The sequence below is a fragment of the Elephas maximus genome, chromosome 1, assembly GCF_024166365.1.
Source record: "Elephas maximus indicus isolate mEleMax1 chromosome 1, mEleMax1 primary haplotype, whole genome shotgun sequence".
In the NCBI taxonomy this organism is placed as follows: Eukaryota; Metazoa; Chordata; class Mammalia; order Proboscidea; family Elephantidae; genus Elephas; species Elephas maximus.
This window is the reverse complement of record NC_064819.1, coordinates 207861723-208146621: the sequence shown is the minus strand read 5'-3', so window position 1 is coordinate 208146621 and position 284899 is coordinate 207861723. Positions and strand designations below refer to the sequence as shown.

Below are 284899 nucleotides of genomic sequence, written 5' to 3'. Positions count from 1 at the left end.
GAAAGGATTGTCTAGTTTTGCATTTTGTATTGTGAAAACAATAAAAATTGTTTTACAAATAATAAATTATAACATTGAATAGGAATTTAAAAACTATACACGTCATCCTCCTGCCTCCTCTCCCTGACACCGCCATGAATATTCTGATATGGAGTCCCTGGGTGGTGCACACGGTTAACTGCACTGTGCTACTAACTGACAGGTTGAAGGTTTGAGTTCACCCAGGGACACCTTGGAAGAAAGAGCTGGCAATCTACTTCTAAAAGGTCACAGCCTTGAAAATCCTATGGAGCTCAGCTCTACTCCAACACATGTAGGGTCACCATGAGTTGGAACTGACTCAATGGCAACTAGACTTTTTTTTCCCCCAGGTGGTATGTGACCCAGCTCTACCTCCCCACTTGAAAATCACTGACAAAGATTTGTGTCAATTCCAAACTCAAGCATACTCCTTCTGCTGAGATCCTTGACCCCCATCAGGAGCTTGGGCTGAAATTTCACATTTGCAATTTTCTTGGGAGAACATCTCTTGCAGTGGAAGTGTTCCAGCCCGGGACAGGGAAGGCAGGCTCCTGGTCCCAGTTCTGCCTCTTATGAGGTGTGTGACATTGGGCAAGTTAGTCAGCCTGTCTGAACTCTAGATTACGCACCTGTAAAGCAAGAGTTTGAACTATGTTGTTTTCCAAGGTCCTGTTGCAGCTAATCTATGATTCTCTTCACCATGTGATCCAACATTTTCAGCTCTGTTTTCCAGTGTTGAACTGATTTCTGCTCTGTTACTGTTGCTTGGTGAAGGCCACAAATTCAGTCATAGCATCACCCAAGATAATGTATTATAGCCACAACTCTGTCTTTTGCCACAGCATATGTGACCCATGACATTCTAGTGCAAGGCATTCCCACCTAACTAAGCCAAATCCCTCTCGCATTCAAGGAGGCAAATCAGAAGATAAGTGAGCAAGAGCGACATACAAAGGAGATAACTTTGGAGATGCTTTATTTTTTTTTAAGTAAAATGTAGATGTGTGTACTTTCATTATTAATATTGAAACATAATTCACCATTATTTGTAACACAACAGTTGATCACTGCCGCTCAGAAGTGATCTTTTCCTCCTTCTAGAACTTTCTATGTATTGAAGCGCTCACATAAGAGTAAAACAATGATGTCCTGAAAAACTGGTTTTATTTGGTGACAAACGCAATTACCTTTGGCTTGTCTAGCATTTTCTTTTTTCTTTCTTTTCAGAGCTAGTTTCTATGCTCACTAGTAATTCTAACTTTTTTCTCAGCGCACGTAGAATTTTCCTATTTTTCTGAGGGGTGTGATGCATTTTAGAAGAGCCCAGTCATTTTTAGAAAAATGTGGAGAACTTTTCCCTAAAGAATTTGAAATGGGTTAAAGAAATTGACATTTATCAAGTTGGTCCCCCCTCCCCTCACCTAAAGTGTCCCATCCATCTAGAAGTCAGCCAATGAATAGTGGCTTTCAGGTGTCCATGCCTTTTCCCCCTTCTCATGTGGCTCGACTGAGGGCTGAGATCTGTGTTTTACATGGTTTCTAAGAGCAGTTTATTTGTGCTCACCCAGTTCAGGTGCGCCCTCTTCATACTGAAGGACAGCATCTGGGGCCTCTTCCCCAGGGGCTTTCCTGGTGGCCTCTTCATAGGAAGGTGGTAAACCCACAGAGAGGAGGGCTGCTTCCGTGGGCAGAGGAGAGTATGGGAAGTTCTGCTCGCTGCTCCAGGGTAAGCCTGGCAGGAAGTCAGTCACTTCTCCTGCTGCAGGTGGGTGCTCTGGGAGGTCAATGCTGAAAACTTGCCCCTGGGGCTGTGGGGACTTGCAGCGGCGGTAGAGGAAAAGCATCAGGAAGGCCAGGAAGAGCAGGATGGTGGCTGGAAGAAGGATGCACAGGAAGGGTTCCACATCTTCTTTGGTGGAACTTATCTTCTGGGTGCCCTGGATTTTGGGAATAGAAATGAGTCAGGAGTCAGAAGGCCCCTGCATTTCTAAGGCCTGAAGTTCTCTTTCTTCATCCTTTGTCCTTCTCACCATTACCATTCCTTGCTGTTGACTGCATATGTTACAGAGTAAAACTACTCTATGGAGTTTTCTCGGCTGTAATCTTTACAGAAGCAGATTGCCAGGCCTTTCTTTTGTGGTACTGCTGGGTGGGTTCAAACCACCAGCCTTTACGTTAGTCCCAAATAGTTGTGCATAAACCATTTGTGCTACCCAGGGATATTTTTACATTATTACTTGCCCTAAAATCACTCTAATCACTCACTTTTGCAAATGAGTGTGAGCCTCCTGTAATAAAGTGAATTTGCTTAGTAAAGTGTGACTTCAAAATCTCAAAAAGTACCCATTGCTGATATCCTATAATATTTCCACCAAAGTAAAATATGAGAATAAATTTTAGTAGATCCACCATTCACTTTTTGAATGGGAACTCTTACTATTTATTTGTTATATTTAGAATCAGACCTATATATATGTGTATATATATATATATATTTGTGTGTGTGAAAATATACAGTCATAATACCATTACAGCTCGTGGGATTTGTTTTCTTGGTTTGGAGTTTTTGTTGTTGTTCTTTAGGTGACATTACAACAGTTTCTGTATGTACAACTCATTGACATTGATTACTTTCAAGTTGTGCAAACATTCTTACCATTGTTCTCTGAATTGTTCTATCATCATTGACCTAGTCTCCCTGTCCCCTAAGCCTCTCATCTAGCTTTTGAGTTGCTCTTGTCAGTTTGATCCCAGAGATAGTTCTTTAAAGGAGCACAGTGTTTAAAGTAGATATACTTATTAAAAATAAACTATTTTTTGGTTCAAAGAAGCCTTCAAGGAAGGCTTAATTTAAGGTTTAAAGTTTAAAGATGATCTCAGGGTGATAGTTTCAGGGGTTCACCCAGCTTCAATGGCTCCAGAGAGTCTGGCTTCCATGGAGAAATTAAAATTCTGTTCCTCATCCTTTCCCCTTTTGATCAGGATTCTCCTGTAGAATCTTGGATCAAAATGATCAGTAATGGTAGCTGGCCACCATCTCGTTCTTCTGTTCTCATGGCAAAAGAGGTAGTTGTCCATGGAGGTAACCAGACACACAATCATCTCCTCCTCCATTTCCTCACTATACTTGTTCCTCTATTGCTTCAGGTGAATCGAGACCTAGTGTTGTACCTTGGATGGCCGCTTGCTAACTTTTAACCTAGGTACTATCTTACAAGCTAGGAGGTAGACAGAAGTACTGAGAAACAATATTAGGCCAGTTGGGATGTCCCTCAAAACTAAAGAGGAAGACCCTCAATGAGATGGATTGACACAGTGGCTGCAACAATGGGCTTAAACACAGCAACAATTGTGAGGATGGTACAGGACCAGGCAGTGTTTCGTTCTGTTGTGCATAGGGTCACTAAGAGTCAGAATTGACTCAATGTCACCTAAAGAACAACAACAAAAACCTCCAAACCAAGAAAACGAATCCCATGAGCTGTTTAGACCAATGTTTTATTGTCACAAATGGATCATATGGGACTTAAGTTCTTTAATTATGAAACAAAATCTTACATTGTTATATGTTCATATCACATATAAATAATATTCAAATTCTGATTTAATGGCTGACATGGTAAATGAGTTTAAGATTCCTTAAGTTTCTTTGCAGTGTTTATAGCATAAATATAGAACATTTTGAACTTTTTAAAGAAAACTGTACGTGAATTCTTAGACAATTTAAAAGTATAAGCTCAAAAAAATAATAATGGCTCCTGATAGAGTAAATAATATGCTAGATATGAAATGATGCTTCAACAGCAAGACAGAAAAGCAGCCTGAAAAAAATACTGTTTTGAATTGTGTAGACATTGCTTTTAATAAAGCTACTAAGAAATAATGAAGAATTAAAAAATTTCTCCATTATATAAAGCATCCAGTAACAAATATAATTGTTAGCATCCACTACTATGAAGAAAAAGAAAAAATTATAACTGTGTTTACTACAAACAAAAAAAATCAAGCTCATATTTAAAATAAACTTAGAATTCAACAATGAGAACTGAGGTTCTCACCTCAATTTTGTTGGAAAGGACAAATGTTTTGCTGACCGTGACCTCTTAAGAGACAGGCTTATGTAGCATGGCTTGTATATTCCTTTATACTCTATAAAGAGTTTACAACTATGTGTGCTATTTTGACTCAAAATTACAGGGTTTATTTAATATTTATACTGCCATATATTTTGCCCCTGGTAAGATATGCGTTAAGATATTTTAGCTTAAAATGCAAAAAATTAAAGTGTTTTGGGAAAGCAGACTGTTGTCTTTGGGAGTTTGATAGCTGTGGCTTTGAATTCTAGTACGACCTTCTGATAGTTACATGAGCTTACCACCTCCTGAGCCTAGGTTTTCTCTTCTATCAAATGGAAATAATACCAACTACTTGGAAGGTTAGCATGGAAATTCAATGAATTAATATGTGTAAAATACTTGGTGAATAATAGGTATTTATATATTTGTATCTCAGGGTATCAAACAGTCAAATTCACTAGAAAATAAATTATTAAAGATAACCAGAGGAAACAAAGTTATTGATCAAGTGTAAGCCTGGAAAATATAGCGATGATAAACCTGGCATTACTAAATTTTAATTTTAATCTATGTATTCTCATAAAAAATATTTTAGTAACATTAACATATTTTGTGTGTGTTTTTTTAGGTTATATTTCTAGGCTATGGATTCTTTCTGTTTTCTCGCACATAACCTAGTTTAACAGAATTGTTCACGTAAATATCTTTGGTGATGTTATAAGGTAATTTAATTACAAAAGGTATAAGAGTAGATGAACTCAGAAGTGAATTTATTACACTTATTAAGAGTTGGAGTCAAAAGGAAATGTAACTGTGATTTATTTTCCTCCTCCAGATGGATCATTAAATATGTTAAAGCTATTATTTCAGTACCTAAAACCATCACTCTTCGACCTTCATAAACATAGACCATTTTGTATAACTTATTTTTCTTCTTCATTCTCTAGCTATAATAGGAAAATTATCGTTTCTGATCAGTTGTGAGCATTAGACTGAAATTCTCTTACGCCCTGTAGATTCAATGTGCATGGAATATACACGGTAGGTCATGTTCTATTTAAAAGGTTGTACACAATAGGTTCTATCACTTATGTTTATACCACTTATGGTACTGTCAGTATTTGTTGCAAAAATGTGGGAGACAAAATAGGGCATAACCCTCTCTTATAGTCAGTATTGCCTTTGTCCAAGCATCGAGTGACACTAGAAAGTTTTATCTAATACAGCAGATTATGATAATTTCTTGAGATAAAGAACTCTTCTTGTTTTCCAGTTAAATGTACAGAGTTATAGAACAAATTTATTATGGTATCCTTAATTTGCTTATTTAATGTTTCATGGTATATCAGTTAAAAAGTGTTTGGAATTTTTTGATGTGGAAATGTTATCTTTAGTTTTATAGTTAAATGTTCTAATTTGTTTACTTTTCTCAAAGTAGTGTAGTAACTGTTTTTTTTCTGATGTGCCTTTTATTGACTCAAGGGCTTTGTTGTTCAGGGAATATTTCAAGGAAATTGCAGTTCATGGTATAACTGCTGAAAGATATGTATCATTAAATATGTATGTGCGTTTTTCTGTAAAAGGTGGCTTTGGAGAGCTTAAATACCAATCTCACCAGGTGATTTTCCTGAAAACAAGAAAATAAGTTTGTTTTCCTCTTCCTTGTGTGGCCTGTGATATTACTCATTTCCATTCTGATTATAGTGTCAATTCTGTTTTTTTAGGTTCCTACAAATATTTTGTCTTAATGCTGCCTAGATAGAGATTTCTCTGGTGATTTGCCAGACAAGGCAAAGCAGCCGCTACGTTTTGTAGAAATGAATCCTCCTTAACCCTCCTGCTAGCTTCACTGAAGTGAGATACTTGGTTTACTCTTAACTCTTAAAAACAGTGGTCATTACACTATTCTGAGAACCAAAGGGAATATAGATATTGCTAACTGAGCAAATTTTAACTGAGCAAAGGACAAAGCTGTAACAAAAAGGCATACAAAATTTGTTGACTCCTACCTTTTTTTTTTTTACCTTTAGGCATTCTTTGAACCTTAGAATATATTTTTGACAAGTTTTACTTGCATTTACTCCTTACATTGTTAAAAAAAAAAAAAATACAAAATTTCAAGTTAATTCCTTAGACCATGCCTGTAAGTGAATTTGTATGTTGCAAGATGCAAATGCAAAATGTTGCCACTAAATTTCGAGATCCTGAAAATATAAGCACGGTTGTTTTAAAACTAACAAAAATACTTTAGGGGAAAGAAGGCAGAAGTCATAGGTACAGACCTGCAGCTGGGTCTCCAGAAGCGGTAGGCTGGGTTCGCTGGCCAACCACTCATATGTGCCCCTGCCAGCGGGTCCAAACTTCCTCCAGTTGCTGTCCAACAGGCCCTGCATGCTTTCCGCCAGCTGATCCCTAAGCCCCCTTCCACCTCGCTGCCCAGATTTAAGCAAAGCTGCTTGCTCTTGGCTTAGATCCAGCTTGGATGTGTGTGGCTGACGGCTGTTAGTAAACTCGTCCTCTGATGTGTGGCAACAAGGAAATGAAGCCAACCAAAGAGACCTCTCAGGACTGACACCGGTTAAACTCAGTGCCTCTAGATTTGTCTCTGTGGGCTTTATCCCTGTAAGGGTTGGCATCATATGTCAGATATGGAAAAACATTCCAATGGAGGAGTTCTCTGCTTTCAAATTATTATAGTAGAGTGAATGGTCTCTAACCCAGTGAGTAAAGAGCTGTTCGTGCTTAGATGTAAACAAGACCCTCTCCCTTCCCTTGCCACTCCCCTCTCTAGAGATGTATCTGAGCAAGAACTACTCAAGCGGAATTCCTAATAATTACTTCTGGATTCTTTGGTATAGAGAGATTGGGTATTTGGTAGAAAAGCAAAGACTCATTAAATAATATTTTTAATGAATTATTTAGATGAAAGATGCCTAATGATAAAATTGTACAGAAGCCAGAGAGACAATAGCTTAGATTGTTTGGATGGAATGAATGCTCCCTGGTTTCAGTTAAAAAAAAAAAAATAAATCAAATTACTATACCTAAATAGTCTTCCTTCGGGCTATATTGTGAACTTTACAAAATTATCTATACCAAACTTAAAATAAAAAGCTAGTCAGTCTGAACATGATAACGTTAGGATGTTTAATTCTATATGTTGATTGAGAACACTCAATTTTAAGAAATCGTGGTTGAAGGCTCTCTCTTTTTAATGGCGTGAATTTCAGGTTCGGAGATTGGCTCAGAATGTTAGGACCCAGCATTACAACTAACCACGCTGGAAACTCAGCATCATTTCCATTCAAGTTACTGTCATGCTGGTGGAACAATATTTCTTAACTGGGATCGATCTGCTTTTTTTTTTTTAAACTGGGATTCATAGCCACTCATCCGTGGTGGTCTGTGGGTAGGCTTCAGGAGATGGTAGACTCTGAAATTGTAAGTTTTACAGGTGCAAACATTTTTCTTGGAAGGATCCATAGGTTTTATTACCTTTCCAAAAACAGCCTTCTTCCTCCATAGAATTTAAATAATAAGAACGAGGGAGGAACTTCTTACTTTGTCAAGCAGGTTATTTGTGATCAAAGTTTCCCTGAATGTCCCAGCACCCCAGGTGGAACTCCTTTGCCATTCCTTCCCTTTATTTGTTATTGTGGATCAAGTGGTGTTTGTACTTTCAGTTAAGATGTTGCCGTGGTCTATGGATGCATTCCTATTTTAAGTAAATCCTGCATCCCTTCCCCTGATAACATCGGTACCACCTGAGAACCAGCGTACTAATTTGCTTTCTTGCATATCAGAATTTTACCAGTGCTATGCCCTCAGCATGAACCATCCTTCTCTGCTTATTTAAATACCTTTGTCTTAGTCATCTAGTGCTGCTGTAACAGAAATACCACAAGTGGATGGCTTTAACAAAGAGAAATTTATTTTCTCACAGTGTAGTAGGCTAGAAGTCCAAATTCAGGCTGTCAGCTCCAGGGGAAGGCTTTCCCTCTCTGTTGGCTCTGGAGGAAGGTCCTTCTCAGCAGTCTTCTCCTGGACTAAGAGCTTCTCCATGCAAGAACCCCAGGTCCAAAAGACATGCTCTGCTCCCGGCACTGCTTTTTTGGTGGTATAAGGACCTGTCCCTCTGCTGGCTTCTCTCTTTTATATTTCAAAAGAGATTGGCTTAAAACACAATCTAATCTTGTAGATCTCATCATTATAACAGCTTCTAACCCATGTCATTAACATCATAGTGATAGGATTTAGAACACATGTGAAAAATGGTGGACGATCACACAATACTGGGAATCATGGTCCAGCCAAATTGATACACATATTTTTGGGGGGACACAATTCAATCCATGACACCTTCATTTAATGAGTATCAAAGTACAAGTCTGGATCAGAAGCATTAAATATGCATCTGTAATATTGATCTTCCCCCGGCAGTGAGTAAATCACCACAAAAATCCCTGCTTTTATGGATACATTTTCGGTGACTAAGAGAAATGAATTACACACAAAAAACTAAAGAATGTATTAAAAGGTGATAAATGCTGTGGAGAAATAGCACAGTGGGGCAAAGTGAATGCTGAAGTGCTGAGTACTTTTCAAGATGGAAATCAATTAGGGCCTTATAGAGAAAGAGATATTTGAGCCAAGACCTGAAGGAGATGAAAGAGTGATAAATATATTTGAGGGAAGGAGAACTCCAGACCCAGAGAACGGTCAGTGCAAATGCCCTGTGGCTGGTACATGCCTGGTAAATTCAAGGAATGGCTAGTAGGTCAGTGTGGCTGGAGCAGAGAACCAGGAGAGAAGTAGATTAGGTCAGAGAAGACGTGTGGGGTTTGGGAGGGTGACATAGAGTGCAGGGTTTATAGAACATTTTAAGATTCTGGCTTTTACTCCTTAGTGAAATGGAGGTGCCATTACAGAGTTTTGAGCAGAGAAAAGACAAGATCTGACTTCCAATCCGAAAGGATCACTCTGGCTGCTGTTGGAAATAGATACAAGGATTAAGGGCAAAAGCAGGGAGACAAGTTAGAGGCCCTTTTAATAATCCAGGGGAGAAATAATGGAACAGAATAGTAGCAGTGGAGGTGGTGAGAGTCTAGATTCTAGATATACTTTATGGCTAGAGCCAGCAGGATTCTTGGAATTGGAGGTGGCATAAGAGAAAGAAAAATCAAGAATGATTTCAAAGTTTTAGGCTTGAATAACTGGAAGGATGGCCTTTGTCATTACAGGGAGGGAAGGCTATGGGAGGGGCAGAGTTTTTGTTGTTTATTTTTAAGGAGGAGGAGTGAAGATTAGTTTTGGACGTGGTAAGTTTGCCATGTGCATGAGTTTGTGTATTGGAGTTTGGAGTTGAGAGGAGAGTGCGAGATTAGAGATATTAGTTGGGAATCACTGGTAGGGAGATGGTGTTTAAAGTTACGATAGTTAATGAGATAACCGAGCAAATTAGTATGGTTAGGATGAGGAGACAGAGTGAGTTACCAGTGAGGTAGGAGAGAATCCAAGAGCATGGGGTACTAGAATCCAAATGAAGAAAATGTTGCTAAGGAGGAATGACCATCTATCTCAAAAGCCACCGTGTGATCAAGGAACATGATCAAGGAACAGAGATTGACTCTTAGAATGCGGAGGGAGTAGAGGGATCATTGGTTATTTGGGCAGAGGAGTTTTGGTGGCGTGGTTGGGAGAAACCCTGATTGGAATGGCTTTAGGAAAGAAAGGGATGAACTAGAGAAAATGAATATAAATAACTCAAATTATTTACTTGAAAAGGGATCAAAGAAATCAGTGCAATAGCTGGACAGAGAAGTACAGTCAAGAAGGTTATATGCTCAAAAAGAGCTGTAGATTATAGAGAAAACAGTATATGTCAGCAATTCCTTTTCTAGAAATTTCCTTCGAAGAAATAATCTGATGAGTACACAAAGATATAATCTGCTAAGTATTATACTCAAAGATATATATTATTGAAAGATATTTTAACACAACATTGTCTATAATAAACAATTGGATATTAAAAATGCCCACAAAATAACTGGCCTGTAAATTAAGATGTATACATATAAAGAGATATTATCACCTGAAAATAAATACCAGAAAGGTGTAAAGATGTTCCTCACATATTAAGAGCAACTTGTCAGACTACTGCATGTTTGTTATAATTTGTGTCTCTGCATATAGAAAGAAATCAATGTTAATAACAGTTTATTTTCTATGTGGTGGGATTATGGGTTGTTTTTATGGGATTATAGCTCTTCTTTTTGTTGATCTACATTTTGTAATTTTTCTATGAGCATGTGTTGTATAAATAAGACATAATAGTTCCTAAGATTTGCCCATCCTTGAAGGCCCACATAAAAGACACCCTGTTGTAGCATTTTGCAATTTCCTGCCCTCCACCCAAATGATAATGAGCCACTATTTCCTTTGAATTCCCAAAGCATGTTGTTATTCCTCTATTATAGCACTTACTTGAGTCTGTTTTGTATTATTTCAAAAATAAGTTAGGGGATTGCTAGCTGATTTACAAAAGGACTCACTGAAGAGCTGCATTAAATAATCAGCTCTGCTGTGCCCTACAATTTAAGATATTCTTAGCCTATAGAGCCAACAGCCAGAATTTGCTGTAACTGCTTACAAAAATGTTGTACTATTTCAACGCTAAAACTTACACCTGGGGAAGTTTTATGATCATAGACTGTTTTTTTCAGGCCTCTACAGTATATGTTCATTATTCTATTTATTTTTTTACACTAAAAAGCAGAAACTCCCTTTATTTCCATGGACTTTTTTTTTTTTCCTCTTTTTTTTTTTTATTAACTTTTATTGAGCTTCAAGTGAACGTTTACAAATCAAGTCAGACTGCCACATATAAGTTTATATACACCTTACTTCATACTCCCACTTGCTCTCCCCCAATGAGTCAGCCCTTCCAGTCTCTCCTTTCGTGACAATTTTGCCAGCTTCCAACTCACTCTATCCTCCCATCCCCCCTCCAGACAGGAGATGCCATCTCAATCTCAAGGGTCCACCTGATATAATTTGCTCACTCTTCATCAGCATCTCTCTCCCACCCACTGTCCAGTCCCTTTCATGTCTGATGAGTTGTCTTCGGGAATCCTGTCCTGTGCCAACAGAAGGTTTGGGGACCATGACCGCCAGGACTCCTCTAGTCTCAGTCAGACCATTAAGTATGGTCTTTTTATGAGAATTTGGGGTCTGCATCCCACTGATCTCCTGCTCCCTCAGGGGTTCTCTGTTGTGCTCCCTGTCAGGGCAGTCATCGATTGTGGCCGGGCACCAACTAGTTCTTCTGGTCTCAGGATGATGTAGGTCTCTGGTTCATGTGGCCCTTTCTGTCTCTTGGGCTTATAGTTATCGTGTGACCTTGGTGTTCTTCATTCTCCTTTTTTTTTTTTAGGTGTTGGTGCTTCCTTTTAATTCTGAGTATTCACTTCTCTTTTCCTGCCAGGGTTAGATATTAACCAATTAGCAAAAGACTTATTTCTCCTACTCCTCTGGGCTCTGAGCTCCTGCGGAATTTATTTATTTATAATTAATTTTTATTAAGCTTCAAGTGAACATTTACCATTCCAGTCAGTCTGTCACATGTAGGTTTACATACATCATACTCCCTTCTCCCACTTGCTCTCCCCCTATTGAGTCAGCCGTTTCAGTCTCTCGTTTCATGCCAATTTTGCCATCTTCCCTCTCTCTCTATCTTCCCATCCCCCCTCCAGTCAAGAGCTGCCAACACACTCTCCAGTGTCCACCTAATTTAATTGGCTCACTCTTCATCAGCATCTCCCTCCCCCCCGCTGACCAGTCCTTTTCACGCCTGATGAGTTGTCTTCAGGGATGGTTCCTGTCCTGTGCCATCAGAAGTTCTGGGGAGCATTGTCTCTGGGATTCCTCTAGTCGCATTCATATCATTAGGTATGGTCTTTTTATGAGAATTTGGGGTCTGTATCCCATTGGCCTCCTGCTCCCTCAGGAGTTGTCTGTTGTGCTCCCTAACAGGGCAGACATCAATTGTGGCCGGGCACCAACTAGTTCTTCTGGTCTCAGGATAATGTAGGTCTCTGGTTCATGTGGCTCTTTCTGTCTCTTGGGTTCTTAGTTGTCGTGTGGCCTTGGTGTTCTTCCTTTGCCTTTGCTCCAGGTGGGTTGAGACCAACTGATGTATCTTAGATGGCCGCTTGTTGGCATTTAGGACCCCAGGTGCCACGATTCAAAGTGGGATGCAGAATGTTTTCATAATAGAATTATTTTGCCCGTTGACTTAGAAGTCTCCTCAAACCATGTTCCCCAGACCCCTGCCCCTGCTCCCCTGACCTTTGAAGCTTCCATTTTATCCCGGAAACCTCTTTGCTTTTAGTCCAGTCCAATTAGGCTGACCTTCCTTGTATTGTATGTTGTCTTTCCCTTCACCCAAAGCAGTTCTTATCTACTGATTGATCAATAAAAAACCCTCTCCCTCCCTCCCTCCCTCCCCCCTTCGTAACCACAAAAGTATATGTTCTTCTCCTTTTTTTCTATTTCTCAAGATCTTATAATAGTGGTCTTATACAATATTTGTCCTTTTGCCTCTGACTCATTTCGCTCAGCATAATGTCTTCCAGATTCCTCCATGTTATGAAATGTTTCAGAGATTCGTCACTGTTCTTTATCGATGCGTAGTATTCCGTTGTGTGAATATACCACAATTTATTTACCCATTCATCCATTGACGGACATCTTGGTTGCTTCCAGCTTTTTGCTATTGTAAACAGAGCTGCAATAAACATGGGTGTGCTTATGTCTGTTTGTGTGAAGGCTCTTGTATCTCTAGGGTATATTCCGAGGAGTGGGATTTCTGGGTTGTATGGTAGTTCTATTTCTAACTGTTTAAGATAACGCCAGATGGATTTCCAAAGTGGTTGTACCATTTTACAATCCCACCAGCAGTGTATGAGAGTTCCAATCTCTCCGCAGCCTCTCCAACATTTATTATTTTGTGTTTTTTGGATTAATGCCAGTCTAGTTGGTGCGAGATGGAATCTCTTCGTAGTTTTAATTTGCATTTCTCTAATGGCTAATGATCGAGAGCATTTTCTCATGTATCTGTTGGCTGCCTGAATATCTTCTTTAGTGAAATGTGTGTTCATATCCTTTGCCCACTTCTTGATTGGGTTGCTTGTCTTTTTGTGGTTGAGTTTTGACAGAATCATGTAGATTTTAGAGATCAGGCGCTGGTCTGAGATGTCATAGCTGAATATTCTTTCCCAGTCTGTAGGTGGTCTTTTTACTCTTTTGGTGAAGTCTTTAGATGAGCATAGGTGTTTGATTTTTAGGAGCTCCCAGTTATCTGGTTTCTCTTCATCATTTTTGGTAATGTTTTGTATTCTGTTTATGCCCTGTATTAGGGCTCCTAGGGTTGTCCCTATTTTTTCTTCCATGATCTTTATCATTTTAGTCTTTATGTTTAGGTCTTTGATCCACTTGGAGTTAGTTTTTGTGCATGGTGTGAGGTATGGGTCCTATTTCATTCTTTTGCAAATGGATATCCAGTTATGCCAGCACCATTTGTTAAAAAGACTATCATTTCCCCAGTTGACTGACACTCGTCCTTTGTCAAATATCAGCTGCTCATATGTGGATGGATTTATATCTGGGTTCTCAATTCTGTTCCATTGGTCTATGTGCCTGTTGTTGTACCAGTACCAGGCTGTTTTGACTACTGTAGCTGTATAATAGGTTCTGAAATCAGGTAGAGTGAGGCCTCCCACTTTCTTCTTCTTTTTCAGTAATGCTTTGTTTATCTGGGGGTTCTTTCCCTTCCATATGAAATTGGTGATTTGTTTCTCTATCCCCTTAAAATATGACATTGGTATTTGGATTGGAAGTGCGTTATATGTATAGATGGCTTTTGGTAGAATAGACATTTTTACTATGTTAAGTCTTCCTATCCATGAGCAGGGTATGTTCTTCCACTTAAGTATGTCCTTTTGAATTTCTCGTAGCAGAGTTTTATAGTTTTCTTTGTATAGGTCTTTTACATCCTTGGTAAGATTTATTCCTAAGTATTTTATCTTCTTGGGGGCTACTGTGAATGGTATTGATTTGGTTATTTCCTCTTCGGTGTTCTTTTTGTTGATGTAGAGGAATCCAAGTGATTTTTGTATGTTTATTTTATAACCTGAGACTCTTCCAAACTCTTCTATTAGTTTCAGTAGTTTTCTGGAGGATTCCTTAGGGTTTTCCATGTATAGGATCATGTCATCTGCAAATAGTGATAGCTTTACTTCCTCCTTGCCAATCTGGATACCCTTTATTTCTTTGTCTAGCCTAATTGCCCTGGCTAGGACCTCAAGTATGATGTTGAATAAGAGCGGTGATAAAGGGCATCCTTGTCTGGTTCCCGTTCTCAGGGGAAATGCTTTCAGGTTCTCTCCATTTAGAGTGATGTTGGCTGTTGGCTTTGCATAGATGCCGTTTTTATGTTGAGGAATTTTCCTTCAATTCCTATTTTGGTAAGAGTTTTTATCATAAATGGGTGTTGAACTTTGTCAAATGCCTTTCTGCATCTATTGATAAGATCATGTGGTTTTTATCTTTTGTTTTATTTATGTGATGGATTACATTAATGGTTTTTCTGATATTAAACCAGCCTTGCATACCTGGTATAAATCCCACTTGATCAGGGTCCATGGACTTTTTAACAGGCTCACATTCTCCTGTTCAGGACTTCTATAACTTAATGTTAATTATAAGTGATAAATTATGATTAGTCTAAAAGTATGGTTGTTATGGTTGTTATAGTTTTTAGTTGGCCATCCAGTCTGCTCCTACTCTTGGTGACCTTATATATAACACAACTAAAGGTCGCCCATTCCTGCGCCATCTTCATTATCTTTGGTATATTTGAGTACATTGTTGTAGTTATTGTGTCAATCCATCTCACTGAGAGTGTCAATCCATCTCACCTCATCTCATCTCATTTTTACATGATGCCCTTTTATAGTGATTGGTTTTCCTAACAAATCCGAAGTAAGCAAAATGAAGTCCTACCATCCTAACTTCTAGGGAGCATTCTGGTTAGATTTCTTATAAAACTGATTTGTTCATTCTTTGGCAGTCTATGGTTTGGCATATTCAGTATTCTTTGCTAACACAACAATTTGAATGCATCAATTATTTACCTGTCTTCCATTTCCATTGTTCAGCTTTCACATGCACGTGAGGTGATTGAAAAGACCATGGCTTGGGTCAGGTGCACCTTAGCCATCAAAGTGACATCTTTTCTTTGTAATACTTTACAGAGGTCTTTTGCAGCAGATTTGCCCAGTGCAATAAGTCATTTGATTTCTTGACTGCTGCTTACATGGATGTTGATTGATGATCCAAGTAGAATCAAATAATTGGCAACTTCAATTTTGTCTTCATTTTTCATGATGTTGTTTATTGGTCCAAAAGTCTGGTTGTTTTTCTTGTTGTTAGATGCTGTCCAGTTTGTTCCAACTCATAGCAACCCTGTGTACAACAGAACAAAACATGTGCCTGGTCCTGTGCCATCCTCCCAATCATTCTTGTTTGAGCCCATTGTTGCAGCCACTGTGTTCAGTCCATCTCATTGAGGGTTTTCCTCTTTTTCGCTGATACCCTACCAAGCATGATGTCCTTCTCCAGGGACTGGCCCCTCCTGATAACATGTCCAAAGTACATGAGACAAAGTCTTGTCATCCTTGAGTCTAATGAGCTTTCTGGCTGTACTTCTTTCAAGACAGATTTGTTCATTCTCCTAGCAGTTCATGGAATATTCAATATTCTTCGCCAACAATATAATTCAAAGGCATCAATTCTTCTTCAGTCTTTCTTATTCACTGTCTAGCTTTTGCATGCATATGAGGTGATTGAAGATACCACGGTTTGGGCCAGGCACACCTTAGTCCTCAAAGTGACATCTTTGCTTTTTAACACTTTAAAGAGGTCTTTTGTAGCAAACTTGGCCAATGTAATATGGCATTTGATTTCTTGACTGCTGCTTCCATGGGCGTTGATTATGGATCCAAGTAAAATGAAATCTTTGACAACTTTAATCTTTTTTCCATTTATCATGTTGTTTGTTGATCCAGTTGTGAGGATTGTTTTATGTTGAGAAGCAATCTATACTAATAGTTGTAGTCTGTGCGATCTTCATCAACGCTTCAGGTCCTCTTTGCTTTCAGCAAGCAGAGTTGTGTCATTTGCATAACAGGTTGTTAATAAGTCTTCCTCCAGTCCTGATGCCACATTCTTATTCTTGTAGTCCAGCTTCTCAGATTATTTGCTCAGCATACAGATTGAATAAGTATGGTGAAAGAATACAACCCTGACGCACACCTTTCTTGATTTAAACCATACAATATCTCCTTATTCTGTTAGAATGACTACCTCTTGGTCTAAGTACAGGTTCCTCATGAACACAGTTAAGTGTTCTGGAATTCCCATTCTTTGCAATGTTATCCATAGTTTCATATGATTTACACAGTCGAATGCCTTTGCATAGTCAAGAAAACACAGGTAAGCATCTTTCTGGTATTCTCTGCTTTCAGCCAAAATCCGTCTGACATCAACAATGACGTGCCTTGTTCCACATCCTCTTGTAAATTGACTCAAACCTCTGTCAGTTCTGTTTATGAACTGCTGCAGCTGCTTTTGAGTGATCTTCAGGAAAAAAAAAAAAAAAGAGTCTGGTTAGCTATCTCTAAAACTTCTTTAGATATCTCGGAACAAAGGATAGAGTAGTATTTCCATGCTCTACTTAATTCTTTTGCTTCTCTTTTTTTGAAAATTGGTTGAGGTCTTCATCCATTTGGCTGTTCTCTCTCTGTCTTTTTTTTCTTCTCTTGAATTCAACAGAATTAATTTGCTATAATGTTTTCAAGAACCAGGGTATCCAGGTTTTTTCATTCTGTTAGTTTGTGGAACAGTTCGATATAGAGGAGTTTGATTGTTGCTACATATTTCATTTTCTGGGTAAAAAAATGGAGAAATAGTCCCAGAAAACTAATGGTCAGAGAAGAATGAAATAAACCAAAGATGCCCATAAAATAGTAGCTCCCCCTCTCCCCCCACACACACATTCAATTTCTAAGCTAGCAAATACATCTGAATTGTAGGAAACTGGTTAATGCACTGAGTCAAGATTCCTGTTATGGGAATTAAAGAAGAGTAGATTTGATTAGGGTGACTGAAAAACTAATTGTTAGACTACAATCAGTACCATGACGAATCACCCTGCCTGGAGACCCGTGGGTTCACCTAAGGGTCAGTAGATCTGGTCTTTGTTTTTTGTAAAACTTTGGCCCTGATAATCTAGAAGGAAAGCGATATAAACATTTTGACTAAATACCCTAGCAATATGGACTGAAAGAGAAGAATATTCCAAAATGATATTTTAAACCAAGAATGACAATAAAAAAAAGAATTAACTATGAATATGAAGTTTACTTTGGAAAATATGAGCACTTTTGGAATTGGAGGTTTCAAAAAGGAATTTAAATTTTTTTATGAAGAGAAAATTAACGTACAGTAAAATGTAAAGATTTATGCATTCTGTTCAATGAATTTTGACAGTTTTCTCCCCTTTATTAGCACCCAAAACAAGATATAGAACATTTTAGTCACCTCAGAAATTTCCTTTTTGTCCCTTTCCAATCATTTCCCTTCTCTCTCAGCCAGCTATTTTCTGATTTCTATCTTTTTTTTTTTTTTTTTTTTTTAAGTCTTATAGGAATATTGTGTTGGAGGAATATTTTTTTAAAATCTCAATTCCTCAGGAAAACCAGAGAGCAGGATATGAAATGTATAAGTTTACAATGTTCTCTGGTTTGTGAACTAAAGTTTTTCAAATGTTTGGCCTTTAGTTTTGTATACTTGGAGTCAAGGAAAATATAGGCATATTTAAAATACAATTATCATTTTCAGTGTTTAGAAATTAAATTAATATCCTTGAATTTAAAACAGGGACTAGTAGGTAGACACATATAATCATCAATATGTCTTTACATATTTTCTTCATTCACGTATATCATAGGAAGTGGGTCAGGAGCTCCTGGGTGATGCAAACGGTTGATATGCTTGGCTGCTAACTGAAAGACTGGAAGTTTGAGTCCACCCGGAGGCACCTTGGAAGAAAGGCCTGGCAATCTACTCCAAAAAAATCAGCTATTGAAAACCCTATGGAACATAGTTCTTCTCTGGCACAGATGGGGTCACTGTGTGTTGGAATCAACTCAAGGGCAACTAACAGCAACAAAAAGAGTATCTAGACCAGGAGTTAGCAAACTTTTCTGTAAAGGGCCAGATAGTTAAATATTTTAGATTTTGCAGGCCATATATATATATTTTTTATATAGTCTCCCTTGCAACTATGCAACTCTTCAGCTTTAGTGCAGAAACAGCCATAGGCATATGTAAAGAAATGGGTGTGGCTGTGTTCTAATGAAACTTTTTTTACAAAATGGCAAGTCATATTTGGCCCTTAGCCCTTAGTTTATTGACCCCTATTACCCTTGATGTAAGAGAGGGATATAAGAAAATATTCATGTATGTGCTTTTTTGTGTAAAAAAAAAAAAAAATACAGGAAGAAAAACAAAAAAACAATGAGATTACTACAGGGAGTGGGTAGGGATGGGGTAGAAAGAATGGAGAAATGAGAATGTGGTAATAAGGACGAGAAGGGAGCAATATTCTCTGAGTATACATTTTTATAGTGCTCTCTTGGAACCATAGTAATATTGCACATACCCCCAAAATTATATTTTTCTAGGAATTGGTCAGTTTTGTGTTTTCAGATTTATTGGCATCACTGGCAGTAATTCTCCTTTAATCTCACTTGTGTCTATGGTCATATCCCTATTTTGCATCACAATTTTATTATTCTTTCTAATCTTCTTCTTTGAGCAAGACTATAGGTTTGTCAATTATATTAATCTTTTCTAAGAGCCATATTTGACTTTTTGATCCTTTGTTTTCAGTTTTTTCGTTTCCACTCTTGTATTTATCTTTTCTACTTTCTTTGAATAAATTTTGCTGACCTGATTTTTCTAAATTTCTTGAGATGGATGATCACCTCAGGAATTTGTAGTCTTTTTCCTTTTCTAATATATGCATTTAGGCTATAAACTACCCTCTGAATGTTGCTTTAGCTGTATCCCAAAGTTTTTGATATACAGAACAAAATTATGTTAATTCTGAATATTTTAATATTCTTTATGTGATCTAAGACTTATTGAGAAATATATTTAATTTTCACCTGTAAGGATTTTTATTAATTGTATTTATTTATTTAGTAATAAGTTTGTTTTTAGAGAACATGTTGGTATGATACTCATTTAAAATTAAAATACTTCTTTAAATCTTTATAGCTTAATATGGTTTATAGCTTAATAAGGTGCACCTGACCCACGCCATGGTGTTTTAAATTGCCTCATATGCATTTGAAAGCTGGACGATGAATAAGGAAGACTATAGGAGAATTGACGCCTTTGAATCGTGGCATTGGAAAAGCATACTGATTATACCTTGGACTGCCAAAAGAATGAATGAATCTATCTTGGAAGAAGTATGACCAGAATGCTCATTAGAAGCAAGGACGGTGAGACTGTGTCTCACATACTTTGGACATGTTATCAGGAGGGATCAGTCTCTGGAGAAGGACATCATGCTTGGTAGAGGGTCAGTGAAGAAGAGGAAGACCCTCAACAAGATGGATGGACACAGTGGCTGTAACAGTGGGCTAAAACATAACGGCAATTGTGAGGATGGTGCAGGACCTGGCAGCGTTTTGTTCTGTTGTACATAGGGTCACTGAGTTGGAAGCAACTCAGTGTCACCTAACAACAGCAGCAGCAGCAGTGGTTAGTTTTTTTTATTTTATTTTTTAAGTGTTTCTGTTGGTTGTGTGGTTCTATATATGTTAATCAGATCTTAATGCTTTTTCAGAGAATACAAAGACCGTAGATCACTTTAGCCATCCCCTGACTTGAATTAGCTAATATTTTAGTTCTGTTAATTTTTAAGTCCACAAATAAGACACTGTTGTTGTTCAGGCAATTTTCATTTAGATTTAATTATATTTCATTTTGATTAATTATATGTTTACTAGTTTCTTGGCTTACCATACCTTCTTGCATCTCGGACCTTCCTGCAGCAATCATTTTCCATCTTCCTTTCATGAATGAAAAAAAAAATTATTCGGTAAAAGAATCTAAATACTTTTTTTTCATCCTTGAAACATAACTTTCCTGAATAAACATTTCCAGACTAACAGATATTTTTAATCAGCATTTTGAAGAGACTATACTTCTGTCTTCAAGCAGCTATTGTTGAGAAGTTAATTATAATTAATTGCTGTATCCTTCTAACTGGTCTATTTCTTCTCTCTGGCTGCCTTTGAAGATCTCTGTTTTTCATTTTTGACACCACTATAAAATTAAAGCTGAAGGTATCTTTTTATTTAATCCTGCTTGTTATATATTATGCTTCATGGTGCTACAGGTTCATGTCTTTCATTGGCTTTTGGAAAATTCTGAGTTATTATTTCATGGAAGATTGCCTTTCTTTCACCTTATTTTGAGACTGCCATTATTAAACATATTTTAGACATTATAATTTTGTCCTGTGGAGCCCTGGTGGTACGGTAATTAAGAACTCAGCTGCTAACCAAAAGATCAGCAGTTCAAATCTTCCAACCACTCCTTAGAAACTGTATGGGGCAATTCTACTCTGTCCTGTAGGGTTGCTACGAGTAGAAATTGACTTGATGACAATGGGTTTTTTTGGTTTAATTCCATCCTGTATGTCTTTTAACTTGACTTTCCACGTCCCATCTCTTTGACCTGTCTTCATTCTGCATTTACTGACTAGTCATTCTCTGTTCAGCTGAGTTTTAATAATATTTTTCATTTCTAGATGTTTTAGTTTTTTCCCCTCAAAAGTGCTTTACTTTTTTTTATAGTGTTTTATTTTTAAACTCTTTTACTTTTTTGGATTCTATTGTTTCTTTAGAGGTTTCATGCTTCTCTATTTTGTATTCTTAATCTGATAATATAAATATCTGAAGTCTTTTGGGGCTGGTTTGTTTACTTTTGCTTATTGTCTCTCAGGAGAATGAGAGTGGTTTCTCCCACTCTCTTCGTTATCTAGCATCTTAGTTATCTAGTGCTGCTATAATCTCAAGTAGGTGGCTTTAAGGAACAGAAATTTCTTTTCTTACGGTTTAGGAGGCTAGAGGTCTGAATTCAGGGCACCCGTTCTAGAGGAATGCTTTTTCTCTTTGTTGGCTCTGGGGGAAGGTCCTTGTCTGTTTTTAGCTGCTGTTTCCTGGTTCCTTGGAGATCTCATGTGGCATGGCATCTATTTTCCCTCATATCTGCTTGCTCCTCTATGCCTAATTTGCTCTTTTATATCTCGAGAGAGATTTATTTAAGACCCCGCACTAATACTGTCTAATTAGCATAACAAAGAAAGCCCATTTCCAAATGGGATTATAACCACAGGTATAGGGGTTAGGATTTACAACACGTATTTTTGGGGGGACACAATTCAATCCATGATACCCCTCCCATGTGTTTGATAACTTTTTAAACTGGGAGTTCATATTCTGTTGAACCTGATCTGTGGGAATTCTGAGAGACTACTGTAAAGATTCTTTCTTCTAGGAACGATTTGCATTCTATACTGTTGGGGCTACTACCAACCTGGGACCACTTTAGCCTCATTTCAGAATCCCACGATTCAATGTGGGAGTTGTGGATTCCACATATCCACCTTGTTGAGAGCTTCAGGCTCAGTCTTCAATTCTCTGGTGACAGAGGCAACTCTACCTGCTGTTCTCTGGTCTGGTTTTAGCTTCACTTCACTCGGTCTGGAGAGAGTAAACCTACTCTCTGGTGAGCTCTGCAAAACAGTAAAAAAAAAAAAAAAAAAGGAAAAATTGTTGGAATATATCCAGGGTCTGGATGAGTTCAAATGGAAGGACCATTCAAAGTTTCTAGTCTACCAAAATGCCACGTAACTAATTTTCTATAACCCATATTCTAGAGTTTATACTATTTGATATCTTAGTTTAATGTTTACTCACTTAGCATAAATATTATACAGCTCTTATCTAGGTCATGGTTTCCCACAAACCTGTTCTGCAGGTTGGTAGTACTTTGGGATAGTAATAAATATAATAGAAGGAAAAAAGTTAATATGATCACATAAATGTGAGAAATGCCAGGTTTTATTTAGAAAACTTACTTCATTGAAGGATGTCATATTCTCAAGTATCCTGCTGTGCCTTGATCTCTTTAAATATTTTATACAACTTTGTTTTGTATTCTTTATCTGATAACTTAAATATCTGAATTCCTTTGGAGTATGAATTTTATATTTCAATAGAGCATAACTTAATCTTATTTGAGCATGAAACATTATGCTAATTTTCAGACCTAGTTTTCCAGTGAACATTCCTTGAGCAATGTTGTTCTAACCCAGCCTTTCAACTTTGTAGGTGAGAAAACTGAGATTAAGTAACTGGTCCAGTGCTTTGTAATAAGTTGTGTCACAGCCAGGGATCCTTTACATCATTACTCCAGTATGCTTTCTAATACTGGAAAGTTCCATAAGTGGAACATCCATTTCTTCCCTAGTTGTGATCATTAAGGTTGTATGTCAGCTTGGTTGGGCCATGATTCTCAGTGGTTTGGCAGTTATGATGTAGTTTGACAATTGTATAATGATGTAATCACCACCATGATGAGATCTGATATAATGTGATCACCTGCATGATGGGATCTGCTGTGAGTAGCCAGTCAGTTGAAAGGGAATTTCCTTGGGGTTGTGGCCTGCATCCAATATAGGTGGACTTCCTGGCAAGGCTTGTGGGATTTTGCTCGCTGTGTATCCTCCAGCTGGCTTCTAGCCATCTGACCTCCCATTCTTGGGACGTGAGCTAGCAGCCAACATGCTTATATTGGGTTTGCCAGCCCCTGCAGCTATGAGAGTCAGGAGAAGTCTCCAGCCTGACCCATGGACTTGGGACTTTCTAGCCTCTACAACTGAGTGAGCCATTTCCTTCTTATAAATCTCTCTCTCTCTCTCTGTCTAGATGCTTCACTGTTTTTGCTTCTCTAGAGAACATAGCCTAAGACATTAGTGAAGATGCTCTTGTATATGATATATCTCATCACCAGACATGTTTTTAAAAACTGACTACCTAAAGGGCAGATTTATAGATGTTTGCACAAAATACATAAGTAAAATCTTGGATATTTAGAAGAGCAGTGGAATTGGTATTAACAAAATAAAAATTATTGTTCTTGGTTAGGGGTACATTCTGTGTAGTTCCCCAAAAGTTAGGCTACATTGTTTAGAAATATATTTGTATACTCTGGAGTATTGCTGTTGAAATATAGAGGGACAAGGCATTAATAGTAAGTTCGTGGTCCAGTTTATCCAGATGAAAGCCTTTGAACTGAAATGTGCATTATTTAATAGCCTTTTATTTTGACATACAATTGAGATACTAGTGATTTAATCTGGGGACATTGTGTTTAAAATGATACCAGACTGAGATTTGGATCTACACAAAGGAATGAAGAGGGCCAGAAATGGTAAATAGATATTTAAACATAGAAGATATTTTCCCTCATTGTTTAACATCTTTTAAAAAAACCATTGGTTACATTAAGCAAAAACAACAGCAATGTAATGTGGGATGTATAGCATAAATAAAATATATGACAGCAATAGCAAAAAGGATGGGGAAAGTGAAATGGGAATGTATTAAGTGTCTTACACTATACAAAAAGTGATATAATTTGAAAGTAGAATGTGACAAGTTGAGGATATATGTACATATACATATGTATATGTGTGTATATATGTGTACACATATGTATAATAAATCTTGAAGTAACAATTATTGTTGTTGTTAGTTGCCATTAAGTTGATTCCATCTCATGGTGACTCCATGTGTGTCAGAGTAGAACTGTGCTCCATAGGGTTCTTGAGGCTGTGACCTTTCGGAAGCAGTTTACCAGGCCTGTTTTCTGAGGTGCCTTTAGGTAGGTTCAAACTGCCAAACTTTCAGCTAGTAATCAACTACTTAACCATTTGTGTCACGCAGAGACTCCTGAAGTAATAAAGGCATAAAATGAAGAAGTATATTTGAAAACTAATTATGCAGGTAATATGGAACTGTAAAAAAATAAATTCCAAAGAACTCAGGAAAGAGGATAAAAGTAACAAAGATCTGATAGGGATAGAAGATAGATTTAAACCCAACTGTATTGATTATTACATTAAATATAAATGGTCAAAACACTCCAATTCAAAAGAAATGATTGTCAGATTGTATAAAAAAGCAAAACCCAGTGGTAAGACCTCCTATACCTCTTCAGGTCTAGCTCCTAGGAAGTTTCAGGGGATGTGGAATCATCAGGGAAAGACCAGATTTTATTTAAGATTAGTGAATGGAAGGAGTTGTCTAGCAAAAAATTGCTGAGAAAAAAACTGCTTATTGGTGATAGAGTAGCTGACAATTACAATAGTTAGTAACTAAGCCAAAAGCAATATTAATGCAACCCTAGAGGATAACTCAAATCCTTTTTATTAGATTTTGGTTCTATGTATAAAATAGACTATTTAATAGAAAACCTTAATCCATTGCTATTTCAGAAAGTATTTAGATGACTTAGTGCCACTTCAAGAATTAAATATTCAATTAATATAGCCTACCAAATTTTAACTATTCTAGATTGATATAAAAAAAGCTACTTGGGTGTAGTTGTTTGACAAGCTTGGTAAGTTTTTTTATTTTATTGTGTTTTTGGTGAAATTTTACACAGCAAGGTAGATTCCCATTTGATAATTTCCACACAAATTGTTCAGTGACATTAGTTACATTTTTCACAATGTGTCAACATTCTCTTTATGTTCTCGTTGTTCTATTTCCAGTATTCTAGTTTCTCCACCCATTTATCTTCTCATCTTTGCTTTATAGTAAATATTGACCTTTTGGTCTCATACAGATGGTTTTTAGTAGAGCACCATTCTTATGGGTAATATCCTTTAGTTTGTGTGCCACTCTGCTTTTTTATTAAAAGGTGGTCTCAGGGGATAGTTTTGATTCAAGGTTTAAAGAGTGTCTCAGGGAGTCATCTGGTCTGAACTGGTCCAGTTATTCTGGTCTTTTTTAGGAATTTGAATTTTGGTCTGTATTTTTCTTGCAATCTATTCTGGACCATCTATTGTGATCCCAGTCAGAATGGTCAGTGGTAGTAGCTGGGCACCATCTAGTTCTTCTGGTCTCAGGGTAGATGAGGTTGTGGCTTGTGTGGCCTATCAGCTTCGTAGACTTATTTCTTCTTCAGGATTTAGTTACCTTCTTACTCTTTTGCTTCTGATGAGGAGAGACAAATAGTTGTATCTAAGATGGCTGCTTGTGAGCTTTTAAGACCCCAGATGCTACTCACTTCCCTAGGATGCAGAACATGAACTTTGTGAACTGTATCATGCCAATGGACTTAGTTGTCCCATGAGACTATGGTCCTAAACTTTCAAATCTAGAAAACAAATCTCAGAAGGTGTTTGGTTATATCTGAGGACTATCTGTAATTGTGTCTTCAATGAATATATGTGCATGCACACACATATCTGTATTTACACGTACACATAGATACTTCTATCTGTTCTCACATACGTATACACCTCAACCTACCTGTATACCTATATGCCTATATCCATCCATACGCGATCATTTTTTGGTCTTTGTTAGAGTTGTTGTCATATATGTCAGGTTCTTTAGTACAGGCATCCTTTTCTCTTGAGCACTTCTCAGCAACATCATTTACTTTGGTCATGCTGTGCTCACTACACTCTCATTCAGTGCTGCTTTTCTCATCACCAGGAATAAATATCTATGATGCATGCTTCCCCCTCTTGCCCTTCTCCCTCTTGTAACCACCAATGAACATTGGTTTCTTTATATATGTCTATTCTTGTCTTCATGGAACCCTGGTGGTGCAGTGGTTAAAGCACTTGTCTGCTAACTAAAAGGTCAGTGGTTTGAACCCAGTAGCTGCCCCACAGGAGAAAGATGTGGCAGTCTGCTTCGGGAAAGATTATAGTCTTGGAAACCCAATGGGGCAGTTCTACTCTGTCCTGTAAGGGTCGCTATGAGTTGGAATCAGCTCAAAGGAAATGGATTTTTGGTATTCTTGTCATTTTGTAAAAGAGGGATCATACAATATTTGTCTTTATGTGCTTGACTTCCTTCACTTAGCATTATGCCCTCCAGGTCCATCCATGTTATGTTTGTGGACTCATCGTTGTTGTTTATGGTTCTGTAGCATTCCATTGTATGTGTATACCACATTTTGCTTATCCATTCATCCATTGATGGGCACTTCAGTTGTTCCCATTTTTTTTTTTTTTTTGCTATTGAGAATAAAGCTGCAATGAACATAGGTGTGCATATGTCTGTTCATGTCATTACTTCTAGGTATCTAGGGTATATACCTAGAAGTGAGATTGCTGGATCATAGGGTAGTTTGATTTCTAGATTTTTAAGGATGCACCATACCATTTTCCGTAGTAGTTTTACCATTTTACAGTCCACCAGCAGTGGATAAGAATTCTAATCTCCCCACATCCTTGCCAACATTTGTCGTTATCTTCATCTCTCATTGTAGTTTTGATTTGCATCTCTCTAATGGCTAGTGATCATGAGCATCTTTCATGTGTTTGTTGGCTGCTTGGATGCCTGCTTTGGTGAATGTTCTGTTTATGTCCTTTGCACATTTTGTGGCTAGTGATCATGAGCATCTTTCATGTGTTTGTTGGCTGCTTGGATGCCTGCTTTGGTGAATGTTCTGTTTATGTCCTTTGCCCATTTTGTAATTGGCTTGTTTGTTCTTTTCTTGTTGTTGAAGTTTTCTATAAATTTTAGAGATTAGACCTTTATCAGGTAGTCATTTCCAAAGATTTTTTTCCCAGTCTGTAGGTTGTCTTTTTAATTTTTATGAGGTCTCATTTATCTATTTTGTCTTCTCCTATTCATGCAATTTTTTTAAAATTATTATTCATGCATTTGTTTGTTATCCTCTTTTTACAAGAGATTAGGCCCCATAGTTTTCTGTTTTCTTCCAGGAACTTTATAGTTTTAGGTTTAACATTTAGGTCTTTGATCCATTTTGAGTTAGTTTTTGTGTATGGTGTGAGATATGGGTACAGTTTCATTTTTCTGCAAGTGGGTGTAATTTTTTTTTTTGGATATCCCATTTTGCCAGGACCGTTTATTTTTTAAGATTTTCTTTTTTATTTATTGTGCTTTAAGTGAAAGTTTACAAATCAAGTCAGCCTCTCATATAAAAACTTATACACACCTTGCTATGTATTCCTAGCTGCCCTCCCCCTAAGGAGACAGCACACTCCTCCTCTCCACCCTGTATTCCCCGTGTCCATTCAGTCAGCTCCTGTCCCCCGTCTGCCTTCTCATCTTGCCTCCAGACAGGAGTTGCCCACATAGTCTCATGTGTCTACTTGAGCCAAGAAGCTCATTCCTCACCAGTATCATTTTCTGTCTTACAGTCCAGTCCAGTCCCTGTTTGAAGAGTTGGCTTCAGGAATGGTTCCAGTCCTGGCCTAACAAAGGGTCCCTCTAGTCTCAATCAGACCATTAAGTCTGGTCTTTTTATGAGAATTTGAGGTCTGCATACCACTGTTCTCCTGCTCCATCAGGGATTCTCTGTTGTGTTCCCTGTCAGGGCAGTAATCGGTGGTAGCTGGGTACCATCTAGTTCTTCTGGTCTCAGGCTGATGTAGTATCTGGTTTATGTGGCTCTTTCTGTCTCTTGGGCTCATCTTTACCTTATGTCTTTGGTGTTCTTCATTCTCCTTTGCTCCAGGTGGGTTGAGACCAATTGATGCATCTTAGATGGCTGCTTGCTAGTGTTTAAGACCCCAGATGCCACTCACCAAAGTGGGATGCAGAATGTTTTCTTAATACATTTTTTTAAGCCAGTTGATGTCCGCTGAAACCATGGCCCCCAAACCACCATCCCTGCTACTCTGGCCTTCGAAGCACTCAGTTGTATTCAGGAAACTTCTTTGCTTTTGGTTTAGTACAGTTGCAGCACCATTTATTAGAGAGACTGTTTATGCCCCACTGAATGGACTTTGACCCCTTGTCAGAAATCAGTTTTCCATAGATGGCTGGATTTATTTCTGGGTTCTCAATTCTATTCCACTGATCAATGTGTCTGTTGATGACGCAATACCAGGATGTTTTGATTATAGTGGCTGTTATATTATGTTTTGATATCGGGGAGTATGAGACTTCCTTCTTTGTTTTTCTTCTTCAATATTGCTTTGAATATTCAGGGTTTCTTTCCTTTCCATATGAAGTTGGTCATTAGTTTTTCCATTTCAGTAAAGAATGTTATTGGGATTTGTATCAGGATTGCATTTTATCTGTAGGTCACTTTAAGTAGAATTGACATTTTCACTATATTAAGTCTTCTAATCCACGAGCATGGAATGTCCTTCCATTTATGTAGATCGCTTGTAGTCTCTTGTAGTAGTGTTTTATAATTTTCATTGTATAAGTCTTTTATGTCCCTGGTTAGGTTAATTCCTAGGTATTTTATAGTTTGGGGGGCTATTATAAATGGTATTGTTTTCTTGATATCTTTTTTAGAATACTCTTTGTTAGTGTAAAGGAACCCAACTTATTTTTGTGTTGATCTTGTACCCTGCGACATCGCTGAATTTTCCTATTAGTTCCAGCAGTATTCTTGTGGAATCTTTAGGGTCTCCTATGTATAGGATCATATCATCTGTGAGTAGAGATAGTTTTGCTTCTTCTTTTCTAGTAAGAATGATGATAATGGGCATCCTTGTCTCATTCCCATTCTCAAAAGGAAGGCTCTTAGTCTTTCTCCACTGAGTATAATATTGGCTATTCGTTTTGCATTAAAAAAAAAAAAACACCCAACTTGCTGTTGTAGAGTCGCTTCCGACTCATAGCAACCCTATAGGACAGAGTAGAACTGCCCCATAGGGTTTCCAAGGAGAGGGTGGTAGATTCAAACTGCCAGTCTTTTAGTTAGCAGTCATAGCTCTCAACCACTGCATCACCAGGATTCAATACACCCTTAATTACGTTGAAAAATTTCCCTTCTATTCCTATTTTTCTGAGGGATTTTTTAGTCAGGAAAAAGATGTTAAATTTTATCACATGCTTTTTCTGTATCAATTGATAAGCTTTATAAGTTTTAAGGTTATTTTATTCTGATGGGTTTATGAACAGCCACAAAAGCTAGTGGTAAAAGGCACAGACTCTGAGGTCAGATCCTCTGGTTTGAATCCTACTTTCACCACTTGCATGTGAATGACTGGGCGAATTAGATAATTTCTTTCAGCCTCAGGTTCTCCGTCTGCAAAATAGGGATGTTGCCTACCTCAGAACTGTTTTGAGCATTATAGGGGATAACCCATGTAATATGCTTAGTATTTAGTAAGTGCTCAGTGTTAGCTGTGATGATCAGAAATGTTTTTTCTATAATTATTGGGAAATTGACAAATTTAACAGAAATTTAACTCTGAGAGCTCTTGGGTCACAATGCTCTTCTTGCTGTAGGTCTGAACTCTTTGGACAAGAATGTTATCAGAAGAGATACTGTAAACCCCATAGACCTTTTCTTTCCTATGGGTGCTGTAGGACCCACTTGGGAGTGAGGGACATGTGCTTCAGACTCTCTGGGTTACTGTTACTGATTTTGGTCTCTGACCACTATCTGGCTAGTGTGGACCTGAAACTCTGGGGTGTCTGGTGTGATAGGTACAGTTATATTGTTGAGTTTGCTACACTGTATTTTAAAAATTTTTATTTATTTGTTGAGAATATACACAGCAAAGCAGACACCAATTCAACAGTTTCTACACGTACAATTCAGTGACATTGATTAGATTCTTTGAGTTGCGCAACCATTCCCACCCTCCTTTTCTGAGTTGTTCCTCCCCCATTAACATAAACTCACTGCCCCCTAAGGTTCCTATCTAATCTTTCCAGTTGCTGTTGTCCATTTGATCCCACATAGATTGATCTTAAAGGAGCACAGTGCTCAAGGCAGACATTCTTTACTAGTTAAACTAAACATGTCTCGTTTTAAGAAGACTTGAGGGGTTATTCTTGGTTTAAGGTTTAAAGATTATCTCAGGGAGACAGTTTCAGGGGTTCATCTAGCCTCCATGGCTCCAGGAAGTCTAGGGTCTAAGAATTTGAAATTCTATTCTGCATTTTCCCCCTTTTGGGAAGACACCTGTTATTTATATGTGAGTGATATATTATTCACTTACAAAAAGACTTTTTAAGGTTGTTCAAAAATAAAAATAATACGAAAAGTGAAAAACATCAGGGAGATGAGTACTTCCAGGGGGCTGGGGTGAAGCAATTCTTTCAACATAGTTGGAAGAATGTGAACTTTGATTCAGACCTAGGCTTGATTTCTGATCATCTTCAAGTTTGGGAAAGTTACTCCAATATATTTTCCTTGCTGTAAGATGAAATGAATTGAAATTACCTTGTTGAATTGTTGTGAAGATTAAATGAAGTGAGCTAGGAAATGCAGTAGTATGGTGCCTGTGGTTTGCTCTTCCTTTGTTGCAAACACCCTCTGTACTTGAGCTTGAATTTAGCTCTGAGTTTCCTGGCATCTAAGGTGAAATAGAAAAACTTAACAACCATCCAACCAACCAATCATACAAAAACACCGTGTTTTAAATAGTCAATGTCTAAGACAAACTTGAATCATTATTTGAAGACCCAGAAAGTTTTCTGACTTTGAGTTTTGGAAAATTGGCCTCATGACCCCTTATATAAAAAAGAAAGAAAAAAAAAAATGATGCAATGGACACTTACTATTAATATACTTATGGAAGACAAAGAAATTTGGTCGTTTCTGACATCGACCCTATTAAAAGCTGAAGGCATAACATTAAATCTTAATTCAGTGAAGGTACTTCTGAAGGGGGCTGAGATAATTTGGTCTGCATAACGTTGCTTCTCAACAGCATAACTTAATGCAGGAATAGAATTAGAAGCCTTAGAGGTTGTGGGTAGCTACAATGACTTTTAAGATTGTTTTGAATATTATTAGCTCTATCAAGTTAATCTTTGGCAAATGCTGGATTCTTGGGCTGAATACAATCAGCAGTTGAATTGCCTGCTGCTTATTCCAATAGCAAATGGATTTATTTGGTATTTTCTGTGATCTTGACACCAGTTAGTCTTTCACTGTGAGTATTAGAATATGACAATCATTTTGAGAATATGGATTGAAAAAAGGTTGGAGTTTAAGTTTGTGGGTGATTTCAACTGATGGAGATTGGAAATGGTGTGCTGAGCAAGACTCCAGCCAGGCTATTATTTCATTTTTATTTTTACCCTGGAGTATCATGTTATAATGGAGAGAGCAGAGTCTGGGAGACTAAGCTGGGTTTGAATTCCTGGCTCTGTCAAGTTCTAGCCATGTGACCTTCAGCAAGTTATTTCTCCTGTCACTTCTTGGAGCCTTTACTTCCTTCTTCTGTAAAATGTGGTCTGGAAAATTTACCTTGCCAGGGTGTTGGTGAGAATGAAAGGACATGTTGTAAGTCAATAGTCTGTCATAGTTCTGAGTATTGAGATAGTGAGGACATGGACTTGGGGGCTTGTGTTGGTTCCTCTACAATCTGCTGCTCCATCCAGGCAGGAAATATGACCACACGACATTCTTTAAATGACAGATTAAACATGGGATTGCAGAGACTCCTGTTCCTTTGGAAAGTTGTCCTCTCAGTATCTTCTTAGGAAAATGATCACTTCAGAGTCTACACATTCATTCAAAATGAAGGTAATAAGTGAAGAAATTATTAATAAGTAGTTAACAAAGGTGGCCCCATTGTTGGTATTATGGGTAAAATTCCCCTAGATTGATTTCATAGTCTGTTGATTAATAGTGTAAGATTTTGATGGTAAATGGGTTTGATGATTTATCTATCCATCAGATTTCCTTGGTGTAAAACCATTGATAATATTCATTATTGAATGTTTTAGAATAAACATGAGCTTAATATTAGGAGTTAAATTGGTTCTAAACATCTAAGGGCTAGTATATTCATTAGTAGAGAGCTGAATCTGGTAAGAACTTAATTTATTTGCTTTATATTTCACCCATTTTATCATTAAATGTTGTTAGCTCTATTTTTATTTTTGAAATATTGCTAATTCAATTAGTCTTTTTTTTTTTTTTAAAGGGATCTACCTCGACATAAAAATGAATTTTTCCATTTTAAAAAAGGGATGGGGGATTTTAGATCATTCTATTTTTTCTTGCCAGTGCTTTTAAAATTCAAACCAACTGGGATTTTTAAAAGCAAGTGCAATTCACGAGTACATACAGAACAATATTTTAGTAAGCTTTGCTGTATAGCAAGGAGCCATCTTAAGGGAACATTTGTATACTGTCCAACTTTTGAATGCTTCCAAAGCAGTAGCCTTTGTGATAATTTACAGGAGCCGCCTACTGTCCGATCTCTGGTCAGAGGAATGGAATTTTTATGCTTCAAACCTTGGCAACCACGTCACCAGCCTCTTCACATAACAGATGAGGAATTTGAGCCTTAGAGAGTCAGTTTGCTCACCACTATACAGTGTGGATCTAGGATTGAGAGTTGGGGCTTCTGAGTCCCAGGTGATCTTCAGAGAACATTCTGGTGACATGAGATAATAAAGGCACTGTCACAAATATAAAGAGTTACAGTCATTCTCCCTTATGGTAACCTTAGGGCAGGATTTCTTTAACTGAGTTTTGTGCCATGGACTCCTTTGCATTCTGTTGAGGTCTATGAATTGCTTTCCAAATGTTTTTAAATGCATAAAGTAAAATCTGTTTTATTACAAAGGAAACCAATACAGTTATCAAAATACTCAGCTCCTGATATAGTAATATGCATTCTTCCCATTTTAAGACATTCAATGATGTGCCTCCTTTCAGTGGCAACCTTTGCAATGTCTGACTGTATTAACTTCCTTCCATTTGACTCCTGGGAGTAAGTAGCGTGAGCAGATCAGGCAGAATGCCCAGGTGTACCCAGCTGAGAGTGAGTGGGAGCGTTTTACTGCTCCTGGCAAAGCATAGCAGGGGGCTGACCCAGAGATGTGCCTGGTGGGAGTTATTTTAATCTTCATGCTACACTCTAACCTCCAGCGGTTTTACAGATCATTTTTTAAATAGGAATAAGAATTTATTAAACTAAATTAACCAATTTAACAATCTAAATTTTAACCATCTAAATCTGTACTTACGTGTAACTACCTGTGTGTCTTCAGTTATTACTGCTTAGGACGAAAGGAAAATATGCTGAGTTAAATTTCAAAGAAGTCCATATCTAAAAGGTTTTGATCTGAGAGATCTGTAATTATATATATATATTCTTTTCACTTGAAAAATGAATATATGCTAGGCTTTTAAAAAAAGTATAATCCATCCTTATATTAGAAAATCCATTAAGTACCTATTCAATAGCCATTCTAGGATCAGATTCTAAATGTTAGAGTAGTAAACTTTTAACTCTTGAATAGCTAATAAGATCTTTTCCTTTATAAATGGGAAATTAACTCCAATACTCATTTTTTCAAACTAAGTTATAACTGAGCTTTCTGCATCACAAATATTTAGCGTATAATGAATTTTCTTTAAGGTTATTCTCTGCTAGGGACGCTGGTGAAGTAATGTTGTTTTATTTCCTTACATTTATTTGTCTTGGTTACAGCAAGAATTCAGTATAACAAATAATATGCTGATATAAGACTATGAAAACATATCAAAGCCAACTGAACTTCGATATTTTGAGTTCTCAGCTCTAAATTGTTGTGGATTTGATTCCTTCATGTTGAAACAGAAGGAATTTAGGTGTTTTTTTTATGATTTGAAACTACTTATGAATTTCTCTGGGATTTATCTAAGTCATTGCATCTCCCAGTTTGTAGGAGATCATTTAACTGGGTAGTTTGTTTCTCTGACAATGAAACATTTTGTGCAACCAGATTAAGTTAGCAGGCCAACTCAAGGCACCAATGGCTTGATGGTGCAACAAGAAACCTATAAATAAAAACAAATACGGAGACAGACGATCAAAGAAATGCTTAAAGTGCTCTTTCAAAGGCTTGAGATGATAGGAATGCCGGTCAATGTGTGAAAGCCACAACATTGCATTATGCTTCAATTTTATTTTCACTTGCTTATTGAATCTGCCTTTAAGTCAGATGGGAAAGTGAATTTTCTAGTGAGTAACGTAAAATATTTATCAAAGCTAAATTCTAACAGAAGTTTTGATCGTATACCAAATAGTCTCCACTTTAAAGAAATATATTCAGATTTATGGACATATTGTATTCATTGCTGGCTATTAATAATTAAAGAATTGGAAATTGGCCTTGAATTTATTTCCAAAATGTTTGATTAAAGAGATTTGCTACTGAGCTACTGACCTCATATAAAAAAAAATTTTTTTTTTTTTTATAAGACTGGCACAAAATATTAAGCTTTCCATCTTACAGTGGATTCATGGATATAAATGTCAAGGATATGCACATATTAGATCCTAAAGGTAAATCAGCTTGCAAAATAACAGGGCTCTTTGTGAAATGGGTTGTTCTCCTACACATAGTAGTTAGCATTTATGAGATCTTAGCACTTATTAAGTACTGCAACATTGGGACTTCATGGTATCTTAAAACAATCCTTTGATGTAACAGTTTATTTTCATTTTATAGAGCAGGAACCTTGAGCCCTGAGTGGCCAAGTGTTGTCTGACCCACTCTGAGGAAGGAGCATGAGCTCTGCTTGTCTAAGGCCCAAGGCCTCTTCCACTCTGTCACATCTGTCTCCAACCATGAACATGGTTGGTCACTTGCTTATGTTTGTGCTATCCTTACTGCAAAGTATTGTTAGTGTCCATTTTAGTTTTACTCCATTTTTATGATGGAAGTGTCTGAGCCTTAGTAGTACAGCTGTGAGATTGCCAGATCGTATGATAGAGCCATGATTTAAGGGCATGGACACAGACTCCATTTCTGTTGCATGTCGTGTACATCTTTATCCCTCTACTGGCCAAATAGCAGCTTTCTGTGATTTGGCCATGATGATTCTAGGCTTATATTGTGATAGACTTTTGACACAGTTGATCTTAAAATCTAAATCTGATAAAATCATAAGTTTAAAAGTGGCTTTTTCTTTTTAATAATTACCTTTTAACAATAAATTCCAATTATTAATTTGAGGGATTTAGGTGTTTATGGACAAACGAAATTAAAATTCTAGTTTTTCAAAGGAACACACTACATCAATATCTACAGATACTATGAATTTGAAATCTCTTCTTACAAAGAAAAAATCAAAATGACTTTGTAGAATAAGCCCTCTTCTTTTAAAAGAAACAATGGTGTGTATATATATATATATATATATATATACCTCCATATTTGTTTTCTAGGTATATACCAAATTGTCAATAGTGATGATTCTTCATGTTATAGGTTTGGACCAAACCAAAAACCAAACCCAGTCCTGTCAAGTCGATTCCGACACATAGCGACCCTATAGGACAGAGTAGAACTGCCCCACAGAGTTTCCAAGGAGCGCCTGGCGGATTCAAACTGCCAACCCTTTGGTTAGCAGCTGTAGCACTTAACCACGCCACCTGGGTTTCCATAGGATTGGAAGGCATCTTAATGTTCAGAGTTATGAAATGTTACAGAAGGGAACGTAGTACTTTTTGCAAAATTCCATAAACACAGGATGTTTACATAATTTGACTTATTTAGTAAAAAAAATTGTTTCACATATCATATTCTTAATGCATTTGAATCTTTATTCTACAACACAAGCAACATAAATACAATATCTTTTAAAATATTTTCTCTTTAGAATTTTCATTTTCACCTCAGATAAAATGTACACAAAATACACTTGCAAGCTTGCTTACAGTAACCTGTTAAAACAGTGAACAGACAGATCATAGCAAATTGAACAGTTTTATCGACATATAAAGGAGGTTGGTTTTCAGTTTGTTTTTTAAGTGTGATCAAACTGACTAAGTAAGAAGGCAAAACAAAACTTGTACTTCCTTGACAAGGCCTTGGGAGTAAACAAAATGCTTCAAGGCTCCTGGTGAATGGGTTGCATGGATGAATTTTGCATTTTATAGGTAAAATGGTATACTGACTGAAATCATTATGGCTATTCCAAGCTTCTTTTGTTTATAATTTTCAATGAAAACAAGTTGACTCTTTGGCATAATATAAGAAGGGATAAAAGGACCCTTACCATCCATTCACTTTATCTTTATCTAGGAGATGGTAGTAGGGGAACTGTTTTTAATGTAATTTAAGTTTGTTCCTCTTAGAAAAGCAGGAAAACCTTGAATACGTAGTCTCTTGGTATGACTCAGGCAATAACCTTATTCTTAGTCCCACCCCCAACACAAACAAACACAAACAACCTTTCCCTCTAGGCACCGGTCACCTGCCCCCATCATGCCATACCTGAATATTCTACTCCATGGTTTAAGAAGAACCAAAAATATCAAAAGCATTAATCTTTGTCTAGTTTTGCCTATTTCATGAGAAACCAATTTTTATCAGAACTACTTCGAACAAGAACCAGATGAAAGAGTTGCAGAAGAAGGAATACAAAGTAGCTTGCAAATAATCATGAGGTAGCCATGAATGACCACTGGTGGCTGGTAGTGTCAGGTGCTTCAGTCTTCTTAACTTTAAAAGAAAGCATAATAGTTGGCATGTTGATTCAGAAGACTGGCTTTTAGAGTCTCCCTCTCCTTTTTGGCACCGGTTGGTAAAACAAATTGAAAATAAATTAATTCTAAAGATTGATCAAATTTTAAGTCAATTATTATTAAAATGATTGCACGCATAATAAATTATAAAATGATTATCAGAAAAAAAAGTGAAATAAAAAAATCTGTCCAATTATTTCCATCCACAGAAGCAAACCAAGGACTTGAATCCCTGATATGCTTTCTGATCTCACTAAATCTAGTAAATATACTTAATACTTTCTGTTCCTATAATTGCCTAAGTTAATTTAAATGATTTCAGGGTATTTATTAAGCAGAAGTCTTCAGAGAAACTGTATTGAATTGATAAGAACTTTTTAAATTAATATAGTTTTAAATAGGTGGTGATTTTAATTTTTTTCTCTGAAACAATATAAATCAGTCCTTATGTTTTATAATGAAAAAAGGATTTCCAAAGCTAATTAGTAGAATAAAGAATTAAGAGGTAAACTAAGGCCCCATCTATATGTGAATGAATATGATTTCATTGTATTCCAAAAGTACACTGATATACTTTCACAATTTTCCCCTCATTTGGAAGGTGAGATAATGAATACAGTCTCCGTTATGCAGATATGTGCACAAATACAACATATTTACTGAAAAGTCCTTAAACAGGCACACCTACTGCTCAAAAGGAAGTTGGTTCAGTTTGCAAATTGCCATGAAGCCATTTGGTAGACTCTTTACAGATGTACTCTAAATTAAAATATTGATTATACCACACAGTTAAATGGAAGATGAAGTTACATCATGTAGGGCTATATCATCTCAAAGCTCTGACATTTTGGTGACCAATGAGAGATGTAACTGGCAAGTGAGCAACTACTCAAAAACCTCTATAAGCCAGGAGCCAAGGTGGTAATGGAGCCAACATGGAAACATCTCATTAAAACTGTATGGATAGAAGAAATTCAAACACTACACACTGAAATCATCTTCAATACAAGTCAAAAGGTCAGCATGATACAAAGAATCATCCATACAATCAGTGTTTCTAAATACAAAGACAAAAAGCTTACACTTAATCTCGTTGTTCCATAGAATTTATACATTCATTGTCTTCTAGCTGTAAAAACCAATTATTGGTATAATAAAACTGTAAAGTGGGAAGATTGAGCAGGAATGCTGTAGAGAATGGGATGCCAAGCTGTCTGCCCAAGGCAAAGTTTTTCTCTAGTGCTTTATAAGTCAGGCTGATCTTAAAGGTAGTAGCTGCAAATTTTCTAAGACAGTGGTTCTCCAAGTGTGGTCCCCAGACCGGCAGCATTAGCCTGGGAACTTTTTAGAAATGCAAACTTCCAGACTTGCTGAATCAGAAACTCTGGACATGGACTCAGCAATCTGGTTTTAACAAGCCCTCCAGATGATTCTGATGTATACTGATGTTTGAGAACCACTTTTCCTAAAGAAAAAGGTACTAGACAACCACTGGTTAAGCCTTCAGGATAGTAATTAGCAGTACAAATTCTTGGTAGTTGAAAAGGATGGAAGGACCATAATTGGTTGGCTGCGGTTTTGTCACTAAGGTGGTCAGCTAGTCTCCTGCCTGGAACCTCCTTGCATTGTTCTACAAAGCTAAAGGGAAGAGGTTTTGTATGGTGCTGGTGGTGTGGGGGTGTTTGGTTTTGTTTCTCAGTAAGTGGTGTCACCATTCATTAGGAAATGGAGCATTGTTCTCAACTTAATTTCTTCTAGATAATCTCAGGGGATTTTTTTTTTTTTTTCTGGTCTATCTTCCCTGAATTAATGATTGTGTTTTGGAAATCTAAATGATGTTCCAGTCCAAAACCTTAGTTAAGTTTTTAGTTATTTCCACATCAAATACAAACACTACAATACAGCCAGAGGAGGGAAAACTCCCAAACATTTAAACAAACAAAAGTTTTCCAGATTGCTCCATTAGTGAATAAGGAGAATACTTTTTTTTTTTTTTTGAGAAGGTACAACTATAAACCAAGCTCTTTACCAATTTCATAAATCTTGCCCAATAACAAGCTTATATTTCCAATGGAAAAAAAGTGCTTAAAAATGTTCCTTTGTTGACAGAGACCGGAGAAACCCTGAGAGTATGGCCCCCGGACACCCTTTCAGCTTAGTAACGAGACCACTCCTGAGGTTCACCCTTCAGCCAAACATTGAACTATCCTGTGGAACAAGACTAAAGGGGCACATGAGCCCTGGGGCAGGGACTGGAAGGTAGGAGGGAACAGGACAGCTGGTAATAGGGAACCCAGGGTTGAGAAGGGAGAGGGTTGACATGTGGGGTTGTTAACCAATATCATACAACAATGTGTGTACTCTTTGAAGAGAAACTAGTTTGTTTTGTAAACCTTCATCTAAAGTTCAATTAAAAAAAAAAATGTTCCCTTGTTTTTCTAAGGCTACACTAAATCTCACTGGGATCACATAAGTGGTGCCCAAGCATATTTATGTTCTGTCATCAGCTTAATGTGATACCTTGGATTTGTTTTCTGCCTGTTTGTAAAACAAGTAAGAAATATTTAGGTGTTATGGCACATGGTTACTTAGAATATTGACCTGATTGCCCTTAGTATCTGTAACCTTAAACAGTCTTGTCCAACTGGTTGGTTCCTCTTCAGAGAGTGTGCATTTTAGAAAATGGTTTTCCTTCATTTTGCATATTCCCAACTGATGATAAAAGCCTACAAATTTCGTACCAAATACTTCTCAGGGAAGCAGGTAGAGAGGCACTGTTGGGTACAGGGTACTTTATTCTGAGCAATTAACTGGGATTTGAAAAAGATGGACAAAATCTTGCATGTCAACTCCAGACACAGACTGCCATGTATTTCTTCATAACAGCTGGCTATGAGCACTATTATTACGAACAGTACTATTCCGTCATTTCCACCTAATTTGGTTAGTTTTCTAAATTTACACTGAAGGTCTGCTTTAAGATTAAAGCTCAGATTTTTGTTTCCTTTATTTTCAGATACTCAAGATACTGTTTTATATGATTTTTTCTACATATAAGGTGCCCTGATGGTGATTAAAGTGTTTGGCTGCTCACCGAAAGGTCAGCAGTTCAAACCCACCAGCTGATCTCTGGGAGAAAGATGTGGTAGTCTGCTTTCATAAAGATTTACAGCCTTGGAAACGCTATCGGGCAGTTCTACTTTGTCCTAGAGTGTCACTATAAGTCGAAATCGACTTGATGACAGTGGGTTTGGTTTCGGCTGGTTTCTATGTATCAGCATTTTTTTTTTTTTTTTTTTTTACTCTGTTTTAAAAATTCTCCTAACATCACAGATCTGGGACCTTAATGAAATATTCTCAACACATACTGTCTAACCGCTTGAAAATTTCTCCCTTTCTGTTCCACCTAGGTGTTGGAGAGAAAGCATGGCTCTTTTGAATTCAGGAACACCTCTTTCAAAACCAAACTGCTTACTGGTAATCTCGGGCAAGTTTCTTAACTTTTCTGAGTCTGTATCTTTAGTTGAAAAAAAATGAGGAAAACAAAACATGCCTCACAAAAAACTAAATGCAATAACGTAGGTGAAGGTCCACATTCACAGTGGTACCAGCCAATGTCACCTCCTCCCCCTTCCCTGCTGTCTGTAACCTCTTGCTATTATTACCAGCTCCAAACAAAGGGACTGATAATAACAGATTTTCTTTTTGGAAAACTTTCATCTATGAGCAGTATTGTGATATATTTGGGGAAGCCAAGGATATCTATTACATAACTGCATATTGTATGACTTTATGGTTCCTTCAAGGCTGTTTTGACTTTCTCATTTGACTCTGTATAAGCTGTCTTGAAAACAACAAGGTCTAGTAATTGTTGCACCAAGAAGTTTCAATTTAAAGGTACTTTTTGACTTATAGTAACATTTTTTTCATATTTAAGATATTTTAATTTGCGCTGGTGTGAATGTTAGCATCTGCCTTCCTCTTTATTGGTCACTCATTAAATGGCCTAAAAACTTCTAAAGGTTTCCTAGTTTTGCATATATTGAGATGGCTGAAAAATAATTATAAGGGGAGAAGATAACAAGATTGTGCAATGAAGCAGCCTAACTGTCTTTAAAAATCTGATCTGGAGATGCAAGACCTAGGGAAATCCTATGAATAGTTTGTCAACCCTCCCACACCAAAAACCTAATGGCAGGGAGAAAGCTGGCAGAGTGCGGTGTACTTGGCTGGATTGTTCAGCCAGGGCTCCCTTATACCCCGAGTCTTCCAGGTGCTTGTTTCATGGCATACACTTGGCCAAAATAACAAGAAAATGAGAGTAAATCTCAACATTACAGTAACGTGGTTTTGGCAATAAATACAGGCAACTAAAAACAACATGCAAAATCTTGTTCTGCTTAGATCTGTAAATGTATGGTAATAACAGTTTTTAGCTGCAAAAAGCTGCCTTGACCATGGTCTGACTGTTACCACAAGACTGTGAGGATAAAAACATCTGACACTTTCAGACTGTGGGAGGAGAGAAAGGAAGAAACTGGGATATCAGAAACTGTGAGGGACTGACCTAGGCAGTCTTAGGCAAGGCCACTCTGCCCACCAAGCGTTCTAATGGTCTTCCTTTCTTCTCCATCCACTAAGAGAATGCAACTAATGTCACTGTAACCTGAAGTACCATTCTATTAGAGACTATTTTGCATTTTTTGCATTAAGCAATGTCCTTACTAAAAACTGCAAATACTTCTGGGAAGTAGTACTGTGACTTAGCTAATTTTCTGCTTGAAATCTGATGTGGATGGGGATGTAAGTGGAGCAGAGTACAATGCAGGGCTTTGAACTGATTCTTCCTGGTTTAGTCATGGCCAAACAAGTGAAACTGGAATGGATGCAAATTTTTTAAATTTTAAAAATCTGGCTGAACAGGAACAATAACCAGAATGAGAAAAATTGAGTCTAAGCCCTGCTAGAGACCTAATCTCTTTCTTAGAAAACAAGGGCAGTGTACCTGTTGCAGAGCAACCAAATTTCTTGCCTGTCAGATTTGCAGCAGAGTTGGAAACAGCAGTGCCCCACTCAAACATGGCGGCCAACCACACCACTCTTGCATGTGTTTTGCTCTCCACAGCCCTGCCAATAATCCAGTCTCACACATCAGGGTCCTCAGAGGGCTCACTATGCCTCTTCCAAGTGTCCCATTCCAGATCACCCAAATTGTAAAAATTCAGTTCTGCTCTGGTTTCATTTCAACAGCTCTGACTGAACTGATTCAAATCCCTGGTAGGATGGGAATGACAGTGGGCTGAGGAAACAATGTGGGCCTATGGGAGTGGGCTATAGAAAAGATGATGGAATGTTACCAACATCTCTTACAAAATTGTAGGTAAAAAGCTATATAAACATCTTTTTATTCTTGGGTCCCATCATCAGGCTAGTACTAGAGCAGTGTTTGGACACAGCATGGGGTAAACCTGGTTTCATGAACTAGCCTCGGATCTATAATACAGAAGCTGTGGGAAAATGAATTGATTGCTAAACAACTAATTTAATTCTGGAACATGAAATTCATAAATTGAGGGAGGCTTCCTTTGAATTTGTATACTTTATAAACAGTTGCTACATATAAACATTTTGTAAGTACTCTGATTCTATAATCTGTTTTACTGAAGCTCCTCCCCTCCCCCCATTAAAATGTAGAGCTGAACCTTGTAGTTACAAAAAGAAACAAAACAGCCATATATGGCTGCTTCTGTAAAAAAAAAAAAAAAAAGAAAAAGTATCAACCCAGTTTTCAATTGCACTTACAAAGTATAAAAATTCAAAACTATAGGAAATAGCTCACTGCTATCCCAAGAATTCATTGCCTGTTAGATCAAAGCGTTGAAGATCTGTTTCTAAACTTGAATGATTGAGGAGTAAAAACCGAAGGCAAAGAGTGTTTTGTGGAACTGGAGAAATGTCTTCTGATTCTGTGGTGACCTCTAGATGGCATACTTAGCGATAAGGTTCTTTTAGGCTTGCCTACGTGAATCAGAAGGCTTGCCGCCTTCCTAACTATGTAGATAGCTACCTATTCCTCAAGGAAGGCAGTTTACAAACACCAGGCCTGAATACAGCTCAATTTTAAATCCTTCCTTCAATAATGAAGAGTTGATGGTTTTATCTTTAAGGATAGCATGTTTGATTATGAATACATTTTTAGGGCCTAGGGAAATTATATGCCTTAGTAACTAACTCTGCTATCTAGATTGTATATATGTAGGCTTGATTGAGGAGTTTTAATCATTATGATTAGAGTTTAAGAAGTATAAAATATACTGTAAATAATAGGAAAAAGTTTCCAAATTCATTTTCTAATAATACTTAGGAAAAGAAACATTTTAACAGCCATGTATTCACTAAGATATTGGTCTGAATAAAAAGACCTCAAACATAGGGTAAAATTTACTTAAAAAAATTATTTTTCTAAATTTCATTCTATGTCCCTTTGTCTAGTTTTTATTTTTTTCTAAGGCCAGAGCTTGTATCACTGATACCAGAATTGTTGTATGATATTTAAAATTAAATCTGCCAGTTTCTTAAATCAAGACTTAATATGATTATATCATATCTCCTTCCCCAGCCCTTCTAGCTGTTTCCCTACCTTACACTTCCTGCCCCCCCATTCCCTGAGAAGTCAGCTCACTGGATGGAGGACTCTGAGTTCCTTTCCTCCAAGGGTATTGATATGAGTTGCATTTTTTAATGTTTTGTTTTCTTAAAAACTAAATGCTATACCTTATGTTCAGATATCTGTGGGGCATAGAAATGTCTGTGCAACAAGGGGCTAAGGCACCATTTCTTCTTTCCTTGTTTGTCTTGGGAGCAGAGGGAAAGACTAATGGGACAGCAAGGTGGCTGGTCAGTCTGACGTCTGTTGGCGAAATACATGTATCAGCCAATATCACTGGGGACTCTGTGTCAAAGACTGCCATGCCACAGACTGAAACCTGCCAGGAAAGAAGTTTCTTCCTCTAGAAGTAGGGCAATAAAGGCACAACAGTACCTTACATGGGAAGTTGGTATATACCAACCTGAGAAGCTTGATAACGATAACTTAAGAACAATTCTGAAATGTTCTGGAATATTTTGCAGCAAAATACATCCCTTTCTCATTACACCCAAGAATATATTTTTGCAGCTGTTTTCTTCCCCATCAAGCCTATAGTCATCATCCAAATCTTCCTCTAATTAATAATATCTGAGTATTTATACATCAGCTTGACTTACTAGCAGATATCATATCAAATTGCATTTATTTTTAAAATGGCGAGTCAAATGGATCAATGTAGTGTTTTCAAAGTAGTCCTTGAAATTGACCCATTTAGGGACATTGCAAGCAAAAGCACTGGGAAATAAACTTCAAGATTTAAAAAGATGTGTCAAGGAAGGGAGTCTTCTCTGAAATAATGTGCAAAATCAGAGTATCATTTGTGTCATCTAGATACCACCTCAGTATCCAAATGGTCCCAATGCTGATTAGTTACGGAATAGCTAGGAAGGCTTTTTTTTTACATTAGGGAACATTTCTGTGAGACACGAATTTAGATGGGGCTGGTGGTGGGGAAAATGGTATCAGTTGGGTTAGCAGGTATACTCTAACCCTTGCTATTTTATTTCCTTGGGAATGGAATATGAATCTTCTATACAATGATGTCATACACACGGCCCACTCTGCCCAGCCATTCTCTCACAGCCTGGCGAACTCTGATGTCGGTCACATGACAGGTCAGCTGGCTGATGCATGGGAACACTGCTGGCTGGAGGGCAGTGAAGGTCTGGTCTGGAAGGATCTGAATCTGATTGAGAACTGTTAGCACCATGTTGGTCCACGCCTACGAGAAAGGATTTACGAGAATTAGAGCTTTCTCCCATGGTTTTATTGGAACCCTCAGATGTGGCTGTACCCTCCCAATCTATTAATAGGTTTTCTCAGGCTTTAAAAATAGCACCAATAAATTAGTCTCTCCTCTGTGAGTCAGAAATAACTCAATAGCAATTGGCTTGGTTTTTGGTTTTAATGTTATCTGTGTCTCTGCCCATCCTTATATATGTGAATTTAAAAGGAGAGTTTATTATAGGCATTTTTTAAATTTGATATGCCTATAATAAACTCTCCTTTTAAATTCACATATATAAGGATGGGCAGCGACACAGATAACATTAAAACCAAAAACCAAGCCAATTGCTATTGAGTTATTTCTGACTCACAGCAACTCCATGTGTTGCAGAGGAGAATTGTGCTCCACTGGGTTTTCACGGCTGTGACCTTTTGGAAGCAGATCGATAGCAGATCTGCCTCTGGGTGAGTTCGAACTGAGCGCTTAACTGTGCCACCAAGTGACCCCATGTTTAATATCAGAAATGCCTTATTTTCAACTTTCACAAACTTATTCCTTAAATTAAAAAAAAAAAAAACTTCTCATAATGAGATTTCCATAGGCCACAATAATTTAAATTTCTTTATAATGCCTAGATAACTTGGAAAATAAATCCATACCCATTGCTGTCAAGTCGATTCCAACTCAAAGCAACCCTATATGACATAGCAGAACCGGCCTATAGGGTTTCCAAGGAGCGGCTGGCAGATTCTAACTGCCAACCTTTTGGTTAGCAGCCAAGCTGTTTAGCCACTTCATCGCCAGGGCTCCAACTTTGGAGCTATCCCATAACTTGGAATATACATGCTTTAATTTAGGATAACTTTAAAAATCACAACAAAGCCCTAAGACATGAAAAAGCAATTAAGATTTATGAGTTGCTAAAAAAAGTGGTCTGTTAAAGAATACCATACATCTCAATTTGACTGGATACTTTCAAAGCTGTAGTCTAAGATAATTTTTGTGGATTCTGAATTGCAAAGTTCTAGTTTAAGATAGTACAAAGGAAAACGAAGCATCTTGCAGAGCTCTTACTAATTCCAATTTATGTTTACTCTAAGAATTCCTATATAGGTTTATAGAAACCAATAGCTCCACATCCTCTTAAACTTCTTAGGCCTGTGACAGGGGTCTACAACTTAAGATAAACATTCAGATTATTTTTAAATGCCTTTCTCTAGATTCCTGTTTCTCTTTCTTCCTATCCCATCTCTTCTCAAACTCATTTTTGATGTACCATAGAATTAAAAAAATATATATATATATGAAGGAACAGGCACACTCAACGCCCTTTGAAGAAAGAGAATGTTTATGCGCCTGGGATGGGTTAGAAAAGCTTGAGATGAGAACAATTCATTGGTATTACCACACAATAATGCTTTGTAACTATAGAATTTCTTAAATGCCCTCTTCAAATAAACTAAGGACTTAATTCCAGTTAAATGTCTATCAGTTTCATAAGCTTCAGCTTATTTATATAGGTGATTTTCCAATTTTCATAAGGTCCCTGGGTGGTGCAGAAGGTTGGTGGTTCGACTGCACCCAGACTCACCAAAGAAGAAAGGCCTATGATCTACTTTTGTAAGATTAGTCAAGAAGACTCTATGGAGTGCAGTTCTAGTCTGACACACGTGGTGTGTGTGTCAGAACCAAGTCGACGGCAAAGCATACACACAGTGCCTGAAAGCACTGGGGAATGTAATTTCAGTTTCACACTGATACAGTAACACAGATCTTGTGTCTTAGGTCAGGGAATCACCTTACTTTGAGGTAAATGAATCCCATATTGGCTTTATATCCAATTTTAGAGTGTGTATCAACACTTTGTGAGGATGAACAAGTCTGTTATTTGAAAACCAACCTCATGGCCTGCATTTCCAGCCGCTCCTCCCTACATCCCCTGGGCAGCAGGAACATACCTGGATCTGTGCTTCAGCATCTCTCACAGACACACTCAGGGAACTCCCTGTGGAGCCCGAGCGGGGCCTCTTCTCCTGCCGCAAGAGCTCAGGGCCTGCACTGAGGGAATGCCGCATCTGACCTTGGTCCATCAAGTGCTGGGGCCGCTGAAGCAGTGGGGAGCCCTGGCCCCTTGAGCCCAGCAGCTCTCCTTTCTTCTCCACTTTGACCTCTTTGGCAAATGTGGGCAGGTTGTGCTGCTGTTTCCTCTTTTTGTATTCAGTCATCAACTTTGAGATGGTTTTGTCGGCTGCCATGGTGTAGATTTTGTTGCCAGCATTCTCCCACCACTCCTTCTTCTGGCTGGTGTCCTTCTTATCCACTCTGGGGCTTGGAGGCAGCATCAGCGTGTCCCCAGTGCCTCCCCTCAGACTCGAACACTCGTTGATGTGGTCCCGTGTTTGACTTCGGTCATCCTCAGGAGGGGTATCTTTCCCAGAGAAGCCCCCCGTGGATGGAGTAGATGACTCTGACTGGAAGGAGGGAAGGATAAAGAAAGGGTCAGTCTTGAAGACAGGCGGCTCTTCCATACTGTTTTCCAGGTCCAAGTGCATCTGGATGTAGTTGTTGCACAGCTCCATGCATAGCTTGTGAAGCCTCTTGACCAGCCACACCCAGTCTGCATTGCTGATAGGCTGGACACTTAGAGAAGGCATCCTTGCCCTCCACTGCCTCTTCTCCTTGCCCCTTGGGGGGCTGACCTGGGCAGTTTCCTCGAAAATGTCTTCATCTTCTGATGAGCACTGCTGGGAAGAATCTGTGCTTCTCTCATCATCCTCAAAAAGGACCTTTTTCACTTGCTCGGCAGTGATGGTCTCTTGATTGGTGAGGACAGCACATACCAGTGCATGGAAATAAATGTTAAAACTCATTGCAGACTGGCGGTAAAGGTTGGCCGCACCCCCAATGCCTGACACCTTCTTTAGTAGGCACTTTAACCCAGGGCTGGTGTCGAACTCTCTGGCTGTCCTGTATGAGTCCAGCAGTAGGTCAAATATGACTGCTAAGTTCTGCATGGAGATGTACCTGAGGAAGCCGGCCAGCTTGCTCTCTGGCACCTGGATCGTCTTCTCCTCTCCTGGAGAGGGGCCTTTGACAAACTCTTCTAACAAAATGTCATATAGGTTCTGGAGTAACACTTGATGAGACAGTAAGCTCACCACAATTTCCCTGAAGGAAACACTTCAAATGAAAAGAATAGGGTTGATTAATAGCCTTATATCAGTTACTTGAAAGTGATCCAGACATTATACATTTCAGAATACAGAATGACCTGCATTCTCAAGTCTTCCTTAAAAAAGGGCAAACCTTTTGAAGCATTACATGATAACCATTTTAATGGAATTCCTGACACTTTCTAAATTTCAGGAGCTGTAGAGTTAGATATATTATGATACTGAATTAACAATTATCAAGTCTTAGGAAACAAACAGGATAATTTTTACTAAAAATTTTAATAAGACACAATTATGGGATATGACACATTTTTTCATAGTTAGAAGTAATACATTAAAACATCAAATCAAAAGTGTAATCATTCCTGTGGAGTTCTATTTTAATTTTTCTAATCCTTTACCCTTTTTTCTTAGAAACCTTATTGTAGTCTGGCGTTGCAGGAACCAAACTACACCTATTCCTCACTTATTGACAAGCTCATTATCAGACATTTAGCATTTTCGACAACAGTAAAAAATCTACTACCTGACTTTTGCGCATTAACAATGTACGTCTGGCAGTAACAAACACTGAAGCGTGAGGCAAGAGTAAAGCTGGCTGTGATGGTTGAGGTTATGTAATGATGTAGGCATCATCCATTTTGTCATCCAATGTGGTCATCCTCCATTTTCACAAAATGCCAATTTTTGCATAACAACCTGGTCTTTGGAATGTAACCACGTCAGTAAGTGAGGAGTGGCTGTAGCTACCCATGGTATTTCGCGTATAATGCTGAAATATTTGTCGTCATCACTATTAGTGTGTCAGGAGTTTAAAAACTGGGAAAGTTCTGTCATTCCAACTTCAACTCCAGGAACAACATTTTTTCAGCAGAATGGCAGTGAAAACTGTGAGAGCCAGAACTCGACTGCCTTGCTTTTCCAGATCTTGCGAGTTTTCTGTCTTTGAAAGGATGCAGTCTTACCACTTTTCTGTCACTCCTTTTAGTGGAAAATATTTTTGTTTTCCTTCTCTGACAGGTTTATTTTACACAAGTTCCAGCTTTCACAGGTTTTACTATATTTAAAAAGAAAATTTCTTGTGGCAGGGCACAGATCTCTTGGTTTCCTGACAGCTTTATTGTTTCTAGAGCAGTTTATGTATTTCTTACAGAAACAGTCTGAACCCAGCCTCGAATTACAATTAACAACAATTACAATATGTATAAAATCTAGGCAATTAGGTTAAAAGGCTAAAAGTTTTTTTGTGAAAGCCTTTGCTAGATGATATTGCAAATGTTTTTAGTATCTTTGGTCTAAGCTTGATAATGAGTAAAAGTTGGGAATAATAAATAAGCTCCTTCCATGGCCAGGCTTAGTGGCTTACCTTTTCTTGGTATGTCCATTTGGTTTCTCATCAGGAGGCAGCTCAATGATGAGCTGACAGGACTGAGCATGATCGAAGTTGTTTGGAGTCTTTGGTGAGCACTGGGTGTCCAGCATAAACACCTGCATGGACATACAAAAGTACAGTTCAAAATTCCCTGGTCCTCGACCTGACTCCACTGGGATTAGCTGGGTGGCCTTTGGCAAGCAGCTTATTCTCTTTACGAGTTTCCTCGCCTATAAAACGGGGATGATAATGGCTTCCTTCCTGGTACATTTGTTGAGAATTACATGAGCTAATATGTGTGTATTACATATGCAAAGCATTAGAACAGAGGAGTAAATACTCTATACATATTAGCTGCTGATACATATACTAACAGCCCTACTGCTCTATCACAGGACAATTCAGTACGCTCCAACTAGCAAGTACTGACATTTAATATTAATTAAGAGTACATAAAGAAGTCCTCCATTTGTTATATAATATTCAACACAGGAATAAGAAATTAATTAGGACTTCTATCACGACTACTGATAAGCAAGATAATTCTACCAGATTATGAGAGGTGTGACTAAGAAAAATAGTAACTACTTTTGGGATATCTGATCCAAATGATTTCATTTTCCATGATTTACCTTTTCCACTTCTTTTTGGAAATACTGTTAGCTTTTTTTTTTTTTTAAGGAACCTTTTCCAAATCTTGTAAGAATTAACAGATCATTTAATGCAGGGTTATTTTAAAAGTGAATATAGGAGAAGGGTTGGGACTGAAAAAGAAACAGAAATATTAAGTGAAAGATTCAATAAATGTTTTTCTGCTCTTCTCCTCCATTAATGATCCATTTCAGAAGAAGATTCCATTGGCATTTTAATACTCTCTCTGTGTGGTGTGTTGAAAAGACTCCTATATGCACAGAGGGAAGTTCTCTATCTGCAATGGCTTCCTATTTATAGAAGCTATCACTTTGGAGGACCATCCTCTTGGTTTGTGTTCTAGTTACTAGTCAGACTTATTTTGCTTGTTGTTTTATGCCTTGCTCTAGTAATAAGGTAAATACACAGAATTTGCTCTGAGCTCACAACCAACTTTTGTAATTTCTTATGTGTGTCTCAAGAAGAAAAACTCATTGGTACATAGTAATTCCTTCATAGGGGGATAAATTTTAATTTTAATAATCAGTTATATTCAACTATGAATGCATGATATGATCATTCAAATTTATTAAGCAGCTTGTAAATATTAAGCTCTGTGCTTAATGAGTTTGCTATCCTTAAGGTACAGTAGTCTAGCAGTAACATATTTAAGCAAATCATTATAAGGACTGTAAGCAATTATGTATAAAGTACAGTGGTGAGGCTGCAGAAAAAATCTGATGTGGGCCCTTGGAGTTTGCAACAAGCACATGATGGTGGAAAGAAGGAAACTATTGATTGGGTTAAGTCATTCCTGGTGAGGAAATGGTACCAGCAAGAGTTCAAAGGGGGAAGCATATGTCCCCAAGGGAATAGAAAGGCTGGTTGGTGATGCAAGACCTTTAGGAAAGATTCATAACAGGTATGTCAAGCTTCAAGAGCCCCCGAGAATCCCTGACATCAAAAACCCCAACCTTACCTGCTGAGCCATGGCTCGGATGCGCCAGTACTCTGCCTCGGCACTAGGGGAGGAAGAGGGGGCCGCCACCCTCACCTGGCAGCCTTCCCCACTGAAGCTCTCAGTGCCACTGTGGAAGCAGCCCAGCAGGTCCTAAAGAGAAACACAGCAGACGTTCACTGTAGGCATCCAGGTTCATGGCACCAGGCTCTATCTTGGATCTACCACTGTCCATTAAAACAGAACTGCCCCCTAGGGTTTCCAAAGAGCACCTGGTGGATTCGAACTCCTGACCTTTTTGTTAGCAGCCAAACTCTTAACCACTGCACTGCACCAGGGTTCCAAAACAACAACAGCAACTGTCAGTTGACGGTGTTGGCTAGGACAAAAGTACTAACCCAGCAACTTCTTCCTCAACATCTGCCAGATTTCAAGTGACACTGCCTGCTTTGAGTAGGAAGGCAGAATCCAAGTGCCTAATGTGAGGAAGCACCAGGAAGCTAAGGAAGATTTGGATCTGTTCCGGCTCTCTCCTCAGAGCAATTTACCTTCACTGGCTTGAGGGTAGCAGAGAAGGCCTCCTGCAGGGCACAGCACGCAAGTCTCCACATTTCTTCAGTGAACACTGGCCCTGCTGTCACAAGGACATACCTGCCCAGAGAAACGAGGGAAGTCTTGAATCCAAATAGATCCTTATAGACTCGTGCAGAGATTCATGCAGAGATTTATTCCCTAGTGTCCTGACAACTCTTTCTGTCTCATCACTCTTCTTCAGTCCATCTGGTATTTCATTGTCAAAAGAAAGTTTCCTAAGCCATTTCAATATAAAAATGTTAAGGGCTCCCCATTACAAATGAATGTACTAGCATTTAAATACATGTAAGACTCTATATTCTGTACCAATTTTCCCTCTAGCCCCATTTTCCACAAAACCAAAACAAACAAAAAACACCACTGTTGTTGAGTCGATTCCAACTCATAGTGACCCTATAGGACAGAGTAGGACTGCCCCATAGAGTCTCCAAGGCTGTGAATCTTTATGGAAGCTGACTGCCACATCTTTCTCCCACAGAGTGGCTGGTGTGTTTGAACTGCTGACCTTTTCGTTAGCTGCCAAGCACTTTAACTACTGCACCACCAGGGCTCCTTCCTCCACAAATACCAAACAAATAAAACAGCAACAAAAAACCCTATTGTTGTCACCTATAATTCCCACCTCCATACATTAGTTCATGCTGTTCTCCTGCTTGAAAAGTCCCCACCTACCAAAATCTTACCCATCATAGGGGGTTAGTAACCAATGTCATGAAACTATATGTGTACTAATTGTTTAATGAGAAGCTAGTTCTGTAAACCTTCACCTAAAGTACAATAAAACTTTTTTTTTTTTAATGGAAGTTTTTGTAAATTTAGAAGACCAATGGAAAATAGAAGTTGAAGGAAAATTTTATCATTTTATCTTACATAAAAGAAAACAGAAGTGTCTACTTTTCTTCCTCTTCACAATTCAAAGCAAATTATAAAATACAGATGACTATATATTTTTTTCCTGTCTTTTGCTTATAGGAGAATATAGATTTCATAGTTTATGTAATTTGCCTTTCAGTAGGAAATAAAACATTTATGCGTTGGCCTAGATAAAGGAAAGGGAATTCAGTGAGAATATTTAAAACATTATGCTCTGTACCTTAGGGGAGCTGACTCTAATGAAGTCCTTCCTGACCATCCTATGCCCCAGACCTCTTGTGCTTTCTTGGCATTTACTAGTTACTCCTTACTATTACGATTTTTTCATGCGACTATCTCTGTTATGTCTTTCTGAATAGAATATAAGCTCATTCAGAGCAGGGCCCTTGGTTTACATCACTGTCCATGCACCACAGTATCTTGTATAATACCTTACATAATATTTGCTGACAATACTGAAGTTACTAGAACAGAGACATTTTTACTTATAAAACCTATTGCCATCGAGTTTCTTCCAACTCATAGTGAGCCAACAGGACAGAGCAGAACTGCCCCAGAGGATTTCCAAGGCTGTAAATCTTTACGGAAGCAGACTGCCACATCTTTTTTTCTTTTACAGAATGGCTAGTGGGTTCAAACCACCAACTTTTTGGTTAGCAGCCGAGCACTTAACCATCATGCCACCAGTGCTCCTTTAATTCCCTTGGATTTCAGAATGAAAATTCCTATTCTGTGGAAAGCCAAAGAACATTTTTCTCACCTAATACAGGAGCAGCCCACTCTGGAGATGGTTTCCATGGGCTTGGCCACACACGCTACCAGTAACTCAAAGAGGTCCTTCAGCATGGTGTTGATCATACTCTCATACCTGATATCTACAGGGAAAAGTAAAATCAAGATTTCACTCAACTTTATTGTAAAGCACAGGTTGAAATGGCCATCTGTAGCAAAAGAGGAAAGTCTAGTTTTAAGTATATAGGTATCTGGAAAAAAGAAATAGAACAATGGGAAAAAATGGCTATATCAAAACAAAACAATTTTCTTAGCTTTTATCCAATTTCAGCTTGTTTCATCCATTTCTAGATATGTCAAGGTGAAAAAATGTGGTATACTTTTATGTGTTGATGACATTTTTCAAAGTATATCATTTACCTACTTAAACAACAGGACATATATAACCTGAATACCAGCTAAAAATTAAAATTCTAAAAATGTATACTTTTATTACTTCTGCTATCTGGAGTAAATGCTTTTAAAAAAACAAAAAGACTGTAGTCCTAACATTTTAGTCCTAATATTTCTTGAACCTTGTTAGTCTGGTTTCATCCTGTATGCTATCATCGGACTAAAGAAAATAAGACTTTAAGACCACATTCTATTTGCCCGATTCAAGGGATACATCTTCATTCTTTTCCTCAAAACTTCTTGTGACGCCACAGAACAAACTTCAGTGGAATCCTCTAGGGTCCCATGCTGGGCAAGAACATCTATCGTTAGGTTTACAGTTACACTGACATGTGGAAACAACCACTTGTTTTCTTTTTCAATTAGTGTTCTTTTTGCAGTGCAATCTGTTCTTCCTGAACGTAGCAGAGGCACAGTTTATCTTTTCTTTGTGCCTCTCCCTTTAGGGGTCAACATTCTCAGTAGTTTTTCTACCTTCTCCAAAAAGGGACTCTTCTTCACTTGCCTTCTCCCTTATACTTCCATATGTCTTTCCCTTTTATTTATAAACTGTGGTTTGAATGGATGTTTCCTCTAGTCCCAAACTTCCAGATTTTCTCGTGGCAGATCATGAGCAAGAATCAGTGTTTCACAAATGTTTCTTCACTGGTACCACCCATCTCCCCTGCCTCCATCTTCCTTTTCATCTGCTCACTTCAAACATACTGTTTCACCCCACACTTTCATATCTTTCTCTAGGTGCCGCAAATATGAAGAATCCTCTCTTCATCCCTAACTTGTTAGGCAATTTCTTGCCCATAATTGAAGTCTTTTCAAAAAACCCTTCCTCCTCCATCTAACTTCCCCAGATAAAGCAGGACAACAGGATATAGCCCCTCACTAACCCCAACCTATAGGCTATTTCTTCTTTATTACATACTTGAACTTGCCTCTCCTAATGCACAGATACCCTAAACCTGCTTATTATACATTTTATTTTTAATTGCCTCTCTATATAGAGAGAGTATTCTGTTTGATTATTTTGTAGAGGACACATAGGCATCAGTTTTCTCTTGGGAAATCTACTACTAGAGGGCTGGCATTGAACATGCAATTCTATTTTAATAATTCCTAGGACAAAAACCATGCACCATTAGGTATTTACTGAAGGTATTTAGTCAATGATGCTGTCTACTAAAATACTCAAAGAACTGCTCTGGCAAAATAGATACCTGAATGTATAAAGCTTTGAATGTGTTCGACCACCAGCTCACAGGACAGACCAATGGCGTGCTTGAAATTAGCAGAGGCCGCGTCCCAGTAAGAATGGTCTTTGTGGCTACGACGGAGCCAAAGGGACATCACAGGAAGGAGAAGATGAACGACTGCATAGATACCAAAGCCTGGTCCTGAAAAAGGAAAGTTGGCATCAGAATTGTGTCCTCAGCAACAATCCTGTAATAAAAGGAGAGCTCTTTGCCATCATTTGGCATTGCCAATCTCTCTTGAAGGATCTTACCATTCTCTAAGAAGGAGCAAGAAAAAAGAATTTACCACTTGTCATGGATTGAATTGTGTCCCCCAAAATGTCCGTCAACTTGGCTAGGCCATGATTCCCAGTATTGTGTGATTGTCCACCATTTTGTCATCTGATGTAATTTTCTTGTGTGTTGTAAATACTATCTCTATGATGTTAATGAGAGGGGATTAGCAGCAGTTATGTTAATGAGGCAGGACTCAATCTACTAGATTAGGTTGTGTTTTGAGCCAATGTCTTGTGAGATACAAAAGAGAGAAGTGAGCAGAGAGACAGGGGGACCTCATACCACCAAGAAAGTAGCACCAGGAGCAGAGCCTATCCTTTGGACTTGGGGTCTCTGTGCTGAGACTCTCCTAGACCTGGGGAAGATTGATGACAAGGACCTTGCTCTAGAGCCAACACCCCAAATTTGGACTTCTAGTCCACTGTTTTTTTTTTTTTAGCCTACTAGACTGTGAGAGAATAAACTTCCGTTTATTGAAGCCATCCACTTGTGATATTTCTGTTACAGCAGCACTAGATGATTAAGACACCACTGATGGGAGAATGCATGCTCTTCAGTGGCATTTTTCTTTTTTGTTTCTGCATGATTTTAATTATATAAGTAATACATGAATACATTCTTAAAAAAATTAAAATACTGATAAAAGTATCACTTGACCAATTCTTAGTCCCCAGATGTAAATCTAAATAGCACTGGGTTATATGAAACAGAGAGAGATATTGGGGTTTTAAGCTTTTTTTTTTTTTTTTTACATAAATGGGGATACTGTAAACATTGGTCTGAAGTTTGATTTTTTTTTTCACTTAACAATATATGTTAGCGATCACTGTATATCAGCAAATTCCGATAGTCCTCGTTTTTAGTGCCACACATTATCCCACTGTATGTATATGCGACAATTTATCCATTCCTTTACTGATGGACATCTAAGATGTTTCTAATTTTTTGCTTTATAGACAAGCTATAATAAAAATCTTTGTGCTTCAAGGCATGCTTTTGGAATAAACATGGAAAATACATGAAAATAAAAACCCACAGAGGTAATCACATTTTGAAGTAGTCTAGTAACTTTTGAAAGCACATTTATGTGTATGTGTGTATTTATAAATACATACATTTTCATGTAGCTGAGACTGTATTCCATAATATTTATATTTTAATAGTGCCTTGTAAACAGCTATTCATATTAAATATTCTTCAAAAATATTAAATTTCAGGCCTGCATAATATGTACATGGCTTTAACATAATTTGCTTTCCATTTAGGGCGTGTATAATATTTCTGGTATTCCAGACATTTCTCTGAACATACTTATATACACATTTTTGTCTGCTTTACTGTTAATCTCCTTAGATGATAGACTCCTAAAAGTAGAACTATTAAATGCTCTTTATACACAGTTTGTGGCAATAAATGTAAAAGGAGAAGATGGTACCTAACAGTAAGACAGAGTTAGAATTAATTCTATAAAATATCTGCTTATTCTTAGGTGGAAAGTTTTTTAAATTACAAGAGTAGCTATGGTGGTTTTTCTGAGAAAAAAAAATTCTGACATCAAAGAGCTGATGTATAGAAAGGACTCAATGTCTCTACATTCATACAAAAGGACTAGAGTTGGATTACAAATTAGTCCATCTACATTTTATTTTAATGCTTCACTTCTAATTTTCCTGCAAAAGGTAACTATATTTTAAAACGGCATCCATCATCAAGTCTTCATGAATTTATGATGAATACAGAACTCTTCTCATTACTATATGGAATTAGCTAGTGTTTCCATTTGGGGTTCTGATTCTGTTAGTAAAAATTTCTATAAAAATATCTCTTTGAGCTTGGGAAAACTGGATGAATAACATGCATGCTACACTTGATTAATTCAGAACAAGAAATAAATTCCTGAGAGCAATTCTTCTCCAATACTATGAGGGGCTGTACTAGGTGATTACTAAAGGTCTTTTTCCAAATATAATCACCTGTGAGCTTTATAGCAACAAGATGCTGCTATCTTTATACTGCATATACTTTTGAGTAGTTTGTCATTTCAGTGGTAGACTTGGTGAGCCCTACAGACATCCTGGGGCCCAAGAGCATGTGACTGAGAGATCTGGTCAAGGAGGAAGACTGTAATCACAGAACAGAGCAAAACCAATTGGCTTATGGAAGCACTGATACCTCAGTCTTGGCTCCGTTAACATGGGGCTCAAACTAACTGGCCACCACACAGTCTTTGTAAATGGGCGGATAGGCAGACATGCAAACAATACACTAGACATATCTTAAACCTAACTGCATTCTGGCCAATCAACATTCATTGAGCATCTATTATATGTGAAACAGTAAAACAGATAGATACTCACAGAAATACCCTCCTGAAAGTTAAACATATAACAATTCACCGGAAGACATAAAAATATTTACCAGGTATTTTGGTAACATCTCTCAACAGCTCAAAGAGTAAATCCAAGGTTGGCGGTTGGTGCTGACGTGGGCAATTGGACACAGCAGCTGTTAACTGCTCAAGTAAGATGATCCAGACTTCTATCAGACCTGGAATCCCAAAAACAGCCTCTGTAAGACCCACTTCAACACAGTGATCACTGCAAGATCAAATTCAACAGTGCATTTAACAGGGTTCTACACACTGTCAAGAGCTGTAAGGATGTGAGTGCCTAGATACACCAGCAGCTTATAATTTACATGTTTTGACAAAGTCAACGGGAAAGATGCCAATATTTCTTTTCATTTCAAGAAGATGATGGCATGGTATGTGAATTCTACTTAATTGAAATGATGGTCAGATTTCTCAGGAGCTAATAGCAAAATAATAAAATATCCCTTTCATCACCTTAGTCTATCTTCTGTTCTCATTGCCTCATTTTTTTCAAGGGTCTATCATTCATCTCCGATTTTTTTTTTCACAATCTATAAATCATTTTTTATGGCTTTTCATTTTTTATTTTTATTGTTGTTGAAAATATACACAGCAATATATACACCAATTCAACAATTTCTGTGTGTACAGTTCAGTGTCTCTGACTACATTCCTCAAATTGTACAACCATTCTCACCTTCCTTTTCTAAATTGCTTAAACTCACTGTCCCCACCTTCCTGTCTAACCTTTCAAGTTGCTGTTGTCAGTTTGATTCCATATAGACAGTTCTTTAAAAGGGCATAATGCTCAAGGCAGACATTCTTTACTAGTTATGCTAAACTATTTTTTTTTTTTTTTTTTTTTATAGTTTGGTTCAAAGAAGACATCAGGGGATAGTTTTGGTTTAACTAAAGCTTAAAGATCATGTCAAGGCAATAGTTTCAGGGGTTTATCCAGCCTCAATGGCTTCAGGAAGTCTGGAACCCATGAAAATTTGAAGTTCTGTTCCACATTTCCTGCCCCCTTCCCTTTCATCAGGATTCTTCTATAGAACATTTAAAACATTCAATACTGGTAGCTGGGCACCAACCAGTTCTGGCTATGGCATAGGAGGCAGTTGTTTATGGAGACAATGTGCCAGCATCTATAAATCACTTTTATTTGTCCAAGTTTCAGTTTGCAGTTATGGTACTCTCTGAATCCTGCATACATACAAACCACTGTCTATGCTGCTCACGCATGGGGAAATGATGCTCATAGCGTCAAAAGGGATTGTCTTCCCAGAACAATACATCCCTCAGTACACCTCTCTTCTTCTTCTAAGAGTTTCATTTTTTAAAATAAGATACTAACTATTCATGCTGCATATTACTAGGTGAGAGGAAAAACATGGAATTTTTGTTATTGTTCCAAACAATTCTAGTTTTGTCATTAACTTGAGCACTATATGAGCCTACATTCCTGCCCATCACCGCCTTCTGAAGTATGTGAGTCAACAGCTCAAACAGCTGAGGCAGAGAAAGGACTCAGTTTCTCTAGCTTCACATAAAAGGACCTAGAGTTGGGTACAAAAATATAAAAGGACCTGAAGTTCTATGCAAAAATAGTCCAGCCTACATTTTTATTTTAATCCTTCACTTCTAGTTTTCCTGCAAAAGGTAACTATATTAGACAATGGCATTGCAGTTTTTAAATATTCCCATTAAAAAAAAACTACCATAATTTTTTTAATATACTGATTGCAAGGAGGGAAAACCGAACCCCACGGACAAACATATAAAATTAGACGACAGGAGATTCTCATGAACACCAATATATGAGCAGGTACGGACAAGCAGGGGACATGCACAGGACAGAAAGATGCTGAACATCATTGTGGGTGTACAACCAATAAAATACACAAGAAAGCTCCACAAAACAAAGGATTTCACTTTTTAAACAAAATTGCAAAGAAGAGGGAGAGAGATGGATTAAAAGAAAATAAAGAGACATCAACCAGTCACAAAGTACAGACCTCATGGGAATCTTGAAAGTAATTTGACATCGTTGGAAATGTTAACACTGACTAGAAATTTGATGCTATTTAAGTTATTGCAATGGTTTGTAATAATGGTACTGTGGTTATCTTTAAAGATACATACTGATATATTTACAGGTGAAATGCTATGATGTTTGGAATTTTCTTTAAAATAATATGAAAAGGAAGAATATGGAGAGAGAGACACATGATACAAGATTGGCCATAGGCTGATCATAGCTGAAGCTGGGTGATGGGTACATGATGGTTCATTATATCATTCTGTCTACTTTGCATATGTGTGGAATTACCATAGAAAAAGGTTTTAAAAAAAGTATTTGCCACTGGGAACCAGAGGAACAATATCTGAGAATATGTCAATGGTGAGAATTTTTTTTTAATATTAAAGCTTTTCTTTTCTATGATCTAGCTATGTTTCATATATTATTATAATTTTAAAGCCCTCAGTGAATTCATAATGTTGGATAATTTAGGTAAGCGCTGCCTGAACTTTATTCATAATAGGCTTGCTAGAAAAAAATGAATGGATTAATGGTTTGTTCAAGATGGAAAGGGGAATGTTCACTGTTACATACACAAACCGCTTACAGCTGTTTTAAAGAATGTATCATGGGTAAGCAGCATTGGCTTGTGTGTATAATTATCTGGGCTGGAGGTTTTAGATGCTAAGTAAAAATGAATCCTACAAGCTGGGATCGACTGGATAGCAACAGGCTTGGTTTTTTATATAGTTGTTAAGATTAGACCTCTATTAGGCAACATTTAGCCAATTTCCAATATTTTAAAGTGTTCTCTACTTTAGATTTTTATTTCTTAATTCTTCCTCACAATTGGTCTGAACTAGTGAGATTTACTGTGACTAGTGAGATTTTACAGTTTGTAACTCTTATCAAAAAATGTAATTAAAAAAAGAAAAAAAAAACACAAAAGCCTGACAACTTAAACTACCAACAAAGTCTAAAAAAAAAAAAAGTAAATCTTCCTGCCACCCCTACAAATGAGTTTGTAACAGCAAAATAAATTTGTAACAGTAAAACAAATAAATAAACAAAAACCTCTCAACAAAGTCCTTTTCTAAGAGTTTGAAACAACCTAAACTCAGAAACTAGGCCTCTTTAGCAATGTTGTTTCCATTTCTAGATCTGGAACAGAATGGGGCCTTCTGAGACAGAAGGGAGCGAGCATGAACATTGGTTAAACCCTCTGAAAATGATCAACAATAAACCAAAGCTACTAGATTGAACTCTAATTCATAGGAGATTACATGGGATCTATTTGAAACAAATTCTTTAAAGTATTGTTTTAATGAGCCTCCAGCTTCCCCGGTCACAGATAGATTCTCCTCAGTAACAGCTTAACTTCCCCCAGTCTCTAACCAAATAGTCCTGCAGGAAATAATTACAAAATGACTGTGTTTCCTAAAAGGTATTGAAGACAATTATCAGCCAATTTAAGTACCAGTGCATCGATGCAACCACATTCCAAATTGCTAAATTCAAGTGAATTTGGAGTTAGAAATGGCATTTAGTGGAATCTGCAAACCTGCATTGGTTTTAGATAAAGGCACCCATGTCAAATGGATGGGTTTGGATGGAGGCATCAATTGTAAAATGTTTTTGTTGCATCCATGGAAACCTTAGGAAGACTTGTTCTAACAGACTAACAAACAATAACAACATAAAAGAATGATGATTCGTATGATATAAGCTACTTTGAACATAGCAAATAACCTGGGTTAGTCCAATCAATGACCTTACCAGTGTCGTCATCAAAATCGGACAGAACTGACTCAATTCCGTCCTCACTGCTTGCTGACTGCTCCTGAAGTCTTCGAGGCAAGCTAGCAAGCCGCCCGCTCAGAAATATTGGCTTCAAGGGCATTTTGTAGATTTTGGCCAATAACTACATACAAAAATACCAAACCACAGTTACATATATAAAAAAAGAAGCTGTACCCTAAGCTTTAAAGAACAATAAAATTATACATCAGTAATAGAAGGAAGATAGTAAACCAGAGGATCGTCCAATGAAAAAATTAAATTTGGTTGTCTGCGATTTGGATTCATAAGGTTGTTCACAAGAGGCACTTATACCACGAAGCAGATGAAATAACCTTCAGTGGTGAAAAAAAGTAGAGGAAAAACGATTCTTCAGTGTTACAATTACATTTGAGTTTTATGGACTTCTACAAACCTACCAAGGGAACCATGAAACACGTCAAGAATTTTTGCTTATGGGAAAAGTGTTTTATGGGGATCGTTGAGAAGTGAGTCCATAGGCAAATGGGATACACACTCTGACTTCCTTTCCCCTAATTTAACCTCTAAGGAAATGAGGCAAGGGGAGGTGAGAGGCAGGGGGAAAAGGGAGGCATCTAAAGGAATGGGACCTGTGGGAGCAATGAGGGAATCAGAAACAGCTAATAGAGCAGCTAGGTTCTTTATTCCCTTCTCATTGATAGAGCCCATGGATCCCAGTTTGTTCTGGGACAAACTCCCATGGGTCCTCTGAGTTAGGATTGTGCCCACCACACTCGCACTGTTCTGGAAATCAGGGAAACGGAGGTGAGCGAGATGGACAAAATTCCTGTCCTTGTGGATCTTACAGATGATAGTTCTTTCACAAATAAAATTTCTGACATAAATGTTACAAGAAAAACTAGACAGGTGGTACTAGAAAGAGTGACCAGGTGTGTGTGTGGCGGGGGCGGGGGGGGGGCGGATACTGGCAGGGAGTTGGTAGACTCTTTAGCTTTGGCTTCTCTGAAGTGACATTTCAGATGATAATGGGTGCCATACCAAGATCTGGGGAAAGTCTGGGGAAAGGGCACTGCAGGCAGAGAGACTAGCAAAGGCCCTGAGTGGTAATGAGCTTGGTATATCTGAGGGATAGAAAGTGAGTGTGGTTGGAGCACAGTGAGTGAGAGGGAAGGATCTGAGGGTGGACAGGAAGCAGGGGGCTATGTCACGTGAGGCCTTGTGGAGGCAGCTGGAGGAGGAAGTCAGGGCCATGTATTCTTTTAAAGCCAGAGGAGCAACAGTATCACCGAAGGAGAGGCTGAAGTAGATTACGAAAAGAAGAGGCACAACCTCTTCAGGGACACAGCCTGAGAAGATGGGGGGAAAACTATGAGAGAGGGATGTCACTGAAGCCTAGAGGAGAAAGGGCTTCAAGATGGGAGTATTATCTTGCTTGACCAGCATTTGATACAACGTTGTTGTTTGTTGTTAGGCACCATGGAGTTTATTCCAACTCATAGCAACTTTATGTACAACAGAACAAAACACTACTCAGTCCTGCACCATCCTCACAATCATTACGTTGGAGCCCATTGTTACAGCCAGTGTCAATTCATCTTTTCTATGACCCTCTATTTTACCAAGCATGATGTCCTTCTCCAAGGATTGGTACCTCCTGATAACATATTCAAAGTATGTGAGACAAAGTCTTGCCATCCTCGCTTCTAATGAGCTTTCTGGCTGACTTCTTCCAAGACAGATTTGTTCATTTTCTGGCAGTCCATGGCATATTCAATACTCTTCACCAACACCATAATTCAAAGGCATCAGTTCTTCTTCAGTCTTCCTTATTCATTGTTCATATTCGATACAATATGAAGAGAATTATTGGATTTAGCATAATGAAGGTCATTGTTCACTTTGATGATGATGTTGTCAGCTACTATTGAGTTAGCCCCCATGTACAACTTGATAGGACTGTTGTGATTTGATCCATAGGGTTTTCATTGGCTGATTTTTGGAAGCAGATCACCAGGCCTTTCTTCCTAGTCTTAGTTTGGGAGCTCTGCTGAAACCTGTTCAGCATCACAGCAACATGCATGCTTCCACTGTGCTTGAGGTGCATTGGCCCAGAATTGAATCTGCCTGCACGGAAGGACAGAATTCTACCACGGAACCACCACTGCTCTTCATTCACTTGCATTGGCTCTTTTTACTACATCTTGATTTAACACATGGCCTGCTTGCCTTTTTTGGGTGCCTCTTCATTGTCCCCGCCTTCTACTTTTTAGTATCATCTTAGTATAAGTAAGAAGTTTCAGAGAGCTCAGGATCAAATTGTGCATTCTAGTATACTTTGATTACCCTTCCTCTCCTTTGTGGAAAAGGTTAGGAAAAAAAAAAAACCACTGCCATCAAATGGATTCCAACTCGGAGTGACCCTATAGGACAGAGTAGAACTGCCCCATAGGGCTTCCAAGGAGCAGCTGGTAGATTTCAACTGCTGGCCTTTTGGTTAGCAGCCTGAGCTCTTAACCACTGTGCCACTAGGGCCCTGTGGAAGGGGTAGAGATACAAATTTACACCCCACACTCACGCCCCAATCCCAGAGATAGCAGAAAGTGTTTCTCTTGGGCTTTAGCAAAAGACGAACAGTATGTTTTACAAACATCGTCTGAGATGTGTTTCAGGGCCTGGAGTTCAGCAAGGGCACCTCCCCTACCTGAGAACAGCGCCTGAGGTAATCCAGGGCAGGGAGGCACAGGTCAGTGGAGGTGGCTCCTGGTCCCGGGACACAGTCTCCAATCTCCTTACAGTCCACCTCACCTAGGAGGTGTAGGGGAGATAGAGAAAAACAAAATTACACTTTATCTTGCCCCTTGTCACAGAATACCTAATTTATTCACACGGTATTAGCTCATCAAGTATTTATTAAAATAGAGGGGAAAAATAAAGAGAATAAAAATTATCCCAGATTCCACAACCCCAAGAAAAATCACTTTTGTATATAACCTTTCAGTTTTGTTTTTCCCCTACAAGTATATATGTGAAATACCGTTGGGAACATACTGTGCATCTTATTTGGTTGAGATTAAACTGTGTGTAATTGTAATGATATTAGCCAGCCTCCATCTTAGATGATGCCTCAGCATCCATGCTGGCCCCTTCTCACCATGTTGGCTGGTGCACCACATCCTGCTGCAGCTAGTTGCCCCAGATAACCATGCTACCGGAGATACCCAAGTTTTCCACTCCTCAGCATCCCAAGGCTGCCGCCCTTAGATAGTTTCCATATAGCCACTCTCCCGTTTCTCACTCTTTAGTTTTAAAAAGGACCAATGGTCACATACCCTGTGAAAATCCCCTCACACCCCACCCTCAGACCCTAATAAAGGCTATGCCCCAGGTCCACACCCTCAAGCTCACACGCTCTCTCCACCTGTGACCTCCCCAGGTATGCTGTGGCCTATGGGGATGCAGTGTACCCTCAAGACCTGTGGGTAAGGTCAGCAGTTTGAATCTACCAGCCACTCCTTGGAAACCCTATGGGGCAGTTCTACACTGTCCTATAGGGTCACTATGAGTCAGAACCAATTGGACGGCACCTAACAACAACAACATTTCCATTTTTGTGGGTGAAGTGTGACTTTCCATCTGGGATAATATACATAACCTGGGTTGTAGGAGATTACTCCCTGTCCCCCTCTCCCTGTCACAACTGGGCTAAAATCAAACATGCTCTGGACAATACTGTTTGTAACTCCCCTTTTCACTGAAGAATGTTTCATGAGCATTTTTTCCCATACTCTCTATCCCTATGCTGGATAGGGTTCTTTGTGGGCGGGCACACTTCAATTCACTTATCTGACCCGCTGCTGTTGGGCAGGACTCCTGAAGCTCTGACAGCAGAGGCAGGTCCCAGACTCCAGCGCTGTGCTGGACCGAGGCACTAGACCTCTCTATATTTGGAAAAGGGCCGGGTTAGCTGCCAGTGCTCGGCACTAATAGGGATTATAAATGAGGACTGTGGGAAGATTCCAACATTTGGGGTTTGAGAACGGAGGCAGCTTAATGAAATTCAAATGATTTCTATTTTTTGCACATCTCTAGAGATTCAACATGTCTGTAGAGGAGCATCTAGGTTTTCTATAGGTAAACAGTGGTAGAGGATTAGAATTAGGGTTGCTATGAGTCAGAATCGACTTGATGGCAATGGATTCAGGTACGTGCACACTTATAAATTTGAATCCTTATTTTCAGGCCCCAATTCCCTCCCTAAGGTAAAACACTGCAATTTCTAACATGCCACCACACATCAGCACTTGAATGTTTCACAGAAACTCAGTATGTCCAAATGTCCAAAGGAGAACTCATTACCTTGTCTATTCCCAAGAAAGGTGATCCAACCGATTGTGGAAATTATCGAATATCATTAATATCACATGCAAATAAAATTTTGCTGAAGATCATTCAAAGGCAACTACAGCAGTATATCGATAGGAAACTGCCAGAGATTCAAGCTGGATTTAGAAAAGGATGTGGAACAAGGGATATCATTGATGTCCTATGAATCCTGGCTGAAAGCAGAGACTACCAGAAGGATGTTTACCTGTGTTTTATTGACTATGCAAAGGCATTCGACTCTGTGGATCATAACAAATTATGGGTAACATAGCGAAGAATGGGAATTCCAGAGCACTTAATTGTGCTCATGAGGAACCTGTACATAGTAGATCAAGAGGCAGTCATTCAGACAGAACAGGGGATACTATGTGGTTTAAAGTCAGGAAAGGTGTGTACCAGGGTTGTATCCTTTCACCACACCTATTCAATGTGTATGCTGAGCAAATAATCCAAGAATCTGGACTATATGAAGAAGAACAGGGCATTGGGATTGGAGGGAGACTCATTAATTACCTGCGTTATGCAGATGACACAACCTTGCTTGCTGCAAGTGAAGAGGACTTGAAGCACTTACTGATGAAGATCAAAGACCACAGACTTCAGTATGGATTGTACCTCAACATAAGGGAAACAAAAGTCCTCACAACTGGACCAATAAGTAACATCATGATAAATGGAGAAAAGATTGAAGTCGCCAAGGATTTCATTTTACTTGGGTTCACAGTCAATGCCCATGGAAACAGCAGTCAAGAAATCAAGACGCATTGCACTGGGCAAATCTGTTGCAAAAGACCTCTTTAAAGTGTTGAAAAACAAAGATGTCACCTTGAAGACTAAGGTGCACTTGACCGAAGCCATGATATTTTCTATTGCCTCACATGCATGGGAAAGCTGGACGATGAATAAGGAAGACCAAGGAAGAACTGATACCTTTGAATTATGGTTTGGTGAAGAATACTGAATACACCATGGACTGCCTGAAGAACAAAACAAATCTGTCTTGAAACAAGCACAGACAGAATGCTCCTCAGAAGCGAGGATGGCAAAACATTATCTCCCATACTTTGGACACGTTATCAGGAGGGATCGGTCCCTGTAGAAGGACATCACGCTTGGTAAAATATAGGGTCAGTGAAAAAGATGAAGACCCTCAATGAGATAGACTGATACAGTGATTGCCAACAATGGGCTCAAGCATGACAACGATTGTTAAGGATGGCACAGGACCGAGCATAATTTTGTTCTGTTGTACATCAGGTCGCTATGAGTCAGAACTGACTCTATGACACCTAACAACAACCATATCTAAACCTACTTTTCTTTTAATTTCCTAACTCTGAGTGACATCTGTCCTTGCAAGAAACATGAGGGATGGGGAGTCGCTCCTCATATGCCTCTCTCAGGCCCACATCCAAGCTGTGCCAGACCCTATAGATGCTACCTCTACAATATTGCTGGAGTCAATTCCGTCCTCTCTGCTTTTCCAAATCACTGCAGCACTGTTCTCTCTCGCTGCAGCCTCTCGTACCTCCTATAGGGGCACATGCCTGCCCGAGTTTAGTCTCTAATATCACATGTGCTCACCCCCCACCAAAAAAAAATTGCCGTCCAGTTGATTCTGACTCATAGAGACCCTATAGGAAGAGTAGAACTGCCTCCTTGAGTTAGCAAGGCTGTAAATCTTTAAGGAAACAGACTGCCACATCTTTCTCCCACAGAGCACTGGTGGGTTCGAACTGCCAACCTCTTGGTTGGCAGCCAAGTGTTTTAATACACTGTACCACCAGGGCTCCCTCACATTCTTCAATTTAAAAAACTTCCCCTTGGATTCTAGATTCCCTGGTGTGGCATGCCAAGCTCTTCACAGCCTGGCCCCTTACTTTCTTTCAACCCATCACCCATTCTCTCTCCTATGAGGGTATCCTCAATAGACCCTATTTGTAGAAAAGGAAACTGACTGCTCACTCCACAAAGTTGAAATGTCACTTCCTTGCTGAGGCCTCTGTGGTCCCTACTGCCTCAGCTGCCTCTTCATTTCTACTTACATGGTCTTTTTTTTTTTTTTTTTTAACTAAGCTCTATTAAAGTACGTATCTTACTGAGCTGTAATTATTGATTTACATATCTGTTTGCCAAGAAGAGGCTCTGAGCCTCTCATAGGGAGGAAGTGTGCTTTACTCATCTTTGCATCCCCACAGTGCATACAGGCCAATGCCCTCTCATAGCTGACAGTAACTGTTCACTGAACAATAGAATAGAAATAACAGTCATTCTTAAATAAAACACAGGGCTGAATTTTCCACCGAATACAAGCATTCATACTAGGAAGTCCTCTTCTGATGAAGAAACTAAAGTGTTTGGCTTTTATTTAATGTAGAACAGAGTGTTTACAAGGAAGCCCTGGTGATACAATGGTTAAGTGCTTGGCTACTAACAGAAAGGTTGGCCGTTGGCTGTTCAAACCCACTCAGTGGTCCTGTGGGAGAAGGACCTGCTCCCATAAAGATTACAGCCAAGAAAACCCTATGGGGCAATGCTACTACGTCACATAGGGTCGCTCTGAGTCAAAATCAGCTTGATGGCACCTAACAACAACAGTGTGTTTAGAAACTCAAATCTTACTCTGTTCAGAGAAAACCTTCCTCTGGAGCCCTGTATGTAAAGTAGGTAAGCATGGGGCTACTAGGGCTGAGGGAGGATGGGGTCTCAGGGCTCCTCAGCTCAGCCTCTGCTGCCCAGGGCACAGATCACAATGGAACGATGGTGCTGTACTCAAAACAAGGAACATTTACAGCCTCTAGGCTCTATCCTGGAACTTGCATTTTGAGATTTCAGTTCCACCTCTGAAAATAAGTGGGACAGGAGTCAAGTCATCCAACGTCCTTGTGTCCAGTTTTCTTTTGCAAAGGAATTGCCAGTTATTTAGCACGAATGTAAAAGAATATTATTAACCTTAATTTTTAGTATGGCTTTCACATATGCTTTAAATAAACTTTATTTCATTAAAAAAAAGTAGTATTAACCGTATGTTTTCCTTATTTAAAAGGTCCACAAGCTCCAGGTCTAAGAGCACTCCATGGTGACACTCAGAACTGTAAGGTAATTTCCTTCTAAACTTCTGGTTTAACTGCTACAACAGGCCATGTAGATAGCAACACGGTTTTGTTAAAGTGTTCCTAAATTAAGCATAAAATTAGGTAGGTAGTCCCTAAAATATACGCGCTCTCAAGGGAGAGGGGCCTCTGTTGTTAGTTGCTGTTGAGTCAATTCCGACTCACAGTGTCCCCAGGTGTGCAGAGTAGAACAGCTCCATAGAATTTTCAAGGCTGTGATCTTTCGGAAGCAGACTGCTAGGACTGTCTTCTGAGGTGTCCAACTTAAATGCTAAAGGCAATTTCTGAATATGATAATATTGAATATTGAACATGCTAGGATTTAAAAAGAAGCTAGAATAAAATAGCATACGGACTTGAAAACATGCTACACTACCAGGCTATGCCACGAACACAATGAAAAATATCAACCCTGGACAAAATCCAAGCCACTTGCACAGTAAGCTTCCTGCTTCTGAGTACACACCACAAGCCGTTTGCACCATCTGCTCATATCCCAGGATGCGTGCTTGCTCCAGGTAGCCAGTGAGCCTGTCATCAGGGCATCCTGGAAAGAGTTCCCAGCTGTTACAAGGTGTGAAAGGAAACCCTATTTACCTAGTCCTTTGACAAACTTCATAAGGCACATGATGTAACTCGTGGCTGCATTAGCAAAGACCTGGATGTTGTCGGTGTTGAGAAAAGCTTCAAACACATCAAAAACTGGAGCTTGGCCTTTTCCTGAGGAAAGAGGAGTGCAGGATTTTAGGAGAGTTAAGTTTTATCCTTTGGGTATCTTCTATGGGGCCTTGGAAAAGATCTTCTGTAAAAATGCCAGGCCTTTTGACTGGATGGCTGGCTTGGCTCCCGTGCCGTACTTCTCAGTTTAGCCTGAAGGGGAGCTGCGGAAAGGTGACCAAGCCAGGGCTCAGTTGAGAAAGGCAGGCAAAGCTGGCTGCATGCAGGGCTGAGATGTGTACATCTATTCAGATATAAGAAGCTCTGGAGAGCAGTTAAATGTGTGGGCCTCTGGAATGTTCCTGCACAGAAAATCTTAGAATACCTACAGGGAAGGGAAGGTTTAGACAAATCTCTGGTGGCATATTCTAACTCATTCATATCTGTGCAGGCCTGAGACTGCTGCCCTCAGAAAGGCTCACTTGCAAGGTTGCTGCAGCCAACAGCTAACTGGTAAGGAGGGTTTCACTGAACCTAAACTGTTTGTATAAACAATGTGGTGTATGCTGAACACCTGCTTTCCTGTTGGGAGTATGGAATTTGGGCACATGTCAGGTAGAGAATGCATACATGACATTATTGCCTACAATAAAAACCCAGAGCACTGAGACTCTAACAGACATCCTTGGGCAGGAACATGTGGCTGCACTGTCGTTGCTGGCGGAAGGGCATGTTCTGTGTGACCCCCTCATGGGAGGACAAGAGCATAAGGAAGCCAGTACATGGATTCCTCCAGACTCTGCCAGTGTCTTCCCTTTATGACTGAACTGTGTCCCTACTATATCACTGTAATAAATCTTAGCCATTGAGTATAACTACATGCTGAGTCTTGTGAGTTCTGGCAAATCTCTGAACCTACAGATGGTCTCAGGGACCCCCACACAACATCCCTTCTTCCTAGACATGCTTTATGGATGCTCATTCATTTCTAGCCAGACCCAACCCCCCCTACTTCTGATTCCCCTTTGTTATGATACTCTTTTGGGTCTTACTAGCATGAGAATAACATTTTTCTTTTTGGCATTAGGAATGAACTTAGCACAGGTGTCTCTCAGCCTTTTGTTTAAACTCTCAGTGAGAGCAGGACCTGACAGTGCTCAGGGAGGGCTCTCAGCCTCCTGGCAGAACTGAGAATTCATGTCCCTGCTACAAAAGATTATTTCCTGCTGATAAAACATAGCTCAATGTCGGTCTTTCCTACCGTTTAATTTCCTTTTACTTTCTTTTGGTAGCATGACACTTGGCTTAAAGAACTAACGGGTCTATAGTAAGAATCATCCAAACGTTCTTACCCATGGAGTAGTCACCAACCAGGTACTCTTTCACCTCAGACTTGTTCCCACTATGCACCGTTTCCAGGGCGCTGAACAAGGGCCTCCACCCCGACTGGATCTGCGTGGAACACACTTCAACCAGCTCACCAATGGATGTGACCACCTGGAGAGGCAAAGATGGTGGCACTTAAAATCCTTTCCTTAAAAGCAGCAGGAGAATTTCTGGAAAGGATGACATACTTCTCTGTCCCCCATTTCTGGGTTAATTTTAGAAAAGCAAATAACCAGAACCCAAACAATCTCACCCTAAAATCATCAAGGTGCACAGTTATATCGCATTTCTCTAATGTTCCTGAACAACTTTTCACATGCTTATAGGCGATTCATAAGTCTTTTGTCTGTTTTTTAAATTCAATTTTTTCTTTTCATTACTGAGTCGCTAGATTCTTTATGTATTATAGAATCGTCCTTCACGAGATATATGATTTGCAAATCATTTTTTCCCAGCATTGGGCTTGTCTATTAATGGTGATTTGAAGAGCAAAAGTTTTTAATTTTGATGAAGTCTAATTCATCAACTTTATGGATTATTTCTAAGAAACCTTTGCCCAACCCGCAGTCTTAAAAATTCTCTTATGCTTTCTTCTAGAAAATTTATAAATTAAAATTTTACAGTTTTAGCTCTTACATCTCTGACCAATTTTGGGATATTTTTTGTGCATGATATGAGGTAAGTTCATTTTGATTACATATGGATATTCAATTGTTTAAGCACCATTTGCTGAAAACACTGCCTATTCCCATAAAATTGTAATGGCATCTTGGTAAAAACTCAATTACTGTATTTTTTGCAAATAATACATGTATACATATAACATGCATAGTGCACCTAGGGAAAAAATGCACGAAGAGGTTTTGCAGTTGTCAAAAACAAAAAAAAAGTATGATGCACATTACACTGTACTCAGTTCCACTGATCTGTATGTCTGTCCTTACACCAGTACTACACTGTCTTGTTTACTGTACCTTCATGGTAAGTTCTGAAAGTAGGTGGTAGTGTTCTCCAAATTTGTTCTTTTTCAAATTTGTTTCTGCTTTTCTAAATCCTTTGCAGTTTCATATAAATTTGAGAACTGCCTTGTCAATTTCTTCAAAAAAGCCTGCTGATTTTGATAGGGGTTGCACTGAGTCTATACACATCAGCTTGGAGGAAACTATTATTTGAAAAACATTGAGTCCTTCAATCCATGAACATGGTATATTTCATAATCTATTTGGATCATCTCTAATTTCTCTCAGCAATGTTTTGTAATTTTTGGTGTACAGGTTTTGAATTCGTAAAATTTTTTAACTATTTTATTATTTTTGATGCTCTTGTGAATGGAATTTTTCTTTTAATTTCATTTTTGGATAATTCTTTTCTAGTGTATAGGAGTTCAATTGATTTTAGTATGTTGATCCTGTATTCAGGGACCTAGCTAAACTCACGTATTAATTCTACCAATTTTTTGTTGTTGTTGTTAAATTCCTTAGGATTTTCGACATACAAGATCATGTGGTCTGTGAATTAAGAAGGTTTTACATAGCCTCTCTTTGTCACACATTCCATATAGAATTATTGCAAGGAGTAAGCATGCAAAGCCTGCAGAACAGTGCCTACCACTACATTCAAAATAAGTTTGCTATGATGATGATGATGATGATGATTACTGTGACACACTCACCTGGTCTTGGACATCCTCGTCACACAACTCTAGCTGCATAATACGCTCAAAAGGTCGGAAGAGTGCTTCATTAAAGTGAAAATGAGGTGGCTCATTCCAGTCAGTAAGAACCTCTGTCAGTATATCATGGATGAAGGAAACAGCCTTCTGAGAAACATGTCTTTCCTTGTGGCAAGCAGCCTGCAAAATTCACAGCAGAAGGGAAAACCATCAGGACTTTGGCCAAGTAAGATTTTGGTTTCTGAAGGATTTCCTAACCCACCTGAACATCATTATAGGGAGGTAGAAGCAGTGATTGTGTTAAAGTAGAAATATTCCAGTAGACAAGTATAGATGCGCTGCATGCTAAATTGCATTTTTAAAAATTTAACCAACTGATCCAACACAACTCCAATTTCACTTTAATGATTCTGGAAAAATAAGAGTTTCTAGTAATTTCATTCCCCCCACCCCCACCCCATAATAATGTGACGATTTTCTTGGATGGTATAGAACATGCTTACTATAGAGATGTCAGAACCTAGTCTGAGAACTGCTCATGGTCTTATTTCTTAGCCTTGCCCCAAACAAACGAAGACCAGGTAAGTCATTTGTCCCTCAGTGAGGTACGTCCTTGCAACAGTAGTCCCAGCTGGTTCACACCTCTTTATATCCATGCCCTTTAGTTGTCCTTTCCCATACCGACCCTGGGCTTGGATGTATGACTTGCTTTGGGCAATAACAAACATTACATAACAAAGACTGGAAAAGTACCTGTGACTGGGGTTTGTCCTCCTGCAGTTCTTTGAAAGCCTAAGAATGCCATGTGAACAAGCCTGGGCTAGCCGGCTGGAGGATGGGAGGCCATGTAGAGAGAGAACCACTTGCTCAGCCAACAGCCATCTCTGTCAAGGCCATTATGAACCAGCCAGCCTTAGTCTTTGCACTAGCAAGGCCTACTGAGATCAGCCAAGCGTGGCCCAGACCAGAACTGTCACAGAGCCCAGCTAAAATTTCTGACCACAGAATCACAGCTAAATAAATGGCTGCTGTTTTAAGCCATTAAGTTTTTGGGGTGGTTTGTCTTATCTCTACCAGATAAGTGATAAAGGGCTATGTGAGAATAGTTATCACTATAAAACAATTTGATGACTGGCTATTTCTAAATTGATGAGGTAACAATTTTTCCTCACCAACTTAGTAGTAGCCAGTCATCACTGATTGAGATACTTAGATGTAGAGTTTCAATAGATGAATCATACAAGTGGATTTTCTTTGGACTGTGAAAGCATGCAACTGTTTTAATTCTGTTGAGAAAATGAGGATGTATGGTTTCCCTACTGAGGGTATATTTAGCTTTTAGAATTGAGAGACTGGCAGGAACAAAAGGCATTGCTATATTCATGTATAAAAATGAAGACATTCGGAATCATCTGCTTATCTTTCAGCTCCAAACTCAGGTTGATACCAGATCAAAAAGAATGAAAACCTGTCTGTGTAAGGTACCTGAGTTGTATAATTGTAAATAGGTCAGATCAAGACCCTGTCCTTCCAGGTGACTCTTTAGATGCCATACGGGAGAACCAGAGAACGATGATGTTTGGGACCAGATGACGGGAGCATTGCCCTTGCTTTATGGCCACCGTGCTCTGTCTATACAATGACTGGACACCTCTGTGATGCCTCTGCTGGGAGAGTTCCCTAAGCCAGTTGCTCTTTCTGGTGGTTCTGGCAGTTCTGGCTACTGCTCACTTTCAAAGTGCTCACCTCCACCAAGTGTGGGGCCACAAGGCTCCAGCAGCGCATCACATGGAGCAGGGGCCGTGATTTGCCCCGCACGATCCTCAGCATGGCATCCCCCAGGCGGAACAGGTGGAGGGCACTTTTTCGGTCCTGGGTGGATTTGACTTCTCCTACAGGAAGGCAAGACGATAAACATCATAAAACCCAAACTCAGAAGTAACTGAACCTATTCAAGCAGAGAGCGAATGAAAATCTGGGGAAATAATTCCCCTCCCACCTGTCAGAACTGAACTGGACTGGTGAGCATATTGGTACATAGAAGCCCATTGAGCTGCACAGGGTAGTTTGCTGCACGTATGCACGCATGCGCACACATACACACATGAGCCTCTATGCTGAGATCTAACAGCTACAACAGTGATACAGGGATGACTGGGTATCCCTCAGAGTACAGAGCTACTGTAACTCAACATCTACTCATCCATTTGATCTCTTGTTACTGCTTTGCCATGGTCACTTTGGTCTTCCCCCCTTCCTCCTTGCTCATCATGTCCTATTGCTGCTCCTACAAAATGCTGGTCTTTACTGTACTCTTCCAACCAGAACATTCCTTTTTCATTAGTCTTGCCATGCCAAATAAACTTTGAAGAAACAATCACTGGCATATACTGAATACTTACAGTGGATCAGATATTGTGTGGTACCTTACCTCATTAATCACTTAAATGTTTGAACATCCTCAAGAAGTAAATATAATTATTGCCATTTTACAGATCAGAAAATTGAATGTCAGAAAGGCAAGATGTCTTGCCCAAGATGATGCAGCTGGAACATGGTGAAGCCAGCACTGTAACTCAGATCTGACTGATTCCAAAGCCAGCGCTTCCTCCTCCTATGCTTGCTGTCTCTTCCTGACCCTGCTCATTGTCTTCTGGAAGCTCAAAACCTGCTGTTTTTTTCCAGTGCAAAAGACTTTGAGGGCTTCCTCTGAGCTCAGAGATACTCTGGAAGTCAATGAGTCTGGGAGGTTGGCTTGATATAGCTAAGGTTTCATTATCTATTAAAAACTAGTAGGGAAAGAACCGTGGTTCTCAGGTTAGATAGCAATAAAGACCAAAAGGGTAAATAAATTGCACTTAGAACTTCCGATTCCTAAAATGGAAGGGACCTCAAGAGGTGGTAGGGTCCAACCTGCCACCAAGGTATTTCCACAGCACGTGGCTATGTGGCTTCTCTCTGCATTCATCCAGGACTAGATTCTCAGTTTCAAGGAGGGCCTGTGCTGCTGTTCCATGTGTGAGCAACCTGCCTTCATTTGCAGCCATAGGGCAATTTAGTTCCTCTACTCCCTCTTCCATGAGGTTGCTATTTGAGACCAGCTTTCCTCTCTGCCCCATCGTTACTGGGATACGCCCTGAAAGCAGTTTTTCCAAGAGAAGGATCAAATCTCTGTTGCTCCATCCTTCCATTTCCTCTCTCACCAATCCCTTTTAGAATCAACAGCTGCTCTGCAAGTGGGCTGGACTGAGGTGAGCAGGATGGTTCATGATATGCAGAAAGGTTCCAACCCTCATGAGAAGCACCCCTAAGTAGCAGCCATATAATTTCTGTATCACAAGCATAATACTTAACAGAACCACCTAGCCCAGCTCCAGTGGCAATACCCTGCAGCAGTGATGGCAGCAATACTTCCATTCACAAGTAATAATACCACCCCACAGAACACATGGTGCCTCAAAATCAGATGACAAATCTGCCCTGGAACTTAGCCAGAGTGACCACATGCAAAGGTAAGTGGAATCCATTCTTCAGGTTAGTGTTGGTACCTGAGACCTGTGCTGACTCCTGCTTCCCTCACTCACAATTTCTCTAGGGAAAGAATTACCTGGCATTGCCAGAGAGTAATCGACCGTATCCGTCACAGAATGGAAAAGCTGGGACTGTGAAGCTTTCTTCAGCTGGTAAAGAAAACCTCCCAGAGCCACTAGGTTCAACTTATCTGTAGCCTCTTCAAAGAGCCTGGATGCAAACAAAGAAAGAAAGATCTGTTACTTGGAAAGAATTCAGCAGTTTTTATGGCAGAATGATTATGGTAATTTTGTTAGATGTGATTAAAATGCTGTGTAAACACTATAAACAAATGCATGGTTCTATTATACCTACTATTACTATGTACAAGTCTGCTCTAACCAGTAGATTTTAATCCCAAGGGCACCAGCCATATATTAAAAAAATCCCTATACCCCCCATAGCCTAGCTCAGGCCATAGTAAAAAAAAAAAAAAAGGCCATAGTACGCACTCATAAAACGTTTGGCAACAAGTTGAAATATGACATTCTATTCCTCCCAGAAAACATGTAACTGGGAAGAAAATCCTCAGAATTAGCTTCAATTTCTAAGATTTTATATATATATATATACACACACGCAGTCAATCAAAGGGATTTTATTTTGACTACAGTTGATGATTATAATGATGAGCTTGGTTATGAAGAGGGTACAAAAGCAGAGTATAGTAAGGCTTGATCTAGGACGCCCCCTGAAGATGGTCTTAGCCCTCATACATGCCCTGGATGTCATGGGACCTCAAATGTCTGCTGGATGAATGGATATTCTGTAATAAAATAGACCTTGAAGGTCCTTTTTGCTTTTCACTCAGTGGGCTGGGCAAAGACATTCCCAGTAGAAGGGAGTGGGAAGGATGAGTGGAGCACCAGTAGCAAGACTTGAGGACAATCTGAGGGTCACCGGAATTATGAACAGAGATCAAGTATTGGGTTTAGTGTGGCCACAATGGGGAAGGAGGTGAGCCAGCCTCCTACTGCTCCTGGGTCACCCTCTGCCTGCGCTTCAAAACTATGGTGATGCCAGAAGGGCCAGCAGACACGCTGGCCATGCAAATGTCTCTAAAAGAAAGAGAATGACAAGTATTTTTGATGGGATCATATGAGGTGGGTACATTTTAAGATGGGAATTAGTAGATTAAACATTCACAGATAATTGGAACAAACACATTTTTTTCTTGCTATTTTGTAATTCCAATTTCAATACCATTTGGCTTCTGGGTTCCATTAACCATTTCTTCTTCCTCTCCCTAGTAAGAAAATAGTGATGTATATTATACCCCATCTGTATATCATTTTCCAGATTCCAAACACTTTCACAGAACTCTTACTAGATAAACAGGAAAAAGTGATTATTGTATTGAGCTAGTGGATGAAGAAGCTAGTCTCAGTTTACATCTTCTACGTGACCTTGTAGTTGGTAAGGGTCAAGGCCAGGACCAGAGCTCAGGACTGTTGAGCCCCAGCCCAGTGAGTGCTCCTCTGCCTCTCCACCCCGCCCCCTTCCTGCCTGACCTCCTTGTATAGACTCCACATGTGACTGGTGACCAAAGCACTTTCAACATCAAAAAGTGTCACCAAACAGTTGGGGTTATTGCTGATTTCTCCTTTCAACCTAAATGTGATTGTTGGGCATCAATAAATATCACACTCCTGGGTGTGGAATGTTTAAATAGTAATAACCATAAAAATAGTGGAATTTTATCATTTGCCACACTCTAAGTGCCTTAAGTATAATAATTAATTGAACCTCACAACCACCCTGTGAAAGAGCTACTTTTTCGACACTTTCCCCAATGAAGAAACGAAGGACCGGAAAGGTGACGTTGCCCGAGATCACAGAGGACGTGGCAGAGCTTTCACCAGGTGGTCTGGCTCCCAAGCCTACAGTCTTAGCCACTAGAAAACATTTCATTCTAAGTGTGAAGTATGGTGGTAGACCTAAATGTGCTTGAAAAGGATCACAGTGATCCCTGGAATGGTTTCGAGACCAGATGAGATGGGGAGCCCTGGATGGGGGTGTTGCCAACAGGTGATGGGTGCTCCTTGGTGAGTATGTGTAGTGGGGGTATCCCACATACCTGTCAGCCTGGGTGGAGAGGGTGAGCACCGCCTTGGCAGCACTGCTCCCGCTCATGACGCTGCCACCACGGAAGTCAGAGGCCCGGCCTCGACTGCCTTCCCTGATGAGGTCTTGGATAGAGAGAGGCTGGATGACAGGGGTTGAGCTCAGGGAGTGCCCCTGTTCCAGGCTCTGCTCCTGGGGTGAGTCCTCACACTCGGGGTCCCCAAGGAGTCCAGAACCCCCAGATGCCTTCTGGGGCTGACTGATGGTCAGAGGGGGCTGCGAGGTGCCATCACTGAAGTGGTTGTGCTCCAACGTACCCACATACTCACACACCCTAGAGAGATCACAGACAAGCAACTGTTAAGTGTTGCCACCAGGCTGGTCAGCTCATAAACCCCACAGTCAGATACAAAGGAAATTCAGCCAGCTACGATCCTCCCCAGTTCTTCTCCAGTCCTCTCAACATAGCTACCATCTCTCTCTCATTCTGTCACTGTCTCTTCAATAAGCACATTATTTTATTATTCTTTGAGTTGGACCAGATAGCCTGGAAGTGGGGTAAGGATTCCATGGATTCTCTCACCCCATGCTGGAAGGAAGGCAGGCAATGATGCCCTGTTCATCCTGCCTTGTCTTGTGCAGCTCCCTGGCTTGGCTTGGCTTTGGCTGTTTGAGCTAGTTTCCCAAGGGACCTCTTTCCCTCCATGTAGCTTAGCCCAGTTAGGACTTGGAAGCATTGCCTTACTTTGGATCCTGGAATAAATGTGTGTATGGCTGCTGGTCCTCTAGCCACAGTGGGCCTTTCTCAGGGGTCTGACCAGCCACATCAGGCATGGCCCTGGTAGCTCCATACGACCAATGTTAGCTGGGGAGGGTGGCAGTCACTCCACCATGGCAAACAGAGATAAGCCACAGCTTGTGGTACAACTGCCAATGTTCAAACTGTCCCAAGTAGAACTTGGGACTAAAATGGTTTATAAGAGGCCACTCATCTCAGAATAAGTCCAGTTACTAGTAAAGATCATTGATAATCCATCCTGATGTTCTATAATCAGGAAAATTTTCAATTATGTACAAACTGCTCGGTATAATTTAAGCCTTTTTGCTTTTTTTCTAGTGAGAGCCATGGACAGCAGCAGATCACAGACCTCCACATTAAACCCATTCCGCTCCAGGCTAATGCATCCCGGTTCTTTTAAAAACACCTCTCAAGATCAGTTTTTCAACCTGTAAGTAATCTGCATGCTTCTCTCTTTGAAACTTGACAAATTACTCATAGCTATATTTACTTTGAAGGAGCCCAAGTAGTGCGATGGTTAAGTGCTCAGCTGCTAACCAAAGGCTGGCAGTTTAAACCCACCCAGCAGCTCTGTGGGAGAAAGACCTAGCAATCTGCTTCTGTAAAGGTTAAAAAAAAAAAAAAGAAACCAAACCCGCTGCCGTCGAGTAGGTGCAGACTCGTAGCAACCCTTTAGGACAGAGTAGAACTGCTCTGTAGGGTTTCCAAGGAGCAACTGGTAGATTCAAACTGCTGACCTTTTGGTTAGTAGCCAAACTCTTTAACCACTTTGCCATCAGGGCCGTGGGGCAGTTCTACTCTGTAACATGGGGTTGCTATGAGTCACAACTGACTTGCTGGCACCTAACAACAATAACAACATATTTACTTTGAGGACATCCAACTGAATCCCGATTTGGCCAGTGCCCCAGACAAGTTCTGGGCACCTGCGACTGCCCCACGACTGCCCCGAATGAACTGAGCTTGGTGTGAGGCATCCAGCTTGTGTCCCCATCCCTTGCCGATGCGCCTGCATCTTAGTGGCAGTGCTCTTCCCATCTTACTGTGTCCATCCTAGTGGCAGTGCTTGGGAAGACAGTTTTTGTCTTAGTTGTAGGGTCCTGGAGCTATGGCTTTGTTTTCACCTTACAGACAATGAATTATGTAACTGACTGGGATTTCCTTTTGATTTTGGTTCTACAAAGCTTAGCCAAATTGTAGGCCTGTCTTTGGCATGATGCACCACTTTAGGTTTTTCCTTTGCCTAGCTAAATGAAACATAGGCATCTTGTACTTTATGTACCCACGTTAGCTATCTAAAATCCTCTGTTAAACAAAGAGGACATTAATAAACAAAGTAATGTTACAGCGCGGACGCATGACTGGCTTTTAGAGCCCACAGTATTCACTCAATTTATCCAGTCTTGTACTATCCACTCTTCAAGAAATTCGGTTTTCTTCCTTGGTATAGGACATCTGCCTCTCATAGAAAAGGTCGACAGATAAATCACAATTTCCCACATCCAGTTCTGTCACTCTGTTCTCCAAAACATACTTTCATTTGAGTCCTTTTCCCCTTTCTCTCATTTTAATCTCTCATTTGGAGTCTAGTCAAACTCTGTGAATGATAATAATCAACTATTAAATTGTTGGCTGGCTCTTGAGTCCACCCTCTCCTCCACCCCCAGGCTCCCCAAGCAGGGTCAGTGCCAACTGGGGGTAGGGAACCCCCCTGCACCTGAACACGTGTGGCCAGCAGTCCGGGTTGTGGCTCCCCATTTCCAGGCCTACGCTGAGGATGGCATCCATGCACAAGACGTGTGCTGTGTGCAGCCACACCCCCTGCACCTTCCCCATCTGCTCCAGTTTCTGCTCCACTTTTAGTTTCACTGTGCCAGAAAGACATTTATTAGCATGACAGTCCTGGTGAGGGAGAGAGAAAGGATGAAAATCAAAGGATGTGTTGTCATGCAAGGGCAAAGAAGAAATAGTAACTGCACTGGCAGCAAGTGCCCACACAGCAGATCCTGTGGCCCATGATGCAAACCACCAGGCCACAGGCCCCATAAGCACTGGGGACCCCTGCTCTGTGGCTTCAGAAGCTGGTGGATCCTGAGCTGGTGGGTGCTATTATTGCTCACAGGCCCATCCAGGGGCTCTGGGACAGGCACAGCTGTGTGGATGGGCTTCATGCACCAACTCCAGCTAAAGCCATCTATGCCCTCTGTAACCAGAGGTATACATATATCACACACAGAATGAGAACCCGTGTCTGCCTGCGGGTGTGGGCATGTACAGGTGTGTACGCACTGCACACAAGGCACCAGGTGGACTCTGGCCCTTCAGCTGTTACCTTGTGTGATGGCATCGCTGGGTTCCTGGACTTCCCGCTCCTCTTTCTCTTCCTGGACACAGGAGGCAGCTGCCATCTGAGCAAGGGCTGAGGCGCAGTTAGCGGCAACTCCTATAGAGGAAAGTTACTTCTTATCTGGGTTCATTCTCCAGCCATTCACTCAGCAGGACCCCTTCCAAAAGACTTACTTCCCATTAAGGCCATTTACATTGTGTTCAAGGAACCCTGGTGGTGCAAACAGTTAAGTGCTCAGCTGCTAAGTGAAAGGTTGGGGGTTCGAACCCACCCAGCCACTCTGCAAGAGAAAGACCTGACAATCAGCTTCTGTAAAGATTACAGCCAAGAAAATCCTATGGGACAGCTCTGCTCTGCCACATGAGGTCACCAGGAGTTGAAACCGACTTGACAGCACAGAACATAACAACACTGTGCTCTGTAGGAACACTCCCTCACACCACCTGTACCTAGAGCACAGCTCAGCCTCGCAGCTTTCCGCAGCCCATCGAGGCTCATGCAGATGGTGTCTCGTTCTTTTTGGTTCTGCTCTTTGATGCCTTCAGCTCCCAGAATGAAGGCCAGTCCTTTGGAGCTCCCTGCCATCCGACCAGTCAGGGGGGTTGACAAAGTATCAATCAAATTCTTCCAGCAGCCAATCAGAATATAGCGAGCAAATGCCACACCTAGGAGATGAAGGGGGGTGGGTCACTTTCCGGAAACAAAATCACCTGGCAGTGAATGGCATGTGGTTCTTTGACCATCAAATTAGCGATACTGAGCTGTAGTCAGCTCTATTACGGGAAGTAGCATTAAATGGATTTTATTGGATTGTGTTTCACTTTGTGCTTATAAATAATGAACATCACATCATCAGCTGGATGATGCTAAGTTAACTTCCATCAGTTACTTTTTCTACCAAGACAAAATCTTAATTCATTTGTTTCACTACAGAAAGCTGTTACATAATAATTGCTGGTAGCACATGCAATGTATGTATATTCATAAACCCAAGACCCAAGTCATTACCTGCCACTGTGGAGTCATCAATCCTCCTGCTCTGGGTGAAAGGAGACTCTGTAGAAGCCGAGGCCATCAACTGACCCCCGATTGCACTGCTCTCTAACCCATCAATATCTGTCAAGGAAAAAGAGCAAGGTCTTCCCTGAGGAAAACACTTCATTCGGAAACAAGCAAGCAAGTGGCCACCACAATAGCCATGTTTATTATACAAATATTTATTGTATCTGTTATGCAACAAGTATGTAACGACCTTTTATCAGGATTTTATATATTTTTTATTCATTCAGTCCATTTTTCCTTCATAGTCAGGGCATTCTTTTGTTATTCTGTTGTATATTTATTTGAAAAAATGAATTCATCTATCTCTGTCATTAGAAAGTCTATTGATATAGAATATTTTCATCTTTGAATACCCCTCTTATTCAAAAGCATGGCACTATTCCCAAGTGGTATACATTTTAAAACTTATTTCTTATAATTCTATACTTGACATATACGCATTAAAGACAAACAAAATGTTCATGTACGGGCTACCCTAACATGGATTCTCTTGCAGAGCTTCTTCGTAAGAATGATTAAAACAACAAGCCTCGTTGGTGAGATAATCCTATACTCTGATTCCAAAATATAATAATACCTTGATAATAACACTTTACACTTCTCAAAGTGTTCTCACATAGATTTTTTTCATTTGATTTTTCCAACAACTCATTGTAATTAGGCAGGGTAGGTATTATTTTTCCTATTTCACAGAGAAGGAAACAAGTATTAAAACAAATTAGGTAAATTGCTCAAGGCCATGAGGCTGGTAAAGGAAGGAATCAGGATTACCACTCATGTCTTCTGACTCCTAGTCCAGGTCTCTCTCCATAACACTCATTGTCAGCTTGATACGGGATCCTAATTCATCTTGTTTAAAGTTGTGCTAAAACAAACTCTCCTATAAGGAATTAGTTCAAAGAACCACTCCTTAACATTCTGGCAAGAAGAGATTGGCCTGGGGTTGAGGAGACCAGGCTAAAGCCTGGCTCGGAAAATAAAGTAGCCATGTAAAGCTGGGTCAGACATTCCATTCCCTAAGCCTCTAATTCCCTGGCATAAAGGAAGTAACCATTGGAGAAGTGGCCATGGCGTTGAAGTACATGTACAACTAACGCAACACATTCAAGCATATTAGGGAGGAGGGGAAGGGAAGGGAGCATAGATTTCTGCCTGACTTTAGAACTTCACCCTCACGCCAGAATGATGACACAGCTCTACATGGTATTTGAAAATTATTTCAGCATATCTTTGATTCTTACAGAAATTCCAAGAAAAGAAGCTAGAGGCCTCTGAGCAACACAGGAGACTCAAATGTGGCTGCCAAAGTGGGAAAAAGCCAAATACTCAGAATTTAATTCGAGTCAAATGGTCTAAAGACATTCATGAGACTATATCATGTTTTAATGTTTCCTATGTGCTGGGTGAACACTAAAATTACTCAGTTCTATAGAACACTTTGACATTATATCAAAAATAGCCAGTTATTACAGTGTTGATTACCAGATTGCTGTTATGGCTTCTCATTATACATAATGAAAAGATCAAAGTTTCCAAACTCCAGATTAATTGCTTCTCAAATTCACTCCTCACTTCACACCTGGAATTTGCCACCAAAATGATAATAAAACCTTATTTTGTTGAATTCTAATACATAGCCAATGCTGTTCTATCATTAATCCAAAATTAAATAAGTTTTCTGCAGACAGCAATTCAGCCTACTATTCCATTAAAGGAGCCCTGGCAACACCCTGGTGAAGAGCTCCATTGCTAACTGGAAGGCTGGCTGTTTGAATCACCGGCTGTTCCTTGGAAACCCAATGGGGCAGTTCTACTCTGTCCTATAGGGTCACTATGAGTTGGAATTGACTCCATGGCAACAAGTTTTTTTTTGGGGGGGGGTGGGGAGGAGTTAACAGTAATAACTGATGAATACGGCCACCACGAATACTCTGGTATTTGTCCATTTTTATATCTACTGAATGACGCCCTTTATCAAGGTTCAGGTAGATGATTGTTTTTGGCAGAAACTACGATATTTGAAAATAAAAGCTGGCATGTTTAGCCTCATTCAAATCCCAAGGCACTTATAAACTTGGGGCAGCACCTTTGATCCCTATTGAAGAGGGTTTGTGAAGACAGATGGACACCATGCATTGCTTATAGACAGACCAAATCAATGTCTCCCACCTATAAGAACCCCTATTTTTCAAATGGATGTAAATGCAATCAAATTCAGGAAACACAAATTCACCGAAAAGTCACTGTTGAATTCACAGTGCCACTTAACATTATCTGCTTTCCAGTCAAAAGACACTAAAATTATGATTACCATCAACTGAAAGTCTGCATTCTTTTTTCATGTTAAAAAGGTAATTGAAAAAAGAAAAGGAATCATTCATAAGATTGAGAATTACCAGTTGAGGGTTTGCTTATTGCTCCAACTTTTTTGCTTCTCAATGTTAGCACTTCTTTTGCCTCCAAGACTCTTCTAAATTTTTATTTCAGGTCACAGATTCATTCCTTTCCCCCACTCGGTCTCATCTCTTCATCTGACACTGCTGAATTACTCCGTATTTCTAATCTTTGCCATTCTATTTCTGTATTAATTGCTCTGTCACTGTTTCTTCCTTTCCCAAGGTTCTATCCCAAACCTTCCAAAGTGGCTCAGAACTTGGATTCTGAGATTAAACTGGGTTTAAACCCCCCACTCCTTTTTTTTAAATCAATTTCTGATGGTGTCACCTTGGGTGTATTATCAGATCTCTCCAATTCTGTTTCTTCATTTCTATAAAATGGAAAAATAAAAAAATAAAAGTACTGATTCTATTCCATTGTAGGAATTAAACACTATAAAGCATGTAACATGCTGAGCGCAGGGCTGAGCATATGCTAAGCACTTGACAAGTGTCAGCTATACTTGGTTAATCATTCCCTTTCCCTGGGTAATTTTGTCCCCTTCCATTGTATCAACTGTCACCTCTATGTGGCCAATTCCCAAAGCCATATTTCTAGACACAACCGTTCCTTGTATTTCAGATCCACATTTCTAATGCCTCTTGAACATCTTTAATTCAGAGTTAAGGTGTCCCAAACTGCCCCAGAATCACAACTTCCTATATATTTTTAAGCATGCCATCATTTTGCTCCTAGTTTCTGATTAGAAACCTCAGAAATCACATTGGATCTTCTAATAGTTGCCAAGTCTTGTCAAAACTCAACTGCACCCTTTCTCTTTTATTTTCACTGCCATAACCCTGGTTTCAGTGCTTGTTTTTTTTTTCAGTCCAGAAGGTCAGGTCTGTTTAGTTTCTCTACTCACCCAACTCAGTCTCCAATGTTTACCTGCAGACAGAGTCTTCTTCTGGATGTTTGTCTCTAATTACATCATCTCGCACCTCTAACACTTTTGGATTTTCGTTGCCCAGAAATGAGATCCAAAAACTCTCATATTTGATCAAGAAATTCCTCCAGGCTACCAATGACCAGTCCAAACTTGTGAGCACTCCCAGACCTTTCCCTGACATTGTGTCTGACCCATGAACTGCTATGTCTGCAAACAAATGTGTTTAATGCCAACACTGCACACTGCTTTCTACATTCTCACATGAAATTTCTAATAGTTAAATAGGATTTAAAAAAAACCTCTGGACCGTGAAGAACAAGATGCTGGGTTACTACTGGACATTCTTTTTAATTCTGGTACAGCTGGAAAGGGAATGGAGAACCTCTGATATATTGACAGGAAATGGGAACGAAGCTCAGTTTAAAACCATTCATTTTACATTACTGGTAAAATCCCAGGAGCATGGAATGATATAGGGCATCTATTAGTACATAGAGCTTCCAGGAATAATCTGGGCCTTGTGCCCAGACAGTTACTACATAGCCCCAGAAGAGGCTATAGTTTTGCACCTACGGACAAAGGCGCTAAGTAAGTCCTTATCTAATGGAGCACTTGAGCCTTGCAACCAAAAACCAAAACCCACTACCCTCGAGTCGATTCCAATTCATAGCAACCCTATAGGACAGAGTAGGACAGTACAATAGAGTTTCCAAGGAGTGCCTGGTAGATTTGAACTGCTGACCTCTTGGATAGCAGCCATAGCACCTAACCACTATGCCACCAGGGTTTCCGAGCCTTGCAAATTCCCATAGAAAAAAGCTCCTGTAAGGGGATTCAGGACACCTGGAACTGTCAAGGGAAGGTCTGTGGGAGCTGTTTCAACATCTGCTTCAAACACTGTTGCTTCTCTGAAAAGGCCTTTGAAGTGTGAGCCTTCCCATTTAAGTCTGCAAAGCCCTGGGACCAGCCACTGACCTGTCAGCATTGTGATGAGGGGCAGGCTGTTATCTTCCGGACTGCCCCAGTAGCCAGCTTCTCCAAGCATGTTCCGCTCAAGCACCTGATGGTAAAGTTCCTCAATCCAGGCCTGGGAGAAGACCATCAGCACCCCGCTGGTCTGCACTTGCTTCATGAACTCTTTCTGTGGAGAGAGATCACACTACATGTGACCAAACACAGACTCCTGCAAACAAACAGGCCCCTGACCTCTTCTGCTCCCTCATCACTTCACACATTCCCTAACTGAATCAAGGTTTCTAAAAAACACAGTGCCTTGTTTACTGGGGATGGAAGGTGACAATGAAGCGGGAAGCAGAGATGGAGACATCCCAAACTTCATGGAGTTCCTTTCACTTATGACATCTTTTTTAAATACCCCATAGAGAGACTGGAGGCCTGGTGGTACAGTGGTTAAGAGCTTGGCTGCTAGCCAAAAGGTCAGCAGTTCAAATCCACCAGCCGCTCCTTGGAAAACCTATGGGGCAGTTCTATTTGTCCTATAGGGTCGCAATAAGTAGGAATCGACTTGGCGTCAGTGGGTTGTTTTTAGTGGGTAGAAAGATTAGGCAGATAGCATTCTATATTTTTACTATTTGGTGTGTGGGAGGGTTATGAACTACACAGGTATCTTTAACAGAGCTTCCCCTTCTCACTGCACAGACAGCAGCAGAGATGGAATGTGTTCCCCAGAAGAACAAGGGATGATACACTTCAAGGGATACCTAACTTACACTCAGGAAGCAATCACCCACCCTTGGGAATTTACAATTTATATTACGCAAGCAAATGATTGCCGATTCTCTTCAGACAGGTCCTTGGACTTAGGCTCAGGAACTGATGTTAGAGCACACCATGAACTGATGTTAGGGGGCACCATGAAGTAGCTTGCTCAGCCAAGGGGGCCAACCACAGTATAACTGACATCATTCTCCTTCTTTCACACCTTATAGGACGTGCTTTACCATTGACAGTCGGGAGGCTTAGGTCTAAGCACATTTTGCAATGTAACGAAGAGTTTTGCAACAGCATGACTTCATTTTCAGCAAAGGGGATCATTCCCTGCATATCCACTGATGTCAGTTAACACTGATCATGTGTTTTTCTCGTTGTTGTTGGAAATATGCACAGCAAAACATACACCAACAACGTCTACATGTACAATTCAGTGACACTGAGTACACACTTCAATTTGCGCAGCCACTCTCACCTCCTTTTCTGAATTGTTCCTCCCTCATTAATATAAACTCACTGCCCCCCAAGCTTCTTCTCTAACCTTTTGAGTTACTATTGTCAATTTGATGCCATATAAATAGGTCTTTAAAAGAGCCCAGTGCTCAAGGCAGACATTCTTTACTAATTAAGCTAAACAATTGTTTGGTTGAAAAAAGACTTCAGGGGATAAGCTTTAAAGTTTAAAGATTATCTTGGGGTAACAGTTTCAGAGGTTCATCCAGCCTCAGTGGCTCTAGGGAGCCTAGATTCTATGAGAATTTGAAATTCTTTTCTGCATTTTATGCCGTTTTAAGCAATGTGTTTTTGAACATTCATGTGTGTAATAATGCTACTGGATGAAATTACTGAACCCCCAGCAGGTAGCCACCTGCAGGTACTCTCAGTTCTTTACTTTCTGGTGCAAGGTGGGAATGCCACAAGGCATTGCCCATAACAGAGCAATGTGGAACAGAACACCTTGTGCCATTTCTCTCTCAGGGCACTGGCACCTGGCTTTACAGGTGAGAGGTCACCCACCTCCCCTCGGAATGCCTGACTCCAGAGTGCATACCCACCATCATGCCAGGCACCAGGGCTGGCCTCTTCCTGTAGTAGTCACCATGGGAGAGCTTCAGGTTGAGGAGCAGAGCACAGTGTGCGGCCATGTACAGGCTGTCTGCATTCATCAGCATCTGGAAGCTGAGGCTGCTGCTGCTGTCAAATCCTGGAGAGCGCATCATACCTGAGGGAAACAATCAAGAGCTCTAGGGCTACAAACACACTGCTTTACCCAAAGTTATACAGCTAGAAATTGGCAAAGGTCTTTGAGGCCCAAATTCCAGTTTTTTGCACTATGCCGCACTGTACTTGCTATACTAGATATATAGTATGCTGATGGTAGTATTAACAGTAATGGGAATAACACAATAAAAAAAAAAAATAGCTATTATTTATTAAGTACTTTCTATTTTCCAGAACCAATCTTTTCTCATACATTATTTCATTTGATCCTGCACAAACCAAAATAAATAAATAAATAAACCTGTTGCTATTGAGTTGATTCCAATTAATAGTGACCCTAAAGGACCAAGTAGAACTGCCCCATAGTGTTTCCAAGGAGCACCTGGTGGATTTGAACTGCAAACCTTTTGGTTTGCAGCCATAGCTTGTAGCTCTTAACCACTATACCACCAGGCTTTCCAATCCTGCACAAGCCCTTACGTTGCAACTAAGGAAAACTGCTTGGAGTAGCTAAGTGATTTACCCAAATATACAGCAAGAAATTGGCAAAAAAAAAAAAAAAAAAAAAGGCTTTTTGCGCTATGCTTTTTGTACTTGCTTGTAATTTTGGGATAAGATTCCACTATATCATGTCCTTCTCTATTATCCTATACTATACCCTTTGCCATCAAGCTGATTCTGACTCATAGCGACCCTACAGGACAGAGTAGAACTGCCCTATAGAGTTTCCAAGGAGTGGCTAGAGGATTCAAACTGCCGACCTTTATGGTTAGCAGCCTGTTTTCCATTCGTCTTTTGACTGGTCTCATTGAAGTGTTATCAACTTTTGAGTGGCAAATTAATGGAACTATGACCTTTAGCATATTCTGGCTTCTTGGCTTTTCCTGTTTTCAGTAACTAAAGTTTATTCTCCCTCAATAATTAAGATGTGCTTGACTATCAGAGCAGGAGGATGAAACAGGAGGTTTCACTTGTAACCAGTCACGGTTACTGGACACAAGATAGCATGAATGATCACCAAAAGTCTCCTCCATGTCTGAGATCATATGATATTTCTGAAATAAAAGTAATGAATATTTGATGTAAAACATTTAACAGTACTGAAGAGTATAAAAAGTAAGATCAATAGTCTCTGCTTCCCCCAAGCCCCTATGCTATCCCTCTCAATCAAGACTCACTTCCTTGTGCATACAGTTATCACAAATGAGATCATACTACATGCATTGTACTATAACTACTTCATTCTTTCTTAATGACCATGCATGGCTATACTATGATTTAAGTAATGCTCTATTTGCAGACATTTAGATTGCTTCAAAATCATGAAAAAAGCTAAAATGATGACATAACTTAGTACTTCTGCTAGTTTATCTGAGATAGATTTCTAGAAGCAGAATAAAACCAAAAAAAAAAACCAAACCCGTTGCTGTCGAATCGATTCTGACTCATAGCGACCCTATGGGACAGGGTAGAACTGCCTCATAGGGTTTCCAAGGAGCACCTGACGGATTTGAACTGCTGACCTTTAGGTTAGCAGCTGTAGCACTTAACCACTATGCCACCAGGGTTTCCAGAAGCAGAATACACACTCTGAATTTAATAGATACAGCCAAAATTGCTTCCAAATAGTTTTCCCTCCTATCACCTGTATATGAGACCAGTAGTCTATCCACTCTCACCAATAGTGGACATTATCAATTTTCTATATCTTCAGAATAAGATTACACGGTAATAGAAGTTATAGGAAAAGTTTTATAGAGATTTGGAAAAAGATACAAAGAAGAAAATGAAAATCTGTAGTAACATTTTGATGCTAATTTTGAATCCTTTTTAAAATTACATATGGCCATTAATGATACGGAAATGGTCATAATGTAATTTTAAAAAGCTTACGTGTTCTTGAACAGTATCTGCTAAGTTATAATTAAAAGTTTTTCAATAAGAACATGTAGAGAACAATTTATGGTAAGTTACCAGAAGTAAATATGATATTTAAAAAACCTGTTGCCATTGAGTCAATTGTGACTCCAAGTGACTCTATAGGACAGGGTGGAACTGCTAGACACGGTTTCCAAGGAAGTAATCTTTACAGAAACAGACTGCCACATCTTTCTCCAGCAGAGTACCTGGTGGGTCGGAACCACTGACCTTTCAGTTAGTAGCTGAGCACTTAACCACTGTGTCACCAGGGCTCCTTAACTATGATACAGGCATCATATATCATATTTTCAAAGAACATGTCTTTACAGACATAAAGAACATGCTAACAAAATATTAAGTGGATAGTAAGTTACAAAATTATGCACATACCATATTCACTCTGTCTCTTCCTCTCTCATCTATCTAGCCATCTATGTACCTGTCTATATACGGCGTAATGCGATGATTAACAGCACGGAGTCTGGAAGCAGAGTCCATGCATAGGCTCATATCCTGGCATCCGTACTTCCTAGCTGTGTACCTTGGATGACTCAGCCTCCTTGTGCCTCAGTTTTCACATCTGCGAAATGAGGATACTAATCCTACCTACCTTATGGAGTTGTTATAAGCATTAAATGAATTAATATATGCAAAATCCTTAGACACAGGAAGTACTAGATTAGTGTTAGCTAACATTATTATTATGATGTAGAATGGCATTAAGGACATCCTACATGAAGAAAGCAAAAGGTCATTAAAAGACATGAAAGAAAGAAAAAAACAAAATGGATATCAGAAGAGACTCTGAAACTTGCTCTTGAATGTAGAGTAGCTAAAGTAAACTGAGGAAATGAAGTAAAAGAGCTGAACAGAAGATTTCAAAGGGTGGCTAGAGAAGACAAAGTAAAGTATAATAATGACATGTGCAAAGACCTGGAGTTAAAAAACCACAAGGGAAGAACACATTTGGCATTTCTCAGGCTGAAAGAACTGAAGAAAAAATTCAAGCCTCGAGTTGCAATAGTGAAGGTTTCTATGGACAAAATACTGAAAGATGCAGAAAGCATCAAAAGAAGATGGAGGAATACACAGAGTCACTGTACCAAAAAGGACTGGTCGATGCTCAATCATTTCACGAGGTAGCATATGATCAAGAACCAATGGTACTGAAAGAAGTCCAAGCTGCACTGAAGGCATTGGCAAAAAACAAGACTCCAGAAATTGACGGAATACCAATTGAGATGTTTCAACAAATGGATGCAGTGCTGGAGGTGCTCACTTGTCTACACCAAGAAAGTTGGAAGACAGCTACCTGGCCAACTGACTGGAAGAGATCCATATTTATGCCTATTCCAATGAAAGGTGATCCAAGAGAATGGGGAAATTATTGAGCAATATTATTAATATCACACACAAGTAAAATTCTGCTGAAAATCTCTCAAAGGCAGCTGCAGCAGTACAATGACAGGGAACTGCTAGAAATTCACGCCGAATTCTGAAGAAGATGTGGAATGAGGGCTATCACTGCTGATGTCAGATGGATCCTGAATGAAAGCGGAGAATATCAAAAAGATGTTTACCTGTGTTTCATTGACTATGCAAATGCATTCGACTGTGTTGATCATAACGAATTATGTATAACACTGAGAACAATGGAAATCCCAGAACACTTGATTATGCTTATGAGGAGCCTATACACAGACCAAGGGGCAGAACAAAACCTGGGGACACTGCATGGTTTAAAGTCAGATAAGGTGTGCGTCAAGGTTGTATCCTCTCACCATACTTATTTAACCTGTATGCTGAGCAAATAATCTGAGAAGCTGGTCTATACGAAGAAGAACAGGGTGTCAGGATTGGAGGAAGACTCATGAATGACCTGGCAATGTGCAGATGACACAACCTTGCTTGCTGAAAATCAAGAGGACTTGAAACGCTTACTGATGAAGATCAAAGACCACAGCCTTCAGTATGGATTACACCTCAACACAAAACAAAAATCCTCACAACTGGAGCAATAAGTGACATCATGATAAACGGAGAAAAGACTGAAGTTGTCAAAGATTTCATTTTACTTGGATCCACAATCAACGCCCATGGAAGCAGCAGTCAAGAAATCAAAAGACACATTGCACTGGGCAAATCTGCTGCAAAAGACCTCTTTAAAGTTTAAAAAGCAAAGATATCACTTTGAGGACTAAGGTGGCCTGACTCAACCCATGACATTTTCTATTGCCTTATATACATGCAAAAGCTGGACAATAGAAAGGCTGAAGAACTGATGCTTTTGAATTATGGTGCCAGTGAAGAAGATTGAATATACCATGGCCTGCCAGAAGAATGAAGAAATCTGTCTTGGAAGAAGTATAGTCAGAATACGCCTTAGAAGCCAGGATAGCGAAATTTTATCTTACATACTTTAGGCATGTTATCAGAAGGGACCAGTCCCTGGAGAAGGATAGCGAAATTTCATCTTACATACTTTAGGCATGTTATCAGAAGGGACCAGTCCCTGGAAAAGGACATCACGCTTGGTAAGGTCAGCCAAAGAAAGAAAGACGCTCAATGAGATGGACTGACACAGTGGCTGCAAAAATGGGCTCAAGAATAACAATGATTGTGAGGATGGCACAGGACCAGGCAAGGTTTTGTTCTGTTGTACATCAGGTCACTATGAGTTGAAATCAACTCGACAGCACCTATCAACAACATAAATGAATATTGATTTGAAAAGCCAATATAAATTTAAAGACTGGCTTTAGCTCTACATTTTATAAAAGACTTTGCTAAGGTTGTATTTCCTAATTCTCTTAGGAAATGAGGCAAGGTCCCTTGGAAGTCATTCTTTGCCACTGTGACAGTTCATTTATATGGAATTACTGGGGAATGCTGTTTATAAATATGAAGTTATACTGTTCATAAATATGAAGTTAACTGACAGCTAATCTTACACATTTAAATGCCAGAACTTTTGCAATGAGTTTTTTTTTTTTCATAGCTAATTTTACTTTTAAAAAGAAGACCCTATAAATCATTTTACCATTTCTTGATAACTTAACGTTGTTACTGCAAACAATGTCACTGCTGTGGTCTGATACACAGCTGTTCTTGGGGATCATCTATGTGTGTCGGGCTCTCTGCCTTGGCACTCGGGAAACCAAGCAGGCACAGGAGTCACAGCTTCCAAGCTCTTCTCCCCATGAATATTTCCAGCTGAGAAGAGGCGTAAGCTCAGAGGCCCAGCATACCCCTTCCAAAGCGCAGTGGACCTTCCTCCCAACTCACAGGCTTTCCTAGAACTCCTTCAGTCCGTAAACAATCTCACATATTTAGAAACCAAAGAGCAACTTCACTCATCCATGATCAATCTAATTATTGAGAATAAGCCATACAAGCCTTTGGACCCTTAGCATGTAGCACAGCATAGCCTCTCTACAGATGTTGACTGAAGATGGATGTAGGGTGTGTGTGTGTCTCACACATACACCAAGAATATCAGTAAAAAAATTCCAAATTTAACGATAGTGGTATAAAAGACATTAGGGGAGAAATAACATTTTTTTAAAGAAGAGCATTTATGTATCTCCCTAGTCTCCCAGTGATTACATATGAATTATATGTATGTTCCTTCACACAAACAAACAAAAAAATCCAAAGGTCATTTTTATATCTAATTCCAAAAGGAAAATACTGAGAAAAAAATGTTGGGTAGCCTTAAGAACTGGTATTTTTGTGCCTTGAAAAATAAAGAATCACAGTGGAGCTAGGAAAGATGAGAAATAATATGACTTTTTTTTTATATGATCTTCAGGAGAAGGCTGTGGCAGTCTGCTTCCATAAAGATTTACAGCCTTGGAAACCCTATAAGGACAGTTCTACTCTGTCCTATAGGGTCGCGATGAGTCAGAATCGACTCAATGGCAGTGGCTTTGGTTTGAATTTATAGATACCCTCTAGGTAGGTCAATCTCTAGGTAGGTCAATCTCTAGGTAGGTCAATCTCTAGGTAGGTCAGAGAGTTATTTGAGAGGTCCAAGATTAGAGGTTCTGTATCTTCCCCGGTGGTTGCTACAACCCTGGATCATCCTCAAGTTACAAAGTTCTTCCTATGTATACCTGGATTGAAGTGTCTCTTTCTTGTCCTCTTGGCAAAGAGCTTCTTAGAGATACTTATTAAGCTACTCCTTAACAACGTATCATTCAGCTTCTGCCAAGTTCCAGTGAGTGGGATAGAATTTTTTGTGTATGTTTTCTTTGTTGGAAAACAAAAAATGAGTGAGACATGGCCCCAGCTCTCAAGCAGGTGACAGTGTGGCTAGTGGAAGGTGGATGCACACACAATGACTGTAGTAGGAAGCCCAACGACAAACACATGTTCAAGGCTCACGGTGGAAGAGCAAGCGGTGATCTCAGTTTACCCCATTCTTTGTTTGTCCTCAGGGTCACTCCTTTATATTTGAGTACAGGCCCAGGCCCACCAGGGTCCATCCACCTAGTTTGTGGTCAAGAGACCTTTTAATTTAGGAGGCATGGTTGACCTCCCTGATATCAGGCAATCATTTATTCCTGCTCTAAATTGTATGTACCCACTAATTGCTTTCTTTATTAACTTTCAAGTGAATTATCTTTAAATTCATTACTCACTATACGAAATGCTACTTCTCTTTATTTTTATTTCCTTTCACCATCAAAATTCTAGGTAATTATCTTCTGCCCTTCAATAATACTAGCGTAACTTTCTAGAGTGCTTTGGCAATGTACCTCATGATATTCCTCTTCCAATATGGTCTGGGTCACAATATTGGTATGTGACAGACAGGAAGGCTCAGGGGTTAGAGAATGTAATGTTATTATTGGACTATCACCACACAGTTTGGATATTCAGTGGAATTCAAAATATATTGGGAAGATTCAGTTTGCATCTGGTCCAAGACCTCATTCAAAATACTTTACATACTGATACACCAAAGGTGCACTGCTTTATGATTTTTAGACATCAAGGTGTAGAAGCAAATTGAGAATTTGGTGTTTTAAGAACCACATTTTGTTTTAGTCATCGGCAGCTATCTAGAAGGCAGGTCCCACTCATTCTTTACTTCACACCATATACATTTATCAACCTCATAGTAAACTCCAGCCATCAAATGCTGCAGAATTCAAATAAACCACCACCAATAAGTCTACATTCCTTTGCTTTCTTTAAACATAAGAAACTCAAAGATTCTTTAACATGCCTCTAATATTTCAAACTACAAGCAATATGGTAACTCCGCATTGAGGCAAATGCTCTGAATATTCTTGTTGACTATATAGCAAAAAATTGTTTACAAACCTGAACAGAAAGTAGAGGCAAAGTTCTGGAGGGCAGAGTCTACCTCTTCCACACTAGGGAGAGCCAGGAGCCGAGGAAGGAGGTTTTCCAGAGACTGCACAAATAGCCTGGCGCTGTGCTGGTCAGCTTCCTGGTTCTTCAACAATTTCAGAGACAGAGCAGCAGTTCTTAGAGACCTGTGACCCAGGCAGTCCCTTGGGGTCTGCTCTTCTTCTGCTAGTGAACAGTTGTCAGACCCAATGTCTGATACATCAGACCTCCCTGAGTCCTTTTCTGCTGCCATCGAATACTGATCACAGGAATCAAATTCTGTCCTAGAAAGGTCTTGGTCATCAATGCTAAAGTTGCTCTCACTGTATCTAGACCCATAAGATCTCATCTTGCAGTCAACTGACAGGAAATTAGTTATATCAGGGTAAACAACGATGTGGCTTCTTTGAACAACGTCAGGTTGGTCAACCGCCTCTGGTTCTGACACTTTGCTCAGGGTCTCCTTGTCCTCATGGATGGCTGGTGACTTGAGGCCATTCCTGTGGTTTTCAGAATAGTGAGATTGGTCCTCAGGTGTCGTTTGACCCAACTCTCCCTCCAAGGTGGTCTGCCCTGTGTCAGTGGTAACACTAATGCTGATATCAGGGCTCCTCTCAGTCCTCGGCTCCCAGGACGTGTGTTCTGAGGACAGTACTCGCCGCTGCCACCGGAAGTCAGCCTCATTGATCTCCATGGAGTCTCGGCTAGACTCACCCCCATCCTTCAGATCTTCAAGGCGCAAAAGCAGTAGCTGGACCTGACCCTCGCTCAAGCCTTTGCCCTGGCTGAGCTCATCCAATGCCCCAAGCAAGGTGCAGATGCAGGACACGGCAGCATAACAAGCTTCAATGCCACCCTTGATGCATGCTTCAGTCATGCCGTCCATGATGCTGGGCAGTGTGCAAAAGAGGAAATGAATGAAACATAGAAAAATGTTCCAAAATGAGCCAGAACAGTTAGATTGCTGAACACAATAATTTTCAAAACAGGCACTCTAATTTATAGAAGATTAAATGGTCTGGGCACTAAATGAATGAACAATAACTGAAATGAACATGCTCAGGTCAGCAGAGGAAAACCCACAGGTAAAGCGGCCCTCCTTGGGTCACAATCCCTCTTGGTTGGCTGACACAAACAAAAATTCTTGATGGGAATTTATAATATATCCAAGGACATGCTTTGAAAAGTCTCACTTTTATATTAAACCCAGTTGTCAAAAAGAAGATAGTTACAATGTCTGTATGATAATGTGGGCCTTCCTCTATCAAATAATCATATTCCTGAAGAGGTACATGTAAATACAACTACTGCAAATTGGATATTTCCATTTCCTAAGGGGACTACTACATGTAAAGGATCTTATAGTTGAGCACTGTAAATCAAAAAGTTCTTCCCCACTGCCATGACAGGGAGCACAGCAGAGAATCCCTGAAGGAGCAGAAGAGCAGTGGGAATGCAGACCTCAAATTCTTGTAAAAAAGACCAGATTTAATGGTCTAAGACTGGAAGGACCCCAGAGGTCATGGTCCCCAGACCTTCTGTTAGTCCAAGACAGGAACCATTCCCAAAGCCAACTCTTCAGACAGGGATTGGACTGGACTATAAGACAGAAAATGATACTGGTGAGGAGTGGGCTTCTTGGATCAAGTAGACACATGAGACTATGTGTGCAGCTCCTGTCTGGAGGGGAGATACGAAGGCCAAGTGGCACAGAAGCTGGCTGAATCGACACGGAAATACAGGGTGCAGAGAAGGAGTGTGCTGTCTCATTAGGGGGAGAGCAGCTAGGAGTAGGTAGCAAGGTGTATATAAGGTTTTGTATGAGAGACTGGCTTGATTTGTAAACTTTCACTTAAAGCACAATAAAAATGTTAAAAAAAAAAATAAAAAAATTCTTCCCTACCATGGTCTCAGACAACATCTAGCTCAATTGGCATAACACAGCTTTTAAAGAAAATGTTCTACACTCTACTGTGGTGAGTAGCGCCTGGGATCTTAAAAGCCTGTGAGTGGCCATCTAGGATGCTCCACTGGTCTCACCCCTTAAGGGGCAAAGAAAAATGAAGAAAGCTAAACATACAAGGGAAAGATTAGTCCAAAGGACTAATGGACCACAACTACGACAGCCTCCACCAGACTGAGTCCAGTATAGCTAGATGGTGCCCAGCTACCACCACTGGCTGCTCTGACAGGGATCGCAATAGAGGGTCCCGGACAAAGCTGAAGAAAAATGTAGAACAAAATTCTAACTCGAAAAGAAAGACCAGAGTTGCTGGCCTGACAGAGACTTGGAGAAACCCTGAGAGTATGGCCCCCGGACACCCTTTCAGTAATGAAGTCATTCCTGAGGTTCGTCCTTCAGCCAAAGATTAGACAGGCCCATAAAACAAAATGAGACTAAAGGGGCACACCAGCCCTGGGGCAAGGACTAGAAGGCAGGAGGGAACTGGAAAGCTGGTAATAGAGAACTCAAGGTTGAGAAGGGGGAGTGTTCACCAGTGTCATAAAACAGCATGTGTATTATCTGTTTAATTAGAAACTAGTTTGTTCTGTAAACCTTCATCTAAAGTACAATTAAAAAAAAAAACATTCTTCCCTAAAATAACCCCAGCGAATAACTTTTGCAAATATGATTTTGTACACTGGGTTTTCTTTAAGTCACTATGAAAATATATTTTTTATATGGCTATAATAAACTGAAATCAATTTTCTCATATGGCTTGTGGGTACAATATTAAATCGCCACATTTCATGTAATGCATATTCATAAAAAATCCCGGGGTTTAGAAACTAGGTTAAAAGTATCAGAAAAGCAGTCTAAACCAGGCAATATACAACTAAAAGGGGAATGTGTCATACAGTTTGAGAAGATCCAGATGTGACTTTCTTTTCGAAATTGATCTTTTCCTGGATTCTGGTTCAGTGGAGCTGGGTCCTGCCAAGTCACAGAGACGTTGGGGGCTCCCAAGTAGCTTAAAAAAAAAAAAAATCATTTAAAAAAACACAAGGTTTCGAAATTATGAGATCTAATAAACATGTACTTTCTCTACTGAGTAATACAGTCTAAGGAGAAAAGCAACTATTTGAAACTACAATTCTTACTAAAATTAATCTAGGTACTCTTGATATATAACATCCATTGTTTTTAACTCCCCAGTATAAGGCTGGTTCAGACAAAGAAAATTCTCTGTAGTACAGTACTACAAAGCACTTGCATCAATGTCTTTTACTGAGATTGGCCTGCAATTTTCCTTCCTGTACTCTATCTTATTTTGCTACCACATCACCTAGCATCAAAAATAGTTGAGAAATATTCCCTCTGACTATTCTCGGATAACATTGGAATTATCAGTTCTTATCTCTAAAGCTGCATGAGCCTAGTATATATATATTTTTTAATGGGAAGATTTTAACAACTGATTGAATTTCTTTAAAGGTTATAGGACTATTCAGGTCCTCAATTTCTTCTTGAATTAATTTTTTAAAGGCTGTATTGTTTTATAGGGATTTAAACATTTTATTTAAGTTGTCAAATTTACTGGCCTCAAGTTTTTTAAATACTCTTTTATTTCATGAGTATTTATAATATCTATAAACCAAAACCATTGCCATCGAGTCAATTCTGACTCATAGTAACCATATAGGACAGAGTAGAACTGCCTCATAGGTTTCCAAGGAGCAGCTGGCTGATTCGAACTGCTGACCTTTTTGGTTAGCAGCCGTAGCTCTTAACCACTGTGCCACCAGGGCTGCTATAATATTTATAGTTACGTGATTTAAATTTTTTTTATTTATTTGTACCTGTACTGAAATTTCTTTATTGCCCCTTTTACAAGTTTTTCAATTTTCTTAGTCTTTTAAGAGTCCTAATATTTTTGTTTCGTTGATCCTCTATACTATGTTTGCTTTTTATAACATTAATTTCTACTTTTATCCTATTTTTTCTCCTTTATTTCTTTGGACTTATTCTTCTCTATTTTTTCCATTTACCTAAGCTGGAGAACTAGAACATTAATTTTAGTCTTTCTACTTTTCTATAGAAGCAATTAAAACTATAAATTTCCCTCTATGCACAGCTTTAGTTACACACCACAAGCTTTCATATATAGAATTTTTATAATTGTTCACTTCTAACTAATTTCTATTTCCACATGGTAGAAGCCTTTAGAAGAAATTTCAATTTGAGACTAAATTAATTTCAAAGGAAAGACTGGCTAATTAAGTGTGTCTGGAGTAGATGTGCTATCACTATGTCCATTTATTTTCAAAGTAAATTAAACTCCCAACAAAGCAGAGGAAGGTGCAATACAGATAAAAAGTAATATTTTAAGGAGCTCTTTTCTTTCCTTCTTTTCATATTTCTTTCTTACTCCAGAAACTGGGAATTTCTAATCTCTTGAATACATAGAAATTAAGCTTCTACCCTTCTCTCCTCATTTTATTTGTTTGACCTGGGAAAAATAATGGTAATACTTGGGGTAAAGTCAATCAGACTCCCTTTTCTCTCTAGGCCTGCATCCAAGTGGCTAGACCTATGGCCTTCTAGCTGTTCCACGTGTTGCTAGAAGGGTAAGTGCATTTTGAGGGAGTAGGAGTGGGAAACCTCATTTTCTATTGGGATCTAACCATATTCCCTAATCCAGATTTCCAACTCATAGCAACCCTATAGAACAGAACTGCCCCATAGGGTTTCCAAGGCTGTATATCTTTACAGAAGCAGACTGCCAGATCTTTCTTCCACAGAGTGGCTGGTGGGTTCGAACCACCAACCCTCTGGTTAGAAGTCGAGTGCTTTAACCACTGTACCACTGGGGCTCCTCATCCAGCTTTACCAGTAGTAAACTAGATAATATATTTAATTCTCACATAAATCTTGTGTCTATTTCTTAATTCTTTTCTTTCAGAATCTAGAGGGAAAAGGGACTGAGTGATTAGCCTTCGGAAGAATCCTCAACAAATACTTGAAGAAAAGATATGTTGAATTTCAGCTTCTTCAGGTGGGAATGAGGTGTATGCTATCAGTGCTCTAGGTGTCACAGGTCTGGTGAAGACCACAGAACCCATTCTAAAGCTGAATAATGGGGGTGAGAAAAGGGAGCAAGGTGTGCTTTTTGATTACTGTTCCTTTTGAGGGAAAGCGGAAATAGAATAGAGAATGTACTTAGTAAAACAAAATGTGCTGTATGCCTTTGATTAGCAGGCACATCAGGCATATGGCAGAGTGACAAACCAAAATGAGAACAGGGAAATAACATACCCAGCATTCAAACTCCAAAAGGCTAAATAAACATCCTGGGTTCCCGGAAGCTTTCTTTGTATGCGTAAACCCTGCGTTCTGGTATCCAGGCTACCAACTTTCCCAAATTACTGGTTTTACCATATAAAGTGGAGATACTGCTTTTCTGAGCAATCTGGCCCAAATTAGTGTGCTGTACTCCATGGGCTGCATGGCCTGGCCATGCTTCTCAGGTGCTGGTGTCTAATTCTAGCCTTGCCCCTGCAAATTGACCTTGGGAAGCTAGAAAATCTACAAAAGAGAGGAAAACATAACTAATTTCCTTTGCAGTAGTAAAGAAAATTTTAAAATATACTTAGATACCTATATACCCCACATGCAAACATTTTCTTAGCATTGAGGTATCGAGTGGCTCTATCAGGGGCAGCAATAAGTCCAGTGACCATGAATTCCAAGGAGAAAAAGAAGGGTTTCTGCTGCTTAGAGAATACCTACTTTGCAGACATTCTGTCTTCAGGCCCATCTGTCATTCAGTCAGTTTAATTTATTACTTACTCTGATTCAAGCATTGCAGTGTTAAATACCTAGAGAAAACATATGAAAGCAATGCATACAAAAATATATTTGAGGAGATAAGGAACTTGCTCTACATTGTATTGTGAAACAATCAGCATGTTGGGATAATCAGTTGCTAGATGGTGGGATAACACTTCGAAGAAAGGGAATTCCAGAGCACTTGATTGTACTCATGCAGAACCTGTACACAGACCAAGAGGCAGTCATTTGAACCAATCAAGGAGATCCTGCATGGTTTAAAATTATGAAAGGTGTGCGTCAGGGTTGTATCCTTTCACTGTACTTATTCAGTATGTATGTTGAGCAAATAATCTGAGCAGCTGGACTATGGGAAGAAGAACATGGCCTCATAATTGGAGGAAGACTAATCAACAACCCTCCTTGCTGAAAATGAAGAGGACTTGAAGCACTTATTGATGAAGATCAAAGACCACAGCCTTCAGTATGAATTATACCTCAACATAAAATCCTCACGACTGGACCAAAAAGCAATATCATGATAAATGGAAAAAAAGATTGACGTTGTCAAGGATTTCATTTTACTTGGATCCACAATCAATGCCATGGCAGCAGTAGTCATGAAATCAAACAACATATTGCATTGGGCAAATATGCTGCAAAGGCCTCTTTAAAGTGTGGAAAAGCAAAGATGTTACTTTAAGGGCTACAGTATACCTGACCCAAGCTGTGGAATTTTCAGTCACTTCATATGCATGTGAAAGCTGGACAATGAATAAGGAAGACTGAAGAAGAACTGATACCTTTGAATTATGGTGTTGATGAAGAATACCGAATACACCATGGACTGCCAGAACAAACAAATCCATTTTGGAAGAAGTACAGCCAGAATGCTCCTCAGAAGCGATGATAGTGAGACTTCATCTAACGTACTTTAGACATGTTATCAGGAGGGACCAGTCCCTGGAGAAGGACATCATGTTTGGTAAAGTAGAGGGTCAGCGAAAGAGAAGACGACCCTTGATGAGATGGACTGACACAGTGGCTGCAACAATCGGCTCAAACACAGCAATGATTGTGAGGATGGCACAGGCCCAGGTAGTGTTTCGTTCTGGTGTACACAGGGTGGCTATGAGTTGGAACTGACTTGATGGCACCTAACAATGACGACAACAGATGGTAAGATAGAGGGTAAAAGAAGGACAAGGTCAGTGGTCTGAGAAAGCAAAGCTAACGAAGGAAGACTGTTAGGAATTGTGTCCCCCTAAAATGTGCGTTAATTTGGCTAGTCTGTGATTCCCAGTATTGTGTGATTATCTACCATTTTGTCATCTGATATGATTTTCCTACGTGTTGTAAATCCTACCTCTACGATGTTAATGAGGTGGGATTAGCGGCAGTTATGTTAATGAGCCAGGACTCAATCTACAAGATTAGGTTGTGTCTTAAATCAATCTCTTTTGAGATATAAGAGAGAGAAGTGAGCAGAGAGACATGGGGACTTCATACCACCAAGAAACAAGAGTCAGGAGAATCATATGTCCTCCGGACCTGGGGTCCCTGTGCTGAGAAGCTCCTTGACTGGGGAAGATTATGACAAGAACCTTCCCCTGGAGCCAAAAGAGAGAGAAAGCCTTCCCTTGGAGTTGCCACTCTGAATTTGAACTTCTAGCCTCCCAGGCTGTAAAAGAATAAATTTCTCTTTGTTAAAGCCATCTACTTGTGGTATTTCTGTTATAGCAGCACTAGATGAGTAAGACAAAGACTTGGATAAGCAAAGCAGCAGCTAGCTGCCCTTAGAAGATCTGCGTTCATTTCTCAACTCTATTACTCACAAGGTGTAGGGCTTTCGGTAAGTAACTTCTCCTTCTGGAGCCTCAGCTTCCTTATCTGACAGATGGACATAACATTATCCTCCTAAGATAAACTTAGGTGAAGTGTGTAGCCTATTTTAATCAACCACTTTATTTCTGTCAAGGAGATAGGGGAGAGGGAGTCTGAACAGAGGCAGGAAGGTGGGGATTGAAGGCAGCTGGGTCAGTAAGATGGAGTGAGGGTGCATTCTGGGAAATGAGCATGATGCCATCAGGCTCTGAAACCTGGACAGAATAACAGTGGCATCACTAGGGGGGCCAGGGCTGTGGACCACACCAGATGATACTGTCAGAGGGGGTGGAACCAAAATGATTGTAAAATTTTTGTGCTGTCAGCAGAAATATATTATTTTTTTACTAAAAATAGCCCTGTAATTAGTTAAAACAACAAAAACATTTTTCATAAGCTTTCTGAACCTTCTAATGAACTCAGGTCAGAGCAGCCGTTATTATTCAATAACAATGACGCTCTGACTCACGTGGTTTCACCTGCAGGAGCTACAAACAGGCGCGGCTGTTTTCGCTGCTGTGCTGCCAGTGTTCTTACGCTCGGTGGTTTTGTCAAATATTCTTGTGCTTTAGCTACAATATTATGATGATTAGTATTTGTGAACCTGTATCAGTAACTCGCTTAAGAATGAAGTAGTAACTAAAGGAAAAGAAGGAAAAAAATTTAAAAAGCTTCTGCTCATTTACTACTAATGTTGTAATTCAATGTGGAAAGATTTTACAAATAATTTTGTTGTTAGTGTTCATATAATCTAAGAAATATATTTAAGCAATTTACAACTGTATTTATCACAAATTATTCTATGATTAAAATTGATAATGAACTTACATGTATAACAATTACTGATTATGTAACTCTTTGATGACTAAATAGAGAAACTGACAGTTTAAAACAAAGTGGGGAAAATGCTATGTTTCTTGATACAGGTTTAGAAATATAACTTAAACCTTAAATTCAGTTTTTTAAAATTTTAGTCTTTTTAAATTTTCTTTAAAACATCATTGTCTTGTAATTATATACCTGATTTTAATGAAGTTTTCAGGGTTTCAGTTTGAATTATAGTTTAAAAAAATGGTGACACATTAAAATTTACATTTGTTAGAACATATATACCAATAAGATTTACATTTTATTTTTTTAATATTGCTAATTTAGCTTTTTTTTAATTGTGCAGGGATTCTGTACGGTCTGGTATGGGAGGAGGTCTGTGGTGTGGGAGGGGGGGTGACACCAACCCAAGTGATGCCAATGCACAGTAATTCTGACTTGATAGGAGAGGCAAGAAGCAGCTATTATAGGGTCCTGGACAGTGGAAAAACTGTTAACAGTGGTGATTTATGAACATAAATCCACTAAGACAAAAGGAATAGACCTGCCAGAACTGACACACTATTCTGGGCAGGAGATAATGAGGCCTAGCTATTTTCAGTCTCCATATGTTTCATTTTTCTCTTCCTTGGGGTTGAAATAAGTACACTAAGTATATAGCACTTCATAATTACAAAGTACTTACCAAACTTTATTGCATTTTTAAACTAGCAACCTTTGCAATATTTGTTACTATTTACAGATGAGGAAATTGTAAATTCAGAGTTAAATCATTTACCTACAATAACTTAGCTGTTAAGTGGCAGAGAGAGGATTCTAACCCTGGCTCCTAAACTCAGGCTTACAGAAATAGGTAGCTGAACCAACTCCAGGAAAGAGGCTGCTGTAATCATCTGCATTACACTATAAAAATCAAGTTCAGTAATAAGTGTAATATAGGAAAGGACCATGGAGTTGGGGTCAGGAAGACCAAGGTTTGCACATTTTCCCTTTCTTTGTGACCTTGGGCAAGTCATTTGACCTCTTTAAGTCTTCGTTACTTTGTTGGAGGGAAAATTCCTTTTCCCTGACATCATGTTTCTATGTGGAGGAACAAAGCAGTAAAATTCTGGACCTTACCTCTCTCTTCTCTCCAGCAGAAGGAGGAGGCCCCTGATCTCAGCGCACAATTTAGTTAGAGAAGGAGCTGAGGATGCTCAACCAGCCTCTTCCTCTCTCTTCTTCCCAGGGATCTACCTACCCAGAACCTGCTCCAAGCCTACTCACCCAGGCTGTCTGTGTGACAAAAGCAGGGGTGGGTCCCCTGGGGGAGGCCCTCTGCTGTCAGCATGGTGACACGGTCATCTAGTCTCAACTACCTCCAGAACTGTATTGTGTTCACCATCCTAGCCGTGATCAGTAGTTAAAGCTGACTTTCTCATCTCCATCTGCCTGATTCTCTGTTGGGAAACAGTCTTCATTGGTAAAAATAAACTTGATGCATGACCTCATCAAGTTATTATGATATTGAAGATAATAAGCATGAAGTGCTTGGAATACAGTGAATATGAAATAAATGGTAACTCTAATTGTGTGTTGATGGATTCTCTTCAACAACAATTACATCCGAATCACTGTTTCTGGAAATCCTGGGTCAAAAATTTCATTAAAATAACACCAAGAAGCAATTCAAATTAAACTTTTTAGCAACTGATTATTAGCAAATATTACTTAAGACAAAAATGAATCATCAACAAGGGGATGCTGTTACTCTGTCTTTTGCAGTACTAGGTACCAAAGGCAAATGTAATCTGACTGTTATGAACAAGTCCACAAATATAAAAATGCTGAGGAATCCTCAGTCAAATTATCTTCAAGATAACCCTATCAATGGCACCGAAATGACCATTAGAAGCTGGACAATCATTATGCTTTCACTGCGGTCATGACAGTTGGGAGACATAAGAAATGGGCAAATGGATTCCTTTGATCCATAAAGCCCTTTTTTTGATCATGTAGAACCTGAGTATAAAATAATTTTGAGATCCGATTTTGGTAAAGGAGATTAAATACGTATTATCTGCACACTTCCATGTGCTTACTTTAGACATGCCATTAAGAGGGACCAATTGCTGAAGAAGGACATCATGTTTGGTAGCTGTTGCCAGGTGCCCTCAAGTTGGTTCTGACTCATAGCGACCCTACGTTCCACAGAATGAAACACTGCCTGGTCCTGTGCCACCCTCACAATCATTGTTATGCCTGAGCCCATTGTTGCAGCTACTGTGTTAGTCCATCTCGTTGAGGGTCTTCCTCTTTTTTCACTGACCCCGTACTTTACCAAGCATGATGTCCTTCTCCAGGGACTGATCCCTCCTGACAACATGTCCAAAGTAGGTAAGAGGCAGTCTCGCCATCCTTGCTTCTAAGAAGCATTCTGGTTGTACTTTCAGTCGCATCTTACGCATGTTTAAGTAGACGTTAGCAAATAAGACGGAGACCATCAATGAGATGGACTGGCCCAGTGGCTGCAACAACTGGCTCAAACGTAGCAATGACTGTGAAAATGGTGCAGGACTGGCAAAGCTTCATTCTGTTATACATAAAGTCACCATGAGTTGGGACTGACTCCACAACGACTATAGTGCAAACAGTATCTAGGGTGGCAGAGTAAAATCTTGGCCTGCAGGTAGTCAGAGGAACATTGAGAGGAGTATTAATGGGCACATAGCTACGTTACCAAATGGCTTTGTATCAGTAAGCGTTTATCAACCCCTCCTTACCCTGGGCACCAACGCATGCACAGTCACACCGACTACTGGATTCTGTGTGGTAGCAATTAGTTTTAGCGAGTGATTAGTGACTAGCAAACATTTTCTAAGTGCCTTTTCCGGGTAAGATGCTGTTTTCAGACCCCTTTGACAAACCCAGTCCCCATCTTCACTGCCTCCCTACCTCTTTCATTATTTTGATGGCTTCTACCCGGTGCTGGGGTGGGGGGTAAAGCAGCATGCGGTGATAGAGGGACTGGAGCACAGGCTTCATGGAGTCCACGGACCCCACCAGCCGGACCAGCTCAGCGGCGATGTAATAGATGGTCCGCGCCACAGGCCCACTCAGGGCTGGCGCCGTGGAGGAACACCCTGATCCCCGGCCATGGTCAGAAACTCCTGGGGCTGCAGAGTCCGACTCGACGCTGGCACTGGTGCTGCTGCTATGAGCTGAAGTGATGGTTTTGTCATGAAGCGGATTCCCCAGGATCACTATGAGAGCTGGGCAAAGGTTTTTCCTGGGAAGAAATGGGAGAAGTTTTACCACAAGTCAAAAGATAACATGTGAATACTATCCTGCAGGTAAATACCAGCCACCACATATATGACTAATAGCAGTTGTGTTCTTGACTGTTCCAGTTTTCCATGTCTCTCCATTACCTCTGGGAATATCAACAGAAAACCATGCCTCATAACTCAAGGGGCAGTTAACTAAATAAATGTCTAGAGAAGGATTAAGAAATCATCCTGTGTGAAGAAATGGATTCATAAGGCTAAATGGCTGAATTCTGAAGTTTCCTTTTACTATGAATAACAAGATTCGACCATATTTTTGTGCGAATAATGTACACCTTCTATGTTTGTTTGCCAACCTCGTCTTCCTCCTGTGAGGTACTTTCATAAGGATGCTATGCTAATTTTTTAAAGCAACATGCAAAAAAAAAAATTATAAAAATGCCTGGGGAGGAGAGGGTGTGGTTGGCAAACAAACGTAGAAGGTGTGTGTTATCTGCCTGAAAATACAGTATTTGTACTTCTCATTTGTGAAGTTAATTTTAAATTCCATACTGACACATTATCTGACTTCCTCCCTGTGGGTAATCCCAATAACCCAGAGCAATTAGATGGCTAACTATGGGCCCTGTTTGTTCTGGTAATCTATGACTATGATTAAAACCCAAATGTTGTAGTCAATTACAAATCATGGTGACTCTCAGACCCACTGTGTCAGAGTGGAACCGTGCTCTACAGAGTTCTACTCTGATGGCTGATTTTTCAGAAGCAGATCACCAGGCCTTTCTTCTGAGACATCTCTGGGTAGACTTGAACCTCTAACCTTTTGGTTAGCAGCTGAACATGTTAACCATTTGCACCACCCAAGGACTAAGTGACTAGTATTCAGGTCAAGATGGAGATTATACCAGGTAGGGCTAAGAATAAGGTCCAGTATCTCTTGTCCTCCATCATAAGTTTCTGGTGCTTTTCCATGTATTTAGAACAAGATGACAACCTAGAAAGTCTCCTTGTTCCTGTCGCTCATAATTCTATGATGTAAGCAAAATTTAAGAGGGCCTTGGAGGCATATTTTGGTACAACAATCATCAGTTCTCTCTGTGTTTCGGTCTGATGTGTGTGAGCAAAGCAAGTTCCCCCTAGGATTCCCCCTCCCTGACGGAACTCCTGGTGGTCATGGATGCTGTGGACAGGACCCCAGGCACAGGTGGAAGGAGGAGGCATGTGTGCTCACCAGATCAGGTCTGTGAAGCCCCGGTGCAGGTGCATGGAGGTGGAGCAGCTGCTGAGCACAGACAGGATGCACTCCGAGTAAAGCAGCTGCAGCTGCTGGTTGTCACTGTGGAGATGCAAACCAGCACACAGACACACAATAAAAAGTGAAATTAAAGAAGTGATATGTGGGAAAATGCTTGGAAAAAAAATGTTAACCATTTCAGAATGTTAATTTGGGGGAGGGGTTAGGATTTTTTCATTATTATTAATAGATGTAAGTTTTCAGGATAGTTTTAGATTTACAGAAAAATTGAGCAAATACTACTGAAAGTTATATTATACCCCCTTAGCCCCCACCACCACCACACACGTACACACACACCCATAAAACCAAACCTATTTCCATCAAGTCAATTCTAACCCACGCATGTCAGTGTAGATCTGTGCTCCATAGGGTTTTCAAAGGTTAGATTTTTTTTCCTTTTTTTTTTAAATTGTGCTTTCGGTGAAAGTTTACAGCACAAGTTAATTTCTTATATAAAATTTTATACACATATTCTTATGTGACACTAGTTGCAATCCCTACAATGTGACAGCACATTCCCTTTCTCTACCCCAAGTTTCCTGTGTCCATGCAACCAGCTCCTGTCCCTTCTTGCCTTCTCATTCCACCTCTAGACAGAAGCCACCCATCTGGTCTTGTATATCTGCTTGAACTAAGAGGCACACTCTACATGAGTATCATTTTATGTCTTACGGTCCAGTTTAATCTTTGTCTGAAGAGTTGGCTTCAGGAATGGTTTTAGTTCTGGGTTAACAGAGAGTACAGGGGCCATGGCTTCGAGGGTTCAATGGCTAGATTTTTTTCAGAATAGATTGTCAGGCCTTTCTTCACACACACACACTTCCTCTATTAACATCATACATTATTACATCTTCTGGTACATTTGTTATAATTAATGAAGCAATATTGATACATAATTATTAACAAGTCCATAGTTTATTCTAAAACACTAATTTTTAATACTTTTATTTGTCTAAACCTCTTAAGAAACCATTTATCACTCTGTTAATTGGTCAATATGTTATTACATTGTATTGGGCTTTTATTCTTTATTTTTGAAGCACCATGGCTTTTCAATGCACAAATTATTTTTTTCCCAAAATGATTATTATGAGAGTCTGCAATAGAGCCAGGTAAGAAAACTTTATGGAAAGTACATTCTTATACCCAGATTAAGTCTTCTGCCCACCCCACCAGAAAACATTAAAATCCAGGTAGGTCGCAAGAGTGACAGATGAGGGTAAAGAAGAATTTAACTACCAAGGATACATTTACCAGAGATACATAATGAACACTTATTAAGAGAGTTCACTTAGGAATTCTGTATGGAACGGATATTCTGGAAAAAAGGAGAAATTTGCTTTTAAAAGCAATCTTGGAAAAAAATAATTTTGGTTGTGTCTCTTTTCTCCTAATTTAAATTCCATTTCCCAATAAATGCCAAAAGGAAGGCTAGTGTCCTTAACAGTTCCAGTAACTCCCAGGAGAAAGGGCTGGAAGGAAAAGGCGAGACTGGTGACAGACTAGAAGCTTAAAGAGACAGGAAGTGAGAAAAGAAAAGCTAACGCCAGATCCTCCCAAAGGTGAGATGGTTACATCTATACAACTGTCAAACTGAGAGAGATTGTCCAGCTGCAAAAAAAGGATTAAAGAGAGAGGGCTGGGGTAGGGGGTCCTTATTCAATTGCTATGCTAAATGCTCTGATGATCTCTCTCTGTAAAACTGTCATTATGCTCCACAAAGGGCTGGCAACTATAGGCGAAGGCCAAGTCCTGCCTGTAGCTAGTAATGCTTTTTACATTTTTAAAGAGCTGTAAAACAAAGGATATGAGACAGAGATAGCATGTGGCCCTTTACAGAAAAAGTTTGCTTACCCATACTCTAAAGTGATATCTCTTGTCCAAAGACAACTGTGCAATGATAAATATAATACTATTATTTTGAAGAAGGAAATTCCACTTTTACTTGAATTTACCCTATTACACCCTCTAAGGGTGGAAGAAGAGACGGGTAAGGGCTGAGTCTCCATAATAATTATTACTATTTGCCACAAGGAAGGTAGTGGTTGGAAGAAGAGTAAGAAAGGCAAGAAATCATTAGCCATTCTTGGGCCACATAAGGACTTTATGTTTCCAGGCTTCTACTCCTGCAAGGTTCCCTATAGTTTTGAACAGGAAATAGTCCCTGACCTGAAATAGCACATTCTTGTGGGCCTTAAGTAAGCAAGCAGATAAAGCACTATGTGGGAAGTGCTGTAAATGAATAATTTAACACAAGGCTCTATGAGAATATATGGGAGGGGTTCCTAACCCTTCTTGGAAAGACCCAGAAAGGACTTCCAAAGGAAATGGTATCTTAGTAGAGACCCAATTCAAGTATGAGTCAGTCATGTGGAGGAGTTGGGGAGAGGGTATGCGCAAAGGGCGGGGGAGAGAAGAGGAAGATTAGGCTGAGATGTTTGTGGTTGGAGAACAGAGTATAAGGCTGCCATCCACAAGATACAGGATAGGACAGGCAGGCAGAGGTCAGATCAAGAAGAGTCTAGCAGGTCAGGCTAAGACATCCAGACTTTATTTCCCAAGTAGAAGGTGGGACATGGCCAGATTTATGTTTTGGAAAGATCACTCTGGATGCTATAAACAGGTTGAAAGGGACAAAATTGGAGGGCCACAATATGAATTATAAGCCACATTAAAAAAATTCAGTCATGGAAGAGTATTTCAGGGCTGCCTTTTTTTTTTTTTTTTTTGCTATGTCGTTAGTTGCAATTGAGAGGGCTCCAACTCACAGCAGCCTTATGTCTAACAGAATGAAAGGCTGCCCAGTCCTGCACCATCTTCATGATTGTTGGTATGTTCAAGCCCATTGGTGTGGCTATTGTGTCAACCATCTCATTGAGGATTTCTCTCATTTCTGGTGACCGTCTACTTTTAGATTTAAAATAGTCCCAGCTTAATCTCTCTGACCAATCACTCGACCCATTATTAAGAAATGTAACTATTAAATGTCCAAATTAAAACATGACTTTCTCCCTCAATCTGTCAGTCTAGAATCACAAAAGGAAAGTAATTATAGACAATGACAATTCTCAATTTCTCAAATCATCAAAAGCTATGAATAGCCAAGGTTCCCATGAGTATCTGCAAGGTGTGCGACTCCAAGTCATCCGACTTACTGACAAGAGAATGCATTGCCAAGGAAACTGGCCTGAGAGTCTCCTTGGAGACTGACCGAGCATGTCAGCTCTTCTGTAGGCTGCAGCAGACTGGAAGACAGGTGCTCAGAGCCTTGCCTGAGTCATGTCATTAAAGGAACTGTTAAAAATGGAAGAACCTTCCACCCATACCCCTCACAAGACACACATATACATGTGTACACCACGTAAGTGTTCAATATTTGTCTGACTAGCTAGATACATAGGGAATGTTCAGGGCAGGAAAAAGTCTAGAAACCAGCCAATTCTTTCAAAATGCACTAGGAATAAATCCACCTACTTAAGAGGGTTGGGAGTCACTTCTCCTGGCCTTTTATTTTGAGCATTTCATGGTTGACAGGTTGAGGATCTGTCCGTCTCATTCTTGGCTCATCTCTGAATTTCTCTTAGGTACATGATCCATGGAGAAAAACTCTCATGGTTGGACCAGTGGGCCGTGAAGGCTAAGCAGTCACCCAGCCTTGCAAGGTTACTGGGAGGGCAATCTGGCAGCATGTTCTGATCTCTAGAGTTCTTAGAAAAGGAGCCCTGATGGTGTAGCGGTTAAGCACTTGGGTGCTAACCAAAAGGTCAGTGGCTCAAACCCACTAGTGGCTCTGTGGGAGAAAAGACCTGGCAATCTGCTCCCATAAAGATTGTTGTTGTTGTGAGCTGTCAAGTTAATTCTGACTCATAGTGACCCTATATGACAGGGTAGAACTGCCCCATAGGGTTTCCTAAAAAAAAAAAAAAAAAGGCTGTAATTTTTATGGAAGCAGATTGCCAGGTCTTTTCTCTCGTGGGGCGGCTGGTGGGTTCAAACTGCTGACCTTTTGGTTAGCAGCCAAGCACTTAACCATTGCATCACCAGAGCTCCTTCCATAAATATTACAGTCTAGGAAATCCTATAGGGCAGTTTGACTCTGTCACATGGAGTCACTATGAGTTGGAATCAACTCGACAGCGCATTACAACAGAGTTCTTAGAGTGGTTTTTTGTTTTTGTTTTAACAATGTTGACTTCACCTCCCTTACAACAGATTCAAATTTAGTTAGGATAAACAGAGTTAAGTAATTGTGTGAATGGAATCAGAATAAATGATATAAACACTTAGCCTTGCCTCAACTGCTTGGACATAGACTCCTTTCTAATATTCTGTACTTGCAGGAGAGGGAAGGACGGAAGGGGAGAAAGGCTGGCGGGAAACAGACAGGCAGAGAATGAATAAATATCTTTCTAAGCCCAATTACCCTTGCAAAAATTCTTGGATTTAAACAGCATCTTGTAACTCAACTTGCCTAATATAGAACTCTATTAATACCACATCTCCAAGGCAGGCAAGTGAATCATTCTACATACCTGAATGTATTTTCTGAATTTGCCTGAGAGACTTAATATATGAATACACATCCCTACAGAGCTAAAAGCCCTATGAAGTATCTGGTAACTGATTTTGGAAATGGTTGTTGGGGGGCAAGTACTGACCATGGTAAGATTTCAGAAAGAATCTATTTAGAAGTAAGAGAAACATCAAGTTTAGCTACTAGAAGTAAAAGGAGTGAAGGTAATAAGATCAGAAGAAACTGTACAGGTTATAAAAACTTAAGGGAAGAAAGAGAACTCAAGAAAAATGTACAGTAAACCTGTGGAAAGCGTTGCATTCTTCAAACCAACAAAGTGACAGCTGCCAAGGGCCTGGTACCCTGTTACCAAAACCAAACCCATTGCTGTGGAGTCATTCCAACTCGTCGTGACTCAACAGCACAGAACAGAACTGCCCTATAGAGTTTCCAAGGCTGTAATCTTTACAGAAGCAGTCTGCCACATTTTTCTCCCATGGAGCAGCTGATGGGTTCCAACCATGGACCTTTCAGTTAGCAGCTAAGCACATAACCACTGTGCTACCAGGGCTCCTCACCCTCTGACCAGGTGGGCATGAAAGTAAGCATGGTGCACCCCTGGGTTCTGCCAATAGGCCTCCCATCTTAAGATAATGGGATCACGAAGAGAATGACCACAATCAAACAAAGCCAAGCCTTTAGATGCAGAATTATGACCAAAAGAAATATATTGAAAAACCAGACAAAAGTATGACAATCCTATAAAAACCATTAAGCTCTATAACAATATGCCTAAAGCCATCTTTGATCTAATGCCCCAAGAAAAATCCTAGAAAAACATGTGTCACTTGAACTATTTCCCCCTAAGAGTCTATTCTCAAGCAATATGGTTCAGAAATGTTTTCGTTTTTTAGGGACTAACAGAAACCCTGGTGGTGTAGTGGTATAGCAGTAACGGCTGCTAACCAAAAGGTCTGCAGTTCAAATCCACCAGGTACTCCTTGGAAACTCCATGAGGCAGTTCTACTCTGTCTCATAGCAGAAATCTATGACCTTTGGCTTTTAATACGTGTGTGTGTGCATGCACATTTGTAACATGTGTTTGGGCAACGTATTTTCCTAAGTCTAAAGTCAAATTTCTGATGTAAGAAGTTCAGCATTCCTAACTTCACCATAAACAAGAATTGGCACCAACAACTCTGAAAGCAACAAACCGTTCTAGAGCTAATGTGTATCAAGTATTCACTACATATTAGGCACTGCGCTGTAAAACAAAGAAAAAAAAAATCCACCTACAGCAGTACTTCTAGAAGATCTCAAAACTGAATGCCTAGATAATTACAAAGAGCCCTGGTGGCACAACGGTTAAGTGCTTGGCTGCTAACCGAAAGGGTTGGTGGTTTGAACCAGGGCGTCAAACCAGTTTGAATCCCTGCTGAGAATCTGCATTTCTGCATCAGATATACCGAATCAGAGTCTACATTTAACAAGGTCCCCAAGTGATTCTTCTGTATAATAAATTTCGAGGACCACTGCTCTATGCTGGTGGTTCTCAGAATTGGTTCCTAACCAGCAGCATTAGCATCACCTGGGAACTGTTAAAAATGCAAATTCTTAGCAGGGGCTCAAACTGGAATGAACCTGTTTGAAACCCTGGTTTGAACCCCTTGACAGGCCTGCAAGAAAAAGACTTGGTAATGTGCTCCCATAAAGATTACAGCCTAGAAAAAATCCTAGGGGTAGTTCTCCTCACATTTGACTCATGTGGGTTCACTATGAGTCGAAAATCAGCTTTGACAACTCAGGGGGCACTTCAGACTCTTATTGTGCTATAGAATTTTACAAAAAATAGAAAACTGCAATTTTGCAATTTATGTATTTATAATTAACGAAGCAAAGACTTCTCATTCCATCTTGGAAAGTCCAGTCTTTATATGGTTCACTATAGATGTGTAAATTATCTTATTAACTTGCTGCACAGAGTTGGAACAGTAGACATCATCTTACATAAACTAATACTATTGATTAAACTGGCATGATTAGGTTACATTTTTTTTTTTTAAGACCAGTGCGCGAGCACACAGGCTGAGGGAGAAGTAGAAGGCCACACAGACCAACCCCCTCATTTGTCAGAGGAGGACCATGCAGCACTGTTCCCTGAGAAGACTCATTTAAGGTCAGATAGCCAGGACATGCCTGGGTCAGGTCTAGCCCTCATATCAACTAGTTCTCAGCCCAACATTCTTTCCCCTCAATTCCAAGTGGTGGGATTAACCCTCCTGTGCAAAGTATTGTTTACCCATTTTACGCATCAGAAAATTACATATTTCAGTAGTGGTATTCAGTAATTTAGGCTTGCTCAAGGTCTGTGAATATATTTTTCATGAATGACAGGTGACTACCAATAAGGTAATGTCCCTATAATTTGAAAATTGTATATGCAGCTGATTTTAAAAATGCTGCAGACAAAAGTTTTTTCAGAAATAGACCATTGGCGAATAAGAGCAATAGGATCTGAAACACTTACTTTATGGCGGCCTGTAGCTTCTCACACAGGACAGTGAGTACAGAGACAACATCATCACAGAGGGACTCTACTGTTGACCCTTCAAAACAGAGGAAGTTCTCGGTGTTAGGCAGTGACAGGAAACACTAGAAGCTAGCTGAACAGTCCTTCCCATCTTCTACTTTAGATGTTTCCAGGACTGAAAGGATGATTTTCATATGGCGAGCCTTCTTTGGGCCACCAAAACTATTAAGACTATCACAGAAAAGATAGGAACTGAACATAATTGTTTCTAACGCAAAACACTCAAAAGATAGTCCAGAAAAAAATAGATTATTTATTATAAATAATATTCATTCACACTTCACTAAAGGAGATTTGGCTAATTAAAACGAAAAAAAAACCAAACAAACTCAATTGACAAAGATTTTCTTCAACATATAGGCCAATAGATGAAACACATATTCCTTATTCTGACCTCTTGAGTTTCTAGGTCTTCTGAGCAGATTTGAGTTGCATCCTAGAGGGATAAAATACGACAGCATGAAAGAATGATGGGCTTTTAGAATTAGGTAACCAGAGAAAAAGGGCAAAACCATCGAGTTGCCACCCTCACCTGATTTAAATATTTGCCAGAGTCCAGAGGGCACATGGTCTTTGCTATTAATGGAGCCACAGCCATGTCATAAATATTATTTCCCCTCCCTGTGTGTTCTAGTGTCCAGAGGCTAGCACCGAAGCTCCCACAGAAGCACCGGAGTGTATGGGGAAAAGGATGTTATTTGGGATCCGTTTAAGGCCTGGTCCACAACTTATTGATTATACAAGCTTGGATAAGTTTCAGTTTTCTTTCTGGCAAAATGGGATAATAATTCTAATTTCACATAATTGTTGAGCCAAGTGAAATAACATTAAAAAAATAAAAATAAAAACCTAGAAGGATCTACAAATATTAGGTCCAACTGTGGCTAAATATTTTATGAATGAGTATATAAATGGATGACCATGAGGTCTAGGAAGATAAAGAAAAAATGGAAAGAGAATAAGAGAAAATAAAGTTGGAGGAGGGTGTAGCAGAAAGAGAGTAAATGGCTGGTCCTCAGAATTTAAGATCTTAAATGCAGGAAAATCAATTGAGAAATGATAAAGTATAATAATACATATCCAGAAAAACCCAGTGCTGTTGAGTCAATTCAATAACACATAGTTTAAAGTAAATAAAACCTATAAGTAATCTTTAAACTTAGTTTTAGATCAGTTTCAAATGTGTTCCCTGTTGGTTTTTTATTAATATGTATTTAAAAGATGTATCCTTGACCAAGAGGACTTTGAACCCCTTTTTAGTTTATAAAATCATCCTACACTGAAGTGAAGATTTTATGAGAACTGCAGTAGCCAGAAAAGAGAAAACAAGTGGAAAATCTTAGAATACATAATTAAGAGCTTCAGAAAGGGAAAAGATGCTCTCAAGCTTTCTGGCCCATTGCCCAAAAATACAGCAAGATGTGACTAAGACAATATACTCAAATAATGCTTTAGAAATGACAAAGTATTTCCCTTTATCGTTTCTCTACTCTTTTTCTCCTAACTGTGGCTGTTTGACTCTTTTGCTCCTTTTTACCTTTTCCCCACCCCATCCCCTTTTCCCTCTGATTAACTAGCTAAAATATTAAAGACAGATTTTTCAATATTTTAAAAAATTACTGAATAAAGTCTGAAATAAAACCTACATTTCAATTTTTAACCAGATGATTGAATTTTTTGTATCTCTTTCAGAAACCAATACTACCAAATAGTATTTTTAAATTAAGTTGCTTTTCAATTATATGTTGACCTTACTCATTCTTCTCCTGCAGTCAGGATCAAAGTTCCTTACCTTGATTTCATCCGTTACTCAAGCTGGGCTGTTTGTCCTTCTGCAAGAACGCCTGTGAGTCAGGTGACTCAGTTTTCATGTTAAAAAGTTGATACTTCACAAGCATACTCCTGGTGCAATGGCTATATGCCAATCAAATTTCTAGAACCCTCTATCCAGCTCTCATTTTAGCAACTGATAAACCTGACTTCATGGTGAATGAAGTAATGAAACAAAACAGAAAAACAGCCCCTAGACAGGAAGGTATCTGAAGAATTAATTTTCCTTATGTATTTATATATTTCCTTTTTAGTTGGAACAGGAATAGGTGTGGCGGGCATCAAATCAGTGTGGGAACAGAAGGATGACAAGAGCTGATTAAATATACCACACAACACAAAGCTAAGCAGAAGCACCAAAGGAGAATGGTAAACTAATCGAGAGCTCCTAGTCATCTTTACCTCCCCAGCACCGAGCCCCGAGTAGGCATTCTTATACCTCATATTTAAAATGTACTAGTAGAAACCAAATCCAATACCTTGATTTCCGAATTCCTGAGGGATGTTCGGGTTTTCAATTATCTAGTAAGAGAGACACACATAGGACAATTAGGAAACTCAGGCAAGAATGATCCTGACTCTTAGACAATGGAACATTCTAGGAAACAAAATGGCATCCTGAGTACTGTGGGCTCAGCTAACCCTAAGCACATCCTGCAGCTCTCGATAGTTTTTCATTAAATCAAACCAAACCCGATCTGTTGCCATGGAGTTGATTCCCAGTCATAGCATGTTATACAACAGAGTAGAACTGCCACATAGGGTCTTCCAAGGCTGCAGTCTCTACAGAAGCAGACTGCCACATCTTTCTCCTGTGGAGCAGCTGGTGGGTTCGAACCACCAGCCTATTTGTTTAACCACTGTACCACCAGGGCTCCTTAGCTTTTCATTACTCATGGTATTTTTGAGAAAGACTATGGTGTCTGAAACTGAGTTGAGCAGTTCCAAAGAGAATTCATTCAAAAAGCCTACAAAATACGTGGAAGCCTTAGCCCCATGGTTCACTTTATGATTCCAGGGAGCTGAGCCAGTGTCTTGGGGAAACAGCTGCCTAAACAGAAAAAAATACCTCTGGATAAAGAAAAACTTGTCCCAAGGCCACAGACTACTCTGTGATTGGCACCTAACAAATAGGGACTCTTAGTCATAAGAAGGATCAGGTTCCTGGATTTCAAATCACAGGTCCAAAGATGATTGTTGATGAGATGCATCTTCTTGGTATTTGACGGGTGAGCATATTAGCTTCTGACTTCTGACCAGACCAGTCATTCCTGGCTGTCACTAGGTAGATCCTCAACTATGAGGATAGAGATAGAACCTTGAAAGAAAAGGAGAATAGGGTTCCGAAGATCTTGAAAAACAGTAAGACTTACTTCCAATGCAGGGATAATTCAGGGACTATAGAGTTGAGAATGAGCCCTGGTGGTAGAGAGGAGAAGAGCTTAGCTGCTAACCGAAAGGTCAGTGGTTCAAACCCACCAGCTGCTCTGTGGGAGGAAGATGCAGCAATCTGCTTCCATAAAGATTACAGCCTGGAAACCCTATGGAGCAGTTCTATTCTGTCCTATAAAGTCATTATGAGTTGGAACTGACTTGAAGGCAACAGGTTATAGAGTTAGGAATGTGAAGGAGGCTTTTCTGTCTCCTTACCTCATTGCACTGGGGATGAGGGACAGGTGTAGATGGACATTGGGTTGAAGATACATTTCATGCTGCCTTTGGCATTCTAGGTATTAATTTTCTTTCCATTGCATTTAAGTTTTCCTGATAGTAAGACAGCCTGTGATGTCTTTCCAGTGATGCTACGGGATATCCGAGGCTTCCCCAGGGAGTGCCAAGCGTCCCACAGAGAACACACAGCCTCATTAGAGTGAACTTCACCATTCATATAGACTATCAACCCTTAAAGGCTTTTTATACATAGTCATTCTTAGGTGGCAAAACTTATGTCTCTACTTCATAGACACCATAAATGCTTTAAGCATTAGCATATGTGTTTTTTGGGACACAGAATCCTAATGCCAGGGACCGCATCAGTAATAGAAAGGAAATTGCAGGAAACATTAATTTTCCATCTAATAGGGATCTTGCCTTGGGCTGGGGCTGAGTCCAGATGGTCATCAGTGATAAGCAGGAACAGAGGGCTGATTAGCTACATAATGCCACAGGACAGAGGCAGATAACCATTAGTGTTATCCAGACGCCATAGCTATACCCGTTAGCACTCTGATAGAAGAGAAACAGGAAATGCTAAAGCGAGTTAAAAGGCTGTCACTTTACTTGAAACCTAATACTCACCTACAAAGATTCTCATATATTTAAAAATTTAAAGATAAAATGAACTAATTGAAAGGACTCTGAAATCATAAAACATTAAGATTTCTTAATATTATTATAGTATTTGATCATGTTGCCATTTAGCAAGGATGGGATATGACTGCATATTAATACAAGAATTCTCAACATCTGAGATTTATTTTCCATTAGAAACATTTTTTCTCTCAATATGTTTTCTATTGATAGATTTGAATTTCTTTTAAACTAATATTTCCACACCACCATATTCAGAATCCAAGCATAAATAGTTTTTAACAAAGGGTAAACTAAAATAAAGGAGGCCTGGTGGTGCGGTGGGGAAAGCTCCCAGCTGCTAACAGAAGGGTGGTGGTTAGAACCCATCAGCTTTCCATGGGAGAAAAGATCTGGCAATCTGCTCCTGTAAAGACCATTGCTGTGTGCCGTCCAGTCAATTCCAACTCATAGCGACCTTAAAGGACAGAGTAGAACTGCCCCATAGGGTTTCCTAGGTTGTAAATCTTTATGGGAGCAGATCGACAGGTTTTTTCTTCCATGTTAACAACTGACCGTTTACATGGCCTAAGAAAACTTACGGGGCAGTTCTACTCTGTCTTACAGGGTCACTATGAGTTGGAACGGACTCAATGGCACACGACGTAACAAGCTAAAATAATAAAATTATCTTAATTTTTTAAATAATATAAACTTGAGCCTAGGCTGTAGCAAACACAAAAGAAGAAATTCGGTATCTGTATTTTCAGGCCACTGTTGTTTATCAGGAAACTCTGGTGGCATAGTGGTTAAGAGCTACAACTGCTAGCCAAAAGGTGGGCACTTTAAATCTACCAGGCGCTCCTTGGAAGCTCTATGGGGCAGTTCTACTCTGTCCTATAGCATTGCTATGAGTCGGATGGACTCAAAGGCAGTGGGTTTGGTTGTTTTTCAAGACTGGCTGGCAGAAGTGCACGTTAATAGAGAACCTGAACTAGTAGTCAGTCAGGAGACCAGGAGTTTAGTTCTGGATTTCTCACTGATTAGCTTATTAATTTTAGAGGAGAAAGTTTCATCTCCCCGGGCTTCAGTTTTCTCATTTGTAAAATTTGACTAGATGATCTCTAAGGTTCCACCTCAATTCCATGATTCTCTAAAAATTAGAAAAAGGTGAAGTTAAATATGAAAACTTAATCTCTGAAAAAATAAAACTAGTTTCTGAGATGTTTCAGACTGTAAGTAAGACTTCTTATTTGTAAAAAATAACTGCTGTCATTAATGACTAGAACATTCCTTGCAGATTTTAAAAGAATCTTAATCTGAATTATTACAGAGACAGGTTAAAAACGCTCCAGTTTTGGAGAGGAATCATCCTCTCATTAACATTCCCAGAAGATGATACAAGAAGCCAATTACATTTACATTTTTCCCAGGAACACTCATTTTAGACAATCTGTTCAAGTTTAGAGCAAAAAGCTCTAGTGGGCTTTGATGACAGGGTGAAGACAAATCTAATTTTACCCTGATGGCACTGGGAGGGGAGACTTCCTGGTCACGTCCTTTAGTTAACAGAGAAACACGTACACCAAACTACAGAGCATGCATTTAACTGCTGTTAATTTTTATAAAAATCAAATGTATTTCTGGTATTTGTCAATATTTCAGTTAGTAATTTATTATTTTTTATACAAAAATATTTTTATACAAGATTATACACTATTTTTATACAAAAATTTCCACAATTAAAAAATTAATAAAAAAGTGAATTTAAAAACAATGACTAAAGTAAAAATTGCAGAAACCGTTTAAAAAAAAAACCAGAAACAACTCTCAAAATTTTCAGGTAAAACATGTAAAACCTGATTTAAAGAGCTTAATTTATAGAAATGAACGTTCTTCTAAAACAAACAAGCAAGCTCTAAAAGTCCGGTTACTGTTTCCGGCAGGAGGCAGCTCCAGCAGGCAGGGCCTGGGGTGTGGGACACACAGCATGCAGTTACATACACAGACACCATCAAGAACCTGAGGAACGGGTGGATATCGCAGGGCTCACCGTATTCTCCTGCCTCTGCCGTAACTGTAAAGTCAGGTCACTCAGCATTTGACTGAGAGTTGCCCGCACAGCAGTGTTTATACTGCGCTGGTGACAGCTACATACGTACGTCTCAATGCACACCTGGTAAGAAATAAAAGAGCAACACACACACTCTGTAGACATCAATTCATTACCAACATTCCTTGGGACTAGCCAGAGAGGACATCAAGACCCTCTTAAATAGAAAGTCAGCCTGATTTTGGACTAGTGATTGAAGTGTCCTAAAATTTTTTTTTATTATATGCCCCGGTGGCACAACAGTTAAGCACTTGTTACTAACCACAAGGTTGGCAGTTAGAGCCGATCCAGTGGCTCCTCAGTAGAAAGACCTGGAGACAGGCTCCCAGAAAGATCACAGCCTAAGAAACCCCACGGGGCAGCTCTACTCTGTCACACAGGGGCAGTATGAGTTGGAAACCAACTCAATGGCATCTAACCACGCAAAACAAAAATATTTTAAAAGTTCTGGGAATTTATTTTTAAGCATATAGTGAAATCAATATATTTCCCTAAAGATTACCATTTTGATCATCATGGAAAAGAAAAAAAAATCTCGTTGCTGACTCATAGCAACCCTATAGAACAGGGTAGAACTGGCCCATTGAATTTCCAAGGACGGCCCGGTGGATTCAAACAGCCGAACTTTTAACCACTATGCCACCAGGGTTGATCATCACAGAAGAATGTAAATTAGTGATTTTTAGATAGACCAAATAATTCTAGCTAGGACAAACTCAGATGGCTAGAAATCCATGAGGAAAAGCTCCACAGGAAAAGAGGAAAAGAAATTTATTAACTCCTGGGTTATGAAGTGAGTCCCTGGGTGCCGTAAACGGTTAATACACTCGGCTGCTAACTGAAAGTAATTGAAAGGTTGGCAGTTCAAGACTACCCAGGAGCACCTCAAAGAAAGGCCTGATGATCTACTTCCAAAAAACCTGTCACTGAAAACCCAATGGAGCACAGTTCTACTCTTACATGGGGTCACCATGTGTCGGAATTGACTTGAGGGCAACTTGTTTTTGGGGGTTTTGAAGTGTGCGCAAGGGTTAATGAAAACCTCTCTCCTGCTTCATAAATGAGTTTGACCTTGGGTTAACTCTCTAGCTGTGTTTTCCTGGAAGCTTGATAAAGGTGGTATGTCAGCTGTGTTACTAGGCAGCATGGCTTATGGTAAAAATGCCTCTTGACTACTAAGCTGCATCAGAATTGGGAAAACTGTAAATGTACTATAAAAACGTAGTGGGAAGTCACAGGTTTGGGTTTTCCTGGGTGCAGTGACTTTTGTAATTGATCATGTCCTCTGAGGAAATTCTGCAAACTCTGTCCACGGAGTTGTCACAAAAAATATTGGTTCCTATTTAGGATGTGGGCTCCTAAGCCAAGGTGACTCTAGACACACTGATGTAGCTCTCATCCTCTTGTACCAAAGCTGTCATTTGGGAGACAAGAGAGGATCCTCCGGACTGCTGTGGGGATTCCTGTGAAACAGAAATGCCTGATGTTGCCCTGCTAGCATACTGTGCTTCCTGCCCTTTATCTGCTAAGCGAACATGATGCCAAGAGGCCTACTTGAGTCTTATGAATCTGAATGTCTAGTTGAGCCTAAGAAGACTCCCTGATGGTTGTTGCATGGAGAATCCCAAATCTGGAAAAAAAACAAACAAACAAAAAAACAACTCTCATTTGATGATGATGATGATGCAAAGTGTCATGACTTTTCAGATTTTATTGCCTCCAGTTCTTCTGGAATTTATAAGGATGGGCTTGATAATTCATGCATGCTTAAATTTGCCTACTCTTCTTTCTCCATAAGGTTTTATCCTTTCAATTTTGCACAGCATATTTAAAACCAAAACCAAACCCGCTGCTGCCAAGTCGATTCCGACTCACAGCGACCCTATAGGTCAGGGTAGAACTGCCCCCATAGAGTTTTCAAGGAGCACCTGGTGGATCTGAACTGCTGACCTTTCGATTAGCAGCCACAGCACTTAACCACTACGCCACCAGGGTTTCCACAGCATATTTAGACACACAAAAAACAAAAAGGGATTTAATATACCTAATTTTCTAGGAATAGCTCCAAGATTATCTATAGGGAAAATACAGAGTTCTCACTTAAATGGCAAATTTAATTTGATGACTGACAAGTGAGTTGAGAGAGAGAGAAAATGTTAACCTTTGTTGTTACTACTACTTAAGCCAGGCTTCGCTAAAATAACCTTTTTGTAAAGTTAACTAGGTGAAGTATAAGTAATTTTTTAAAGCTTAATCTAGCTTCTATTGAATGTTTAATATTCCAAATGAGCATTTAAAACTTAAAAGTGTATTTAGAGTTGGTCTAGATTAATTCATTTTGATGGTTAAAAAAATTAGAGCAAGTACCAAAGTACTTACTTTTCATCATACTATTAAGGGCATGTCAACTTTAAATTCATTTTCTCAAACTATCATAAATTACAATGTTTTCAAAGACGCGACGTGTACAAACTTTAAAAAAAAGGTGTTTTAAGCCTGAAAGGCTTTTATTTTTGCGTGTGATGAAATGGTTTATAAACCTTGAAAATACATCTAAATGAGTGTAGTGTTCCACTTCAATGAAACCAGATTCTCCACAGTGTAATCAGGCGCACCGGTGCCATCTGTACCTCATAATTTAGTGGTTTTCTTTAAATCTTATGTTTTTCCAAGAAATCTTTGTTAAGTATTGATCTTCAAGATCTTTAAGCTCTGACACTATAAAGTAGAATTTTAAGCCCTAAGAGTATTCAAGATGAAAGTAGCTATTTTAGGAGCTGAACTATACGCTAAATAGTAGAAACGTGGACACCCCAAACAATTCTCTTCAATACTGACAGCCACGCCCACCGTACAACCTCCCTTAACACCTATGAGGAATTGGGTTTCATGTAACACAAGCAGTGCTGCAAACGGATGACAACGTCCTGAATTCCAAGTGAATTTCTTTGAATTTTTATATCACCTTTTTTTTTTTAGCGATTAGTTGATAATACTACTGGTATAGCATTGGATATGACTTATGTCAGGAGGTATTTTAAGGCAAAAGATGAACATGTTCACTCTTGAAAAAGTATGAATCTATAAGGCTCATTCTGCTAAAGTTGTACATACAAATAGTAAATATGGCAAGAGGGTATGCTGTTAAATATAAAAACGACTATGTATTCAAAATGATCTCTATTTGTAGGTGCCCAGAAAGAAATGCTTTATCAGCTATTAGAGTTTCCAAGGAGCACCTGGTGGATTCAAACTGCTTACGTTTTGGTTAGCAGCCGTTGCACTTAACTACTACACCACCAGGGTTTCCTGACATCTTCTGTGGAAAAGTTTCTTGAACTTGCTATATTATTTACCAGTACTAGGGCTTCCATTTATAAACCTAACCGTTGTATCAAGGTTAATGACTTACCACTATGTGAATGTTTTTCTTCCTCCATCTTAGGGAAGTAATCAAATGACCACATTGAGTCACAGAAGCTAAGAGAATACCAAACCCAAAGGCAGGCTGAGTTTCTGGGAAAGAACTCATCAATTTCTTTTTTTTCATCTCACCTGTATCAGCTCTAGAGCCCCAGACCCTCTGCTTTGTAGCGCCCGATTGACACTTACAAAGCCTGGGTCCTGCACCTCTGCACAGGCTCAAAGGGCCAAGTCAAATACCTTGGGGGAAGGCACAGGCCCCTGATCACCGGGGAACGCACGAAGACACAGGGCAGTGAGGAGTTTCATAATGAACACTTTGATCATTTCATGCATTTGTGGACATCCACCTTTACGACATGCTAAACAAAACTGAGAGCAGAAACACAAATGGTTAATGAAGCAAAACATATCCCAAAAGCAGAAGGAAACAGAGCAAGAAAACACAAGCCTGCAAGCCATATATAAGCAAAAAAGTTACACGCCATTGAATAAGTAGACGATCAATAACAGTACTAGGTTAAATCTAGGGTGAAATAACTAATTATTAAATATGAAGCAGTGGAATATAGTAGATATTCGATACGTATTGGCCAAATCATCACACACTTTAAGGAAGCTCCCACAATAGAGATTTCCTCGCTCTGCTGAATATCTATTACCTTTATTGTGTTACTGTGCATTTCACCTGCTCTTTCCTATCTGAATGGTGTTAGCAGCACTGTTGTAATACAATATTTTATATTACTGAGTAATGAGCTTCATAAAGAGAAGAGTTAGTATGTTTACAATAGGAAATTTTTTATGAATAATTTATTGTGATAAAAAGTAGAAACGACCTGGAGCAATGGAGAATGACGAACACCAAAGACACAAGTTAATTATGAACCCAAGAGACAGAAAAGGCCACATAAACCAGGGACTACATCAGCCTGAGACCAGAAGAACTAGATGGTGCCTGGCTACAACCAATGGCTGCCCTGACAGGGAACACAACAGAGAACCCCTGAGGGAGCAGGAGAGCAGTGGAATGCAAATTCTCAAAAAAAGCCAGGCTTAATGGTATGACTGAGACTAGAAGGGCCCCAGAGGTCATGGTCCCCAGACCTTCTGTTAGCCCAAGACAGGAACCATTCCCAAAGCCAACTCTTCAGACAGAGATTGGACTGGACTATGGGATAGAAAATGATACTGGTGAAGAGTGAGCTTCTTGGATCAAGTAGACATATGAGACTATGTGGGAAGCTCCTGTCTGGAGAAGAGATGAAAGGGCAGAGGGGGTCAGAAGCTGGCGGAATGGACATGAAAATAGAGAGTGGAGGGAAGAAGTGTGCTGTCTCAGAGGGAAAGCAACTAGGAGTACAGAGCAATGTGTATATAAGTTTTTGTATGAGAGACTGACTTGGTTTGTAAACTTTCACTTAAAACACAATAAAAATTAAAAAAAAAAAGTAGAAACGACAAGAGGTTAAGCTGCAGAAAAGATGAAGAAAAGTCTTTTATATAGAGAAGACATATTTTTTACCACATTAGAACTAAAAAAATTTGGAAATCACTGTAAGTCTAAACTCTATGATGAATCATGGTGACAATTCAGTAGCCAGGCAGTTTCCTCTCTGAAAGACACCTCCTTCCTAAGGTAGGTGAAGATCTGTAACAGGGGGGTATGCGACAGGAGGCACGTCATCATATGGGTCCTGCTGATACATACACATACACACAAACTGAATTAAAGTTGTTTTATTATTCCTAGGCAATCTGTGTATAACTAAGTCCGATTACCATGCTTGGTTAGGGAAGTTTGCTGGTTTTCCTTTTTGATCTCAACTCTAAGGAAATTCTTAAAAATCCCAGGCATACAAGGAAAACTCTGTTCTGACTTCCCCTTTCCACCTCCATGTTCTTCATGGCTGAGCTAACATATTAAAATGACTGAAGACACCTCACCCCATCAATTCCTGCACCTTCCCAGGCAAAGCCTTCTACCTGGTATGGAGAGTCTATCAAGACCAGACTCTGCCCTATAAACCAACTCAAGATGAAGTAGAGGGGATCTCTGCATTGTTCTGTACGTCTTCTAACTCCAGATGACTTCTTCAAGAGCCATGCAAGACAGAGTTAAAGGAAGATGGGGGAATTCCTTGCAAAAGGAGAACCAGCTTGCTCAAAGCCCATCTGGCAGTTAAGTAGCCTAAGGACAGTCATCTCAGAGGAGTCAAGCTAGAGTCAATAAAGAGGCTGGCCCACGTGGAAGAAAAGAAAGGCCTTCAGGAAGGAGAAAGTGGGGAAGCTCTTCAGAATAAGATTTTCTCACTCTATTGGCCTCAGCTCTTTTGAGACAGTGGTCACTGCTCCCTTGCCCAGTTTTCTTGCAAGAGGCGAGGCTACTCCTCCCAATCTTACAGAGAACAAAACAACTAAGATGCTCCCAAGGTAAACGGAGCAGGCCATCTGTGTACTTTTAAATCACCTCCGTAGAATTTTATTTGAGGTCTGTCCCAGAAATAATGCTACCACCTCAGAATTAAAAAAAAAAAAAAAATCACCTACCATTTCAAGTGTTATAAATCAGCCCAATTAAAAAAAAAAAAAAACTTTAATGACAACTGGAACTGTTAAATCAGGGCATTTGGTGGCTGGTTTTGAGCCTCAATGTTTGTTAAGCTTCCCAGGTAACAAGTGGAACTATACTCAATTCCATATGGTGTAATGGTAACACCTCGATGCTCTGACAGATAAACTGAGTGTCAATATGTAAAGATTCCCAAGAAAGTAGCCTATTCCTAAAGGCATCTTGAATATATGGTCAGAAAAGGGCAGAATGCATCAATACTTCTGCTTCATATATAAAATCACCACATAGCAATTATCTAACTAAATACTCTGGTAAGGGTCCATGGTGAATAAGACTATGAATTTCACTTGGTTGCCAATATCATTAAGGCAAGTTTCTACTAAACATTTTTTATGACTTGAGGTAGCCAGGAAACAATACAGCACAGTGGTGAATAGCACGTGTTTGAAATATAAGAAATCTGGCTTTGAGTATCTAGCTGTAGAAACTTAGGCAAGCAAGTTAACCTCACTGTGCTTGGGGTTCCTCACCTAGTTTGATTGTGGTAAAGATTATGTATGTATGTACGTAAAAGAGAATTTACGTAAAATACTACTAAACGACAGGCTTTAGGGGCTTAACAACTGGTAAAAAAAAAAAAAAAAAAAAAACCTGGTAGCTATTATTATTAACCAGTGTTTTGGAATAGAGGGATAGATGGACTGAACGAAAACGGGAGGCTCCTGAAAGTACGACTCTTAAAGAAAAAAGAAATGGTCTTTGAGACAGACTTTTCTTGAACCTGACAACATGCTATATAGTCAAAGACTGGCAGTCTTATGAGTCAATACGATAAAACCAAGAAATACACATTTAGGAACTAGGTTTTCTAACTTTGAAATTCCTTAGTGAAGCCTCTAGCACACATGAGAACATGTTGCAATCTTTCCAATGGAAAGACATCATCAACCGTCTTCAAACTAACTTAAGAGTGCTTCTGCAAAGAAGTTTCCTGAATAAACTGAATGCTTCGAAGGCCAGTGTAGCAGGGGCAGGATTTTGGGGACCATGGTTTCAGGGGATATCTAAGTCAACTGGCATAATAAAATCTATTAAGAAAACATCCTGCATCCCACTTTGAAGAGCGGTGTCTGGGGTCTTAAACACTAGCAAGCGGCCATCTAAGATTCATCAATGAGTCTCAAGCCACCTGGATCAAAGGAGAATGAAGAACACCAAGGACACGATGTAATTACGAGCCCAAGAGACAGAAAGGGCCACATGAACCAGAGACTACATCATCCTGAGACCAGAAGAACTAGATGGTACCCGGCTACAACCGATGACTGCCCTGACAGGGAACACAACAGAGAACCCCTGAGGGAGCAGGAGAGCAGTGGGATGCAGACCCCAGACCCCAAATTCTCATAAAAACATCAGACTTAACGGTCTGAGACTAGAAGGACCCTGGTGGTCATGGCTCCCAGACCTTCTGTTGGCCCAGGACAGGAACCATTCCCAAAGCCAACTCTTCAGACAGGGATTGGACTGGACAGTGGGTTGGAGAGGGATGTTGGTGAGGAGTGAGCTTCTTGGATCAGGTGGACACTCGAGACTATGTTTGTATCTCCTGCCTGGAGGGGAGATGAGAGGGTGGAGGGGGTTGGAAGCTGGCGAAATGGACACGAAAAGAGAGAGTGGAGGGAGGGAGTGGGCTGTCTCATTACGGGGAGAGTAACTGGGAGTATGTAGCAAGGTGTATATAAGTTTTTGTTTGAGAGACTGACAATCTGTAAACTTTCACTTAAAGCACAATAAAAATTATTTTTTAAAAAAAGTGCCTCTGGCTATGGCTCTACCTCTTCCTTTCCTCCAAAAATCCAGTACCCAAGATCATGGTAATTTTTATTTTCACAGATTTTTCATGTATTAAGGTAACTTAGCATCTCTGCTAAATTGTGTATAATAGTAAAAGAAATCTTGAGTCCATATTTCAACCAATGAAGAGAAGGATTATGTATCTACATGGAATTTTAATAATGATTGTTCATGAAATTGAACAGAGAACATGTGTTGGATATTTCATAACAGTTCATCTTTTATTTATTAGTGCTGTTTCTTATTCCTCCCGCATCATGGAAGACCCACTTCTGAAAAACGTTCATTACCGAACAGTTCAATTAAGTACATTATAGTTAGACACACAAAGGAGGGCTGCCTTCTTATTTACATTTTGAGAGCTTAATGACCCTTTTATAGTTTCAGCAGTACCTTGAGAAAACAGCTTCATTTTTTCATACTTAAGTACACACACCATTTCCTGATCAACAGGTTTCAGGATAAACACTACTCTTGAGTAATAGTTACTGTACACCGGAGTAAAAAGGGAAAGAGCAGCCGGATGCCTTCCCAGCATTTTCAGAGGAGTTTTAAATGATTTATTTTAAAGTGTTTTTATAAATTGTTTCCCTAGTCATTTCAAAAGTGACAGTGGGAGAAAGAGGATTTTTTCTTTAAGTTACGGTAAAAACCTATTTTTATGAAAAGTCCAGATATAACCCAGCAAGCTTCCAGGAGGTAAGTGGTGGTTTTAGGCTGAAATGTTCCACTTTAAAAATAGAGATGCAGATTTTTCAAAGACTAAATTAGCAGGTGAAAAGCACTTGAGAATCTGCAGAATCATCGGGTTTCAGTAGATCCACAGAATACTATTATTTTTCATGGCACTATAACTCTTTTTTGAAGCTAATTCTTTTTGTTGATGAAAAAAGCATTTCTTAAGCAATTTCCACGGTGAAAACCAACAGGCTTTCGAAGCAATTTTGCAAATTTAAGGAAATACAAAATGGGAGTCTGTATAAGAAGTGTTTATTCCCATCTTATGTACCTGAAGTCAACAACTTTAAGGTTTTACCACAAAGCTTAGTTTGGGGAACAGGAGCTATCAAAGCAGTTATTGTCAGTTTAACCTGTACAGTAGGATCACCTGGGGAGTTTTTACAACCTTTATGGATGCTCAAGTCCTAGCCAAGACCAAAACAAAAAGTTTGTGGGGGAGAGCTGGCAATGGAAGTAATACACATTTCTGTGGTGGTTTCACCCATTTCTCTACCTTCACATTGACCTCCTGCGGGGTGTCTTCTCCAACTAAAGAACCTCGGCAAGTTGCAAGCAGGATAAGAAGAGGGGGTAATCTTGTTACTGTTCTCTTGGGAAGCTGACCCTGATCAATGAATGAGCCATCCTATCAGGCTTCTGGTGAGACCAACATTATTCGGCAGAAGCTCGACCATCATCATCATCAGTCTGTATCCACCATGCAGCTAACATCCACCATGTATTTGCTACGGGACTAAACTGGCACTAAAGCTTTACATGGATTCTGTTTTCCCATCTAATCAGCACAACCACAGTGAGAGAGGTACTACTACCATTTCTTTTACAGACAGCAAACATGAGGCCCAGAGAGGTATCCAAGGCAACACAGCTGGGCAGTGGGAGAGCCAGGATGCCGTTCCATACAGGGACTCCAGTGTCCATTCCCTTTACCGCCAAGTTCGAATGCCTTTATTTGTATGCCACTCATGGGCTGCAACATTTTTTCTCTTTTGTTTTATTGGTTTTTGGTAGAGACTGCTGTGTTCTGATGTTCCATCTTATCTGGGCAGTCCTGCTGAGTCTTTGTTCTGGCTTCCGGATACCCACAGTGAACAACCTTCACCTGCATTCACTGTGGCAGTGTGGTTCCACTGACTTATTCAGACTCTGTCACTCAAACCTGGATCCCGTGAGGATAAGACAATCCATGCCTCCTCTTGAGGGTAGGATGGGCCTCCCTGGCAGCTTTCCTGCCCTCCTGAGGGCCCTACACCTCCTTGGCTGCCTGCCATCCTCTGCCCCATCAGCAGTGGCATGGGCAGTGACACACAGCATTTCCCTTCTCCTCATTCAGATGGCAAAGTGCTAACAGGCATCTTACAGCAATCCTGTCTCTTGCTGTTATCAGAAATTACATTTGTCATTTTAAAAGTGAACTTGCAAATATTAAGAGCATCCATAGGTATCTCTTAAAATTCAATATTTCTTTATACAAAAGTAAAACACACAAGCGTTAAAGAAACATGTTCTTTCTGCCTATATCAATACACATTTGAACACTGATTTATATTATAGTGAAGTGTCAGGTGACTGGCTGCCTCGTTCTCTTTTGATAGATGCAAAAATTTTCTACATGCTTAAAAAAAGAGTTTTCTCGTAATTTTCACTCTTTAATGCCACACAATACTATAGAAGCACATGGTACTACTGCCCAGACTACCCATAGTGCTGATAGGCTTTCTCTCCATAATATTAGAATTTTAAAAATCATTGCCTCTTTGTGATCTAAACGTGTACTCTTGTCAGAACATATGAATCTGGAAGATATTCTTTTCGAGAAATGAAAGGAAAACTATTCTAGGCATATTAAAGTGCAGCTTTGGAACGGTGTCTCCAAGAGCCATGGGCATATGCCAGACATTCAAGAAGCCAACTTTCCTATTGGGCTGATTCTTGGGAGTGCTAGAAGGCACATGCTCCTCTAAGCTGCAATGCAGGTTGAAAAAAGAAAGAAGGCTTTGCAATTATAGTTATGAAATGCATTTGTCAGGGTTTAAGAGATAGGAATGGGATTTAATCAATAAACATCTCTCCAGATCTCATACCTGATTTCTTAAAAACCATTTTTTAAAGTCAAATGCTTTTCAGTTAATCTTGGGAAAAAGCAGACTGAGAAAGCAGAACTCCTGGGTATACAGAGTAGGGGAACCTGTACTATTTCCATGGTTAAACCCTCAAGCTAAGCGACCCAAGCACGCAGAGCATGTGACCAAGACGATGGACAACATGGCATGCGTCCCACAAATCAATTCCTTAGTGGAAATTCTCCACAATAGTAATCAGACTCTGCCCACTGCTCACGCTCAGCTCCACTCCAACATCTATCCCAGCTGGAGGCAAAGCAGCTCTGAGGCAGAAGCACAAACACAAGAAGCGTGGAGGGCTGGCGGGGCTCAGGCACTCACCTCCGCGATCTTCAGCACGGCGCTCCCGTTCAGATCAAATGTGGGGGTGTAGGTTATGCAGAGTAAAACCTGTAACAGAAGATGAGGAAGGAAGGAGAAGATAAGGGGTTAAAAATGTAGAAATTAATTTTCTTTTCCCACATTCTCAGGGTCCCATTTTTACTACTAATTTGCTTTTTGCTTTATCTAATGTATTTCTTTCTATCCCATCTGCTATTATCTAAGTAGTGGCCACACATTGCTTAACAAAATAGCCCAAAACATAAAGGCTGCTAACTTCTCCTCACAGGAAGGGCTACTGCCAAGACTGGCCAGAAACACAATTCCTCAGCAACTTCAGGAGGTCCTCCTCATAATAATGAAAACTGAAAAATTATAGTATGTTGCCATTAAGTTGATTCCAACTCACAGTGACCCTATAGGACAAGGTAGAACTGCCCCATAGGGTTTCCAAGGAGCAGCTGGTGGATTTGAACTGCCAACCCTTTGGTCAGCAGCCAAAATCTTGACCACTGTGTCACAGGGCTCCATTAAAAAAAAAAAAAAGATAGTAATAAAAAAAAAAAATAGCCAAGTTCAGTGCTAAGTGCTTCAAAGAAATAATCTAGATTGATAATTTTAATAAGTGTCATTATTATTATCTCCATTTTATTGATAAGGAAACTGAAACTTAGAAAGATTAAATAAGTTTCTCATGGTCACATAGCTAACGAGTTGGGGAGCTGAGATTTGAATCCATGCACTTTAACTCCCCACCACGTGTCTGTCAGTTTGTCATACCGTGGTGGCTTACATGGTGCTGTGATACTGGAAGCTTTGCCACCCTTGTGGACAGGTTTCAGTGGAGGTTCCAGACTAAGACTAGGAAGAAGGACTTGGTAGTCCACTGCTGAAAAAACTGGCCAGTGAAAACCTGATAAAAAGCAGAGGAACACAGTGGCTGCAACAATGGGCTCAAGCATAACAACTCTTGGAGGACGTACAGCCAGAATGCTTCTTAGAAGCGAGGATGGCAAGACTTCATCTCATGCACTTTGGACATGTTATTAGGAGGGACCAGTCCCTGGAGAAGAACACCATGATTGGTAAAGTGAAGGGTGGGTGAAAAAGAGGAAGACCCTCAACAAGACAGACTGCCACCTTCAGCAACCATGTGCTCAGACATAGCAACTACTGTGAGGGTGGTACAGGACCAAGAAGTGTTTCTTTCTGTGGAACAAAGGGTCACTATGAGTTGGAACCAACTTGATGGCCCTCAACAATGACATGAAAATTTGACTCCATGCTCTTGAACCACCATGCGATATAGATTCCAAGTCTTCCTAAATCCCAAATTCACTGTAATTTCTGGTCCCTGTGCCCTTCCCAAATCCACATAGGATTAGAAATTCTTTTAAGGGCACTTTTTTCTTCCCTCTTGTAATTTCCCCAGAAGGCTGCATCGGGTTTACTTATCTTCCAAGATATACAGACAATGGGAGTCCCTGGCTGGTGCAAATGGTTAACGAGTTCGACTGCAAAACAAAAGGTTGGAGGTTTGAGTCCCTCAGAGATGTCTGGCTATCTACTTCCAAAAAATCAGCCACGGTAAACTATATGGAGCACAGCTCTACTCTGACACAGACAGGGTTGCCATGTGTCGGAATCAACAGGACAGCAATTGGTTTTTACAGACAATGGGTTGAGGACATTTGCAAGATCTTAAGGACCATTAAAAATTTCACTTTCTATTTGTAAAGCCATTAGGGAACAGACTGATAAAAGCCAGTGGCATTTTAAGAATTGCTTCTAATTTTGTAGGTAAGAAGCCAGACTCTCCCCCTCTGTTTAGCTTTTCTGACACTGTGACTTTTCTCATGGGCATTCCCAGACATAAAAGTGCTAGGTGTCTGCTTCTTGATCCCAAACTCAGCAGTCATGCCCTGCCTGTACCTTTGCTTGCCAGTGCCAGTCCTCTGAAGATTTCTCTTATCTACACCAAAGACTGGCAAATTTACCTAATACAGAATATATATTAATCAGCACTCCAAAAAGGGCAATTACCAGATGGAACAATGAATCCCTCCCAGTCTCTGTCTTTGCATAGCCTAAGGCCAGCCCTAGGAATAGTTGCTCCTTCAGAGAAAGCAAATACTTATGTAATTAAAGAAGAAAAGAGAGCCTGTTTGCTAATTTTAGGCTCAAGGTTAGATCAGTTAATTTTGGTCCTGATCCTCAGTCTTTTAATCGTTATGGTGCCTTATATTCCAGAGATGACTCCTGATTAAAATTGGCTCAATGTCATGCTGAGAGAGAGGGATTATGGGAGCAACTGCCTTTTGGCCTCATGGGAAATGTCACTTGGCTTTCTTTTACGACTATCTTTGGGGGTTGGAGGTCCCTGGGTGGTGCAAACATTTTGTGCTCGTACTAACCTAAAGATCGGCAGTTCGAACCTACCCAGCAGCACGTCGGAAGAAAGGCCTAATGGTCTGCTTCTGTAAAGATTACAGCCAAGAAAACACTATGGAGTTCTACTCTGTCACACGGGATCACTATGAGTCAGAGTTGATTCAATAACAATGCCTTTGGTTTGGTTTGGGGGGCTGGGATTTGGTAGGCAAGAAGGGATATAAGCTGAAAGAACAGTGGTGTCACCCTCCGTACTTACTTGCTCGTCCCTTTGCCTGAAGCCCTCTGTCCTTGGTTCCTCCTATGCTTATTCCTCATGTGGCTCATTTGGTTGACATCCATCTTTTAGGTCTCAGCCCAAGTATCGCCCCTCAGAAAGCCCTGATGCATTCTCTGATCACTCTCTTTGAAATGCCCTATCACATCTCCTTGTTTCACTTACTTCAGAGCATTCAGTCTCAAGCTACTTGTTTGCTTATATACTTATTTACAATTTCCCCATTAGAAAATAAGATCCATTGGCCTCTGAAAGGCCTTCAGAGATTTCTCATATGCTTTCTTACTTTTATTTTTTCTTACATTTTATGGCTTCCCTTCTTTGAGTTGTTTGTTTTTATTATTATTAATTCATATTTCGTGGTGGGGGAAGAGGTGAGAGGGTAGGGTAGGAAAGAATGGCTGGTGAAGGTGGAAGTCTTTGAAGGTGGGGAGGCCAGTTGGTCCATCTGGGCTTTTTTTTTATTTAAAATTTTTACTATGGTAAATATGACATAAAATTTGCCATTTTAAACATTTTTATGTGTATAATTCAGTGGCATTAATTACGTTTGCCATGGTTCAATCACCACCCCTATTTATTTCTAGGAGTCTTTCATCACCCCAAACAGAAACTCCATATCCCTTAAGCAATAAGTCCCCATGCTTTCCTTCCTCCAACCCCTGGTAACTACTCATCTACTTTCTGTCTCTCTGCATTTTGGCTCTTAGCTTAAGCATTCACAATAAAAACTGACAACTGACAACACGTTATAATATTAAAATAATGGCAGCAAGTAGTTTTCCAAACTGGTTAATCATTAACATCATTTACAGGACTGACAACCGACTTTCTGCCTTCCACCACTCAATGTATTCTTGCAAGGTACACAAGAGTAGGCTGAGAAAGAAGTTTCCAAAAACCCAATCCAATTTTCTGTGAGGAAGAGCTGCTTTTTGGCCACAGTGGCTGGAGGTAGTAAGAGCAGTGCCTACGGCAAAGTCCTCGTGAAGGGCGTTGGGTTGGCAGTACTGGGAATTGAGACTTTCGGGGGGACAGAGGAGGCCCAGAAATGGAGAGGGATGCACAGCCCCCAGAATGCTGGGGATCCCGGCACCCACTCTCCCACCCAATGCTGACTGGTATTCAAAACAACCTTGAAGAAAGGTTGCCACACCTAAATGTCTGGCCACCAATATTCAAAGACCTACTGAGCTACACGGGAAAAAAACAGAACAACAAAAAATGAAAGTGAAGCACATTAATGAGGCTAGCTAGCAATACACAGAGTTCATAGTGTGAAAAGCACTGCGGGTTTAAATTACAGGCTGATGGTGCCATGGCCCCCTCTGACTCGCAGATATATAAAGGGCTCAATGTCTAGCCGAGATGATGCGTCAGACAGAAATGATTTATCTGTCATTTCTGATAGATGATACATGGGGAAGCTGTAATGTTCCCAATGCCTCACAAGCATTAATTCACTGGATTAAAACACAGACTGGGTGTAGGAAATTTAGGGCAACAGCAAATTAATTTAAGATATCTGACTCCCATTGCATAATGAGGGCAAAGAGTTGAGATTAACATTCTGAGCACATTTGCTTCAGGAAAAACAGGAGCACCTAAACATTGAGGGCAATTCTATTAAAAATATATCCCTCACAGGATCCTCAAAGCATATAGACTACATTATCACTGAACAGTAGGAACTTGAGTAACAGGCAGCATCTTGCAATCTAGCTTGCTGGCACTGTCTCCATAAATGAGCTAAGAGAGTAGGGTAAACAGGTGTAAAGCCTTCTATGAAAGGGAAACATCATTACAATGGCTTATAAAACTTCCAATAATTACAAAAAAAAAAAAAAACAATAATCAAATAGTTGCAATGCACAATAAAGCAACCCCTCAATTTAAAATGCATACAGAAAGCCTGGGTAAAAAGAAGAAAGTGAAGCTGACTTAGCTGAGTTAGCTCTTTATTTTAAGAACAAGGCACAAATGATAAGAATCTAGAAAACATGGTCCCACTAGGAATAGAAGGACAGTGTGGATAGATATAATGAAGAGCACAAGGTGATCGTGTGCTCTTGTGACGGGGAACAACCTGGATCAATCCTCTCCCTAATGCATCTCACGGGGCATGATTGGGGTTTCTCCATCAAGCACACCCTGCCCTGCAATTGTAATCATGACAGAGCAGGGCTGTGATTTAGGAGCGACCCTTCACAAGAGTTCTAGCAATATGATTGTGGCACATATTGAGTGATTATTTGCTGTGTGACTTCGCCTATGTCCTCTACCTCTTACCTTTAAATTCCCATCCCACCTCACAAGAATAGTTAGAGGAACAAATAAACGAATATTTTAAAAAATGGTATATATGGTACCCATCTTTAAGCTATCTGCTCATGGAGGTTAAACAAGTCTCCAACTGACATAACTCATAGCAGCCATTCCAACGTAAAGCGTTAGGCTCATTTTAAGAAGAAAATGAATTAGAAATATCAGATAATCCACAACCAAAAGTATAAACCTCTTGGGGTTTGCCCTCCACTATATATCATTATTTGTTTGTCATTATTTATCAGGGCCCTGGTGTCACAGTGGAACCCTGGTGGTGTAGTGGCTAAGTGCTATGGCTGCTAAGCAAAAGGTTGGCAGTTCAAATCCACCAAGTGCTCCTTGGAAACTCTATGAAGCAATTCTACTCTGTCCTCTAAGTTCACTATGAGTGAGAATTGACTCAACAGCAATGAGTTTGGGTTTTTTTGGTTTTTGGTGGTGCGATGGTTAAGAGTCTGGCTGCTAACCAAAAGGTTGGCAGTTCATACCTACCAGCTGCTCCTTGAAAACCCTATGGGGCAGTTCTACCCTGTCATATAGGGTTGCTATGAGTCAGAATCGACTCGAGAGCAATGGGTTGGCTTTTTTGGTTTATTTATCATTGCCCTCAACTCCTAATGCTCAAAGTTCTTGTCATTCTAACTTAGCTTCACTTTCTCCCTTCCTTACCTTCTTAGGCCCCAATTCAAGTCTTTGTCGCTAAGGTTCTCATTGCTGTGGGATCACAAAGATAAAACCCGGACTTGGACATCAGAAAACTTACCATCTATTACAGAAATAAATGCCTGAAGAGTTGTACTTCAGGGCTGACTGTGATAAGTGCTATTGCTATGGTGAGGTATATATCATGATCTATTGAAGGCTAGAAGAAATAATAATTTTGGAGAAAAAAGACTTCGCAGATGAAAAAACATTTGAGCAAAGTACCAAGACAGGAGGAAAGAGGGCGGGAAAAAATAAAAAACCAGGGAAGAAGACAAAGGCACTATCGGAAAGTGAGCTGATATTTGGCAGTCAACCTAGCCCTAAGGCACATGAGGATACGGGGGCATAGTCAACGAACAAGAAATTCTTTTCCTCTTTCTTGAACTAACAGAAATGGTTTCAATTTACACACAAGTGCTTATTGAGGTGACTGTGGTTTCATTCATCCAAATATCAGATGTTATTTATAAGTCAAACTAAATAAACTACTAGAACTCAAGAAACTAAAAATCTGAGTACAGCCCACAGAAGGTCTTCTATTTGTCTTTCATCCTGTATGGATAAAAACGGACTTTCTGTAAGTATTTAATACTAGACACATTTCAGACCCTGGCTGTGGCTGAGAATTCAGCTTTGTTACTTAACACACAGGGGGCATTGTTGGTTCAGTGGTGGAATTCTCATCCTCCATATAGGGGAGACCTGGGTTCAATTCCCGGCCAATGCACCTAATATATATCCACCACACTCCTGTCAGTGGTGCCTGTGTGTTGCTATGATGCTGAACAGGTTTCAGTGGAGCTTCGAGGCTAAGATGAACTAGGAAGAAAGGCCTGGCAATTTACTTCTGCAAATCAGTCAGTGAAAACCCTGTGCGTCACAACGGTCCAATATGCAACTGGTCGGGGGATGGCACAGGACTGGGCAGCACTGCGTTCTACTGTGCATGAGATCACCAAGAATTCGGACATGGTGCAGGACTCAAAGACAGCAAACAACAACAACTCAACATATTTCCTTCAGGCCTATCATGTATATCAGCTTGAAATTTCAAAACATTAAAAGTAATTGCTGTCTTGGAAGATGTACAACCAGAATGCTCTTTAAAAGCAAGAACGGCGAGATTACATCATACATACTCTGGACTTGTTGTCGGGGGGGATCAGTCCCTGGAGAAGGACTTTATGCTCGGCAAAGCAGAAGGTCAGTGGAAAAGAGGAAGACTCTCAATGAGGTGGACTGACACAGTGGCTGCAACAATGGGCTCAAGTATAACAACGACTGTAAGGATGGTGCAGGACTGGGCAGTGTTTCGTTCTGTTGTGCTATGAGTTGGAACCAACTTGATGGCTCCTAACAACAACAACAACAACAACAAAAGTAACTGCAAAATTCCTTCTGTTTAGACACATTCCAGTTCTTTTTTACTCTGTCAAATTCAGCAAAAGCAAGGAGAGAAAAATCCAGTGATGCCCAAGGGAATCCTGAGACATGAAACACCTCTCTACTGGGGCCGGGCATGCTGAACTTCTGTGTGTTCAACTTCATGGCATTTAAACTGCTGAGAGGGCTCCTCAACCATGAAATCGAAACGGAGGTTCTTTCCCTCATGGTCCACGCACAAACAACAAAGCAAGCTCAGTCCTCTGAAGACAGCAGAATGTCAGAGTGTACATCTTCAGAGTAAGGGGGTCATAAAGTAGGCATATAGAATTTCTGAGGGCATTTCCTTATTGTCTAAATTTAAAATGTGCATGCTACAAAAAATTTTTTTTCTTTCTTATTTCAATCAAGGTTTCTCAACCTCAGCACTACTGATATTTTGGGCAAAATAATTTTTTGTTGCCGGGCTGTCCTGTGCATTTAGCAGCATCCCTGGCCCTATGCTATAGACAGCAGTGGTACCCTCTCAGTTGTGACAACTAAAAGTGTCTCCAGATATTAACCATAGGTTCCCTGGGGTGCAAAATCCTCCCCAGTTGAGAACAACTCTTTTAGATCACCAATACCCTGCATGCCTTGTAGATACACCTGAGAATCTTTTTAACTTTCTTCTGCTTCCAAAAATCTCAGAGCTAGAAGCCAGGACTTTCAGAGGGAGGTCTGGGATAAGCCACTGGTTCCTCACTTTGCTTTAAAAAATCATGAACTGCAGTTAACAATGAGCAGTTGAGCTACAACCTCCATCTTTATTTTGATCCAAAGAAAATGAATCAAAGTATTTCATTTCAAACTTCTACCACTTACTACCTAAACTGACTTACTTTAGGCCAAGGTAGTTAGGGAAATCACTTCTTGGTTCAACTTGCCCAAATTCTGGTGAACAGCTATTCTCCGAGATCTTGCTAGTCAAGAACAGATTTGCTAGAGTTCCTGTATACTGGGTCTGGAAAACATCTCCTACTAATTCATTGGTTTATGGTCATGTCTCAAGTTCAATGCTAGACCTTCTCTGTTGCCACCAGTAATAAGCTATTAATATTCATCAGAGGTGCCCTTAGCACTTAATCCTATGAAACATTATACCAGTATTATCTGTAGAAAAAAAAAATGTAAATATTAAATTATAAAGAACTTAGCTAATTCATTTAAATGAATAAACAAACCACTCTTACTCTTATTTCCTTCCCCTCTAAACTCTCTCCCTTGGAAAACTCTCATAACTGTTACTTCTAACTAAAGGCTTCACAAACATATTTCTAGCGCCAACATTTCTCCCAAGCTTCAGTTTCCTAACTTTATCTTCTAAACATCACAAATAAATGTATACAACTTCATGAAAACCACACTGACCTTACTAAGCCTCTAACACAATAAACAGCTAATACTTCTTCCTGCCCTCAAATTCTGATTCTTAATTATATACCATTAAAACTATACTTAAATGAGTAAATACAGCCACATGGAAAACGTATATGACGTCACTGAAAGGTAAGACATAAAATCCTGTGTACACAACAGAGCTGTAAACATATAAATACAGATAATTAGAAATGAATACACAAAAATCAGTCATGGTGATGGAATTTACTGTGCACTTTTTCTGTTCTGAAATGAAATAGTAAACTATGTGTATATCTGTAAATAATTATTTTAAAATGCTATAATTCTTTGAGAGCTGGCAGTGTGAACTCTGTATCTCTCTGCTAAATAAGCCCTTCCTCTTAAAACCCACCATTCAACCAGAAACCCTGGTCCCAAGTTCTCTAGTCATCTTGGCTTTTCCCTTTCACACCTACTCCAGTCACCAGCTGCTCCTGATTCTCTTTCTGTAGCGGCCCCTTGCTACTGGTGGGTTTTCTTTTTTTTTTCTCTCACTTGGTTCTGCTGATTCCCAGACCATCCTGCATATAAACACCCCTCTCCACCTCAACTTCTAGCACTCAGAGCTCTGGTCATGTCACTCTCCTGCTTACTCTGAAGGCTCCCAATCCCTACTGATTCCAGAGTGCATCTGACCAGGCCCTCTAGAATCTGCGTCAACCTCTGCTCCAGGCTCATTGTCCACTATTCCTTACTAATCCTCACTTACATCATTGTGCTTTGCTATCTCCAAGATTTTTCTTCTCTACAAGAATGCCCTCCCCCTTAATCTAATTACCTGAATCTCATTCACCTTTCGAAGTCTAGTTTAAATAGTATGCCCTCTTTGAAATGTTGGGGCCCTGGTGGCGCAGTGGTTGAGAGTTACAGCTGCTAACCAAAAGGTCAGCAGTTCGAATCCATCAGCCACTCCTTAGAAATCCTATGTGGCAGTTCTACTCTGCCCTATAGGGTTCCAATGAGTCGGAATCAACTTGACAGTAGTAGGCTTGGGGCTTTGAAATGTTGATCTCCCCAGCTGAAGGTGGTTTCTCCTAATCTTTCCCTGAACTTTTCTTCTAATGCAAGTATCTGGAAGGCAATAGTGGTTCAGTGGTAGAATTCTTCCCTCCCATGACGGACCCAGGTTCGATTCCCAGGCAATGCACCTCAAACACAGCCACCACTTGTCTGTGAGTGAAGGCTTGTGTGTTGTTATCATGTTGAATAGGTTTCAGTGGAGCTTCTAGACTGAGACAGACTAGGAAGAAAGCCCTGGGGACCTACTTGCCCATGGATCATAACCATCAGATCCACAACCAATCATGGAGATGGCACAGGACCAGGCAGCATTTTGTCCCACTGTGCATGGTGGCACCATGAGTCAGGGGCTGACTCAACAGCAGCAGCATTTCTTTCTTTTAATCATATGTTGTTTTATACATTGTAATAAAAATATATTCACTAAACAAACCAATGAAAATAAAGTCTAAAAGAAAACATAAAGTTCAATGACTTATCTTTTCTAGTTTAATCTGTAACTTTATTTGGACCTAATCTCAGTCTTTCACAGATGATTTTTAAGAAGTCACATTTCACTGATTAGCCCCCAGATAATACCCCTACTCCTTCACATCCTCTTTCCCTCTCAGGCTCTCCCCAGAGTGGGAGCTTCACCTCTGAAGTAGCTTCTGCCAATATACACATGAGGCTTTTGATAATATTACAGTCTATGCTTGTAGATATGACCAACAAAAATCTCAAGACAGAGTTTTTAAAGGGCCAGAACCATTTTGGCTCTCTGTATGCTGAACATTTGTAATACTGAAGTTCTTCTAGGAATATACAAATCATATGAACTCCTCTACTCAGACAGAACAGAAACTTAACAGGCTACTCAAAAGAACTGGCACAGTTAAATAGCCAAGTGTTTCCCGTAGACTGCAGGATCATGGCTGATAGTTGAAACCCTTAAAATACGTAGGTGGATAACTGGAATGTGACCATATATAATAATTACCAATTCTTCTTTTAAGCTGGTCATCTACAATTCAACAGTAGCGTGATGGTTAAGGTTATATGTCAGCTTAGCTTGGCAATGATTCTCAGTGGGTTTTGCAGATATTATGTAATCATCCTCCCTTTTGTGATCTGATGTGAGCAGCCAGTCAGTTGAAGGAGAGTTTCCTTGGGAGTGTAGCCTGCATCCAATATATATATATATATGGACACTCAGGCAAAGCTTGATTTCGCCATCCTGCATCTGTTCCATCGTCCTCTGACCTCTGGTTCTTGGGACATGAGCCAGCAGCCTGCTGCTTGACCTGCAGAATTTGGATTGGTCAGCCCCTGCAACCATGTGAGGCAGGAGAACCTCCCAGCCTGACACCTGACCCACAGATCTGGGACTTGCCAGCCTCCAAAACTGCATGAGCCATTTCCTTGAAATAAGTCTCTTTATATATTCATATATACATTTCACTGGTTTCGCTTCTCCAGAGAACCCAGCCTAAGATTACTAAGAAATATAATGAACAAAACAGGGGAAGACTGTGTAGTTTAAAACTGGAAAAGGTTTGTGGTAGGGTTGTATCCTTTCACCTTACTTGTTCAATCTATATGCTGAAGGAACAATCCGAAAAGTTGGACTACATGAAGAATGCAGCATCAGGATTGGAGGAAGACTCATTAACAACCTGCATGCAATATGCAGATGATACAACCTTGCTTGCTGAAAATGAAGACAACTTGAAGCACTTACTGATAAAGGTAAAAGACTACAGTATGGATTCAGGGCTTTGAACCAGTTTGTTCTAGTTTGAACACCTGCTGAGAATTTGCATTTCTAACAAGTTCTCAGCTGAGAATTTGCACTTCTAACAAGTTTCCAGGAAGTTATACACAAGGATCACCTGGGGATCTTGTTAAATTATAGATTTTGATTCAGTATACCTGGTGTAGAAATGCAAATTCTCATCAGGGGTTCAAACCAGAGTGAACCAGTTAGAAGCCCTGTATGAATTACACCTGAATGTGGAGAACACAAAAATCCTCACAACTTGACTAATAAATAGTGTCATCATAAATGGAGAAAAATTGAAGCTGTCAATGATTTCACTGTTCATGGATCAACAATCAATGCCCATGAAAGCAGCAGTCAAGAAGTCAAACCACATGTTGCATTGGGCAAATGTGTTGCAAACTTCGTTGGGAGAGGCGGAGGGAAATATCACTGCCATTGAGTCAATTTTGACTCATAGGGACCCTATAGGACAGGGTACAACTGCCCCACAGGGTTTCCAAGGAGCGGCTGGTGAATTTGAGCTGCTAACCTTTTGGTTACCAGCCAAGCTCTGAACCTTTGTTGCAAAAGACATCTTTAAAGTTTTAAAAAGCAAAGATGTCATTTTAATGACTAAGGTGGGCCTAACCCAAGCCATGGTATTTTCAATCACCTCAATATGCACACGAAAGTTGGACAGATGAAAGGTAGAAGAGGAATTGATGCATTTTAATTCTGGTGTTGGCAGAGAATAACAAATACACTGTGAACTAAGAAGCCCTGGTGGTGCAGTGGCTAGGTGCTTAGTTGCTAACTGAGAGGTCAGGATTCGAACCCACCAGCGGCTCCACAAGAGAAAGATGTAGAAATCAGCCTCCACAAAGATTACAGCCTTGGAAACCCTATGGGGCAGGTTAACTCTGTCCTGTAGGGTACCTATGAGTCAGATAACGGGTTGTGAACTGCTGGAAGAATGAACTAATCAGTCTTAGAAGAAATACAATCAGAATGCTCATTAAAATCAAGGATGGCGAGACTTCGTCTTGCTTACTCTGGACACATCATCAGGAGAGACCAATCTCTAGAAAAGGGCATCATGTTTGGTAAAGCAGAGGGTCAGTGAAAATGGGGGAAACCCTCAGTGATATGGACTGACACAAAAGCCACAACAGTGGACCCAGATATATCAACAATCATGAAACGGCACGGGGCTGGGCTATAGAAGAAAAGAGATTAGAAGAAGAAACTCATAGAGCAATGGTATTTCTAATGCCCTACCTTATCATTTGGGGGAGTTTCTAGGAGTTCATATCATTATTATACCACACATCTTCTTTTCTAATAATATTAATAAAAATGAAAGCTAGCACTGACCTCATGCCATGCATTTCTCTAGGCGCTTTTATATTAGCTCATTTAGGACTTAATACAACCCTACTAGGTATGTACCATTATTGATCACATTTTATAGACAGGTAAACTGAGGCACAGTTAGGTAACTTTCCCAAGGCCACCAGGTATTCTAGCTCTAGCAGCTGTGGTCTTACCACTCTGCTACTGAACATCACTTTGGAAAATACAGTGAAGAAAAAGAAGTACAAAGAACCTAAAGACAATTGAATCCAATGACTGTTTCATAGGATAATTATATCCAGTGCTTTGAAGCAGTTCTGCCTGGTTCAGTCATGGCCAAGGAAGTGAAATGGAAATAGACCTAAATTTTTACAATTTGGGTGATCTGGAATGGTAAACAGAAGGGGAAAAATGACCAGCTGAAGTCTTGGAATGGGGGACTTTTAAGAGCCGTAGTGAGCCCTTTCAGGATCTTAATGACTGGGATGGGATTACTGGTGAGACTGTGGAGAGTGACACACATTCAAAGCAGCATGGTCAGCCACCATCTTTGAATAGGGCATCCCTCTGCTCAAAATCTGAAGGGCAAGAGATTTAGTTGCTATGCAGCGTGTACGCTGCCCTTGTTTTCTAAGAAGGAGATTAGGTTTCTAGCAGGGCTTTGATCTGTGATTTTCCCTGTTCTGGTTATTTTTCCAGCTCTCCCAAAGTTTAAAAATTTGGGTCTGTTCCAGTTTTGCTTCCTCAACCATGACTGAACAGGGCAGAACTGGTTCATGGCCTTGGTTATATCATGCCATTCTCCCTCTCTGGTAGACATAACTGGTCAGTAAAAGTTTCCTCAGTGAATTACTATCTACTGTAAGAGATTTCTATTGTCATGTTTCATTATTTTTCGATTACCCTAGCATTAACTCAAACTCCTAGGTCTGGAAAGTTTTCCCTTCTCCACCTATCCAAATACTATACATCCAAACACCAGGTCAACTCATAGCACTCCAAAGCCTTTCCAGAAAAATGTAAGTGGCTGAAAAAGCAATTCTGTATAAGCCCAGCCAAACAACTGAACCACTTCAGTCAAATTTACCTGCAAAAAGGAAGATTTGATGATGTGTGAGGTTACTTCAATTCTAAAATACGAATTTGTGTTCATCTTATTTCTGAATTCACAGAGATTATTATCTACAATCACAATTTAGCTTCTTTTGTTGTTTATCCTTTGGGCCACTGAAAAACATCCTATGTGCTTCCTTCCCCTCTCCACTAGTCAGTAACTACATTAAGAAGTAATTAGTAAGCCATGTGCCAGATGCTCTGCCAGGCACCTAAGGGATACAAACAATACTAATGAGCGTATCATTAGTTTTCTCCTACTTACTAGTGAAATTTTCCTGTTATGCCTGAGTCAAGAGCATAAACAAACTAGCTGGAGAGCTTACAATGTGCGGTTTCCCCAATTACGCCTTTGCAGGTAGTCCACTGGGCCTTAGCTAACCTCATACCTCTCTCAACGCACTGCTACCTTCTTTTTGAGAAAAGTGAGGTAAAAAAAAAAAAAAAAGGAGGAGGTGGAGGAGGGGATGATGTGCCAGCTGCCTCTGGCTGAGGGAAAATGCTTCTCATCTGGTGATTGTGGGAGACTGCCAGTTATCTCTCAATACTGTCCCTTTCTTTTTCAGGCATAGAATTCCAGGCACATGGCTGCCTCAAATAAAGACTACACTTCCCAGCTTTCCTTACTATAGAGCATGGCCATATGTACGATCAAGTCCGGGCCAACTGGATGTAAGCAGAAGTGGTGTATATAACTTACTAGAAATCTTCCTTCCCCTCCCTTCTGCAGGTTGGCTGGAAGAAAGTTCCACTGGCTGGGGATGGACTAGTCATTGTGGACCACAAGGTAGAGAAACAAAATCCAAGAAATTAAGGTCCTGATAATATGGTTCAGCCAATAATGGCCTAAGTTTATGTGAAAGAAAAATAAATTTCTTCCTTGTCTAAGTGAAATGAATCCTGACTATTAATAGTAATCCTTTCTTCCCTTTTCCAGTCCTACCCCCTACTTGCCTATTTGATTTTTACTTATACTTTAGATCTTACTTGCTTTAAATGCCACTCTTTCAGAATAACCTTTACTGTCCTTCTCCCTATCTGCCCTCTACCAGGTGCTATTATCTCTTTTACTCCCCTAGGTTTTTCTTTCATAGCATTTATCACCATTTATAATTATGTATATTCACATATTTCATTGATTTCTGCCTCCATCACCAGCCTCCAGACAGACAAAGTTTCTGCTTTTATTTGGTTTTAGTTTTGTTGTCTTCATACCAGTACCTTCAGTGCCTAGCAATGCCTGACACACGGGAAGTAATCAAATATTTGCCCAATTAAAAAATGGGCAAAAGATACGAACAGGCACTTCACTAAAGAAGACTTTCAGGTGGCTAACAGATATATAAGGAAATGCTCAGGATCATTAGCCATTACCCACTCCACTGCCATCGAGTCAATTAGACAAATGCAAATCAAAACTACAATGAGATTTCATCTCACTCCAACAAGGCTGGCATTAATCCAAAAAACACGTAATAATAAATATTGGAGAGGTTGTGGAAAGACTGGAACACTTATACACTGCTGGTGAGAATGTAAAATGGTACAATTTGGAAATCGATTTGGCGCTTCCTTAAAAAACTAGAAATAGAACTACCATACAATCCAGCAATCCCACCCCTTGGAATATATCCTAGAAAAATAAGAGCCTTTACATGAACAGATATATGCACACCCATGTTCACTGCAGCACTGTTTACAGTAGCAAAAAGATGGAAGCAACCAAGGTGCCCATCAACGGATGAATGGATAAATAAACTATGGTATATTCACACAATAGAATACTACGCATCGATAAAGAACGACATTGAATCCATGAAACATTTCATAACATGGAGAAATCTGGAAGACATTATGCTGAGTGAAATTATTCAACTGCAAAAGGACAAATATTGTAAAAGACCACTATTATAAGAGCTGGAGAAACAGTTTAAACAGAGAAGAAAATATTCTTTGATGGTTACGAGAAGGGGGAGGGAGGGAGAGAGAGGGGAATTCACTAGACAGTAATTAAGTTTTATATTAGGTGAAGGGAAAGACAATACAAAATACGGGAGAGGTCAACACAAATGGACTAAACCAAAAGCAAAGAAGTTTCCTGAATAAACTGAACACTTCAAAGACCAGTGTAGCAGGGGCAGGGGTTTGAGGACCACGGTTTCAGGGGACATCTAAGTCAATTGGCATAATAAAATCTACTAAGAAAACATTCTGCATCCCACTTTGGAGAGTAGTGTCTGGGGTCTTAAATGCTAGCAAGCGGCCATCTAAGATGCATTAATTGGTCTCAACCCACCTGGAGCAAGGAAGAATGAAGAACACCAAAGACACAAGGTAATTAGGAGCCTAAGAGACAGAAAAAAAAAAAAAAAAGGACCACATAAACCAGAGACCACACCAGCCTGAGACCAGAAGAGTTAGATGGTGCCCGGCCACAATCGATGGATGCCCTGACAGGGAACACAACAGAGAAACCCTGAGGGAGCAAGAGAGCAGTGGGATGCAGACCCCAAATCCTCATAGAAAGACCAAACAATGGTCAGACTGGGACTGGAGGGATCCAGGAGTCCATGGTCCCCAGACTTTGTTAGCCCAAGACAGGAACCATTCTCAAAGTTAACTCTTCAGACAGGGATTGGACTGGAATAGAGGATGGAAAATGATACTGGTAAAGAACAAGCTTCTTGAATCAAGTGGACACATGAGACTATGTTGGCAGCTCCTGTCTGGAGGGGAGATTGGAGGCCAGAGGGGGCCAGAAGCTACCTGAATAGACACGAGGAGAAAGACTGGAGGGAAGAACTGTGCTGTCTCATTGGAGGGAGAGCAATTAGGAGTATATGGCAAGGTATACGTAAATTTTTGTATAATAGACTGACCTGATTTTTAAACTTTCACTTAAAACAATAAAAATTAATTAAAAAAAAAATTGGGAGGCTCTCCCTACTCTGATAGAACTCTAGGACATCCACAGTAAATACTGAGGGTTTCTGCATTTGTACTTGTTTAGTTAAGATCATGGAGAAAAAGTTTTAGAATATATAACAGAGTTGTTCTCAAATGTATTTAAATGGCATGGCACTTGGAAATTATGTTGTTTTTCTCCCTCCCCCCTGCCCCATAAAAACTGCAAAATACTGATATAGTTAGTTCAGTAACACAATTTAGGAACATTTTATAGTATGGAAATTTCTTCATCTCAAAAAATAATGCATAAACTATTTGAAGGAAAGTTAATTTCTAAGCTTTCAATACTTACCTGGTAACCAGTTGCCATGGAATTTATTCCAACTCATGGTGAAGAGACCCGTGCTCCACAGAACTTTCAGTGGCTAATTTTTTTAGAAGTAGATCTCCAGGCCTTTCTTCTGAGGTCCTCTGAATGGACTCCAACTTCCCACCTTTTAGTTAACAGCCAAGTACCTTAATCATTTGCACCATCCAGGGATTCCATTTGCTCCTTATTTTTTTTAAATATAATTTATCATCTGCCTAACACATTCATACCAAAGGGTTAACTATTTATTGGAGAAAAACTCAACAGTTAGAATTTTATCAATGTGTGCAAAAATCAGAAAAAGGCTATCATCATTCAATCTTAGCAACAAGAAGTGAGGGCTGCTTGAGAACTGTGTACTTAGCAGAAGCATGTATTTTTGCAGAACCATGTATTTTAAACCCTTATCTGTCTTAATTGCATAAACATGTTTGTACGCAGGTCAGATCAACCTCCAACAATGGAACTTTCAGGAACTTAAGCATTTTTTGATCAAATATTGCATTCTTCCTTAATGCTAGAGATTGCCGCATATATTCTGAAATGTCTTGGCAGCTTTAGGCTAAGAAGGAATTTCTTCCTATATGAGGAGGCAAGACAATGTAGTCATTTCACCCTCAAACTTCACTAATGACCATTTTTCCCATAAGATACTCTACAAGACCAAGTGCCCAGAGTTAAGAACATCAAAACTAACCATTTGAATAAAGTGCCTAAATATGAGACTTTACCATTAACACCTCGCTGAGAGGCGATTTAGAAATGGCCCTTCCAACAGAACTTCAAATTTATATGGAAACCAGGCTTACTGGATCCACTGAGATAGGGGAACTCCCAAATCTAATGCCCAGTAATAACCTTCAAACCTTGAACCAAAACTATCTCATGGAGCCATCATTAAACAAAACAACAGTTTAGCCCAATTAATAAAGGAAGTTTGCCTCAAGCATGTTGTTATTAGGTGCCAGGCAAGTCAGTTTGGATTCATAGCGACCCTAGGTACAACAGAACAAAACAGTGCCCGGTCCTGCGCCATCCTCACAATCGTTGCTATGCTTAAGCCCATTGTTGCAGCCACTGTGTCAATCCATCTCGTTCAGGGTTTTCCTCTTTTTCGCTGACCCTTCTCTGGGGACTGGTCCCTTCTGAAAACATATCTAAAGTATGTGAAGTCTCACCATCCTTGCTTTTAAGGAGCGTTCTGGCTGTACTTCTTCCAGGATAGATTTGTTCGTTCGCTGGCAGTCCATGGTATACTCAATATTCTTCACCAACACCATAATTTGAATGCATCAATTCTTCTGTTTTTCTTATTCACTGTCCAGCGTTCACATACACGCTACCAAACACCAAACCTATTGCTGTCGAGTCGATTCTGACTCATAGCAACCCTACAGGATGGAGCAGAACTGCCCCATAGGGTTTCCAAGGAGCAGCTCATGATTCGAACTGCTAACCTTGTGGTTAGAAGCTGAGCTCTTAATGGCTATGCCACCAGGGCTCCACACGCATCTAAGATGACTGAAAATACCATGGCTTGGGTCAGGTGCACCTTAGTCCTCAAAGTGACATTTTTGCTCTTGAACACTTTAAAGAAGTCTTTTGCAGCAAATTTGCCCAGAGCAAAAAGTCATTTGATTTCTTGGCTCCTGCTTCCGTGGGCACTGATTTTGGATCCAAGTAAAATGAAATCCCTGACAACTTCAGTCTTTGTTTACCTCGATGTTGCTTATTAGTCCAGTTGTGAGGACTTTTGTTTTCTTTATGTTGAGGTGTAATCCATACTGAAGGCTGTGGTCTTTGATCTTCATCAGTAAGTGCTTCAAAAGTCCTCTTCATTTTCAGCAAGCGAGGTTGTGTCATCTGCATATTGCAGGTTCCTGATGCCCCATTCTTCTTCGTACAGTTCAGCTTTTTGGATTATTTGCTTAGCATACAGATTGAATAAATATGGTGAAAGGATACAACCCAGACGCACACGTTTCCTAATTTTAAACCATGCAGTACCCCCTTTTCTGTTCGTTCTGTGTACAGGTTCCACAGGAGCACAAGCCAATGTTCTGGAATTCTCATTCTTTGCAATGTTATCATTAATTTGTTACGATCCACATGGTCAAATGCCTTTGCAGAGTCAATAAAACACAGGTAAAATGTCTTTCTGATATTCTCTGCTTTCAGCCAAGATCCATCTGATATCAGCAATGATATCTCATTCTACACCCTCTTCTGAATTTGGCTTGAATTTTTGGCAGCATGTACTGCTGCAACTGTATTTGAATGATCTTCAGCAAAACTTTACTTTTGTGTGATATTAATGATATTATTCGATAATTTCCACATTCTGTTCTTGCCTCAAGCATAAAACATAGCACTCTTATAAAGAATTATCTATATGAATGAAAGTTGACAACAACTAATCTAAAGCACAGATAAGAACTTTAAAGGGCAGAGAGCCTAAAATTAACGGTAGAGACTGTGAGAATGGTGACACGATTCGAAGTATATAACCAATGTTATTGAGCTGTTCACATAGAAACTGTAAATGGATGTATGTTTGGCTAAGTATATTGCCACCAAAAATAGATATTATTAAAAAATAAAAACAGTCCTTCCATTTGACCTATTTCTTAGTGCCAGACTAAGGTGCTGACTGAAGGGTTGGTACATAATTTAAAAATACTGTCCTCCATGTTATAAATATCAAAGTTCTAAGCGGAAAGCCTGGAGCCGAGGTCTACCAGCCCTACAGATAGTCAGCTCTTTGTCTATGAGTCACTCATCTTTGTGTTTTTTGTAGATTTTTGCTAGGTTTTTATTATAAAATATAAAAATATCTCAACAGTAAATAACGTTCTTTCTTTCCCTTCCTCCAACTCTATCACAAATACCCCAGAGCCAATGCCTGAATTGGTGGGAAAGATTTTGATTCTATTTTCATATCTGAATCTAGCTCATGAAACTAATGAGGGATTATCTTTGTCATGAGAGGACACAGAACACACACAGGACCAGAGCCACTCCTAACTTTGCTCCTTATTGTTGTTGTTGTTCTTATGTGCCGTCGAGTCAGTTCCAACTCACAGCAACCCTATGTACAACAGAACTAAACACTGCCTGGTCCCGGACCATCCTCACAAGCCTTGTTATGCTTAAGCCCATTGTTGTAGCCACTGTGTCAGTCCATCTCATTGAGGGTCTTCCTCCTTTTCACTAGCCCTCTACTTTACCAAGCATGATGTCCTTCTCCAGGGACTGATCCCTCCTGACAACATGTACAAAGTATGTGAGATGTAGTCCCGCCATCCTTGCTTCCAAGGGGCATTCTGGTTGTACTTCACCCAAGACAGATTTATTCATTCTTTTGGCCGTCCATGATATATTCAGTATTCTTCTCCAATACCACATTCCAAAGGCGTCAATTCTTCTTCAGTCTTCTTTATTCATTGTCCAGCTTTCACATGCCCTGCCCCTTATTAGCCTGTGAATGATGAGTACTATATTGGATCCTTCAGGACAGACTTAGAAGGGAAGGTAACCCACTGGTTAAGAGCACAGGTTTTGTCCCCAGGGTGAATTATGGTTCAAATTCTGGCCCTGATATTTTACTATCTGTGTGGCCTTAGTATGAATGTATTTACTAGAGTCCCTAATACACAATAAATGTTAAATAACCAGCCCCTATCATTTCTACTTTGAAAATTATAAAGCACTCCACAAGTATTCATTTGTATTATCTGAAGATGCACGTAAAATAAGACATCCAATAATGCAACATTCATCAAATGCTTTATTAGTAACCAGCATCATACCCATCCTTATCCACAAAGCCAGCCTGCTCTCCCCAGATATGGGCTTACTTCTGACACCCTGACACGGTTACAGAGGCAGAAGGCCAGCGTAATTCCTTTCAGTCTTTGACTGAAGACTCAGCCAGTCGTATCAGTGAATAACCTCACAAAAGGTTATCTATCAGAGAGAAAAACAGAAAAAAAAAAAAGTCCTAATTACTCAAGTCAGGGATGTCATTAGTAATGTACGTGGCTCCTGTGAAGTCCGGTGTGGCATTTATAGATATGGCACACATCACAGGGAAATGTTACCCAAGTGAACACATAATTAACCCAAATATTAAGTAGCTCCCTATTATCTAATAATCAATTTCAAAGGTGATCTATCTTCAGAGAAATCTTTTCTGCGTCTCTATAGTTCTGACACTTGATTTGCTTAAGGTATAACATTTTTATGTGGATCCCATGGCCATATTAATAAATCAAAGTTGCCCTTTCTCCCCCTTTCTTTCAGAGAGTAAAACCATGTAGAAGAGTTCCTGGACTAAGTGATTTAACCTCGTTCCTATTTAATTTGTAAGCAGCAAGCATCAATGATTTTTTTTTTTAAACTCTCCAATTAGAGGGCTAGAGTCTTCCTTCTAAATGAGAACATTGTTGTTGAAATCTTGGGTTTCACGATCATCTAGTTTCTGTTTAATCTTGGAGAAATCACTAAAAGAGGAAACCATATTGTTTTCTCTCCAGGAATTTAATACAGTTTGGAACACACTCTTAAGAGTGTGACATGGCTCAATTTCCCATGTTTATAAACATTGACAGCAATATGTGATTAAAATATATGATATTGCTTTTTAAAAAAGAGCACCTAGGGATATATTTTTTAAAAAATTGGACAGACATAAATGCAAAGTCTATGGTGTGAAGTGGTTTAAAACAAAAAACCTATTGCTGTCAAGTCAATTCCGACTCAGTGACCCTAAAGGATAGAAGAGAACTGCACCATAGGGTTTTGGGTGGTTTATCCCTCCTAAATAACATATTCAGACCAACATCTGAATGCGTCTACCACAGCTCATTTTAAAATATTTTCTGTACCTACAAAATATTTATATCAAATGACTGGAGGATTTTTAAAGGAAAAATCCTAGTTTAGATAATTTACTATCAGAATAAGTTATGGAGAAGTACTGAGGATAAATTAATATACTTTTTATGTAATGGAAATCCAATCTTTCCTCTTAAAGGACTCATCCCATTTTTTTTTTAATATATACTTTCTGGGAGAACAGGTGGTAAGAATATTCTAAGGGAGTAATGATATTAACAAAGACTTATTTAAGAGGCTTTATTTGGGTAATTATACGTATTACAGAATTACAAGATAAAGGAGTGTGAATTTCTGAGGATGACTAAGCAAGTGTGACAGAAATCCCTCAGGCATAGAGAAAGCGCGTAAGACCTACTCTTTCTACGCCCGAAATTCTATTGTTTGGATTTATCTTCATACCCAAGAAAGAGTATTTTAAATCTCAGAAAACAGGAAATAATCATGGAGCTCTCACCTGTGAGCTGGAAGAGTCAGGTCTACCAGACCACTATCTCTCAAGTTGTATTTGATGCTAATAATAATATTCTAAAGTATATATAGTTCCACCACTCATCTGTCACTTTGTCAAACTGCAGCGGTTTGCATGTTGCCATGGTGCTGGAAGCTATGCTAGTGATATTTCAAATACCAGCAAGGTCGCCCTTCACCCATGTTGGACAGGTTTTAGCAGAGCATCTGGACTAAGACAAACAAGGAAGAAAGTCTTGGCAATCTACTTCCAAAAATTAGCCAATGAAAACCCTATGAATCACAACAGAGTATTTTCTGATATACTGCTAAAGATGAGCCCTCCAGGTCGGAAGGCGTTCAGAATATACAGTGGCGGCAACAATGGACTCGAGTGTACCAAGAATCCTGTAGACGACACAGGACCAGGCGACATCTTGTTCAGTTGTACATGGGGTTGCTATGAGTAGGAACCTACTCCATGGCAACTAACAAAGCACAACAGCAAAGTAATCTCCTTGTTAATTTTCTAGGTGTACAGCCAAAAATATCTCCCTAAAGTAAAAGCATACTTCAGAAAAGTTAGCTTAAGGCTAGGTCTGTGGTGAATTGACATATATTTTCCCAATTCCAATGTTTAAATAGCTAAAAATAGTAGCATGTAGCACAGGCCTTCATTTTAAAAGGTATTTGGAAATCTAATTGGGAAAAATGACAACCCAGATTATTTTTATTTTTTCTGAAAATGTCTGATTTTCTGATGTCCAGACATTAACTAAATGTGCCATGATCTATTACAGTGTCATTAGACAGTTCATTAAAACAGGTCTTCCATTATTTCCAGTAGAGTTAACATGTGCCAACTCCTGTCCTTAGCAAGGCTAGCAGAAGGCACCACTGGGCTGGAATCAGAAAGCAAGCACAAGCTTTTAAAACAGGTGTTACTGTTGGCATAACCATTAAACACTCAGCTTCTCCACAGCTCCTAGAATAGCTGCTGTCTCCTTTCAGTTTTTAATGCTGTGTTCCCGTATTCCAAAAAAGACGCATTCTTAGGAGAATTTACCTATACCCATTGCTGTCGAGTTGATTCCAACTCATAGAGAATTTAGAGAATAATATGAAATCTTTGAGGTGTGTCTCAGTGTGTGACTGATGCTTGTCCTCCATTATTTGGAGACCTAATAGCAGAAGATTCAACAGATCGGACTTGGAAGTCTGTGCTATTAACACGGAAGGCGGCCTCACTGCTCTCTCAAGAGAGGCCCGGAGGTAGTGGAGAAGTAAAACAATTCCAGAGTGACTGCCCTTTGGTTGCTATGAGTGTACAGAGGTCAAACATATGTCAGAGGTGAAACTGCATTATTTCAGAATCAGCTAGCTCAGGGATTCTCGAAGTTAGGACACCAGAAAAAACTGCATATTCCTAGGCCCACCCACTGAGTTTTTTTCTTTGTTTTTATTTTACTTTAGTTGAAGGTTTACAGAGCTAGCTTCTCATTAAACAGTACACATATTGTTTTATGACATTGGTTAACAGCTCACAACATGTCATCGCCATCCCTTTTCAACCTTGGGTTCCCTATTACCAGCTTTCCTGTCCCCTTCTGCCTTCTAGGCCTTGCCCATTGCATGGTGTGCCCCTTTAGTCTCGTTTTGTTTTATGGGCCTGTCTAATCTTTGGCTAAAGGGTGAGCTTCAGGAATGACTTCATTACTGAGCTAAAAGGATGTCAGGGGACCATACTCTTGGGGTTCCTCAAGTCTCTGTCAGACCGGTAAGTCTAGTCTTTTTTGTGAGTTAGAATTTTGTTCTACATTTTTCTCCAGCTCTCTTCAGGACCCTCCTTGTCAAAGCAGTCACTGGTGGCAGCCAGGCACCATCTAGTTGTACTGAACTCAGTCTGGTGGAGGCCACGGTAGTTGTGGTTCATTTAGTCCTTTGAACTAACCTTTCCCTTGTATCTTTAGTTTTCTTCATTCTCCTTTCCTCCTGAAGGGGTGAGACCAGTGGAGTATCTTAGATGGCTGCTCATAGGCTTTTAAGACCCTAGGCGCAACTCACCAAAGTAGAATGTAGAAGCTATGTTATGCCAATTGAATTGAGCTAGATGTTCCCTGAGACCATGGTCCCCATAGCCCTCAGTCCAGCAATTTGGTCCCTCCATTGAGGTTTTGATTCAGCTGTAGCAACAGCAGCAGTAATAGTAGTAGAACACTTCTAAAGTACTAGTTTTGTGCCAGATGCTATGCTAAATTCTTTACAAGTGTCACTTTATTTAATCCTCACAGCAATCCTGTTGGATTAAAACCAGTTGCCACTGCATCAACTCTAACTTACAGTGCCCCATGTGTTTCAGAGTAGAACTGTGATCCATAGGGTTGTCAATGGCTGATTTTTCAGAAGTAGATAGCCCAGCCTTTCTTCTGAGACACTTCTAGGTAGACTGGAATGTCCAATCTTTCAGTAAGCTGCCAAACATGTTAACCGTTTGAACCACCCAGGAATAAAAAAAAAAAAATTTTTATTTTTTTATTTTACCCATTTTATAGATGAGAAAACCAAAGCACAGAATGGTTAAATAATTTATCCCAGGACACCCTGCTAGGAAGTGGAGGAATAAAGGGTAAGCCCAGGCAGACTGAGCTCTTACCCACTACCCTATACTATCCCCTAAGAGGGTTAGGGTGAGGTTCAGGGCTTTAAGAAAATGTTGTAAGTAGTATGAAGACCGCACTCTGAGAAACACCAATGTCAATCTTCTCTTTTCTGAATGGAGAAACTGAAACCCAGATATGTGAAGTCTATTATCCAAGGCAAAAATTCTTCAGCATATTTCCAGGAAGAAATCAACCAACTACTCTAAATAGTCTTCTACACACATTCCTTTAGGGATGAAAAGGACAGACTGCATTATTAAAACCTAGCTTGTTGGTTCCTGCTGTGTTACTGTAATCAAGATGCTGTTCTGGGGCAGAGATTTCTTTCTTTTCTGTCCCAACTCAGTGTTCACTCATAGCCTATGACACCCTCCAGTCAGCAAAAAGGACCCTCAATCACGGTAACTCTCAGAGGAGGAAGAGGGAAAGGGAGGTGGTAATTAGGACGAGGGGGATAAGGCTCACATAATCTGAGGATGAAAAAGAAAGATACAATCCCAAGGTGGTGTTCCTTCCCATTCTAAAATGTCAGTATATGTCAAAAACAGCATCAGGTCTTTGTTTTCTTATAACATATACAGGCAGGCAGAATACTCAGGATGATCAGATCTATTCCGAGTTGGGACTACTCACATACATTCTCTTGAAAGTTATATAAATACATCTCACAACAATATCCGAAATGCAGGATCAGGCTAACTTGAACCTTTTTAGTTAGCTGTCCTTTCCATTAAACAATCAAGGTAATTTGGGAGACTACAAGCAAGGATAATAACCACCTATCCCCACTGGAAGATGAGCCAGCATGACTACAAGGCAGTGGCATTTGCAAGAGAACAATGAGCGTGGGGGTCAGAATGTTCCTGTCCCAATGACGCAAACTGGTAGCCACGTCAAACCAACCTTCATCACTTCCACCTGCAGGTCTTCATTGAGGAAAGGCGTCACTTTGACAGCATTCAGGATCTGATTGAGCAGCTGCTTCTCATCAGAGTCCGTTTCCATGGATACAAACCTCTCTTCTGACAGAAGCTTCTGTAAAGAGGCACAAGGCAGTGATCACAGACAGGCCTTCCCCTGCTGCCTTATTGTGTTGTATCTTATTACGTATCGATGATAATTTGTCTTACTCGGGAGGAATATAGCTGGAGGCCACTAGGAAAGACTGTGCCATTAAAGTAAACCATGCATCAAACCCTGGTTAAAACGGTTTTTGACAACAACCTCTTCCTGACATTAGCTAATTCATCCTAAATTCCAGCAAGGGAAATTTTCATATGTTGGCTATTTAGGTTGTTTGAGTGGCGGAGAGGAGGATGAACATACCAAGAGTAATCTAGCCCCTCACAGCGATCACACACACACATACACATACCATTTCTGAAGCTAGTTTGTCACAAAAGAGAAGGACTTACAGGCAACAAGTTCAGTTTTCAGGTATTTACCTTTTAACTTCCTAATGTGAGCTACCATTTATCCAGGAAATATTCATGAATTCACAAATCTTAATGTATTTCCCTATCAGAAAATAAACCCCACAAAAAGCAAAACAAGACAATGTTCACTTTCATGAGAGCTCGTAGGAGTTGTTACACCTCAAAGGATAGCTCATTTCTATTTCAGGACAACTCTTATTTTTTATAAAATTCTTCCTCAGATTGTACCAAAACCCTCTCACCTACAACTTCTCTCTCATCTTTCCCTGGGGCCACACTGACTAAGCTCCTAAAATATCTGAAGTCAGCCAGCTAGGAAGTCCACCCAATACTTCGCTTCTCCATACTAAACCTCCTCAGGCTCCTTCAAACGTTCTCCACTTTCCAAGTGATACGGTTTCACATATACTCTACTGCTTAAATATGGCCCCACAGTGAGTGTAATGCTTCAAGGGTAGTCTGATGCTAAAGAGTAATGTATAACTTTAATCACATTCTCAGATCAAAATAGCTTTGTTGTCACAGAACATTTTATGCTGGCTCATGCTGAGACCCCTAATTCTCATTCCCAAGGGCTGTAATTAAGCTGCTCTTTCCTCAATCTGTCCTGGTGCTGTTGATTTTTGAGGCCTAAGTGTAGGACTTTAGTGTTTATCCCTGCTTCGTTTATTCTCATCTGATTCAGTTTAGAGTTACAGCCTGTGAAGGACTTCTGGAATTCTGATTCTTCCAGGGTAATGACTCCATCTTTTAGCTTAATGACACTGCAGATCTGGAGAACAAGTATTTCAAATCTTAAGACTCCCTGATATTTTGCCTATATTCATTCAAAAGAGACTTTTCACAATGATATAGTATAGCCAGGGTAGTCCAGAGTCAAAGTTTACATACAGCTCTGTTTCTGTTTACTGTGATATAGACAGAGAAGCCCTAAGGAAGTGCCTAAGGTTAACAGGAGGTAATAGGGGATGGTTAAAGGAAGGCTTATAGCCCACCAAGTCATTCTAGTTAACAGGATTATACAAGCCTTTGAAAACCAGAACATTCCAGAGAATTTTAAATAAATAAATGAATAAACGGAAAATCTATACAATACTCTTGTTGTTAGGTGCTGTTGAGTCGGTTCCAACTCATAGCGACCCTACGTACAATACTAACAGTACTAAAAAAAAACAGTACTAGAGGGGAAAAAAAATAAGTGGTAAGTCAAAACAAATTCCTATTCATTTTTATGGCTGGCCCAATCACCTCTGAAAAAAGCGAAGGGTTTTTAATAACATTACTGACAATGTATGAAAAATTTCTAATGCTGTTGCATATTAAAATATACATTATCTAATTCTAATCCACGGGGGAAAAGAGTCATTATTTTCTCACTCTTTCATATATCACAACTCTTTGAAGGCATTAATGGACCTCTCTGAACTTTAAGAGCTAACTACAAAATGCTGCAGTACATATTAATGTGAAAAGGCATCAGACAAATGCCACTAGTCCACTTAATAAACTGCAGGCTCTGAACTTTGAACTTCAACTCTGAACTTTGAACTTCACAGCACTTGTCTCTTGGAAATCAAACCACTCACGAAATTAATGTGTTCATATAGCCACCATCTTTTTGCTGTTGAAATCAGACCTATTATATATTTGATGTAAACACAAATGAATAAATGCTCGGAGAAGGAAATGTGTTCAAGCCATTTGACCTTTCCTATTAGAACAAATTTCTTTCTTCTCCCCAGTCTTGCTACAGAAACAAAATATATCAATTTATTCACCAACCTAACTGTGGAATAAAAGGCCAAACAAAATCCACCCCGCCATCAATTCCTGTTACATAGAACTGCAGACGTTGAACGGGTATGAGATGTGAATTGGTATAAACTTGGGTCCCTTACTCTCCTAAAACCTGAATGCCACTAAAAATATCACAGATCTATATGGGCTTAGCTGGGTCTTCATGAATTAGTGTTTGATTACAAAAGTTCAACAAGACAGTGCTGTGCACAGAGGAGTTCTGGTGAATTTAAGAAAATCTTATTATCCTCTACGGTTATTTCCTAGTTCAAGAAAACCTTGGTCTGGGTCTTTACACAGCTAGTATGTAAAATGTTAACTATTTGCTCTTCCAACGCCAAAGGTGCCTGCTGATTTCTGTGCCTGCCCCACTGCACTCAGCAAGAGCTTACCTGCATCCCTGCCAGGGCGTGCTGGGCCAGCTTCACATTCTTGGATTCCAAAGCCAACTGGAGAGGCAGCAGGCATTTCTCCCTGGCAGGCATATAAATAAGGACAACATGTAAGCTCAGCAGAGCTGGCAGTCAAGTGATACAAGCCTTATGGAGTCCCCACCCCTAACCACCAGCACACACATACACAAAGACTGCAACCAATAATGAAAATGCACATAGAATTAAAAAAAAAAACCTCAAGAAACCTGTGCAGAAATGAAAGCCTATCAGTAACTTGCTTTTTTTTTTTTTTTTAGTATGGCTATAGAAAGAACAAACAACAGGGTTCTCAATTAATTGGTTTGGTGCAGGACCTTCACAAGCCCATGAACATGCCCTGCTCTTTCCCAAGTGAACGCCATTGCTCATACCCAGTACCCCCGGGGGTGAACAACTCTAGGAAGCACCATTCACACTGTCTTCTTTGCCTTGCTCATACCACTCCTCACCTAGAGAGTACCTCATCAGTGCCACCACCCCATTCTCATCAATATAACTTGAAATTTTACTAATTTGTCAATTCCTCCTCAATTTAAAGTGTTCAATAATCTTTCATGATTTAAAAGCTTGCTCTTCAGTCTCCATAAAAAGGCAGATATGAATTTTGTGACAAGCTCTTCATCTACATGTTTCCAGGACAAAAATATAAGCAAACCATTAATAGCTTTGGCCAATGAGAAATACCTGGATGCAACATCTTGTGTCATGGGAAAGACCAAAGGGAAAAAAAAAAAAAAAAAAGCAAGACTACTTGGACAGTTTAAAACTTAAAAAATAGTAACTGGGCACTAAAATATGTTAGGAACCAAACAAAAAGAGCTACAAAGGCAAAAATATTTTTCTGTTTGAAGCACTGACTCTAAACAATTAAACAGTAGACCGAGAATTTTAATCAACCCATTATTTCCCCACGGAGTCACACTAGCACAACAAATGAAATGTTACTTAATTTTACCAGGTTCTTCCACTGCCACTTAAACCAGAGCAGTCCCATTTTTATCTATTGTATATTGTATTTTCAGCATAAGTGAATAGCATAAATGGCTTTAGAGGGTGTGAAAGTCACAGGGTTAAGTTATAGGATTACATCTTTGGAGAAATAAGGGTCACTGTTGTACCACACAATGGAACAGCAAGTTAATCATAGCTCTGATGCCTTCCTGCCCACCCTTAAGTGCACTTCTTTTCCATGGAATCCTCCATCAGAAGCTCTCTAACAGATGAAGTCTAACTCTGTAACAGCTCTGAAAGGATGCTCTGTAATGCTGCAAAGGCTGAACAAAAATAGACTCATTCAGGTAGAGCATTCGCCTTCCTAACCCTTCTCACCTATCCCCTCACCATTCCCAATCTTAAAATATCCATTTTGCCATGACAACTGATAACACTATATCCATTTTTGACTAGATACAGCCTTTGACAGATGGATAAATTACTCGTGTGTTACTTCCAGCTGGTTGGCTATAACTTTGTCACCATTATCATTATTGTCAACTTGACATTGTTATAAGTAAACACTGCTGTGTAGTCAATTAGAGCAGAAATAGCTGTTTTTTCCAATTTTGTTTCTTTTGTTTAATTCATAGCCAGGTAAGAAGCTTGGAAAAATTCATTGGAAGGGGGAAAGTAGAGTGAGGAGTAGGAATAACGAACAGATAGAATATTAACAGAACCACAGATCTTTATCTGTGAACCCTTAAAACAAACAGATTTCCAAAAGGAGCAATACACTGAGAAAGAGCTTTCTTCTCAAATTTGGGATCAGATCTGTCAATGAGGGCATAGTATGAGCAAGCACAACCCTGGAGGTCCAAAATTCTCACAATGGCCCAACAGCTCAGAGCAAAGAAAGTCTCTGTTCGGTGGCTACGGACTGAAAATGTACAAGTATTACACACTGATCACCAGGGCATTGAACAAGAGTAGACACCACGTTCAGGAGCAACAAAGACCACTTCTGAAAAACTCTAAACCACTGACCCTCAGGAAACAGCACTGTTTGCATATAAACAACTACAAAGCCCTATTACTCTACCATCACCAGTATTAGACCTTTAAGTCCTTATTCCACTCTCTCCCCTACTTACACACTGACAAGATCTATATTGCTCACGTAAGCCAGGTTGGTAACAAATGCCAGAACTACCAGGTTGTACCACAACTCCAGGGGACATCATTGAACGGTTCCCCATGCCAGTCATGGTCACCGGGCAGGACTGGGAGATAGAATTGGTCCAGCTAGGTTTCAGCTGAGTTGAAAGCTATTAGCATTTAGTGGGAAAAAAATGGGCTATGGAATCTGAATTCAAACCCTGTCCATTTACAAGTTTTGCCATGTCAGTCTTTGTCCCACTTATCTCTGCCATTGCACAAAAACACTCACAGACAATATGTAAGTCAATGAGTGTGGCTGTGTTCCAATAAAACTTTATTTACGAACATAGACAGCAAGTCAGATTTGGCCTACAGGTTGTAGTTTGCCCAGCCCTGATACAGACAAAGCACCCAGCCCATGTCATGATTTTCAGCACGGGATAAGCAAATCTAATCTTGTCACAGAAAGATTTCACATAGGACATGGGTTTAGTTCTCCTGGGAGGGCCTCAGGAAAACTATTGTACAGCACCTAGATCTCTCTTAGGAAATAACTGCTTTGAGGAAGTACCACTATAGGCTGAGAAATTTCATCTGGGCACTAAACCAAACCACTCCATCCACCCATTTAACCAACATTTGAGTTCCAACTGTGTACCAGCTCATGTTGGGAGGTGGGGAAGACCCAGTAAGGAACCAGAAAGAACAGGTACCTGCTCTCCTTGATATTCATGGGATGAAGGGGTGGAAAAAAAAGAAAATTAGCAATTATTATTTCTCTATTTAGTTTAGTTGTCAGTATAAAAAAAAAAAACCTTAAAACAGGCATTCATACTCTTATTTTACATTTGATAAAATGGGGGTTCAGAGAGGTTGTGTAGCCTGCCCAAGGCCACACAGCTAAAATGTGCTATAGACAATTTAAATCCATCTGACTCTCCAGAAAAATTCCTTCCAACACGCTTTGGTCAAAAAAGATCAGAGCAAAGCTAGATTTGTTTTTTAATCTTTTTTGGGGGGGGTGCGGTGGAAGAATCAAGAATGAACACAAAAAAATCTGACAAAAACCTTCATCATAGAGGAGTACACATATCATTTCAGAGGATTCACAGGCCACCCAAAGCCCAACTCCACATGGATCCCAAGTTATGAGGCCCTACCCTTAAAGAACCCTTAAAGAACATGGTGAAAATCTTAGTGTCTATGTGAGAAGAGGGCTGTGTTCCCTGTCTGGGCTTAGGGTTCCATACGATATGCTCTGAAGTGATGTTACACTGAGCCCTGGGGCAAAGTGGTGGGGCAGAGAGGTAGGTCAGTGTGTGCGTGTGTGTGGTGTGTGTACATGTACATGCGCATAGAAGGTTGAGAGGGACAACTACTTCTCCTCAGAATCCAAGGCCTCTCACTTCCTCAGACCCAGAAGTCCCCCCAAGTAGCATAACAAGTCTCAGATCTTAACTCCAATAGGAAAGACGCACCTATGGAAATGAATGAAAACCATGGGTCACAGCTGATTTCACCGGTGGTTCCATGACATCATAAAGCCCTGTTGCCTCGCTTTTTTAAAGTGAGATTAATGAAAGAGTACCGGGCTTGTTAACGGGTCTCAGGATGAAATTTATAATGAAGATGCAATGTGTCACATACTCAGTCGCTTTGATGCATACGGTATCGGAATAAAAAATCTTTTGATCTTTTATAGATGCTGTCTCATTGGGAAAAGAGTATAACATAAACCAATATTTAGTTACATAAGCGATTTTTTTTTATGCATAGACATGTGCAAATTCACTCTTGCCTAATTAAATAAAGGCAGTGGCCTGGTGTTTCGTGTCCTGACATGCCATTATTTCTCGAAGAATAATAATTAGTAGTGCCGCACATGCACGAGGAAGGCATCACCCAGTGACACTGTGACTGGTCATGTCAAGGAGACTAAGCTCATTTCCTTAACTGCATTGTCACGGTTCACAGGCCAGCTTTATTGGGTTGGAAGATAAAAATGGACAAAGGGACATTAAAATAGGTGAGTAGGCCTTCTCACATTCCACAATGCTATGATTCTATGACCTAAACCATTTACTAAATAACTATCTGAATTTCTTCATATACTATCATAAACTGTTAACAACTGCTGTCTGACAACCAAGAAAGGAGATTTTAATATGCTACTCATTCCAAAGTAGATTTTTTTCTACCACTTCCTTTCTCCTTCAAAGTAACCCCTATCCTGACTTCTAAAATCATGAATTAATTTTGCCTGCTTTTGAGTTTTATATTTATGGAACCATATTTTTGTTGTTGTTTAGTGTGGACTTTTTCAGGTACGGCTTCCTTTGCTCAACACTATGATCTATCCATATTGTTGTGACTAGGAGTAGAAGACTAATTTTCACAGATATATAGCATTCTAATGCACAAACATGCGTGATTTATTTATCCATCCTACCATTGATAGACATTTGGGGCATTTCTATTTGTAGGCTGTTACAAATAACGCATCTATGAACATTTGTGTGTCTTTTGGCATACACATGGAAGCAATCCTATTTGGGGGTGAAATTGCTGAGTTACAGAGAATTCATGTTTGACTTGAGTAGTTTTCCAGTTGGTATTGCCAATTTATACTCCTATCAGCACTGTATGAGAGTTGTAGTTGCTCACAACCTCCTCAAGACTTCTTCTGTCAGTCATTCTCCATTTTAGTATCTCGTGGATATGCTAAGTACATTGTTGAAAAGCATTTTTTTATTGTGTTTTACGTGAAAGTTTACAGCTCCAGTGAGTTTCTCATACAAAAATTTATATACACATTGTTATGTGGCCCTGTTCCTATAACATGACTGTACATTCCTCCTTTCCACCTCAGATTTCTTGTGTCCATTCAATCAGCTCCTATTTCTTTCTGCCTTCTCATCTCACCTCCTGACAGGAGCTGCCCATTGAGTCTCGTGTATCTACTAGAACTAAGAAGCACGCTCTTTATGAATATCATTTTATATCTTATAGTTCAGTCTATCCTATGTCTAGGAATGGTTTTAGTTCTAGGTTAACAGAGAGTCTGGGGGCCTTGTCTTCTGGGGTCCCTCCGGTCTCAGTCAGACCATTAAGTCTAATCGTTTTACTAGAATTTAAGTTCTGCGCCCTGCTTTTCTTCCGCACTGTCAGCTGTGTTCCCTGTCAGGGTGGTCATTGGTGGTAGCTAGGTACCATGTAGTTCTTCTGGTCTCAGGCTGATGTAGTCTCTGGTTTATATGGCCCCTTCTGTCTCTTGGGCTAATATTTTCCTTAGATCTTTGGTGTTCTTCGTTCTTCTTTGCTCCAGGTGGGTTGGGACCAATTGACGTATCTTACCTGGCTACTTGCTAGCTTTTGAGACCCCAGACACCACTCACCAAAGTGGGATGCAGAACATTTTCTTAATAAGCTAAAAAGTATTTCTACCTCATATTTCATGGGAAAATTTTTCTGTCAGGTGATGAGATCAAAGAAACCTCCACTCTTCCATTAAGGAAAATGCTAATGACAAGGACATGTGATTTCACTAGAGTAAACTTCAGAGTATCATATTTAGTAGGGAAGAGAGGGATATTACTATTGATTTTTTGTCATCATTTTAAGAGACAGTCCTAGTTATCAATCACCTATAACAAATAGCTGGTGATCCTGATGTCATAAACACACTCTAGAAAAAGAAGGGAAAAGAAACTTCTGTTTATTACACATTTACCTCAGAGATCTTCAACTTTTAAACCTACACTCCTGAAAGGCATGACCCAGATACGCACCAGCAGTGGTATCTCACAATGACAATGATTTCTCAGCTGATGCGGAGTAGGAGGAGAAATTATGTAGTGGAGGGGAGGGCAGGAATGGCATGGAGAAATGGGGTACGACTGGAGAATCCCATCCCATTGGCCCCTGTCAGCTCTGGTTGATAATCACTGGTTTGTAGATGCAAAGTACCATGCTAGACATGTTCATATTTATTATCTAATTTACTTATAACTTTTTAAAGTAGGGATTTAATTGTCAACAAAACTGAAACTAAGATTAACTTACTTTTCCAAGGTCATATGGTTATAAGTGACAGAGCTATGATTTAAACTCAGACCATCTATTTTCAAAAGCCATGCTCCTAATCTACTCCACAATGCCTATACCAGAAGGCAGCTCCCTAACAACTATGTATGATACACTGCTTTAAAAATGGTAATTCAAAGTCCACCGGGTTAAAGAACGGGGATAGTAATCAAACATGTAAATTATCTTATTTTGAGTGGTAATTCATGAAGCAATATGTGTAGTCATGTGACGGTACAGGCAGCTTGGTTGAATAGAAAAAAATGTGGCTTTGGAGCCAGCAGCTGGGTTTAAGGTACAGCCAAGACCATTTCTGGTTTGAGTAAAGAGGGTTTTTCACCCCTCTTTTGTGAAATGCAGGATGTTTTTATTCAATGCTTATGAATATAGATGCTTTAAACAATTCACACCAACGCTGATAGATTTCCATTGATCAAGGTTTTGCCACAGTCAATTCCATTGATCCAACTGGAATTAAATTGGTTCCTTAACTGATTTTCTTTGCACTGCAGTTAAGATGTTTCCATTTAATTTCTATCTTAATTTTATTTTACTGAAATTATTTTCATCACTATCAAGCCTTTTCTTTACACATTTCAAGAGGAAGATTAGATTCACTGCATGAGGAACTGTGTTAGCCCTAGGGACACAGCTGTGAACAACCTAAAACCCCTGTTTTCCTGCAGGCTTTCAAGATTTCTCATCATCTATTGCAATGATTAAGTTTAGCATATGAAATTGCCATTTTTGTAAGTCAGAATGGGTTGAATATGGTCATTTTTATATGATTTAGTCTATTAAAAGAAATTCTAAATAATATGGCTATGCTCACTTTTACCTGAGGATATAAATTTGTAACCTCAATTATTTTATTGTAAAAGGCATATATGTACATAAAACATTCTAAACGGTACAAAGGGATATATGGCAATGAAAACCAATCAGGTTACTAGCCAAAAAAGAGAGTTAGCTAAATGTTTACGACAGTTATCTCTGGATCTTTTCTGTTGTAATTTTTCCTTTGTACTTACTATCTGTATCCATTTTTAAATAATATCTCCAGAGTATACTTGCATAATCAGAAGAAAATACTTTTTAAGCTGCAAAGCAATTGGCTCCTCACAAAAATGATGACTGTATTGTTTCCTTCTGCTCAGCTCTGAAAGGTGAGTGAATTTTCTGGCATACGGATAAAATAATAAGTATAGAACTCAGTTCTTTCCATTGCTTCCTAATATCTGCATCAACAAAGTATTCTTTACCACAATTATAATTTGTTCTTGTCCATAAAGAAAACTTCCATGTACATTATGGCCACATCACACTCACAGCTTTGTTTTTATAATAAAAGAACGACTGCAGGCAGTTTGGCCAGACTCATTATACAACATTAAAGGTGCATGTTCTTTGGAGTCCTTGATCAAGAAATTCCACTTCTAGGAATTTATCCTATTGATTTACTGACACATGTGTGCAAGAACATGTAAATACGGATATTTCCTGGAGCACAGTTTATTACAGCAAAAGATGAAATGGAACAGAAACGTTCATCACCAGGGAACTGGCTAAATAAATCATGGCACTTCAAAACACTGTAATGCTATGGAACTATTCATAAAAATGAGGTGTCTATATGTGTGAGTATAGAAGGTTCTCCAGGATTTATTGTTGATGAGTAAAAGCGAATTATTCAAAACTTTTTGTAGAGTCTGCTTCTCTGTGTCAAAAATGAAAGGCCAAATGTAATCTGGGTACATACTGGAATGTGTCTAGATATCTTCTAGAAGGGTATAAGAAATTGTTAACATTGGTTGTTCTTAGGAGAAGGACTAGGGTTCGGGGTGAAAGGGAGATTTTTCATTATATACATTTTTGGACTGCGTGTATTTTTTAAAACTAAATGTAGATATTTCTTTCCAGTTAAGATGTTTAGCAGCTCTTCAAAAAATCTAAACTCTATTTTTAAAGCAAAGCATAGGGTGGGGGGAGGTGGGGAACACTTTATTGTCTCAGCAACCATTGAGTAGAGGAAATGGAGACAGCCCAGGCTGACTGAACCCAGGGAACCATCAAGAACTGATATATTGACCAAGCAGTTCTCAGTCACTCATTCTTTGTTTCTCCAGCTTCGATTTCTGCCCCTCTCTGTGTGATAGCCACACTTTCTCCTGTTAAAGAGTTTTTTTCTATGCAGGAAAAAAAAAAAAAAAATCAAGCCACTGGAAGCCATGGGTTTACTTAATTCTAGTTTAGCAACCTAAGAGCCAAGAGCCAGAAAAAAAATCTCAGGGAGAGCTCTGAGTAGCATGATTTGGATCACTGTGGCCCCAGGAATGGGGTGCTATGAATAGATACCCATCTAAGACTCAGTATGCTCCTTCCCGGGGGTAGGTAGAATCTGCTTCCAGGAATAAAAGGAAAGGAGAGGAGAGCACTGAAATAAATAATAGCCACTACTGTACGGTCGCTATGAGTCTGAATCGACTTGACGGCAACAGGTTTGGGGGTATACACACACACACACACACACACACACACACATGCGCAACCTTAACAATCATCTTTAAAATTTTAAATGCTGTCTAGATTTTATCTTTGCTATTAATATGTCTAATTTAAAAAATTAAGCTGCAAAAAAACTAGAAAATAATATAAAAACATTTGGTTACTTTGCTGTAATTGGACAATGGGTTTATTTTTTTCAGTTAAAATTTTTCATCTAGTATTCTTGCAAAACTTAAAAAATATAAAACCAAGACAATTCATCAAGAAAGAATTTTTATTCGTTTTGATAAAAATTAAAGATGGATTATGATTTGGTATTTTCAATTGCAATCTAGAGTTATTAACATTAATAATTCTGCCATAAAACATGAATTCTGTGTAATCAGGAGAAAAAACACTAAAGCTTTTTCTATTTCTAGGTGAGAAGAGAGACATAAATTTTGTTCTAATCATAAGGGAGGTTGTTCTGGAATTTACTTTTTCTACAAATACTAAGCATCTATTATGTGTGAGGCACTGAATATAGAACAAAGGAAAAAAGACATCATTCCCGCCTTAAATGGAGGCAAAGGTAAATTCATCTTCTGTTAAAAAAATAAAAAGTAAAATCCCTGAGAAGAGGTTCCAGTGAATACATACTTTGTGTTGGGCATAGCACACTGGACCCAACAACGTGACCAGCTTCTTTGGGACGGGTTCTGTCACTTTCAATCAAAGGATTCTAACTAATACAACAGGAAGTACCAGGTGAAGTCACGGAAGTGCCATTTATTAAAGCCTTCAATGTGCCAGGCACTGTGCTAAGGGCTTACACATATGACTGATCTCATTTAATCTTCTCAACAACCCAAGGAGGAGGGACTACCATTGTAGGGGCTGCTGATGAGGGAAGCAAGGGGAAAGGATCATTCACGCCTGGACAAGAGTGGCTGTAACTGGACCCCTGGGTCCACGCTCCCACAGTATGAGACCTTAATGGTTACCATCGGTAGCTCTTGAACCATGTTCCAAGAACTGGGTTAAGCACTTCCCAAGCACCAAGTCTATGAAGGACATTTCATTTTCAAAAAAAAACTCTGTTCTATTTATGGTCAATCCATCACTACATTTCCTCACATTATGTCCAATGCCAATTATTTACACGTTGACCTTTTACTTTTTCCACTCTAAAATACTGTAAACTGCTCCTTACCTCCATTGACATACTTGACAATTCCTCATATAACCTCTTCCCAGGGTACCATGGAAATGTTTAGCTTTTTAAGATTTTCATGAAAAGCAATTTGGCAATGTGTATCAAGAGCCTTAAAAGTATTAATATGTTTTGACCTAGAATTTCCTTTTTTAGGAAACTTTCCCAAGGAAATAATCATAAATGTGGCAAAATTTTTTATGTATAGGTTTTTACTGTAGTTTTATTCTGGGAAGTATTCATTAACACAGGAAAATGCCTTAAAAATGTTAAGAGGATTAGTGGACCACAACTACCATGGCCTCCACCAGACTGAGTCCAGTATAACTAGATGGTGTCCAGCCACCACCACTGACTGCCCTGACAGGGATCCCAGTAGAGGATCCCAGACAGAGCTGGAGAAAAATGTAGAACAAAATTCTAACTCACAAAATATGACCAGACTTACTGGCCTGACAGAGACTAGAGAAAACCCAGGAGTATGGACCCGGACACCCTTTTAGCTCAGTAACGAAGTCACTCCTGAGGTTCACCCTTCAGCTAAAGATTAGACAGGACCACAAAACAAAAAAAGACTAAAGGGACACACCAGCCCAGGGGCAAAGAATAGAAGAGAGGAGGGGACAGGAAAGCTGGTAATAGGGAACCTGAGGTCAAGAAAGCAGAGCGTTGACATGTCGTGGGGTTGTTAACCAATGTCATAAAACAATATGCATACTAAATGTTTAATGAGAAGTTAGTTTGTTCTACGCCTCACATACTTAGGACATGTTATCAGGAGGGATCAGTCCCTGGAGAAGAACATCATGCTTGGTAAAGTAGAGGGTTAGCAAAAAAAAAAGGAACACCCTCAATGAGGTGGATTGACACAGTGGCTGCAACAATGGGCTCAAACATAGCAACAATTGTGAGGATGGCGCAGGACTGGGCAATGTTTTATTCTGACAATACAAAGTAGAACATAGACCATGGTCCCACTTGTGAATAATGTACAATGGTGAGTGGGAGATTCTGTCTAGAAAAATTCAAGTGTGTTCATGGGCAAGGTCATATTTATTTAGCCTTGAAATGGAGGAGACAGAATGGGGCTTGGTCAGCCAGGTGGAGAACAGGGAAAAGCACAGAGTGGATTTCTGGAACAACCAGGAGTCCCACTGTGACAGGATGGAGAAGGCCTGGTGGGAAGACAGATGAAAATGAGTTTGAAAAGGTAGATTCAAGCCAGGTTTTGAAGGGTCTTATGTTCCACTCCAATGAGCCTGGAAAAGGCCTTTGGCCAACTGAAAATGAGGAGCTACAGAAAATTTTTAATTAAGGAAATAATGTGATTTGGGACACTCTCTGGAAAATGTAATTCTGGCTATGATGTAAAAAATGGATAAAAAGTAGAATATCATGAAAAAAAATTTTGGAGTCAAGGTAATCTGAATTAAAATTTATGCTTTGCCAATGACAAGACTGGCACTAAGTATTTAATCTTCTCAACCCTTGCTCGTTTCATCCAGAAAACTGGAACTAGTATTACTTACCTCAACAAGTGTTCCAATGATTAGATAAGAAGACACAATATTCAAATTTCTAACTGACCAGGGCCATCTTAACATTTATTTTACCCCTGAAGGGTCCTGGCCAAAACTGCCTCCTCTTTCCACCTCTGGATTTGTCCTGCTCCACAAGGGGTCTTACGGCCACAGGTACAGACACCCCAGCCTGCAAGGCCAATCTCAGTCCACAACTCCGCAAACAGCTGCCCCTTGGTCATCCTTGGTCTAAGGGTACACACAACTGTGGCACTCTGTCCTCTGAAGGACAGAACTGGGGAAGAAGCCCATGTATGGTTTCTGGAAGGAGGCTCAGAATAGTCTGAGCAGGAAATTCTGAGGTCCTAAGGAGCCCTGGTGGTGCAGGGGCTAAGTGTTAGGGTACTAACCAAAAGGTCAGCAGTCTGAATCCACCAGCCACTCCTTGGAAATCCTGTGGGGCAGTCCTAATCAACGGCAATGGGTTTGTTTTTTTCAGAAGTACCCAAAGCATGATCTGAAGGGGCAGGGTGGGCTCTGGATGGGAACATTTCCTGAGGAAGGCATGTGGGGTCTCAGTAGCATAGGCCCAGAACCAGGTCCCACCTTGTCCAGGAGTAAGGGTAGTGCCTAGCACATTGTATGCACTCAATAAATGGTTGCTGTCATGGTGGTTTCTTTTACAGTTGCCATTGTCTTATTCTATCTTTGTTGTTGTTATTAACCTGAGGCAGTAAAGCCTACAGGAAGGGGATTCACTATGTCATAAGAGCCTAGGGCTAATGAAAGTATGATGAATTTGGCCACTTGCATCCAGGAACGGAAATGTGGAAAATATAATCTAGTAGAAGAGGACAGGAGAGGACTTGCTGGAAGAACAGGTTTGAAGAAGCAAGTGGGAAGGATAACAACTATATTTTTGTATATTTCAAATTTGAAATACCTTTGGGCATCTAAGAGAAGATAGTTGAAAGTACTTGTCTGGAATGCAGGAAAAATTTAGAAGTTATCAATCTAAAAGGGTTAGCTGAAGCCTTAAAAATGAATGAAACTTCCAACGAAAAATACAAGGTACAAAGCAGAAGGACAGAGTTGTGAGAAATCCCTCCATCCAGTGAGAGGGGAGAAGAAAGGAACCCAGCTAAGGAGAAGTCAAAGGAGGAGGTGATATTCAGGAAGATGCCAGGAAAAAAGGCTGACTTTCAATGCTATATATTATTAGTACCCACCAGTTATCTAGTGTCCACTCTGTGCAAGGCAGTGTTACTTGGTGTACGTTATCTCATTTTAACTTAGAACGGACAACACTATGAGATCATTCATTATTTCCATTTTATTAATGAGCTAAGAGGCTCAGGGTGATTTGTCCCATGTCACCTAACTACTATTAAGCATTAGGTCCATTAAAACCTTGACTGTATCGTCAAAAGTTAGGAAAAACTAGGAACACTTCGGTCAGTGTTAGAAAGAGGTATGGAAAGGAAGAGAAGAGATTGAGCCCATCCATCATAGCAGGCTCTAAGCTGGGAACTTTCTCATTATGTTATCTCATTTAATCTTTACCAGAGCTGTAACAAAAGCACATTTTACAGTTTAAGACACGGAAGTTTCCAGAGTCATGTATCCATGGACAGAGATGATAAATGGATGAGTCTACATTCAAACATAAGGACTATACAACACAAACACCTACAACGTGTTACCTCTCTACCACAAGGCAACAAAAGCTAAAGGGGGAAGGGAAAGAAAGGTACCTGCAACATGGAAACAAGCACAGGCAACCTTAAAAATAGCCAAAGTCACAAAAAAATTTAATCTTCCAGCTGTCCTATGTTCTCCTAAACACAATCCAGCACGTGACAGCCAGTCCAACAATTCCTACTTCTCTCAGGACAAGTACAATCAAGAACTGTTTCAGTCCGAATAGCACACTCAGATATAAAACATGCTGGCCCACAGGGCTCCAGAAAATAGAAAAAGCTGTATCCTTTATTCTTTTATTGACTTTATCTACATCAATAAAATTTTCAGCATTAAATTGTTAAATTTAGCCTAAGATATAAAAGCGAAGCATTAGGCTAGTTTGAATTCATGGAAAGGCCAAGGATCGTACCTTAAAGCTACTCCCTTGGTGAAGAGATGGACTATACCATTCCAGGCTAACAATTGTTCATCAATGTTTTTAAGCCTCATGTCCTATTTTACACATCCCTCCATCCTCATAAACACCACTTTCCTTTGTGCTTCTACTTGGCACGACAAGCATTCCCAGAGGCCCTCCTGGCAGGGTTAGTACCTCCCCACACTATGACATGGGATATTAAAAAAACAAAAACCAAACCCACTGCTGTCAAGTCAATTCCAACTCATAATGATCCTACAGGACAGAACAGAACTGCCCCATATGGTTTCCAAGGAGCAACTGGTGGATTCAAACTGACGACCTTTTGACTAGCAGCCAAGCTCTTAACCACTGGGCCACCAAAGCTCTGACATGGGATATTTAAAAAAAAAAAATCAAAAAAACTCGTTGCCATTGAGTCGATTCCAACTCATAGCAGGCGACCCTATAGGACAGAATAGAACTATCTCATAGGGTTTCCAAGGACCAGCTAGTGAATTTGAACTGTTGGCCTCTTAGTTAGCAGCCAAACATTTAACCACTGTACCACCAGGGCCCCGACATGGGATATAGTGGCTAGGAATACCACTAAATAGTAGTAGGGGGAAACGTATTAACCCCCTTGGCTCACAATCAAACAGTAATGAATGTCCTCGTGAACTCCTTCTACTAAGTGTGTGCACCACCTCCCTGGTATCACAATCAAATAGTAATGAACGCCCTCGTGAACTCCTACTAAGCGAGTGCACCACCTCCCTGGTATCACAATGGCACACTAAATTTAAAAACTAAGACCGCACCTTCAAACAGGAGGAGATATCCACCATTTTATGTGAACCTATGACCAACTGTTAGAGTCACTATTGTAATGAGGGAAATATTAAACTGACTTATTTTTTCTATGGTACATGGATTTGATTGAATTTTAATGGTCCTTAAAATGTTTTTAAAGAACACTTAATGACATTGGGAAAATGTTTTTGATATATTATTACATGAAACTAGCAAGTTACAAAACATTACATAACATGCAATCTCATTTTCATTATACATACTTGGAAGAAAATAAACCAAATATTAATATTCATTATCTGTAGACAGTCTGAATTTTGCATCCAGCAATCAAGAGTTAGAATTCAGACTTTACCATTTACTACTGGGTAAGCGTGGGTAACTCTCATCCTCTCTAAGCCTCAATCTCCTCACCTGTAAGGTGGAGATACAATGAAATCTACACATAGTTCATGTGAGATGACACTGTGTGTCAATTATATCTTCTGTGCTCTCAAATTCTGTAAAGAATATAGTAGTTCACAACCCGGAAACATTACTTTTTTTCCCCAAGTGTGTCATTTGTATATTCTCTTACCTTCTAAATAATTTAAAACAAGTACATTTCATGTTGTAAGCCAAACTGAAACCTTTTTATGTTTTGAAATTACAGCCTCTGTTAAAATCTCTGCAGTTCTCAACAGGTTTCAAAAATCACTTTCAGCCACCCATGTATAGAGATATCACCCTTATAATTCATTTTGGCGATAAGCATCAGACAGAGAAAAATGCTGTAGAATTTTATTTTCAAGTAAGCAGTAACTTCTCCTACCAGTACTGTGTGTGTGGTGTTTCAGCTACTGAAAATTCCCGTTTAAGTGGGAAGGATTTATAATACTCTTAATTGATAATACTCTTAAAGCCTGTTTCTAGAGAAGAGCTAATATTCAAGTAATTGTACATATGCCTTCTGTCCCAATACATTTCTCACAAATTTAAACCTGTCAGAGAAGAGAAGACCACAGTCATTACGGAAGGTAATGGAGTCTGTTAAAAGAACCCTGGCCCAACCCTGGCAGATCCATGGTTTAATCTTAGCCAACTAATGTAGGCTATAATCCTAGGCATGTGATTTGGTTCTCTCTGGGGCTTAAATTCTTTTTCTTTTTTTAAAATAATGTTTTATTGTGTTTTTGGTGAAAGTTTACACAAGTTGGGTTCCCATTTGACAATTTCCACGCCATTTGTTCAGTGACAGTCACATTTTTCACAATGAGTCAACATTCTCTTTGTGTTCTGTTGTTCCATTTCTAATACCCTAGTTTCCCTGCCCCCTTATCCTGTCATCTTTGTTTTAGAGTAAGTGTTGACCTTTTGGCCTCATACAGTTTTTAAGCAGAACACCAATCTTACGGGTAATATTCTCTATTTTGTGAGCGACTCTGCTATTTCTTAAAAAAGGTGATCTCAGGATAGATTTGGTTCAAGGTTTAGAGTATCTCAGGGCAATAGTCTCAGGGAGTCCTCTGGTCTCTACTGGTCCAGTTATTCTGGCCCTTTTTTCTTTTTTTTGAATTTGAGTTTTGTTCTACATTTTTCTCCCATTCTACCCAGAATCATCTATTGTGACTTCAGTCAGAACAGTCAGTGGTGATAGCCGGGCACCATCTAGTTCTTCTGTTCTCAGGATAGATGAGGCCATGGCTACTGTAGACTTGTTTTTTCTCTGAGCTTTTGGTTACCTTCTTGCTCTTTTGCTCATGGTGAGTAGAGCCCAATAGTTGTACCTTTCCAAAGCTTAATTTCTATACACAAAACACTAGGAATATTTTAACTTTCCTGGCATCCTTCAAGTAAGTCCCTGGGTGGTACAAACAGTTAATGTACTCAGCTGCTACCTGGAAGGTTTGCATTTCAAGCCCACAGACACACCTCAGAAGAAAAGCCTGATAATCTATTTCTGAAAAATCAGCCATTAAAACCCTATGGAGCACAGTTCTACTCTGACACACATGCAGAGTTAAAGGCGTTACTGTTGTTGGTTACTGTCAAATCAATTCCGACTCTACAGAACTCTACAGGAGAGAGTAGAACTGCCCCATAGGGCTTCCTAGGCTGTAATCTTTACAGGAACAGATCACCAGGTCTTTTCTCCCACGGGTTGGCTGGTAGGTTTGAATCGCTGACCTTTTGGTTAGCAAACGAGTGCTTGAATACTGCACCACCAGAGCTCATTTCAAATGAATGGGAAGGATAAACTGAGTAGAAGGTATGAAATAACTTTGAAAACAAACACTTTAGAGAAGTATGAGGGAAGACACAGTAAGAAGAGCAGCAGGGTCTAAGGAAATGAACCCTTTTCTCTTGCCCTAGACCAGATACTTGTGTTCTTTAGAAGTCTCAGCTGTCTTATCTACAAGACCAGGCTATTTCTATTTACCTCTTCAAATCTGAATAGCCTATACCTCTTAGAAATGTGTGGCCAGCAGTGTTAGCAGTCTACCCTCTTTTCCTTATCAGTCAACTTTGTTTTGGCTCATAGTGTGGAAAGCCCCAAGTAGTAGATCAGGATCTGTCTAAACTTTGGACAACTGGGTTTCCTATTTTTCCAGCTTCCTTTCTAGCTCTGGAAAAACTTTTGCTTTCCTAATAAAAAGGATCAGGCCTGCTAGTTGACACTGCCCTTCTCCTTTGTGTCTTTTGTGCTTCTTCCAGTCTTGGATGGAGATGCGATATCTGGAGCTGCAACACCCATTTTGTGGCATGAAGAGTCAAATATAACAGAAGGCCAAGAGAATCCTAGAGCTATCAGTGCTGAAATTCTACCTCCAGACTGCCTATTATATATGCAAAATAACCTCTACCTTGTTTAAACCACTGCTAATTAGGCTTCATTACTTACACCTGAATGCATTCATAATTGATAATACTCTTAAAGCCTGTTTCTAGAGAAGAGCTAATATTCAAGTAATTGTACATATGCCTTCTGTCCCAATACATTTCTCACAAATTTAAACCTGTCAGTGAAAGGGTAATGAAGAAATGGACAGAGTCAACAGTAATTCTCATTCTTGTTATTGTTGGGTACCATTGAGTCAATTCCAACTCATAGTAACCCAACGTGACAGTAGAACTGCCCTATAGGGTTTTCTTGGCTATAATTTTTACAGAAGCAGGCCGCCAGGTCTTTCTCCCATGGAGCTGCTCATTTCCATTTTAACACATCTAAACGGTTAAGCGGCAGGTACTCAATAAGTATGTAGTGATGAAGTCCAATATAATAGTCAAAAGCATAATTTTCTAGTTGGATCTATATTTGAACCTCTATCCTATATTAGCTGTGGGAATTCAAGAGAGATTTTATCAACTCATCATTAAAAATGGAGTTAATGCTAGTATTGTAAAATTTAATAAGACGATGCGCAGAAAGTGTTCAGTACAGTTACTAACATAGAATAATGCCCAGTAATTGCACCCCTCAATATTGTGGGGCAAGCACATTGTACCAGGGGACAGGGGTATAAGGATGATGAATTTTAGACTCTAGCTGGGGAAAAAGCACACAGTAAATCAGTTATTTAGGGCAAAAGGACAAGGTTAGAATATGTACCGGTGCTCAGGGTGTGGGGGAGAATCCCATCTCCCAGTCCCCACACCTTGTAAATACCACAGATGCCTCATCTCTCCTCCCTATCTTACCAGAGTTACCACTTAATTTAGAATTTCAACTCTTCATCCTGCAGAAAAAAATAAAAAGAATAACAAAGTAGCCAAGGCAGCCAGACAAGAAGAAAAGGGTCCTACTGATAGGCCTTCAAGCTAGTTACAGCTTCCACACTCCCCTTGTCATCCTCCCTCCCCTGGATCCCTGAGAGTCTCATGGGCTCCTCTTTCTGATGATTCATCCTTGTCCTCTGCCTGGCTCCCCTCACAGCTACAAAACAGCTACAGCCACTCCAAACATCATTGGAATGTGATGAAATTTTGAAGAAAAGAACTTCACTCTCACAAGAGGGAGACAGCATCTCCCTCTTGCTCCCTTCTGATGATCTGATGTAGGGTAAGTCCACGGCCAGACCAGACCTGCAATGCAGCAGCCACATCAGAAGCACAGGGATAACAATGAATGAAGGCAGATTCTGATACACTATCAGGTTCTGGGAGGGGGTGTGTATCAGGTCTGGAGAAAATGAGAAGGCCCAGAAAAATTTTCAAACAACAACAATTACCTCCTAAATTAAATGTTGAGAGCACGTGCATGTCTTCTGATTAAACACCAAACCATTATCTCTAGGTAGGTATGTGTTGCAGTACTACCGGAAATTTGGTGATCACCCCTGCTAGGAAAATAATCAAGGCCCACTTCTCTGATACCAAATCTGTTGATCAATCCAAATCAATTTATTACCAATTCTGTTCCCCTCTGCTCCACCTCTGTTCTGACACCAGCTACATATACAGCAGTTCTTTTCCTGATCCTAAGCACCTGGTGCTATGTCAGACCTCAGGTGTTAAATGAGAGCAAAGTCCTCTAGGCTGCCAAGTCTGCCCAAGACCTCAGACACCAGTCGCAAGCTTGGAGTCCTCACAACACCCTCCCTCTGATCTGCTGGCTACAAATTCAGGGGTTCTCTCTACCCCTTTGGAAACCCTGGTGGCGTAGTGGTTAAGTGTTATGGCTGCTAACCAAAGGGTTGGCAGTTCAAATCCGCCAGGCACTCCTTGGAAACTCTATGGGGCAGTTCTACTCTGTCCTGTAGGGTCGCTAAGAGTCAGAATTGACTCGATGGCACTGGGTTTGGTTTTTGGTTCTCTACCCCTTCAGGATACCAGATGTAAGTTCAGTGGTCTCAAGGCTCCCCGCCCCCCTCGGACCTGCTAGCTTCTACTACTCCCTCAGGTTAGATTTTTCCCTAGAGCAATTCCCAGAACTCAGGAGAGACCTATGCTTACAATAAGTTTCACTGTAACAAAAGGGATGCAAATGAAGAAACACATAAGGGAAAGTCTGGGAGGGTCCCAACGTGGAGTTTCCAGGTTCCGAAACGGGATGCACTATCCTCCCTAGTGCATCCACGTCTATCACCAATCAGCAAGTCCAGGGAGCTTCCATGTCCAGAGACTTTATTGGCACCTCATCATATAGGTATGACTGATGGAATCATGCCCCCTCCTCCCAAAGGTCAGATGATATCACTGGTGGTCTTTTTGGCCTGGCCAGCCTCCATGTCCCCCACAGTCACCTCATTAGCATAACCTATTGTGTCTGGAGCCCTCTTAGATAATAGATACTTCAATCACTGGGGAAGTTTCAAAGTTTTAGATGTTAACTCTCAGGAATCAAGGACAAGGTCAAATTATCTGGGTAAATTTAAATTATTTTTTCACGCCCTGCTCTCACATTAACTCTGCCAACAACCACCCTCGTCAGGAACTGCCACAAGAGAGGTCAGCTCAAAGAACACGCTGATAGAATAGCATTAGATTCAATTCCCTTACTTCAGACACCAGAATTTATTTAATAAAAAAAAAAAAAAAACACATTTAAGACTGCCACAGTGAAGTTTTCCAGATCTTGCCTGCTGGAGCTGACTTGTTTATAATTCCCAACTATCAGTTGGAAACCCTGGTGGCGTAGTGGTTAAGTGCTACAGCTGCTAACCAAAGGGTTGGTAGTTCGAATGCGCCAGGCACTCCTTGGAAACCCTATGGGGCAGTTCTACTCTGTCCTGTAGGGTCGCTATGAGCCGAAATCGACTCATGGCACTGGATTTGGTTTTTTGGGTTAAGTACCAATTAGGTTACTTTGTATTCTTAGGAATAGGAAATAACACTTCTTATATCCAGATTCTTATCTGCTCCTTTGTTCCGGGCCTGTGGTTCTCCTATCAAAAATCACACTTTGAAACTCAGCACTGGAGGGGAAAAAGTTCTTAATCCTGTTGCAAACTGCCAAAACATTGTACACCTATTTTACCAGAGTGATATCTTACTTGTGATTTGTTGTACATTCTGCAAAGCACCTTCTTAGTTGTTATCTTAAGTAATTTTCACAAGAACCCATGAAGGAACACATTCGTGGGGGTAGGTATTACAGGGCAATTTCCATAGCTATGAGGATGGTAGAAGCCCCAGGCGACAGTTCCACAGTCCTGTGTGGAAGAACAGAAATGTCCCCTCTCCTAGGCATAACAATGTGATTGTTGTGGGTATCTACTTTGGGAGCCCACAGCAGGGTCCAGAAAAGCAGGGTTGAGAGCGACTGCTGTTCTCGGGTAAGAGAAAGAGTTGGTGCTCTTAAGAATGAATGATTTAAGATCCCAATTCTTAAAATGGGGAAGAAGTGGTTCTTGAACTGTGGTGCAGGGACTTCAGATGCTTTCAGAGGGTCACACTACTTTTTACTTTGCCTTTCTCATTCTCAGTAATGCGCAAGTATATAGAACGGAGTTCATCTAAGAAGAATATCCACAATTACCTGAAAAGCCTATTAAAATTCCTTTCCCATTTTAAACTACCTATCTGTATGAAGCTAGATTTTCTTTATATGCTTCAATCAAAGCAACATATTGCAACAGACTGACTACAGAAGCAGACTTAAGAATCTAGTTGTTTTCTATTTTAAGCCAGACATTGAGGAGATTTGCAAAAAATGTAAAATAATGTGACTTTTCTCCTAAAGTTTCTACTTTGGAAACTAGTGATTTTTCATTCAAATATGTTATTATATTAACAGTAATGGGTTTGTTATTGTTACTTTTCATGAATTTTTTTTGTTTTCTGTTTTAATTTTGAATATGGTAGTGACATAATCCACATTAAAAAAAAAAAGCTCTTTGGGGTTATCAATAATTTTTAAAAGTGGAAAGAGGTCCTGAGACCAAAAAAGTCAAGAACTGCTGCATTAATATACACCCATAACACTCAGGGACCTGAGAGGCGCCCTGGGTGTGTGTGGTGGGGGGAACTGCTCTCCCGCTAGATTGCAGCAGAGATATAAAACAGGCAGGAGGTAAAACAGAGGGCTTTCACCCAGACTGACTGTGGACCACAAACTCATGCTGAGGTTGAGTTTGCCTCTGAAGCCTATGATGGAGAGCGGGGGGCGGGGGGGTAGGATTCCCCTCCAGATCAGAGAATGAACAGGCTGGGGAAACTGAGGTACCTCAACATCTTTCCATTTTCATCTCCATTTATAGAAGCTGAGAAGCAAAATGGCTAATTCAAAGTCACAAAGGTCATACAGGAGAGAACCAGAACATGTACTGTTTCAATTACCCGTTTACGCTCACCTTGGCAGGTGGTGCCCTGGTGGCACAACGGTTAAGCACTGGGCTGCTGAACCAAAAGGCTGGAGGTTCAAACGCACCCATTGGCTCTATGGGAGAAAGACCTGGTGATCTGTTCCTGTAAAGATGATAGCCTAGAAAACCATCTGGGGCAGTTCCACTCTGCCACATGGGGTTGCTATGTGAAAATCAACTTGACAGCACCCAGCAGCAACAGTAGGTGGTGGGCTGTCTGAGAAGCTCCTGTTTTGTTCCTCACTGTGTTCCCAGCACGCAGCCCAAGATGCAGAATGTTGCTTGTTGTGCTCTGATTCCACGTACAGTAGTCCTGCCCCCGCTGCCTGGTGCCTCTTCCTCCAAAGCCCAGACCCCCCCCCACACCATTGTCTTTCTACACCAATCACACTCTCCAGCCCCCTCCAACAGAGACGTCAACATTCAAAACTGAGAGACATCACTATTCGAAATTCAATCATCTCAAACAAATATTTACAAAGGCATCCACTGTACTGGATGCTGGGCACACACACCTTAAACTAACAATCATTTCTTTTTAAATCAAATATCCTGTTAACTTTACATCTATATTTTTACTCTCTGGAACATGAATGCTTTCCTTCCCCTTGTCTGCAAATCCATGTTACTGGCCTTGTCTTCCACATCCAGCTTTGGTTCAGAGCTAAAGTTAAAATCCTGGGTAGATGTACCAGCCCTCCCACCTGCCCAATCCTGGGAGACCCCTGCACTCAGCCCTCCCTCCTTCTGGCCTTTCTGGTCATCAAGTCTCCTCTCCCTGCCCCCCCACCCCACACAGCTGGACATGGTTTCCTGACTTCTCTACCACCAGTCTCTGAAACAAGCATACAAAACCCCTTTTGTTTTTGAAGGATTTTTTCCCCCAACTGATAACTACAGAAAAACAAAACAAAATGGGGTTTACAGAATAAAGCAAGTTATCAGGGAAGTTACAGCTTTAGGGGGGAAAAGATCTTTTAAATAAAAGTGTTCTCTTTGGACTTCATTAAATTGAAAACTAGCCTAGGTGTACTCCCACTCAAAATATGATCTACTCTAGATACATTACTTTAGTCTGAGCCTAAAAATGAGCCCTACCTCATAACTCAGTCAATTGGCATTAACATAGTTCATAAAGCTTTTGTTCTACATCCTACTTTGGTGAGTAGCGTCTGGGGTTCTTAAAAGCTTCCAAGCAGCCATCTAAGATACAACTATTGGTCTGTATTCATCTGGAGCAAAAGAGAAAGAATGAACAAAAGACTCAAAGAAGAAACTAGTCTACAAGACTAACAGCCTACATGAACCATAGCCCTGATTCAAACTGCCAACCATCTGGCTAGCAGTCGAGCACTTAACCATTTGTGCTGCCCAGGGACTCCTTGCTCACCTTGATCTTCCCAAAGGAAACACCTACCTTAGTCACTGCCTAGCACTCTTCCTCAGGCAAGTGAGCAGAGGCTTGGAAAGGTAAGGGTTAGTTATTTAATTACATAATTACTCATGCTTCCCTAGTGGGCATTCACATCGGCTCCTGACTAAAGTCTCTTTTATCTTAGGGTCTCTCTCTGCCTTACAGAGAAAAAGTCAATTTAGGTCATTTCCTGGCAAAGCCATGTCTATATGCTAATCTCAATAGCTCTAATAATTCATGGCTCTCCCCTTGGTCTGAATATAGGACCCCCTCCTTCTTTAAATAGCCCTGGCTACTGGGATGTTGCATTTAAAGTTGTTTCAATATAAGGTGATCATTTCCATATTCCAATGCTTGTAAACTGCACCTGCGAATAAGCAGTGGTAACAGATTTTCCAGCGTTCAATAACAATGCTTTATCAAATAATTTACTGTACAAAATTTACTTTTATATATCTCAATTCTTTACATTTAAATTTATATATTTCAAATTTTCACATTTTTAAAACAGACTACAAAAAAAAAAAAAATCCTGTGTTAAATCAAATAATGGGAGAGAAAACAGCACTGCAATGGTTAAGAAGGTAAACCTCAGAGTCCAACAGCTCTGGGCTCTGCCCCAGGCTGGGTGGAGGAGCTTGGCCTTTTACCATAACCTTTTGAAGCCTCGGCATTTCCTCCACCTCAAAGGACTGCTGCCAGGATTGAGACTAGCACGTACAGCACCTAGGAGATTCCCTGGCACACTGTAAGGGTTTGAAAAATGTTAACTTGCATTCTTATCTGTCTCAAATTTAGTTGGGAAAACGTGAATCATAAGGATATTGTTGTCGTCAGGTACTGTCAAGTTGGTTCCAACTCATAGCGACCCTATGTGCAACAGAACGAAACACTGCTGGGTCCCAGATCATCCTCACAATCATTGCTATGTTTGAGATTCCTGTTGCAGCCACTATGTCAATCCATCTCATTGAGGGTATTTCTCATTTTTGCTGACACTCTGCTTTACCAAGCATGATGTCCTTCTCTAGGGACTGGTCCCTCCTGATAACATGTCCAAAGTACATGAGATGAGGTCTTGCCATTCTCACTTCTAAAGAGCATTCTGGCTGTACTTCTTCCAAGACAGATTTGTTTTTTCTTCTGGCAGTCCATTGTATATTCAGTATTCTCCGCCAACACCATAATTCAAATGCATCAATTCTTCTTCTGTCTTCCTTATTCATTTTCCAGCTTTCACATGCATAAGAGGTGACTGAAAATACCATGGATTGGGTCAGTCGCACCTTAGTCCTCAAAGTGACGTCTTTGATTTTTAACACGTTAAAGAGGTCTTTTGCAGCAGCCAGTGCCATATATTGTTTGATTTCTTGACTGCTGCTTCCATGGGCACTGATTGTGGATCCAAGTAAAACGAAATCCTTGACAACTTCAATCTTTTCTCCATTTATCATGATGTTGCTTATTGGTCCAGTTGTGAGGATTTTTGTTTTCTCTCTGTTAAGGCATAATCCATACTGCAGGCTGTAGTCTTTGATCTTCAATAGTAAGTGCTTCAAGTCCTCTTCACTTTCAGCAAGAACGGTTGTGTCATCTGTATATCACAGGCTGTTAATGAGTCTTTGTGCAATCCCGATGCCATACTCTTCTTCACGTAGTCCAGCTTCTCGGATTATTTGTTCAGCATACAGATTGAATAAATATGGTGAAAGGACACAACCCTGATGCACACCTTCCCTAATTTTAAACTATGCAGTATCCCCTTGTGCTGTTTGAATGATTGCCTCTTGGTCTATGTACAGGTTCCTCATGAGCACAACTAAGTGTTCTGGAATTCCCATTCTTTGCAATGTTATGTGTAATTAGTTATGAACCAAACAGTGGAATGTCTTTGTTTAGTCAATAAAACACAGATAAACAACTTCCTGGTATTCTCTGCTTTCAGCCAGGATCCATCTGACATCAACAATGATATCCTTCATCCCGTCCTCTTCTGAACGCAGCTTGAATTTCTAGCAGTTCCCTGTCAACGTTCTGCTGCAACCATATTTGAATTACCTTCAGCAACATTTTATTTGCGTGTGGTATTAATGATAAAGTTTGATAATTTTCACATTCTGCTGGATCACCTTTCTTTGGAATGGGCACGTATATGGATCTCTTCCAGTCTGTTGGATAGTAAGGACACTAAGCACGTTCAAAAGCATCATATTGAGAGAATATAGCAGGAGTCCCTGGGCGGTGCAAACAGTTAACCACTCAGCTACTGACCAAAAGATTGACGATTTGAATCCACTCAGAGGCCTCTCAAAAGAAAGGCCTGGTGACCTACTTTTGAGAGATCACAGCCATTAAAAACCGTATGGAGTGTAGTTCTCCTCTGAAACACTTGATGTCACCATGAATCGGAACTGACTCAATGGCAACTGGTTTGGGTTTTTGCTTTTTTCACACTATAAAGTAGGCAAAATGAGATCCTGCTGTGTCAACTGTATTGGCCTTAACTTGAGGAAGATACATCAGGGCCTTATTTAATGACATAATCCTGCTGACTTATAAATAGTTCAACTCAACAAAAATATGCAATAAGATAAAAAGGAGACAGTAAAGTATAAAATATTTCATGAATAAAAAAAACTAAATGTGATTAGTGGTTGTAGTCTTTGTACCCTGCCTTCTCCAGAACAGACATCCTAGAGGGAGTAAAAGAGACACACACATCTTGCTGAGCCATTTACATCAAGGAATTGATAAGCTCAGGTCCCTACCCATCTCTTGGAGTTCACTTTTATAACTCATCAATATAAACATTCTCTCAAAGGCATACTTTGAAATTAAAGCAGAAAATTTGGACCTAAATTACCTAAAGACACTGTTCTGTTTTGAAAACCATACACAGAATAACCCACACAGCAAAATCCTGCCTTCATTCTATTCAAATGGCCTAAGAAACAAAACTAATAGCATTGTTCTAGTTTTTGAAAATGAAGTTAGGTTTCCTTCTAATGCCTCCCTTTAGAGCCCAGTGTCATAAAACAAAGACATCAACTGTTTGCCGTAAGGGGAAGATGAGCGGTCACTACATGTTCCTTACAACTGGTCTTCAACATTAATAAAACCCACTGCTGTTGAGTCGATTCCAACTCATAGCGACCCTGTAGGACAGACCAGAACTTCCTGTAGAGTTTCCAAGGAGTGCCTGGTGGATTCGAACTGCCGACCTCTTGGTTAACAGCCATAGCACTTAACCACTACGACACCAGGGTTTCCCAAACATTAATATCTTGCTCATATTCCAGAGTATCGCTCAAGCCCAATACTCCTCCATCCTTCTTGGGTGAAACGTGCTTCTCTAGTTGAATGTATCATTTCAAAAACACTTTTAGGTCCGTGGCTATTAACAAGGAGTTGCTTTATAATTGAGAGCTAATTATAGGTCTTCCTTATCAAAGAGAATTGAACCCAGAGACCATTAGGGTTAGCTTACAGACTGGCAGATAACATGCAGAAGAAGCTGTTTGTAAGATAGGAATAGTATAACATTATCACCTACACTATGCTAAAACATGACAGGAATATTGTCTTCCATAGCATCAGGGGAAGAAAAAAAGAGAAATTAGATCTTCAGCACACCTTTATTTCTAATAGGGATTTCAGCATCCCCACTGCTATAGGCTACTCCACATGACACTTTCACCTTGTAGATAAGCTTTTGGGGCAGACAATGTATCATACTGATGTATGTTAAGACTGATCTCAGAAAGTTGCCCCCTCCAGGGCAAGCCCTTGTTAACTTAAAATGGTCCATACTGACTCGCAGCAAGGCTGACAAGTCTCCTAAGTATGTCTAGTGTGTCTAAGACTGAAAATGAGCCATGCTTGGACAAACTAGTATGTCTTAAACCTCCACTTTTTTCTGGTGTAGAACCAGCAAAAGATCAACGGAGCCAAAACTGGTATCTGTGTGATTCTGCACACAGAATCATCTGTAGTAGACAGGAAAGGAAGAAGCCAGAAAGAGATGAGACCCTGAGATGAGTTCAAATCCAGGAGAAGCACAGATGTTTACAGTCCACCTGGAACAGTGCCCACAAGAAGCACCTACCCTGCATTTACAATATCCTCCATCCAGCTGGCACATGCTGAAGACATGAACTGGGAATTCTACACCAGCATCCTCATTTCCTATTGACATTGGGAGGTTTCAGGGGGTCCAACACTTTCCCTGGCTTAAGAAAGGCAGAGACACACTGATGAAATTGAAACTGCATGCCCAAAACAGCTGTGGCAGTATTTGTTGTCTTCTTCATTTTAAATCGCACACAATTCTTCCCTGTTGATGCTGATAGGTTTATTTCTTCACATAAGAAACTGTAAGAAAAAGACACACACTGCAGACGTTGCTCTAAGGTTCAAAGCACAGAGCTAAAGCACTAAAATAGATAAGTACAGTATAAAAGCAGTTAAAATGAAATCATACGAAGAATGAGAAGCTATTACGGATGGTTCTCATCTAGCATAAATGCTGTTGAACGAGTTTCCTCCTAGCTGGCATGAAAGATCAGTAGGTCTCTAAATCAAGGTGAGGAAAAACAGGGCCTCCCCCTACGTCAGTACCTTGGCTGAGAGAAGGATCCGGACTGAGCAAGGGAAAAGAAGCAGTGAGCGGGGGCAGAGGCTCAGCCAGGGTAGACACAGAGGGAGAAAGGGGATATGCACCAGGACAAATGGTGACAACGGCTGTTAGGGCCTTTTGGGAAAGTGCAACTGGCAGAGGAAAAGTAACTAGGCTGAAGTTGGTTCTGAAGAATCAGAGAAAAGGTAAGCAAAACGGCAACTGGACTAGGACTGGAGAAATTGCTGGGCTATTCCCAATGGATGGGAAACCCTGGTGGTGTAGTGGCTAAGTGCTATGGCTGCTAACCAAAGGGTCAGCAGTTCGAATCCACCAGGCACTCCTTGGAAACTCTATGGGGCAGTTCTACTCTGTCCTATAGGGTCACTATGAGTCAAAATCAACTCGACGGCACTGGGTTTGGGTTTGGTTTTTATTCCCAATGGTGCACTGAGTAATGCCAACAAGAGGCTCACTGCCAATAGCCACCTTTCAGCAAGGTAGCTTGAGGATTTCCTTAACAGTTTTATCTCATCTAGACCATTCTTACTGTATGCCATTTGGGTTTGAAGGAAGGGATAATCCTGGTGGGCAGGGAGATGGTGGAAGCTCTTCAGTTCTTTACAACAGAAATACTTCAAGTGAAATTCACATGGGGGTGGGGAGAAAGCAGACAGCATGCCTCTTCCAGGTGGCCCAAGGACTCCTCATGGGAACCTAATGAGGGTTGAAACCCTTGAATATCCAGTATCCGATGACACAGAACATTGATTAGGGTTCTGATTTACTGCTACCAGCAGCCCCAAATCTAATAGACATTAGTTAGGATAGTCAGGGCTTTGGTTGAGTAGAGGGTGAGGGATGTAAGTCTGCTCCAGGTGAGGTTGATAAATTGGGTAGTGTGCTTCTGGGTCTGTTCTTGGGACCTGCCCTTTTAGTTAATGACATATTAGTAGTTCTATTGCCAAAGTGGAGATTCTACTCTGGCATGGGTTCTTGAAAATACTGTGTTGTCCAGGAATCTAGAAAGTGAGGGTACAGGCCCCTGGGACATGTGATAAAAAGTTTGGAGAGGAGGTTCCATCCTACAAACATTTATAGGGCACTGAGCTAGGGAATGTGAAGACAAATAATCCACATAGATGAGCTGCTTCAGAACAGGGTCTAAGAACAGAACCCTTAAAACAAGTGACAACCTAGTTAATAAGCTCCAGCATGGTGAGGGCACAAAGGAGAGAAGGGTCACTTCTACCTGGGAGGGTGAGGAAGGATGTCAGGAGGCCTAAGCTCAGGCTTAGAAGTAGGATGAGGAAGTGAGAAAGGCTGTACATTATGAGACACACAGTGGATGATCCTGAAGAAGAAAACAGCTCAGAAAATGTTCGCCTAATATTTTATTGCCCCATATAAAAGGCAAGCATTGGGTTTCTAACCACACATCTCCAGACCTGATATTTTTGCTCTAAGCTTTCGTATAAGGAAGAGAACCCATGACAAGACCTGTGCTGTAGTGTATTTCAACTCACAAGATCTCCCCAGGTGGTAAGAGGGGTGTGGCCTTGTAAAATCCTAATACAAATGGGAGGGGGTGTTCTAGGTATGGTGGTGAGGGGAGAAGACGACGACTGACTTTTTGAACATGGCCTTGGACATGGGTAACAGCCCATTTCCCTAATGGTCTACGCCACCAAGGTTCTGCTTAAAGCAAAACAGAAACCAAGATCCTTAGTAAAAAAAAAAAAAAAAGATAAAGAAACACGATCCATCTATATGCTGCCTACAAGAGACACACCTTAGACTTAGAGACACAAACAAACTAAAACTCAAAGGATGGAAAAAAGTATATCAAGCAAACAATAAGCAAAAAAGAAGAGGAGTAGCAATATTAATTTCTGACAAAATAGACTTTAGACTTAAATCCACCACAAAGGATAAAGAAGGACACTATATAATGATAAAAGGGACAATTGATCAGGAAGACATAACCATATTAAATATTTATGCACCCAATGACAGGGCTGCAAGATACATAAATCAAATTTTAACAGAATTGAAAAGCGAGATAGATACCTCCACAATTATAGTAGGAGACTTCAACACACCACTTTCGGAAAAGGACAGGACATCCAGTAAGAAGCTCAACAGAGACACGGAAGATCTAATTAAAACAATCAACCAACTTGACCTCATTGACTTATACAGAACTCTCCACCCAACTGCTGCAAAATATACTTTTTTTTCTAGCGCACATGGAACATTCTCTAGAATAGACCACATATTAGGTCATAAAACAAACCTTTGCAGAGTCCAAAACATCGAAATATTACAAAGCATCTTCTCAGACCACAAGGCAATAAAACTAGAGATCAATAACAGAAAAACGAGGGAAAATAAATCAAATACTTGGAAAATGAACAATACCCTCCTGAAAAAAGACTGGGTTATAGAAGACATCAAGGAGGGAATAAGGAAATTCATAGAAAGCAACGAGAATGAAAATACTTCCTATCAAAACCTCTGGGACACAGCAAAAGCAGTGCTCAGAGGCCAATTTATATCAATAAATGCACACATACAAAAAGAAGAAAGAGCCAAAATCAGAGAATTGTCCCTACAACTTGAACAAATAGAAAGTGAGCAACAAAAGAATCCATCAGGCACCAGAAGAAAACAAATAATAAAAATTAGAGCTGAACTAAATGAATTAGAGAACAGAAAAACAATTGAAAGAATTAACAAAGCCAAAAGCTGGTTCTTTGAAAAAATTAACAAAATTGATAAACCCTTGGCTAGACTGACTAAAGAAATACAGGAAAGAAAACAAATAACCAGAATAAGAAATGAGAAGGACCACATCACAACAGAACCAAATGAAATTAAAAGAATCATTTCAGATTATTATGAAAAATTGTACTCTAACAAATTTGCAAACCTAGAAGAAATGGATGAATTCCTGGAAAAACACTACCTACCTAAACTAACACATTCTAACAAAAAAAGAGATTGAAACGGTAATCAAAAAACTCCCAACAAAAAAAAAGCCCTGGCCCGGACGGCTTCACTGCAGAGTTCTACCAAACTTTCAGAGAAGAGTTAACACCACTACTACTAAAGGTATTCCAAGCATAGAAAATGACGGAATACTACCCAACTCATTCTATGAAGCCACCATCTCCCTAATACCAAAACCAGGTAAAGACATTACAAAAAAAGAAAATTATAGACCTATATCCCTCATGAACATTGATGCAAAAATCCTCAACAAAATTCTAGCCAATAGAATTCAACAACATATCAAAAAAATAATTCACCACAATCAAGTGGGATTTATACCAGGTATGCAAGGCTGGTTTAATATCAGAAAAACCATTAATGTAATCCATAACATAAATAAAACAAAAGACAAAAACCACATGATCTTATCAATTGATGCAGAAAAGGCATTTGACAAAGTCCAACACCCATTCATGATAATAACTCTTACCAAAATAGGAATTGAAGGAAAATTCCTCAACATAATAAAGGGCATCTATGCAAAGCCAACAGCCAATATCACTCTAAATGGAGAGAACCTGAAAGCATTTCCCTTGAGAACGGGAACCAGACAAGGATGCCCTTTATCACCGCTCTTATTCAACTTCGTGTTGGAAGTCTTAGCCAGGGCAATTAGGCTAGACAAAGAAATAAAAGGTATCCGGATTGGCAAGGAAGAAGTAAAGTTATCACTATTTGCAGATGACATGATGATATACACAGAAAACCCTAAGGAATCCTCCAGAAAACTACTGAAACTAATAGAAGAGTTTGGCAGAGTCTCAGGTTATAAAATAAACATACAAAAATCACACCGAAGAGGAAATAACCAAATCAATACCATTCACAGTAGCCCCCAAGAAGATAAGATACTTAGGAATAAATCTTACCAAGGATGTAAAAGACCTATACAAAGAAAACTACAAAGCTCTACTACAAGAAATTCAAAAGGACATACTTAAGTGGAAAAACATACCCTGCTCATGGATAGGAAGACTTAACATAGTAAAAATGTCTATTCTACCAAAAGCCATCTATACATTTAATGCACTTCCGATCCAAATTCCAATGTCATATTTTAAGGGGATAGAGAAACAAATCACTAATTTCATATGGAAGGGAAAGAAGCCCCGGATAAGCAAAGCATTACTGAAAAAGAAGAAGAAAGTGGGAGGCCTCACCTTACCTGACTTCAGAACCTATTATACAGCCACAGTAGTCAAAACAGCCTGGTATTGGTACAACAACAGACACATAGACCAATGGAACAGAATTGAGAACCCAGACATAGATCCATCCACGTATGAGCAGCTGATATTTGACAAAGGACCAGTGTCAATTAACTGGGGAAAAGATAGCCTTTTTAACAAATGGTGCTGGCATAACTGGATATCCCTTTGCAAAAAAATGAAACAGGACCCATACCTCACACCATGCACAAAAACTAACTCCAAGTGGATCAAAGACCTAAACATAAAGACTAAAACGATAAAGATCATGGAAGAAAAAATTGGGACAACGCTAGGAGCCCTAATACAAGGTATAAACAGAATACAAAACATTACCAAAAATGATGAAGAGAAACCCGATAACTGGGAGCTCCTAAAAATCAAACACCTATGCTCATCTAGAGACTTCTCCAAAAGAGTAAAAAGACCACCTACAGACTGGGAAAGAATTTTCAGCTATGACATCTCAGACCAGCGCCTGATCTCTAAAATCCAAATGATTCTGTCAAAACTCAACCACAAAAAGACAAACAACCCAATCAAGAAGTGGGCAAAGGATATGAACACACATTTCACTAAAGAAGATATTCAGGCAGCCAACAGACACATGAGAAAATACTCTCGATCATTAGCCATTAGAGAAATGCAAATTAAAACTACGATGAGATTCCATCTCACACCAGCAAGGCTGGCATTAATCCAAAAAACACAAAATAATAAATGTTGGAGAGGCTGCGGAGAGATTGGAACTCTCATACACTGCTGGTGGGAATGTAAAATGGTACAACCACTTTGGAAATCTACCTGGCGTTATCTTAAACAGTTAGAAATAGAACTACCATACAACCCAGAAATCCCACTCCTAGGAATATACCCTAGAGATACAAGAGCCTTCATACAAACAGATATATGCACACCCATGTTTATTGCAGCTCTGTTTACAATAGCAAAAAGTTGGAAGCAACCAAGGTGTCCCTCAACGGATGAATGGGTAAATAAATTGTGGTATACTCACACAATGGAATACTACGCATCGATAAAGAACAGTGACAAATCTCTGAAACATTTCATAACATGGAGGAACCTGGAAGGCATTATGCTGAGTGAAATTAGTCAGAGGCAAAAGGACAAATATTGTATAAGACCACTATTATAAGATCTTGAGAAATAGTAAACCTGAGAAGAACACATACTTTTGTGGTTACGGGGGGGGGAGGGAGGGAGGGTGGGAGAGGGTTTTTTATTGATTAATCAGTAGATAAGAACTGCTTTAGGTGAAGGGAAAGACAACACTCAATACATGGAAGGTCAGCTCAATTGGACTGGACCAAAAGCAAAGAAGTTTCCGGGATAAAATGAATGCTTCAAAGGTCAGCGGAGCAAGTGCGGGGGTCTGGGGAACATGGTTTGCGGGGACTTCTAAGTCAATTGGCAAAATAATTCTATTATGAAATCATTCTGCATCCCACTTTGAAATGTGGCGTCTGGGGTCTTAAATGCTAACAAGCGGCCATCTAAGATGCAGCAATTGGTCTCAACCCACGTGGAGCAAAGGAAAATGAAGAACACCAAGGCCACACGACAACTAAGAGCCCAAGAGACAGAAAGGGCCACATGAACCAGAGACCTACATCATCCTGAGACCAGAAGAACTAGTTGGTGCCCGGCCACAATCGATGACTGCCCTGACAGGGAGCACAGCCGAGGACCCCTGAGGGAGCAGGAGATCAGTGGGATACAGACCCCAAATTCTCATAAAAAGACCAAACTTAATGGTCTGACTGAGACTGGAGGAATCCCGGCGGCCATGCTTCCCAGACCTTCAGTTGACACAGGACAGGAACCATCCCCGAAGACAACTCATCAGAAATGAAAGGGACTGGTCAGCGGGTGGGAGAGAGATGCTGATGAACAGTGAGCTAATTATATCAGGTGGACACTTGAGATTGTGTTGGCAACTCTTGTCTGGAGGGGGGATGGGAGGATAGAGAGAGAGGGAAGCCGGCAAAATTGTCAAGAAAGGAGAGACTGAAAGGGCTGACTCAAGAGGGGGAGAGCAAGTGGGAGTAGGGAGTGAGATGTATGTAAACTTATATGTGACAGACTGATTGGATTTGTAAACGTTCACTTGAAGCTTAATAAAAGTTATTAAAAATAAAAATAAAAAAAAGTAATAATAAAAAAAAAAATCTGCGGAATGCTGGGGAGGTGGGTAGTAATTGTTCATCAGAATGTTAATTTATTTAACATGAAAAGTAATCAATCAATGGCAAAAAATAGGGAAACCAACACAACAGAAGTATTTGAAATTTTGAATTATTTCCTGTAGCTCTTTCCAAAACAAACAATAATAAAAATATCTGCAAATCTTCCCTTCTAGGTAATTATGTAACAGAAATGGAAACCAAATCTGAATACAAACTCCTGAGAATGTGGTAGTTTATGAACTTGGTTTCTTTCTTCTATACTAAATGTAATTAAAAATAATTAACACATCTGAATTCTCTCACATGTGCTACATTTTTCTGAACAGGTGCTGTAACTATAGACAGGTGCCATGTTAAATGTAATGACGGGACACAGTATGTGCACTCTGGATTTAAAACGACTGGAAGAGAACAGGCAAACGCATAGAGACCAAGGTTTATTAGTGGTTCTCAGGGGCAGGTGGGAGGGGGAGAGCGGAAGCTGAGACTTAGGGGGCACTGAGTTTCTGTTAAGGGTGATGGAAAAATTTGGAAATGGATAGTGGTGATGGTTGTACAACCTGGGGAATGTAAATGACGCCTCTGTATCATACTTGCAAAAATGGTTGAAATGGCAAGTGCTTTGTTGCATATATTTCTACACAATTAAAAAAAACAAAGACAAAGACAAATCCTAAGATTAAAGGAAGACTGATTCCAAGAAAGGGAAAAAAAAAACTCATTATTGTATATCTCCTCAATATATCACTTCTCTAATAATAAAATGAAATAGTGTATCAAACTATTATTGGGGCTCTGGTAGCTGAGTGGTTAAGCACTCAGCTAACTGAAGGGTTTTTGGTTCAAATCCACCAGCTGCCCTGCGGGAGAAAAGATGTGGCAGTCAGCTTGGAAACGCTTCGGAGCAGTTCTACTCTATGCTACAGGGTCACTATGAGTCAAAACTGACCCAATGGCAATAGGTTTGACTCTTTTTTTTAATAAAATTTAAATACCACAGTAATTTGAAAACCACCTTTAACAATAAAAAGCAGTACACTGTTCTATTTTCTCCTTGAACTCTAATTTCCACTCCACTCTCCCCACAGAATTTTTTCCTCGATGTTTTAATGCTTGAACGACTTGTATTGATCTTCCTATTATGTCTTCTCTACAACAAAAATGTGTAGAAAGTAAAATTGTTTTGTTTTTCTTTCTTTTTAATTTCCTGTGATCATAAGACTCAAAAGTATTCAATTTTCTTCTGGTCTGAGCTATGATTACTAATGTACGCAACCGATCCAAACAACATTAATAATTTTGTATCAGAATGTTAATATATTTAATATGGAAGGTTACTTTTATTATAAATGCATTTCTAGAGAAATGGATAGGTATTATTTTTCCTCAGCTCACATCTATGAATGCTTACTTATTGCTATAGTAAGTTTATCATCAATTACATTTTTTTTCACATTTATAAATTCAAGCACAAAGAAATCTTGTTCACGTAAACAAGAAGGGAATGAAGACCTATCACCAAAATATATTTATTGTCTATCGTCTGAAAACTAGATTAGATCATCCAGTTTTGCTGAAAGCCAAGAAGTGAAACCCACCTGCCTTGCAAAAAGATTTGTGCCCAGTCCTTATAAGCATTTTTCCATAGCCCTTTGTTGGTTCGAAGAGATTTTTGCACTCCAGAACAACACACCACAGTAAGATTTGGAATGGTGAAGAGCTGTCCTTTTTTTTTGGTAAGCAGGAGAGGGGTGATGGAAAAGGAGATGTGGCAAAATCTGTTTTGAAGCAAATCCGTTTTAGGAAAGGGTACCCTGGAAGCTGGGGATGAGAAATTGATTCCGTTAAACTACCCATGTCTTTGTATATCCTGGCGAGTCTCCATATTTCCCCATGTGTACTGATAGCCCAGCTGCAACACCCCTCCCCTAGACAAGTATGTTGTTGTAAGATATTCTCTCCATTTATAAGCTTTACACACAGATACACTCAGTTTATTTATACATTAAATCCCTTATAATATATAAGCCTCTAACAGATACTATAGGAGAGGCAATGAATTTTAAAGACAGAAACATTAACTCTTATTTAAATGAGAAAAGAAATTGAATATATCCTAATGCCATGACAATATAAAAGTATACCCAAGGAAGGACTGTAAATGCAATCTTTCATAAACTCAAAGAAAAACCTGAAAGCAATCCAAACATTCACCAGGAAAACCACTGAGTAAGTTATGCTACGGAAACCCTAGTGGTGTAGTGGTTAAGTGCTGCTAACCAAAGGGTCGGCAGTTTGAATCCGCCGGGCGCTCCTTGGAAACTCTATGGGGCACTTATATTCTGTCCTATAGGGTCACTATGAGTTGGAATCTACTCGACAGCACTGGGTTTGGTTTTTTTGGTTTAAGTTATGCTACAGCCATGTAATTTTTTTTTTTTTAATTTGAAGAATATACATTCACACTAGAAAATGTTCTTCATAAGGTATTGCTTAAAAAACAAGCAGGAAATAAACTTGTATATAAAATTTCATGTTAATTTGTAAAAACGTATGTGCGTGTGAAAAAAAGACTGGTAAGAAAATCAATTAAGCTCTCTTTAGTGGTTATCTTTGGTATAATTGTGGACAACTTTCTATTTTTGTATCTTTTGTTCTTTCCAAATTTTCCAGAAAGAGCATATGTTTCTCTTACAGAAGGGAAGTAAAAGCAGTAGGAAGGTGGGGAAATAGGTTCACTGCCTCGGTGGCTGCCTGTGGCTACAGAGTTTGTGCCCAGCAGACAGTGCTCAGCCAGGGGGCCAGGAAGAGCCTAAACCCACCTTGCGTGGTGTAGAGCTACAGCCCTTCAGAGGGGACGCTGTTGTCTAACTCTCAATGGGGAAGACCCACACTGCCCACTCCCTCAGCTAGGTTTTAGTCAGCCTTTCCTTGACTGTTTTCATCCTTTCACTGCTGACTTCCATAGGTCATTCCTTTGGATCACTACATTTACTCCACAGAGTGAGAAGTCAATGTCATCAGGTTCACACCAAGGGAACCTCAAGAAATAACACAGCTCACGGATGTAAAATAACCATCAACCTGCAAGTAAGATGCTGTAAACCAACAAGATTATCTGGGCCTTCAGCAAAACACTGTGGGCAATTTTTACCTCCACATTATTATACAGCTCAGTCTCCCTACCTCAGCAAGTGGGGAGGAATCTTGACAATGGTATCCAGACCACCCAGGGTTTCTGAAAAAGAAGAGGAAAGAGTTAAAAATAGATCAAGAGTTAAAAATAAATCAAGACTCCATGAACAGTGAGTGTCACTCTTAGTTTCTCTTACCCCAGAAATTCCAACAATTATAAATTAAGCAACTCTCAGTTATCTGCACACAAGTCATCCATAATTAAAAATCCTTCTTTGCTAGCCTCAGTGACTTCCCCAGGTCTTGCTTCACTATTGGAAGGTAAAAGTTAAAAATTAGGACATTTCCCTACAGTTACGTTCCTAACCTGAACCCGAATGTCAATTTAATCTAGTTAAATCTGGCTAAAATACTTTATATCACAATAAAAATAGAGAAAGGAAAGCTGTTTCCTTGAATTTACTCTTTCAATATCCTTAAATAATAACTTTGTTAAATCACACTGTAGTTAGGGATACTGATTCAGCAGCTCACCCCCAAATAGCATTAATCCAGCCTGGATTGTAGATTATTCACACTACTGATGCCTCCAGTTGTACAGATCATGAAAAGCACACTATTCTCTACGAAAAAGTTATTCTGTTCCAATATCTCCAACTTGTCTCCCGTTTCTCAGATCAAATTTGGGTTGACTATTTCCTCTCTTCACCACTTGGAGTCAACAAGTCCTATCAATTTGAACTATTCTCCTTGGCGAAAGAAAAATCTCTCTTCCTACCTTGCCAGAAACCAGAGGGATCACTGGAGAACAAATGTATCTCTGCAGCTCCAGAGTAAGAGGCCAAAGTGGGATAGACAGGTCTGGGTCTGTTGTTACCAATGGGCCAAAGCAATGTGTGTCAGCAAGACAATTAATCAGCAAAACAGAAAGATGTGCTCAGCCAAGTCAGAGGTACTGTTGCCACAAGGCCAAGGGAGGAGGGGGAAGGACTGAGATATCCTTAAGATGAGACAGGATGGCACGACAATGAAGTCCTGAGATGCAGGTACCATGAATAGCTCAAAAGGCACATAGGTTAGCTCAGTCCAGCAGTTCACTGGGCAAGGACCATTGTTCAGGACAAGTTGATGCTGCTCCTCAAAAGGGGATTCTGACACTGAAAAATCAAATCATCATGGTTTTCCTTACCAGGCAGAGGGGCTTATGACCAACTCAGGACACGTTACAGTGCCCAGCTCTACAAATGCTAAGAAAGAGCAAAGACAGAAAACAATTGACTAGCAGCCACAATGAGCCCACACACAGAAAGACTGGCCAGTGGAGGACACCCCCAAGATATGGAGATAAGGATAGAACCCAAGGAGAAGAGTACCCAAAAGGCAAGCAGAGAAAGGACTACAGCTTTCCAATAGTCACCTATCTGAGGGAATAGTAACTGGGGAGAGAATACCATGTAAGTACCAAGGAGAAAACAGAGAGAACTGGGTTCAATTTCCGGCTCCAAACTAGCATGTGACCCTGTGGGATTTGGGGGAGACTCCCTTATCCTCTGTAACCTTCTGTTCCTTCATATCCAAAAAGAGGGCAATAAAATCCATCTCATTGGGTTTTTATGAGGAGCTGGTGAAATAACAAACATAAAGAGCCTGATGTAGTCCTTAGATGTCAGTGTCAGTTCCTGTCTCCTTTCCTTGATTCATTGGCTAAATATTGGGCCAGACACTGAGGAAAGAAATGGTGCCTGAACTCATGGAGCGTATAGTTTAGTTTCAAACTGTTATAAACACCATAAAGGAAAAGTTCAGAGCATCAGCTGGCATAGTGGTTAAGAGCTCAGGCTGCTAGCCCGAAGATCAGCAGTTAGAATCTACCAGCAGCTCCTTGGAAACCCTAATGGGCAGTTCTACTCTGTCCTATAGGGTCACTATGAGTCGGAATCGACTCGATGGCAACAGGTTTGGGTTTTTGGTATAAAAGAAGATACTACTGTGGGTTTTGGTGTCATGGCTTCCTGCAGGGTGTGGTGAGATCTGAAGAATAATTAGATGTTAATTAAGAAAGGGGCAATACAAGTAGAGAGAATAATAAATTCAAATTACGTCAAGAACCCCAACCATTCTCACCCAGTCTATAGCTGCTACTCTGGTCCAAGTCGCCACCTTTTCTCACCTCGATGATATGCAATATCCTCCTTTCTGGGCTCCCTGCTTCTTCCCTTGCTGCCTGCAGTTTCAGTCTCTTCTCAACATAGTAGCTTAGAGATCCTATCAAGACCCAAGTCTGAGCATGTCTTTTCTCCACTCCAAACTCTCCCCATCTCACTTAAAACAAAAGCCAGAATCCTTAGAGAGGATAAGGGCCTTCATGATCTAGACACTCATCTCCTACTTCTCTTTCCTTGTTTAGCTGACTCCAGCCATGTGGACACCTTGGTCTTTCCTGAACTTACCAGGTACTTCCTGCCTCATAGCCTTTGCATTTTCTCCCTCTATCTGGAATGCTCTGTACCAAGATATCTGCACGACTTGCTCCCTTACCTCCTTCGGTTCATTGCTTAAATGCCATTCTTTTAGTGAGGCCTTGCCTGAACACCCTATTTTAAATTGTAATCCCCACTTCCTCCAGGAGCTTCCCATCTCCCTTCACTGCTTTATGTTTTCCCTCTAGATCTTATCACTACCTAAGTTGTCATCCCTCCAAGAGTCTGTATACTCCATGAAGGCAGGAAAGAATCGTTTTGCCTGTTTTGCTCACTACGGTATGCATGGCACCTAGAACGATGCATGGCACACAAGAAATGCTCACTTGGAATTTGATAAGTTAATGAAATTGGAGGGAGGACAGCACATGTCAGCTAAAGAAAGGTCAGTGTGGCTGGAGTTCAGAGAGTAAGGGTGAGCATAGTGCAGGATGAAGCCAGGGAGGCAGGAAGGAGCCAGAGCATGCAGGGCTTGGCAGAACACATTAAGGACTATAGTCTTCAACCTAATGGGAAGCCATTCCGTGCCTTCACATGGCAATGTCATGATCAGATTTTGGCTTCCAAGCTGGTACAGCTTAGAAAATAATTTGAAAAAGTCTAGAGTAGATAAGGAAGGACCAGTTAGGAAACTGTCCACATAAGAAAGGAAGGTAGCTTAGACTAGAGAGCTAGCAACAGAGGTTAAAGCAAAGTGGTTGGGTATGAGATATATTTAGGGGGTAAAAATGAGCAGAACCTGCATGACAGACAACGTGTGATAATGAATTACAGAAATGTACCAAGGATGACTCTAGGTTTCAGGCTTATGCAACTAGACAGGCAATGGTACCAACTGATCATACAGGAACACAAGGTGAACCAGGTTTGGGTGAGGTAGGGGTGGGAGAAGACCACAAGGTCACTTTTGGCCTTGTTCATCTTCAGTGCCTCTGAGTCATTCAAGCAGAGAAACTGAGTAGATAGCTGCATTGGGCTTTGGCTATCAGAGCACAAGTGTGGACTAGTGATATAAATGTGGGCATCACCATCTCATAAACATAAGTGAAGTTGTGGGTGTGGATGTGTTCAACTCCAATAGGGCTGGGAGTAGAGAAAAGGACCCAGTGCTGCCCTTGAGGAAATCACACATTTAAGGCTGAGAGAGGAACTAGAGCTGAGAAAGGAGCCAGAGAAGAAATGGCCAGGTGTGGCACTAAGCAAGGGGCAAAGTGGGTAAACTCCACCTTCATTGCTAACTGTGTGGTAAGGACCAGCATGAATTCAATCCCCAAATTATGGAGATGGATCCAGTCCTCACCTTCACAATTTTTCATCCTCATTGTCAGCTGTTCACAGGGCATCCTCTCTCTCTGACCCTAGCCACCTGGGGCTACGTCAGAGCTCACAAATTAGAAGGACACTGTCTTTCAGACTGCCAAACAGGCAGATGCCAGCTCCTGCTGGCTCTCACTGAACCTGTGGGTTCGACAATTCACTGGGATGACTCACAGAATTCACAGAGAGTACACCACACTTACAGCTACAGATTTAATTTAACCAAAAAGAACAGAAACAGAGTGAGGTCTGGGAGGTGAGGTCTGGGAGGGATCCCAGCATGAACCTTCCTTGTCCTAAAGAGGGACATGCTACCCATTTCCATGTATGGTCATCAGCAAGGAAGCTTATCTGAGCCTTAGGGCTCAGGGCTCTTATTGGCCCCACTACATAGCCATGACAGAGTACTATCACAGCTCCTGGAATTTAGCCAACATTGGACCCCCAAGTGATCCCTCTGAGTCTGGTCAGCCCCCACTCATTAGTCTAAGATGTTTGTCTGGCTAGACAGAACTAAGAACAAGGGCCAAATTGCATTCTGCAAGGTGATTCCACACTTCAAGAGGCCAAGCCAAGGTAAAGTACCAACGAGCAGACCTGTAAGATAGGTGTGAGAAAAGTCTTATGGATTGAAGGCTAGCTATGTTATTCTTCATTGAGAGTTGGTGGAATGATGGAAGTAAAAGTCAGATCAGAATAGGTTGAATAGTGAGTGGAAAGTGACATGGACACAATCAGTACACTTATTAAGAAGTTTGGTTGTATGGTAACAAAAGCAGTGGCTGAAAGAAGACAGGTAGGTAGAAAGAAGGAAGACTGTTTAGATTGAGATCTTCTTCCCCTACTGGGTGATCCTGCCTCTAATTCTCTCCCTTTTTTCCAAATACATTCTACATAAGTGCCCTAATATATGTAAAATACTAGACGTTTTAAAAATGAGGATATGTTTAACATTCTGCCATTCTATTTCATCCTGTCACTTCCCAGCTCTCAAGCCTCCAGGATTGCCAGTTTTTCAAGGATGAAGTCATTCTTTCAGGCTCTCCACACGTTGACACCCCAGCCTACTTCTCCTTTTTCTACTCCCTAGTCAGATCATATCCTCACTTACCAAAAAAAAAAAAAAAAGAAAGAAATCCAACAACCTAAATAGCCCAAAATATAGAAAAGATACATACATGCTTCTTTCAGTTATTACGCAGCCATTAAAAAAAAAAAAAAAAAAAACTTTCAAAGAATTAATGATATAGAAGAAAATGCTAAAGTTAAAAGCAAAGATAATATGCAATTTATGGTATCACTCTTTATAGAAGGGAAATACCTCAAAATGTCAACAGTATTATTTCTGGGTGGTAATATTATGGGTGATTCTTATGTTTTCTATATGCTGCTCTATTTTTCAATATTCTAAAATGAACATACAAACCTTTTACAAAAAGAAAAAAGAGGAATACCATTTAAAACCCAAACAAGTCATGGAGGTCTTGATTTATTTACTCAACATCTGCCTATCATACTCTAGGTGTGGAAGCCAGAAAGAAGCTCAAAAAGCTCACATCTGCACGGCTGACCTTCATTGTTTTGGTTTAGCAGTAGCTACTCCTCCACTTTCTGATACAATATCCTAATTTTCCTTTGAAAAAAACATTCTTCCCTAGTTCTAGGATATCAGTGGGGTTCCTGGTATAGGCCTAAGCCAGTTAGCTCATTCTACTCCTTGATTACAGGACTGATTCTGGAATAGGCACATATTCATTAAGACAAAGAGACAACGAGTGAAACCCAGGATTGGGCAGAAGTGACTGGAAGAGCTCCACTCTAGAGCTGTATGTTGTGATGGCTCCTCTCCTGTGATGGTCTAAATGCTGATCATCTCTCTTCTGAGACAATCTCAGTGTGGTGATTCATAAACCCAAAGATGTGGAGGCCTGTGCAGAGTGTATGGAAAGGTCAACCTGGAGAGAGAACAGCAAGGTCCCTGGAATGCTATATAATACCTGAATCAAACTGCACCTGCAGCTAGCCCTTCCTGTATATATTATAGTTAATGTTATAAAGCAAGAGCCCTGGTGGCATAGTGGTTAAGCATTTGGCTGCTAACCAAAGGGCTGGCAGTTCAAATCCACCAGCCACTCCATGGAAACTCTACGGGACAGTTCTACTCTGTCCTATAGGGTCACTATGAGTCGGAATCAACTTGACAGCAACAGGTTTCGTGTTTTTGGTTATCTAATAAAATGTTATATATAACTACAGTTTAATATAACTACATGGAAACCTTGGTGGCATAGTGGTTAAGAGCTATGGCTGCTAACCAAAAGGTCACCAGTTCAAATCCAGCAGGCGCTCCTTGGAAAACCTATGGGGCAGTTCTACTCTGTCCTTTAGGGTTGCTATGAGTCGGAATCGACTCGATGGCAGCAAGTAGCGATAGCGGGTATACAACTACGTGTTATAGTTATAATTAATGGAGTTAGTAAATTCTCTATTTTAAGTCAGTTTGAATGGGTTTTTGTTCCCTTTGCAATCAACATATTCCTCAATTATCCTGCCCCTACAAGAACAGCAGTTCACACAACCAACTATAACCCAAAGTTAATAGGTGTTCCAAGGAAGTCAATCAGGACAGGGCTCTGAGCTCAGAGAAGTAACCGATTCTACTGAGCGGCTCAAGGACTGTTTCCTATGTGGGCTGGGCCTTGAGGCATAGAAGAACCTGTGAGTCTGGAAAGGGCATTCCCCTCAGAGGGACTAGCTTGAGCCAAGGCAGAGAAGTGTGTTGGACATTCTGTGTTGAAGAGGGCACTGTAGCTGACTGTTACTATAGACGGTTGAGTCCTCGGTCGGGGAGAGAGAAGAAAAAAGGCCAGGGTGAGATTCTGAAGGGTATTCTAAGGAATTTACACTTCAATCTACAAGGAAATTATGGAGGTTGGGGAGTAACAAGTGTTTTATAGTAGAACACAGTCTGGCGTGGGAGGAGGGAAACTATATCGCCGTGCCTTTGTCTCCCTCCAACATACCCTTCTACCAAACTCCTCATAGGGAGGAGGCATCTTATTCACCTGTATATCCCCACTGCTCAGTGCAGGGGCACTCTTAATAAATGTTTCTTAAATGAAGGAAGCAAGGAATCCACAGCTTATCCATTCTTGAAGTCAAATCTACTTCAGAAGCTCCACTAGCTCACACTAATCCCCCCACACCCCTGACCCCACATCCATCCCTCCTTCCTTAAGCTGTTTTCCTGGTTGCACATTCCAACTTACATAATAAGTGCCTTGCACGGTTATTTTATGGCTTCATGCAATTATGTCTCCTCTTGCTAACTACAGAACAGTCACTGGGAAGCAAATGCCTACTGTTACAACTAGGTTTGTGGACTCCAGGCTCCACTCCCATAATCCACCTCAGTTCTGGCCTTTCAGGGTGGTTTTCAAGGACCTAAACTCACCAGCATCACAGTTTAAGAGGTTGAGTATCAAAATTCAAATGTATAGTAAGTCCCCGGGTTATGAATGCCGAACTTATGGACAATCCATACTTGCCCTTCAATGTTATGTAAATTTGCCCTCACTTGGAAATGACTGAACCCCTACTCGCAACAAATTCATTACCTTCACCTGCTGCACGCGCAGCTTTTATATCATTAAAAAAGCTTCAAGACTTTTCTTGCACTTAAGCAAGGCTAAATAAGAATCATATGCACCTGATCTGACTTACCTACAAATTCAACTTAAAGACACAGGAACTGATCTCGTTTGTAATCCAGGGACTGCCTGTATTAAAAACACTAGGTTACTCCTCTCCTCCCCGTCAATCTAAATTTGTTTAACTCGAAGGAAAATAATAAAGAATACAAGGAATGGCATGTTTAGTGCGCAGCTGCTTTATTATGTTATCCAGGCATCTGTGACCCTTCATTAGAAGCAGTTAGGGATCTAGCTCAGAATCACTCTGAATGACAATGGCAATTTTAACAGTACTGTGGCTTTAAGAGCCTTTCTGCTCACTTACATAAATGGTCCATTTCTCTTTAACCTAAACTAAAACCATCAAGTTCTGGCCCTACCTACCAGGTAAACTTCCTAGACAATATCCATATTTTGTGACGCTATACACAGGTGTAAAAAAAAACGATGTTGCTATGAATGTCTGTACACGCGTCCAAACATATGGATTCAGACCTTCTAATATTAACCACCCTCAGCACTCTGCATTTAGTGAAAAGCCTGCTAAAAGCACTTCTCTCTCTTCTTTGGCTGCTCCAGAGCACACCCTCATGATAAGCACTGATTGTTCTTGGCTGAGGGGAGGAGGATTCAACCATATTTTTTAATTGAGTGGCAACTGAGGAATCAATCAGGTGCAGACTTGGGCTAGCAATGGGACCTGCAGAGCTGCTCTGGTTTTTCCTTTTTAGCACCATTATTGCCCCGGTGTGTTCCTGATCTCTTTCCATTCCCATCCAGACAATTTTAACTGACCAAATTCTCACCTAATTGAAATGCCTTTCCCTTTTCTTCCCCGTTGAGTTTTGCAACCCGAGTCTGATGGAAAACAAAAATTTGCCACCTGAAACTTATTTCTATGGTGGTATAGCTCACAAATCTAAAATGCCACCTGTCTGAAGGGCAGACCACAACAGAATTGAGGCGGTAACACAATCCTGTCGTATGTTATTTTTCATGTACAAGAATCATTAAAGCTGATACTAAACAAGCTGGTCCCTATAAGGAAAATCAAATTAAATAAACCATTCCTTGCCAGTTATATACGCCAGTGTTTCCAGAAGAAATAAGGGTTGACGGTTCAACTTCCCTCTTCCCGACAGGAGCTTCGAATCAGGCCCCTGGTCTGGCACCAGCCTGGGCTTCCACTGTGCTGGGGACCGGGAGGAGGGACTGTCTGGCGGGGAGGACAGCGGTTCCCGGTTAAGGTTTGGGGAAAGGGAAAGAAAGCAGAAAGGAGGCGGGTGGATGTCAACGCCTGAGCCAAGATTCTCACATCCCACATCAATTCACTGAGGCCACTCGCAATTTCGCGGAATGCATCCACGACACTCAGCGAACGCTCCAAACACACAGGGCCGTGTCCCCTACCCGCCGGCCCTCTGGCGCCGGGCCAGGCGGCAGGTGCCCAGCTTCCCTCGGCGCGCTTACCCAGGGCCCAGGTGCAGCTCTCCTTGATGGCTTTGTACTTGCTCCCCGACGCTTCCTTCTGCAGCTTCCTCAGGATCTCTTCCATCTTGACCTTCGCAGGGGCCGGGCCGTCGCCCGGGAGAGGAGTGCGCGCGAGGCAGGGTCGGGGACGCCGCCGCCGCTGCCTGACCCTCGGCGCCTAGGCGGCCACTGCGCTCGCCCCCATCCCGCCGCCGCCGCCGCCGCGGCTGCTGATGAATCACGGCCGCTCCATGCAGCGCGGGCCACGTCAGCCCTGCGCCCCGCCCCGGTCCCCGCCCGCCAGCCCGGCGCCGGGTCAGGTGTACCCCGAGCGGCCGCGGGCTGGGCGCCGGAGGCCGAGGCCGCTGACCCCGCCCCGCGCGGCGCGCCCAGAGGGCACGGAAGCCCCCCGGCAAGGTGGAGGCGGATTTCCCAACGGGAGAGGGGGCCGGACCGCCGCCGGGATGCGCGGCCAGCAGCGTCCGGGCGGCCGCGGGAAGGCGCGCGAGGAGAGGCCTCGCCGGCGGGCTCCCCGCCCCGCGCTAACCGGCACCCGGCCCCCCCAGCCCGGCTCGGAGCCTCCAGCACCGTAGACGTGCCACGCCCGCTGCATCCTGTTTTCCCCGAAGGAGAAAATTCGTGCGTTTTCTTTTGAGTGAACAGCTCTAATGGGCCACTTCCTGTGCCAGGCTCTGTGCCAGGCGCGGGCGATACAGAATTCAACATACTGTGACCCGGCCCGCAGGAAGCTTACAAGCACGTATTCAACACTAGTGTGGATGTGGTGTTACTGTTAGTATTCCCATTGTATGGACAAGAAAACCAGTACCAGAGGGACTGAGTTACTTTCCCAAGCCATCAAGCGCTGGACTCAGAATTCCCTCCGGATCCAAATCCCCTACCCTCTCTTTAAAACTCCCTTCTCTACTTCTCCCTCTTTCTTCTTCTCTTCCTCTCTCTTTTCTCGTTTCCTCCCTTCCCCTCTCCACTCTCCCTTCTGTGCTGAATTATTTTCCCTTGAAAAAAGGGGGCACACAGGGGCTATCTTAGGAAGAGGAGTGACAAAGAGCCCCAGGGCTGAACCTGGGACACGATGTGGGTGGTTGGGATATGGACGGTCCTGGGAGAGGATGAGGTGTGAGCGAGAGCCTCAAATCTTGAGAAAGCACTCTGGGTTTCAGTAACTTCAAATGTTTCAATCTGATGGAGGCTTTGGGATGGCTGCTGGAGGAAGGAGAGAGAGGAAAGAGGGAGAGGAACACAGTGGTCCTGTCTGGGAAGGCTGTTGGCTCTGTGATGGAGAGCCAAGAAAGGATTTTAAGCAGAGAAAGATATAGCTGTGTTCATTTTTCTTTAGAAATTTTACTGGAGTGGTAGTGAGGAAGTGTAGCAGAAACAGAATGGCAGCTGGGAGGACAGTAAGAAGATTCTGCAGTGATGTGGAAATGAACTAGGCTGTGGTAGGTGGGAATGGAATAAATGAAAATTTATTTAGGGAGAGAAACAGTAGGATTTAAGAACGGGGGGGAGGGAGAGTGGTAGCATATGGAATAACTTTGAGTTTTTTTTTTTTTTTTTTTAGCTTAAGAAAATGGAAGGAAGTATAGTGGCCCCATTCTCTAAGTTGAAGAGAATCCATTGCCCTCAAGTCTATTCCAATTCATGGTGACCTCATGTGTTATGATAGGACTGCTCCACAGGGTTTTCTTGGCTTTAGTCTTTACAGAAGGAGCCCCGGTAGCATAGTGGTTAAGTGCTCAGCTGCTAACCAAAAGTTCGGTGGTTTGAACCCACCAGCCTCTCCATGGGAGAAAGATGTGGCAGTCAGCTTTTGTGTAATCCATACTGAAGGTGTAACCGCTGATCTTCATTAGTAAGTGCTTTCAAGTCCTCTTCACTTTCAGCAAGCAAGGTTGTAACATCTGAATATTGCAGATTTTAATGAGTTCTCCTCCCTCTGATCCTGATGCTGAGTTCTTAATACAGTCTAGCTTCTTAGACTATTTGCTCAGTATACAGATTGAATAAGTGTGGAAAAGGATACGACTCTGACACACACCTTTCCTGAATTTAAACCATGCAGCATTCCCTTGTTCTGTATGAATGACTGACTCTTGGTCTATGCACAGGTTCCTCATGAGCACAACGAAGTGTTCTGGAATCCCCATTTTTTGCAGTGTTATCCATAATTTGTTGTGATCCACACAGTTGGATGCCTTTGCATAGTCAATAAAACACGTAAACATCTTTCTGGTATTTTCTGCTTCCAACCAAGACCCATCGGACATCAGCAATGATATCCCTCCTTCCACGTCCTCTTCTGAATCCAGGTTGAATTTCTGGCGGTTTCCTGCAACCACTTTTGAATTATCTTGAGCAAAATTTTACATGTGTGTGATATTAATGACACTGTTCGATAATTTCTGCATTCTGTTGGATCATCTTTCATTGGAATGGACACAAATATGATCTCTTCCAGTGTTGGCCTGGTAACTCTCTTCCAAATTCCTTGGCAGAGATGAGTGAGCACCTCCAGCGCTGCATCCCTTTGTTGAAACATCTCAATTGGTATTCTGTCAATTCCTAGAGCCTTGTTTTCTGTGAATGCCTCCAATATAGGTTGGACTTCTTCCTTCATTACTGTTGGTTCATGATAGTATACTACCTCCTGAAATGGATGAATGTTGACCAATTCTTTTTGGCACAATGACACTATATATTCCTTCCATCTGCTTTTGATGTTTCCTGTGGTTGTAAGCATTTTGCCCATAGAATCCTCCACTGTTGCAACTCGAGGCTAGAATTTTTTTCTTTAGTTTTTTCAGCTTGAGAAATGCCAAGTGTATTCTTCCCTTTTGGTTTTCTAACTCCAGGTCTTTGCACATTTCATTAAAATATTTTGTCTTCTTGGGCCTCCTTTAAAATCTTCCATTCAGTTTTTTTTACTTTATCATTTCTTCCATTTGCTTTAGCTGGTCTACATTCAAGAGCAAGTTTCAGCGTCTGTTCTGACATCCATTTTGATCTCTTCATTCTTTCATGTCTATTTAATGACCTTTTGATTTCTTCATGTATAATGTACTTGATGTCATTCTGCAACTAGTCTGATCTTCAGTCATTAGTGTTCAACTCGTCAAATCTATTCTTGAGATGGTCTCCAAATTCAGGTAGGATATATTCAGGGCTGTACTTTGGCTATTATGGACTTGTTTTAATTTTCTTCTGCTACAACTTGAACTTGCGTAAGAGCAGTTGATGGTCTCTTCCACAGTCGGCTCCCAGACTTATTCTCACTGATGTTACTGAGCTTCTCCTTTGTCTTTTTCTACAGATGTAGCCTATTTGATTCCTGTGTATTCCATCCGGTAAGGTCTACGTACATAGTCGCCATTTATGTTGCTGAAAAAAAGCATTTCTAGTGAATAAATCATCGGTCTTGCAAAATTCAGTCATGCAATCTCTGGCATCATTTCTATCACCAAGGCCATATTTTCCAACTACAGATCTTTCTTTGTTTCCAACTTTCGCATTCCAATCACCAGTAATTATCAATGCATCCTGATTGCATGTTTAATCACTTTCAGACTGGAGAAGTTGGTAAAAATCTTTAATTCCTTCATCTTTGGCATTAGTGGTTGGTATATAAATTTGAATAATAGTTGCATTAACAGGTCTTCCTTGTAGATGTATGGATATTATCCTATCACTGACAGCGTTTTACTTCAGAATAGTTCTTGAAATGTTCTTTTTGACAATGAATGCAACATCAATCCTCTTCAATTTGTCATTCCTGACATAGTAGACCATATGATTGTCTGATTCAAAATGGCAATACTAGTCCATTTCAGCTCACTAATGCATTCCATTACATTTTTGATAACTTCCAATTTTTCTAGATTCATACTTCATAATTCCGTGTTCTGATTATTAATGGATGTTTGCAGCTGTTTCTTCTCATTTTGAGTTGTGCCACGTCAGCAAATGAAGATCCAAAAAGCTTTACCCCCTTACATCATTAAAGTTGACTCTACTTTGAGGAGGCAGCTCTTCCCCAGTAATATACTGAGTGCCTGCCAACCTGGGGGGCTCATCTTTCAGGACGATATCAGACAGTGTTCTGCTGCTAGTCATACGGTTTTCACTGGCCAATTTTTTCAGCACTAGACCACCAGGTCCTTCTTCCTAGACTGTCTTTGTCTGGAAGCTCTGCTGACACCTGTCCATCATGGGTGACCCTGCAGGTATCTTGAAATACTAGTGGCATATCTTCCAGCATCACGGCAACATGGAAGTCACCACAGTACAACAAACAGATGAGTAGGTTGAAGGAGGAAAGAGAGTAACTCAACTTTTAATTTTTATGGAGTTTTATGTTTTTGAATCTCTGTAAGAATATTTATTGTTTGTACAATTAAAAACAATCAAATTTACTTAATCAAGTAACAAACTAGGAAAAAATTACAATAGCTTTAGTGCTATAAAGGTTAGTTTTAAAAAAGCTTTTACAAAGTATTAAGAAACTAATATACACCCTAATAAAAAATAGACAAAGAATATGAAGTCGTATCACAGAAGAAATACAATGACCCACAAACCTATGAAAACTTTCAATGACCTAGTAACCAAAGAACACAAGCTTTTAAATAAGATGCTATTTTCACTAGTCAAATTAGCTAAGAGATTTTAAATGTTACCGCCTCGTGTTGGTGTGGAATTGATAACTGGGTCCTCTCATGTCCTGGATGCTGCTGGGAGTGTAATGCGGTACCATATTACTGGAGGGAGTTTGGATGGTATGCAGCATACATGAGGCTGTGCGCCAGCAATCCCACTTCTAGGAACTCATCTTAAGGAAGTGGTTATGGAAATGCATTGTTATGGAATGTTATGGAAATGTCATTGTGTCTTTCTTTCAATTATTTAAGAAAATTGAAAACTAAATGTCCAACAATAGAGAATTGAATGACTAATCCATGATATATTCATAAAATAGCATACTGTAAGAGCTTAAAAATAATGTGGGAGAGGAATATTTAATGACATGAAAAGTGATTTCTTCTATATTATTAAATAAGCAGCCTGTAAAATGCTGCATACTTCTATACACTAAATGATCCCAAATTTATTATTTAAGTACTTGTTGTGGTTGTACATATACATTTAAAAATACATAACAATGTATAACTGAAAAATATAAAATATTAATACCTGTGAGGGGATGATAGGTGAGCTTATTTTTTCATTCAAGATTTTTATCTTTATGACCATCAAAGTGTTATTTTTAAAAATATAATTCAAAAACTGAAATAAAATTAGTCTCCAGGCAACAAAGCCAAAGGCCACAGAAAGGACAAAGATAAAGACAGAAAAGAATCTAATGGATATGAGAGTTTAGTCAGGATTCAGCAGAAGATGGCCCTAGGAGAATAATGAGGACAGAGCCTGGTGGCAATGGATTAAGAGCAGGTGAAAACACAAATATAAACAACTTACTGACTGTGTTTGACTGTGAGGAAAAAGTGAGAGTTGTGATTGTTGTTGTAAGGTACCATCGAGTTGGTTCTGATTCACAGCACCCCTATATACAACAGAACAAAAGCGTGCCTGTTCCTACACCGTCCTCATAATCTTTGTTATGCTTCAACCCATTGTTGCAGCCACTGTGTCAATCCATCTCATCAAGGGTCTTCCTCTTTTTCCTGGACCCTCTATTTTACCAAGCATGATGTCCTTCTCCAGGGACTGGTCCCTCCTGATAACATATCCAAAGTACATGAGAAAAAGTCTCGCCATCCTTGCTTCCAAGGAGCAATCTGGCTGTATTTCTTCCAAAACAGACTTTTTCATTCTTCTAGCAGCCCATGGTATATTCAATATTCTACACCAACACCATAATTCAAAGACGTCAATTCTTCTTCAGTCTTCCATATTCGTTGTCCAGCTTTCACATGCACCTGAAGCAATTGAAAATATCATGGCTTGAGTCAGGCACACCTTAGTCCTCAAAGTGACATCTTTTTAACACTTGAGAGAGGTCTTTTGCAGCAGATTTGCTCAATGCAGTATGTCTTTTGATTTCCTGACTGCTGCTTCCATGGGCATTGATTGTGGATCTAAGTAAAATGAAATCCTTGACAACTTCAATCTTTTCTCCATTTATCATGATGTTGCTTATTGGTCCAGTTGTGAGGATTTTTGTTTTCTTTATGTTGAGGTGTAATTCGTACTGATCTTTACCCATAAGTGCTTCAAGTCCTCTTCACTTTCAGCAAGCAAGTTTGTGTCATCTGCATTTTGCAGGTTGTTAATGAAACTTCCACCAATCCTGATGCCGCATTCATCTTCATATAGTCCAGCTTCTTGGATTATTTCCTCAGCGTACAGGTTGAGTAAGTATGGTGAAAGGATACAACCCTGACGCACACCTTTTCTGATTTTAAACCACACAGTATCCTCTTGTCCAGTCAAATGACTGCTTCTTGGCCATGTACAGGTTTGGCATGAACACAATTAAGTGTTCTGGAGTCCCCATTCTCCACAATGTCATCCATAATTTGTTATGATTCACACAGTCAAATGTCTTTGTATAGTCAGTAAAACACAGGTAAACATCTTTCTGGTATTCTCTGCTTTTAGCTAGGATCCATCTGAGATCAGCAATGATATCCCTCGTTACACATTTTCTTCTGAATTCAGCTTGAATTTTCCGTTGATGTACTGCTGCAACCACCTTTGAATGATCGCCAGCAAAATTTTCCTGGCATGTAACATTAATATTATTGTTCAATAATTTCCATATTCAGTTAGATCACCTTTCTTTGCAATGGGCACAAATATGGATTTCTTCCAGTCTTTTGGCCTGGTGGCTGTATTCCATATTTCTTGCCATAGATGAGTGAACACCTCCAGCACTATATCCCTTTGTTGAAACATCTCAGTTGGTGTTCTGTCAATTCCTGGAGCCTTGTTTTTTGCCAATGCCTCCGGTGCAGCTTGGACTTCTTCCTTCAATACCATTGGTTCTTGATCATATATATGTTACCTCCTGAAATGGTTGAATGTCAACCAATTCTTTTTGGTACAGTGACTCTGTGTATTCCTTCCATCTGCTTTTGATGCTTCCTAGGTCATTAATATTTTCCCCATAGGATTCTTCAAAATTGCTACTGAAGTCTTGAATTTTCTCTTCAGTTCTTTCAGCTTGAAAAATGCCAAGTGTGTTCTTCCCTTTTGGTTTTCTAACTCGAGGTCTTTCCGCATTTCATTATAATGTTTTACTTTGTCTTCTTGAACAGCCCTTTGAAATCTGTTCAGCTCTTTTACTTCATCATTTCTTCCATTCGCTTTAGCTGCTCTGTTTAAGAGCAACTTTCAGTGTCTCTTCTGACATTCATTTTGGTCTTTTCTTTTTTTCCTGTCTTTTTAATGACCTCTTGCCTTCTTCATGTATGATGTCCTTGATGTCATTCCACAACTCGTCTGGTCTTTGGTCATTAGCATTCAATGTGTCAAATCAATTCTTGAGATGGTCTCCAAATTCAGGTGGAATATGCTCAAGGTCACATTCTGGCTCTCGTGGACTTGTTTGAATTTTCTTCAGCTTCAACTTGAATTTGCCTCTGAGCGATTGATGGTCTGTTCTGAAGTTGGTCTCTGGCCTATGTTCTGACAGATGATATTGAGCTTTTCCATCGCCTCTTTTCACAGATGCAGTCAATCTGATTCCTGTGTATTCCATCCAGTGAGGTCCACATTTTTACTCACCATTTATGTTGTTGAAAAAAAGTATTTCCAGTGAATAAGTCATTGGTCTTACAAAATTCTATCATGCATTCTCTGGTCTTGTTTCCATCACCAAAGCCATATTTTCCAGCTACCGATCCTTCTTTGTTTCCAACTTTCCCATTCCAATCATCAATAATTATCAATGCATCTTGATTGCATGTTCGATCAATTTCAGACTGCAAAAGTTGGTAAAAATCTTCAGTTTCCTCATTTTTCACCTTAGTGTTTTGGTGCATACATTTGAATAATAGTCGTATTAACTGGTCTTCCTTGTAGGCGTATGGATATTATTCTATCACTGATAGCATCGTACTTCAGGATAGACTTTGTAATGTATTCTTTGACAATGAACGCGATGCCACTCCTCTTCAATTTGTCACTTTCAGCTTAGTAGACCATATGATTGTCTGATTGAAAACACCCAATACCAGTCCATTTCAGCTCACTCTTGCCTAGGATATCAATCTTTATGTGTTCTACTTTATTTTTGACAACTTCCAATTTTCCTAGATTCATACTTCCTACATTCCATGTTCTGATTATTAATGGATGTCTGCACCTGTTTCTTCTCATTTTGAGTTGTGCCACATCAACAAATGAAGGTTCCCAAAGCCTGACTGCATCCACGTGATTAAAGTCAATTCTTCGTTAAGGAGACAGCTCTTTCCCAGTTGAGTTTTGAGTACCTTCTGACCTGACAGGATCATCTTCCAGCTGTATATCAGACAATGTTCTGCTGCTATCCATAAGGTTTTCGTTGGTCAGTTACTTCAGAAGTAGACTGCCAGATCCTTCTTCCTAGACTGTGTTAGGCTGGAAGCTCCACTGAAACTTGTCCACCAAATGTAACTGCACTGGTATTTGAAATACCAATGGCAGAGATTCCAGTATCACAGCAACATGCAAGCCACCACAGTGAAACAAACTGACAAACGTTTGGTAGAAAAGTGAGAGTAGTACTGTTAAAACACCATTTTTTTCTTACTACTACTCAAAGTAGAAAATACACTTTGTAATCACTGAATACATAGCTACATGTATAAACCAAAAAATCTATTGCCATTGAGTTGATTCTGACTTATAGCGACCCTATAGGACAGCATAGAACTGCCCCATATGGTTTCCAAGGAGTGGCTGGTGGATTTGGACTGCCAACCTTTTGATTAGCAGCCAACCTCTTAACTACTGTGCCACCAGGGCTCCAGATACATGTATAAAACCACCGTTGAGTTGATTCTGACTCATAGTGACCCTATAGGACAGGGTAGAACTGCCCCATAGTGTTTCCAAGGAGCACCTGGTTGATTTGAACTGCCACCTTTTGGTTAGCAGCCGTAGCTCTTAACCACTATGCCACCAAGGTTTCCAGATACATGTATTTTTTTTTTTAGATAGATTTAAAAAACTGAAACAAAAGTTTTATTTGTAAAACATTTCTTACTGTCAACTGTAACAAAGATACTATTAAATATAATTTTATTCATTGCAGCAGACATCCTTACTTGTTTCTAAATTCATTCCAGGCTAGAGCATATGAGAACAATGCTACGTTTTCTTCCACTTGTCTTTAGTTATGTTAGTTAAAAATTCTGGTTCACACATGTAAGTTGTGGAATCTATTAATATCAGTACACTCTACTAAGCAATTGAAATTCTTCTTTAATCTTAACCTAATATGTTGATAAAGTTATAATCACTCTTCAATGTGTTTGAGTTAACAAAACAGTAGTAATTAGTTTTCTTCTATGGGTGTCAACTTTAATTCAAATACGGATTTAAGATTTGAAAACAAATTGTTCTCTTATCCAAATGTTCTTCCTTAACATTTTGTTGTCCTTTCTTTTCTGGGAAATAATGCTTAAAGTTTGCAACAGATACTTGCAATATGATTAATACCTTTAATTTTATTCCAATTTAAAGTGTTTTCTTAATACGTTCTCTTCAAGTGTTACAAAAATGTTGAGAAGATATAGTAACCATGGTGATTCCTTAAAATGTATTTTGCAACTGTTGGATATACTCAACATCTTGAAATGTATTGTTACTTTTTCCCCAAAGATCCAAGTTCAGTTAATTAAAAATGTCAAAAATATCAGCTATATATGCCAATTTTGTTGCTAAAATATAATCTGAAAAACTATTAGCCCAAATGAGATTGCTTTTCAAGTAGGAAAATGTGAATCCCATTTCTGAGCTCATATAATTTAAGTAGTAACAATCAGTAACCTCAGTATGTGTTATGGATTGAATTGTGTCCCTCCAAAAATATGTGTCAACTTGGCTAGCCCATGATTCCAAGTATTGTATGACTGTCCACTATTTTGTCCTCTGATGTGATTTCCCTATGTGTTATAAATCCTACCTCTCTGATGTTAATGATGCAGGATTAGAGGCAGTTATGTTAATGAGGCAGACTCATTCTATAAGATTAGGTTGTGTTTTAAGTCAATCTTTTTTGAAATATAAAAGAGGGAAGCAAGCAGAGAGACAGGGACCCCTCATACCAGCAAGGAACAAGAGCTGGAGGAATAGTGCGTCCTTTGGACCCAGGGCCCCTTCGCTGAGAAGCTCCTTGACCGGGAAAGATTGAGGACAAGGACCTTCCCCCAGAGGCCATGGAGACAGAAAGCCTTCCCCTGGAGTTGCCACCCTGAATTCAGATTTCTAGCTTCTTAGGCTGTGAAAGAATAATTTTCTCTTTGTTAAAGCCATCCACTTGTGGTATTTCTATTACAGTGGCATAGATGACTAAGGCAGTATGATACAATTCGTACTATATTACTTCAAGGAAAAGCTAAGCTACTTTAACAAAGACCAAACAGTACGGCGATTCATGGAACACAGATGTCCATTTCTTGCTTAAATTAAATCCTGTGTCAGTGGTCTAGGTCTAGGTTGCTACAATAGTTCGAGGAGATCAGTCACGGACCACGTACCTTATATCTTGCTGGTCCACTTTTGTGCAGAAGTGTTCCCATCTGTGCCCTAAACACATTGTGTTCTAGCTCATAGGAAGAGAAAGAGAAAGTAGGCGAGCCCAGGCCTCAGATGTAGAAGTTGCACCAATCTTTCTCCTACATTCCGTTGGTGAAGGTGTGGTCACAGAGATATACTTGGGTAAAATGTAATCTCTCGGGAGGCCCCGTGTGGAGCCACAGCTCTATTCCCGTGGCAGAGACTTGCAGGATTTATTAGACTATCACCAGTTTCAGCCAAACCTCCAATCTCTGATCAAAACATATCAAAAAGTGAAGGTTCCCTTAAAGAAATCAGACAACGATCATTACTCTTGTCTTCAAATGCAATATATTCGGTAGAATTCTTAGAATGCCTAATCTTTACGAGATACAATCAATGACTCCAAATAGCTTCTAACAATATTTTAAATTACTCGGCTATATTTTCTGGTCGTATGTACTTCTGCATGATTTCCAGTCTTATTACAATTTTCTAGTTTAAATGCTTTTCAGATAATGCACTTTTCCAGTTCCATCAAGCCACTTAATCCAGTTATGTGTTAGGTTAAATTTAAACACAATTCCTTTATAAAATCATCATGTCATATATATTTGGCATAAAAAGTATTGGCAACTTGAAATATCAGTGTTCTTATCAGGTTGAATCATGAAGTCTATGTCTGCCAATATTCATGTAATAACTACTAATTCTATTCTGTATGATCTGTAGAACCGCAAATTTGTTAAGAGGAGGTACTATCACTTAACCAAAAGCCAAACCCACTGCGGTTGAGTTGATTCTGACTCACAGCGACCCTACAGGACAGAGTAGAACTGCCCCATAGAGTTTCTCCAAGGAGCGCCTGGTGGATTCAAACTGCCAACCTCTTGGTTAGCAGCCATAGCACTTAACCACTATGCCACCGGGGTTTCCCATACTATCACTCAGAAGTATAGTTTTAAATTTCTCAGCTAATTTATTACCAAGAGTTGTATTTATTAATCCATGTATGCTGGAAAGAGTAATTTTATTCAGCAACTATGTGATTAATTTTCTCTTTTGCCACACATATACAACTAAATACAATAATGCTTTCTCACTAACTGACATAAGATAACTTAGAAATAGTGTTGACAACTTTGTGTCTTTCTTTGAAAACGTTTGAGGGTCTTATAAAAAAAGCATGGCTTACTGTCTTTCCAAGTTCTGGGGACTTTTGGGGGAAGGCTTTAAGCTTTCATTTGCAGGAATATCATAACAAATAATACACTGAATGGATTTTGAGTATTTGACACGCTATACTTAATATTTGTAAAATAGCTTGTACTTCTTTATCCTTTTTGGATTGCAATTCGAATAAAGAAATTTGTCAATTAGAAAAAACATTTTAATATTATCACTATTGACATGTCTAGATCTGACCGCTGAATCAGAATATGCTTCTCCATTTTTCGTCATCATTATTATTTCTTCTAACAGTAAAATGAACTTTTAAAGGGTAATTTGTACAAGTTTGAATATAATGTGCAATTTTCATGAATTTTAAAAATGCCTAATAATTATGCCTAATCCAAAAAACACACCGAAAGTTGTTAACTCATAGCCAAAACTTGCTGGAAAGTCTTGCTGCTTTTGCCAACACTGGATAAAATTTTCCTAAACTTCACTTCATAAAGCCAAAAACAAACAAACAAACCTGTTGCTGTCAAGTTGATTCTGACTCAAAACAACCCTATAGGACAGAGTAGAATTGCCCCTTAAGTGTAAATTATATTAACATAATATTAAATTGTAAAAAAATATTAACTCTTCTGATACAATCATGATCAAATCCAGAAAATCGAATGAGACCCAGTGAAGAGAAGAACACATGTCCAGCTCCCAACTAGTGAATATATTCATAACATCCCCTCCACCAGCAGTAGCTCAACTTAGTTTTCAGCAATATTTGCTGCAATATGGACAGCTCTTGGTTAGAATACATGTGTTCCATTCTGATATTGTTGATTCTACTGTACTTAATTTTTAAAAAGAATATTTTTTGTTGAAAGAGACTAGTTAACTTCACAATCCACTAGTGGGTTGTTATTGTTAGTTGCCATTGAGTCGGTTCTGACTCATAGAGGCCCCATGTATGCAGAATAGAACTGCTCCACAGGGTTTTCAAGGCTGTGACTTTTCACAAATTCCCATCCCTGTTGTCTTAGTCATCTAGTGCTGCTATAACAGAAATACCACAAGTGGATGGCTTTAACGAAGAGAAGTTTATTCTCTCACAGTCCAGTAGGCTAGAAGTTCAAATTCAGGGTTCCAGCTCCAGGGGAAGGCTTTCTCTTTCTGTCAGCTCTGGAGGAAGGTCCTTGTCGTCAGTCTTCCCTTAGTCTGGGAGCATTTCAGAGCAGGAACATCAGGTCCAAAGGACGTGTTCTACTTCCAGCACTGCTTTCTTGGTGGTTTGAGGTCCCCCACTCTCTGCTTGCTGCCTTTACTATATCCCAGATATCCTGTGAAGTTGGGTCTTGGTTGAACTTGTGTAGCCATTTACTATGGACAAGCTCAAACCCTCCCCAAGGGGCCAGGAGCCCTATTACTGTACATGTCCCTGGTAGAATTAAGCCCAGTGTCCTCTTTAGTCTATAACCTGAGGTTCGGCTGGAAGCCCAGTACATGTGGACACTGGTGCCTAAGAGGAACAAAAATCTTAGGGAACATTGGCCAGTGGTTGTGACAGGACTGATGTAAGGAGCTGTCCATCTATTGCCAGGATGAGGACAAGCCTGGCTGGGATCACCTGGGGATGAGCCAGACCCACACACTCAGACACATCTACTGGGGGCCAGCGGACCACAAAGCCCAGGTCAGCACGCAGGGCATTTATTTATTTATTTGTTTGTTTGTTTTTGTGGCATTGTAAATGTGTTTCGGAGGTAAATGAGTGTGTCCAGGGGTGTAGGCCTCATGTGGTTGGACAGAGCGATTGAGGTGTTTATGAGATAATTATCTGGCCATTCTGGGGGCCCTGTTTTTCCTCCAGACAGACATAGAAAACAAACAAGCAGAATATAAGGCCGTATATAGGTGGCAAACGTGAACACAGTCATCAATGACAACCTGTACAATCGCCAGGGGATGGCAATCAGCTGGCACAATTGCCTATCACTTTAAATCCTCTGAATCCTGAGTTTCTCAATTATTATTGTCCTGCCAATCCTTATTGTTCTGCAGGGCTTGTTGGTCGGTATCGTGAGTAGGAGTCGGCTCGATACGAGAGTGGTGGGATTCATGCTCCCTTTATGGCAATCTTAGACTGCAGTGCCGGGGTTTTGTTCTCCTTAGTCTGTAGTGCTCCAGGTCTCGACAGGGAGAGAGTTCAGGTTGTGGAAGAAATCTGTCACTTCATGTACCTGTAAAGAGAGTCAAGCACCCCTGCCACGGAAAACAAATATTGTTTAATAGCAAGCTAGCTTTGTGCATTTCTGTAGCCTCGGGACACAGAGTAATCAAGCCCTCCCACAAGTTATGAAGGAGGGGACGCCCATACATAAGCTCAAAAAGGCTTACCTTAAGTTTGGTTTGAGGTGCAAGCCTAGTCCTGAACAGAGCCAAGGGAAAGGTCTTAAAAAAGGTCTTCTGGCAAGTCCACTTTACCTTTTTCTTGCTATCTTCTTCCAGAACATATTCCTGGTGCTTAGTCTCCTCATGCTGCTGAAGATCTTGTTATCTCTCTCTTTTTTTTTTGTAAGTGGTGGTATTTAATAGTGAGAGGGACCATACAGAATGACAGGTGGTGCAGAGCCAGCTGTTCACAAGACTCTAAAATCTGATCCAGTAGCAGAATAAATCAATATATTTACATTTAAGTTTTTCTTGGAAACCCAGGACAGTCCATTCTGCAGCCATCTCTCTCTTTCTTCTCTACGTCTCTACTTTCTTCTCACCTTTTTGTTTTTTCTTCATTCTTCTTGCTCTCTATCCTTTTACTCCTCCAAGCCTCGTCAGTTGTTTCTTCCCTGTCTCGCCCCTACTTCTGCAACTATAAAGGTCTTCTGTAGCTTATGGCAAGCTAGAATCAGTCACTTCTGCTGGGGTCACAGTTCTAGCTGCTCACTTGACTTCTAAGTCGGCCCTTTGGTGGCCTTGGGCCACTACTGTATCTTCCTATTGATGTCTTTTACAGTGTACCACAGCCAGAGTAGAGGGGAGTGACACCACCTCAAGGAGTTGTAAAATCTGTTGGCCGTGTTTGATTTCTTTACTGACCCAATTTAAAAGCTGTCTTTGCTTCCACAAAGTCCCATATACATGTAAAACTGACAACAAGTACTCCAAATCTATATAAATGGTCACTCTCTTAGACTTGGCCAGCCGCAAGGCCTGGATCACCACAACCAGCTTGGCTTTTTGGGCTAAGGTTCCATTTGGGAGAGCATTTGCCTCAAGGACCTCAGTGTGACTGACAACTGCGTGGCCCACTCTCTGTTGGCCACCCTCGATGAAGCTACTCCCACCTATGAAGATCTCTAAACTGGCATCTGCTAGAGGTTGATTTTATGGGTCTGGACAGCTGGCATGGACCAGGCCCACTGTCCAGACACAGTCATGGTGGACGGAGTCTCTCAGGAGCAGAGTGGGAAGAGGGGTGGCTGAATCTGGAGTGTCAACAGATTGGACCGATATGCTGGGATTACCCACTAGAGAGGTCTGGTATTGAGTTACTCGGTACTCGCTCTCTCGGGACGCTGTCTTTGCCAGTGGCTCTCTTGCTCACAATATGCGTACTGGTTCTCTCCCAGCGGGGGTCAGGGCCGGGCCTCGCTAGGGTCTTCGGGTCTTTCTCCTCTTAGGGGGCCTTTACCCTTTCTGTACTGTTGCTGCTGTTGCCAGTAGGGCAACTTGGCACTTCCTGTCTTTGTCTTCTTCTCTGTTGTTATAGACCTTGAATGTCAACTTGACTAGGTGTTCAATACTCATAGTTACTCTTCCCTCTATTTTGTGAAGTTGATTCTCAATATCCGGTACACACTGTCTTATAAAAATATTATTGACCACGTGAGCATTTGTTGGGTCCTCTGGATCCTGATCACTATATTGTCTAAAGGCTCTATAAACTCTTTTGAGGAAGGCTGCAGGGTCCTCATGTTTACACTGGTTAATTTCATTTACTTTGTTCTAATCTAAGAGTTTAGGCACCCCACATCTAAGGCCCACCAAAGGACAGTCCCAATATTGGCTGAACCTACCGTATTCCACTGTGTGATTGTGGTCCCAGTGAGGTCTTGAAGGGGGAAGATGTCATCGACTGCATCTCTGGTCCATCGAGCATCACATTGCTTCTGGGCTTCCTCTCCGACCTTGTCTAGGACCATCTTCTTCTCTTCTCAGGGGGAGGAAGGTGCTTAAGAGAGATTGACAGCCTGCCCAGGTGGAATCAAAAGAACTAAAGATGGCAGTAAACAGTTCATACAATGTCTTTGGTTTCTCCCAACATCCTGAGGTGTTATTCTTCCAGTTAATCAGGTCCGCTGTACTAAAGGGACCCTGGACCCTATTCGCCACTGGAGTTGTTTGGTGAAGGGGATACTGTTGGGGGGCTAGCCCTCCCTGTTGGCTCTGTTCTGGCTTTGTGGCACCCAGGGCCACATTCATCCCTTCATAGGATGTCCCCCCGTATGATGGCAAGGGAAAATTCCAAGAGCAATTGAACTGCCTTCCCTGGTTAATTCTCCACCCTTCCCCCCCACCCCCCTACTACCGGCACAGGTCTAGGAGGGAGCCACAGGCGCTACTGGAATTGAAAGGGGTGTTCATCACTAACTGTGACGGCAGCACTGTGGACTTTCTCTTTTTCCCACAATTATAACTGAATTTAACTCAATTTTCTGAAGTACACCTTAAAGGTGAATGCTTTGGAATGATTTTAGGATTATCCCTGTTCCTACACCTACACACTCGCACGAAGACACACAGACAAAGAACACCAGTTTTAAACGCATTCAAATAGAATGATGCTCACCCTCCAACCTAGAGGAGCGCCTACCAGACAGACAGACAAAGAATAACAATGCAAAAAGGACATCCTCTAAACCAAAAACCAAAACCAGGACTTAACCAAAATCAATGACCATAAATTAAATTACCGATTTTCTGCTGTTGGAGAGCAGCTATAAAGAAATGGAAAGGAGAAAAGAGTGTTCCGAAAGAAAGATCGTTGTTATGGCAGGGCAACTTCTGAGGGACTTAAATACCCTCTATCAACTACCGATTAACCTTGGGTGATCACAGATGGACAAAGATCATCACCGATGGCAGGGTGACCTGATACCCTTGGTTTCAGATGGAGTGAGGGACCCCATCTAGGCTGAGGATGGGTCCCAGAGGCCACAGCCCCCACTTCCCTCGGTTTACAACCCTTGGGGTCGGGTCTTAGGACTGCACTGTTGCCACCCTCTTCTTTGCCTAGCTCCCCAGAGGGACTGTAACCCCTCTCAGGGGAGACTTTAACTGCCCTCAGATGACCAGTGGAGCAACCTGGTCCCATTCAGTTTCCAGTTTCTGTTTCTGAGCTGAGGTGAGGACCCGGCAGACCTTGTCCCGGGGCAGGGATCATGGTGGCCACCCGAAACTCCTTACCAACCAAACGGGGTCGGGGTGCATCTTAAGGAATTGTGGGGGCCTGGTTACTTACCGCCCAGGTTTCAGAATCCAAAAGTCCTACCAGAATCACCAAAACCTGTAACAGAATGAGGGTTCTTGTCCTATTAGCTGATGAAAATAAGATGGACAACACACTACCAGCTGCAAGGGAAACAGAAAGTGGAAATTTATTGTCTGTGCAGACAAGGAGCAACGCAGGGTCTAGCGACGATAAGGCCACATGTTCCCTGACTGAGGGGATCAGGGAGCTTTTTATTTCCAATGGCATCCAGGGTTTGGGTTTGATGCTCCGGAACTCTCTGCCCTTAGCCCTCCCATGTCCACATTTGGAGGTCAGGCTGTTGAATCATGTCAGTGATGTTCAGGTCCAAGGACAGATTGAAAACACAGCTCTTCAGGCCCTGTACCTGCTCTAAAATCTTGGTTCACGCATATGGGGGGTTCTGGCACCAAATTCAAGCTGCAGTTATGGCCTGAGTGTGATTGGGCCAAACCACAGTTAGAAGCAGTGGCCTGGAGGGCTGTGATTGCGGGGTGGGGGGTGGGTGTGTGTGTGGAACCACATCGGAGTGGAGGAAGTCTCGGTAGAGGCTTCAGATGAAGGCCAAGCCACAGCTATGTTTGTTGATATGGTAGTAGGCATTTGTGGGACCTACATCTGATAGCTTGTTTTCCTTGTGATACAGGAAGTCATTTGTTGAGTGTAAGAGGAAAAGTGAATAGATAGGGGACCAAAAGTTTGGAAAGGAGATAGAGAGGTAACTAAGAAGGTACAGAAAGCTTCCATGGAAGTGTGGAGGACCCTATTTATGAACATTTAGGAAGCAGTCACAATCCAGCAAAATTTCCAAATCTCATACTATCCAGTGAATTTTCTGTAGCTTCAGATCCTGACCACCTAGGTTGACTATACTAAGCCACATTTCCAGCTTAAATCTCTCTTTTATGTTATTTTTACCTGATGTTCAAATCATTGATCTTTCTACTTTAATGCCTAATCCACAATATATTAAAGAAAACTTATTTGCAATATACATTAATGAAGTTTAATCAAAATATGCACCAGGACAATCTGAAAGTAAAAGCAGCATATCTTTTGGATTATAAATTGATTTTGTACAAAATTGAGGCTAGGTTCAAAAACAGTATTTAATTTTATATTTTTTTCTAATTTTCATAAACTCACAATTGAGCATTTTAAAATGCAAATGATTATATTTAAAGTATTTTAAGTACATTGTGTAAAATGTAGTTTATTTAAGGACATTTTTATTTCTTTAATTGAGGAAGGAAACCCTGGTAACATAGTGGTTAAGTGCTACAGCTGCTACCGGGAGCTACTTGGAAACCCTATGGGGCAGAATCGACTTGACAGCAGGGGTTTGGTTTGGTTTTTGGTTTAAGAAAATGAAATTTAGGAAATTTAAGAAAAATTTATTTAGGAGAAATTAAAAAGATGGTGCAAATAGAGAGAATTAAGACTTGTTTATACTGAAAAAAGATTCTTTCATTTGCAAAATTAATCTTCTATTTTATTAACAATTAATATTCACTGGCACAGTGGTTAAGAGCTTGGCTGCTAACCAAAAAGTCAGCAGTTCAAATCCACCAGCTGCTTCTTGGAAACCCTACGGGACAGTTCTACTCTGTCTTATAGGGTCGCCATGAGTGGGAATCAATGGCAAAGAGTTTTTTTTTTTTAATAATGTGATATAGTTATTTCTAATGTCTGACATGTAAAGAGCTTGAAAGTCACCACTCCCATCTTTTAACAAGAAAAAAGCTGAAAATCAACAACTTTTCTTAGACACATCAGAGAATCAAGGTCACAGGGTAAATCACCACCCCAAAATTAGAGATGCAGGCAGACAGAAAAAATTACAGCTTACTGGAAGCCTAAATTTCTCCCAGGCCCAACATTGGTAGGAATACTTAAAGGGTAATTGACTAATTGCTGGAGACTGAGGATGGGCTGTCCTGAGAGATAAAACCTCCATCAATAACAGAGAGTAAGGTAGAAAATCTCAAAATATTTGGAGATTAAATAATACACTTCTAAATAACACATACATCAAAGAAGCAATCTCAAGAAATATTTAAAAATATTTTGAACTAATGAAAACATAACATCAAAATTTGTGGAGTACAGTGAAAGCTGCACTTAGAGTGAAGTTTATAGCATTGAACAGAAAAGAAGAAAGATCTGGTCCTACAGTGGGTCCTTTCCAGGAGTGACATTCAGCTGGCTGTTGGGGGCAATGGGCTTTCCATCCTAGAACCATGGCCCAATTTTTATGTAACCTCATGGAAGAAGGCTGCAGTGATGGCAAATGCTGCTGTGACCTTTGTGATACCTTTTCCCTGACACCTTCCTTCCTCAAGTCTTAATTACCCAGTCCTTGAGACTTCTGACCACTTTAGCTCACCATTTTCTGGTTCACTTCTATGAATTTCCTTTCTGTCCAGGATCTTGGCCTTCAAGTCCCAGTTTCCCTGTTTGCTTTTGATGCTTTCAAATGGCTGCTTTTAAAAAATAAAAATCCCAGTATTTTATAGTTTTTTCAACAGTAACAGTTTTCTGATGCAAGCTGCTGTATCATAGCCAGAAACAAAAGTTCAGTTGTACATATTTTATCTTGGTTAGTGTGACCCTAATACTTTCCAGCATGTTTTCTCCCTTTTCAAAATGGGCGACTTGAGAGTTTGACATAACTAACGCCATGATCAACCAATAATTTTTTCTACCTTCCCCTGCCTGTCTCCTCCTTTGCATACTTTTGTTAATCACTTAGTTTTGGCCTAATGTTAATGACTTTGTTCTTTGTTTGATCTGAAGCAAAAACTTTGTTTTGTTCTGTCTGACCACCTGCAACTTACACTCCCCACAGGAAAATCAGAGCCCAGGTGCCTGGTATGTATCTCTCCAGTCTGATAAAGAGTCCCTTGTCACTATCTTGTAATGAATTACTTCTCTGGCCAGGCCATCTGCGGACTACAAAGATACTTCTAACCCTTGTAAAATCCTATGTAAGCTCTAATGTAAAATTGCTCTCTGGTACTCCACAGAGACAGCCTGTGTTGCTGTCAGGTCCCAGGTGATGTATACATCTCCTGAATAAACTTTCTCATTCTTTCTGACTTGCAGTATGTTTCATTGGCTCGGGTGCTCCAGGGCACGGACCCTAGTTGGGTAACCGTTAGCCTAGCTAGAGGATTATAAATTTCATTGATCTTTGCAAAGAGCCAGCTTTTGGCTTAGTCGATTTTCTCTATTAATTTCCTGTTTTCAAGTTCATTGATTTTTGCTCTAATTTTTATTATTCCTTTTTCCCCCCTGGCTTAATCTGAATGTAATTTGCTCATCTTTTTCAAGTTTCCTAAGGTGAAAGCTTATAGGATTGGTTTTTTATTTTTTATTTTTAAAAATACATTATTTTAGCCAGATGGCAGTCTGATCACGCATAGTCCAAGAACACTCAAATAGTGAAGACGCAAATATAATCAGATACTAAAGACTGGTCTTCAAACATCATAGCCAATGATGGCACACTTGCCTATGATCTCACTAATATAAAAACACATCCACACCTCAGTGGCCACCAAACCATTCAGCAGAGCTTTCTCAACTGTGAACTACTTGAAGCTACCAGTTTGAGAACTATTCACTATTTTTTTTAGTCTCTGAATAGCTGCAGAGATCTTAGCAGAGGCTGAAGGAACCAGCTCCACCTTGGCATAGTGCCAAGATATGGCCACTCGAGGCTTCGAGTAAATAAGCCTTATATTTTCTGAGATATTTGCCCTCAAAGTATTTGATGAATCCTAACTATGCAAATGCACTAGTGGGAAAGAAAAATTGGAATTCAGCGCTCTTCAAGGAGAAAAGGGCTTAGTAAATATTCCAAGTTTTCAGTCAATACCCCTAGAAATAAAGGTCATGTGGAAATAGCCAAGTCTTCACAAAGCCTGAGGCCCAGCTTCATATTATATCTCAATCTCTGATTGAATCTAGTCTCTACTCTGACAGCCTGAACCTGACATCATTCAGAGCCTGTCCAGTTTTCATACACAATGCTTAGCATTCGAACAAAAATTTCTAGGCATTCCAAGAGGCAGAATGAAGTGATTGAAAATAAGAGAAGAAATAAGCAATAGAAACAGACCTAAAGCTGATCCAGATATTGGAGTTATTAGATACAGCTTTTAAAATGTCTGTTATTTAATATGTTATAAAAAACGAAGGTGAGATGGAGAATTTAAACAGGACTATGTTCTGCCTTTAAAAATAAAGTGGACATTCTATAATAGATGGGTTAAGAGCAAATTAGACATAGCAGAAAAAGAATTAGTGAACTAGAGACAGGTCAGTAGAAAATATTTAAATTTAAGAAAGGAAAGAAAAAATAAGGAAAATAAATGAGGTATGGAAAAAAGATATAACAGATAAGTAACTGGATTCCCAGAAAATGGGAAAGAATGGACAGAAACAATATTTAGAAAAAACAAACAAGAAAAGATATCAAGCAACAGATTCAAGAAGCAGAATGAGATCAAAGAAAAGTACACTTAGGCACATGATTGTAAAACAGCTGAAAATGAAAGATTTAAATATAATAACTATGCAAAAATATGAATGTCTGGGGTCTTGTTTATTTTGTAAAGCAAGTCAAACCTACACACACTATTTTTTCCTACATATTTCAGTAAATTGTCCCTATCAAGAACCCTTTGTTTAATTTGCCTAATTTTTATCATAGAATCAAACTTTCTCTGTTATCACGCATATACTGCCTGTGGAGTGACATATAAAATTACCATATTGTTACACAAACAATGCATGTTTTCTGCATTTGTTTGCTGGTTTTGCCCTCCCCTGAGAGGTATTTTCAAACGTGTGCTATGCTAATTTTTTTACTGCAACATGTGGGAGAGGATTGGTATGGAGGAGCTTAAGAGGGTACCTTGTGGGGGGGGAGGGGAGGAGTAGGACAAGGCTCACAAACAAACGCAGAAGGCTTTTGTTATTTGTATAAAAATATGGTATTTGAAAATGGCCCTGGAGGCACATATTGAGTTGCTTGGAAAAGGAGCCAACTAGAACTAGAGTTTTCTGCGTTTTCCCAGCTAGAGCGAGACACCCAAATTTAGCTACCTGTAGGATCAATAGTTTTCCTCCTCCTACATAGAGGGTCCACCGCTTATCTGTCAGTTTGTCATGCTGTGGTGGCTTACGTATTGGGGTAATGCTGGAAGCTATGTCACCGATATTTCAGTAAAGTATTATAATGAAATATGCAAAGACCTGGAGTTAGAAAACCAAAATGGAAGAACACTCGCCATTTCTCAAGCCGAGAGAACTGAGGAAAAAATTCAAGCCTCAAGTGGCAATACTGAAGGATTCTATGAGCAAAATACTGAACAGCGTAGGAAGCATCAAAAGAAGATGGAAGAAATATACAGTCACTGTACTGAAAAGAATTGGTCGATGTTCAACCATCTCAGGAGGTAGAATATAACCAAGAACTGATGGTATCAAAGGATGGTATCCAAGCCGCACTGAAGGCATTGTCTAAAAACAAGTCTCTAGGAATTGATGGAATACCAACTAAGATGTTTCAACAATAGGGTGCAATGTTGGAAGCCCTCACTCGTCTATGCCAAGAAATTTGGAAGACAGCTACCTGGCCAACTGACCGGAAGAGATCCATATTTGTGCTCATTCCAAAGAAAAGAGATTAAACGGAATTTGAAAATTATTGAACAATATCATTAATAACACACACAAGTAAAAATTTTGCTAAAAATAATTTTAAAAAGATTGCAGGAGTAAATTGACAGCAGACTGCCAGAAATTCAAGCTGGATTCAGAGGCAGGTATGGAAGGAGGGATATCATTGCTGATGTCAGATGGATCCTGGCTGAAAGCAGAGAATACCAGAAAGATGTTTACCTGTGTTTATTTACTATGCAAAGGCACTCGACTGTGTGGATCATAACAAATTATGGATGGCATTGTGAAAAACGGGGATCCCAGAACACTTAATTGTGTTCACGCGGAACCTGTACATAAAACAAGAAGCAGTCTTTTGAACAGAACAAGGGATACTGCATGGTTTAAAATCAAGAAAAGGTTTTATCCTTTCACCATACTTAATTCAATTTGTATGCTGAGTAAATAATCCAAGAAGCTGAACTGTATGAAAAAGAATGTGGTTTCAGGATTGGAAGAAGACTCATTAACAGCCTGTGATATACAGATGACACAACCTTGCTTGCTGAAAATGAAGAGGACTTGAAACACTGATGAAGATCAAAAACTACAGCCTTCAGTATGGATTACACATCGACATGAAGAAAACAAAAATCCTGAAAGCTGGAGCAATAAGTGACATCATGATAAATGGAGAAAATATTGAAGTTGTCAAAGGTTTCGTTTTACTTGGATCCACAATCAATGCCCATGGAAGCAGCAGCCAAGCAATCAGACGACGTATTGCATTGGGAAAATGTGCTGCAAGAGGCCTCTTTAAAATATTAAAAAGATGTCACTTGGAGGACTAAGGTGTGCCTGACCCAAACCATGGTATTTTCAATCACCTCGTACGCATGTGAAAGCTGGACAATGAATAAGGAAGACCAAAGAAGAATTGATGCATTTGAATTATGGTGGTGGTGAAGAATGTTGAATATACCATGGGCTGCCAGAATAACAAAGGTACAGCTAGAATGTTGCTTGAGATCGAGGCTGGGGAGACTTTGTCTCACATACTTCGGACATGTTATCAGGAGCGACTAGTCCCTGGAGAAAGACATCATGCTTAGTAAAGTAGAGGGTCAGTGAAAATGAGGAAGATCTTCAACAAGATGAATTGACACAGTGGCTGCAACAATGGGCTCAAACATATCAATGACTATGAGGATGGCACAGGACTAGGAAGTGTTTCCTTCTGTTGTTCAAAGGATTGCTACGAGTCAGAACCGAATGGACAGCATCTAATGACAACAAGATAGAGGATACAACTTCCCACAGACTCCAAAGTTCAAAGAGCTGTGGAGCTCGCTTTCTTAAACAACTTTTACCAAAAACAGACATCTAAACCAAAATTAGGAACCCCAGAAACGTGTTTGTCTTCTGACAAGGTAACTTTCACGTTTATCCTATAAGAAGGGAAAAAGGCTGCGTGGCCCCTTCACTGGTACAGAAGGCGTAGTGTATCCAGTAAATGGTACAATCCGTGGTATGCCTCTCCCTGGGGTGATGAGAGCATAGAGGACTTCATGCCTCTTCTTTTTCTACTGTCCTTGTTTTTAGGTTTCCCCCAATAAGCCTTGATTCTTAATCCAAACCATGTGATTTTGTGGAGTTTGTCTCAAGTCCGGTGTATAATAGGCTGCAACCATAAAGAGGTCCGTCTTGTATGACACTATTGCTAGGTAATAGGTGTGAATGAGTTTGTGGGGACATTTATATGGAAAGGCAGTCTTCTAAAAGCTACATATTTCTAGTTTACACAGGCCTTTAAGATCATAGAAAAAATTTTCACCAACACAGTCTAAGTGTAACAGAATATGACACTCAAATGTTCTGTATGGTGTTTACACTAAATCTGAAAATTCTCACTAATAAAAAGTGGTGTGACATATTAGAAAGATTGGGAAAAATTGATTAGTGCTCTGGTTCTGACTTTGTCTCTACAGAGCCATGAACAAGTCACTTAGTCTCTCTGGACCTACTTTTCTCATCTGTAAAATGAAGGCTTTAGACTCACTATAAGGATTCACCACCTGGAGGTGCTGTTGAATCACTCTTTATCTCCCTCATCAGATGGCTCCAGCCTGGGATTGGATACCGAAGTCAGAGGAAACCGTGAAAGAGAGCTAGATTCAACTACAAACACTGTAAGACCTGTAAGAGTTTCGATCAAATTGGATTAAGTAATCTGATACTCCCTTGACTACAAGTCTGCTACGTGTGGTTTATACTCTAGGGATCTCTTACACTTAGTGAGCTTGTCTGACTGGAGTGGTAGGGCAAGTGCTGAAAGCAAAGAACCTTAATCCTGGGCCTGCTTTTTGGAAAAGAAAATTTCTTTTCTTTTTAAAAAAAATTTAGAGGCGGGGCCAAGATGGCTGACTAGGTAGACGCTACCTCGGATCCCTCTTGCAACAAAGACTCGGAAAAACAAGTGAATCGATCACATACATAACAATCTATGAACCCTGAACAACAAACACAGATTTAAAGAGTTGACCTGAACGACAGAGACGGAGAATGAACAAACACGGGGAAGCAGAGACTGTTTTCGGAGCCTGGAGCCAGCGTCCCAGTCAGATAACCTTGGTGCTGGGCTTAGGACTGGGCCCAGGAGAGCTGAACACAAAATCTTGTGACGGCGCAAACAAGGGGCGCAGCCCTACCCCCCTGAACTGACCACGGGAGGGGGCCCAGCCAGTCCGCGCAGGTGGCGTGGCGATGCAGCTGGTGGGAGAAGTCCCCGGGAGGCAGTGACTGGTTTTGGAGCCAGGAGTGCAGCGTCCCAGCCGGGGAACCTTGGCCCCGGGCTTTGGACTGGGCACAGGGGAGCTGAACACGGCATCTACTCACGGCACAAACACAGGGCACAGCCCTACTCCCCTAAACTAACCCCGGGAGGTGGCCCAGCAGGTCCGTAGGGGTGGCACCGCGACGCGGCTGGCGGGAAGAGAAGTCCCCGGGAGGCAGTGACTGGTTTTGGAGCCGGGAGTGCAGCGTCCCAGCAGGGGAACCTTGACACTGGGCTTTGGATTGGCAGCGGAGGATCTGACTGTGGCTTTAGCGGGCCAGACCCTCGGGGACAATCTCCACACAGCCAGCACACATAGGCGACAGATAAAATAGTCATCCCAAGCAAGATAAGCAACTTTGGCTGTGTTCCGGGGTACTACTCTCCTGTTTTTCTGAATCCCCCCCCTTCCCAGGCGGCTTCATTAACATTGGAATTTCCTGAGCCAGAGGGAGAATGGCCTAGGCCCCGCAGCGGCTTTGCTTTTCCCTTTTTTTTTTTTTGGTCTTTTCCTAACCCATTCTTCCGGCCTGAGAGAAGCAACCACAAAAAACCCAGAGACCAAAAATCCTTCCCTAATTGGGCTAAAAACACAGAACCAGCTGCAGCCAAGCATATATGATCCAAATCTCGGGCTTTCATCCTTACAGGGAACAAGGTGGTGGTTATAATGCAAAGGCTGTTCTGATAGGGATCTGAGTGCATTTTTTTTTTTTTAGCGGATTTACTGGAAAAACAAATTTCCCAGGTCTGATATCTCTGCTTATTCAACAGAGTCCTAACTGACCCACAACAGGGAACTGAGGGCTGAAGCTCCCCCCAGATCACCTAGCCTCTTGCCTTAGGGGTCTAAGGAGGGTGACACCTACCAATCAGTAGAGGTACTTACATTGGAGGCCCAAGGTTACAGCTGCAGTGCCCTCCCAACAAGGTGGTATAGGAATAGAGACACACCTACCTCACTGACACTTGGAGGAAGCCTGTCAGCATCCTGCCCCCCCCCCCGGAGTGTGAACCCCAGCTGCTAATAGAATCTGGTACACACAACTATCACCACTACTTCTCGAGGTGGATAGGTGTTAGGGTGCAGCACACACTTGATGACCCAAAATCAGATTCTACTCAAGAATAGTGAATAGACTCAGGCATATATATCTGGCAACAGCCCAAACCAGCTGGTAATAGGTCATAAGTAAGTCAAGGGCTACAACAAACAAGACAGCACAATCTAGTAGCCCATCCACGTATATTGAAAGAAAACAAAACAAGATAAGACTCAGTGAGCAATTAGAGAATAAACCACTACTATATCTTAGTGATGGCTCGGAGACAGCAGTTGATATCAAACCACATAAAGAAGAAGACCATGACAGCTTCTACAACCCCCCAAACAAAAGAATCAAAATCTTTCCCAAATGAAGATACAATCCTGGAATTATCAGATACAGAATATAAAAAACTAATTTACAGAATGCTTCAAGACATCAGGGATGACCTCAGAAATGAAATAAGGCAAACCGCAGAAAAAGCCAAGGAACACACTGATAAAACAGTTGAAGAACTCAAAAAGATTGTTCAAGAACATAGTGGAAAAATTAATAAGTTGCAAGAATCCATAGAGAGACAGCATGCAGAAATCCAAAAGATTAACAATAAAATTACAGAATTAGACAAGCAATAGGAAGTCAGAGGAGCAGACTCAAGCAATTAGAATGCAGATTGGGACATCTGGAGGACCAGGGAATCAACACCAACATAGCTGAAAAAAAATCAGATAAAAGAATTAAAAAAAAAAAAAATGAAGAAACCCTAAGAATTATGTGGGACTCTACCAAGAAGGATAACTTGCGTGTGACTGGAGTCCCAGAACAGGGAGGGAGGACAGAAAACACAAAGAAAATAGTTGAAGATCTGCTGACAAAAAACTTCCCTGACATCATGAAAGACGAAAGGATATCTATCCAAGATGCTCATCGAACCCCATTTAAGATTGATCCAAAAAGAAAAATACCAAGACATATTATCATCAAACTTGCCAAAACCAAAGATAAACAGAAAATTTTAAAAGCAGCAAGGGAGAAAAGAAAGGTTTCCTTCAAGGGAGAATCAATAAGAATAAGTTCAGACTACTCAGCAGAAACCATGCAGGCGAGAAGGCAATGGGATGACATATACAGAGCACTGAAGGAGAAAAACTGCCAGCCAAGGATCATATATCCAGCAAAACTCTCTCTGAAATATGAAGGTGAAATTAAGACATTTACAGATAAACACAAGCTTAGAGAATTTGCAAAAACCAAACCAAAGCTACAAGAAATACTAAAGGTAATTGTTTGGTCAGAAAACCAATAATATCAGATACCAGCACAACACAAGGTCACAAAACAGAACATCCTGGTATCAACTCAAACAGGGAAATCACAAAAACAAATTCAGATTAATTAAAAAAAAAAAAAAAAGCTCATAACAGGGAATCATTGAAGTCAATATGTAAAAGATCACAATAATCAAAAAGAGGGACTAAATACAGGTGGGATAGAACTGCCATATGGAGAGTGATACAAGGCGATATAGGACAATACAAGTTAGGTTTTTACTTAGAAAAATAGGGGTAAATATTAAGGTAACCATAAAGAGGTATAACAACTCCGTAACTCAAAATAAAAGCCAAGAAAAACGTAACGACTCAACAAACATAAAGTCAAATACTATGAAAATGAGGATCTCACAATTTACAAAGAAAAACGTCTCAGCACAAAAAAGTAAGTGGAAAAATGAAATTGTCAACAACACACATAAAAAGGCATCAAAATGACAACACTAAACACTTATTTATCTATAATTACGCTGACTGTAAATGGACTAAATGCACCAATAAAGAGACAGAGAGTCTCGGACTGGATAAAGAAACACGATCTGTCTATATGCTGCCTACAAGAGACACACCTTAGACTTAGAGACACAAACAAACTAAAACTCAAAGGATGGAAAAAAATATATCAAGCAAACAATAAGCAAAAAAGAAGAGGAATAGCAATATTAATTTCTGACAAAATAGACTTTAGACTTAAATTCACCACAAAGGATAAAGAAGGACACTACATAATGATAAAAGGGACAATTGATCAGGAAGACATAACCATATTAAATATTTATGCACCCAATGACAGGGCTGCAAGATACATAAATCAAATTTTAACAGAACTGAAAAGTGAGATAGACACCTCCACAATTATAGTAGGAGACTTCAACACACCACTTTCGGAGAAGGACAGGACATCCAGTAAGAAGCTCAACAGAGACACAGAAGACCTACTTACAACAATCAACCAACTTGACCTCATTGACTTATACAGAACTCTCCACCCAACTACTGCAAAGTATACTTTTTTTTCTAGCGCACATGGAACATTCTCTAGAATAGACCATATATTAGGTCATAAAACAAACCTTTGCAGAATCCAAAACATCGAAATATTACAAAGCATCTTCTCAGACCACAAGGCAATAAAACTAGAAATTAATAACAGAAAAACGAGGGAAAATAAATCAAATACTTGGAAAATGAACAATACCCTCCTGAAAAAAGACTGGGTTATAGAAGACATCAAGGAGGGAATAAGGAAATTCATAGAATGCAACGAGACTAAAAACACTTACTATCAAAACCTCTGGGACACAGCAAAATCAGTGCTCAGAGGCCAATTTATATCGATAAGTGCACACATACAAAAAGAAGAAAGAGCCATATTCAGAGACCTGTCCCTACAACCTGAACAAATAGAAAGTGAGCAACAAAAGAATCCATCAGGCACCAGAAGAAAACAAATAACAAAAATTAGAGCTGAACTAAATGAATTAGAGAACAGAAAAACAATTGAAAGAATTAACAAAGCCAAAAGCTGGTTCTTTGAAAAAATTAACAAAATTGATAAACCATTGGCTAGACTGACTAAAGAAATACAGGAAAGGAAACAAATAACCCGAATAAGAAATGAGAAGGGCCACATCACAACAGACCCAACTGAAATTAAAAGAATCATATCAGATTATTATGAAAAATTGTACTCTAACAAATTTGCAAACCTAGAAGAAATGGATGAATTCCTGGAAAAACACTACCTACCTAAACTAACACATTCAGAAGTAGAACAACTAAATAGACCCATAACAAAAAAAGAGATTGAAACGGTAATCAAAAAACTCCCAACAAAAAAAAGCCCTGGCCCGGACAGCTTCACTGCAGAGCTCTACCAAACCTTCAGAGAAGACTTAACACCACTACTACTAAAGATACTTCAAAGCATGTAAGATGACGGAATACTACCCAACTCATTCTATGAAGCCACCATCTCCCTGATACCAAAACCAGGTAAAGACATCATAAAAAAAGAAAATTACAGACCTATATCCCTCATGAACATAGATGCAAAAATCCTCAACAAAATTCTAGCCAATAGAATTCAACAACATATCAAAAAAATAATTCAGCACGACCAAGTGGGATTTATACCAGGTATGCAATTTTTTATGCAAGGCTGGTTTAATATCAGAAAAACCATTAATGTAATCTACCATATTAATAAAACAAAAGACAAAAACCACATGATCTTATCAATTGATGCAGAAAAGGCATTTGACAAAGTCCAACACCCATTTATGATAAAAACTCTCACCAAAATAGGAATTGAAGGAATATTCCTCAACATAATAAAGGGCATCTATGCAAAGCCAACAGCCAACATCACTCTAAATGGAGAGAATCTGAGAGCATTTCCCTTGAGAATGAGAACCAGACAAGAATGCCCTTTATCACCGCTCTTTTTCAACATCGTACCTGAAGTCCTAGCCAGGGCAATTAGGCTAGACAAAGAAATAAAGGGCACCGGATTGGCAAGGAGGAAGTAAAGTTATCTCTATTTGCAGATGACATGATCTTATACACAGAAAACCCCAACGAATCCTCCAGAAAACTACTGAAACTAATAGAAGAGTTTGGCAGAGTCTCAGGTTATAAGATAAACATACAAAAATCACTTGGATTCCTCTACATCAACAAAAAGAACATCGAAGAGGAAATAACCAAATCAATACCATTCACAGTAGGCCCCAAGAAGACAAAATAGTTAGGAATAAATCTTATCAAGGATGTAAAAGACCTATACAAAGAAAACTACAAAGCACTACTACAAGAAATTAAAAAGGACATACTTAAGTGGAAAAACATACCTTTCTCATGGATAGGAAGACTTAACATAGTAAAAATGTCTATTCTACCAAAAGCCATCTATACATACAATGCACTTCCGATCCAAATTCCAATGTCATTTTTTCAGGTGATAGAGAAACAAATCACCAACTTCATATGGAAGGGAAAGAAGCCTCGGGTAAGCAAAGCATTACTGAAAAAGAAGAAGAAAGTGGGAGGCCTCACTTTACCTGATTTCAGAACCTATTATACAGCCACAGTAGTCAAAACAGCCTGGTACTGGTACAACAACAGGCACATAGACCTGTGGAACAGAATTGAGAACCCAGATATAAATCCATCCACATATGAGCAGCTGATATTTGACAAAGGCCCAGTGTTAGTTAATTGGGGAAAAGACAGTCTTTTTAACACATGGTGCTGGCATAACTGGATATCCATTTGCAAAAAAATGAAACAGGACCCATACCTCACACCATGCACAAAAACTAACTCCAAGTGGATCAAAAACCTAAACATAAAGACTAAAACGATAAAGATCATGGAAGAAAAAATAGGGACAACGTTAGGAGCCCTAATACAAGGCATAAACAGAATACAAAACATTACCAAAAATGATGAAGAGAAACCAGATAACTGGAAGCTCCTAAAAATCAAACACCTATGCTCATCTAAAGACTTCACCAAAAGAGTAAAAAGACCACCTACAGACTGGGAAAGAATTTTCAGCTATGACATCTCCGACCAGCGCCTGATCTCTAAAATCCAAATGATTCTGTCAAAACTCAACCACAAAAAGACAAACAACCCAACCAAGAAGTGGGCAAAGGATATGAACACACACTTCACTAAAGAAGATATTCAGGCAGCTAACAGACACATGAGAAAATGCTCTCGATCATTAGCCATTAGAGAAATGCAAATTAAAACCACGATGAGATTCCATCTCACTCCAACAAGGCTGGCATTAATCCAAAAAACACAAAATAATGAATGTTGGAGAGGCTGCGGAGAGATTGGAACTCTTATACACTGCTGGTGGGAATGTAAAATGGTACAACCACTTTGGAAATCTATCTGGCGTTATCTTAAACAGTTAGAAATAGAACTACCATACAACTCAGAAATCCCACTCCTTGGAGTATACCCTAGAGAAATAAGAGCCTTCACACGAACAGATATATGCACACCCATGTTTATTGCAGCTCTGTTTACAATAGCAAAAAGCTGGAAGCAACCAAGGTGTCCATCAACGGATGAATGGTTAAATAAATTGTGGTATATTCACACAATGGAATACTACGCATCGATAAAGAACAGTGACGAATCTGTGAAACATTTCATAACATGGAGGAGCCTGGAAGGCATTATGCTGAGCGAAATGAGTCAGAGGCAAAAGGACAAATATTGTATAAGACCACTGTTATAAGATCTTGAGAAATAGTATACACTGAGAAGAACACATACTTTTGTGGTTACGAGGCGGGGAGGGAGGGAGAGTGGGAGAGGGTTTTTTACCTATTAGTTAGTAGATAAGAACTACTTTAGGTGAAGGGAAGGACAATACTCAATACACAGAAGGTCAGCTCAAATGGACTGGACCAAAAGCAAAGAAGTTTCCGGGATAAACTGAAAGCTTCAAAGGTCAGCGAAGCAAGGGCAGGGGTTTGGGGACTATGGCTTAAGGGGACTTCTAAGTCAATTGGCAAAATAATACTATTATGAAAACATTCTGCATCCTACTTTGAAATGTGGCATCTGGGGTCTTAAATGCTAACAAGTGGCCATCTAAGATGCATCAATTGGTCTGAACCCACCTGGATCAAAGGAGAATGAAGAACACCACAGTCACACGACAACTATGAGCCCAAGAGACAGAAAGGGCCACATGAACCAGAGACTTACATCATCCTGAGACCAAAAGAACTAGATGGTGTCCGGCCACAACTGATGACTGCCCTGACAGGGAGCACAACAGAGAACCCCTGAGGGAGCAGGAGATCAGTGGGATGCAGACCCCAAATTCGCATAAAGAGACCATACTTAATGGTCTGACTGGGATTAGAGGAATCCTGGCGGTCTTGGTCCCCAAATCTTCTGTTGGCCCAGGACAGAAACCATTCCCGAAGACAACTCATCAGACATGGAAGGGACTGGACAATGGGTTGGAGAGAGATGTTGATGAAGAGTGAGCTACTTGTATCAGGTGGACACTTGAGACTGTGTTGGCATCTCCTGTCTGGAGGGGAGATGGGAGGGTAGAGAGGGTTAGAAACTGGCAAAATTGTTACAAAAGGAGAGACCGGAAGGGCTGACTCATTAGGGGGAGAGTAAGTGGGAGTATGGAGTAAGGTGTATATAAGCTTACACGTGACAGACTGACTTGATTTGTAAACGTTCACTTAAAGCTCAATAAAAATTATTAAATAATAATAATACAAAAAAAATTTAATTTGTTGTTGTTGAGAATATACACATTAAAACATACACCAATTCAACAGTTTCTACATGTACAATTCAGTGACATTGATTACATTAAGTTGTGCAATTATGCTTACCTTCGTTTCCCGAGATATTCCTCCCCCATTAACAGAACACATTGCCCTCTAAGATTCCTATCTAATATTTTAGTTACTCTTGTCAGTTTGATCCCATATAAAAAAATAGATAGTATTTAAAAGGGCATGATGCTCAAGGAAGACATTTTTTACAATTAAGCTAAACGGTTGTTTGGTTTTAAGATGACCTAAGCAGACATTTTTGGTTTAAAATTTAGAGATTATCTCGGGGCAATAGTTTCATCCTCCATGACTCTAGAAAGTCTGGAGTACACAAGAATTTGAAATTCTGTTCTACGCTTTCCCCCTTTTGATCAGAATTCTACTATAGAATCTTTGATCAAAATGTTCAGTAATGGTAGGCAGGCACCATCCAGATCTTCTGGTCTCATGGCAAAGGAGGCAGCTGTTCATAGCCACACATTCCATATCCTCTTCCTGTACCTGAATAGAGAAGAAACTTGATCCCAGGAGCAGAAGAAAATGAAAATTTTCCTGTTAGGTAATAGCACTACTTAGGAGTCTTCTTTAGAGGACTGCTCTGGTCCACCTTTCGTATTTGGACATTTATACTGCAAAGATATTCTGTTTTAACAAGCACTGAAGGGATTTTTGAGGAAATTCAGAAGTAAGGAAGACTCTGAAAGTTTTTTCTCTGTAACTCAGTGGTTTTTTGGATTTAGGGAGAACATGTATATTATTTTATAAGCACAGGCCATGCGCCTCAGAAGCTTACGGTTTTAATATACAAACAAATTTGGAAGAGAACATACAAACCAAGTGTTTGAAGGGAAAAGAAAGACTACTTGCCTTTACGGCTGGTAGGTCCCTTGAATTAGCTTGAGGCTTGCCCAGAAAGGAACACTGCTTTTTATCCTCACCATCAGACTGGACTTTAATATTAAAGATAAAATGTGCTTTTGATTTAATATTTTATCCAGTGAAAAGAAAAATAATATTACTATAGCTATTGATGGTCACTCTACAGGTAACCCCCCTAACCTGAGAATAATTTAGAATTCGAAAAGTGTTTTGTAAAACTCTATCTTTGGGAATGTTATAAATGATGCCCTGACCCTCAGACAAAGTGACAAAATCTTATTTAATCTACTGTGTTGCTGAAACAGTATTGAGTATAGTGCTTAGCACTCCTATAATAATAATTAAAAAAAGACCTACAACCCCCTCCCCAGGAAAATAATATATAAAGTTGAAAAGCAAATGACCAAAAACGTACGTGACAAATTGAGAAGAACATTTGCAACGCTTATGAGAAAGATATAATATCCGTAATCCCCATTGCCATTAAGTTCATTCTGACTCATAGTGACCCTATATGACAGAGTAGAACTGTCCCACAGGGTTTCCAAGGCTGTAATCTCTATGCAAGCAGATTGCCACATCTTTCTGCCACAGAGCAGCTGGTGGGTTCAAACTGCCCTTCCAATTATCAGCCAAACACTTACCCACTGCACCACCAAGGCTCCTTGATAATACTAATAACAGGGTGTTACATGGATGAGAAAAAGAGCAACAGCAGGGAAAACGGGATTGTGAGTTTAAAGAAGAAATATAAATGAGCAATAAACCTATGAAAAAGTGGTCAAGCTACATGTTCAAAGCTGAACACATGATTTTTCTCAAAAAAGTGGTCCTCTTCCAGAGTACCTTAAAATGATACCACCACCACCTCTCGAACCAGAAATCTAGAAGTCTTTGTTGCCCCCAATAACCTATTTTAAACCAAGTCCTGTCTCTGCAAACGTTCTCTAATCTATTCTTTTCTTTTAGCTAGATTGACATCACCTTGGTCTAAGCCAGAATGGTCTTCTCCTGGACCACTGATAACGACATTGGAAAGAATCTGTCTTAGTTATCTAGTGGTGCTATAACAGAAATACCACAAGTGGATGGCTTTACCAAAGAGAAATTTATTATTTCACGGTCTAGGAGTCTACAAGTCCAAACTCAGGGTGCCAGCCCCAGGGAAGGCTTCTGTCTCTGTCAGCTCTAGGGAAAGGTCATTGTCATCAATCTTCCCCAGCAGAGGAGCTTCTCAGTGCAGGATCCCTCGGTCCAAAGGACATGCCATTCTCCTGGCTCTTGTTTCTTGGTGGTATGAGGTCCCTGTGTCTTTCTGCTCGCTTCTCTCTTTTATATCTCAAAAGGGATTGACTTAAGACACAAGCTAATCTTGTAGATTGAGTCCTGCCTCATTAACATAACTGCCTGTAATCCTGCCTCATTAACATTATTGTTGTTGTTGTTGTTAGGTGCCGTAAAATCACTTCCGACTCTTAGGGACCCTATGTACAACAGAATGTAACACTGCCTGGTCTTGCACCATCCTCACAATCATTGCTACCCTTGAGTCCACTGTTGAAGCCACTGTGTCAATCCATCTCACTGATCATCATAGAGGTAGAATTTACAATACATAGGAAAATCATATCGGGGGGCAAAATGGTAGACAATCACACAATACTGGAAATCATGGCCTAGTCAAGATGACACACATTTTTAGTGGTCACATTTAATCCATAACAGAATCTTATACTTGAAGATAAATCAGTGGAAATTATTCAATCTGAGAACAGATGGGAAAAGAATGTAGATAGATAGATGTTGTTAGGTGCCATTGAGTCAGTTTCGACTCATAGTGACCCCACGCACAGCAGAACAAAACACTGCCTGGTTCTGCGCCATTCTCACAATCATTTCTATGTTTGAGCCCATTGTTCCAGCCACTGTGTCAATCCATCTTGTCGAGGGTTATCCTCTTTTTGTGACCCTCTACTTTACCGAGCACGATGTCCTTCCCCAGGGACTGGTCCCTCCTGATAACATGTTCAAATACTTGAGACAGTCTCACCATCCTCTCTTCTAAGGAGCATTCTGAGCGTACTCCTTCCAAGACAGAGAGAGACCCATTGTTAAAGCACAAGTGAGCCACCTTCACTAGTTCAGCTTCTATGAGTAGTCTAATGTTTTGATCTCCATCTACTGAATTTTAACATCGATAGCTCAATTATTTGCAAACTCAGAGAGGGCTGAGCATAGGCTTTTTATTAATGTCTTGCAATCTTTAGCAAGAATGAGTTTAACAAGGCAGAATGAAAGTTCAGGGAGAGCTGGGTGCATACTTTGAAAATTAATAACAGCCTAATATACTTATTTTACATAAAAGTCTTCTAAGGCACAAAGACATTACAGAATTTTTCCAAGTATACTTAGTTAGATACTAAATAGTTGGGATGAGAGCCCAGCTATCCTGACTTTTTGAATCCTTGGAAGCTCTATTCTTGTCATTTCTCAAATATTTAATATACTTGCAATCCAAAGTTAATATAATTCACCTGCATGTAGTTGTCCTTCCTTCAAAAATAGTTTTGAGAGGAATGTTTCTATCACATACGCAAAACAGAAACCAACTTATGAAATTACATGTATATTTCTTAGGTGTGTTTGAAAATATCTTAACATGGCTCTCTAAATTCAATTCTGAAAAACGTCACTTAGTTATACACAGAAAAAATAACTAGAAGTTCCTCACAATTGGTCTATTTTTCCTGCAAGTCATATATCAGAATGAGTATTATAAGATCCTTATAAGAAGTTAAATGGACTGCAATTGCGTGAACATTTTCACCCCGTGCAGCATTAAAGAGAATGTCTTTTGCAATCTTGGGTAAAGTACAGATAAAGCGATTGCTTGAAAGGTTAAAAGAAAGTATACCGTTCCTCCTCTAATCAGCTTTGCGGACTACAACGCTCTGTAAAGACATCATCCTGTTGAGATAATTAATTTCTTATTTCAAATGGTATTACTGTCCTTGCCACCTAAGAGTGTGGCGGGGATGGAAATAAATCTCTGTTTCTGCATTCTGTTAGGGCTGAGAGCTGCCATCCCACCTCAAGCCTCCACAGGCAAAGGCGTTCTTACTGGCCACCGATTAGCCACCAGATGGAGCTGGGTGGCTCCTTCCTCCACAACAGTTGCTGTGAAATCAACTCTGACAAATTGTTCAGTGATGGTAATTATATACTTCACAACGCATGAACATTCTCCTTATTTCTGTTCTGGTTTTTCCTTTTTCAGTAATCTAGTTTGCCTGCTCCCTTACCTTCTCTTCTTTGCTTTAAAGTAATTGTTGTCTGTTGGGTCTCATATAGATGATTTTTTTTAAAAGGAGTGCAGTACTCAGGGTGATATCCTTTATTTTGTGAGCCAGTCTCTTATTTAGCTAAAGGGTAACCTCAGGTGCTAATTTTGGTTCAGGGTTTAAGGAGTACCTCAGGGCAATAGTCTTGGGCAATCTCCCAGTCTCAATTGGTACAATAAGTCTGGATTTTTTAAGAACTCGAGGTTCTGTTCCACATTTTTCTCGCATTCTATCAGGATCCATCTATTGTACCCCTGGTCAGAATGGTCCGTAGCAGTTGGTAGTGGTAGCTGGGCACAATCTAGTTCTTCCGGTCTCAGGATAGATGAGGTTGTGGTTTGTATAAACTATTAGTCCTACAGTCTAGTTTCTTCCCTAGGGTTTTTGGTGGTTGATTTTTCAGAAGTAGCTTATCAAGCCTTTCTTCTGAGGTGCCTCTGGGTGGTCTCGTACCTCTAATTTTTCCATTAGAAGCTGAGCATATTAGTCATTTGCACTGCCCAGAGATTCCTAGAGTGAATATTTTTGACAGCTCTTTTCTCAGGTTTCTGTGCACAAGAGAAATGAGCCTAGTGTTGACTGATGTAGGCGTATTTCTTTCTCAATTCTTTCTCCAGTGACCTCTCCTCTCCTTGACCTTTACATCCCCTTTCCTCGCCTCTCTGTGTCAGAGACTCTGTGTCTTCAAATTCTCTCAGAGTCCCTGTTGGTGGCCTGGGTGTGCCCCAAACTGATCCCTGGAGCCTGTCCTGCAGAGATTCCCTATTTAAGAGGCAATTTTTCCTGTCCCACCAAAGACAGAATCCCATGTTCATGAGGCTTCCTGTCTCGGCTGCTCTGTATTAGGCAGTAAGAAAGAGTTTTGGAATCAAGGTGTGTTGTGGTGTGGTGTCCAGTCAATTCCAACTCATTCTGACCCTACAGGACAGAGTAGAACTGCCTTACAGGGTTTCCTAGGCTGTAATCCTTACAGAAACAGATGGCCAGGTCTTTTTTCCCACATAGTGGCGGGCAGGTTTGAATGGCCAACCTTGGGTTAGCAGCCGGGCACTTAACCACTGTGCAACCAGGGCTCCCTCAAGCTGTGTAGGAGGGGCCTTGAAGTCCAATTTCAGTGCAACTCGCCTTGGGAGCTGTGGGAAGGTGAGCAGGTGTTGGCTGTGTATGGGGCCTTGTTTATAGACTCCTGGTGATCCACCTTGAGAGGAGACCTTACAAACCCACTGAGGGTTGTGCTAAGAACACAATGCTTTAAATAACGAATGGAAGACAACTTGGTTACCAGTCAGGAAAACAAGACCTTCAAGTGCCACAATTCCTATGTTTTATTAAACTTTGCCATTTTGTGTAAGATAAAGCAATGGAGCTGATAATAACCAATCTCTCCTCTCTGTGGGGTCTTGGGAGTAAATGAGTTCCTAAGAACGGACACCCATCTTCTGATAAAACAACCTTGAGAAGAGAGACAAGGGGGAAGCTGAACCTAATAATGCCTGTTTCACACAGTTATTTCGAAGGTCATGAACATTGTGTTTGGTAGGGGGTCAGCAAAAACGAGGGAAACCCTCAATGAGATAGATTGATGCAATAGCCAAAACAATGGACTCGAATAGCAACAATCATGAAGACAGGGCAGGAGTGGACAGCCATTCTGTTATACATAAGGTCACTATGATTCAAAGTCAACTTGACAGAACCAAATAACAACATTGTGAGGATTAAATAAAATAATATATGGAAGTATTTACTCGGAGTAAATCTTAAATGTTAGTTCATTCTATTTTTACCTTTTGAACTTTAAAAAATACATAGGAAATAGCCCAGTTGCAGTTTATTTCAGTATACACTACTTTGTTCATGTTTAAGGACCTGCCCTGAGCAAAATTCTCTGAGGGCACAATGCTGCTAAGAAACACAATTCAATAGTTCAGTTGGTGATAACTGTTACCAAGTTACCCTTGTCTTTGGGCATTGAGGGAGAGGATAATGTTTGGGTTTTCAGACTGTGGGATGGGAATGGTAGATACGGACCACTGGGCAGATAAGTAAACCTCTTAGAACAGGAAGACTACCCAGTGCAATCTCCAAACAAAGGAGAACGTATGAACCATTTTTTACAATACAAAAACCAAACCTGTTGTCGTCGAGTCCATTCTGACTCATAGCAACTCTATAGGACAGAGTAGAACTGCCCCATAGAGTTTCCAAGGACCAGCTGGTGGATTTGAACTGCCAACCTTTTGGTTAGCAGCCTGAGCTCTTAACCACTGCACCAGTGGGGCTCCTTTTTTTTTTTTTTTTTAACAACAGTTAGTCCTTTTTCCATTAAAGTAGCTTAAATACTCATACAGAAAGAATTTTCATTCGCCCTAGAGCCTTTGGATAGAAATAATATTCCCACTCCTGTGAGAGTTCCCAGTTCTCTTTCCAACTTTTCCTCTCCTTGGCTTCTCCCATTCCTACGTCTCTGGAAAGCCAGAGTTCCCCCCCACCGAGTGACCAACTCATCTGGTTTGCCCAGGACGTTCTTTGTTTTGTCACTGAAAGTCTCATGTCCCAGAAATCCTCCTAGTCCCAGGAAAACCAGGACATTTGGTCACCGCACTTGAATGGGCAGAGCAGATGGCTTCTTCCAGGTGGAAACTCTTTCTAGAAGTGCTGCATCACCAGAGGGATGGAGGGAGAGGCTTAATTTCCTCAGGAGGATCCCATTTCTTGGCAACAAGAATCAGCTGGTGTTCTTGGTATGCTTGTACCCAGGTCTACTGATAATGACTGAATGGCTTAGTTTGTCTGACATTTCCTGTTGTTCCAGCATAATGTTTGGAAGACAAATCTTATGGTGCTTTTAACTACAGAAACACACTCTCCACGCATGGAGCCTAGAAATTTGTGATTTTAATAAGCACCGAGGCGGGCCTTGTTATTAGCATATTATAGGAAACACTGGGTTAGCACAGAACCTGCTATGTGAGTACTTAACCAGCAGGACAGGGCAATGATTTGTCCAAGAGCAGAGACAGACAGTCGTGCAAGCAGGAACAGTGTGAATGTGATGAGGCTACAGCTTTAGAGGAGAATAAAATTCATTGTCCACAGTAGTATTTGTTCTACTAAACTTAAATAATTATGCAAATCTGTATAGCTTATATACATCCTCACACTTCATTCTCTTTCTCACAATCTTTTTTATTTAAAAACACAGATTTCCACAAAATGAATACAGTTGAAACGATCTCTGCCATCAACTCGCCATAATTATCAAGCCTAAAAGATTCACTTGGTGTTATGCCTTATGGTGAAGAGGCTTTTCAGTGGAGTCATCCCCAAGCATCCTATGAGTTTCAGGGAGTCTTTCATCCTGGAAACAAATTGTTCTGTTGTGTGTGATCAGTTCGCTTTTTAACTTATGTCTGAATCATGAGCAATAACATCTTCTTGGCAGCATTTTTAATGAAACAAATATAGACATTTTAAAGTTATTTTGTGTATTATATGTTTTTGAGTTTTTCTCCCATCATTTATAATTAGTGGGAAGAACAGATGGCAAAAGCTAAGCATCAGGTAATATAGTCATAAAACACACTCCTCCCCCCACCCCCAAAAAGAAGAAATGTTCTAAACTGGAGACCTTTCATTTACTGAAGGATTTTTACTCCACTGGAATACATTGCAAGAAATTATGACATTAGATAAAAATATATTTTCATATTGAGAAGTTCAAAAGATTAAGATGCTACTGAAATGTAAGTTAAAGGGATTCATAAATGTTTCAGGAAACATTATCAGAGAATTATTACTATAATTTGAGAAAAGCAAGCTCTGTAATAAAATGAGATTCATTACAAAGCCCAAATCATTTTTCAAACTTCTGATATATTTAGATAGAATTTTCATGCCAAGTCAAATAATTATGAAATTTAAAATTTACTTGAAGATATGCTTGGAATTTTATGCTAACAAAGCTTAACTTTGTTGTTAGGAGCCTTCTCTGGCCAGTTCCGACTCATAGCCCCTAAGTACAACAGAAACACTGCCCAGTCCTGCACCATACTCACAATCCCTGATAGGTTTGAGCCCATTATTGCAGCCACTGAGTCAATTCATCTCAGAGTCTTCCTCTTTTTCACTGGCCTTCAACTTTACCAAGCATGTCCCTCTCCAGGGACTGGTCCCTCCTAATAACACGTCCAAAGTACATGAGACAAAGCCTCGCCATCCTTGCTTCTAAAGAGCATTCTGGCTACACTTCTTCCAAGACAGATTTGTTCGTTCTTTCAGCAGACCATCGTATGTTCAACATTCTTTGCCAACACCATAATTCATAATTCTTCCTTGGTTTTCCTTATTCATTGTCCAGCTTTCACATGCATATGAGGCAATTGAAAATACCTTGGCTTGGTCAGGTGCACCTTAGTCCTCAAAGTGGACTAAAAAGATATTTTGCTTTGGAGCACTTTAAAAGAGGTCTTTTGCAGCAGACTTGCCCAATGCAAAACATCATTTGATTTCTTGACAGCTGCTTCCATGGGCATTGATTGTGGATCTAAGTAAAACGAAATCCTTGACAACTTCGATCTTTTCTCCGTGTATCAAGATGTTACTTATTGGCCCAGTTGTGAGGATTTTTGTTTTCTTCATGCTGAGGCATAATACATACTGAAGGCTATGGACTTCGATCTTCATCAGTAAGTGCTTCAAGTCCTCTTCACTTTCAGCAAGCAACGTTGTGTCATCTGCATATCACAGGTTGTTAATGAGTCTTTCTCCAATCCCGAAGCCCCATTCTTCTTCATATATTCCAGCTTTCCAGATTATTTGGTCAGCATACAGACTGAATAAATATGGTAAAAAGATACAACCCTGACATACACCTTTCCTGGTTTTAAACCATGTAGTAGCTGTTCATTCTGTTCAGATGACTGACTCTTAGTCTATGCACTGGTTCCCCATGAGCACAATTTAAGAGTTCTGGCATTCCCATTCTTCACAATGTAATCCATAATATGTTATGAGGACTTTAGAGGACCGTTTTTCTCTATTAAAATGTCATAATTTATATAACTTTCTTCCAAGATCTCATGTTTTATGAGCATGAGAAAATTCCTTTAAGAAGCGGAGGTAAGAGGAACTTACTGTAAATGCTCATTTGTATGTTCTGTTCGCTCATTTGTATGTTCTATTCACTCATTCAGCAGACATCTACTGAGTATCTATCTGTGCCAGGCATTGGACTCATTTCTTGGTGTGCAGCACCGGAGGACACAGAAAAGGTCTTTCTGCCTTCATGAAGCTGTCTTCTAAGGTGGAAGAGATACTCAACAAGCAATGAATTAACATTAAGGTAATTTCAGACTGTTAACTCAGCAGACCTGGGTTACTCAGACTCTGCACATTCCAAACAATGGTCTGTTTGCAGAAAGACTGGCTTTTGACTAAAGAGCCCAGTGGTGTAGTGGTTAGCTGCTCAGCTGCTTTAAATGTAGGCAGTTAGAAATCACCTGCTGCTCCACAGGACAAAGACGTGGCAATCTGCTTCCATAAAGATTCACACACACACACACACAAAGAAACCCAAACCTGTTGCAGTCGAGTCAGTTCCAACTCATAGCCACCCAATACGAGACAGTAGAACTGCTCCATAGGGTTTCCAAGGAGCGGTTGGTAGAGTGACACTGCCAACCTTTTGGTTAGCAGCCATAGCTCTTAACCACTGTGCCCACAGGGCTCCCCGTAAAGATTACAGACTTGGGAGCTCTATGGGGCAGTTCGACCCTGTCCTATAGGATCACTATGAGATAGAATTGATTCTATAGCAATGGATTTGATTTTGGTGGCCCTTGATTAGCTCCTGGGAGGTAACATCTGAACCTTGAAATGTTCTGCCTGATAAGAGTGTTTTTGTATGCCTGAGGGCCTGGGCCATGGTGTATCAATTTCAGCAGATGGTTTATATTAACACTGTGACTTAACTTGAGTGCCTGTTTTTGCAAGCCTGAGGGCTTAGGCCATGCTCCCATGGGCTATACAAACTTATGTGACTGACCTCCAGTAAAAACCTTGGACATCAAGGTTTGGTTGAGCTTCCCCAGTTGGCAGTGTTTTGCACAAATTGTCATATACATGTTGCCTCATATTGTTGCTGGGAGAATTCAGTGTATTCCCATGTTTTGCTTGTGTGTCTTTTTCATTTGCCAATTTTCATCTGTAGCCTTTCACTGTAATAAACTATAACTGTGAGTATAACAGATTTTCAGAGACCTGTGTGTCTTTCTAACAAATCATTGAGTCTGAGGGTGGCATTGGGGAGCTTTATCACATGGACTGTGTTAAATGAAATAAACAAGGTAATATACTAGAATAACTGAGTAGAGGGACACAGTTAGTATGGGAAATTAAATGAAGCCTAAGGAATAAGGGTGAGCCAAGCATGTGAGAAGAATACAGAGGTATGTACAGGGTGGAGTGAACAGCATCTGCAAGGGCTTTGTGACAGTGAAGTGCTTAGTGTGTTGGAGGGATTATATGGAGGCCAGAAGGGAGCCTGGTAAGGGAGGAATCTGGTGAGGTCGGAGCGGTGCAGTGGATCACTTTTGTGTGGCCTTTCTAGCCATGGTCTTGTAACTCCCACCCAAGTGATTTGGTCGGACTATGTGATGGGGTAATTGTGATCCACCAAAGGGACTCTGAAACTTGCTCTTAAACGTAGGGTAGCTAAAGCAAAAGGAAGAAATGATAAAGTAAAAGAGCTGAACAAAAGATTTCACAGGGTGGCTCGAGAAGACAAAGTATTATAATGACATGTGCAAAGTTAGAATTAGAAAACCAAAAGGGAAGAAGAACACGCTCGGCATTTCTCAAGCTGAAGGAACTGAAGAAAAATTCAAGACTCGAGTTGCGATATTAAAGGATTCTTTGAGCAAAATATTAAATAACGCAGGAAGCATCAAAAGAAGATGGAAAAAATGCACGGAGTCTGTATACCAAAAAGAATTGTTTGACGTTTAACCATTTCAAGTGGTTGAATATGATCAGAAACCGAGGTACTGAAAGAAGAGGTCCAAGCTACACTGAAGGCATTGGCGAAAAACAAGGCTCCAGGAATTGACAGAATACCAATTGAGATGTTTCAACAAATGGATGCAATTTGAGATATACGAGGTCATTTGTATGAAGGGGTCTATAGTCAGGCTGCAGTGTTATATAAATAGTACAAGAAACAATCAGCCAATAACACTGGAGAGGTGGTGGGTTATCAGGCACTGACCACGAATTCAGAGAAGGAAGACATTACTCCTTTCATATTTTCTGCCCTGAGTAGCAGTACCCCTAAGTTCAATGCCGTTCGAAGCCTTCATTTTTAAATTATTGTGAAATACAAATGCCCAATATACACACACTGTACCTCACTCAAAAAGAGATAAAAGTAAAATCAAGGAGATATCATGTTTTTCAGCTATCAGTTGGCAAAAATGACATTTATAAAACACAGAGTTGGCAAGTGTTTGTCAAAATTCCCATACAATTTGAGTGGAAATGCAAATAGCTGGTACCTTTTTTGTAGGGCAATTTGTTACTATCAACCAGTTTTAAAGGCATGTCATCTTTGGTCCATTATTTCCACCACTAGGATTTATCCTAAAGAGAAACTGGCAGAAGTATACAGAGAATGTTTCTTGTGGCATTGCCTAGAATAGCAGAAAACTGGTTACAACCAAATTATCCCTTAGTAGGATAATGATTGAATTAATTATGGTTATTTCCTATCATAAAATTTTAGTGCATAATGAAAAATAAATGAGGTAGAACAGTGTCTACCAAAATGGAAAAAATGTTAAGTTACAAAAACTGACCCTTATGTACCATTGTATCATGCTATTTGTGTGTTGTGTGCTTGTGTGTGCTTAAATAATCTCTGAAAGAAATGACGTAACTTTTGTTTCTTTCTCTTTAACAAATTAATGCATTATTTGCAGAAAATCTAGAAAATGTAAACTAAAAATGGAAACAAAAATCACTTGTATTTTTTTTTTATCAGTTTCCATCAAGTCAATTCTGACTCATGGTGATCCTACATGTGTCAGACTAGAACTGTGCTCTGTAGGGTTTTCAATGGCTGATTTTAAAACTAAATATATATATATATATATTTTAGTTTTTAGGTCACCAGGCCTTTCTTCTGAGGTGCCTCTGGGTGGACTCGAATCTCCAACCTTTCGGTTAGTAGAGAGTGCATTAACTGTTAACAGCACCCAGGGACTCCTGTAATTTGCCATCCATAAATAACTATTGTTAATATATATCCTATTTCCTTCTGGGCATAGGAAGATATTGCTTTGAATGTTAAAGAAAAAAAAAACAAAAAACCCAGGCAAAATTAAAAGATACAATTAAGTCATGGTGCCAGAAAAGACTTTTTGGAGCTGGTAGCTTGCACAGCCCCTCCTGCTGCCCCTCCTACACTTTAGCAGAAGAGAAGATGGAGAGAAGTATACACAGCACCAGGCAGGCATCAGGGGTCATGAACTTCTCTGATGCTTGTTGTCTTGAGTGTCATGGGCTCCAAAGGGTACAGTTGGAGGCTCCCACTGTGTCCACCATAGAAACAGGTGCTCAGATGTCAGTCCTCAGGGACAGGTCTGTTAGGTGTCTGCCCCAGGGTTTTGTAGCTCCGGGCCACACGAGTCTCCTGTCCCAGACCTGGATTTAAAGAAGCCCTGGTGGCACAGTGGTTAAGAGCTTGGCTGCTAATCTACAGGTTGGTAACTGGAACCCACCCAGTGGTGCTCCAGAAGACAGGCCTGACAATCCATTTCCATATAGATTACAGTCAAGAAAACCCTATGAAGCAGTTCTACTCTGTAATACATGGGGTTACCATGAGTTGGAATCAACTCAATGGCAACAGGTTTTTTGACACTGACTTAGCCCTGACTGTACCCTCCTCATAGAACAAGGAGTCTGCAGGCCCAAGGGGACACGCCACCCAGTCCCCTCATCAGCCATCTCTACACCACTTTCTAGGTACCTGTGTCCCACAAATTCCCTGCCAAATCAGCCTGAGCCTGCTTCCGGTGCTCATACTATCCTCTTCCCGGGCTTCAGCCTCCCAAGGTCCAAATGTGCTGCTGGTGTGTGTTCCCCAAGGCCCAAGTGGTAGCCCAGGGTGGCCCTTTGCAGTGAATTCAGAAGAAGTTTGGCAGGTGGGCGGGCGTGCACACCCAGGGTGCATGAGGCCTTCATAGTACAGAAAGGAGCTAGAGGTGGGCAAAGAAGGGGGTAGACTAGGGGTGCCAACTTTCCATAATTTCTAAATTCAAACCTGGCCATCCAAGTTGTCATGAAGGTATATTTGTCAAGGCAGGAGAATAAAACATTTTATTCAGAGTTTGTTACTTCGATTTGTGATTTTTAAATATTTAGACATATATGTAAACTGTTCCTCTACCTGGAACAAAGTTTTCAGTACATAAATTTTTCTATGTCCTATTCGTTTTATCCTTCCATTACCAAACACTGGCAGCGTAGTGGTTAAGATTTTGCCTGCTGACCAAAAGGTTAGCCTTTCAAATCCATGAGGCGCTCCTTGGAAACCCTGTGGGGCAGTTCTACTCTGTCCTATAGAGTCGCTGTGAGTCAGAATCAACTCGACGGCAATGGGTTTGGTTTTTGGAGCTTCCTTTACCATGCACTCTGGTCCCTCCTACCCCCGCCCCCCGCCTGCTGGCTGTGATACACAGAGCTCTAAGAATGACCCCCAATAACCTTCACACCTCAGGCTGTGCAATATTCAGGGATAAGGATAGTTATTTTTTGCCATCAGGTTGATATTGACTCATGGCGACCCTATAGGGCAGAGTAGAACTGCCCCCATAGGGTTTCCAAGGCTGTAAACCTTTACAGAAGCAGATGCCACAGCTTTTTCCAGCCACCGACTATTCTGTTAGCAGCCAAGCACTTTAACCACTGCACCACCAGGGCTTCTTCTATCAATAAAAATCATACTTTTTAAAGTATATGCAGGTAAACAGGTAAGATAAAGGGGTATGTTCATGCAATTTTTTAGAAAAGCCTCCCGAATCATCTCCAAAATGTTTGCCCTGATTGTCTTGATATCTCAGAGGAAAGTGTTTTTCAGGCTGAGGTTACCTGGATAATTGATTCTACTTTGCACTCCAGTTTTCATTTTTATAGCTCTGTGCTAACTAATCCAACTCCTTCCTTTCACAGATAAGGAAAATGAATTTCGGAGAGACTTAGTTCCTTTTTCAAAGCCACATAATTAGTTGCAAAACCACGTCTAAACTTCTAGCTCCCTCCCAGTCTGATTCTCTTTCCATACTGTTGGCTCAGTGATAAATTGATATAAGAGCCCTATTCAGTGGACACCTTGATTTCAGGCTGTGAGGCCCTAAGTAGAGACTCGTCTGAATAGCAGTCTGAGCCCGCTCGGACTTCAGACCTATGGGACTGTGAGCTAATAAATGGGTGTAGTTTTAAGCTGCTAAGTTTGTGGTACTTTTTCAGACAACAATATAAAACTAATACACCTGCCCACCCCATAATCCTCTTTCCAGTTCCCCTCTGAATGTCTACTCAATATATCTCCAACTAAAAAAAACGACCCAAACCCGTTGCCGTCCTGTCTGTTCTAGCTCATGGCAACCCCATGTTGCTGTGATCTTTCAGAAGTAGATTGCCAGGCCTTTCTTCCTAGCCGCCTCCGGATGAGCTTGAACCTCCAACCTTTCAGTTCACGTCTATTCATGCAGAAAACGATTTGTTATTTGGCAGTTGTATTTCCTGAAATCAAGACATATTGAGACTAGCAGATTAAGTGGGTGCTATATAGGGTTGCTACGGAGCCCTGGCGGAGCAGTAGCTAGGAGCTACAGCAGCTACCATGGTTAACCAAAAGGTCAGCAGTTTGAATCCACTAGCTGCTCTTTGGAAACCCTATGGGGCAGTTCTACTCTGTCCTATAGGGTCGCTATGAGTCAGAATCAACACAACAGCAGTGGGTTTGGTTTGATGGTAATGGGTTATGGGAATACAAAGGACCTCTGGTGGCACAGTGGTTGAGTGCTCGCTGTTAACCGAAAGGTTGGCAGCTCAAACCCACCAACTACTCCGCAGAAGAAAGATGTGGCAGTCTAATTCTGTAAAAATGTCCAGCCTTGGAAACCCTATGGGCAGTTCTACCCTGTCCTATAGGGCCGCTGTGAGTAGGACTCGACTCCATGGCAGTTGAGTTTGGTTTGGTTTTACAGGAATACAAAAGACTCCTGGTGGCACAGTGTTTGAGCCACTGGCTGCCAACTGAAGCATCAGCAGCTGGAACCCACCAGCCGCTCCACAGTAGAAAGATATGGCAAGCTGCTTCCATAAAGTTTTACAGCCTTGGAAATCTTACGGGGCAGTTCTACTCTGTCCTGTAGGATTGCTATGAGTCAAAATGCTTGATGGGAGTGGGTTTTTTTTTCTTTTTCTTTTTTCTAGGAACACAAGAGTCCCTGGTAGTACAAATGGTTAATGTGCCTTTGCTAATTGAAGATTAGCAGTTCAAGTTTACCCGGAAGTGCCCTGGAAGAAAGGCCTGGCAATCTACTTCTGAAAAAGCAGCCATTGAAAACCCTATGGAGCACAGTTCTACTCTGACACACATTGGGTCATCATGAGTCAGAGTTGACTCCATGGCAATTGTTTTTTTTTTTTTAACAGGAATACAAAGAAATGCAAACCTTCACTTCAAGGTGCTTAAGGTCAGTTTGGGAGATAAGAAGAAGGCCTGTGTAGAGACAGGAGAAGAGACCAAGTAGCCCGAGAGGCTGTTATGGGCTGGGCTGAGGTAGCTTCACATAGGGAGTCGAACGTGAGCAGGAAAGAACTTACCTAGAGGTGCCATTGTGTTTTGAAAGTCCCAAATAATACAAAATATAAATACCAGAAATAGACTGAAATGCATGTATTTTAAATACAGAAAGTACCCAAAACATTGACCATTCCTTCAATTCATTAAAGAAACACATTTTAATATCTTTTAATACAACTCTGTTTAACCTGGACCTGTGTTTTCTCATCCCTTTCCCTGTCTTGTGAATATATTTTTTTCAAAAGTGTATTTATGGGCATGTATTACACATTAAATTCTTAGCTGAATATTTGTTGAAAAATTTCTAGGCTGAAATAACCTTAGGATATACAGCCTGCATGTCTGTGATAGTCCCAGGGCTACAATATTAATCTTTGTACCATAATGTCAGAGAGAGAGAACGCATATGAGCATACACAAGCTTTCTGGGATAGGTTTGGAGAGATAAGAAGTCTTAAAATATACATTGACGATTGGGTATGCTCTACAAATTTCAAATACACTACAATGCATTTAAGAATATGCACAGTAAAACTGAAAGTTTGAGGAGATAATTGTGTAGATTCTATAGCAAAATGTCTGGGTTAGAGGCCCATCTCCAACACTAACTGTGTTGTCTATGAAAAGTCATTTAGGTGCCCTGTGCTTCAGTTTCCTCAGCTGTAAAATGGAACCAAAAATTGTACTTTATGAGGATGTCGTTAGGATAAGAGGAATTAAAACAGAGAGTGGCCCAAAGTAAGTGCTAAATAAGGACTACCTGATTCACATAGCCACAGGCGGTGTCGATCCCAAGACTGGTAGGTCAAATAGCACGGCTCTTGCTCACAGGTTGCAAAGATGGGCGAATCCCAAGATCAGCACGCAAGACTGCAGGTAAGCTGCTAGCTCAAGTCTGGAGAACTGGAGGTCAGACTAAGAGGAGCCAAGTGCAAGATTCAGAGTGAGCAAAAGCCCCTGAGCCTTGCCAGAATGTCCACTTATATTCAGTGCTGGCCACACGCCCAAGGAAACTCCCTTTCAAATGATTGGCTACTCACAGCAGATCCCTTCATGGAGGTGATCCCATTATATCAAATCTCATCATAGAAGTGATCACAGCATCATACAACTGCCAAACTATGTCATAATTGCCAGACTACTGAGAATCATCGCCCAGCCAAATCGACACACAATCTTAATCATCACAGTCATTACCTATAGATAAAAACCAAACCAAACCCATTGCCCTCAAGTCGATTCCAACTGATAGCAACCCTATATACAAAGTAGAACTGCACCATAGGGTTTCAAAGGAGAGCCTGGTGGATTTGAACTGCTGACCTTTTGGTTAGCAGCCATAGCTTTTAACCACTATACCACCAGGGTTTCTGTCTATAGGTAGTACATATGCACATACATACCTATATCTATACACGTATACGTATAAACCTTTTATTAACTCTACTTACTTGTTTGTTCCAATTGCTGTGCTTACCTAAGTAACAATTTTAGCTCAACTCAGAGAATTATAACATCAATGTGATGGGGTAGAAATATCACAGACATTGACGAAGGTAGATTGGGGTTGAATTTCCTTATTTATTACGGTAATTTACGTCATTATTCAGCCTTAGTTTTTTTCATCTGTAAAATGGGCATCGCAGTGTCTAACTTGCAGTTAGTTGTAAAAATTTAAAGAGATATTATTTCTGAAATGTTACTACAGTCCTTGAAACATAGCAATTTTAAACAAATATTAGTTGTTCCCACCTGTATAAACCAAAAACCTGTTGCCATAGAGTCGATTCCAACTCAAAGTAAGCCTATAGGACAGAGTAGAACTGCCCCATAGGGCTTCCAAGGAGCGGCTGGGGGATTTGAACTGCCGCCTTTTTGCTTAGCAGTCAGAGTTCTTAACTACCGTGCCACCAGAGCTCCTCGTCTGTGCAGAGCTGCTAACAAGTCCCTTTTGGAATGCTTCCAAATTGATCCCGGGGAGGGTTTAGAATCAGAATATAGTTAAAATTCGACCACAGAAACAATGGGCCTGAAACAAGCACTCTCCCCCGTTCGCAATAATTATGCTGATTGATGTCCCAGGGTCCAGAGTTTTTAGAACAGTTTTAGATTTATAGGACAATTGTGAAGATAGCAGAGGGTTCCCATAAACCTGCACCCAGTTTCCCCTATTATTAACATTTTATATTAGTGTGGTGCATGTTTAATCCCTGATGAACCAATACAGTGGAGGCACACACACACACACAAAAATACTATGTGACTATTAGCTTTTATGTGGGTATGTGGTCAGTTTTGAGGCTTGCAAATATTATACTGAGAAACAATGTTTTACTGCCACCTACTGTTCAAAATAAGTATACATTTTTTTTAAATTTTGATTCTAAGAACTTTTTTCCTTTATCCATACTTTCACAGTGGTTAAGTATTTGGCTGCTAACCAAAAGGTCAACAGTTCAAGTCCACCAGCAGCTCCTTGGAAACTCTATGGGGCAGTTCTATTCTGTCTTTAGGGTTGCTATGAGTCGGAATCGACTTGATGGCACTGGGTTTGAATTTTTTTGGGTTATACTTTCATAGTAATGTAGAGTTATAAGTCCTCTTATAGTTCATTTTTTTTTTACCACCTCAACAAATAGATGAAGACACTGAAATTCAGAGAGACAGAGTCACAGAGGTAGCCATTGACAAATCCATTCACTCATTCATATACTCATCAAACAACTATTTAAAACCTTCATTGAAAGATGTGTTAAGAATACAAAGATGAATGAGACATGGTCACGTTCTTCAGGGATCTCAGAGTCTGATGGTGTTATAAAAAGATTACTACAAAAATGTGATTAGTACATATGCTTCAATTGTTCTGGGAACAAAGGGAAAAGCATATAATTAGCTTAGGCTGTAAGTGGGAAGATTAGAAGTATGAGGTTCAGGTAGGTTTTCTTGTGGGGGGTTGTGGTCTCAAGCAAATCTTAAAAGATCAGCCAGAAGTAACTAGGTAAATAGGAAGGGTCTGGAAAGGAAGGTATACCAGAAATAACATCAGGAACAAAGGCAAGAATAGTACTGGGAATGTGAGAAATAGAAAAGACTGGCGAGTGTAAGACAAGTGGAGGCAACAGATGAGATTCAAGAGGCAATCAGGGACCAGGCCATAGAGGAATTTGCACTTGAGTTTTGGAAACCTTGACTTAATCCTAGAGGTGATGGGGAAACCAGGAAGGGGTGCATGCAGGAGGGAGCCAGGGTCAGATGTATACTGAGAAGGACCGTTTCAGCAATCTGGTGGGAGATGTATTGTGGTGACGGGTTTGGGGGGGAGTGTTCAGACCTGGATACAGGGAGAGCAGTGAGGGGGCTGCCGTAGCAGTAAAGGCAACTGCACTAGGGTGGAGTAGGGATGGAGCCAGGAGCCTGGGCTGTAGAAATCTTTGGGAGGTAACGTAGCTGGCAGTGACTCATTACATACCTTTATGATCTCAAGGAGAGAAATTAATCATATATTATGCTGAGAGGCGATAAGGCTGACAATTTTAACAATAAGACCTTCCAAAAGGAAGAGCGTTCAGATCTTTGGATCTGTTTTAAGACTAGAACTGGTTCTTGTCTTCATTCATCAAGGATTAATTAAAATCCTATGATGTATAAGGTATTGGTGCAAGTAAAGTTGAAGTTGAAGAAAATTAGAACAAGACCCCAAGAGCCAAAGTACAACCTTGAGTATATCCACCTGAATTTAGAGACCATCTCAAGAATAGATTTGATGCACTGAACACTAATGACCAAAGACTGGACAAGTTGCAGAATGGCATCAATGACAACACATGTGAAGAAAGCAAGAAGTCATTAAAAAAAACAGGAAAGAAAGATCAAAATGGATGTCAGAAGAGTCTCTGAAAGTTGTTCTTGAATGTAGAATAGCTAAAGTGAACAGAAGAAAAGATGACGTAAATAAAAGAGCTGAACAGAAGATTTCAAAGGGCAGCTTGAGAAGATGAAGTAAAGTATTGTAATGAAATGTGCAAAGACCTGGAGCTAGAAAACCAAAAGAGAAGAACACGTTCAGTATTTCTCAAGCTGAAAGAACTAAAGAAAAAATTCAAGCCTCGAGTTGCAATATCGAAGGATTTTATGGAGAAAATATTAAATGATGCAGGAAACATCAAAAGAAGAGACATTGTACCAAAAAGAATTGGTCATTTCAGGCGGTAGCATATTATCAAGAACCAATGGTACTGAAGGAAGAGGTCCAAGCTGCACTGAAGGCATTGGTGAAAAACCAGGCTCCAGGAATTAGCAGAATACTAACTGGGATGTTTCAACAAACGGATGCAGGGTGGAAGCTCTCTCTCATCTATGCCAAGAAATTTGGAAGATAGCTACCTAGCCAACTGACTGGACAACATCCGTATTTGTACCCATTCCAAAGAAAGGTGATTCCATAGAATGCAGTAATTATTGGACAATATCATTAATATCACACACAAGTAAAATTTTGCTGAAGATCATTCAAAAGAGGTTGGAGCAGAACACTGACAGGAAACTGCCAGAAATTCAAGCCAAATTCAGAAAAGGATGTGGAACAAGGGATATCATTGCTGATGTCAGATGGATCCTGCCTGAAAGCAGAGAATACCAAAAGGATATTTAATCCAAAAACCATTTACCTGTGTTTTATTGACTACACAAAGGTATTAGGCTGTGTGGATCATAACAAATTATGGATAACATTGAAAAGAATGGGGATTCCAGAACACTTAAATGTGTTCATGAAGAAACTGTATTTAGACCAAGAGGCAGTCGTTCAAACAGAACAATGGGATACTGCGTGGTTCAAGTCAGGAAAGGTGTGTGCACCAGGGTTGTATCCTTTCACCATACCTATTCAATCTGTATGCTGAGCAAATAATCTGAGAAACTGGACTATATGAGGAAGAATGGGACATTAGCTTTTGAGGAAGAATGATTAACAACCTGCGATATGCAGATGAAACAACCTTGCTTGCTAAAAGTGAAGAGGACTTGAAGTACTTACTGATGAAGATCAAAGACCACAGCCTTCAGTATGGATTACACCTCAATATAAAGAAAACAAAAGTCCTCACAACTGGACTAATAAGCAACATCCAGGTAAACAGAGAAAAGACTGAAGTTGTCAGGGATTTCATTTTACTTGGATCAATGCCCATGGAAGCAGCAGGCAAGAAATCAAATGAAGCATTGGATTGGGCAAATCTGCGGCAAAAGACCTCTTTGAAGTGTTAAAAAGCGTTGATGTCACTTTAAGAACTAAGGTGGGCCTGACCCAAGCCATGGTGTTTTCAGGCACCGCATATGTATGTGAAAGCGGGACAATGAATAACGAAGGCCGAAGAGGAATTTATGCCTTTGAATTATGGTGTTGGTAAAGAATACTGAATATATCACGGACTGCCAGAAAGACAAACAAATCTGTCTAGTAAGAAGTAGATGCTCCTAAGAAGCAAGAATGGCAAGGCTCCATCTCACATACTTTGGACATGTTATCAGGAGGCGCCAATCCCTGGAGAAGGACATCATGCTTGGTAAAGTAGAGGGTCAGGGAAAAAGAGGAACGACCTCAATGCGATGGATTGACACAGTGGCTGCAACAATGGACTCAAGCATAGCAACAATTGTGAGGATGGTGCAGGACCAGACAGTGTTTCGTTCTGTTGACCATAGGGTCGCTATGAGTCAGAAATGACTAGAGGGCACCTAACAACAACCACAGCATTGGTAACATGGACACAATGGTGAGAGATAGCACAAAACATCCTTGTCAACGTTGAATTTGCAGTGCCGTTGGGGGGCGTGGGTAGATATAAATGATATAATAAAAAACAAATATGTAATTCAGATTGTGTTCAAACTTTTGAAGGACAGGTAACCGGAACCCCATCTAGTCAGGGGAATCAGGAAAGGCTTCCTGAGGGAGCGAAGTTTTGCTGAGATCTGGGGGTCAGTAGATGCTCACTAGGTGAAAGGAATAGGAGTGTGTGGGGTGAAGGTAGAGGAGGAAAAAAATCTGGGTTCATATCTACTGTGTTCCCATGGCCATTTTTATCATATGCAGTATATATTTAATTTCTTGGATTTCACCTTTGGTTCAAGAATTCGAGTCTTAATTATTATTCTAGACCCTCGGTTTTCAGCAGCAGTCAAGCCTTATCATTAATATTGAATATAAAAAATAACGTCCTGACTGTTCACCAAATGGTTGATGCCAGAAATATTTACTGAATTCAGAGGAGACCCACCCATATCCTCTGGAGGGTGCTCTCACCATGGATTCTAAGGGACAGCCACTTCAGAGCCATATCATTGCCCAAAGATCTTATTAGCTAAGCCTAAAACATTAGTGCTGGGGTGGGGAGCAATTCATTACAGCTTGTGAGAAGTTGGTAGTAGGTTGGGTGTTTTCGAGGACAAAGAGAAGGAAAAAAAGAAGGAACTTTTTGGAAAAATATACCCCAAACTTCCATAAAGGGCTATTGTGGTTGATAGTACTGTCTCTGGTATCAAAATGCCTCTGTAAAAGTCTGGCTTTGCCCCTCTGTGAATGTGTGGTCTTGAGCAAGCTATTTAACTTGCTTGTGCCTCAGTCTTCTTGTCTATTAGAGGGAGATGATAATAGTATATACCTCCGGAGGTGAACGTGAAGCACTTACTGGCACATAGTAAGCTCCCAGCTGACCTTACTTAACTGTTGTTATCATTTATTACTATTACTTTCTCTAGTTGGGAGAGTGAAACGAATACAATTTTTCCTTCTTACATTATATATTTCTGTATTGTTGTTTGCAACATTTCATGTATAAGTACAAAGAATCAAAATTTACAAAAAGCAAACCTGATTTTCTTAGACTTTTTTTTTTCTTCCAAGTATTCTGCAATCTGCAGATTATCCAGTAGGAGGAGCAATCCAACTGTCTACCATCCTTACTACAGATCGTCTCCAATTTAGGAGTTACCCAGCTAAAACGACCGCGTTTATGACCTCTGCTGTTGGTGGTGGTGTTGTTGTATACCTTATTGTTAGTAATATGTATTACATGCAGTATCTCAGCACGTAATTTGCAGATGTTACCTTCTCAGATGTTCAATTTTATGATTTACTGTTCAAAACCCTACCTAAATCAGGGGCTTCAGTTGTTTGAAAACATGGACCCAAAGGCTGATCGCTTTGCTAAAGCCGACAGGCAGATTCAGGAAGCAATGCAACATTACCGCGAAATATACGAAGAAAAAAAGAAAAGGACTGTACAGACAACTCTCACTCATTTTCTGACTAGAAACGCCATCCCCATTCCCAGGGATAATCCAGAACCTTCCACAGGTGGAGTTATTGTGCACGAACAAAATGCCAATTTTGCCCGACTCTTCTGCGTTGTTGGAGTAAGTTTTTATGATTTATTTTTTATATATGTATGTATTAAAATATATGTGTAAATTTATATGTAGTTTCCAACCCTCAAAGACTAAAAAAAAAAAGGGGTTGGATTTATAAAGATACTGATAATAAAAGGGAATAATAATGGAAAAAAAAAAAAAAGAGGTATTCGACTCCCATCAAAACCGACTTACAACGAAGTCGTCGGAACCGAACCCTGTAGTAAGTTGAGGACTACCTGTATACTCCGTCATTTTATGAATAAGCCTACAATGAATGATTGCATTGTTTAAGGTAACTTAGTAGTAAGTTTAAGATAACGTAGTGAAAACTTTGTGGTATTTGTGTGTAGAATCTGCCCCTTATAAATATGAAAAAAAAAAAAAAAAAAAAACCTTTTCCAAACTTAGTAACATGGAAACCTATGTGGGAATTACCACCACCACCATCATCATCATCATCCGTTGTATTGTGACTTACTGTGTGCTGGATACTATCCTGAGAATTTTACACGTATTAGCTGTTTTAATAACTCATTACAACACTATGAAGTGGGGACTATCTGTTTTATGAACGAGGAAGCTGAGGCACAGAGAAGTTAAGTAATGTGCCCAAGGTCACTCAGGTACTATGAGAAAGGGTCTGAACCTGAGCAATCTGATTTCACGGTCTGTAAATCTTGTGTTAGGTACATTACTGTTGGAACCCAATCAGATTCGTTTAGTCTCTTTTGAAGAGTTGCTTTCACCCCAGCCTCAATGAACTTTTTTCCCACGAATCCATTGGAACAAGAAAAAGAAGTTATATCTAGTCCAAAATTATTCAGAGATATTAAGACACCAGTGAAACTCTCATTTTGTCTGAAACCACTTTGCTTGTGATCAGTACTCTATTCTACTGTATAATTATAATCTTTCCTCACACATGTATTATACACAGCTATTTAGACAAATATTTTCAATATATTTGAAAACCCTGAGAATGTATTTTCTTCATACAATGCATACCACATGCAGTTAACTCTTGGCATAATATCATTTAGTGTTATTCTTTGAAAGTGAAAGTATTTTCCTCTAATGAAGATGTGAATTTGGTTTACGTAAAATTAAGGCTAGGGGAATTATTTCACGTGGTTTCAGATACTGGCTTTTTCAGTACTTTTATTCATCCTCAAAAATTGCCAGAGCATTACATAAGACAAAATGATATTCTGTTTCTATGGAGAAATACAAGCTCCTATAAAGCGTTATCATGGTTGATTGTACTCGGTTATCAGGCTGCCTAGGTTAAAGTCTAGCTTTGCCCTTCTGTGGAATTGTGGTCTTGAGCAAGCTACTTAACTTGTTTGTGCCTCAGTCTTCTTATCTGTTAGGAGATGATAATAATACATACCTTAGGAAGTGAGAAACAGAGGGATAAATTTTAAACATTGCTAGTTGTAGTTTCCATTTCCTTTATATTAAATTAGGGTTGGTTTGACCTCAAGGCTGACTATATGAATCCATCCAGCAGCACTGTGGATGAAAGGCCTCATAACCTGCTCCTATAAAGATTACAACCAAGAAAACTCTGTGAAGCAGTTCTACTCTTTAACTCTGTACACCGTGAGTCAGGATAGACTGGAAGGCAATGGGGTTTTTAATTTAATTTTATTTTTATATTAATGAAAAAAGTGAGGGGTTCAGAAGACATCTTTGGAAGTGTAAGAAAGATGTGACCCTCTTTGGATGTGAGCAGTGATTAGCCCAAAGGCACCATTGTGCCTGACATTGACAACGGTTCTCCCCAGTCTCCTGCCCTGCTGCCATTCCACCCTCCCTGCCACACAAGCAGAGTCATGGAGGTCGGATTTTAGGTGCTGGTTACATGCTGGTGTATGGTTTTAATCAGAGAAATCTCGATAGTAAATAAAGAAATTATATTAAAAAAAAAACCCGTTGCTGTCATAGCAACCCTATAGGACAGAGTAGAACTGCCCAATATGGAGGGCCTGGTGGATCTGAACTGCCAACCTTTAGGTTAGCAGCCGTAGCTCATAACCACTATGCTGCCTGGGTTTCCAGAGTATGTATAGCAGGGCGTTTCAAGAAGGTTTCAAGATCTATCCTGAAGTACAATGCTGTCAGTGATAGGATAATATCCATGTGGCTACAAGGAAGACCACTTAATATGACTATTATTCAAATTTACACACCAACCACTAGGGCCAAAGATGAAGAAATAGAAGACTTTTATCAGCTGCTGCAGTCTGAAATTGATTGAACATGCAATCAAGATGCATTGATAATTACTGGCGATTGGAATGCAAAAGTTAGAAACAAAGAAGAATGATCAGTAGTTGGAAAATATGGCCTTGGTGATAGAAACAATGCCGGAGATCGAATGATAGAACTTTGCAAGACCAACGACTTCTTCACTGCAAATACCTTCTTTCACCAACATAAATGGCGACTATACACATGGACCTTGCCAGATGGAACACACAGAAATCAAATTGACTACATCTGTGGAAAGAGACGATGGAAAAGCTCAAAATCATCAGTCAGAACAAGGCCAGGGGCCGACTGTGGAACAGACCATCAATTGCTCATATGTAAGTTCAAGCTGAAACTGAAGAAAATCAGAGCGAGTCCACGAGAGCCAAAATATGACCTTGAGTATATCTCACCTGAATTTAGAGACCATCTCAGGAATAGATTTGAGGCGTTGAACAATAGTGACTGAAGACCAGACGAGTTGTGGAATGACATCAAGGACATCATCCATGAAGAAAGCAAGCAGTCACTGAAAAGACAGGAAAGAAAGAAAAGACCAAGATGGATGTCAGAGGAGACTCTGAAACTTGCTCTTGAGTGTCAAGCAGCTAAAGCAAAAGGAAGAATTGATGAAGTAAAAGAACTGAACAGAAGATTTCAAAGGGCCTCTCGAGAAGACAGAGTAAAATATTATAATGACATGCGCAAAGACCTGGAGCTAGAAAACCAAAAGAGAAGAACACATTCAGTATTTCTCAAGCTGAAAGAACTGAAGAAAAAATTCAAGCCTCGAGTTGCAGTAGTGAAGGATTCCATGGGGAAAATATTAAATGATGCAGGAAGCATCAAAAGAAGATGGAATGAATACACAGAGTCATTATACCAAAAAGAATTAGTCAATATTCAACCATTTCAAGAGGTGGCATATGATCAGGAACTGATGGTACTGAAGGAAGAAGTCCAAGCTGCTCTGAAGGCATTGGCAAAAAACAAGGCTCCAGGAATTGATGGAATATCAACTGAGATGTTTCAACAAACAGATGCAGCACTGGAGGTGCTCATTCGTCTGTGCCAAGAAATATGGAAGACAGCTTCTTGGCCAACTGACTGGAAGAGATCCATATTTATGCCTATTCCCAAGAAAGGTGATCCAACCGAATGTGGAAATTATAGAACAATATCATTAACATCACACGCAAGCAAAATTTTGCTGAAAATCATTCAAAAATGGCTGCAGCAGTATATCGACAGGGAACTGCCAGAAATTCAGGCCAGTTGCAGAAGAGGACGTGGAACCAGGGATATCATTGCTGATGTCAGATGGATCCTGGCTGAAAGCAGAGAATACCAGAAGGATATGTACCTGTGTTTTATTGACTATGCAAAGGCATTTGACTGTGTGGATCATAACAAACTATGGATAACATTGCAAAGAATGGGAATTCCAAAACACTGAATTGTGCTCATGAGGAACCTTTACATAGATCAAGAGGCAGTTGTTCGGACAGAACAAGGGGATGCTGATTGGTTTAAAGTCAGGAAAGGTGTGTGTCAGGGTTGTATTCTTTCACCATATTTAATCTGTATGCTGAACAAATAATATGAGAAGTTGGACTATATGAAGAAGAATGGGGTATCAGGATTGGAGGAAGACTCGTTAACAACCTGCGTTATGCAGATGACACAACCTTGCTTGCTGAAAGCGAACAGAACTTGAAGCACTTACTAATGAACATCAAAGACCACAGCCTTTGGTATGGACTGCACCTCAACATAAAGAAAACAAAAATCCTCACAACTGGACCAATAAGCAACATCATGGTAAACGGAGAGAAGATTGAGGTTGTCAAGGATTTCATTTTACTTGGATCCACAATCAACAACCATGGAAGCAGCAGTCAAGAAATCAAAAGATGCATTGCATTGGGTAAATCTGCTGCAAAGGACCTCTTTAAAGTATTGAAGAGCAAAGATGTCACCGTGAAGACTAAGGTGCGCCTGACCCAAGCTATGGTATTTTCAATCACATCATATGCATGTGAAAGCTGGACAATGAATAAGGAAGACTGAAGAAGAGCTGACACCTTTGAATTGTGGTCTTGGTGAAGAATATTGAATATACCATGGACTGCCCAAAGAACGAACAAATCTGTCTTGGAAGAAGTGCAGCCAGAATGCTCCTCAGAGGCAAGGATGGCGAGACTGCATCTTACATACTTTGGACATGTTGTCAGGAGGGATCAGTCCCTGGAGAAGGACATCATGCTTGGCAGAGTACAGGGTCAGTGGAAAAGAGGAAGACCCTCAACGAGGTGGATTGACACAGTGGCTGCAACAATGAGCTCAAGCATAACAATGATTGTAAGGATGGCTCAGGACCAGGCAGTGTTTCATTCTGTTGTACATAGGGTCACTATGAGTCAGAACCAACTCCAGGGCACCTAACAACAGCAACAACATAGCAGGGTGTAACTGGTGGAGATCTGTGATAGGGACTGGACTGCAGCAGATAACATGAAGTTATCCAGGGAAGCCAGAGAAATCGCTTCCAAGATTGGCATGAGTACTTGTTACATTAAATGTGTTCATTTACCAAATGTTCACCCAGCTCCTCTTATGACCCAGACACTGTGCTAGACACGGAGGATACACAAATAAAACATAGCCTCTGCTGTCAAAGAGCTCGCAATCACATGGGAAAGGCAGGAAGGAAAACAGATAAGAGTATGAAGTGAACAATGGTGCAAGGTACAAAGGTGGAGTCCAGGAGGAAGTGACCGCCTCTGCCTGGGCGGGCCAGGGACGAATTTCTGGGTTTGGACATACGCATTCAAAGATTCAGAGTCCAGCATTTATCCACAGGCACAATTTGGACAACCATCTCCAAGTGCTTGACGCTCAAATATATATTGTTGAAAAGCAGACCACTATCCGCCATGTAGGAAGAAAGCCCTGGCGATCTACTTCCAGAAAATCAGCCAATGAAAACCCTATGGATCACAGCGTCGGATAGGGGGACTGCTGACCGGCAGCTACCAATAACAACATCCGATCTGTGAGGTCAAATATTTAGCTACAGGTGAAAATGTGAACAAGTGTACACACTGAGAAGAAAAACATTTGTTGGGAGAAAGTCATGTAAGAGGGAAATGAAGCTATTGAGAAATGCAAGACCTTCGTTCCCTCCTTCCCGGGCGCGCTCGATGGCAGCCCGGGACCCCCACCCAGTGCGGTGGCCCTCTAGCCCCCGCACGAGCTTCGGGCTTCCGCCTCGGCGCCAGCTCAGGGACGGGTTAAGGTCACCCACCCCGGGTGTAATCTGAACCCGGACTGTTTTACCAACCGGCCCCGCCTCTGCCAGCGCGCTCCCGGCCGGCAGGGCAGGTCCGGGCGGGCGCGCTCTGAGTCACCGGAATTTAGGTGGGGCCCGGGGACCGCGCCCTGGCGCCCGACCCCGAGCGTCCCCGTGGGAGCCACCTCCCCGCGCGCTCGTCCCTTTTGTCCGGGTGCTCGCGCTCGGCGGCCACTCTCTGCCGGCGCCTGTCCCCCGCGCTCCTCTCCTCCGCGTCGCCACCGTCGAGATGCTGCGCTGCGGCCTGGCCTGCGAGCGCTGCAGGTGGATCCTGCCCCTGCTCCTGCTCTGCGCCATCGTCTTCGACATCATCGCGCTGGCCGGCCGCGGCTGGCTGCAGTCGAGCAACCACGGAGAGACGTCGTCGCTGTGGTGGAAATGCAACGGCGAGGGCGGCGGCACAGGGTCCTTCGAGCAAGGCTGCCAAAGCCTCATGGACTTCGGTGAGTGCCCGCGCGCCGCCGGGAAGCCTGGGCCCGAGACGCGTGGGAGCCGCCCGCTGTTCAGGGACGTGACAGGACCCGGCTTAATTAATAGGTGCTTAAAAAAAAAAAAAAAAAAAAGTGTGTTTAAAGCAGCCCCAGTTTTGAGTGGCTCAATCCAGGCTCAAAATTGGAAGACAATGGCCCTAGTTCAAACTATGTATTTTCGTATGGTTTGTCAGTCAAATGCAAAAGATAGCAGCCACTGAAAAGGTTTAGATGAGTAAGTATAATAAACAAAATAAGTTTTTTGGAAAACTTGCTGAAATTTCTTCCCGTTCCCTTTTCTCCTTCTCCTCTGGTTGTTCTTATGATTAAAATATCATTATAAATAGGTCCCTCCCCTAGTATCGGTGTTTTCCTTTTAACGTGAATCAAGTGAAAGAAACCCTTCTTGCATTAAAAAAGCCCATTCCGTTAAAGTGTTAGCAGTTACGATTTCAATAGATACTTTAGTATTTCACAGGTCAGGCTAGTTCCTGTAAGTACTTGTTTTATGGGGTGCCCTTTTGGTTTATGTATGGCATGGCTGTTTAGAAAAAAAAAAAATTTTTTTTTTAATCTGATGTGAAATATAGAAAACAAGCAAATCTTCCACCTTATTCGAGCTAAACACTGTAGACTAATTTAAGATACTGCAGATGGATATTCTATTTTTCCAGCATGACTTATTAATAGACATGAGTGAGAGAAGCCTGTTCATGTCTGCAAAGGCATTTTTTTCTTTCACGTAGGATATCTCTCCCTGCTTGGCGGTTGATATGGAGACAAGCTTGTGTTTTACTGTGATTAGCAATGTGTCTGGGGTGGGAAGAGGGTTTAGGTGTGAATATAATCAAAATCTTGAAGGCCAAAGATTACTGAATCGGGCTTTACCAACTGGATTTAATAGGATTAAACAAAGAAAGAAGGAACGCTGGCGGTGAAAGTGGCTAAGCTCTGGACTGCCATCCTAAGGGTTGGCGGTTCAAATCCGCCTAGCGGCTCCTGGGGAGAAAGACCTGGCAATTTGCTTCTATAAGGATTACAGAACCCTATGGGACAGTTAAGCTCTGTCACATGGGGTCGCTATGAGTCAGAATCAGCAAAAAACAGAAGGCTGCCCTGCTGTCTTCCATTCGCTGCTATGATCATTAACTTGATTCTTTCCCATAAGCCCACCCAGAGCTTCCAATCAAACCGTGTTTATTTGGGGATCTGGAGCCCTGTACCAGGGTCTTGGGCTCTATCTTATCTACTGTGGAACTGTTTGGAAGTGCCTATGATGCACTTTCACCCAAAAGGAGGCCTGGTGCTCATTGGACAGGTAATAAAATGCAAAGACTTCTGGGAGTCTTGCTTTCCTGAAAGTTTGTGTTTCTCCTCTCCTCTCCTCTTGTTTTTTATGATGCACTTTCACCCAAAAGGAGGCCTGGTGCTCATAATAAAATGCAAAGACTTCTGGGAGTCTTGCTTTCCTGAAAGTTTGTGTTTCTCCTCTCCTCTCCTCTTGAAACACACAAAAACTTGCTGCCTGCTAGGGTTTGTGTTATTCCAGGTCTTTTAAGTGTTCGAAGGGAATGGATTTCTTTGAAATAATAAAACTGTAACTTCTAGTTAAAATGCTCTCAAACTGTGTCTCTCTTAGGGGACTTAACAGGTCTGTTTGTGTGTTTTGAAGGCTAACACACACCAGAGGATACTCACTAATCTTCTCCACGTAAAGTAAGAAGGTTAGCCCGCTGACGGGTGAGCTAGTGATCAGCACTATTGCTGGGACATGATTTGCCCTGAGGGCTCTTGCCATGACTACAGCCCTCTTGTGAAACACCCACAATGCAGTTTTTATTGCCTTGACTTGCAGAGTGAGCTCACCTTTCTAGGGTGTGGTTGTTCCAACCTCAGGCTGACTCCAGTGCTTTGTATATGGAAGGGAGTAAGCAGGTTTTGTTTCTTAGTTTGCTAAATTATTTAATTAGATAAAGTCTAAAGCCTTTCCCCTTTTAATTGTAAGGAAAACATTGATCCAGGGTACCATTTATGTTTCGAGTTGATATAAAATGTGATTTTTGGAAAAGCTCAGTTTGATTATCTGGTCAAGTAAGTCTTGAAAAATCTATTACTACCTTTGTGATGCAGCAAAATGGATTTTCACAAACCAGTGGTGGCTTTAACATCTCAATTTAGTTATTCCTGTTGACTTTTACAAAGTTAACATGGTGCTGCCAATAATGTGTTAGAAGAAGCTCTCGCTTAAGGCCTAGAATCATTCATGAGTCTAGGATTTGCTCTGGCATGAGGTGCCCATGGGGAGAAGACAATAGATGTGAAGCCACCAGGAGAGGCAGACCTCTGACCTGTGTAATCAAAGTTGAGTTCAAGTGCTCACTACACTTCTGCAACATTCCCTGTCCTTGGTCTCTGTTTCCAGTTTTCGGAAGAAATATATCAGGAGGATATTTTAAGCATTAGCTAATGCAGATTTCAAATCCCAGGCAAGCTCCGTCTTGTCGGGGTGGAGAATGGAGGTGAGTTTGAACCACTCCTTGTGCACCTGGAAAGAAAGTGGAAAGTCAAGTTGGTGTGGCCTGGTTGAAGAGCGCATGACTTGAATCTGAACTCAGGAGTGCAGTCTCACTTTTACCAGAGACACCCTTTGAATACTGCCAAATGCAATGAATGTTTTTTACATTAAATCGGCTTGGACACGTCAAAGAAAGTCAAAGATTCAGAGTAGTGTATGTAATATTTTCAAGTCATTTAACCCTATGGTTCTTAAGTGTCCAGGAAATGAGAAAAATAAGTATGTAGTCGAGAGGTGTACATTAGGCTAAGTTCAATTTAAAGGACTTCATTCTGAGATTATGCTTGTTTGGCTTTTTTGGGCGGGGAGGGGTAAAGTATTAAAATGTTCTCATTTTATGAAATTAGGCATTAGTAGATAAATTACTTTTACTTCGTGTGTGTTAATATCCTTATATAGCAAAATAAAAACTTAGCCATTCTTTATTGATTTTCATAATTAAGAGAAACATTGATCTATCAGTTATAGAGCCCAGGAACCAATGATCTAGCCCAGTCCACTCCACATTTGCTGAATCTAATGGTGACCTCCCCAGATGGCCTCAGTCCCTTTTTATTGATCTAACTTGTCGTCTCCCTGTAAGCAGATACAGACTGATGAACTACTAGAATTAGAAGGAATTAGAATGCCTTTCTTTCTCATTAACACCCATGACTGAGGTTCTTCCCTTTATTCGACAACTTAATTCTATTCCCTGGATGATGCTATTTGTTTAAAAGTACTTGTCTTCTACTGACTGAGCTGAAGTGGCTTTCCTATAAATTCTCCTTTCCAGTCTCTTCCTTCCATCTGACAAACTTTCAAATATTTGAGGGTACAACCCAAGTTCATTGCTAGTTATCTTGTCTTTAGGGTAAAATTCTCTGTTTTCCTATCTTCTTCTGTAAGGAGGTTTCCCCACTTACTGATTAAATATAATGCTTTAAAAGAAGACAGTAAAGAGATAAAGTCACATGGTTTGGTAAAAACATGCTGAATTTTATATGTGAAAAATGTTGAAGGCTAATGTGTTACCTGTATTTTTAAACACACATGCACACACACACAGACACAGACACAGACACAGACACACACACACACACACACACACACTGGTAAATAGTTACCAGCTGGCTCAGTTTCAGGGGAAAATGTCAGAGCTTGTAAAGAATCTCACACCAGCTGTGGAATGCTCTCATGTTTGACCCTGCCATTCCTTGGTAAAGCCATCTCCTTTACTGCCTTCCAAAATTTCGGCAAAGTAGATCCTTCCTATGTAGATATTTTTGGGGCCTGATGTGTGTGGACCTCTAGATTTTTGCTACTCAAAGTGTCACAGAGCAGCATCATATGGGAGCTTCTTGCACTGACGCAGATCCAGCCTCCAACTACTGAATCTGCGTTTTGACAAGATCCCCAGGTGATTCATAAGCACTTTTGAAAAGCATTGGTCTGTATTACTGCCTGTTGAATATGCGACAGTCTTTTTGAATATATGGTACACTCATGCGTGTATTTATTTATATAAATAGGATCTTTTAAAATTTTTTGAATTATTCTCTTATCATCTGCCTGTTTATGACATAAATAACCCTATGAAGATGTCTGATAAAATCTTGGATTCATTAAGTGGGGCCTTCAGTATCTTTAAGATGAATTCCTCAATCTGGAAAGGGCCAGATTGGTATCTGCAGTGCATGAGTAAGGGGTTAGACCCTAGACTGTTTTGGTCTGTAAAGCCTAATGTGAAACTATCAAAGACTGTAGGAAACCCATTAAAAGGAGAAGTACTAACTCTGGGGGAAAATTAGTGATAGCTTCCAAAAATATTATAATAGTATTAAAAATATTAGTGATTATCTACCTTAAAAATAAAAGTTTGTTTTTTTCTCTTTTCACAAGCTTTAGTAGATTTATTTATTTCTAGCTTGACATTTATTTAGTTTCACTTTTTTTGCTCTTTTCTTATCAGCTGACTTTATTGGTCTTAGTTACATGCGCCTTGGAACATTGTGTTTTCACGTGTAACCTTTGGAAAAGAAGATAGAGCATTCGTTCTCACAGGGGGAAAAAAAACCCAAAAAACAACACTTAAACACACTTCCTAGGAGAAACTCAGAATTTCATTAGTGACCGTTGAATGCTTTTCATGTTCGTGGTCTAATGTTGAATCTTTTCAAGGGATAGCAAAGTTTGATAAGTCGTTCATTTAAATGGATCTTTAATAAATCTTATTTAAAAGTGGATTTATAGTACTTTTGATTTCTTTGGTAATATGAATTTCTCCAAGTGGTAGTCAAGCAGATAAACTGAGGACATAATAGATTACATGCACAGAATTCCAAACTGATCTTTCTATAAAAAAAGAAAAGTAGTCTTACACAGAAACACAGCATCTATTTACCTGGGTGCTTTCATGGTCTCAATAAAAATGTACTCTCCTTCAGACCACACACACACACACTTAGGAAATAAAATTTGGTGTATGAAATAATAATGAAGGACAGCTTGTCTTCAGCAGAGATAAAGGACAGGCTGCCTTCGAAGAAGAACCGAGGGCCACGTGTTGAATCATAAAAGAAGTAGCTTTAGGACAAGTTTTAAAAATTGATGTTTTTCCATTCTTATTATTTGAAGAGTGGTGTCTGGTGTCTTAAACGCTAGCAAGCAGCCATCTAAGATTCATGAATTGGTCTCAACCCACCTGGATCAAAGGAGAATGAAGAACACCAAGCACACAAGGTGATTACGAGCCCAAGAGACAGAAACAGTCACGTGAACCAGAGACTACATCATCCTGAGACCAGAAGAACTAGATGGTGCCCAACTACAACCGATGACTGCCCTGATAGGGAACACAACAGAGAACCCCTGAGGGAGCAGGAGAGCAGTGGGATGCAGACCCCAAATTCTCATAAGACCAGACTTAATGGTCTGACCGAGACTAGAAGGACCCCGGTGGTCATGGCCCCCAGACCTTCTGTTGGCCCAGGACAGGAACCATTCCAGAAGGCGACTCTTCAGACATGGATTAGACTGGACAATGGGTTGGAGAGGGATGCTGGCGAGGAATGAGCTTCTTGGATCAGGTGGACACTTGAGACTATGTTGGCATCTCCTGCCTGGAGGGGAGATGAGAGGGTGGAGGGGGTTAGAAATGGACGTGAAAAGAGAGAGTGGAGGGAGAGAGTAGGCTGTCTTATTAGGGGGAAAGTAATTGGGAGTGTGTAGCAGGGTGTCTGTGGGTTTTTGTGTGAGAGACTGACTTGATTTGTAAACTTTCACTTAAAGCACAATAAAAATTATTTAAAAAATTGATGTTTTTCATTAAAGTTGGTAAACATGTAATTTAGACCATTACGTAATATAAAAATATGAATATTTCCCAAAAGTGTTGGGCAAATTGTAGATGTTAGGTTCATTCTAGAAGTTAAGGAAGACCAAAGGTGTTCAGGGTACAGGCTTATCTTAACTTTTCGGAATGTGTATCGTGGAGAATAGCCATGTTCTGCCTGACCAGCTCTCTCCTCTTCAGACAGAATATCGGGCTGGGAGGACCCTGCTCAGACCTGGTATGGTACACCTCATCATTTTAAAACAAAACAGTCAGTGACATGAGAAGGTGGGTTGCCTTGCTTGCAGAAGATCTGTCCTGTCAAGCCGTCAGAATCTCTGAGGCCACGCCAAGGTTCCTGTCTGAAAGGAGAGTTAAGTGATTTATTGCGGGTGTTTCTGAGCTGCAAGGAACAGGTTTTACACGTTGGACTTCCCAGGCAGCCTTTCTCAAGACATGATGTCGCTTAGTTTTCCTTTTTAAATTGCTTTAGACTCAGCATTTTAAATAAGCAAGACACCACTCACTGACTTGATTTGACATAGATGATGAAAAGTTTTTAAAAGGGTCTGTCTTTATGTTTATGTCCAACTGTTGTCTTTAGGTTAGATGAGCTGGCTTACTATTTCTTTTATATAATTCACTTCAAGTATCTGAAACTAAGCCTAAATTATACCTCAGCTATGATGTTAGAGGGAGTGGTAATAGCAGTAATCTGTTTGTGTTCATCTTCCTCAGAGAAACAGATCAAATTATTGATACGACTTTTACAACATTATACGTGATTTATTTAGCTGTACTTTTCAAACCTTCATCTGTGACTGTAAAAGTTTGGTTATTGAAAGATGTTCCTCGATAGGATGTTTTTGCTGTTTTTATTGGAAACTCATATTTGAATCTGCAGTTTATCTTGATTATGTTCACATTCCCCTGGCATACACATACAGGCTGTATTGCTTTTTGTTGCAGGGTTTCATGCTGGCAAACTCAATTTAAGTTTTTGTTTATTTGAATTTGATGATTGAATTCATAACAGTTGCCATAAAAAAAATGTCTAGAAATGCGACTGTTCTGGCAGTGAGTCACATGCGGAAAGTTACGTGCTCCTTTTCGGCAGTACTAAATCAATTTTATAAGGAGATTAATCATTTATTTTAGTTATTCTCAAACTTTAGTATGGACGTAAGAAATACCAGTCAAATGCAGACTCCTGGGCACTGCCTCTTGAGATCTGCTTCAGTAGGTCTGGAGGGAGGCCCAGGAAGCTGTATTTTCAACTAACAACTGATGACTCTTATGTAGTAGTCTATGGTCTATACTTTGTGAAAGCCAAATGCCAAACCCATTGCCGTCGAGTCGATGCTGACTCATAGTGACCCTATAGGACAGAGTAGGACTGTCCTGTAGAGTTTCCAAGGAGCATCTGGTGGATTCAAACTGCTGACCTTTTGGTTAGCAGCCATAGCTCTTAACCACTACACCACCAGGGCTGCCAGACTTTGCGAAGTTCCAGTTAACTATGTTCTTTCCAAAGCATGGTCCCTCTTCTCTTGAGAGCTATCTTACTTGAAGGACAAGGCAAAAGTGAGAAAAGAGACTTACTAAATTCACATTTTGGTTTTATTCATTTCTACTTTAAAATACACTGTTCTACTTTACCTTGCCTCTAAAGTCTCTCATTGATCTGACAGGAAGAGCAAGACCATTTGGAGGAGAGGAATCAAATATCTAAATGTAAAACCGGGACCAATTGTGTACCATTTCTGCCCCATCCCTGACCAGTACGATCGAGGGGCAATTTGTGTGAAAACATGGGATTTCTGAGACACAGCAGTATTCCTTCTCCTTAATAACCTATTATGCCAAGGTCCCTCATGAATTCAGAGAAAGATCTGGAGGGAGTGTGGCTGCTGGACAAGGGAACAGGAGGAGCTTAGCTCAGGTCTGATACAAAAATTCAATGGAGGAGCGAGGGACAATCTTTACATGACGGTGCAGAACCTCGTGAGTGTAGAATAAAAAGGAAAACTTGAGGTGCAGGAATATATGGGGAACTTTTTGAGCTGAGGGCTGGAGAATTAATAGCATGGCTACTATTCACACAGGATCTTTCCTCCTCACAATAATCTCAAAATGAGACATTTTTAACCTTGGTTAACAGATGAGGAGACTGACACGTGGTTAGTAGGTGGCAGAAACTTGTAAAAACCAAACCCATTGCTGTCAAGTCGATTCTGACTCATAGCGACCCTATAGGACAGAGTAGAACTGCCCCATAGGGTTTCAAAGGAATGCCTGGTGGATTCGAACTGCCAACCTTTTGATTAGCAGCTGTAGCTCTTAACCACTATGCCACCAGGGTGAGGAGAGTGACACGTGGTTAGTAGGTGACAGAGGCAGGATATAAATTGAGGTCCAGCTGACTGCAAAGCCTGTGGTCTTTCTGATATCCCATGTCTTTGTTTTACTTTGATCTAGAATTAAAAGCTACAACAGCAATAAAAACCCATTGCCATTGAGTCAGTTCTGACTTACGACGACCCTATGTGTTTCAGAGTAGAACTGCACCCCATTGGGTTTTCAATGGCTGCAATCATAAAGAAGTAGGTTGCCAGGCTTTTTGCAGCTACACTGAGTGGAGTCAAGTTGCCCACCCTTCAGTTAGTAGCTGAGCGCAAAGCACTCAGGGACCTGATCTAGAATTAAATGGGAATAAATATTGTCAGCTGTGCTGTGTTACAGGCATAGAGGTAAAAACAGGGCAGAGGTGCGCCTGACTTTTCTTTATAAACACAGTAGAGTGATAGGTTAAGATCACTTAACTTATTCCATATTTTGAATTCAGACAGGCTGGAGATGAAATTGTCTAACCCACTTTCTAGCTGTGGGACTTTGGGCAAGTTATTTGAGCTCTCCAAATTATAGTATGTCCTGATTTTTTAAAATAGTGATGATAATGATACATAGCTTAAAAGATTCCTGTGAGGATTAAATGAGTTAATGCATGTGAAGTTCTTAGCACAGTGCTTGGCACAGAGAAGCTAATTCCTAAATGGTAGTTATTGGCTCTGGGAAGAAGGCTGTTTGAAGAGATTTTAAAAATCAGTGCAGACTGAACAATAGGATTTATTAACTGAAATTGCTAGTGTGTGTATCACATATTTCCCTTCCACAGGCTGGAGGTGGCCTTCTAAAACTTCAAACCTAGGATTCAATTTTGGCTCATTCTGTTTCTTTTTAGGACCAATATCAGCAACTAAGAAGTCTTGTGCAGTAGATTGTGAATACTTCAGGAGTTAAAACGCAAAAATTTAGAATGCTTGTTTGCTATAAAATTTGCTTTTTTATAACACTACGTCTACTTCTTTACCATTAAATTGTTTTATCTAACAGCTCTGCCTCGTTGTAAATATATGTTTTCAAGAACTGTTTTTGCATGATACCAAGTGTTAATACGAACCCAAGATCCTTTTAAACTGATTTTGAACTATTTTCTGAAGAAAGTGTGATTTCGATTGTTCAATCCAAAATCATGTTGTTTACTAAAGTAGTGTTGTATTATGGAACTTGGACGAACCTTTTAAATATACCTGTTTTATGTGGCAAATGTATTAAATGAGAAACCTTCATTTAAGAGAGAGACATTTGCCCCAAAAACGAAGAGGTAAAAGCATTACTGAGTATTCGTAAATTAATGTCCCACATATGAATTGCCTATTCTCCCCCTACAATATGGAGATGTCTAAGTGTTCTCAAAAGAAAAATTGTCCCTTCACCCTAATATAATTAGTAGAAAGAAGAAGGAAAAAAAAAAGCTATTGATACTTTGACACGTGATTTTTCCATTTGACTTCTGTTCGTAATTACTGTTCCTTCTCCCTTGTAGCGTGGGGAAGAGCTGCAGCTGCCATGCTCTTCTGTGGCTTCATCATCCTTGTCATCTGCTTCGTCCTCTCCTTCTTTGCCCTCTGTGGACCCCAAATGCTTGTCTTCCTGAGAGTGATTGGCGGCCTCCTTGCCTTGGCTGGTAAGACTGTGTGTTAGGATTCTTCACTCATACCTCTTGGGTAGCCCCATATCCAGGGTCACCCACCCTGAGGGTCTGGGGTGTGTCATCCTGGAGCATAGTGCTCTCCAGAGTGTGGTCCCCAGTGCTGGCCTCCAGTGAGGGATCCAGGCTTGGGATGTGCCCTTGCCCAGCCTCCTCACTTTTCCCTGAACAACACCATGCTGAGGAGACTGGAATGTCCCTGAATCTTTCCCTCGTTGAAAGGAGTTTTGTGATCTTTATGATATGGTAGGGGCGGGAAAGGACTTGGTAGACGGATGGAGGAGGAACCAGATCTGGAATTATACCATCCACCAGGATAGAACCAGTGCCAGGAGATGATGATCTAGACATAGGCCATATGAAGAAATTTAGTTATGCAGGTGGCTGGGACTCCAATCCAGTTGGCTCATAGCGAACATTTATTGATGGACTACTAGAACTAAGAGAATCTAGGAACGAGAATTATTTGAAATTTTAGGTGGGCAACTAGAACTGGAGAAGCCTGTCAAAGGGGCAGGGTCCCAGCCGCAGCGCTGGATTCAGATAGAAAATGAGATTTCTCAAAGAGGGAAAAAGAGAAGGTGCTAACAAGGGTAAAGCTAAGCTAGGGCACCAGGTCGTTCCTCAGGATAGGAATTTAGGCTCAAGGGACCAAAGCAGAAGTCCAGCTTCAGACCTGGGGCACAAAGACAAAGTGGGAAGCTGGTCTTGGGAATCAATCAGAAGCCCTGTGACTAGAAGGGGTCCATAAGATTCAGCATGTCCACTTCGTGCTGAATTCCCCAAGTTTTTTTAGAAAAGTAAAGTTTCCAAAGCCCAGGGCCAGACAAGTGGGGCTCAGGAGACCCTGGCTGAAAGAGGTGGCCCCAGAGAAGCAGGCCAGTGCAGGCACAGCCCTAGCTTTCTTTGTGGCACATTTTGAAATTTCTCTTGATTACAGATAAGTTTACGCCAGTGTTCCCCATGTTTCAGAGTTGGCTTTTTGAATAAGATTTAAAAACCAGAAATGACTTGGAATCACAAAAGGTATAAAGAACCTTGCTGAATCCCATTTCCTTTTCTAGTTGGCTTTTGTAGTTCAAATTTATAATTTGAAGAAACACATTTACTATGTCTTCATTGCATATGTCTGAGAAGACTACATGGAAGCCTGTTTGAATCACCATTAGAAATAATTCACTGAGACATTAATGGTAAAATCCTAGTAAAACTCTTTTGTCCATTGCTCCCTTTGAGCATTAAACCATTACGATCTGGTAAGTGTCATCTCGAGCTGACAGGGTAGCAGGAGTTATGGTTGTGAAGAAAACGAGTTCCAGTTATCTTCATCATTTTTACAGCTTAAGCGTCCTGTTTAACCCTGTGTTCTCATTTTATAGTTTCATTCTTAAACCCTCCATTAAAAAGTTTGACAGGTAAAATATGAAACATATATACCTGAACCAAACCAAATGTGTTGTCAAGTCGATTCCGACTCATAGTGACCCTAGAGGACAGAGTAGAACTGCCCCATAGAGTTTTCAAGGAGTAGCTGGTGGATTCAAAGTGCTGACCTTTTGGTTAGCAGCCACAGTTCTTAACTACTGTGCCACCAGGGCAAAGAATAAAATGTCTAGGAATCTTCCTGCATCTTAATGGTAATAATGTTGAATATGGTCTACTTGAATACGTTATTTTTCATAGCAACTGTTATTTTTAATTTTACATATATGTTTTTTTACTGGGTTAAAATCAGAAAAATTGAGCAGTGATACGGCTTAGATTTTGCAGAAATAGATCAAAACCATTCATCCACCCATAAAAATCCATGGCCGTTGAGTCAATTCTGACTCATAGACCCTACAGGACAGAAAAGAACTGTCTCATAGGGTTTCCAAGGCTGTAATCTCTATGGAAGCAGACTGCCACATCTTTCTCCCCCGGGGCAGCTGGTGGGTTTGAACTGCAGACCTTTCAGTTAACAGATGTGCACTTAATGACTGTGCCACCAGGTCCCCTTCATTCGTTCATAGTATTTAATTGATCTTTGTTGGCTCATGATTAACAGGATTCCCTTAACTCTTTCATTAGCATTGCTTAGGTGGATTTAAACGAACCTTGATGATACAATGGTTAAGCACTAGGCTGCTAACCAAAAGATTGGTGCTTCAAACCCACCAGCAATTCCAAGGGAGAGAAAACCTGGTGATCTACTGCTATAAAATTACAGCCTAGGAAACCCCGTGGGGCAATTCTACGCTGTCCTATAGGGTTGCTATGAGTTGGAACCGACTCGATGGCACATTACGATAACAAATGGATTTAATGCCTATTAAAGGCAAAAACAGTTGTGGAAGAGGGAATTAATCTGTTACCATGCATTCACTCATTCATACATTGATACTTTGGGATTTTTTTCCCCTTTAGCTGTGTTCCAGATCATCTCCCTGGTAATTTACCCAGTGAAGTACACCCAGGAATTCAGGCTTCACGACAATCACGATATCACCTACATCTATAACTGGGCCTATGGCTTTGGCTGGGCAGCCACAATCATCCTCATTGGCTGTGCCTTCTTCTTCTGCTGCCTCCCCAACTACGAAGATGACCTTCTGGGCAATGCTAAGCCCAGATACTTCTACACCTCTGCCTAACATGGGGAACGAGAGCAGAAGAGAATTGCTGTGGCTGAGGTGGATTCCAGAGAAAGAAACTGTTTTCCCCAGATGATTTTGAACCTATGTTTGGCAGTGATGTCATAGTGTTCATATTATGAAACTAGTCAAAAATGTTAACATAAATTGAGAGAAAATGTTTCCTAAATGGTGTTATAGTTTTATATTCATCTTTTATATGTGTCTTGTGGAGTTAAACGAGACTTCTTTCTTTAAACTAATTACCTATCACATACCAATATTGAAGGAGTCCTGGTGGCACAGTGATTAAAGCGATTGACTACTAACCGAAAGGCCGGTGGTTTGAAACCACCAGCGGCTCCATGGGAGAAAGATGTGGCAGTCTGCTTCCATAGAGATTTACAGCCTTGGAAACCCTATGAGGTCACTATGAGTTGGAATCGACTCGATGGCAGTGGGTTTTTATACCAATATCGCCTATGTCTATTCATAACATTTATATTGTACTTGTAAAAGAATTTGAATATGAAACTTACCATTTTGTACAGTAAAAAGAAGAAGGCTTCCAGGTTTTCAATAACCTGATTAAGTTACTGTTTTCCCCAGACCGAATGGACTGGGCTTCTTAAGGGCTAAGGAGAAGAGAGAGATATTGGATAAAATTGTCAGTGACCAAACATTCTAAAAGAAATGCAAAAAATAAGTATTTTTCCAGCCTTCAGCTATTTAAAAAAGCAGAATAGTTTCCTAAATGCATATCACTTGTGAGAATTTATGATTAATATTCTGAGTCACTGAATTTTTGCTAAACTTTACATTGACCAAACCGTGTTGCAGTATCAAAGCTTCCTTTGGGAATATGATGTTAAGATATGCTTTCTCTTT

The 284899-nt window shown here is 40.2% G+C and overlaps 3 protein-coding genes and 1 long non-coding RNA gene across 5 annotated transcripts in view; 2 read left to right on the top strand and 2 right to left on the bottom strand.

The window, feature by feature from the left end:
• Positions 1 to 6490, bottom strand: part of SMIM28 (small integral membrane protein 28) — a 6954-nt gene extending 464 nt beyond the window's left edge. The window contains exons 1-2 of the mRNA XM_049902037.1: positions 6380 to 6490; positions 1586 to 1958 (exon numbers count right to left, since the gene is read on the bottom strand). Coding sequence (XP_049757994.1) covers positions 1586 to 1958; positions 6380 to 6490 — 484 coding nt within the window. The remainder of the gene's footprint in view (positions 1 to 1585; positions 1959 to 6379) is intronic.
• Positions 6491 to 42710: 36220 nt separating this feature from the next.
• ARFGEF3 (ARFGEF family member 3) lies at positions 42711 to 208402 on the bottom strand. 2 transcript variants are annotated; one of them, XM_049901986.1, is made up of 35 exons: positions 208228 to 208402; positions 199320 to 199371; positions 162003 to 162084; positions 159281 to 159412; positions 133347 to 133415; positions 122247 to 122369; positions 118384 to 118426; positions 116469 to 116510; positions 116012 to 116090; positions 108906 to 109010; positions 107343 to 107676; positions 98786 to 98898; positions 95897 to 96816; positions 88480 to 88646; positions 86669 to 86834; positions 82315 to 82422; positions 81756 to 81971; positions 81292 to 81402; positions 80677 to 80827; positions 78174 to 78494; positions 76134 to 76267; positions 74273 to 74418; positions 72527 to 72706; positions 70821 to 70965; positions 69409 to 69531; positions 64017 to 64120; positions 61313 to 61457; positions 57564 to 57692; positions 54834 to 55010; positions 53198 to 53312; positions 51519 to 51621; positions 50992 to 51123; positions 49377 to 49498; positions 46796 to 48017; positions 42711 to 44831 (listed from the first exon to the last, which is right to left on the bottom strand). In XM_049901986.1, the coding sequence occupies exons 1-35, from the start codon at positions 208310 to 208312 to the stop codon at positions 44640 to 44642; spliced, it is 6588 nt and encodes a 2195-aa protein (XP_049757943.1). In that variant the 5' UTR covers positions 208313 to 208402; the 3' UTR covers positions 42711 to 44639. The 2 variants fall into 2 exon arrangements, with proteins under 2 accessions (XP_049757943.1, XP_049757949.1); XM_049901992.1 differs by lacking the exon at positions 116469 to 116510.
• On the top strand, positions 74383 to 82667 carry LOC126086046 (uncharacterized). The gene is made up of 3 exons (XR_007519403.1): positions 74383 to 76340; positions 79278 to 79389; positions 82240 to 82667. It is a non-coding gene; the product is annotated as an uncharacterized LOC126086046 (long non-coding RNA).
• A 62611-nt stretch (positions 208403 to 271013) lies between the features above and the next one.
• PERP (p53 apoptosis effector related to PMP22) overlaps positions 271014 to 284899 on the top strand; it is a 14626-nt gene continuing 740 nt past the window's right edge. The window contains exons 1-3 of the mRNA XM_049902021.1: positions 271014 to 271433; positions 281235 to 281375; positions 283806 to 284899. The exon at positions 283806 to 284899 is cut by the window's right edge and continues 740 nt beyond it. Coding sequence (XP_049757978.1) covers positions 271220 to 271433; positions 281235 to 281375; positions 283806 to 284032 — 582 coding nt within the window. The 5' untranslated portion in view covers positions 271014 to 271219 and the 3' untranslated portion in view covers positions 284033 to 284899. The remainder of the gene's footprint in view (positions 271434 to 281234; positions 281376 to 283805) is intronic.

What these genes read in the sequence shown, in the direction of transcription:
- ARFGEF3 (XM_049901986.1), bottom strand. Translation starts at nt 208,312, where the DNA reads ATGGAAGAGATCCTGAGGAAGCTGCAGAAGGAAGCGTCGGGGAGCAAG. An exon ending in CCGTGCTGAAGATCGCGGAG is followed by an intron (nt 122,370 to 133,346) that starts GTGAGTGCCTGA and finishes ATTTCTTACCAG; the next exon opens with GTGTGCATTGAGACGTACGT. An exon ending in CTCTCCACCCAGGCTGACAG is followed by an intron (nt 76,268 to 78,173) that starts GTATGTGGGATA and finishes GTTTGCATCCAG; the next exon opens with GCTCTTTGAAGAGGCTACAG.